Source organism: Trichosurus vulpecula, chromosome 7, assembly GCF_011100635.1.
Source record: "Trichosurus vulpecula isolate mTriVul1 chromosome 7, mTriVul1.pri, whole genome shotgun sequence".
In the NCBI taxonomy this organism is placed as follows: Eukaryota; Metazoa; Chordata; class Mammalia; order Diprotodontia; family Phalangeridae; genus Trichosurus; species Trichosurus vulpecula.
The window spans coordinates 161,115,218-161,403,575 of record NC_050579.1 but is presented as its reverse complement, the minus strand read 5'-3'; the positions used below and the strand labels follow the sequence as shown (position 1 = coordinate 161,403,575).

Here is a 288,358-nt window from a genome sequence, read left to right as displayed (position 1 = left end):
CTTAGTAAGCACTTCCTCATTCAAATCAATCTGGAGCAAATACTCCCTGCAGTTTATCCTTCAAAACAGAGCAGTGGGAGGAGGAAAAATAAGCACTCTCACCCAATCAGCTCAATAAATTTGTCATCCCCTAAAATAGAGTTAACCCTCCAGTTGGGCCTGTTCCCCTGCACGGCATTGTCAGGCTAAAGAGAGAGAGGGCCGGGAACATTTGAGCAATCAGACATTCTTAGGGGTGTGGCTCCCTATGCATCAACCGCACACTTAGGGTGTGTTTTGCCTCGTGCCTTCAGCCACCCCTGGATGTATTGCTGTTACACAACAACTGTGAACTCTGGAATGTGTCCGGTCAATTATAGCATGACTGTGTCACTCTGTAAATGACATTGGCATTCTTCAAGTCCCCAGGTGAGGCTGGCTTGTTTTTCAGTGGGGCCCATTTTCTCCCAGTGGGAACAGAGTTTCCAGACTGTTATGATCTGGCCTTCCTCTAGGCCTCTCACAGCAGGAGAAGGGGAAATCAAATGTACGTACGGGAGTGCCTTGTTGCAGACCCTTTTTAAAACGTATGTGAGAATTTAAAATACATTCCCAGAACCAGGAACAATTTATACAATAACAACATTGTAATGACATCTTTTTAATTTTTTAAATTAAAATTAAATTAATAAAAAGTTAATTTGTTAATTAACAAGAATCTATTTTTCTGCTTGCCATTTCCCTCGCCATTGAAAAGAAAAAATAGAAAAGGAAAACAAAACCCTTGTAACAAATATAGATAGTTAACCAAAATTAATTCCCACATTGGCTATGTCCAAAAAATGTATTGTACCCTGAGTTCCTCATTTCTCTGTCAGGAGGTAAGAAGCATAATTCATCACTGAGCCTCTGGACCTGTGGTCATTTTATTGGTCAGAGTCTCAGAAACGATTAACATTGAAAGATTTGACAAATCTGACCAACACAATGACCATGATTCCAGAAGACCAGTAATGAATCATGCTATTCACCTCCTGACAGAGAGGTGATGGATTCAGTACAGAAAGAGATGTGTATTTTGGGGACATGACCAATGAAGGAATTTGATTGGCTTTACTGTACCAATTTGTTCGAAGGGTCTTGTTTTTTCTCACCCCCACCACCCCAATGGTGGGGGAGAGGCGGAGAGATAGAAAATAGATTTTGTTAATTGAAATAAATAAAATTTATGTGTGAAAAGAATAGCTCATCCCAGACACCATCTACTTCTTGATCCAGTGACACTGGCTACCTAGCTGTTTGTCCAACAAGACACTTCATCTCCTGGCTCCAGGCATATTCACTGCCTGTCTCCTATGCCTACAATGCTCTCCATCCTCATTTCTACCTCCAGACTTCCTTCAACTTCCAGATAAAATCTCAACTGCTACAAGAAGCCTTTCCGCAATCCCTCTGAATTCCAATGTTTTTTCTCTTTTAATTATTTCTTATTTTCCTGGTATATAGCTTGCATTGTATTTGTTTGTATGTTGTCTTTCCCAATAGATTGTTAGCTCCTTGATGGCAAACGGTGTCTTTTGACTTTCTTTGTATCCCCAAAGCTTATCATGGTGCCTGGCATATAGTAGGTGCTTAATAAATGTTTACTAACTCATTGGCAAAAAAAAAAAGAATAGCTCAGAGTTGTGTGGCATTTTGAAGTATGCAAATCATTTAACAAAAATGATCCTCACAATAACCCTGTGAGGTTGGTGCTAGTGTTATATACATTTTACGGACGAAGCAATTGAGACATAGAGAAATAAAATTAATTACCCAGGGTCACAGCTAGTACAATGTCCATCACTGATGAGACAGGATTTAAACTCAGCTCTCCCTGACTCAAAGTCCAGTGGTCTGCTCCATATGCCAAGCTGCCTCAACATCTTTTCTGTCATTTGACATCTTGGTGGGCAAAACAAATTTATAAAAACTAGCTAGAAATATTTATTTAGGCAGAACCAGGAGAAAAACACACACGATGACTACAATAGTGTATATATTTTTAAAAAATCACACTAATAGGAAGGCAGACTTTAAGAGATTATAACAACCCATCTTGGTTCCAGTGAACAGATAGTGAACCACAATACCTCCTTCCTCTCAAAAGACAGGTGAGGTTTATGGTGACGGGGTGCTGCTTAAACTGTCAGATACAGCCATTGTTTGGATTGTTTCCATTTAACTGTTCTTCTTCACTACAAGGTGGGGACTCAATGCTGGCTCCCCTTCCCCACGACTGCTAAGGAGGGGGAGAGTAGCGCTACAACCATAAAGAATTGTTGAAAACTAAAGACATCAATAGTACTTTGTTTTGAAGTGGGTAACTACTTGAGAGGCCCCATAGAGCACTAGATTAAGGACTAGCCTCCGAGCAAGGAAGAACAGGGTTCAGGTCCTTCCTTGGTTGTAACATATTGGCTATGACACTGGACAAGTGCCCCCAAGCAACTCTGTAGACCAAATATCCCAGAGAAATTTCTGATCTGTTTTGGTAAAGATTTTGTCAGCCAAGGTTCCCCTACATCAATAAGATCACAGGTTCCGCCCAAAAAAGGACTTATCCAGATAACTTTGTTCTCTTCCACCCTTGCCTTGATTTTCCCCCTTTCCCTGGGTTATTTCCTTCATGAGATAACCAAGACTGAAAGTAAATGAATTAGGTTGCGATGAACATGTGCTTCATGAGTTAAAAGTCCATTTTCTTTTTACTATTAAGTTTGAGGGCCATTCTTACAGCAGAGGAAATAGAAAGGAAAAAACAAAAAGGTACCTAAATGGGGACTTTTGCCCTGAAATGTACAATGCTTTTAACACTAATAATTTTCTAGCAATGCTGTATATTGGCAAATCGTGGAATACCATAGGTCTCTTAGGAAACAAAATTATGGACCATCCAGGGTACAATGGAGGGACCAATGGTAGAGTATGTAATGAGCAGTGGTAGCTTATGAATGAAGAAAATGGCATAGAAGATGGCATCATAAAGATATCTGACTGGAAAGGGACAGAGATCAGTCGAATATTAAGACTGCGAGATACTAGATATAGTCTGTGTCCTACTTTGGTACACAAATAATGTCAAGACCTTCAACATATTGGTTAGACCCTTGCTGCCCCTCCTCCCCCTCATGGATGATTCAGGGGAGGATGCACACAGGAGTCACACAGGGTGGGCAGGCATGGATGGGCTATGATTTGCATTGTTAGAAGGAATGTTTGCATTTATAAGAGCACAATTCCATTGGAGCACTGGTGCGTAACACATTGTATGTATACCACAATAGCACAAGGATCCATGATGACATCAAGGTGGATACTCATTTCACTGATAGAAATTAACAAGCTCATTGTGCTTTAGCAGATGGTCTTCATGAACAACGCGGCCAAAAAAATTCATGGCCTGGTAGCCAACCCTTTGATGATAAATAAGTCTCTGAACTCTTAGACTGGTCCTTAGAAGCTGAATACACAGTCCATCAGGATCACTAGGTTAAACATACACACACAAACACACATAGAGGAAAACACAAACATACATGGTATACCCACACAAACACACATGGTAAAGAAATACAGTCAACTCAATGAGGAAACAGGAGGAAACTGGGGGAAGGGAGAGGAGACAAAAAGAGGGAAGCAAGATTCTGAGAGGGATTGGTCATAAGCAAAACAAACTCCAACCTTGGAGAGTGAATGGATCAGGAAGGGGGTCAAGGAACATATTAAAAGAAAAGAAACAAGGAATAAGAATCTGTCATGGTGGAGGGGGAAAGAAAAAGGGGAGAGGAGTAGAAGAGGCTTACATCAAGGACCTAGAACTGGAAGAGACTTTAGAGATCACTAATTCAATCCCTTCATTTTGGAGACCTAAAAAAGAACAGTGACTTGCCCAAGATCACACAGCAAGTATGTGGGAAAGCCAGTTGCTCAACCTTCAAATCCAGAATTCTTTCCCTTGGCCTGCACTCAAAGCTTTTCTATGTTCGTAGGAACTACAAAAACTTGTGCTCCTCTGGCCTAACTTTTAAGGATTGGGCACTGTTATAATGTATTGGGGGATACCTTCAACCTAGTAAGATCAACCAAATAAGAGTAACATCTCCCAACCGTCATTGGGTTCCATCATCTATTAATAGCGAAAGGGTATGTCTGACTCATTTCTATAGCATCTGCAGACCTATCAAATGCAGTAAGAAAGTAGATGGTAGAATGGCTGTTGTTATCGTTAGGTTGTTCTTCAGTCGTATCCGACTCTTTGTGTGACCCCATTTGGGGTCTTCTTGGTAAAGATACTGGAGTGGTTTTTGCTTTCCTTCTCCAGTTTATTTTACAGCTAAGGAAATTGAGGCAAACAGGGTTAAGTGACTGGCCCGAGGTCACAAAGTATCTGAGGCAGGATTTGAACTCACACAGATAAGTCTTCCTGACTCCAGGCCCTGCATTCTATCCACTCTGCCACCTGCTAGGTGACATCATTTTTCTCCCCTGGAAATACAGTCGTTACTATTATAGCAGTTAAAGCAGAACCTTGCCGTTATTAATAAGCAATTTTTCTTTGTTACGAGAAGAATAAATAGGAAAATAATTAATGATTTAAAGAACAGTAGAATCTCCGTGTTAGAAGAAACATAGAGACCATCCAGTAACTCCCACACCTGAACAGGAATACCCTTTACAACACACCCAGTTTAGTAAGTGTTCTTCTTTGCTGCCATCATTGGCTAGTGTTGGACTCAGACATTTAACTAGCTAGCTATGTGACCCAGGTAAATTGCTTAAACTTTCTGAGCTCTTGTTTCCTCACCTGTAAAATGGAGATAAAATTAATTGCCCTACCTCCCTGACCGGGCTTTTGTGAAGAAGGTGCTTTGCAAACCTTCAAGTACTATATTAATGCACCATTGTCATTGGGGCTGTTTTATGTGTAATTGTCATCACACGTATAACAGATTAACCTTGCTTTGCCTCTCAGTAATGGTTACTTGTCAGGAATTAGAGAGAGAGAGAGAGAGAGAGAGAGAGAGTTAGTTCATGGTGCCCACTTTTGGGCTCCTTGAGTTAAAGTTGGAAGTAGGAACATTCACATATTATCTAGAACAGAGAACAATTTCCTGTAATGCACAGTGGTCTTCAGGGGCATGAATCTCTGGTCAAGATCAGTAAGGTCTCCTTCTAATTCTATGATTCCAAGACCAAAGCAGTAATTCTTAGTAATACTAAGACCACAGCTCTGACATAGCCTATGATATTGCCTCAGTTTCCTTATCTGTAATATAATATCATCCAATTGGATTAGATGATTTCTAAAGACCAGCTCTAAAAGTTCTATGGTGATACAATGGGGGCATGAATCTCTAGGCAAGATGAAATATTGCATCTAACTAGCTATCTTTCTATGGATCCATCTTCTGCTCTCTGCATATTATGTGTAATATGCTACTTTATATATCTGTGTATCTACAGTGGAGCTACATGTCCTGGTTTTCTTGTCACCATCCCAAGAAGATCCAAATCATGCTTCCAAAATAAAAGAAAAACAGCAATAGGTATTTCTGAAGAAAGCAACACAGAGGCAGAAACATCATGGAGCCATATATTTGGTATAATCAGAGAGGGTCCTTTAGCGTAGAGGAAAGAGCACACAAAAACTTAGGTACCACAATCCCATAATCGAACAGAAACCCTATTGTGTTCAATGCACAAAAAAAATGTCCTACGAGTGCCAAAATATTCACAGAGACACTTCTTTGGGGTAGCAAAGAATTGTAAACAAGTGAATACCCATCAGTTGGGGAATGGCTGAACAAATGGAAAGCTATTATGATGTTGAAGATTCTCCATATCCTGACTTGGTGCCTCTATTCTGGCTGTTCCTTGTGCGGAACGCTCTCCCTTCTTTTCTCTGTGATTCTTGGCTTGCTTCCAGGCTCGGCTCGTATCCTACCTTCTGAGAGAGGCTTTTTCAGGTCCCTCGTTCCTGAAAGTGGCTTCCTTTTGAGATTCCCTCCATTTCACCTCTCTGAGCTCCATTTTCCTCATCTGTAGTATGGGGATAACAGCATCTACGTCACGGGCTTCTTATTAAGATCAAATGAGAATGTAGGTAAGCACTATACAAACTTTAAAACCACAAGTCATTATCGTTATTATGAGCAGAATATTATTGTGCCATGAGAAATAATGACCATAAGAAATTTAGAGGAACATGGGAAGACTTGCGTGAGCTGATGCAGTGAAGTAAACAGCAAGATAATAACCACGATGAGGCAAATAAAATAATAATAAAAGACAGCAATGCCCAGATTCAGTACAATGACCTCCCTGGGTTCCAGAGGCCCAATGATGAAACATACTGCCTTTTCAATGATAGGTGGTGGACCATGGGTGTGGAATGCTACATAAGCTGTCAGAAACAGTCGCTTTGTCAATCAGTTTTGAAGACCTGTTTTGTCTTCATTAGAATAGAGAGTTCCACAGCATGAGATACACACACTCAAAACAAGACATTAAAAAACAAAAGATTAATCTCAAAATCGGGAGACTAAGATTCAATCCTAGATTTGGAGTCAGAGAAGTATGGTTGAAATCATGGCTCTACTACTCAATATTCATACGATTTTGGGCAAAGTCAGTCCCTTCCCCCATCTCCCACCTCCACCAGTTTTCTCACCTCTAAAATGAAGAGTTCAGTTAGATGGCACAGTGGATAGAATGATGGGCCTATAGTCAGGAAGACTCATCTTCCTGAGTTCAAATCCACTTACTAGCTGTGTGACCCTGGGCAAGTCACTTCACCTTGTTTGCCTCAGTTTCCTCATTTGTAAAATGAGCTGGAGAAGGAAATAGCAAACCACTCCAGGGTCTTTTCCAAGAAAACCCCAAACAGGATCATAACAACAACAACAACAGCAAGGTTTCTTCCTAATTCTACAGCTCTAATTCTATGATTCTAAGACCAAACCGAAGCTCTAACACAGCTTGTGATATCATCCCAGTTTCCTTATCTGAAATACAAGATCATCTACCTGGATTAGATGATTTCTAAAATCCAGCTCTAAATTTCTGTGGTGATACAATAGACTTTATTAAAATGTGTTGACGTAAAAAGAAATCATGCATTTATTTACCACCTGGGGACAGCGGCCTGTATACATCCCTCCCATCATCACAAATGGTGCTTAAGTCAGCTTTCCAAAGATAAATAAGGTGGGGTCCAGACTTGGAGGGAAAGCCTGCAAGGGCTGGGTCAATACTTTGGGAGGTGGTACTGATGAGTCAGCATTCAGCACTCTGCCCTGGAGGGTGATTCAGCATGTTGCATGGAAGGCCAAGGGTGGCACTATTAGGATAGAGAGTGTTATCACTTTGGGATGAGGTACAACTTGAAAATGCAGACCATTTATTACACATTCCAGAGCCCTTTTCATAAGCTCAGGGGTGTCAACCTCCAAATCCTGGCCAAATTGCATCTGAGCTAATTAAGTTCTATTCTTGTTTCAATGATCAATTATCTGCAGAGTTCTTCCTGGTTAGAATCATTTCTTGCCTTCCAAGCTGGATATTTGGGGAAGGGGCTAGATTTCTTGGTGAACAGGAAAGACAAGATCAAGTCATCCTCTCAATCAATAAGCAAAAGCACCTACTATGTGCCAGGCACTTTGCCAGGTGCTGGAGATTCAAAGATGAAAACGAAATACCCCTGCCCTCAAGAAGCTTATATTCCACTGAAGGAGATAACAGATATACATATAAGTATTAAATAATTAAAATAGATATAAGGTAGTGGGTGTGGGTGGGTGTGTACTGAGAAACTAAGGAAGTTCTGAGTTATTTGTGTCAACGTCTCTTGCTATTCTCCTCAGATTCAAGGCAGTGTCCAACAATGGAAAGACCAGCTCCAATAGCAGACCTGAGCTATTTCTGATTCAGAAAGTTGCTATCTTTTGTCAGAGGACTTGATATTTCTTTCATTAAAATGAATGAAAAGCCCATTTGTGCGGCAAACTGGTGTTTTTGTGTGTGTGTATGTGTGTGTGTTTCTTAAGGGGTGTTAGGTTGCAAAAGTAAGCAACAAGATGGTCTTTAAGCAATCAGATGTCGACATAATTGTTTTGAGATAGACCAATCAGACAGAGCATTTCAGACTACCTGGTTCTAATGAGTGTTCATTAGGCATCATGATAACAACACCCTCCTTGTTTATGAACAAAAGGACATTCTCTTCATGTATCAGTGATGACAGCTGTGTGGGGACAATTAAAGTCATCAGCTTGGTCTCTCTTTTTCCCTGAGATGTTACAGAACTACATTACATTCAGAATTCATTTGAAGAGCTGCTTCTCCACCTCCCTCCCTGTCTCCTTCCTCTTCTTCCTTTTCTTTCTTAAAATCTGAATTTATAAAGCAATTTGAGACTTAGAAAAGGTTTTACATAATTTCATCTGATCCTTATAACAACTCAATTCAATTCAGTACAACAAGAATTTATTTCATTCCTATTAGGGGACAGCTAGGGTGGTTCAAGGCCTAGAGTCAGGAAGACTTGAGTTCAAATCCAGCCTCAGACACTTACTAGCTCTGTGATCCTGGGCAAGTTACTGTTTGCCTCAGTCTCCTCATCTCTAAAATGGGCTGGAGAAGGAAATGGCAAACCATTACAATATCTTTGCCAAGAAAACCCCAAATTGGGGTCACAAAGAATCAGGCATGACTAAAACGACTCAAGGACAACAAAATTAATTACCAGGCTCTCTTCTAGGCACTGAGGTGAGGCTACAAAGACAAAAATTAAACAATCCTTGCCCTCAAGGAACATGATTCTAATGGCACGGTCCTTCTACTGCATTGAGTCAGGTGGCATTTGCAGAAGTTTCTTTCTGTCTGCCACTCAGAAAGAAGCTATAATTCTACTAGGCCACTAGGGCACCATTTTGTGGATGGGTCGTGACATTTACGAAGACAGTTTTCAGTGGGAAGACTTAACTCATCTCCCAAATGATGAATGCATCTTGAGGAAGCTGTTTACTTACCTTCCAGAATGATGCAATGGAATAGTCTCATAAATGATGCTTTAAAATTCTACTTTGGGAAAGATAGTCTCAATACCTGATGTTAGATGATTTCTAACTAGACTTTCTAAGGAGAAAAAATTTCTATTCCTTCACTCTTCTCCATGAAACTGGGTCAATATCCTATGTTTAACTCAGGGCAATTTAATTTACTTTTGCAAAAAAAAAAAACATGAGCTACCAAGAGGATGTGGAATTTTTTTCTCAGAAAGCCATTTAAAAATAAGATTGATTCTCATCTGCGAAGGAAGGTGGAAAAGGTAAGAGATTTAGTGAACTATCTGACCTTTCTAGTTCCATTACAGACAGAGTCACAACCACACTGGAAGAATTCAGGAGTATTATCCTAGTTTCTGTTATCCTATTGTTCCATATTTTAAGGAAAATTAGCCCCTTAGGATCATAGATTTAGAGCTGGCAGGGATCTGAGGATCATTGAGTGCAATCCCTCATTTTACATATGAAGAAGTGGAGGCCCAGCATCATGAACTGACTTGATTAAAGTGACACAGAAAATGAGTGACAGAAGCAGGATACAAATCCAGACCCTCTCAGGAAACCTTTTCCACTGTATCACAACTGTTTGAAATTGCACCCTTCTTCTGTTGCTGCTGTCATTCAATTTTGTCCCACTCTTAGTAAACCCCATTTGGGGTTTTCTTGGCAAAGATACTAGAGTGGTTTGCCAATTCCTTCTCCAGCTCATCTTACAGATGGGGAAACTGAGGCAAATAGGGGTAAGTGACTTGCCCAGGGTCACATAGTTAGTAAGTGTCTGAGGCCAAGATTTGAACTGAGGAAGAGGAGTCTTCCTGATTCCAAGCCCAGTGTGCTAGCCACTGCACCACCTAGCAGCCCGAACCCTTATTCTAGGAGTTACTTATTTTTTCTGGGCCAAATTCAATTCATTAAAATAAGCAAACACATTAATTGAGCTCTTGTAGGCAGAGTACTACTAAGTTAAGTGTAGAAGCAGATAAGACACAATTTCTAATTTCTTGGTACCTACCTGATTGATACCAATAGAACTGACAACTTTGGTAGAGTGGGAAAAGCACTTGATTTGGAGTCAGGACCTTAGCTCATATCCTTGCCAGTTACTGACTGCATGACCCTGGGTAAGCTACTTCAGTTTTCTCATCTGCAAGATGAATGGATTGTACTAGATGACTCCTAAGACCCCTTCTGAGGCCTCATTAATACAAAATTCCTACATAGAATCTTGTTTTCATTCCTACCTATTGTTCCATGGAATTCCAGGACACTAGAATGTAAGCTCCCTTGAGGGCAGGGATTATTTCATTCATGTGTCTGTATCTCCAGTGCCTAGCATAGTGCCTGACACTTAATGTGTGATTAATAAACATGGATTGGACTGAACAGGTTTAGAGCATGTGATTCATGAAGTAAGTTGGAATTTTGGTATATAATATATAGCATATAGGCATATAAATGGACAGCTAGGTGGTGCGGTGGATAGAGTGCTGATCTTGGAGTGAGGAGGGCCTGAATTGAAATTTGGCCTCAGACACTTACTAGCGATATGATCCTGGGCAAATCATTTAACCCTGTTTGCCTCAGTTTCCTCATCTGTAAAATGAGCTGGAGAAGGAAATGGCAAACCACTCCAGCATCTTTGCCAAGAAAACCCCAAATGGGGTCACAAAGAGTAAGACACGACTAAACAATAACAATATAGGCATATTGGTATATCTTGGGCAGTGTTAAAAACAGGCTGGTCTGAACACTACAGCCTGGCCTGCTGGGCCGACTCCAGCCCACTCTGTTTTAGTGCAGCCCAAGAGCCGAGAATGGTTTTTATTTTTGTTAATTAATGTTGTGTTGCATTTAAAAATGTAAAAGCCTTTCATAGAGCAGGGCCATAATGAAACAGGAGGCCAGCCCTATTTGTCCTGCAGGCAGAGTTTGCTGACCCCTATTCAGTAGCCCACTCTTGCTGGTCAGTTTTACGGAAATTAGGTGACTATATTTGTGATTCTTTCAAAAGAATCCGTAGGGCAAGGTTGCATAGGGTTATGTGGGGGGAGAAAGAGTGAAATGCAACCAACCAAGCAATTCTTCCTGACCTAAAAATTCTTGGTGATGCCCTCCCATATGAGTTTCACCCAGGGGGAGACATCTGGACTTCCAAGGAGTTGCCCTACAGCTTGGAGAAATGTAAATATGTTGACTGCAACATGCCTCTTGAGTGCAGAACACCATACTTAGGCACTCTGGGAGACACAAAGTTTAAATAAAACACAGTGTGAGCCTTCAAGGAGACTACAGTTTAGTAGAGGGTTAAAACTCAAATACAGATAGCTATTAGGATTCAAAGACAGGTGTACCTGGCAAGAAGGGGGTTACAGAACAAAATGCTCTGTAGTGTCTCAAAGAGAAGGTAATTAGTCAGGGAGGTGATCAAGTGGGGCATCTATCGACCAAAGACCTATAACTAATCTGCTACATGTTAGAGTAGAGAGTGGATTGGACAATCCTGGTGTACACCATCTGGTTTGCTGACATTCGATCTTCTTTGACCTAAACCAAGATTGTTAACTTTTTCTGTATCATGGGCCCTTTATCCAATCTGGTGAAACCTATGGAACCCTTCTCAGAAGAAAATATTTAAAGGCATGAAATAAAATATATAAAATTACAAAGGAAGCTGTATCAAAATAAAGATGTGATGTTTTTGTCATCCAAGTTCATGGACCCCCTGAGTTCACTTCCTGGAGGTTTGGAGATCTGAGCAACAGTTCACAGTATGCCTTCAATGTTCAGTGAAGACCTGATAACCTTTATTATTACTAATTACAATTCAATGCAACCTTCTTTGGTTTTCAGTGGGGTTACCATTAGTGGTAATAAGAAGTAACCTCTAGATGATCTATATCGGCTTGCTTGAGGTCTTGGGAAAGGGAGAGAAGAAGGAGGGAGAAAAATTTGGAGCTCAAAATCTTATAAAAAATGAATGTTGAAAAGTATCTTTACATGTAATTAAAAATACTATTTACATAAAAAATCAATAAGCACACACACAAAAAAGAAGTAACCACTAGGTTTAGAATTAAGACAGTGCTAATGACCTAAAGCAAGAAGGACTAAAAACTTCTTGGCTTGCCTCAGTCACTAAGGAATGTCCAGGGAAATCTGTGGGAAAAAGTCCAGGTTATCCAGACAGTGTTCTACTAGGGTATCCCAACCCGAAAAGAAATTAAATTCTCTCATAGACCCTAAGCAAATTAGCCTAATGGATCATAGGCTCAGAGGTCTAGAGCTGGAGAGGACCACAGAGGCCATTCAGACCCAGTTCCTTCATTTTACAGATTAGGATACTGAGGCCCAGGGAGGTTAAATGGCTGTTCCTGGTCACACAGATGGTAATTGTCAGAGCTAGGATCTGAATCCAGAACCTCTGACTCCATAGCCAGTTGTCTTTCCATTGTATCATAGATTATCAGCCATCCTTGGTCAAATCCAACTCAACAGCCTCAGTATCAAAGTCTCCCCTACTTCCCTTAACCAATGACCATTCCTTATAAAATTGAACCTGGGGGCCATTTTTATCAATGGTGTACATGACTTAGCCAGACCACCAAGAAGTCTCATAGGATCTCAGACTGGGAATAGTCAGTCAATAGACATCTAAGTGCCTGTGTCGGGTGTTGTGCTAAGTGCTAGGGATTTTTTTTGTTTGATTGTGCATTGGTGTCCAACTCTATCCATGGGGTTTTCTTTGCAAAAATACTGGAGTAGTTTGCCATTTCCTTCTCCAGTGTGTTCTCATTTCACAGATGAGGATCTTAGGCAAATAGGGGTTAAGTGACTTGCCCAGGGTCTCACAGCTAAGTGTCTGGGGCCAAATTTGAATTCAGATCTTCCTGGCTCCAGGCCTGGTGCTCTATGCACTGTGCCTCCTAGATGCCATGATCCTCAGCGCTAGAGGGAAAAACAATTACAAAAGCCCTAGCAATTGGATTCTTTTTTTTTTAACTCAAGAAAAATAAGATAAGAAAGCATGAACTAAGATTCTCTTGGACTTCACAGGTCCATTTTTGAAGTGAGAGCCCTCTTTGCGTTTGTGATCAAATCAAGGCCACATGTTTATCTTGGAAAAACCACATAGACACCATAGCCCAGTGGCTTACCAATGAAGCTCCGTAGCTTCCATATATTTTAGTTACCTCAAAAGCCCTAGGGATTCCCACTGAAAGTTTCACCTTTGGATTCCTGACATGTTTTACTTTCTATTGATTAAAAATATACTTCCTCTTCAGTAATGACTAAAGAACATGGACTATGGACTTCTTGGAGTTTCTAATGACAAGAATTGGCTCCTCTTAGTCATGACTATGAATCACCCTCCCTCCCTCCCCACCCCCATCCCCACCCTTTTCCCACAGACACCTGAGTTAATTTTGTCTCATCTCATTCCTCCTTTGGCCAGTGATTTCCTCTACCTTGGCTGTATGAGTCAAAAACTGGTCACCGTCCACCTCCTAATTCCTAATGGAGCCCGCTGTTGTTGTGATCTGACTGTTTACAATGAAGACCCTCCAGCTAGCTGCTCATGGTGTGGTCATACAGCCAAAATCTCTCAAAGCAGTTGGAGCGGCTCATGATTCAGGCTGATCAGTGAGGCTTTTCCTTGGTCCTTTCATTTTCTTGGAGGAGGAAGGGGAGGGAGGGTTGACTTTCACTGAGCGACTCCTGGGTTCAATGTCTAGGTTGGGTCTCGAAAAGGAAGGAAATAAACATGTCTATATAGCACCTACTATGGGCCAAGTATTAAGTGATTAATTAAGTGATAATTGATTTTTACAAATATTATCTCACTTGATCATCCCAACAATCTGAGGAAGAAGGTGCTATTTCATCTCCATTTTACAGTTGAGGAAATTGAGGCAAACAGAAGTTAAGTGACTTGCCCAAGGTCACACAACTAGTAAGTACCTGAGGATGGATTTTAACTCGGGTCTTCCTGACTCCAGGCCAAGTGCTCTGTCCACTGCTGCCTTTGGAATCCTTCTGCCTGACTTCATTTATCCCATTTTCCAATCACTTCTCAAATGGTTTTACAAGCTTCCCCTGAAAAATGACTAAACAGTTTAGACGCAGAAAATCTGAGCACCTTAATTAATAATGCCACATATTCGACCTTTCATTGAAGGAATCAATATGTAATTAACCATATTGATTTGTATGGTTCCTTTGGGATTAACCATTTGCTTCTAAGACAAATTTTCCAGAAGTACAGAATTATAGAAGGAATGGTTCTTTTTCATCTGCTCTAACTCCTAGTTCCATTCATTAGTGCTGGTGGCCTCTCAGAACATTAACTACCATATTTCAAGCCAATGGTTCCTGAATTTTGTTAAGGAAAGGAGGAACTTTACATTCATTAAGCGCTTACTATATGCCAGGCACTGTGCTAAGCACTTTACAAATAGTATCTCATTTGATCATCACAACAACGCTGGGAGGGGAAGTGATAGTTTTATCCTCACTTTACAGGTGAGGAGACTGAGGCAACAGAGATTAGGTGCTCAGGGTCAAGAGCCCCTTTAGATTGAAAGCTCATTGAGGGCAAGGACTGTCTTTCTTTTTATTAATTGTGTATCCCTATTGTGCTAAGACACAATACTTGGCATTTAATAAATAATAATTTAGTAATAAATTATAATAATATATTATTAATAATAAATAATAAGTAATAATTTAATAAATAATACCTGGAACTTAATAAATATTTTTCAGTTTGGATCAGTCACACAGTTAGTGTTTGAGGCTAGATTTGAACTAAGGTCTTCCTGACTCCAGGCCCCATACTCTATCCATTCTAATACATATGGGACACTTGTGTACCTTAAGGAATCATTCCAAAGGGGGCAGAAAGATAACAATAGCTCATAGTTACAGAGCACCTTAAGTTTTAAACAACCCCATGAGATAGGTAGTTAAGTATTACTATTCCATTTTCCATTTTATTTTTTAAATTTTTATTTATTTTATTTTAAATTTATGGAATAAAACAAGCATTTCCATAATTTAGTATAATAATAATTGTACACGAAACTGCAAATATATGTGTACAACTTGCTGTTCCTTTTAAATATATGATAAATTTATCATGTAAATTTTTTTCAGCCTTCCCTAAAGCCACACAGCTGGTAAGTGTCCAAGCAGAGACTCTAATCCAGGACCTTTGATTTCAAGTCCAATATTCTTTCCTCTACACCACAGTAGGTTTTTTTTTAATCCATAATGCTCTTTTGAAACAACTTCCTTTCCATCAAATTCTATTCAACAAGCAATTATTGAGCCCCTAAGACATGAAAAGCACTGTGCTAACCGCTGCAGATACAAAGACAGGGATGGAACATGGCTCCCATCCTAGCCTAACAGAGCTGGCTTACCCCGACTCTCCTAATTACTCTTCCATGGGACCCTAGATTGCTTGGTAGGTTCCTTGTCTATTCTGCTCTAGATGTTTGTAGAACAAGGAGCAGTCATTGTTGCTTAAGGTATGGTACAGTCTATAAGCATTAATTGAGCACCTACTAGGTGCCAGGCACAGTACCAAGCATTGATGATACGAAGAAAGGCAAAATAAATAGACACTCAGTTCCACAATACACTTGTTTTCCTTTTCTTATTTAAATTCCGCTCCACCATTCTGGACACTCGCAAACCTTTCTGAAGCTTCCTCTCATTCTTCCTTGTTTTTTCTCGTTTATACTATCCTCTCCCTACTTCCCCTAACCCTAGGTCCCCAAAGTGTAAAGCAGGAGGTAACCGGAATAGGAACTGGGCAGTCATCCTTAATCTGGGGTCACGAAGGGGTTTTTGAAAATAATTTGATAAATGCTTTTCAATATAATTGGTTTCCTTTGTAAAGCTATGCGTTTTGTGTTATGCATTTAAAACTATTATATTGAGAAAGGGTCCATAGACTTTACCGGACTGCCAAAGGGGGAGGGCATGACATAAAAAAGGTTAAGGACCCCTGGAGTAGAGATACAGACAAGGGTAAGGGCACAGGTAGGGACTGGGGTAGAGATAGTCACAGGGGCTTTGTAGGGGAATCATCTTCATTCCTTTATCTTCCCATTTCAAAGCTTGGTTCACAGTCTCATTTTCCCCTACCTAGTTATCATCTGGACAAACATAACTTTAGGCTGAAAAATTATTCTTTTTGATGAACTTTGGTTCTTGTATTATGAATTCCTGTCAATGATTTATTCTTGGGTTCATAGCATCTAGATCTGGAAAGAAACTCAACCATCTAGTCCAGATCCTTTATTTTACAGAGGGAGAAACGGAGGCCTAGAGGAAATGAAGTGACTTGTCCAAAGTAACACAAGTAGTAAAATGGCAGAACCAGGATTCAAAGCCAGATCCTCTGATTCCAAACCCAGTGTTCTGTCCACTACATTTTGGGAGTGGCTTTGATTCTGATCAATGTATTTTGAACAACTTGGGTGGACTCTAGATAATGTGAGGAACTTTATTTATGAGTCTTAAATTAAAATAGTAAAAAAACAAAAAAGGAATATAATGAAAAGTATGGGGGTTGGTCAGGACCTGGGATTTCTTCAGTGGGGAACTCTCATTATGGAAACTCTCTCTATTAATTCAAATTGGCTGCTCATGTATAATTATAATTTTAGAGAGTTTTCTGGAACATTGAAAAGTGAAGGGACTTCTTAATGGTCACATGGCTATTGTGTGTGAGAGAGGTATGACTCGAACCCAGATCTTCCTGACTCCTAGGCCAGCCCTCTATCCACTATGCCAGGCTGCTTCTCCTTATATAGGGCGGAAAAGATACACTTCACATACTTTTACTTTTAATATGCATTATTAAAATTTTCTCCATCACTTTCTGAAGCCAATCAACAAAGCGAAGAATCAAGCCCTGCTTTGTAATGTTTGCCAATTTTCCGGGTGTAGATGCATATGCTGAAAATTTAACAATGCTACCTCAGTTGAGCTAACTCCAACACACCCTTAATTCTAGTAAATCTAGTGTTCTGGTCTTTGATCACATATAGGAAATTTAAAAGGGGGGAGAAGATGTGAGCAGACCCATTGATAGTCTTAAGAAAGTAATTCAGAAAAGAAAGACAGAAAAACCATAAAAAGCAGACACGAGAACTTAGAAAGCATATTCATCTAGGACCATTTAGTAAATATGCTGTGCATTCCTTAATAACCCCTGAGGGAATCTCTTTATTGAATCAAGGCACAATTATTGATGCTTATAATAATACTAATTCATGTGGCTATAACACTTTAAGTTTTACAAAACACCTTATTCCCCGCAATACTCTGAAGTAGGCATGCTGTATATGTATCCTTGCTCTCTCGCTATTTATTTGCATGTTGTTCCTCCCATTAGATTGTAAGCTTCTCTTTTTGTATCCCTAGGGTACTTAGCACAGTGCCAGACATGTGATAGTCACTTAATAAATGTTTATTGATTAATTTATTTTAAGGATCATTGTTTCCATTTAACAAATAAGAAAACAGATATGTTTAGTAACTTGTCTGTGGTCATATAGGTAGAAGTCTCAGAGATGATGCAAACTCAGGTCCAACTGAGCTGTCAAGAAAAGGCTAAATTATATTCAATAAACTTGAAAAGGGCAGAAAAGCTCATCTTCAATACCTATAATACATTTTTTTTGCCTATAATACATCTTGGAATGATGCTTATCCCAACTAGTTAAAATAAGATTTTAGTGTCGAAAAGAGTAAACTTTCACTTCAGCTTTCCAGAAAGAATCCTCTGCTTAGAGGGCAGGAAAAATATATAAATCGGAAACAACTCACATTTACAAGGTCATTTCCTCATACTAAGGCTTCATGATAAGTACTATATCATTTCCATTTTACAGATGAGTAAACTGAAACTCAGAGGTCACGGGACATGGCTACAGTCACACAGCTATTTAGTGTCTAAGTCAGCGTTGGAGGGAATGATGACAATTATGTATCACTCCACTGCATTATCTCATTTTATCCTTGTAATGTATCTGAAAGGTAGTTGCTATCATATCCATTTTACAGATGAAGAAATTGAGGTGGAGAGAAATGGATTGCTAAGAGTTGCACAGCTAGTAAGTGTCGGAGGTAAGAGACAGACTTGGGCCTTCCTGACTCAGAATCCAGCACTCTCTTCACCACCCCACTCCACCTGGCTGCTGCATCTGGACCAATGAGTCCTGATTCTCAAAGCAGCATACTTTCCCCTGTACTTCAGTTCTACTGCCTCTCAGTTTAAATGTGATTATGAGCTTTCACATTCCCAATTGCTAAGGTAGGTTCAGGGGATCAAAATTTCATGTCACAAAATGACTTGTTCTCTGGAGATGCTGTGACGATTAGCTTCAGGGCTAAGAAGTCTCAAAAAAAATCTTTTTGTGAATGTGTGGTAAAGCGTTCAAATTTCTGCCATGATATATTCTGTGACTGTGCAAGGGCCAAGTGATACCAGTGCCAAAGTCAGCAGGGCACTGGGGTCATTTTGCTCAGAAAGGTTCATCATGATCTCCTTGAACAAGTCTGGGCTATGTGTAACAATCCCTCCCCTTTTGCATAATGTTACTTTTCTTCCTGGATTTTATAAATCTGACTTTACAAGATGAGAAAAGGAACTGAATTTGGGTGGATTTTTCTGCAATGATTTGCTCCTTCCCAATAGCCAGAGGGCATGCCAGACCATAGGAAGACAAGATGAAGTAAGAGCAAATTTCAAAATCAAAGGAATCTCTTAGAATTTACCTCCAAAGCCACACAGATTGAATATGTTGATCCAATGTTTCCCCTTTCCCTAGAGAAACAGTTTCTTAATGTATGCCTACGCAGAATTTTTGACACTTTTACATTTAGACAGGGTTACCATAGAGGATAGAATGTTTGACTCCAAGTCAAAAATACCTGGATTTCGATTCTGCCTCTACTACTCACTATGTCTGTATGCGCAAGTCCCTAAACCTCTTTACGTTTCATAGTCAGGAAGGGTTTGAACTGCACAGCCTCTAAGGTTTCCTCCAAACCTATGAGAATTTTCCCAAAGTCTTGGAGCAAAGCCCGAGGCCTACGTACCCTTGTGTACAGGGCAGTGGACATCTCGTGGTAACTGGAGCCATTTTCTCACTTCCTTCTCAAACTTCTTAGATCCTGGCATTCGAAAAAGAGTCCTTGTACCAACATGGCCCAGCCTCTTTGTACTTGGTTGGATCCTGATAGAGACCTTGGCTTCTTCTCCAGCAGTGATCACCCCTCCTTCTCCTCTTCTGCTTATCTTAATCATCAGGTGTTGTTGTTGTTGTTGGGTCATTTTAGTAATAGCTGACTCTTTGTGACCCTGTGAACCGTTCTGTGCATGGGATTTTCTTGGCAAAGATACTGGACTGGTTTGCCATTTCCTTCTCCAGGGTATTAAGGCAAACAGAGGTTGTGACTTGCCTGGAGCTAGTAAGTGTCTGAGGTCAAATTTGAATTCAGGCCTTTCTGACTCCAGGCCTGGCCCTCTATCCACTGCACCACCTATGGGCCTCCATCACCAGAGCATGTCTAAATTATCTTGGTGCCCAAAACTATTTCCCCCGAATGGATACTCAGAATTTCATCATTAATGATTCATCTCTTTGTGCTAAGGGTGGCTCTGTCCTTCTGGTTCTCATTGACAATAATTTCATCTGGGGTTTCACAGCTCTTACTGGAGTTTTCCCCTATAGTAACTATTCCTCTCTCCTTAAATCTTTGGGACACACATATACTTAGAGTAGATGATCTCAATGCTGCTACTTAGCACCTATGTGACCTTAGACAAATTGCTTAAACTCTCTGATCTCTGTTTTTTCATCTGTAAAATGAGGCAGTTGAAAAGGTTGACCTCTAAAGGCTTTTTCCAATCTGAATATATGATTGTATAATCCTGTGGTGGGGAGGGGAGACAGAAAGACAGACAGAGAGAGAGAGAGACAGATAGACAGACAGAGAGAGAAAGAGACAGAGAGAGAAGAGACAAGAAAGAGACAGAGACAGAGAGAGGGAAGAGACAGACAAGAGACAGAGAGACAAGAGAAAGAAAAGAGACAAGAAAGACAGAAATAGAGACAGATGAAAGAGACAGAGAAAGACAAGAGAGAGAAAAGAGATGAGAGAAAGAGATAGAGGCAAGAGACACACACACAGAGAAAGAGATAGATACGAGAGAGAGAGAAAGAAAGAAAGAAAAAAGAAAGAAAGAAAAAGACAAGAGACAGAGAGATGGGGAAGAGAGAGACAGAGACAGAGAGAGGGGGGGAGACAGAGAAAAAAGAAAGAAAGAGATAAAGACAGGAGATAGAAAGAGAGAAGAAGTGAGAAAAACAGCTAGAGACAGAGTCGAGAGAGAGAGAGAGAGAGAGAGAGAGAGAGAGAGAGAGAGGGAGAGAGAGAGGGAGGGAGAGAGGGAGAGGGAGAAGGAGAGGGAGAGGGCAGAGTGCGGGAGAGGGGGAGGGGGAGCGGGGAGAGAGAAAGAGAGAGAGAGAGAGAGAGAGAGAGAGAGAGAGAGAGAGAGAGAGAGAGAACCTCACAGTCAGAAAAACCTGAGTTCAAACCTTGCTTCTGATACATAGAGGCATAGAGGCCTTGTGTCCCTGGGCAATTCCCTTAACCTCTGGAGCAGCCCCTTAAGACCATAAGTTGACTATCTGCATTGGTAGAGGGAGTTTCCTAACCTGAAGTTCCCTAAACCAATAAAGTCACAAGTCTGGGCCAAAATAAGGAAGAAGCCTAGGATTCAGCTTCACAAATCAGAGAACCTCTCAGCATCAGCCTATACTGTTGAATGGAGAAAGGGATGAAAAAAGAATGTATTAAGCCCTTAGATGTGCTGGGAGCTAGAGATACAAATGCAAACAACCGTTCAAGACAGTTCTGGCCTTAAGAAGTCCACATTCTAACAGTGGAAAACGACACATAGGAAGAATGGGGAGCAAAGGGAAAGGTGGTTGCTTTAGGAGGGTGAAGTTAGAGGGAATGGGGATTGGAGGGCAGATAAATGATGGGCATGGGCTTTCCAGGAATGGGAGTACTGATCTGATTTCTGTTCTTAGAGTCAGAGTTGAAAGAGATGGAGGAAGAAAATGAGAGAGGTGGGAGTTCCCAAAGTTAAACTTTTCCTATTTCACAATGTTTTCTAGGTTAGCCCAAAACATTTTTTCAATGAGATACTATGACAATCTGGGTTAGCCTGAAACATTTTCTCAATGAGATACTATGACAATACTAACATTGTATTCAAGCACCGTAGTATTCACTGCTGGAGGCTGAGGTTCAATAAGCCCGAATGCTTGCTGTCATACCAAATTTTGTTTTGTTTGTTTTATTGGGGTGGAGGTGAGGGGGAGGGAGCAGAGCTTAAATACAATTTTTTAGCTGGGATCATACACTACATATCTTACTTTCCTTATCACTTTCCTTCTCTTTCCTTTCCCTCTCCAGAACACGGGGTGGGTGTGTTGGGTTGGTGAGGGGCAAGTGATAGTGGTTGTATTCCAGGCAAGTGTCAGGGGCTAGTATATTGAATGGTAGACTCAACTGAGCCAAGTGAATAGGGTAGGGTAGTGTGGGCCATAAGATGAAGGGTGAGGGGAATGGCAGCATTCTGTTTCCTTCCATACTTCCCTCCCGAACACTTCCCAGCCTTTCCTTCCCCAATGACTTAATACAAATGCAATTTAAGACATTTCAGGGGTGAAAAACCCGAGAAAACTCATTGCCATCTCAGATGAGAAGGAAGCCAATATGTGCTCCTTGTATTGTGAGCTCCACAATCTCTACTCATTTTTAACTGTGTCCCCTATGCCCTCTCTCCGAGAGATCTCTGGACTGACAAACACAGAAGTTTCAGCAACCGTCTTACAGTTTGGGACTCACAAAGTGAGGATGTGGTGGTTAAGAACTAGGAGGAGGCAGAGCACCAGCTGAAAGAGAAAAGGAACAGAAGTAGGACTGAGAGGAAGTGACCACATACGAGGGATAAAGGAGGGATGGGGGATGAAAGGACTAACAACTAGAAGAGTCAGAAACCATCTAGTGCGACCTCCATTTTATAGTTGGGGAAACTAAGGCAAACAGAGAGTGACTTGCCCAGGGTCATACAAGTAAATATGTGGTAGAACCAGAATTCTAACTCCTGTCTTGGATTTTCAAGTTTTTCTTCAGTGCTTTGTCTCACAATGATGGGGAAAATCAAGGTAGGGTCCCACTGTGTGGCGCCAATGCGATATTCATTCCCATTTATATTACCATTACACACTGAAACTTGCCTGGTTTTTCATTTAGTTTGGTAGGAGATGAAAAAAAATGCAAACGGTGTTTTCTTTAAAACCATCATTCTGCCCAAACTCTATTCAGTCAGCAAGTCAGAGCACTGGATTTGGAGTTAGGGGACCTGAGTTCAAGATCCAGGGTCTGACAATACCTGTGTAATGTTGGGTAAATCATTTAACCATCCTGTGCCTCAGTTTCCTCATCTATAAAATGGGTGGGTTGTGTTCTCTGAAAAAGAGAGGAAGCCATACTTCCTTTTTAGCATCATACCTGTCTGGAGATAGATAAGCTGAAGAATCAGAAAATATTTAAGGGGATTTGAGGTCCCTTCAAACTTTAGACCTTTGAATGATGACCATCTTCCTAACTGTGTGACCTTGGGCAAATTACTTAACCTCCCTAGGGGATCAGTTCCTCATCTGTTAAGGAAGGGGGTTAGACTAGAAGACCCCTAAGGGTCCTTTCCAGTTCTAAATCAGTGATCCTGGAATCAATTAAAATTTCACAGCAGCTGGCAAGAAATTCAGTTCATTCTGGTTTCACAGAAACTACTCCAGCTCTGATGATGTCAAATGGGACTATGTTGTCACTTTGGTTCCTGTTTTCAAGGACTTTCTGGCTGATAACCAAGGGATAAGACACTATGACTTCCATGTGCATCACATATCATGTTTCCCCAGGCCTTGGGTATGCTTATTTAGCTGGGCTACTTAACATACAACTGAACATCAGTGAAGTTTCAGATATGGAAAGTTATGGAAAGGAGAGGAAACCCTCCGTCCTTTATAGCGCCATGCCTGCCTGGAGATAGACATGCTGAAGGATCAGAAAATGTTTGTTAAGAAGAGAGCTGTATGCTAGCAGAAGACAACCCCCTTCTCCCGCTAAGGAAGATGTGGACTATATCCCAAAAGAGTAGAGGATGAAAAAAATAAGGTGGGAATAGAGGGAAAGGGGCAGCTAGGTGACACAGTGGATGGAGCAATGCTTGAGTGACTGACAAAACCCCTAATCCAAACAAGCATTTCCTCCTTGAACAATGGAATTCAGGATTCAGAATCTTCCCAGCTGGTTGTGGGATCATAAGAGTCCAGGAGGATTTGGCAGGATAGGGTAGTTTGGGTGTCCTGGATGCATTTTAGCTCATGGTTAGCTCAGTATATCTCAGGGTGAAGAAAACCACCCAGCTCTGGAGATTTAAATGGGAGTTTTTGGTTTCAATAAGAAATGGTCTTCCCTCAAGGTTTCAATCAAGGCATCTAGAAAACATTTCTGGGGTGGCATTAGAGGGTCTCTTCTCAGCATCCACATCTTTTAAACTATCTTCTAGCTTTCTGACCAAGTTTGATCAAGCTGAGTAGAGTCCTATGTTTTTAGCTGATGTAGCAGAAACTGGAGTCTTTAAATCTGATCCGAACTGAAGGGAATCAGTCAATCCAAGTCAATTCTTAATCTAGGGTCAGTCAATGTTTAAAATATATTTTGATAACTATATTTCAATATAATTAGCTTTGTTTGTCATCTTGTGTATTTTATCTTATGCACTTTAAAGTTTTTATTATTTTTTTAAATTTATTTTTAACATTCATTAAAAAATTTTTTTTGAGTTCCAAATTATCTCCCTCACTCCCATTCCTTCCCTCCCCATTGAAAAGGTAAGCAATATATCAATCATACATGTGAAGTTATGCAAAAATATTTCCATATTAGCCATGTTGCAAAAAATGGGAACAACACGAAAGGGCAAGAAATATAAAGAACGTGAAAAAAGTATGCTTCAATCTGCACTCAGATTCAATCAGTTCTCTCTCTGGAGATAGCATTTTTCATCATGAGTCCTTTGGTATCATCTTGGATCATTGTCTTGATGGGAGTAGCTAAGTCTTTCACAGTTGATCATCATTACAATATTACCGTTACTATGTATAATGATCTGGTTCTGTTCACTTCCCTCTGCATTGTTTCATATGTATCTCATGCATTTAAAAACATTATTCTGAAGAGGGATCCATAAGCTTCATTCACCTGACTACCAAAGGGGGTCCATGATACACAAAAGGCTGATCAAAATGTTTCCTTAAAGCCCACTGTGAAAAGTTCTTGAGGTATGAGCTCTGGCTTTGTCAGAAATATTGTATTTGGAATCAAAGGAGAAGAGATTCCCACTCTGGCAAAATGGCACTACCTTCCCACCCCCCCAATCAACTCTAATAGTCTAGACTATGACTTTTGGAATTCCAGCTCCCCCGGTGCTTTCCTGACATAAGCCAATTGGCCATATGCTGGAATATTTTAGGCCATGAGTCATATTCTAAGATCTTGACTATACTAGCATGGCTGGGTTAGGAGGGTGCATAGCAGACCCAAATCCGTGATCATACCAATGGATCAACACAGGGTAGGATACACACCTTCACCATAAACAATTTTTTTGAAAATACTAAATTAAACTGAAGGAATGAGAAAAACACATGGTGTTGGACAAGCACTCCCAATCTTTTATCGCCTGCTCTGGGGCCGGCCTCTCAGCCTCATCTTCCACTTCTGTAACCGTTTTCCTACATCTGTGGCACTCCAAGGACACCCTTGCTTCAATTGACATGGTTCAGCCTTTTGATACATGCTTTCTTGGATCCAGATTTGAGCCTTGTCCTTCTTTGCCAAGAGGGGATAATAATAACTGACATTTATATAACACTTTGAGGTTTGTGAAGCACTTTGCACATACTGCTCACTACCTCCCTAGAAGGTAAGGCTATTGTTATCTGGTTTCACAGATAAGGAAACAGAGACTACCAGAAGGGGGGTAATTTGCCCTGGGTAACATGGCTCTTAAGTATCTGAGGTAGAATTTGAAATCTAAGTACAATCCTTTACTATGTATGCCAAGATCTTTCCCTACCCCGACACTGTGCCCTCCTTAATTGCCAACATAGATAATCCTCCCTGGGTAGGATATGACAGCATACAAATATACCATGTAGCCAAAGGCAGCTGGGGGCCCACTGATGGGGAGCTGGACGTGGGGTCAGGAAGATCTGGGTTCAAATACTACCTCAGACATTTACAAGTTGTGTGACCTGGGGCAAGTTCTTTATTCTCTCTCTCCCTCTCTCTCTCTCCTTCTCCCTCTCTCTCTCTCTCTCCCCTCCTCTCTCTCTTTTCTCTCTCTCCCTCTCTATCTCTGTCTCTCTCTGTCTCTCTCCCTCAGTTTTCTCATCTGTAAAAATGGGGATGATAATCTCACCTAATTCTTAGGGTTGATGTGAAAATCAAATGAAATAACATTTGTAAAGCGCTTAGTTCAGTTTCTGAGCTTAATAAATGCTTATTCCAGCCCCTCCCTGTATATGTGTGTGTGTGTGTATGTGTGTGTATTCCCATGGGCATGTTTTCACAAAAACATTGACACATTCTTTTTTTTTAAAAAAAATTTAGTATTTTATTTTTCCCAATTACATGTAAAAACAACTTTCAACATTTTTGTTTTTTTCTTTTTTCCTAGTAGTATTTTTTTCTAAATACTCATAAAGATGGTTTTTGACATTCATTTTTGTAAAATTTTGAGTTCTAAATTTTTCTCCCTCCCCTCCCCACTCCCTAAGACAGCAAGCAATCTGATATAGGTTATACATGTACAATCATTCAACACTCATTTTTAAAACTGAGTTCCAAATTTTCTCCCTCCATCCCCACCCCCTCATTGAGAAAGTAAGCAATTTGAAAAATTGAAGTAATTAAAATTAATTCATTTAATTAATAAAATTGATTAATTAAAATTTAAAACATTCTTTTTTAACAAAGAAAAATTATATATATATGCATCCCTATGTGTGTATATACACGTATATAACACATATGCTGGTACATGTGTTTAAAGCTAAATTTATATGCACATATATGTGTGCATATACATAAACTCCATGCTATTACTGAGTTTAATCCTGCATGGACCCAGGGTGAGAAAACATTCCCTGAAAGTACACTCCACCCAATTAAGTCCTTTGGGGCTCTGAAGTATTTATTTAGTTCCTAGAAAAGCTAATTGGCCATACTTGCACTCTGGTGCCCTGAGCTAATAGATGAGCAATTCCCTCTCAGGGAGTACTTTACTTGCTCTGGCTCAGAGGAAGATTACTATTATTATTATTACTACTAATAAGCAATAAAAACATTTCTTGACTGCCAACGTGTTTATTGCTAAGACCAAGCCGCAGTCTTTAGGCCTGTGGTACCCAGCTGGGGCTGCTATGGATTTAGGGGATAATGTGCATCTTAAGAAAAATAAAATCTTTTGTCTTCATTCATTTTTACTCATTTAAGAGGAAACCAACCATGGGGGAATCAGAACTGAGAGGAGATTTCATAATGGAAAAATAGATGAGTGTGGAAAACGTTGTAAGTCATGGTGACCTTTGATCCAGTAGTGAGGGGTGTAGAGCCTTTTCCCCAGGACCTTAAGACCAGGCTGGGTATGTCACTCAGCCCTGAACTGCACAAAGTCAAATAGTATTAGGTAGTTCTGGAGACTAGTTCTTTCACCTGGGGCAAAATCAGTACACAAGGTGGGTTGGGGGGTCAGCAGCACAAAAGAGAGGGCAGAAGCCCTAGGAGGGGCATCTCCTATAGAGATCGGTCTATGCCCCCACAATTGAGGTTGGAGGGGAAATAGGCCCCAGAAATAGGAGTAACCTGGCAACAGGATTCAGGGGATGGAGGCCTGAGAGTAGTCTAGATTCACATATGGGAGACAAGGTGAAGGGAGGGAGCAAACCGTTCCTTCCAATATGTGGGTACCCTGGAACAAAGTCCTAGTTGTCCTGTGCTATTTATGGCTTTGGTGGCAGGAGGAAGGGGATAGATTAGATGACCTTTGGATGTTCTCAAAATAATAAGAATTCAGTTCTGGGAAAAACACTTTGGGGGCGGGGAGCACAGAGAGAAGGCACTGTCACCTGAATTGAATTTCCCAAGTCCTGCTTTGTACATAGGGCACTCAATTGAAAGTGTCAATTTGGAGAGGATGGTGGTAAAAGGAATATTGAATTTGAGATTCTGTGAGATTTGGTGAATTTAAGCCTCCGTAATAGAACTGCAGAGAGTGAAGAGAGACAGGCCTAGGCCTAACAGAGACCAGGAGGAAATAAGGCAGGCAGAGTGGGATTTAGCAAACCAGAATCTTACAGGGAGGGAATTACCAATGCCAATGTCTCCAAAAAGATGATCTTACTTGTAACCCACTAAGCCTGCGGAGGAAGGAAGGAGCCACCACACCAGAGCATTTCAGAAGCAGAGAGATTTTTTCTGAGATGAAAGGAACGTCGCAGGACAACTCAAAAGGATATGGGAATTCAGGGGCAAATTTCTGATTGGGTATGGACAACACGACATAAATACATCCATAATGGTCTCCTGAAACAGACAGAATTTTTTGACATTTAGATTAAGTTGAGAAGGCGTCAACAGAGAGGGGTAGGAACCAGACCTGCCATTTTGATGGTATGGGAAACTAAGTCCTTGGTGAGGAATAATCCTGTCAATCTCAGGACCACTAAACCATACACAGAGATCTCTTTGGGCCACATATTGACTTGGAAAACCACATATTAACCTTATCTATATTTTATTGCATTTTTATTTATTTTGCAAAATATTACCCAATTACATTTTAATCTGATTCTAGCTGTACTCTGGGGTGTTTATTGAGTAGGGGGTGACCTGTGCTTTAGGAAGATCACTTGAATAACTTAGTGGAAGATGTAATGAGACTCTTCCGAACACTACAAAGCAAGTCACACATTTCTGAGCACTGCTTTGTCAGAGAAATTCCTTCTATGTAGGAAGTCAGCTGGTGGTGTGTTTGACGTCTCTGGCCTAAAATCTTAAGAGGTTAAGTGAATTGTCCAGTCACACAGTCAAGATATAGCTTGAAATCAATTCTTTCTGGCTTTGAGGCCAGATTTCTATCCATGATGCTCCACTGCTTCTTAGTACAGAGTTTTACATTCTCAAATGAGAACACTATCAAAAGGTACTATTGAATCAGTTATTACTCCTACCATCTGGCTCCAGCGTATTTTTTAAAATTATCTAAGCCCATTCCGAATGAAGACATGTGATGAGGCGCCGGGTATTAAGAGTAGGCGGCCACAGGATTCCCCAGTTCTCTATATCACTCAAATGAATCACCTCTGAGAGTCTGACTAATGCTGGGTAGGGCTGACACTACCCAGGGTGCTATTTCCTAAAGGGAATTGGGATCTTTCCCAAATTTCACAGGTTACTCTGCAGTAGTAGGGCAAGTAAAAGCTCCACAGTAAGTATTGGGGAAACTCAAGATTTGCTTCCTCCCCATGAATAGGATTTCTCTGACAAAGCAGTACTGAGAAATATGTGACTTCCTTTGTAGTATACAGGAGGTCTCTGTTACATCCTTATATTCTCCACTTAGCTATCCAAAGTGATCTTCCTAAAATTACATACATCTGACCACACTGCCCCCACCCTACTCAATAAACTCAGTGGCTCCCTATTACCTCCATGTACTATATATAATGTATTATATATAAATATATGGTATTATATATATACATACATATATATATATTCCTCTGCTTGTCTTTTAAAGACCTTCATAATTTGGGTCCTTCCTACCTTTTTAGTTTTCTTGCACCTTGCTTGCTTCCAAATATTCTATAGCCCAGTGACGCTGACCTTGACATCAAAAGGTTCCATCTCATAACTGTGCATTTTAACTGCCTTTCCCCCCATGCCCAAAGTTCTTTCCCTCTTCATCTTGGATTCTTAGCTTTCCTAGATTCCTTCAAGTCTCACCTAAAAGCCCACCTTCTACAAGAAGCCTTTTCCAGTTTCCCTTCACTCTGAGATTATCTCAAATTTATCCAATATTTATCTTGTTTATAGGTAGTTCTTGTATTTTTGTCTTCCCCATCAGATTGTGAGTTCTTTTAGAGTGGGGACTTTGCTTTTCTTTCTGTTCCCAGTGTCTGGCACATAGTAGGTGCTTACCACAGTATCTGGCACATAGTAGGTGCTTTATAAGTACTTTTTGACTTGATTTGACTTGACTTCTTATCACACAGATTCAGATAATTGAATTGGCTGGTGACTTGCTGACTGAATAATCCCTGTCAAAATCTAATGCTACACATGATAAAGATTAAGATAACCTTATTGATCATAACATAGACATTTGTCCCATTCCTCCCTACACCATTGCTGGAAAAGGTTTATTTGAGTGAGAGGGTTAGCTTGTTACTGAAAGATATGTCTACCCCAAACACACCTGATCTCATGTGATTTCAGAGACTAAGCAGGGTTTGTCCTGTTGAGTATTTAGATGGGAGAATGCCTAGGAATACTGAATACCATAGGCTTTTCCTTCAGAAAGTGGTGCGGTTAGGTAGAACAAATACTGGTTCTAGAGTCAGAACACCTGGGCTCAAATTCCATTGCTGACAATCACTCTTAGTGACACCCCCCTGACTCTCAGTGTTCTCATCTATAAAATGAGGTTGATGCCAAGATTTAGAGTCAGAGGACCTGGGATCATAGCTCACCTTGGACGCTGCCTGTGTGACCTTGGGCAAATCGCTCATCCTCATTGGGACTCAGTTTCCTCATCTGTAAAATGAAGGCCTTTGAGGTTTCTTCTAGCCCTAGATCTGTGATATTATGATGCTGTACTTTTAGGGAGGCGAGCAGGATACAATGGAAAAAGGTACCCTGCCTCTGAAATCAGAGCACCTGGGTTTAAAGCCCAAGGTCCTTCCTTTCTGAGTTTCCTCATCGGTAAAATGAAGCAGATGATACGGCCTCTGAGGTCCCTTCTAGTTTTACACATATGATTTCAGGGAACTGTCCTTCTTCATTTAGACAGCTTGGAGTATGACAAAAAGGATCAGCTTCACGGGTCCCCAAGAGAGGCCACACTGACTCTGATGGGTGGGATAACCCAGAGATGCACCAGCGTTCTGTGGCTCTTTGAGCCCACTATCCCAGAACATAGTTCTCAGAAGCTGCACATATGGTAAACAAACTTTGCTCCTGGGTCTGCCTCGCTCAATCCTCTCCCACAGAGGAAATAGCCCACTCAGAGAGTTCAAAGCCTCCTGACTGCTCGGGTAGTGGGGACAATATGTGCCAGCTTAACAGGCTTGTTTACACAAAGATTCAGAAAGACTGTCAGTTCAAGTCAGGGCTCACCCCCTCTTCCGCTCCAAAGCTCAGTAAGAGAAAGAGGCCCTCTGAAGATTGATGGTAATGGAACCCTGGATAGGATAAAGGAGCCGCAGCAGGGAAGTGGAAGGCGTGGTCTTGAGAGTTTGGCAAACCTGACAATTATTTTTATGAACTGGCACAGATGAAGTAGACAGTCTCATTTCTGGTTATTATATATTATTACAAAGTATACTGAATAAGACTATTTAGTCCTGCCTCAGGAGACTGCTCTCTTTTCAGTAGTGATAGAAAAGGTGGTCTTTCCTGGACTTGGTACAGTAGTTGGAGCAATGAATCTGGAGTCAGGAAGATCTGAGTTCAAATCCAGCCTCAGATACTTACTAGCTGTGTGACTCAGGCCAAGTCACTTAATCTTGGTCTGCCTCAATTTCCTCACCTGTGAAATGAGAATAATCCTAGCACCAATCTTCCGGGTTTGTCATGTGAATCAAACGAGGTAATATTTGTAAAGTCCTTAAAGCCCTCTATGAATTCTAGCTACTATCATCATCTCCTCATTTTTCTTGTTTTTGTTATTGTCGTCGTTAAGTAAACCTTAGCATATCCAATAACTTTATTAGTGATTGCCCGCAATGAAATCCCTTTGGGCTAAGCTAGCATTATTTTGCCCATTTTCAGAAGAAGCAAAAGGGGTATGGAGGAGGAAAAGCCACACAGCTGTGGCTCTGCTCACTTCACTCTCCATCCTTTTAGCTTCTAAGGCCAGCAAGGGAGGGCGAGCCATTCGGTTGGTCCTGGTACCTCAAGCATCTCCCCACTCCAGTCCGTCTTCCATTCATCTGCCAAAGTGACTACAGCTGACCACACCACTCCTTTTAGTCAACCCCAGTGGCTTCCTATTGCCTCCAGGATCAAAGATAAAATTCTCTTTGGCTTTTAAAGCCCTTCACAATCTAGTCCCTAATTTTCTAGTCTTCTTACTCTTTATTCCCCTCTACTTAGGGATACCCAACTTCTTGCTTTTCCTCCCCTCACCCCTAACATCCCATCTCTTGAATCTCTGCCTTTTTCTGCTTATCTCTCTTGCCTGGAATGCTCTCCCTACTTGATAAAGATCCTGGAGTGGTTTGCCATTTCTTTCTCCAGCTCATTTTACGGATGAGGAAACTGAGGCAAACAGGGTTAAGTGACTTGCCCAGGGTCACACAACCAGCAAGTATCTGTGGTCAGATTTGAACTCAGGAAAATGAGGGCCTCTTGGCTCCCCTTCAAGATTCAGCTCAAATCCCACCTTCTACAATAGGTCTTTCCTAGACACCTCCCCAACCCCCACCTACTAGTGTCTTTCCTCTGAGATTACCTCCCATTTACACTGTGGATATTCTGCATGTACATTTTTTTGGCATTTGTCTCTCCAATTAGAATGTGAACTCCTTGAGAGCTAGGGCAATTTTTGCTTTTCTTTGTATCCTACTTAACACAATGCCTTGTACATACTAAGCACTTAATAAATGCTTGCTGTTTATTGACTGGCTTCTGGTACCTGTTAGTCTAGGGATCTGAAATAAAACTGGTATGTGAGTAGAGGTAGTCAAATACAGGAAGCAAACATGGTAACAGACTTGACGTGAGGGGGCCTCTGGCTCAGTCCTCAATCTAGTCCATGAGCAGGGTCAACCTCATGCTGAAACTGGATCTTCAGAAGCTCCTGCTGCCCAGATCTTTGGGTGTTCTTGCTAGAGATTTCCAGTGCTAAAGCAAGCCTATATCCATTCAGATTCCAACCCAGAACTGGGAATGGAGGCCTAGGATTAAGACTACCGTGAAATACATGGTTGGATTGAGGACTTGGTACGTTTGCTCGTTCTACCATTACCTCAAGCAATGTGTCTATAACCATCGCATAGCTCATCTTTCCCACCAAGACTAGTCCCTCCCCATGAAAATCCCCTTTTCGGTCAATAGTGTAATCATTCCCACAGTCACTAAGGCTCAAAATCTCAGAGTCATCTCTGACTCATCCTTCCCATAGTCTCACAGATCTACAGCTGAGAGGGAACTCAGAGGCCGATTAATTCAAGCCTTCATCTTCCAAATGAGGACACTGACACACAGAAAATGAGACTTGCCTAAGATCACTAAGACAGTAGATAATCCCTGGTCTCCTTCACTCAATTGATCAATCCTATTGATTCTTCCTTCAGGCTCTTTCCTGTTTCTGGAATGAATCTAGCCTTTTCTATTCTATTATTACTATATCATTACCACTTTCATTATTTTATTTTTTACTGGTCTCCTTGCCTCCAGTCTCTTACCTCCCATCCTAGCCATGTGGCTCAAAATCAGCAGATTGATCTTTCTAAAATATTTTCATTTTCACGGCAGCTCAAAAATCTTCAGTGGTTCCCCAGTTCCTTCAGAATAAAGTCCCTATCCTGGAACTCAATAGGCTCTAAAATCTGGATCCAAAGTAGGTCTCCAACCTCATTAGCTACTACTCTAATAATGCTCCACACAGCCTGGTCTCCTTGTCTCCTAAACACACTGTATTTGTTCTTCTCTGTGTGGGAATACTCACCTCCCCACCCCATCACTTACCATTTACTGAATCTTAGATTTCCTAATTCCCACCTCCTCCAGGAAGCCTTCCCTGATTATCTCAAACCTACTGAGTCCTCCTAAAGTGCTTATTGATTGCATCCTTTGGTCCAGTCAATGTTTAGTGGTAGTTATCTTGTTATGTAAATCTGTCCTCTTCCTCCACCTAGACAATAAGTGCTTTGTGTCTTCTTACCTCCTACCCTGTATATAGCCCATAAAAGGCCCTCCACATTTTGATCAATAGTCTCAGGCAGCTTTGATCTGCTCTACTTTAGGCTACATTGTATGAATGCAAGCACTCCTCTTGCAACCACCTAGAATCTTCTCCTCGGTCTTTCTTATCTTTCATATACTCATGTCTTTTTTTTTTAGTTTACAACATTCATTCCACAAACTTTTGAGTTCCAAATTTTCTCCCCCTCTCTCCCCTCCCCCTCCCCAAGATGGCATGCAATCTGATATAGGCTCTACACATACATTCACATCAAACATATTTTCACATTAGTCACGTTGCAAAGAAGAATTATAACCAATGGAATGAACCATGAGAAAGAAGAAATAAAACAAAACAAAACAAAACAATGAAGAGAGAGAGAGCAAATAGTATGTTTTGATCTGCTTTCAGACTCCATGTTCTTTCTCTGGATGTGGATAGCATTTTCCATCATGAGCCTTTTAGAGTTGTCTTAGAACTTTGCATTGCTGGGAACAGCCGAGTCTATCAAAGTCAGTCATGGAACAATGTGGCTGTAAGCATGTACAATGTTCTCCTGGTTCTGCTCCATCACTCGGCATCAGTTCATATAAGTCTTTCCAGGTTTTTCTGAAGTCTGCCTACTCACACTCCTGTCTTACTGAGCTTTTTCTTCAGAGACTCTAGATATGACATCTCTGGTGTGATTTAGAATAAACACCTGCTTTTAGAATCATATGAGCATACCTTTCGAACCAGACAGGACTTTAGAGATGGCCCGGTCCAGTCTCCTCATTTTACAGTTGGACAACCTGAAACCCAGAGACATTGTAAGCTCACACATTTAGTAAGTGGCAAGCTGGGATTTGAACCCAGATTCTATGGATCCACTACATCGCGCTGTCTCATATGCCACGTCTTAACTCTTAATGATTTTTGCCTTACTAATAATGATGCCTCAGACTGAAAGCTCCAAGAAAATAGAGCCTGGGCTCTTCCTGCATTCTGTGAAGCATCTCCTATATTGTGGGCCTTTGATAAATATTGAGCAATGATACAATCTAGTGATCCAATTTAACACTCTTGATTAATTTCACCAACAGGGATGAACTTCCCCTGTTGTCCCCCCCCCAAAAAAGAGGTGATTAAAGGTCATTAATACTCACATTTAAAAATATTCCGAGTGGTCATTTTTCTTAGACCTAAATTTCTGAAACAAGTCTTTGAAATTTGCAATCAAAGGCCAGTCAATCATCACTCACAGGCTTTTATTAAACATCAACTGTATTCCAGATCCTGTGCTAGGCACTGGAGGTTCAAAGACAAAGAATGAAACAATCATTACTCACAAGGAATTTAGATTAGAATGAGGAAGATAACAGGTATAGGGATAGGAAATGGAGATAAGCTCCCAATGTCCTTGGGTTTTAGGATCACCACAATTCTTCTTTTTAAAGGCTATATCCCACTATTATGGGCAGCTAGGTGGCTCAGTGGATAGAATGTAGGGCCAGGAGTCAAGAAGATTTACCTTCCTGAGTTCGAATCCAGCCTCAGACACTTCCTGTGTGACCCTGGACAAGTCACTTAACCCTGTTTGCCTCAGTTTCCTCAATTGTAAAATGAGCTGGAGAAAGAAATGGCAAACTACTCCAGTATCTTCGCTAAGAAAATACAAAATGGTGTCACAAAGAGTTGGATATGACTGAAATAACTAAGCAACATATCCCACTGTTGGACAAAAGGCAAATTCTGCTAAGTTTCAATAATATTGTATTTGTAAACAAAATGTATATTGAATGGATAAGGTAATTAACTATAGGTTATACCATCTTTGATGTCATAACAACGTAGGCAACAAACAAGATCCTATTTTAGTGACTTGGTTTGAGACAAGACCATAGGATCATAGATGTAGAGAGGGAATGGACCTTAGAGGCCATAGAACCTTAGCCCCTCATTTTACAGATGAAGAAACTTGAAGGCTCAAGATAGTTGTGACATGTCTAAAGTGACACAGGTAATGTCAAAAGTCACATTTGAACCCAGGACCTCTGACTCATACATCCCACAAATAATTACCTTAGCCATTCAATATGCCAAGATTTTTTTAAAAAAAGTGTTACTGTTGCCTTTTGTTTTCACATAATAGTCATTTCCTGATAAGCCAGCCTCTCCCCAGCCCTCCCCCACCACACACTAAACCCTCCCTTATAAAAATGAAAAATAGTTAAGCAAAACTGGCTGACAAAGTCTGACATCATACACAACATTCCACACCCATAGTTCCCCACTCTCTCTACTGAAAGTGGGGAAGTGGGTTTCATCACCTATTCCTCAGCACCAAGACTGGTCACTGTAATTAATTAGTTTTGTTATTACTTACATTACTATAGTCATTATGCATGTTGTTCTCCTGGTTCTACTTTCTTCAGTGTGCCTCATTTTAGGATCATTTTTTTTCATGAGTTGAAATAGATAGTCTGAGGTCCCTTCTAACTGAGGTTCTGTGATTTTTCTTCTACTCCAATTAAATTTCATCTTGTTAGATTTGGCACAACATTCAGTCTACCCTGCTGAGCTCTCTTTGGGGCCTGTCATCAAGTGCATTAGCTATACCTCTTAACTTTGTGTCATCTAAAAATGTGATAAGCTTGTCATTTTTACCTCCATCTAAATCACCGATAAAAATGTTAGACAGCACATGGACCAGGACAGATTCCTAGGTATTCCACTAAAAACATCTCTGGAAATTAGTGTAGACTCAGTTAATCAGTTGCAAATTCACCTAATTGTAGTACATCCATCCAACACATCTACTGAGTACAAGAGATTTTTGTCAAGTGTAGGATAACTAATATATTGGATGACCCTACCAAGATGTAAGAAGATTGCACCAACCTAGAACAATGGCCTCAATTTAATGGGATGAAATTGATTAGGGATAAATATTAAGTCCTTAAAAGATCAGTTTCACAAGTACAGAATTGGAGGGCCATGGCAGTTCCTATGGAGGGAAACTTGGGGAGTTTTGGTGAGCAGAAAACTCAATGTGAGTCAACCCTATGACATAGCAACCAAAGCTAATTTAACTTCTGCTTGTTTTTATAGAAGTGTAGGCTTCACTTCAAAGGAGGTGGTAGTCCTCTGTTGCACTCCGACCATATTCAGACCATATTTGAGTCTAGTTCTGTGCACCTTGTTATAGGGGAAGGATATTAACAATAAGCAAGACATCTACAGGGGGGCAACCAGGATGGTAATGGGACTGGAAATTGTCATATGGATGCCAGCTTAAGGAATTTGGCCTGGAGAAGACGAGAGGGGGCGAGAGAGAGAGAGAGAGAGAGAGAGAGAGAGAGAGAGAGAGAGAGAGAGAGAGAGAAAGAGAGGCAGGGAGAGAGAGAGAGAGAGAGAGGAGGTACAGGGAAAACAATATTTGTAATTAGCAGCTAGGTGGCCTAGTGGATAGAGCACTGGGCCTAGAGTCAGGAAGACCTGACTTTAAATCCAACCTAAGACTTACTTATGACCTTGGGCAAATCACTTACAGTTTGTCTCAGTTTCCTCAATTGTAAAAAGTGGAGATACATAGCACTTACTCCTCAGGGTTGTTGTGAGGATCAAATTAGATATTAACACAGTGCTTAACGTATAACTGAGTGTTATCTAAATGTTAACTATTATTATTATTATTAAAGTATATAAAATATAACCATGTAGAAAAGAAATTTTTACTTAACTCTATTTGTCCCCATGGGGAAAATGGAGAACATTGGGGAAAAATGTAGGGGGTCACTTTAGGTGGCTAAGATACAGCTTTCTAACAATTTGAACTGTTCCCAAATAGAATTGCTTACCCCAGAAGACAATAGATTCCCCCACCCTATAAATATCACATATAGTGTGAATATATGTGTGATATATAGATAGATATATGAATAGAGCCCTTTGTTCTCTCATCTTCCTGAATTCAAATCTGACCACAGATACTTACTAATTGTGTGACCCTGAGCAAGTCACTTAACCTTGTTTGCCTTAGTTTCCTCGTCTGTAAAATGAGCTGGAGAAAGAAATGGCAAACCACTCCAGTATCTTTGCCAAGAAAACCCCAAATGGAATCACAGAATCAGACATGACTGAAGCAACTGAACAACAGTATATATGTGTTTGAGTTTACATACACACATGTGCACATGTACATACTATATATATATATATGTGTGTGTGTGTGTATACATATATACACATACACACACACACATTTACACCTACACATACACATGCTACCTCCTCCAATAAAATTTAAGTTTTTTGAAGGTGGGGGTTGTTTCATTTCTGGCTTTAAATCCTCAGCACCTAGTACCAGAAGAAACATAAGTTTGTGTTAGGTGTCTGATTATAAAGAAGGCCAAGTGAGACATCTGTGTGGCAGAGAATAAGGCCTGCAGGGATCTGCTGGTAGGTAGCTAATACAATGGGTCGAATGCTAGACTTGGAGTCAGTTAGGCCTGAGGTCAAACATGGCTTTAGACACTTCCTATCTGTGCGACCCCAAGCAGATCACTTCAGCTCCATTTGCCTCAGTTTCCTCTTCCAGAAAAATAGGGATAATAGAACTTGCCTTTTAGGGTTGTTGTGAGGATCAGATGAGACATTTGTAACACACTTTATAAACCTTAAAGCACAGTAGAAATGGTTTATTTTGTTTTCAGTTCCAAATTCTCTTCTGGTCTCTATCCCTTCTGCATCAATTGAGAAGGCAAGAAATATTATACCTATTTTATATATATGACACCATACAAAACATATTTTCACATTAGGCATGTTGCTAAAAAAATAAAAAAGAAAGAAAAATAAAAAAGAGAGAAAAAAATGCTTTGATGTACACTCAGAGTTCATCAGTTCTCTATCTGGAGATGCCATTTTTCATCATGAGTCCTTTGGAATTGCCATGGATCATCGTGTTGATCAGCGTATCTAAGTCTTTCACAGTTGACTATCGTTACAATATTACTGTTACTGTGTACTTTGTTCTCCTGGTTCTGCTCAATCCACTTTGCATCAGTTCATATACCTCTTCCTATTTTTTCTGAAACCATCCCCTTCATCATTTTGTACAGCACCATAATATTCCATCATAACCATACAACTTGTTCAGCCGTTCCCCAACTGATGGACATCCCCTCAGTTTTCAATTCTTTGCTACCATGAAAAAGAGACACTATGGTTCCTTTCCTTTTTATTTGATGTCTTTGAGGCATGGAACTAGTAGTGGTATTGCTAGGTTAAAGAATATGCACAATTTTAAAGCCCTTTGGGCATAGTTCCAAATTGTTCTCCAGAATGGTTGAACTAGTTCACAGTTCCACCAACAGGGCATTAGCGTATCTATTTTTCCACATCCCCTCTAGCATTAGTCTTTTTCCTTTTCTGTCATCTTAGCCAATCAGATGAGTGTGAAGAGGTACCTAAGAGTTTGTTTAATTTGTATTTCTCTAGTTATTTGTGATTTAGAGCATTTTTATATGACTATTGATAGCTTTTATTTCTTTTTCTGAACCTGCCTGTTCATATCCTTTGACCACTTATCAATTGGGGATGCCTCTTATTTTTTTATAAATTTGCCTCAGTTTCCCATATATTTGAGAAATGAGAGCTTTATCAGAGGAATTTACCAGTTTTCTGTTTCAGTTTTCTACTTTCCTTCTAATTTTGATTGTCTTGATTTTATTTGTGCAAAACCTTTTAGTTTTAATGTTGTTATATAAATGTTAGGTATTATTGTTGCTGGACACTTTCCTCTGTGTGTTTCTATATTCCCCTGTGATATCTTGTGCACTATGCTATGCTATAAGCTGCCTGGGGTCTTGGACAGAGATATTGAAGGGATTTAAGTGATGGAAAAAAATCTTTGCAGTGGATTTCTCATTTCTCACATATTTAGGGAACTGATTCAAATTTAAAAATAACAGTTATTCCTCAATTCAATGTCAAAGGACATGAAAAGGTAATTTTCAAAGGAAAAAATTCAAGCTATCAAGAGCCCTGTGAAAAAATGTTCCAAATCACTATTAATTAGAGAAATTTAAATTAAAGCAACTCTAAAGTTCCACCTCATATCCGTTAGATTGGCAAAGTTGATAAAATGACAAATGTTGGAGGAGCTGCAGGAAAACAGGCACAATAATGCACTATTGGTACAGCCATGAATTGGTCCAGCCATTCCGAAAAGCAATTTGAAACTATGTCCTCAAAGTTATTAAACAATGTATACCCTCTGACCCAACCATACTACTATTAGGCCTATCCCCCTAAAAGAAATTAAAGAATGAGGAAAATGGCCCACATGAAGGAAGAACAGGCAAGGAAGTAATCAAGCAAGACAGTTTCTAAAGTAACATGTAGAATTTATTGTAAACTTTTTTTTAAAAAGCATATTGGAAAAGAGATGAATTGACATCAATTAGCTTTTAAAAAATATAGATAACATTTTATTTTTCCCCCAATTAGACGTTAAAACGATTTTTTAACATTTGTTTTTTTTTAAGTTTTGAGTTACAAATTCTATTGCTACTTCTCTTCCTCCCCTTCCCCCACCCTGAGATAATAAGCAATCAGATTTGGGTTATACCTGTGAAATCATGTAAAACATGTCCATATTAGTCATTTTGTACAAGAAGACAAATTTAAATAAAAGAATCGAAGAAAGAAAGAAAGTGAAAAATAACAATTAACTTTTACAAAAGGACTATTTACTGAAAAGGCAGAGCAAGATCCTAAGTTACAAAATGTCCCCCAGACCAAGGGTTCACTCTCTCCTTTGCACACACAGGGACCCTGGAGAAAGTGGACTTTAAAGCCTAAAGGAAGGGAACACATAGGTCTCAAAGGTCCCTCTTGATGCAAGTTTTTTTCTCACTTTGAGGGTCAGTCCTTTGCTCCTCTGGGCTGGCCTCTTGCAGGTTCAGGTATCTTGGCCAACAGGTCAATCTACTACTAGGCTGAGTCAAACAGGTTGTTTGACTATTGTACAAACTCCTCACCAGACTCAGCTGCTATTGTTGGTGGAATCACTTATGGCTTTGATGGATCTCCTGGTCTCATTGGTCACCCTGCCATTCCCTTCTCAGATTACTTGTTCTCTTAAGAACAGGATAGAAAAAACACACACAGAGAAACGGATATTATGTGTTCACAAACCCATAGTGGATGAGTGGGAGATAAGACAGTCATTGTTCCTCCCTCACCAGGTACCTCAGGGAAGTTATTTGCCTCCTGCCAAGAAGAAAATCACAAAAAAGACCAAGGGAAATGCATAACTGTCTTTATTTTGTTTTATGTATTTTAAGCTCAGTTCTGGATCAGTAATTCCTGAGTCATCAGTCCTATCGTGTCCTTAGCCAACCAAAAGACTCTTTGCCATCACATAGTACCAGACCCTCTGTTATTCAAGGATTGTAGAAAGATCACCTAGCCTCTACTTTTTTGGCTAGACACAAGCAGGGGATATCTGTGCACATTCTTCAGAAAGGTTGAATCTCAGTATGCTTTAAGGCCAGGACCCTCATTGTTCATTTCCCTATTACATCCATTACCCTTTTTATTTTATTTTATTTTTGACTTATGGAATAAAACAAGCATTTCCATAACATAGTATTATAAAAAATGTGATTGCACATTAAACTGCAAATCTATTATATACAAATTGCTACTCCTTTTAAACATACAATAATAAATAAAGTCATCATATAAATTTCTTTTTTTCCTTCCCTCCACTACTCCCCGTCCTAGAGATGGCTACCATTAGACACAAATAGGTATATACATGTAAAATTATTCTATACAAACTTCTGTTTATTCTATTGCTGTTACTGTATGCAATGTTTTCTTGGTTCTGCTCATTTCACTCTTCATTATTTTGTGCAAGTCTTTCTATGTTTCTATGTTTTTTCTAAGATTTGATTCCTTGGGCATAATTCTAGACTGCTTTCCAAAATGGTTGGCTCAGTTCACAATTCCATCAACAATAAATGAGTGTCCTGATTTTTCCACATTCCCTCCAACATTTGTTGCTTTCCCTTTCAGTCATTTTAGCCAATCTGGTAGGTAGAAAATGATATCTCAAGGTGGTTTCAATTTGCATCTCTCTAATTAATAGTGATTTAGAGCATTTTATATGATGATAAATTGTTTTGATTTCTTCATCTCCAAAGATGATTAGGGATAAAACAAAAGAACCTGTATGTCCTAAAATGTTTATAGCAGCTCTCTTTGTGGTGGCAAAGAACTGGAAATTGCAGGGATGCCCATCAATTGGGGAATGGCTGAACAAGTTGTGGTATAGGATTGTGATGGAATACTACTGTGCTATAAGAAATGATGAATTCAATGACATCCCTTATCCTTTGACCAATCCCGCATCTAGAAATACACCCCAAGGATGGCAAATAAGATTATTTCTCAAGGAAGTCAAAGGTCAAATGTATACCAAGCTAGTCATAACAGTATTCCTTGTGATACCAAAGAACCAGAAACACAATGAGTACCCACTGATTGATAGTGTTTTTTTAAATGGCATGTGAATGTAATGGAAATATAGTTTAAAAATAAGTAGTAAGAAATGAATATGAGGATTTCAGAGAAATGTGGGAACATTGGTATGAACTGATTGGGAGCTGCACTCTAGTAATGGAAATACCATCAAAGGTCAGAGAGAAGAGATAAGGAAATACATCTCCTGCCTCAGGACAGAGAGGTAGGGGACTACCAAGACTATCATAGACATTGTCAGACAAGGCTTCTCTATGGGATTTTGTGCCTAATTGGTTTTCTCTGTCAAAAGGAAGGAAGGAAAAAAGAAGGAAGGAAGGAAGAGAGGAAGGAAGGAGGGAAGGAAGGAAGAAAACAAACTTTTTTTTTACCTGAACTGAATCCTGTTTTTTTTTAAATTAAATTAATTTTTTGTTACATTTTAAGTTCCAAACTGTTTCCCTCCCTCATTCCCCACCCCACACTAAAGAAGGCCTCTATTTCACACACACACACACACACACGTATTATACAGACACACATAAAACCATACTATGGATATTTCTATTTACTGGTTCTTTCTCTGGAGGCGAACAGCATCTTCCTTTACAGATCCTTTGTACCTGATCTGAGTACTTATAATACTCAGAATAACTTAGTCATTCACGGTTGTTCTTCAAACAATATTGCTGTTACTGTATACAGTGTTGTCTTGGTCTGTTCATTTCACTTCACTATTTTGTGCAGGTCTTTCCATGTTCTTCTCAAATTAACCAGCTCACCATTTCTTACAGCACAGAAAACAAGCATTTGTCAAGCATTTGTAATACACCAGGCCCTGTGCTAAGCCCTTTACATTTGAGCCTCACAGCCACCCTGTGAGGTAGGTGCTATTATCCTCATTTTTCATTTGCTGGGTGCAGTTCACACAGCAAGTAAGTATCTGAGGTCCGATTTAAATTCAGGGCTTCCAAACTCTAGGTCCAGCACCCTTATTGACCTGATTGCTTTTTAAAGGAGCGTTCATTATGGAGGAGGGTGGTAAATGACTTTGTTATAAAGCAAAAAGGTATCAGTAATTTTTTTTTAAAATAAAGTCAATCAGTTTATGATGAAAAATGTCCCGCATCTCCAGAGAAAGAACTGATGGGTTCTGAATGCAAATGGAAGCATACTTTTTCTTGGGGTTTTTTGTCTGTTTTCTTTCTCAACATGACAAACATGGAAATCTGTTGTGCATAGCTGCACATATATAACCTATATCAAATTGCTTGTCCTCTCCATGGGGGTGGGGAAGAGGGAGGGAAGGTAGGATAGAATTTGGAACTCAAAAATTTTTAAAAATAAATGCTAGAAATTGTTTTTACATATAACTGGGGGAAAATAAAATATTAATTTTTTAAAAAGGGTATCAGAAAAGAGTAAAAAGATTGCTGGAGGGGCAGCTAGGTGGCACAGTGGATAGAGCATCGGCCCTGGAGTCAGGAGGCCCTGAGTTCAAATCCAGCCTCAGACACTTAGCACTTTCTAGCTATGTGACCCTGGGTAAGTCCCTTAACCCTGACTGCCTCAACAACAACAACAACAACAAAATTGCTGGGCAACAGTGAAATCCTAGTTGTTGTAGATCCAGTTGTTTGTGTGACTTTGTCTAGCAGAGTTCAGAAGCTTCCTGAGTAGGAGTAGAGAAGGCAGATGGGAAGAGGACTACAGAGTTGGGGTATGGAAAGGAATTCAGGCACTAAACCAAGCAAATGAGAGATTCAAGTGTAGAGGGCAACGTGAAGTTGAACTGGTTTAGTATAGGGGTCAGAGGCTGCTAGATGGCTCAGTAGATAGAGCACTGGGCCTGGAGTCAGTAAGACCTGAGTTCAGACCTGGCCTCAGACACTTACTGTGTGACCTTAGGCAAGTCACTTAACTTCTGCTTGTTTTAATCCACTGGAGAAGAAAACGGCAAGCACCCCAGCATCTTTGCCAAGAAAACCCCATGCAAAATACTGGTGTCCACAGGGTCATGAAAAGTTGGACATGACTGAATAATAACAAAAGTGTAGGGGTCAAGATTTCGAAGGGAGGGAAATGAAGCCAGAGCAGGGATGAAGTCTTGGGAAAACAGGGAGGAATGGATAATTAAAGGTTGCAGTGAGGAGAGAGAGTAGGTTTTGTATGAGTGAGCCGCAAGGACAGCTGGGAGGTCAGGAGGCTATGGTCAAATACAAAATTGTCAGTTATGGACTGTGGAGGTGAAATGGTTAGAAAAGCAATGGGCTCCATAAAATTGAACCTAGTGTTGGCTTAGTAGACTGGCAGGCTAGTAATCAGGGACATGGGCCAGAGGTCAGATGGGACCAGACCAACCCTGCCAGTTGGAGATAAAAAGAGGGGAACGGAGCTTGTTTGGCAGAGTCAGAGTCTTAGAACCCAGGTAGAAAGAGGCCTGCTGTCTAGGCCATTAATAGTTAATGGGTGGTAGATTTATATTCACTTTCCCTAATGAGGAAGAGGAGGGTGATAGATCTGATATTGACTGGATTTTTACACACATATCCTTGGCAGGAGATTGAGGGAGAGGGATGTGGTAAATCTGTTGGAGAGAAGAGCATAGGGTCTTCTCAAGCTTGCAGTTCTATAACTGGATTCTTCTTTCAGCTTATTTAACTAGGGAAGTATCCTAAAACACTAAAAACACAAGTCACTATAATTTTATTTTTTTGCCATATTTATTTTTATCACTTTATTTTATTTTTTATTTATAAGATAAATTTTATTTATTACTTTGAATTTTACATTGCAATCAACCACTAGCATTTATTAAACACCTAGTGTATGCTGCACACCCATGCTATGCCCTAGGGATACAAAGTCAAAAATAAAACTCCTGAAGAAAGTTGACATTCTACTGGACATTTCTTTATTTCTTTTTTTCCATCAGTACCAAGTCACTTTTTTGGGATGTAAATGATGGTAGTTTATTTTTGGTACAGATTATGAAAAGGTCAGATAACCAAAATATGTATGCACTGAAAGGCAGTAGGAGTCACACCTACAGTTCCCAGTTTCCACTGGACATTTCTGATTATCTCCCCCATCATATCTCGCGTCTCACTTGAGCTGCCAGATCCCACCTACTCCCTTGTAACAAAGAAAAACAGTTAAGCAAAACTAACTGATACAATGACTGATGTTGGACAATGCATGCAACACTGTCTTCCCGTAGCTCCTCACTGCTGTGCCAAAAGAAGGGGAGTATGTTCCACTGTCTCTTCTCTGGAACCAACCGATACTGGTTTTCTAGTTACTCAGAGTCTGGCTTCCTTTCGAGGGCTCTTTTCATTTCCATTATTGTGCTCATTGTTCTCTCAATTCTGCTTATTTGCCTATTGTCTGTTCATACAGACCTTCCCATGTTTCTTTGAATTCCTCATAGCTATCATTTCTTACAGCGAAGTAGCATTCTATTACATTCATATGCTGCAGTTTGTTTTAGCCATTCCCCAAATGACAGGCACCCTCTTTGTTTCCAGTTCTTTGCTTCCACAAAAAATACTGCTATAAATATGTGTTTATATCGCCATGTACAGGCTGTCCCAAAAGTCTTGGTGCAGTTTGGAACTTGAAAAACTTCAGAAGAATAAGTGCTCCAAACTTTCAAAAAATATTTACAAGGTTAAATATTTACATTTTTAAAAAATATTGTTAGGTTCTTTACTAAAATTAGATTTAAACACCATCTTGTCCTATATACATCACTCTACTTGATTTTTGAACTTTGTAAAAATTTTCCTCTCTTGCCGCTCTGTGATTAAAAGGGTTAAATTTGCAATCCTAGCCTCAAGATCCAAAGAGGGAAGTTTTGATACGTACACAAGTGTTTTGATAGAACCCCATATGGAGAGGGATCAGGAGACAGATGTGGCCAAGCAAAAGGACTTCCTCTACCAATCCGTTGGTCTGATAGAATGTCATCCAGAATCTTCTACCTCTTTGCAATATGTGACCAGAAATAGAATCATTTGGCCAAAGGGAATAAATATGTTGGTCACTTTTCTTGCATAATTGCAAAATTGTTTTCTGAAATAGTTGGACCAATTCATAGCTCCAGCAGTAGTACATTGGTGTGCCTGTCTTCCCACAACCCCTCCAACAGTAACTTTTTTAAAATTTGCCATCCTTGCTCCTTTGCAGGCTCTGAGTGGAAAACTCACAGTTGTTTTAACTTCCGTTTCTTATTATTAGAGATTTACGGCATTTTTTTTACATAGTGATTGATAGTTTGCGATTCTTTGGAAAACTCTTTTCCCCCCATGCTTTTTGACCACTTATTCACTATTCACAACACAGCACCTCCTCTGAGATTGCTCTTTTGGCTCTCACTTGCACTGGCCAATTGGGTTCTCAGAGGGTGGCTAATTACTTATCTCCTCAGAGTTATAGGGGTATCTCTGAAGGTCATTGGAACATCTAACATTGTAGCTGCTGAGCCCCCATCCAGTGTATTCCCCATTATCAATCTGTAGGACTCTATTAGCTTTTAGAAAAGAGATTTCCTGAAAAGGTATAGCAAGCACAGTAATTACAAAATGATTTCCCCAGATTTCCAAGGGGCAAACTCTCCCTTTGCATATACAAGCCTCCTGGAGAGGGTAGGCTCAAATTTAAAGTACGATGGTAGGGAGGTATACATGTACAGAACATGTGTGGCCATTTTCCTGATGGCTAGTCCTGGAAGTATTTTTCTGCCTTCATGCAGTACTCAAAAGGTTTCCCTTGCCTATAACTGTGCTCTGTGGATCAGTGCCTTTCTAGAACCTATAGCCAGCATTTCTCTTGGTCACAAGGTGTCACAGTAACTGAAGTTGCCCTCATCCTTGGGAGACTGACTTTCCAACTAGCGATGCTTTCTATATTGTCAGCCACTATTGCCCCCAACATATCCTGCTAGCTACTTCAGTTGCTTGTGGGAACTTCAGTAGCTCTGATGCATTTTTTAAAATTTATTTTATTTTTAATTTATGGAATAAAACAAGCATTTCCGTAACATAGTACAATAAAAATATGATTGCACATGAAACTGCAAATCTACTATGCACAACTTGCTATTCCTTTCAAATATATAACAAAATTATCATGTAAACTTCTTTTTTTCCTTTTTTTTCTTCCTTCCTCCCCCACCCTAGAGATGGCTGCCATTAGACACAAATAGGTATTTTACATATATACGCCTATATGTATATGTATATATTGGCTCCATGGTGCATTTTATGTATAACCCATGAAGAAAGATCAATCCAAGTGTGCTCAAAGGACTGAGTCCTTACTGGCCAGTCCTGTCATTACACCTATATAACTTAGATCCCAGACTTTTAAATACAATTTCCTTTACAAAAATTGTTATATATATATTTCAGAAACACCTATTCTGAGTCACATCAGCTTCATGGGTAACAAATTTGCTTCTACTGATGAGAGAAATGAACTCCTCTGTGCCTTCCAAAGCCTCCAAAATCCTTTTCCAGCTTAGGGGAATAGATTTTCAGAGCTTCTAGGGAGAATAAAGAGACTTCCTTCTGTCACATTAGAGAAAGGACTTTTCTGACCTTTATAGGAAAGTGCCTCACCTCTAAAAGGTGAGAATTTCACTACTTTTGTGTGACTTTTTGTTTCCCTTGCTTGTGGCCGTGACCATTATGCTTACAGGAAATCAGAAAGAAACCATGACCCAGGGCTGTATGACTGATCACTCTGACTCCCAGTCTTCTGCTGATCATACTTTTGACCCCAGAGTCATCTGCTTGCTCTTCTGGGAACCCTTGTGTCTGGTGGAGGCAGGGGGCCTAGGGAGGGGGTTTGGGGGGGGCGGTAGGGAGGAGAGTGAGTTCTGTCACCTGTGATTTGTGCTTTGTCGAGGAAGGATCAAAGACTCTTAGACTAGAGGGCTAGAAGAGACATTTAGAATCATGGCTAACCACCTCACTTCAAAGAGAAGGAAACTCAAGTCCATGGAGATAAGATGACTTGTTCAAGGTGATGTGGGTAGTAAGTATCATAGGTAGTATTTGAACCTAGGTCCCCTTACTACATAGCTTTTGAATGACCCCCTATCAATTCAGCAAACAATCAACAAACATTTATTAAGTGCCTACTATGTGCAGAGTTCCTTAAGGCTCAATTGGCCACCATCTGAGAGCTTATGGTCTGGTAGGGGGACAAGACTGAAACAAAGAGAGATATGAGCCCCAGTATTATACAGTAAGTACATTAGATAATTATAGAAAAAAACTCCAGGTGAGATATTAAAGACAAAGCCCTCACCAGCTAAGGTGACCCCCTTTTGCAATCCCTCTGCCACAGGGATGGCCTTGCCCTGTGGTCTGAAGGCTCCTCAGTCAAGAACTTGGAAATCCAGTCCAAGTGATTTACTGCCTGGGGAAAGTAATTGAATCTCACCGCCTCAGTTTCCTAATCTATAAAAAGGGGATAATGATACTTACCTGACAAGTGGGGGGTGTTGGAAAGATTAATGAATGTCTGTAAAGGGCTTTGAGATGCACAGATGAAAGGACTTCTGTATGGTAAGTACAAAGTATTATAATCCCCATTATTACTTCCTTTGGCTCTAATCTGCTCTGCTCGTCACACTCCCCACAAGCCACAGTTAAAGAAAGAGGTGGACTTGTTGTGTTGAGGGTGGAGGATGTGATGTGGGCTATTACTCAGGCTGGCGGCAGCGTGGTGTCATGAAAAGGACTCTGGATTTAGAATCAGAGAACCTGGGGTCAGATCCTGCCCCTACCAGTTAGTACGTGTATGACCTTGGGCACCTCTTAAACCTGTTTTCTCCTCTGTAAAAAAAAAAAATGAGTGGGGCAGCTAGATGGCACTGTGAATAGAGCTCTGGGCCTGGAGTCAGGAAGACCTGAGTTAGAATTTGGCCTTAGACGTCAGCTGTGTGACCCTGGGCAAGTCACTTAACCCTGTTTGTCTCAGTTTCCTCATCTGTAAAATGAGCTGGAGAAGGAAATGGCAAACTACTCCAGTATCTTTGCCAAGAAAACCCCAAATGGGGTCACAGAGAGTCATCTATGACTGAGAAATGACTGAACTATAACAAATGATAGGGTTGGATCAGATGACCTTCGGGATCCCTTCCAGCTTTAAATCTATGCTTTTATGAGCATAAAATAAGTGATGAGCCCATATGGTAACACTGGGGGCTCAAAGGCCCAACACCGTTGGCAAAACCTTTTCTGCATTATTGAGAGTTTGCTGGAAAAGCAATTCTCAGGCTCTGAATCTTCCAGCTTTTGACAGCATAGGGCAATGGATGGATTTGGAAACTTGAGAAAGATCACGTCTTCTAAAGCCTGAGCAGCAGAGCTCAGGCAGCCAGTCCCAGGCCAAGCCTTTGACACCCACCACACCCATGGTGCCCTTAGTAAGATAGGCAGCCACCTCCTATTTCTTCTTCCAGTCCATCTGACCCCCATGCTTTGCAGGACTAGGCTTCTTTCACTTTTTCTTCTAAGATGTAAAAGAGGTGTGATGAGGTCCAACCGACCCCCCCACACCCAGCTCTTCTAGCGACCTGACCTCCTCACTGCTCTTTGCTCTCCCACCAGCCGTGTAGGCCATTGCCAGAAAGCCCGACCTTGCTGCATGAATGAGCAGCCAAAGCTGCATCAGAGACACTGGTAGCCTTCTTCCTCCTTCTTTTGCAATAATATTGATAATAATAACAACGAGACCATCAAACAATAGCCAGCATCTACCAAGCGCTCTAAGATTTACAAAGCACTCTCTGTATGTTACCTCAGGGGTAAAGATCTCATACGTGCTGATCCTTACAGCACTCCAACCAGCTAAGTGTTATCATTATTATTAATTATTACTATCTCCATTGTACAGACAGCAAAACTGAGGCTCAGACACACGAGGTGATTTGTCCAGGGTCACATAGCTGGTAAGTGGTAGAGGTGGGATTCAAGCCCAGGTGGTCCGGACAACACTTCATGAGTTCCATGAAGAGATAGGTATTTTGATGGTTATTTTATATCTAAGGTAATTTGTCCTTTATAAATGTAGTGTTTTGAGTAGTCACCTTGGCCCAGGGGATACAGTCCTAGACTTAAAGTCAAGTGTTCTCGGTTTGAATCTTGCCTTAGACGTTTTGCTTGCTTGAGACTCGGTGTAATCAATGACCATATAAGGTTGCTGGGAGGATCAGAGGAGATGATGTCTCTGAAACGCTTTGCAAATTTGAGATCGCTGTGTCAATGTCAACTGTTGTTCAAATATTTCCCTTGGTTTGTTAAGTAATCAGTTCCTGGCCTACAGCCTGGCTCTCTGGTGAAGTTAGCTGTTCTAAGATAGGGTTCAGAGGCTCTGCTCCATTCTCAAGTGACTGCCGCTTTCAGGCTACACAAAATGCTCACAAGTACTTGAAATGACTCATAGTCAGTTGATGGGAACGATCGGCCGGCACGCTTAAGAAAGGCCATGCCCCTAAGCAGCCATGTGCTCATACTGGTTCAAACATCAAGGTAACCCCCTTTGGGTCACCCAGAATCCCTGCCAAGGGGTGATATTTGGCAACATAACTCATGAAGATTCTCTGCTAAGGGAGGGATGGAGGGGCAGTGGCCTGCATCAGTGGAGGGAGTACCCACATTGATGAAATCACAGATTCTTTGAAGTATGAAAGCCAGCCACATGAAACTCACTCAAAACCAAAACTCCCAGCTCCCCACAGCACATGACACTGTAGCACAGTAAAGCAACCCCATTCAATTTAACAAGCATTTAGCAAACACCTACTGTGTGCCAGGCACTAGGCTAGATACTGGCAACACAAAGATGAAAAACAACATTCACCTGATTGAGGAAGGGACAGGAAGAGCTGAGATGAGAAGAATAGAAGGTCTTAGCCAAGAGGCTTTTAGAAATGCAAGGAAGGAGAGATCCTGTGAAGCTGGGGAATCAGGCCCAGAAGGCATCAGAGAAAATGGCGATGGAGTTGAGCCTTGAAGGAAGAGAAGGATTTCAGCAGGTAAAGCCCAGAGTACATAAGAGGCATGGAGAGCAGCCTGCATAGATGTTTGGAGGTGAGAAATGTCAAGATGAGATCAAGGAATCAAATTGGGAGCTCGGGGTGACTGGAATTTAGAGTCAGATGTGAAGAGGGCAAAAAGAAATAGTGGAAAGAGATTGGAGCAAACGTGGAGGGCCTTCACTGCCAGGATAAGGCATTGCTCCATGCAGTGGGTAGTAATAGAAGGTGTTTGAGTGGGGCTGGGGTGTAACACGGCCAAACCTCTGCATTGGGAAGGCATGTCTTGGTAGCTGTATAAAGGATATATTGGAGAGAGAAGAGACTAGAGTTCAAGGGTAAAGTCAGGGCTGGAGACATTGGTTCAGGAGTCATTTCCCTAGAAGGCCATATTGAAACCATCGGAGTATATAAAATTACCAAAGAAATGAGCACACAGAAAAGAAGAAAAAGTCAAGAACAGAGCCATATAGGACATCCCCCGAAGTGATCAGGAGCACAAGCCAGCAAAGAAGCCTGAGAAGGACTGGTCAGACAAGGCCCTGGACTGAATCTCCCAACCATCATGAACACTAGGAGGATGGGATCCCAGAGGGAGGCTGCATCTCCTCCTCTGAGTTCCAGAGGCATCACTGAAAGGTTGAGGGTGTCTCTGGCTCAAGCCCTTCTTTTGGCAAATTCTCCCCAATAATGCTGCTGGTTTTTTGGACTGGTAGAGGAAATTCTTCTCCCAATGCAGACTGGCAGGCATCTCCTCTGCTACTTCCTGGGGGGTGGGGAATGAGAGTGAGGGGTTCAACGATGTGCCCAGTGTGGCAGAGCTAATATGTGGCAGAAATAGAACTTGAACCCAGGATTCCTGACCATAAAGCCAACTCTCTATCCACTAAATCATGCCACTTCTCAGAAGAGTACTTTGTGAACCTAATAGCATCATTTCCATGGGAGTAATCAAATGCACTGTGCTTCATTAATTTCTCTGTGCCCATCCTTTCCTGGCTCATGGTGGCAGCTGGAGCACCAGCTAAATAGAAAATTCTTATTTCTGAAATCATATCAACACGCTAAAGTTAATAAGGGGGAGGGCATTTTAAGTTTCATCCTCTCCTCCCAAGATTTACTACTTAAGGATAATCTACTACATATAAATAAGAGGTCAAGAGCTCGGCTAAAGCCTGTTGAACTTCTAAAGTAGGGCAGTCCGAGGCAGATAGAGAGGTTTAAAGGACCCTTGGTTTTTTTGCCCTTTAGATATGGTTGCCTGGCCCCACGGTTCTTAAAGAGCAGGCAGGAGCCTGGGAGCCAAGGCTGCTGGTCCTCAGCTCGGTCAGTGACTCAGCATGAAACAGCCTGCAGAGATGAGCTCAGGTTTTATCGTGGCTTACACTAGCCTGCAGCCACAGGGGGAGCAGGGAGCTGAGCTGAGGGCAAAGGGTAATGAAGCGTCCTCCTCATCCTCTCCACCACCAGCGTTAATAATAACAATAATACTGGGCCTTTATACAAGGCTTTCTGTTTTCAAAGGGCTCCACAATCATTAATTAGTTAACTAGCACTCCCCGGCTCACCGCAGGCCTGCTGTGCCAAGCAGACAAAAGGGCCCCATTGTACTCCATCGCTGCCTGCCTCTGACTTAGGGGAAAGTGAGGAGAGGTGGAGGAGTGTGGGGTGGAGGGCATGTGGAGAAAGGGAGAAACTGAGCATCAAGAGCTAAATCTGGCTTGTTAAACCGCAGAAACACATGTGGGTGTAATCCTTGGAAAAGCTTTCAACTACATGGGCATTAATACCCAATTATTAATATTATCTGCTTCAGTTTGGGCAGCTAGGTAGAACAATGGATAAAGGGTTGACCCTGGAGTCGGGAAGACCTGAGTTCAAATCCGGCCTCAGACCCTAGCTGTGTGACCCTGGGCAAGTCACTTAACCCTGTTTGCCTCATTTTCCTCATCTGTAAAATGAGCCAGAGAAGGAAATGGCAAACAACCACTCCATTATCTCTGCAAAGAAAACCCCAAATGGGGTCACAAAGAATTGGACATGACTGAAAACAACTGAACAAGCGTAATAGGCGTATGGTATGGTGAAAAGTGTGTGGAAAGTAGAAATGAGGAGTATTGTAGGTGCTAAGTATGTAGATGGTGTGGTGGAATGATATGTCCTGGAGTCAGAGCACCTAGGTTCAAATCCTGCCTCTGATGCTACTAGCTGTGTGACCTTGGGCAAGTCACTTAAACTCAGTGGGACTCAGCTTCCCCACACATAAAATGAGGGGACTGAGACCATTTATCCAACCTGCAGCACCCTGAGTCTAGCTAAACCACAAACTGTTTCTGATACAATCCACGCTAGGCATTTGGCAGATGACGCTGATGATAAGGAGCAGTAAAGCTAGACCTAGAGTCAGGAAGAGCTGAGTTCAAGTCCAGCCTCAGACATTTGGTCGTTGTGTGACTCTGGTTGTGTCGCTTAAACCTCTGTCTGACTCAGTTTCCTCATCTGTAAAATGGAGGTGATAATAGTACCTACCTTTCCAGGTTACTGTGAGGCTCACAGGGGATGACACCTGTAAAGCACTTAGCAAACCTTCTAAGTGTCGTGTAAATGGTAGCTATTTCTGATGATTGTTGTTCTTGCTATTATCAGTGATGCCAGGTGAGCATTTTCTTTTACTTATATTTAAAAGGCCGCATGAAAGCAAGAGCTAAACCTACAAAGGGTACAAAGAGAACCTGGCTGTGAGGTGCCTTGTTACCCGGAAATCTGATAAGTGCTGTTCTTAGAGGACAGAAACCAAGCTATAAGACAAGTGAGTGACCAGAAGAAAACTATTAGTCATCTTTCTTCATGAGTGATCACAATACTTCTGAGGCTCTCCAACTCCAACTGGCAATTTAGGGCCTTGTCTAATAATAGGGGGTGCTGTTCTTTATTGATCTTCAGGCTTCTCAGGAAATTAAGTACCACATCCCCAGTGAAGTAAGGGATAGGATGCCCAGCCTGGGCCAGCTCCCAGACTTTTCCCTTGGCCCAGTTAAATCAGAATGAAACAAGGAATAGCTGGTCTGTCTGCTACTTCAGGGCAACAGAGAAAAATGAATGCTTGGCCTGCATGGAGAAAATCATAGTTTTTGAGTCAGTCACTTGGTGACTTTGAGACATCCACTTGTCACTTTGAGATATCCACAATCTACTGATTAGCCTCTGCTTTATGGCCTTCCACACCGCCTGGGGTTGAGATCTGGTCAGACCTCAGAAGTTAAAGTAGGGTAAGACAGTCTCAGCTTGGCTGAAAGACCTAGGAATGATAATAATAATTAACATGCTCAAGGTCCATGTTCTACAAACAGTAATTAGGGAGGGAACAACCCTGGGAGGTATCTAAGATTGGCTTCTTCAAAATAAGATTGGATCTTATTTTGCAGACAGGTAAATGAAGGCCGGGAAGTTGTGACTTTTTACTGGCCACGTGGGGACTCAGGGTCAGACCCGCCATTAAAATGGAGGTTGCCTTGGCTCCTAGTCTGAGGCTCGGATTGCAAATCACACCCTAGACCATCTCCTGGAGAACCCACAAGAAAAATAAACAAAGAAAAATCATGTTAGCACCCAAGGGCTTCTGGAAGTGACATCCATTAAGTGGTACTTTTGTTAGGACCCAACTCATGTTCTAATTGTGATGCTGCTAGGGTACAGAGTTTTTTAATTAGGAAAAAAAGAGTATGGGCAATGCTTGGGGTCAGTAAGAATATTAAGGCCAACAAGAATGTTTGAAACCAAAAATAATCAAGAATGTATAGATAGATGTAAGGGCCCCAAGGGCAGGGACTGTTTTTATTCTTTGTCTTTGGATTCTTAGCACCTAGTAAAAGATGCCTGGCACCAAGCAGATGCTTAATTGGCTTAATTAACTGTTGATTAATTGATTTCTACCTTTCTTTCTCCTTATAATTTGATCTAAGGGAACCATGTATTGTCCTAACTTGTCCTTTATTCTTGCTATTTTAACCAGCATATAGCTTATTTGTACATAGCTGTCTGTAGATTGTCTCCCCCATTAGACTGAGAGTTCCCTCAGATAAGGGACTGTCTTTTGGCATTCTCTGTTTCCCCAACACTTACCACAGTACCTGGCATAGTAAGTGCTTAATAAACGTTTATTGGCTTAGTGACGGACTTGCTGCACCAAACCATACAGACCCAGGGAGGGAGGATGTCTGCAGGTTGTGAGGACATTGCAGTCACGCTTTCTACAAAAAAAGGGCCAAGTTTTCTTTACTGAAAGTTGCTTTCAAGAATGGTTTTAAGCATGAAGAGCTTTGCACTTGCAGTCTTAAAAAGGCTTTACATCATTTTCGTTTCTTTCCAAGAAAGGGACTCAGCCTGACCCATGAAATATCTCACTCACACTTTCAGGTAAAGAAAAACAACTCTATCAAGTGTGCCATCTTTGAATCTTTTTTTTTTGGTTCCCAGGTCTGTAATTTTCACTAGTGCAAGTGGCTCCAAGTAAGAAAACTCTCTGGACCAATGAAAACTTGCCACTTACGGGCTCAAGGCATTCTCTGAGGCATTGACTGAGAAGTTGTGACTTGCCCTGGACCACATTGCTAGTATGTGTCAGTGGTGGGATTTGAACCCAGGTCATCTTGACTCCAAGAATCATAGGATCAGAGTTTTATAGGAACATAAGATCATAGATTTAGAGCTGGGAGGAACCTGAGAGGCCTCTTTATTTTACAGATGAAGAAACTGGGGCACAGTGAGATTATCTGACTTAAGGCCATGCCACTTAGTTTATGTCAGAGGCTGGATTTAAATTCAGATCTTCCTGACTCCAAGGCTGGTCTTCCACATATTATTTCAATGGATATGTGATCTCGTTAGCATAGATACCCACTCCAATGGTGCAAATCCTATCCCGTCTACATCTCCTCATTCTGCATGCCTCTTGTCCATTTTTTCCACAGTTCTCCACAGAACAAACATCTGCCTAACACACTGAATGTTGTTCTTTGGTTCTTGTGGCTAACAGTGCAAAACGTGCTTGATTCAACTGTCATTTCTCACTCTCACTACATAACCAGCTTACGCCCTCTTCCCACAATGTACTCCATAGCCCAGGAGGTCTCACTGAAAGGATCTGAGCTCATGCTGAACTAAGTTCATCCAGCAGACCAGGAAGCTAGACTCTGAAGACTGGTCAGGTTCTATCTCTGCTCACTCCAGGCTAATTACAGGGAAATCTCAAACTGAATTTAGGAATGGCTCATGTCTAGGGTCTCCCAAAATATTAGTCTCAGGATCCCTCCTAAGAAAGGTACTTAATATACAATTTGGATATTCATTATGAGACAGCTCTTTATTTTATCTAGCAGTTTTGTTTCCTCCATCACAGAAACTGCTTAATAAACCAAAGGCCATTTAAAGAAATATGTATGTAAATAGATTTATTTTAGAAATATTCATATGTATATATATTAATATATAAATATATCAACATTTTATTAGATATATTAAATATAGTTCATATTTACTATACTAAATATATTAAAATATATTTAACCTTTAATATAACATTTAAATTACTCTGTCGATAATCATATTTTTAAAATATTATAGGAATATAAATATATACAATGTATAAAGAAATACAGAAAATGTTAAATGTCTCTTACAACCAATTGTTGTTGTTGAGTCATATAATATACAGAAAATATAAAATATGTCATATAACCAATTGTTGTTGAGTCGTTTCAGTTATGTCTGACTCTCCGTAACCCCATTCAGGGTTTTCTTGGCAAAGATACTGGAATAGTTTGCCATTTCCTTCTCCTGCTCATTTTACAGATGAGGAAACTGAGGCAAACAGGGTTAAATGAATTGTCCAAGGTCACATGGCTAGTATCTGAGGCTGGATTTGAACTCAGGTACTCCTGACTCCAGGCCCCGCACTCTATCCACTTCCTTACCTACCTTTCCATATAACTGATTGCATTCATTATATTCCCCATGGAACATGATGACAATTTTATGGTATTTATGAGTAAATTTTTGCATTTACTTCATATCTTCACTGTCCAATCAACTTGCAAAACCTACATCTCCTGGTAAGCCTGGTAATGACCTTCTTTAGTGCCTTGGCTATACAATATGATCCTGCCAGTGGGCATCTTCTCCTTTGATGAGTGTACTGTTGTGGGTATCTCTTCCTTCTGGTCAATTGATGCTTAAATCAGAAAAACAGAAACTTTTTTTTGAATTTTATCATTTTTATTTAATATTTTAGTTTTCAACACTGATTTCCACAAGATTTTGAGTTACAAACTTTCTCCCCATTTCTATCCTCCCCCTCATTCCAAGATGACATGTATTCTGATTGCCTCATTCCCCACTCAGCCCTTCCTTCTGTCACCCAACTCCACCCCATCCCCTTTCCCCTTACTTTCTTGTAGGGCAGGATAGATTTCTATGCCCCATTCCCTATATATTTTGTTTCCCAGCTGCATGCAAAAACAACTTTTTATTTTGAGCATCTGCTTTTAAAACTTTGAGTTCCAAATTCTCTCCCCTCTTCCCTTTTCACCCACCTTCCCTAGGAAGGCAAGCAGTTCAACATAGGTCACACATGTATCATTACGTAAAACACTTCCACAATACTCATGCTGTGAAAGGTTAACTGTATTTCCTTCCACCCTATCCTGTCTCCCTTTATTCAATTTTCTCCCTTGACCCTGTCCCTTTTCAAAAGTGTTTGCTTTTGATTGCCTCCTCCCCCTGTCTGCTCTCCCTTCTATCATTCCCCCTTTTTTATCCCCTTCCCCTTACTTTCCTGTGGAATAAGATACCCAATTGAGTGTGTATGTTATTCCCTCCTCAAGTCAAATCAGATGAGAGCAAGATTCACTCATTCCCCCTCACCTGTCCCCTCTTCCCTTCCAACAGAACTGCTTTTTCCTGCCACTTTTATGTTAGATAATTCACCCCATTCTATCTCTCCCTTTCTCCCTCTCTCAATATATTCCTCTCTCACACCTTAATTTTATTTTATTTTTTAGATACCATCCCTTCATATTCAACTCACCCTGTGCTCTCTGTATGTGTGTATATATATATATATATATATATATATATATATATATATATATATATACACATATATATATATATATATATATACACACATATTCCCTTCAATTACCCTAATACTGAGAAAGATCTCATGAATTACACACATCATCTTTCCATTTAGGAATGTAAACAAAACAGTTCACCTTTAGTAAGTCCCTTATGAATTGATTCTTTGTATTTGAAGTCAAATTTTCTATTCAGCTCTGGTCTTTTCACTGAGAAAGCTTGAAAGTCTCCTATTTTATTGAAAATCCTCTATTTTACTGAAAATCTAATTTTTAAGGTGGTATTTTCTTGTGGTCTTTTGGACCTCTTTTTCCATTTGGCTAATTCTGCCTCCCAAGGCATTCTTCTCCTCATTGGCTTTTTGGAGCTCTTTTGACATTTGGGTTAGTCTATTCTTTAAGGTGTTTTTTCTTCACTATTTTGGGGGTTTCCTTTAGCAAGTCATTGACTTGTTTTTCATGGTTTTCTTGCATCACTCTCATTTCTCTTCCCAATTTTTCCTCTACTTCTCTTACTTGCTTTTCCAAATCCTTTTTGAGCTCTTCCATGGCCTGAGACCAGTTCATATTTTTCTTGGAGGCTTTTGATGTAGGCTCTTTGTCTTTGTTGACTTCTCCTGGCTGTATGTTTTGATCTTCTTTGTCACCAAAAAAGGAATCTAGAGTTTGAGTTTGAGTCTGAGTTCATTTTCATTTTCGCTGCCTGTTCATGTTCCCAGCCAACTACTTGACCCTTGAGCTTTTTGTCAGGGTATGACTGCTTGCAGAGTAGAGAGTACTTTGTCCCAAGCTTTAGGGTCCAAGCACTGCTGTTTTCAGAGCTACTTCTACTTCACTGTCACCACAGGCTCTGTCACAGCAGCACTCCTCCTCCCCCAAGAACCACCAACCAGGACCACAATCCAGATCCAAGCAGGGCACAGCAAGAGAACCTGCCTCTGTGCCCACAAAGCACTCTTTAAACTCCCACTCTGATCTGCTGCCAGATTCCTCCCCACTGTGTGAGCCAGGTACTTGGAAAGCAGCTTACACTGGAACTCTGGAAGCAGCCTCAGGAGCTTCCTGCTGCTGTCACCACCACTGCTGCACCACATCTACTACCCACAGGGATGGGGCCAGACCGCTCTCACCCAGATCCAGCAGTTTCCCACTAACCTGCTCTTTGGGATTTGTGGGTTGAGAAGTCTGGTAACTGCCACAGCTCAAAGATTCATGGCCCTAAGGCCTGTTCCGGCTGGCTGACTCCTAGTCTGGTCTGTTCTGGCGCAGCCCATGTTGGGCTGCACTCAGCTCCCAGCACCATGCGATAGACTCTTCCCAGTGACCATCCAGGCTCTCCTGGGCTGGAGACCTGTTTCCCTCTGCTATTTTGTGGGTTCTACAGCTCTATAATTTGTTCAGAGCCATTTTCACAGGTGTTTGAGGGATTTGAAGGAGAGCTTAAACAAGTCCCTGCTTTCCAGCTGCCATCTTGGCTCTGCCCTCAAAACAGAAACTTTTTAACCTGGGAACTTACCTCAAGGCTACAAAATGTCCATTTCTGAGGATGCTCATCTTTCAATGGGGCTCAGGGATGGAAACAGAAAGATCAAAGAAATCAGCTAAGAATTCCTGCTCACATAGAGAAGCTTGTCTCCTGCTGTTATATGCTAGTGTCCCTCTGCTTGTGCTACAAGCCACTGTTGCTTCTCATCCTAAGGGGCCGAAAGTACATGCAAAGCTCCAAAAGAGAAACAAGATGGTTCCCACAACCCTTGTATAGTACAAAAGAGAAAGTTCCTCCACAAGAGTCTATCCCCTTTCCATTCCCCACTTTCCATGGCTAAATTAGCTTCAACAGAGCCTCCCCAGTTCCACCCCTACCCCCCACCTCCCAAGCACTTCAATAGCATCACTTCAGCTTCGAATCCTCTTCAACGGAAACTCTCAGGTCCCAATCAGGAGTTCAATGGGTCATTCCAGGAAGGTGCTACCATATAAATAAAATACTTTATGGTTTCTAAAGCACTCCTTTGATAATCACAACAAACCTGAAAGGTAGGTGTTGTTATTATCTGAATTTCGCCTTTGTTCACTCTTTTTTTTCCCAGTTTTTTATGACTCTTGGTGATCCCATCTGGGGTTTCCTTGGCAAAGATGGTGGTTATGTACTCCACTTCCTTCTCCATCTCATTTTACAGATGAAACAGAAGCAAACAATGTTAAATGACTTTCCCTGAGTCAAACAGCTAGACGTGTCTGAGGTCAGATTTCAAATCAGGGAAATGGGTCTTCATGATTCCAGGCCCGACACTCTATGCACTGTGCCACTTTGCTGCTGAATTTTACAGGTGAAGAAACTGAGGCTGAGAGAGTTTAAATGACTAGTAAATGATTGAGGCAAGATTCAAACTCAGATCTTCCTACTTCCAAGTCCAACACTTTAGCCACAGCACAATCTAACTGCCACCTAGTTGTATAGACGTGATGCTTCTGAGTAGCCTATAAACCTTTGATCTCTTTATTTCTTAAAACTCAAATTCCTACCCTCTCTCTAAATATATGTATGTATGTATGTGTATGCATATATGTGTGTATATGTGTATTTACACACTCATATACACAAACCACCCTCTCTTTGCTCTTTTTTGCATTGTACTGAACAAATATCAAAGTATATAGTAATTTAGTTTGGAAGACCTTGTTAGCTTCTTTAAAGTCATTTTTTCTATGTTCTTTGTGACAAATATCATCGTTTAAACTGCAGCTGTCTTCATGGTGGTCTCGCTGCTCATTGTAAGCACTGTAAGTAATGTATAAAATGATGTTTTGTTTTGTTTTGGGGGGGTGTTGTGAAGCAAGCTCCTTCAACAGCTGCAACTTCTTGATGTCTTTTTTGGGGGAAGCAGGATGTTGTGAGAAGAGTTCCTGATTTAGAGTCACAGGACCTGGGTTTGAATCTCAGTTCTGCCAATTCCTACCAGTGTGGCCCTGACCAAGTCACTTACTTAATGTCGATAGGTCTCAGGTTAACTGTAAAATGAAGAAGTTGATGTTCACTTGGGTGCCTTCCAGCTCATATAACCTATTGTTATTAATAATCATGATTAAAGATCATAATCTTATGGTCCTTTTCTCGTTTCATATTTTTAGCAAGAATGCCCAGATGAACATGGTTCAACTCTTCTGGTAGCATATCCACTTACTTAGAGCTCATCAGCATAATCAGTTAGCATGTAGAATGTTAACAGTTAAACTAATGTCAGTAGATAGCCTAAAAAACACATGATTTTCCACATGCTTTGCCCCTTCCCCTTTCCATCATTCTGCCATGGTTGTGGAGACAGAGTGGCATAGTGGAGAAAGAGCCAACCTTGAAACCAGAAAGACGTGCCTCTGATACACACTGCTTGTGTCACCCTGGATAAGTCCCTTAACTCCTCAGGGATCTAAGCAACTCTCTAGGTCTACAAGTTGTAAAAAGGTACCAACTTGCCTTGGCAGAGAGCGTTTTCTCATTTGGAATTTCCCTCTACTAAAAAAAATCAGGTACAGGCCTACCACTGGCACTACAAAAGCAGAAGGACACCTCCAATGAATGTATTGCTTTTCATTTTTATCAAATTCAAAACTTAATGGCCAATCTTTTGGCCATGAGTCTTTCTGTACTTAGCCAGCTTACTTCTCTAGCAGCAAATAAAGTCTGTTTCTGGGATCATTGTCAAAGCTTTTTTATCTTGGCAGAATTTGCCAGAGCTTTTGCCTCATTGGCATAGCCTGGAAAAATCCAGGACCTGGGGCAGCTAGGTGGTGCAGTGAGTAGAGCACCAACCTGAGAGTCAGGAGGACCAGAGTTCAAACCCAGCCTCAGGCACTTGACACACTTACTAGCTGTGTGACCTTGGGCAAGTCACTTAACCCCAATTGCTCTGCCTTACCCCCTCCAAAAAAAAAAAAAAGAAAAGAAAAAGACAAATCCAGGACCATTTCCATACCATGATGATACGTCCAAGTAGGACTTTGGTGGAGGACAAATAATACACATGACATTTATTAATTGTTTCTTCATCCCCATTGTCTCTCATATAGATCCCCCTTTCTCCAATGCCTTAGTTCACTTCCCCATCACCACTTGCCTGGACTATTTCAAGAGCCTCTTAATTGGTCTCTCAGCTTCAGCTCTCTCCCCACTCCATTTCATCCTCTACTCTTCTGACAAAGCACAGAGCTAACCATGCAACCCCTCTACTCAATAAACTCTTCTTGCCACTTTTATGTGCAATAATTTACCCCATTCAATCTCTCCCTTTCTTCCCTCTCTCAATATATTCCTCTCTCATCCCTTAATTTGATTGTTTTTTAGATATCATCCCTTCATATTCAATTCAACCTGTGCTCTCTCTCTCTCTCTGTCTCTCTCTCTCCATATATATATATATGTATATATACATATATATATATATATATATATATATATATATATATATATATATATATATATGTATATTCCCTTCACCTACCCTAATACTGAGGTCTCATGAATTATACACATCATCTTTCCATTTAGGAATGTAAACAAAACAGTTCACCTTTAGTAAGTCCCTTATGATTTCTCTTTCTTGATTACCTTTTCATGCTTCTCTTGATTCTTGTGTTTGAAAGTCAAATTTTCTATTCAGCTCTGGTCTTTTCACTGAGAAAGCTTGAAAGTCCTCTATTTTATTGAAAATCCATATTTTGTCTTGGAGCATGATACTCAGTTTTGTTGGGTAGGTGATTCTTGGTTTTAATCCTAGCTCCTTTGACCTCTGGAATATCATATTCCAAGCCCTTCCATCCCTTAATGTAGAAGCTGCTAGATCTTGTATTATCCTGATTGTGTTTCCATGATACTGAAATTGTTTCTTTCTGGCTGCTTGCAGTATTTTCTCCTTGACCTGGAAACTCTAGAATTTGGCAACAATATTCCTAGGAGTTTTCTTTTGGGGATCTTTTTCAAGAGGTGATTGGTAGATTCTTTCAACTTCTATTTTACCCTCTGGTTCTAGAATATCAGGGCAGTTTTCCTTGATAATTTCTTGAAAGATGATGTCTAGGCTCTTTTTTTGATCATGGCTTTCAGGTAGTCCAATAATTTTTAAATTATCTCTCCTGGATCTATTTTCCAGGTCAGTGGTTTTTCCAATGAGATCTTTCACATTGTCTTCCATTTTTTCATTCCTTTGGTTCTGTTTTATATATCTTGATTTCTCATAAAGTCACTAGCTTCCACTTGCTCCAGTCTAATTTTTAAGGTAGTATTTTCTTCAGTGGTCTTTTGGACCTCCTTTTTCATTTGGCTAATTCTGCCTTTCAAGGCATTCTTCTCCTCATTGGCTTTTTGGAGCTCTTTTCACATTTGAGTTAGTCTATTTTTAAGGTGGTATTTTCTTCAGTATTTTTGGTGTCTCTTTTAGCAAGTCATTGACTTGTTTTTCATGGTTTTCTTGCATCACTCTCATTTCTCTTCCCAATTTTTCCTCTACTTCTCTAACTTGCTTTTCCAAATCCTTTTTGAGCTCTTCCATGGCCTGAAACCAGTTCATGTTTTTCTTGGAGGCTTTTGATGTAGGCTCTTTGACTTTGTTGACTTCTTCTGGCTGTATGTTTTAGTCTTCTTTGTCACCAAAGAAAGATTCCAAAGTCTGAGTCTAAATATGAATCCATTTTTGCTGCCTGTTCATGTTTCTAGCCAACTACTTGATCCTTCAGTTTTTCATCAGGGTATGACTGCTTATAGAGTAGAGAGTACTTTGTCCCAAACTTGAGGGGTTGTGCTGTTGTTTTCAGAGCTATTTCTACACAGCAAGCTCTGCCACAACAGCACTCCTCCTCCCTGAAGAACCACCAACCCGGACCGGACTCAGATCTTAAGCAGGCTCTGCACTCCTGCTCTGATCCACCACTTAATTCCTCCCACCAGGTGGGCCTGGGGTGGGAAGCAACTGCAGCTATAGTTCTATCCTCAGAGCTGCATTACCTCCGCTGCCCCTGGGGTGGTGGCCGTCAAACTCCTTTCACTCTGTCCCTGCAGCTTTTCCCACTAACCTTCTCTGTTGTCTTTGGTGTTTATGGGTTGAGAAGTCTGGTAACCACCACAGCTCACTGATTCAGGGCACTAGGGCCTGTTCTGCCCAACTCCCAAACTGTTTGGTCCAGGTGCAGCCCACACTGGGCTCTGCTCCACTCCGCTCCCAGCTCTGTGCAATAGACCTTACCCAGCGACCATCCAAGCTGTCCTGGGCTGGAGTCCTGCTTCCCTCCGCTATTCCGTGGGTTCTGCAGCTCTAGAATTTGTTCAGAGCCATTTTTATAGGTTTTTGGAGGGACCTGGGGGGAGCTCACGCAAGTCCTTGCTTTCCAGCCACCATCTTGGCTCCACCCCTACTCAGTAAACTCTAATGGCTCCCTATTACCACAAGAGCCAAGTATAAATATTTCTGCTTGTTATTTAAAATTCTTTACATCTTCACTCCAACCTACCTTTCCAGCCTCATTAAACATCCCTCTGCCCTCTACAATCTAGACAAACTAGTCTTCCTTCCATTCCTCACACATAACACTATGTCTCCCATCTCCAACACTGGCTGTGTCACATGCCTAAAATACACTTCTATTTTCTGGAACTCATTTGTCTCTGTACCCACTAAGGTCACATGTACCCATTCATCCTCACCCCAGACATTTTCTGCCTCCATTGCTGCTGTTGCTCTATCCACCATACCAGACCACCAAAAACCATGCCTAAGAAGACCTTAGCCATTCAGTTCTGCACAGCTTGGAACCTTGCATCCTCATCTTCACCACAGCTGTTTCCTGTCCAGTCACTGATGCTGCTTCTTTGCCCTGAAAACCAGAAAACCAGAGACCCAGAGGAGCTAAGCTTGTTGACTCTGTACTCAGTGGGACCAGCTATTTTTTCTATCCCCCCTCTAAAAAAATCTGGAGAATCTTCCAAATATTATTTCCAATCTCTAATTTGCCCTCATTAAATTTTTAAATATTTGCTCTCCAATATTTGTAGTAATTAACTACACGAAACAGTTATTTAAAAGTTTCACACCAAAAATAGCTCTGCGTCCTGTTTTAGTATCTCTCTTAGATGTAGACTAGAATGGAGGTCCCTGTAAACTCCCTTGATTGAACTATGGGGATGGAAAAAAGGAATATAGGTTAAAAAGTAGATCAACAATTCAGCTACATCCCAAACTGAGGAAGGCATAGAAATAAACCAATGAGACTTCAAAGGACACATAGTCAAATATGAAGAAGGAAAACATAACTAAGAACACAAACATAAGAATGGCACGAACTCCTGAAAACAGTGTTCAAAAGACTAACTTTCAAAGGAATTAAGCCTTTCAAAAATACGAAGAAGAACAGAAATGATCATTTTACCTAAATTTAGAGTAAGAAGAAGAATCAATAAGTCTACTGAATGGATCAGATAGCATAAAGTTCACAATGACAGAGAGAAATCTTCAACTTCTGTTTGATTGCCATCTTTTCCCGAAGCAAGAACGATCTTCAAACCAGAAAGTATAGAAAAAACTAGCTGCAATTGAATTGAAGCCAAAGACAGGAAAGAAAGCACCTAGCTATCAGAACTGTAAATGAGCTGCTATATTTGCCCAAGCAAATTATTATCTATAATGTTGGATTCACTTTTAGGTATAATTGCAGAATCACTGTCAGTAATTAAGAGTGGGAGAGGGGTATGAAGATTGGAGATAGGCAAATGCCTTGATTTTCAAAAAGAGGAAAGGATTTGTTCTGGAAACCGTAAACTAGTAGTAAGCTTGATGACTCTCCAGCAACATTCTAAAATGGATTATTTATTTTATTTTATTTTTTTTATATTTAGCAGTATACAATTCTTTATTTTATTTTTTTATTTTTTTTTTGTATTTAAATGCAATTTATTTATTTAACATATTTGGTTTTCAGCATTGATTTTCACAACATTTTGAATTACAAATTTTCTCCCCATTTCTACCCTCCCCCCCACTCCAAGATGGCTTATATTCTGGTTGCCCTGTTCCCCAGTCAGCCCTCCCCTCTATCACCCCCATCCCCTCTCATCCCCTTTTCCCTTCCTTTCTTGTAGGGCAAGATAAATTTCTACGCCCCATTGCCTGTGTATCTTATTTTTTAGTTGCATACAAAAACTTTTTTTGTTTTTGAACATCTGGTTTTAAAACTTTGAGTTCCAAATTCTCTTCCCTCTTCCCTTCCCACCCACCCTCCCTAAGAAGTTGAGCAATTCAACCTAGGCCACACATGTATTATTATGTATAACCCTTCCACAATACTCATGTTGTGAAAGGCTAGCTACATTTTGCTCCTTCCCAACCCATCCCGCTTTATTGAATTTTCTCCCTTGACCCTGTCCCCTTTCCAAAGTGTTTGTTTTGATTACCTCCACCCCCATCTGCCCTCCCCTCCATCATCCCCCCGCCTTTTATTTTTTTTTTATCTTCCTCCCTCTTCTTTCCTGTGGGGTAAGATACCCAACTGAGTATGTATTCCCCCTCAGGCTAAATCTGATGAGAGCAAGGTTCACTCATTCCCCCCTCACCTGCCCTCTCCCCTCCTCCCATAGAACTGCTTCCTCTTGCCACCTTTATGCGAGATAATCCACCCCATTCTATCTCTCCCTATCTCCCTCTCTCAGTGTGTTACTCTCTCATCCCTTAATTTCATTTTATTTCTTTTAGATATCTTCCCTTCATCTTCAACTCACCCTGTGTCTGCTCTCTCTCTTTTACATATATATATATATATATATATATATAAACACATATATATATACACATACATACACATACATACATAGACACATAGATACATACATACATACACATTCACTTATATATATATACATAAACATATATATATATATATGCATATTCCCTTCAACTACCCTAATACTGACGTCTCATGAATCATACTCATCATCTTTCCATGTAGGAATGTAAACAAAACAGTTCAACTTTAGTAAGTCCCTTGCAATTTCCGTTTCTTGATTACCTTTTCATGCTTCTCTTGATTCTTGTGTTTGAAAGTCAAATTTTCTATTCAGTTCTGCTCTTTTCACTGAGAAAGCTTGAAAGTCCTCTATTTTATTGAAACTCCATATTTTGCCTTGGAACATGATACTCAGTTTTGCTGGGTAGGTGATTCTAGGTTTTAATCCTAGCTCCATTGACTTCCGGAATATCGCATTCCAAGCCCTTCGATCTCTTAGTGTAGAAGCTGCCAGATCTTGGGTTATTCTGATTGTGTTTCCACAATACTCAAATTGTTTCTTTCTGGCTGCTTGCAGTATTTTCTCCTTGATCTGGGAGCTCTGGAATTTGGCAACAATATTCCTAGGAGTTTTCTTTTTGGGATCTATTTGAGGAGGCGATCGATGGATTCTTTCAATTTCTATTTTGCCCTGTGGCTCTAGAATATCAGGGCAGTTCTCCTTGATAATTTCCTGAAAGATGGCATCTAGGCTCTTTTTTTGATCATGGCTTTCAGGTAGTCCAATAATTTTTAAATTATCTCTCCTGGATCTATTTTCCAGGTCAGTGGTTTTTCCAAGGAGATATTTCACATTGTCTTCCATTTTTTCATTCCTCTGGTTCTGTTTTATAATATCCTGATTTCTCATAAAGTCACTAGCTTCCACTTGCTCCAATCTAATTTTTAAAGTAGTATGTTCTTCAGTGGTCTTTTGGACCTCCTTTTCCATTTGGCTAATTCTGCCTTTCAAGGCATTCTTCTCCTCATTGGCTTTTTGGAGCTCTTTTGCCATTTGAGTTAGTCTGTTTTTTAAGGTGTTGTTTTCTTCAGTGTATTTTTCAGTATTTTTTTGGGTCTCCTTTAGCAAGTCATTGACTTGTTTTTCATGGTTTTCTCGCATCCTTCTCATTTCTCTTCCCAATTTTTCCTCTACTTCTCTAACTTGCTTTTCCAAATCCTTTTTGAGTTCTTCTATGGCCTGGGGCCAGTTCATGTTTTTCTTGGAGGCTTTGGTTGTAGGCTCTATGACTTTGTTGTCTTTTTTAGGCTGTATGTTTTGGTCTTCTTTGTCACCAAAGAAAGAATCCAAAGTCTGAGACTGAATCTGGGCGTGTTTTCGCTGCCTGGCCATATTCCCAACCAACTAACTTGACCCTTGAGTTTTTCAGTGGGGTATGACTGCTTGTAGACTAACGAGTTCTATGTTCTACGTTTGGGGGGGAGGTGCCAGCTCTGTCAGAGCCGCACTCCTCCTTCCCCAAGGACCCCCAGTCCAGACTGGACTTAGATCTTCAGCAGGCTGTTGCACTCCTGCTCTGATCCGCCACTTAATTCCTCCCACCAGGTGGGCCTGGAGCCAGAAGTAACAACAGATGTAGCTGCCCCACCTCCGCTGCCCCCAGGGCTGGAAGCCGAACCGCGAACTCCTTCCACTCCCGCAGCTTTTCCCACTAACCTTCTCCACTGTCTTTGGTGTTTGTGAGTCGAGGGGTCTGGTAACTGCCGCAGCTCACATATTCAGGGCGCTAGGGCCCCCTCCGCCCGGCTTCTGATCTGGATCTGGTCTGGATCGTCCACGCCGCTCAGGCTGGGCTCTGCTCCACTCCGTTCCCAGCTCCCAGCTCCGTGTGGAATAGACCTCACCCAGAGACCATCCAGGCTGTCCTGGGCTGGAGCCCTGCTTCCCTCTGCTGTTCTGTGGGTTCTGCCGTTCTAGAATTGGTTCAGAGCCATTTTTATAGGTTTTTGGAGGGACTCGGGTACGGAGCTCACTCTAGTCCGTGCTTACCAGCCGCCATCTTGGCTCCGCCCCCCTAAAATGGATTATTTAACCAATAATTTATGAGAACTTTAAAAAAAAAGAAAGTAATAGTCACTAGGAACTAATTAGCTCATTCTTCCTATCTCAATATATGTGTCTTGAAAATCTAAGCTCTTCAGGGTGTTCCCTTTGTAGTCACATTGATTTATTTTTATGCCTCCTCCTGTTCGTCAGAATAATTTGTTATATAAATGTATTGTTGACCTACTTTTTAATCTTTATTAATTTTTTCCAGCCCTATAGTTCATGAAGACCAAGTTATTCCAAAAAAGCCAATGTAGTCATTTCTTTCCCCCTTCTCTTCCCTTTCCCTCCTCCTCTCCTCTAAACAATAAATAGTGTCAGCAAAGTTGCAGGCTACAAAATAAATCCTCAAAGATCAATAGCATTTCTATACAACAATAAGAAAACCCAAGATGCAATAATAAATAGGGAAATTCTATTACAGGGAATGACAAAATGTTTAAAATATCTGGGAGTTGAGCTACCAAAGCATACAAAGACTTGCATAGATTCAATTACAAAATGTTCCTTAAAAAAAAAGGACCACTTAAATTCCTAGAGGAATGTTCTATGCTCCTGGCTAGGCCATGCCAATATTAAAAATTATAATACTACCTAAGCTAATTTATACTTTTAATGCTAGAGCAATTGAATTACTAAGGGGATTCCTTATAGAATTTGATAAAATATATCAAAATTCATTTGGAAAAACAGGAGTTCTAAAATATCAAGGGAAATGATGAAAAGAAGTAGGAATAAAAGGGAAATAGTACTTCCAGATCTCAAACTATATTAGAAAGCAAAAGTTAGCAAAGTCATCTGGTACTGGTTAAAAATAAAGAAATAGATCAGTGGAACAGACTAGACAAGGGAGAATCAGAAACATTGGACCTCAATAATCCTGTATTTGATAAAAATGGGAAACATAAATTACCCTGAGGAAAAAACTCCTCATTTGAGAAAAATTTCTAAGAAAACTGGAAAGCAGTGCAGCAGAAATTAGGCTTAGACTAACACCTTATACTATATTCCACAATACATTCTAAAAGGATTGTGCCCTTAATATTAAAGATCATACTATTAAAAAAAAAAAAGAAAAAAAAAAGATCATACTATTAAAAAAATTGAGAAGATAAGCAGATCACCTCTCATACTTATGAGTATATGTATTCTTAACCAAACAATAGAAAAAGGCAATTACAAAAGATAAAATAGGTAACTGATTATGTGAAACTGAAATGCTTCTGTGCAAACAAAACGAATGCACCTAATATAAGAAGGGAAGTGATTGATCAGGGAAAAAAATGTTTTTATCAAATTTCTCTGATAAAGATTTGGTATCCAACATATATAAACAATTAATAAATATATGTGACTAAGAGCCCTTCCCCAATAGATAAGTGGGCAAAAGATATGGACAAACAGTTCTCAAAAGAATTGCAAAGTATTAACATCTTCATGAGAGAATGATCCAAATCACTACTACTAATAAAAATGTAAATCAAAACAAGATTTCCCTTCACACCCTGCAAAATGGCAAAGATGATGAAAACTGAAAATAGTCAATGTTAGAAGAGTTATGGAATGATAGCCACACTGATACATTGTTGGTGGAACTGTGAAATGGTTTTGGAAAAGCAAATTTGGAAAGCAATTTGGAATTATGTAAATAAAGTAACTAAACTGTTCATAGCCTTTGAACCAAAGACTTGGGGCTTCTACTTCAATGAAGCCATCAATAAGAAGTCCCCATATACATCAAACTATTCATAGCAGTACTTTTTGTACTAGCAAAGAATTAGAAACAAAGTAGATGCCCATCAACTGGAGGATAATTTACTAGACAAATTGTGGCACATGAATGTAATGGAATATTACTGTGCTCTAAGAAATTATGTATTTAATAAATACAGAGAAACATGGAATTATCTACATGAATTAATGCAGAATGAAGTAAGCAGAGCCAAGAAAAAAGCACACAATAACTACAACAATGTAAATAGAAAGAACAACCTCACATACAAAAATCAAAAGTGAATGTAACAAAATTATAAAGATCAAGCGTGATCCAGAATGAAGAGATATGAGAGGACACTTTTTCATAGAGGTGGGAGGTCCACAGTTGTTACACATTGCATATGTTTTCAGACTTTTTCAATGTATTCATCTGAAGTCTTTCAAAATTGTTTGGTTTTACAACATTGTCATAGAAATTGGTCTCAAGAAGCTTCACTCTCAAGGAGAAATTTGTGGTCATTTTGTGGTAATTTTTTTTCTTGTTTTGTCTTTAAAAAATACTGTTATCTTTATAACTCCTTATAAGTTATAACTATATACTTACAACTTGTCCTTATAACTTGTCACTTATAATTTACTACTCCTGGAAGGGGAGGGGGAGAGATGCTGGGAAGAACGACGATGATGTAAAAACAGAAAAACTTTAAAAAAAAAAAGCTGGAATAGAGACAAATGCTCAGTTTCTACTGCTGCCACACAAGTATAGACTGGGGGAGTGTTCTTCAATGGTTCATGTGATAAAGTTTTTGTTGCCTGCAGACACACTCGTTATCTGTTAACAGTATGGCCTGGTCACCCCCAAAACTTATCCAAAAATGTGTTAATTGAAGCATAAAGCCCAGAACACAGAAAGTGATAATTCTACTGTTCTCTGCCCTTGTCAAGCATCTGGAATATGATGCTCAGCTTTGAGAGCCACAACGTAAGAGTTACATTGACAGGCCAAAATGCTACTGTAGCCCTGGAGTCAAGAAGTTCTGAATTCAAAACCTGTCTCAGAAACATACTGCCTGTGTGACCCTGGGCCAGTTTCTTAACCTCTTCCTGTTTCAGTTCTGTAAAAAATGGGGATACCAATAGCACCAGTTCCCAATGTTGTTGTGAGGATCAAATCAGGTATTGCTAGCTTTGTGACCTGACAAGTCACTTAGGTTCTGTCTGCCTCAGTTTCCTCATCCATAAAGTGAGAGTAATGATAGCCCCTCTCTCCCAGGATCATGATCCCATGGTCCTCTCATGTGAAGATCAAAGGAGATAATATTTGTAAAGTTATGTAAACTCTAAAGTGTTAAAAATGGTGCTATTATGATTATTAATATGGTCATTATTATCATTAGGAGGGTAAACGGAATGGTGAGAGCATTAAAAATAATGCTGAGGATCATTTGGATAAACTGGGCATGTTTAAGCATGGAGGAAAGAAGACTCCTGGAAAGACACGATTTTAATCTTTAAATATCTGAAATACCGATATATGGAAAACATGCTAAATTTTTCCTGGCCAATTTCTATGACAACAATGTTGTAAAACCAAACAATTTTGAAAGACTTCAGAATTCTGATCAACTCAATGACCAACCATGATTCTAGAGGACCAGTGATGAAAAAATGCTACCTGCTTCCTGACAGAGAGGGATCAGACACCCATTTTTGGACATGGTCAATATGAAAATGTTTTGTTTGATTATGCATATTTGTTATAATAGTTGTTTTGTTATTGGTTATAATATTTGTCATAATGTTTATGTTACATTTGTTGCAATAGTTTTTGTTTTTCTTTTGTTTTGGGGAGGGAGAAGAAAAATAAATGCTTAGTAATTAAATTAAAACAATTAAATTTAATAATAATAATAAAGACTTCTTCTGTTTGGCTCCAGAAAGTAAAACTAGGAGCAATGAATGGATGTAAGCTACAGGGATGCTAGTTTTGGTTTCTCACTATAAGGAGGAACTTCTAACAATCAGAAAAATTTCTAAGTGGATAGTTTGCCTTTCTTGGGAGAGAGTCAGCTCTTGTCCTCAGCAATTTTCAAGCAGAGGATAGATAAGTATTTGGAGATCAAATTACGCCTGAATTTCAGAGATGGAAGCAACTTTAGCAGCCTAAACCAACCCATTCCCCCAGGAGGAACTGCCCTTCCAACATGCCCAAGTGATCCCCCCAACTCATGCTCAAAGACCTCTCAAGACTGGGGGATTCATGCTTCAGTTAGAGGTTAGAGTAGATTAAGTTTGAGGTCCCTCCTGACTCTAAGATGATAAGCTTTTATGATTCTAAGCAATAGCTTCCATAATTTGCAACTGGGGAAAATCAGCCTCTTGGCATCAACTGTAATTACATTAAACCCTGATTTCGAGAAAGTGGCTGGAGCTTCATAACCTAGTTAGAGTTTCATCCACATAAAAGAGGCACAGAAGAACCATAAGCTGAACTATGGTAATCACTTGTAAAGCCAGAATGTAAGCTCCTGCCGGGCAGGAACTATTTCATTTTTGTCTTTGTATCTCCAGCACCTAGTACAGCATCTGGCACATACGAGGTGCTTAATAAATGTTTATTGAAAGGAATGTTGTACTGTGGAAATTTGTTGCGCTTGACTATGAATATTTGTTACCAAGATATTGTTTTTTGTTGTTTTTTTAATTGAGGGAGGGAGGTAAAAGAAAGAGGGGGCAAGTGATAAAATTGCCCCCCCCAAAATCATTAAAGCATGAAAAAATACACAGAAGATAACAGAAAGGAGGCCTGAATGAAACAGACAAGCAGGACAGCTTTGAAAGTTACAGTTTGATTTTATTCTATTCTTAAAAGGAAAAACAAGTTGTACCTGGTAGCGATTTGTAGTTTCTTGTACAATCCTTTCTTCTGTGCTATACTGTATATGAAAGTGTTCATTTTTTGTTTAAGATCAGAATAAATTTTTTTTGAAAGAAAGGAATGGCTCTTTAAGTCTTATTCCAAAGCATTTCAATGCATCATATTTCTAAAATTTTGGTCTATGATAATAGTATAAGAAACTTTACATGCTCTTTCAAGAGAGTTGAGGTTCTAGAGGCAAGTTTACTTGATGAAAAGAATAAAAGCTTGTTTCCATCAATACTGCCTTTCTTAAATTCCTAGGTAGGTGCGGGTTTCTTCCTCCTTCTCTATATTGACAGCTCATGCAGCCGTCCTTCTGTTCTCAGAGAAGCCCCCAAATAATTTTCTGCCCTTTGTGAGCAGCTTTTCTGCTTTGATGTGTAATTTGAGGCTGGCAATATTCATCTTCCCTTGTTTTTTTTTTTTCATTGAAAAACCACTTTACAGCCACAGTCTTGCTACAAAGGGGAGGGGTGGAGGAAGAGCAAACGGGGACCCCACTGCACCATCTCAAGAAATAATTAAGCTGTTGAAACCTCAGCCAACTGAATCAGATAATGCTTGGTTTTGATCTGTCAAATATAACTTTTCAATATTTCTCCCCATCCCTCCAACCTCCCCCCTTCCCGCTCAGAAAGTATTGCTTCATTGTTGAAAGCTTGCTTTGTGAGGTACTGTACAGTCTTCAAAGACAGGGCATCACTCCTGGAGGTGATCCCTTAGTTGTTTCAGTTTGGGCTTCTGAGGGATTCTGCTGCAATTGGGACTAGGATTAGAACTTTTATCCTTTTGGTGAAATTCTTAACTATAATTTCTATTTTCAAAGGAAGTTGTTTTAAAAAAACAAGACCACCTTAAAATCCATTTACACTGTTTCCTGGCTAGACAGGATTAAGCTAGTGGTGTGTGTGTATGTGTGTGTGTGTGTGTGTGTGTGTGTGTGTGTGTGTTTAAAGAATAAAACAACAAAAAAGGCCTTTGCTCAGGGTGCCCACTTCTATCTAAACAGTTCTGAAGTCCAGATGGTAACCGTCACTAGAGCATCTCTGGAGAGAGCGTGGGAAGTTAAAAGTCACTGCTTTTGATTAATTAATAATGATTCTCAGCTGTTTTGGCAAATGATGAAAACAAATTGTCGGCCTTTAAAGTGAGGATGGAAGATGTTGCTTACCGAGTTCTAAGAATGAAGTGGGAAGTGCCTCATTGGCCAAAGAAGCATCGTGCTCAGCTACTCTGGGAGGTTGCTTACAACTGCCGGGCTCCGAATTGTTTGGAGACTCAATTACACTGTAAAATCATCATTAGGAAGCAGCCACCCATGGCTTCCAAATGGGAAATGAGGGAGAGATATGAAAGGAAAGCCTGTCAGAAGAGCAGCCCCAGCATCCACTACAAGACATTTAAGTTGTCTTAAGGGGCACCCAGGGCCTTCATATACTGTGAATGTTTCTGGAGTTGTTTCTCCGATGCCTATTATCCTGTCCATGAATGCACTTGTGTGCTGAGTGTTCATAGCTGATTCCCTCTGCACATGGTCAGGCAATTTCTTGGCATAAGACTCTCTCCTTTTTGGCCACCTATGAAACCAACAACCAGTGTGACCATTCTCATCAGCAAGGGATAGGAACTTGGATCTGTGATTTCACTGATATAGGGAATTCCTAGGAGAAAGACTACAACTTGGCACTTTCTCTGTAACTTATAGTCTTAGGGAATGGCCTGGAACATTGGGAGCCTGTCCAGGGTCACATGGCCAGTATGTATCAGCAGTGAGACTTGAATTCAGGTCTTCTGGCACTAAGGCCAAATTTTTTTTTTATTTTTTAAGTTTATGGAATAAAATATAACATAATATAATAAAAAGATTATTGCACATGAAACAATAAATCCATTATGTACAACTTGCTATTCCCTTCAAATATATAATAAAGTTATCATGTAAATTTCCTTCTTTTTTCTCCCCCCTCCCCAGCCCTAGAAATGGCTACCATTAGACACAAATGGGTATATATATATATATATATATATATATATATATATATATATATGTAAATTATTCTATACAAACTTCTATCAGTCCTTTCTCTGTATACAGATAGCATCTTTCTTCATATGTCCTTTATAGTTAATTTGGGTATTTATAACAGTCAAAATGATTTATTCATTCAAAGGCCATCTTTGTATCCACTCATTAAACCAGGCTGCCTCTCTATAATCAAAATAATTTACTGAATGCTTATGTACACTTGGCCCTATGCATTGTGTTTGTTTTTTGTTGTTGTTGTATTTCTGGATTTATCTTGTATTTCATTTATCCATGTAGCAAACTTCCAGGAAGGAAGCTGGTTCCAGATCAATGACTTGGATGTAGCTTATCATTCTAGAGGGGTGCCTGGAGTTCTGAGAGGTTAAATTATTTGCTCATGATCACACAGCTAGTATATGTCAGAGCCAGGACTTGAACTCAGGTCTTGTTGACTCTAAAGCTAATCTTCTACACATGAACTCACGCTACCTCTCATGCTAAGTGTTACATGGACATGTGATTATTGTACATGTTATAAATGGATATCCTTCTTCTGGAGCTGGAAGGGACCTCGGAAGTCAGGAGATCATACATTTAGAGCTAGAAAGGACCTTAGAGATAATCTGGTCTAGCCCTACCCACCCCTAGTTTTCAGACGAGGGAATTGAGCCCTCAGAAACAGTTAAGCAACTTGTCCAAGGTCACAAAGGTAATTAAGTGAGAAAGTTCTAGTTCAAACTGAAACAAACAAACAAAAAGCCTGAGAGACAGAGTTCCTGGGTAATTAATAATCAATTTATTAATTAGGCTAGCTGATAATAAATTGATGTTGAGTGATCTCTCTGGTTAAATAAAGATAAAAACCATGGCGATCACTGAATGGTTAAATACCTTTGGATAAAGGAGTGCCTCTGATAGGTAAAAATCAACACTGATTGGTAAACAAGTAATGAGAGGGTGGACATATTAATGAGGAGGTGGGCTAGAAGTCTTCAGCTTTCCCTGCTAAAAACATGGCTTGATCATGAGATTCTGCTGCCTCCAGCAATCTGGACAAAGGAATCCATCTCTACCTAGACCACTATGGTTGGTTTTCTCCTTCATGACTCCAGTAGAGAGGTATAAGGGCATAGACTGGATGCTTTGGGCTGGAATTCACCTAAATTAGATTCTGTTTATACTATAAACAAAAGTAAGGTTTCCTAGTTGGGGGGCAGGGATGCCACCCAAGACCACAGAGCATATTCACGGAGGATTTGGGCAATCTCATCTATTAGCAATGTCCTTCAGAGGCTGACTGACTTACAGGGGCTGGTCCCTGAATGAGGAAATAAAGAGAAAAAGCCTTTAGTCCTAATTCAATAATTGGTCATTGATAAAATAGAAAAATAACCACTTCTCTCAAAACCCAAGTTCTTTGACCCAAATCCAGCCCTCTTTCTGTCACGCCATTCTTCATCCTCCCTATTGGTATTTTCAATCTAAAGCTGATAACACCAATGTAGACCTACATCTCAAAGATGGGCGAGCAGATGAATAAATATGGAAACATCCATAAATCAATAAGATTGACTACAAATCTAAATCATTTTGCAATGTGATTTTGGTAAATGAGGTGAGGTTCATAAAGGTTTCGTGTTCAGAGACAGTGGGAGCTGACATCTCTTTTCCTCTTAGTCAAGAAAGGTCTCATGGAGAAGGTGAGTCTTTGGGAATTTTTGGAAAGTGGGGGAAGTCTGGCAAGACAGGACTAGGAGAGGGAAGGAGTTCCATGTATCGGTGAAGGTTGTCTGATAAGTGGATAAGGAAACCCTTAAAAAAGTAGGAGAGAATCTGGGGTATGGAAAGAAACAAATAACATGGCGGGGTGGGGGGGGGGGGCGTAGTTGGAAAGCATAGCACCGGGATCCTGGGCTTGATCTCTAGTGTAACAGGAAGCCAATGGACGCCTCATGGAGAAGGGTGGCCTGGTTAAGCCGTGAATGGGGCAAACACTTCTGGAAGTTGTGAGGTGGAATGGGTCATTATAAGAGAGCATTATTCAAGGAGGGAGGTGTCCAGAGCCTGCCTGCACTAAGGCTGAGGCAGCAGTGACAGAGGGGAAGAAGATGATATGGCAAACAGACTCCTGTGACGGAAACAGCTGCAGGGTTGGGCAACACAGCAGATACCCTGAGAAAGGAGAGTGATCAGTCAAAGATTACTCAAAATCCATCCCACGGAGAACTTCACAGCACACACATCACACTACAGTTGGAGAAAGGAGGAAATGTTTTCTCTGAGACCACACAAAGAGGCAGCCAAATGCTAGACTCCAGTCACACCAGCTGAGTTTTCTATTCTCTTCTAGCTGACTCACTCTGGGCCTGTGGGCAAACCATCTGATCTCTCAGTACTTTTGTTTCCAAAATCTGTAAAATGGGGAATAATCATAATCATCATCATACTTCCTTTGTAAGATACTAGAATTTTGTTGACTTTGTATATTTGGTGCTTAGGAGGTGCTTAATAAATGTTTTTTTCATTCATTTGGATCAGCCTTACTAATCTCAAGTACTGACGGTCATGCCTTTTCCCTGCCCCAGAGAGTAGCCTGGACCGTGGCCATCAGCGAACATTGCCTGAAACTCTGAAAAATGGCTCTGGCTAAGAAATGGAGATTGCCAGTGAGTATTAGCCTCAGGTCTAACTGTATGTGACATCATGCTTGCTGCTATACAGATAGAATCTCACAGATCTGGACCCAGCCTTTTAGGCACTTACAGAGGCACTTAGGTGGCTCAAGGGACAGAGTGCTGGCACTGAAGTCTGGGAGCCCAGGATTCAAATCCTGCCTTTCACACTTACTAGCAAGTCACTTAATGTCTCTTAGACTCAGTTTCCTCATTTGTAAAGTGGCAGGGTGGGGGGGGGGTGAGGGTGCAGAGCTAGGTGGTGCAGTGAATAGAGCACCAGCCCTGGAGTCAGGAGGACCTGAGTTCAGATCCGGCCTCAGACACTTGACATGTACTAGCTGTGCGACCTTGAACAAGTCACTTAACCCCAATTGCCTTGCCTTCCCCCCTCCAAAAAATAAAAATAAAAAAGTAAAGTTGGGGATAATAATAGTACACATCTTACAAAGGATCAAATGGGACAGGATATATAAAGTACTTTGAAAACCATAAATACTAGCTATTATTATAGTCTAAGATAGTTAATTAAATTCAGAGAAATCTCTAGCATGAATAAATGCAGCCCTCAACCCTAGAGGGGCAGTGACACCTAGTCTTTTGTCTCTTATGGTTTCTACCTGGAGAGATTTCAGAAGTTTATCATCTTCGGAAAGTTCTCTCCCACTGGGGTTTCTTTCTCCTTATGTTCTGACTTAAAACTTCCTCCCCAGGCTTGTCCTTTCGAGCCAAGGTGCATCTCTCCTTTCTAGGCCTTAGCCTATTCATCTGTAAAGTATGTCCTTTTTTTTCCAGCTCTAAATCTATGATTTAACCTTAGGGTTTTCATAGAAGGAAGGCCTACTCCTGTTCCCTGTAAGGCTCATTCCCTTCTATTTCCATGCTTTTGTATAGACTATCCATCCTACAGGGCTGGAATGCACGCCTCTCTCACCCTCAGTCTCTTAGAATCTCTACTAGTCAACACTACCAACCTTCTTCCCTTTACCTTAGAGTCACTTGGTATTCTTTTGTATATGTATACTTAACCTATATATATGTTATATCTCCAAAGGAATTAAATTACCAAGCAAGGGCAGGTTTTTGAATCTCTAAAAACAAGCAGTGTCTGGCAAGTAAGAGGTACTCAGTAAATGTGTATCGAATAGACTTGAACTGAATTGAATACAACTTCTTGTTGGTCCCACATGAGGGAATACGTTTGGAGTTTCCAGAATATGGTCATTAAATTATCAATCCTATCCAGACCCTAACATTTCATTCCACAAAATGTTCATTGTGGGATGTATCACATTCTTAGGAGAGTTAATCAGACATCTTTGTTTATACCTAATGTGTGGAAACTGTAAAATGGAAGAAGGTAGTTACCCAACTTGGGACTTAGAGAGATGGTAAGAGAGTGGTGTGTCATCTACGGCTAGGAGAATTCCATAGTCCCTAACAAAATGCTGAGAGGAAGCTGGGTGCTGTGATCAGAAAACCGGCCTTAAGTCATACCCCTGATAGACACATTGGGCAAATCATTTAGCCCCTTGATCTTCCTGGGTAAGGGGAGTTGCACACCAGGATTTCCAATATGAATGGAATTACATGTCTAGACCCTGTCCCTTCACAAATGCATAGATAGATACGTAGACTCTCTCACACATTCTTCCAACTCTTACTAGTTATGTTGGGTTCCCAGGGCAAGGGTACTGCTCCCCTCAGAATTCTAGGGGTAACCCTGAGGGGTTGGAAGGCATCTCTCTAATACTATCACTCTAGAGCTCTTGCTTGGTATATTCTCCCTCCGATATTATTGCCGGTTAATATTTCCCAGTATTATCTAATCAGCTGATATCTCTTCAGTGTCACTGATAACCAATTCACATTAATTAGCTTTTATAAAGGGAGAGCTATGGAAAAGATAGAGTTAGATCCAAAGTGCAAAAAAAACCCTCCCTTCTCCCCTGAACTGGGACATGCTCTCCCCTCTACCACCTTGGTTCCTGCGGACAGTGAACTCAAACCTAATATGGTGGCTACTAAATATTCCCTTGACCAAGTTCATGTCCAGCTGTGGCACAGTTAATGGATGAATCCATCTCTTGTTCATAAGACACTGTGTTTTGGCTGCTAGGTCTATTGGCTGCTGGCCTACATCAAGCAGGTGACTCGTCCAGCTGGCTTAGTTGCTTCAGCTACTATTAGATTCTGTAAGGACTCCAGTTCCTGGACCTCTGAGAGCTCTTCCAATCTTTCAAAGCTCACAGGGTCATGATCTCATCCCTTCTGTCTCCCATACTCATTCACCTGAAATTAGGGAAAAACTAAACACAACAGCGACAGAAGAAAGAGCAATGCCATGGGTTTGAAGCTGCAAGGAGATGAGGTGGGGGAGGGATTTCTCCACCCAAAAGTTTATAGCATTTCTCCCATCTCACTTGAAAGCTACCACGGAGGAGGGTGGAGAGAGAGAGAGAGAGAGAGGGAGAGAGAGAGAGAGAAAGAGAGAGAGAGAGAGAGAGAGAGAAATTTTTGCCTGTGACTTTTGTATGTACGCTCAGTTCTGGAGTCAGTATCTAATTAAAAGCTTTTTCATCCCCAAATATCTACACTTATCCTGAAGCACATATTTTTGGAATCAGGGTCACCAAGTCTCCATGTGCTGATAACAGGTAAAGCATATTATCCAAGCTTTAAGTATTGGGCTGCCATTGCTCAGTTCCCCCCCCTCCCCAAATACACATAATGAATGAAGCTTGTACAAATGTGCTAGGTTGTCCTTTGGTGGGGGGGGGGGGGGAGGCAGGGCTCTGCTATGCATGGGGTAAAAGTAAGTTAAATGGTGGTGACCTGGGATGGAAAGAATACTGAACTAGGTCTCAGGCATGCAGAGTCCTGGCTCTGCCTGTAACTAGCTGTGTGACCTTGGGCAAGTCACTTTACCACTCAGTGGCCTCACTTTTACTATCTTTAAGAATTCATTCATTCATTCAGCCACATTTATTCAATGGTCAGTATCCTCAGGGCACTAGGATAAACACAAAGTTTAGAGGAGACCGGTACTCTGCCCTCAAAGAATTTACAGTTTGTAAGTCTGGGTTTACTAGGGGATTTCTAAGGTTTCTAACAGCTCTAAAATTCCACGGTTTTCTAATCTTACTGGATCTTGGTTTCCTCATTCATGAAAAAAAGAGGTTGGCCCAAGTCAAGCAGTGTGGGGCAATAGATAGCGATCTGGATTTGGAATCAAGAAAACCCGGCTTCCGACCCTCAGATACTCACGAGCTAGTGACTCTGCTGTAGTGTCTTTATCTCTCTCAGTCTCAGTTTCCTAATCTGTAAAATGGAGATAGAATAGCACCCACTTGACAGAGATGCTGCGAGAATCGAATGAGGTAAAAAGCTCCAGGAATTGAGTAATATGGAAATATGTTTTATATGATTGCATGTGTGTAACCTCTATCAAACATCTATCAAATTGCTCACCGTCTCAGGGGTGGGGGAAGTGAAGGAGGGAGGGAGAAAATTTGGAACTCAAAAATCTTTTTAAAAAATGAATCTTAAAAATTGCCTTTATATGTAATTGGGAAAAAATATTATTTTAAAAGCTCTATGAATATTAACTATTGTTATCATTATTTTGATGATGACGATTCCCTCCTGCCCTAGGATTCTATGAAAACCTGTTGTGAACCTCTTCTGGATTATAATCATTGCTAGATTTTTGTTCGGTGACATGCTTCCATGACAGCCTCAGCTCCCATGAGGGGACCCCGGGAAACACCATAATAGGAAGTGGGATCATGGCTGAGATGGCCATGGAATTTCCTGACCATCAAATATTAGCCCTGCCCAATCCCAGAGCAGAACATTCAGAAAAAGAAAAGACCAAAATAACGTCACAAGACTCACCTCAATCTGTCATGAAGACAAAACTTAGACTTTACCCTTAAAGAACATGCTAGATTTTTTTTCTGCCACAGAGGACTAACACTGGTCCCTTAGGGGAGCTCAGCTGACATCCAGGGATCCCCAAGGGAGTGAGCTGTGGGGATGTAATGAAACTCGAAGTCAGAAGACATGGGCTTGAATTCCAGATCTGACACTCGCTAGTCGTGTGATCATCAGTAAACTGAAACCACTGCTCCTCTCAGCCTCATTTCCGGAGTTGGGATTGTGACTTGTACCAACTATTCTACTTGGTGCTTGTGAGAGGAGAGGAGAAGGAACACTTATCGTGTCCACCTAGGAAGGCCAAAGCTCAGCCACTGGTTCCCCTGAAATTCTTTTGGATTCGGGGGTACATTTTCCCTTCCCCTCGCCCCTTAACTTTCCGGCACCTCTGAGTTTGCTTGGAGTTGAAAAGGCTCTTACTGATCTAGTCTAATTCCACCATTTAACATCTGAGGAAACTGAGGCCAGAGAAGAGAGTGATTCGTCCAAGGTCACAGAGCTACTTAAGAGGGAAAAATGAGATTCAAACTTGGGTCTCAACTCCAAATCCTATGCTTTCCTCACTATACAATGCTGGGACTGGGATAAGTTCAAGGTCTCAAAGTCAGCTCTAGGTTCTAGGTCTAAGGAACTGCTCACTAGCTCCTTAAAATGTAGGCGGGGTGAGAAGTGGGGTTGATAGCTGGTAGTGAAATCACAGGCAGGCTGTGTTTAATTAAAAATAATAATAATAATAATAATGCCTTTGGTAATAGTCTAGAACTGCCTAGGAAATTTCCTTTGCTGCTTCTTTCCCACCTAGATGGTTTCCTACCATGCTTCAGTAATCATTTAAAATACAGAATTTTTGTTAATTTTTATACCTCTGTGTGGCCTCACCATTCTCAACTCCCAACTAACACTCTTGCTCTATAATAACTTCTCTTGTTAGGAAGAAACCCCTTACCAAAGAAAAGCTGGGACTGTGTGAACCACATGGTTTTCTATAGCTCAAGAAACTGGTTTACCCTACGAAAAGAGTTCAAGGAATATAAAGGAATATAAAGAAGCAAAATTTGCCCTGGGTCTGGTGCTAGCTAGTTGCACCACCTTGCCCAAATCCCTTCACTCTCTGGGTGGGAGCTTTCTCAATTGTTAAGTGAGGAGGGTAGATCAGATGGCTTCTCAGTTTCCTACCAGCTCTATAGTTATCCCTTCCACATCAAGGGGGGTTAGGGGCACAGTGCCCCCTTGATCTGGAAAATCTGCATATTTAATGTTTTCGCCCTCATTTCTCACCAGAGAAGTCTGAATTTTTTGTTTTTCTTTTATGGGGTTACCTTATTGCAAAATTTGGGTTATTACACAATACTACGCATATATTTTATGCATTTCTGACTTTCTAAACTTTTTCTGGATCATCTGCTGGCCTTTGTGTGTGTCTACAGCTTCTGCAAACCTCCCCACCCCCAAATACCCATTTAATTTATTATACCTATATGTCGAAACCACGATGGGAAAAGTCACTACGTGGAAGGGATAACTGTAGATGTATGAGCTTATGGGTTCTAACACACCTTGATGCTCTAAAATTCTATCATCTGGGTGGGCAGGATGGCATAGCAGAGTCAGCCTTGGAGAAAGTACACCTAGTTTCAGGTCCTGCTTCTACCACATACTGGCTATGTGGACTTGGTCAAGTCACTTAACCTCTAAATGCCCCTAAGCAACTGTCTAAGACTACTGCAGAGCAAGTTCTGTCGTACCCTGGTGAGGAAACTAAGATGACCTTGGACAAATCACCCTCTTCTCTGGGCCTCAGTTTACTCAGATGTAAAATGATGGAATTAGACTAAATCACTAAGGATCTTTTCAGCTCTAATTCCTAGATGAGGAAACTAAGTCTCAGTGGAGTGGAATGGTATGCTTGGGATCATGAGACTAATAAGTGGAAGACCCAGGACTTTAATCTAGGTCTTCTGACTCCCAATCTGGTCCCCCTCACCCTCTATACATTCTGGGTATTCCTTAGAGATCATCATTATAAGGGCTGAAGTGATCTTGGTCTGGGAAGCCACACAGTTCAATGAGAAAGCCACTCAAGATACTTTGCATCACGAGGAGCTCTCATTTCCAAACTGTTAGCTCCCATGCATATGCACGCCGCCCACTTTGAGAGAAGTAAAACATGGACACAGACAACCAAAAGAAAAAGATGCTTTGCACCAGTAACATTATGGTATTTTACGGAACCCAGGACCCAAGCAAGCAACCCAAGCTGCAGATCTACACAGACCAGCTCTGATCTTGGCAGTGGCACTACAAGATAAGAATTCCCTTGACCCACTCTCTACGCTTAGGAAGTCAGAAATGTGGGAATGGTGTCCCTTGGGTACCTTTGGGAAGCTTCTCCTTCCATCTTTGGAAAGCAAACTCCACAAGGGCAGGGACTGACTTGGTCTTTTATTTCTATCCCTAATGCTTAGCACAGTCTTTGGAACATAGTTGTTGTTTCTCCTTTATTTTTGAAGACGGGGATGTCTCCACTTGTGAATGAATCGGATTTAAGTGAGGCAGAGTTGCATAAAGTAGTCAGCCTCACTCTGTCTTCCAGAGTCAGCAAAGTCCAGTGGCAGGACAAAAGTCAGGAAGACCATCGATGGCCCTGGATTAAGTGGATTACTTTGGAGTCTGATGTCTGACCAAGCTCTAAACACTTCACATTGTTTGCTTCAGCCACCTTCATGGTCGTAGGAATAAATTGTTCTCATCCCCCCATTCCGCCTACGGAAGTCTTCACATGCTTGGGGTAGAAATCCCCCTAACTCATTGATGGGTTTGAGGCCTGTCGTTTACCCCTCAACCTGGTTTAGCCCGTCTGCTGAGTCGATTTTACTAGGGTGTGGCTGCTGCACATGCTACAGCTTCTTGGGAGCCACAGGTGAGAGTCGGGTGACAGGTGGACATGAAAGGTGGTTGAGCAGCCCTGCAGAGGGTTTGGTCAGCTGTCACACCTTGCTCTTCCCGAACACTCCACACAGCCCTTGGAACATAGTAAGCACTTAATAGCTACTTTTAATTTATTCATGTTAAGGATATGTATGTGTGCATGTATATGTACACATATATTCTTTAGTTGACTGTGTTTAGTAGCATTTTCATTTTTTCTCTTAAACTGGCCAGTCTGTGCTGAGAGATAGGTTTTAATTTTGCATCAATTAAAAAGTATTTAGTGAGGGCCTCCTAATGTTTCCAGCTCAAATCCAGGTGACTATATCCATCCAAACCAATCTGACAAGTATTTGTCAGACTGTCATCTGTCATTAGATTGGCATCTATTATGTGAAAGGCTGTGCTTGGGAGGCAAAGACAAAAGGAAAAAAAAACTGCTGTGAAAAACATCAAAGATCATAGGATTTCAGAGTGGGAAGGATCTTAGAGAGCATCAAGTCCAACCTCCTCATTTTACAGGTAAGGAAACTGAGGCCCAGAGAGGGGAAATAACCCTTAAGTACAAACACTCCTCTTAAGGAGGAGGTGGACCAACCACATCTTAAACAGTCCCAGGATTCTAAGAGCCACAAAGATGACAGGGTTGGCTTTTTCTTCCCTCTGTGATGTGGGTGGGTGGTCACACCCATGATGCTTTGGATAGTTAACCAGCACAGGCAGAGAAGAGGGCACAACAAGGAAGAAGTTGTGATTGTACCCATCCTTTCTTTCCAGGACTTAGAAGACGTCCAGAGGGACCAATCACTTTCCTCCACCTCCCTTTCCAGCAAGGGGTGAGGAAGGGCATCCACTCTCCTGGGAGGCTGGACTTTCCATCATTTCCTCATTCCCCTGCTCTCTCACAGGAAGAGGGGGGGAGGGGAGGGAGAGAGATGAGAAAGGGAAGGAGAGAGAAAGATAGAAAGGGGGAGGGGTAAAGAGGAGACAGACTATAGAGATAGAGGGAGGCACAGAGATAGACAAAGTGAGAGACAGAGACTATATTGAGAGATAGAGACAGAAAGAGATAGAGACAAGAGAGATAAAGTGAGAGACAGAGAAAGAGGGAGAGAGGAGAGAGATATGGGGAGTGAGAAAGAGGGTAGAGATGAGGGAAGGAGACAAAAAGAAAGAGGAAGAGAGAGAAGACAGAGAGAGAAGCAAAGACAGACAAGAGAAAGACGGAGGGAGAGAGACAAATACAGAGACAATAGAGAGACAGACAGAGATGAGAAAGGAGAGAGGAGAGAACAGAGACCGAGAGGAGAAGGAAAAAGAGAAAGGAGAGAGACGGAGAGCGGAGAAAGAGACAGAGATAGAAAAAGGTGGGGGGACGGGGGAGAGGGAGCGAGCTGCAGAAAGTGAGTGAGGGCTGCTGGTGAGAAGGTCTGCGCGGCTGCAGCACCACAGCGGGGTCATGCAGTCCCTTCAGGGACCAGCACGTCAGTCACTTTCACCCCCACTGCCGTCCCCTGGGCTGCACGGCTGCTGCCTCCAGGGAGCAGAGCGCAGCAAACCAGCCGGAAATCGCTCGGTCGGCAGAAAGGGTAAACTGCCTTCAGTGAAGCAGGAACCTGACTTCCACCAGGGGCCCGCAACCTCAAAGGGCAGCTGCCTCACTCACGGGCTGCGCGCTGGTTCGCCCAGGCGAGCTCGCCTGTTTGAAATGTCAAGAAATCTGCAGTGGGAACTCGAGCCCTCCCCAAGCCCCACGTGCGCACTCACAGCCTTGCCCTGGAGCTGGGCGCTCACAGCGTCCCCGGAGATCTCGTTTGGCTCAGCGGGAGGGTGGGGGGAGAGGGGGAGAAGGTGGGGAGGTGTGGCTACTAAACCACAGGTTAGTCGCCATTGAAACAGTATTTTTTTTTTTTGCAAGCTTTGCATAAGAACGGATTGCACAAAACCCCGCTTGCGTGCATGCTGGCAAGCTTTGGAAAAGGGAAGGGTGCTTTCTGCTTTTTACTTCCACGACTTTGCTTTCCAATGCGCTGCCGGTTTTTCCCTTTCCCTTTTTTTTTTTTTTTTTTTTTTTTTTGGAGCAGGGTTGTCGTGAATTAGAGGGAGGCCATGGGGGTTTGGTAAATGGGCCTGGAAACATTCGAATCCCCCAGTTTCTCAGGTGTGTGCAACGCCCCTCGTTGTTCTAGGACCACGATACTTCTTTAAACGAAAACTTTCGTTTTTACTATTTCCCAGGGGACACAGTCTCCAAACTGGGGAGGCTTTGCCCTGATTGGCACTCCCAGCAGGGCCACTACCCAAGGGTCTGTCTCACTGACTTCCACTTTTTGTTGTAGGCCTGCTTAGTCCTCTGCTTTGTGAGAGGCGAGGAGTAGAATGGACTGCCAAGGGTCATGCTCTTTGGCCCGGAATTAGGCTCTTCCTGAGGGTCTCCAGAGTAGGAAGGGGGATGGGGTGGGGTGGGGAGGGCCACTTATCACTTGAGATTGGGCAGAGTGAGATTACCGCGTGGGAGATAAGTGAATACCGAGTTCCCACACTGAAAGTCATGATGACAATGTCAAAAAATGGGTGGTGGGTGGGAGGAAAGTGAAAGAAAAAGAACCAGGGGGAAGAGAAACCAAAATGAGGCATGCAGAGGGACCAACCAAGGGTAATAGGGCGGGAAAGAAAGCCAAGTCTGGAGGAAGAGAATCAGAGAAAAGCAGGTATGTGGAGGCAGTGGGTGGCAGGAAAAAGGCAAGTCCAAGACCAGAATAAATGTCAACCTCCTGTTGCCCCTTCCCTCCCATCCATGCCATTCCAGAGGTGATGGAGTGCTGGAGACAGTAACACCTGCCAGGGCTGGGGAACCTTTGGCCCAAAGGGGATTTGGGATTTGGGGATTTGTTCTGTGAAGTTTGGATTCAAAGGGCTGCACTTGAGGAGCTACAGGGCCACCAGTGGCCTCTACGCTGCAGGTTCCCCACCCCTGATTCCTGGACCACTGGAGCACTTTGAAGATCAGGCCCATCTGTGGCAAGGCACTGCACACCACCTCTGCTGTGGGAGGTCCAAGAAGGCACATGTAGGTTTAATGGCTTGTGAGTACATTAGGAGAAGACCCTCCCACCACATTGGAGGAGGGAGGAGGGGGACAATCTGTTTGCAGGCAGTCTTCCATGTGATCAGTTAACAAACACATCTGGGTGAGGGGCTGGGGAAGAGTACACGGATGAGCAAGATGTGGTCCCTGCCTTCAAGGACCTTGCAATTAAGTTAGGGAGATAAGACAGACAGACAGACAGACAGACAGACACAGACACACACACACACACACACACACACACACACACACCCCTCTAGTGTAAGGCATGTGATATAATAAATGGCACTTCAAGAAACGTTTCAGAGCAGCATAGATCTAGAAGTGGAAAGGATCTAAGGAGCCATCTAATCCTCATTTTATAGATGAGTATCCTGGGGCCAGGGGCAGCTAGGGCCTTAGGTCAAATTTCACCTCAGACACTTACTAGTTGTATAACCCTGGGCAAGTCACTTCACCCTGTTTGCCTCAGTTTCCTCATCTATAAAATGAGCTGAAGAAGGAAATGGCAAATCGCTCGAGTATCTCTGCCAAGAAAACCCCAAGTGAGGTCACAAAGGGTTGGAAACGACTGAACAGCAAAAAAAAAAAAAAAGAAAAGAAAAGAAAAGAAAAAGGCCAAGTGCTGTGGATACAATACTGAAGCTAAGGGAGGATGCAGGTCCCCTGATTCCAGAGTCAGTTCTTTTGGTCCAAGAACCATACCAAACTACTTCCTAGTTTTGAACCCAACATGGGTGAACTGTTGTGCCAGAACATAGGGCCTGTTCTCAAGGAGTTTTTAATAGAATGTGGGAAAATAGAAATATTCAATCAACCAATAAGCATTTATGAAGTCCCTACTATTTGTCAGGCACTCTGTAAAGTGCTGGGGGATACAAAGAATAAAACAATCCCTGCTTTCTAGAAGCTTACATTCTATCTGGGGTGACCACAAATAGAAACTATAAAATAAATGAAAAGAATAAATACGGGCAGTGAGGTGGCACCCAGGTAGACCTCTGGCCCTGGAGTCAGGAGAACAGTTCAAATGCAGCTTCAGACACTTGACACTTACTAGCTGCGTGACCCTGGGCAAGTCACTGAACCCTGTTCGCCTTAGTTTCCTCATTTGTAAAATGTGTATCTTTGCCAAGAAAACTTCAGATGGGGTCACAAAGGGTCAGACACAACTGAACAACAAAATTTTTCGTAGTAATCAATCACCACAGACGTTTAATAAAACCTAGAATAGCTTTGAATCTTGCTCCAAAGAATGTCGGAGGGGGGAGGTGGGTAGGGGAGGGAGGAAGGAACTGAGAGACCGTCTAACTCATTTAGGAGAGGTGGAAATTGAAGCCCAGAGAGATGGAATGATGTGCCACAGCTACGTAATAGTAGCTAAGACTAGAATCAGGCTTCCTAAGTCAGTGTTCTTTCACGAGAGTACCAGCCAGAGTTCGACAATAACATGACATAGCATGACTTAGACCCTACTAAGAGTCAAAGAGAAACTCTAGTAATGGATTTTCTATAAGTACAAGATTTGAAGTTAGGAGGTAACTAATTTCAAATTTGACACCTTACTGTCATCACTTACATGGCTCTGTAACCATGAATTATCTTGAGTTCTCAGTTCTCTCATCTGAAAAATGAGGATAATAATGCCTTATGTAACTGCCTTATGGGTTTGTTGTGAGGCTCTGATGAGATGATGTATTGTAGGGCTTTACAAACTTTATAGCACTCAGCCCATTCTTTTAATTAAACCCTAATCACAATTCACCTCACTTTATAATTCCCAGACATCTTCTCAACTGCCTTACTATCTTCTTCTCTTCCTTCTCCCAGTTCTGGAACTATGATCAAATCATCTCTGCCATTGTTCCTGGATGGGGTGTATCAACCTATTCTTTCGTAGCTCTCTGGGGGCCAGTTGTCCTGATCTATATCACTCCACTAGAACCAGATGGCTCTGGAGGAGAGTGAGGCTGGAGACTGCACAGCCCTCCCTCATTTAAATCTAATTCACTTGCAAGTCATGGCCTCACCTTCCTGATATCATGGTCCTCTTTGAGAATGAAGGACAAACACCAACAACATAGCTCTATTCACCGTTCTGTGACTTTCTGAACCAAAGTGTTGCTCTGTGACTCTGAGTAGTCGCTTTTCCATTAGAATGTAAACTCCTTGAAGGCAGGAATGGGCTTTGCTTTGTGTTTGTATGCCCAGTGCTTGGCACAGAAGGGAATAGGGACAGGATCTGTGATTTCATTAAAATAGGGAACTCCCAAGTGAGGGATCTCCTTCTAGCAATGTAAGTCAACACCTTCTCTGCAATTTAGGGTGTTAGAGTTGTCTAGGACATCGAGACGGTATACATATAACATATACATATACATATACATGTATATGTATATGTATATATATGCACACGCATATACATATGCACTATATATTTTATATACTATATACATACACATGTATATGTATATATGTGTGTATATACATATATGTGTGTGTATATATGTATGTGTATATATATATGTATGTGTGTATATATATTATATATATATATCTATATCTATATCTATATATATATATACACACACATATATATATAAATACACTTAGCTTGTATGTGTCAGGGCTTCCTGGCTTTGAGGCTAGTTTTCTACAGATCCCGCAGAGGCAGCTGGTAGCAGAATGTTGCCTTTTTGCTTTATATCACAGTTGTTTCCTATTTTCCTCTACACTGAATGCTTTTTTAGAATGCAACTAAGTGGTTAGAGTGCTGGGCCTGGAATCAATCAGTCAACATTTATTAAGCATCTACTATGTACCCAGTAGGATGGCTAGGTGGCATAGTGGATAGAGTGCCAGGCCTGGAGTCTGGAAGAATCATCTCCCTGAGTTCAAACTTGGCCTCAGACACTTAGTAGCTTTGTGACCCTGGGCAAGTCACTTAACCCTGTTTGCCTCAGTTTCCTCATCTGTAAAATGACCCGGAGAAGGAAATGGCAAACCACTCCAGTATCTTTGCCAAGAAAACCCCAAGTGGGAAGAGTTAGACATGACTGAACAACCACCACCCCTCCTTACATTTGCTCTGCACCAGCCCCCATTTACAGGATTCTTGGGCAGCCAGCTGTCACCCAACATGGTAGAAGAGCATTGTTACAGGCTTTGCTTCTGGAGCAGCATTGGTTCTGCCTGGGCTCTATGCCTGGTTATCTTCCACAGTCCTTGAATCCTAAGAATGACTTAGACTTGACACTAGCACAACAGTGAAAGGAGCCAGATGTTATATTTGAGGCACGTACAACTGTAGATAGTGAATGAATGAGAAAGCATTTATTAGGTGCTAATCATGATAGGCAGCATGGTACAGTGAGCAAAGAAGAAGGGGAATAAGAATTTACATGGTACCTACTGTGTGCCGGGCATCACGGTTTTCTGCAAATATAATCTCATCTGATCCTCCCAACAATCCTGTGAGACAGGTGCTATTTTTATCCCCATTTTACAGTTGAGGAAACTGAGGCAGAGGTCAATGGACTTGCCCAAGGTCACACAGCTACTGAATGTCTGAGGCCATATTTGAACTGAGGTCTTAACCCCTTGGCGAGCCAATTCAGCTCTACCCTGTCCCATCTCTTGAATCCCTAACCCCCTTATATAGCCAATTATTCCCATCTAAGCCTCAGCCTTGGATCACTCCTATAAATGAATGTACTGCTGAAAGAAGATGGAGAAAATCACAGAAGCACCACAAATGTATGTTATACAACCTCAGCTGGGCCCTCACCGCTGCTAGGCAAGCCTACTATACCTCCCTTATCAAGTCACTATGCTACTCTTACAGCAGCTCTTTTAAATCTTTTTTTAACCTCCCATGGCCACCCTTCATCTTAAACTGAATATGTCAAAATGGAACTCATCGCTCCCCCGCTAAATCCTCCCCTGCTCCTACCTTCCCTACTATTTTAGGAGGGCAATGCCAGACTCCCAGTCTCTCAGGCTCACAACTTAGGAGTCATCCTGGACTCCTCCTATCTCTCACCTCCTCTAGCCAATCTATTGCAAAGGCCTGTCGATTTTAACTTTGCAACATCTCTCCAATATGTTCCCTTTTTTCCCCTCCAACCCAGCCGCCACTCTGGTGCAAACCCTTGTCTTCTCCCGCCTGGATTATTGCTGGTGGGTCTGCCTGCCTCAAGTATCTCCCCACTCCAGTCCATCTTCAATTCAGTCATGGAAGCCCCCTTCCCCACTCAAACCCCAGTGACTTCCTATCGCCTCCTGAATCAAATGCAAAATACCGTCATTCAAAGCGTTTCATAACCTAGCCGGCTCCAGCCCTCCCAGTCTTCTTATGCAGGCCCTCTTTGATCCAGTGAACTGGCCTCCTGGCTGTTCTACATACGACACATGCCATCTCTTGGCTCCAGGCATTCTCTCTGGCTGTCCCCTACTGTCCCTCCTCCGCTCAGACTACCGACCTCACTGGCTTCTTTTAAATCCCAAATAAAATCCCACCTTCTACAGGAAGCCTTACCCAGCTCCTCTTAATTTTAGTTCTTCCCTCTCTTAATTATTTCCTAGTTTTCCTATATATAACCTGCTTTGTATGTATTTGTTTGCATGTTGTCTCTCCCAGTAGATTGTAAGCTCCTTGAGGGCAGGAATTGTTGTTTTCCTATTTTTGCATCCTCAACACTTAGCATAAATTACGTCTTATTTTTGCTATTCAGTCGTTTCAGTCCTGTCTGACTCTCTGTGACCCCATTTGGGGTTTTCTTGGCAAAGATACTGGAGGAGTTTGCCATTTCCTTCTCCAGCACATTTTACAGATGAGGAGACTGAGGCAAACAGAGTTAAATGACTAGTCACTGTCTGAGGCCAGATTTGAACTCAGGAAGATGAGTCTTCCTGACTCTAGGCCCAGTGTTCTATCCACTGCACCACCTGCTGCCCCATCTTATCACACACTACTCTCCTTCCCATATTCTACGCTCTAGTCACTTGGATTACTCCGTTTGTCTCCTGAATTTGCCTTCGTCCTTCTACTTCCCTGGTTTTGTTCATTTGCCTAGAAGGATACCATGAAGGTAGAAGGAGCATTAGATTTGGAGATAAAAGGTCCTGTGTTCAAATCCCCACTCTGGGACATTACTTTTGTGATCTCAGTTAATTCATGTCACCTCAGTGAGCCCCAGTTTCAACATCTGTAAAATGAGGAATATTAGTATAGTCTGAAAAGAAACACATGTACCTTCTTTCATTAGAAAAGATGGGAGGGGGTGCTCCAAGTACGGAATATACACTGTTTATATATACTGACACACCATCAGATGTGGTCCCTGTGTTGGTTAGTTTTACTAAACTGTTATTCTTTGCTACAAAGGAACACTCAGTTTGGTGAGCAGGGTCGGGGTGAGGATATATCCAGAAATACAGTGACAGGAAAACAAAAGGCATCAATTAAAAAACACATACACACATATACATATGCACACACAAGTTAATGAGAGGATTAGACTAGTGTCCTCCAGCACTAAATTCCACAGTACTACAATCGATGAATGTTCTCCTTCTCTACCTTTACCTATTGATATCCTTCAAGGTCCAGTTCAAATGCCAACTCTTCTGTGTTGTTATTGTTTCAAAGAAGACCAATGACATGATGGGGTGATGTCTTAACTTGTGCATGAATTGGATTTAAGTGAGGTAGGGCTGTGCAAAATTGTCAGCCTCACTCTCTCCTCCAGAGTCATCCAAGTCCACTGGTAAGAAAAAGGTCAAGGCTATTGGCAATGGCCAGGATGCAGTGGATGACCTTGGTCTTTCTAAATTTTTTTTAATTTTTAATTTATGGGATAAAATAAGCATTTCCATAACATAGCATAGTTTTAAAAAATGATTGCACATGAAACTGCAGATCTATTATGTACAACTTGCTATTTCTTTTAAATACATAATAAAATTATCATGTAAATTTTTCTTTTTTTCTTCCCTCCCCCGTCCTAGAGATGGTTACCATTAGACACAAATATGTATGTATATGTAAAATCACTGTATACATACTTCTATTTATCAGTTCTTTTTCTGGATGCAGATAGTATCTTCTTTCATAGGTCCTTTGTAGTTAATTTGGGTATTTGTAATAGTCAAAATGATTAATTTGCTCAAAATCATTCTTACAAAAAATATTGCCGTTACTGTATACAAGGTTCTCTTGGTTCTGCTCACTTCACTCTTTATTATTTTGTGCAAGTTTTCCCATGTTTTTCTAAGATCATCATTTCTTATAGCACAGTAGTATTCCATCACAATTACATACCACAACTTGTTCAGCCATTTCCCAATTGATGGGCATCCCTGCAACTTCCAGTTCTTTGCCACCACAAAGAGAGCTGCTATAAACATTTTACAACATATAGGTTCTTTTCCTTTTTCCCTAATCATTTTTGGAAATAGACCTAGCAGTGATTTACTGGGTCAAAGGGTATATAGGCAGTTTAGTAACTCTTTGGGTATAATTCCAGATTGCTCTCCAAAATGGTTGGATCAAATCAAAATGGCCATTCTAAATTAAGGTCTTCCCCAGGTCTCAGTTTGTCCGAGGCAAAGCCCCATTCCATGACTAAGAGTTGAGGTAAGTTAAGGTAAGAGTTGAGACAAAAGATGACCCAATTTACCATCACAAAGATTATCAGTCTGGGAAGGCAAGACCTCAGGTGAAGCCTTTATTAATTCCTCTAGCTGGAAGAGATTGCCCAAGGCTGATGATCTCATAGCACTTTGATTTTCCCTTAAAAAGGTGCGGATTTTGGTTAACATTCAAATGTAAGCTCCTAGACGCAAGGGCCTACCTCTCCTAACCCTTACCACAATGCTTAGAGTATGGTAGGCACTCAATAAGTATTCCTTCAATGAAAGTGAAAAAACTCTCCCAACAAATGTAAAAAAAAAAATCTATCCTGAGATTGAACAGCTCTGGGAATACTGGGTAAAGAACAAAACCACTGAGAGGGTGGCTCATCTGGGATAAGGACACAAGGCATCCTCCCTTGGAGGCTGAAGGATAGCTCTATAAAGTGCTACAAATTAGGGTTTCAGCAAACAAACATTTTCTAAAGGCTTTCTTTTGGGTTGCCACTCACTTCTTGAAGAGGCCTATTCACTGAATGGGTGTTACCTCACTCTGAGTGAATATGTGAAAGGGCTTTAGCCTAAAAGGGCCAGGGTCTCCCGTTGCATCCTGGGTCATCTCCAGTCATCCTGATGAATATCTGGTCACTGGACCCAGATGGCTCTGGAGGAGAAAGAGAGGCTGGTGACCTTGCCCAGCCCTCCCTCACTCAAATCAAAGTCATGTTATCATTTCCCCGATGCCATGGTCCTCTTTGAAAACAAAGGACAAACCCAACAACAACAAAACACTGAGGAATACCAAGATAAATGGGCATGGCTCCTACCCTCAAAGACTTTATAGCTTAGTAAAAACTCAGTAGTCGGTAGACAAGTCTGAGCGTAAATACATCTTGGGAGCATAGTGAGTTGTGTTATGAGCTCTGCAGCATAGCTTGCAGGTTATGAGAGGGTTAGGGAGTAGGTCTGTGCTTTCAATTGATATAAGTAATTCCCAGGTGAGGAAACACTTCGTATCAATTCATAGCACCTTTTATGTAACTTATTGTAATACAGAATTGCCCATATCCAGGGCGTTGAGAGGGCAAGTGACTGGCCCAGGGTCACACAGTCAGTATCTATCAGTGTCAGGATCAGAACTTGTGTTCCTGACTTCTAGGACAGCATTCTTTACTATGCTGTACTCCTTCCGTGGGCCATGGTATGTCTCATTGTCATACTTATAAGTGGAGCTTCATCCTTGGGTCCTTCACATGAGATCCTTGTCAACAGTTTGTAGTGTTCACAACTATTAAATGATTGCCACCCAATGGCAGAGGCCTTGGCTGGGTTGGGAGACTGTAAATAACTTTCCATATCCTAAAACTGGAACCGAGATTGTAGATCAGCAGCTGGCCCTGTTTGGAAGCAGCCAGACAGCTATTGGTGTAATTTTCTCACTGATTGGTTCCCTTTAGAAATCCTACAAAATCCAGCTCAATTTCACCTTCCATGAAGCCTTCCTTGATCACTGCTCTCACCCCTCCCTCTCCCAGGTAGGATCTTTCTTGTTCATTCATATCTCGCATGCACTAATCACATCTCATCTTCAATTCAATTTAACAAACATTTTACTTAATGCCAGTCCTTGCTCTCCCTCCTCTAACAGAACCCATCCTGCCTGGCTTTATTGCAAGAGGTCCAACTCCTTTTTACAAGTTGAGGAGACTAAGGCACACGGAAGTCAACTCACTTGCCCAAGGTCACACAGAGAGTGAGTAGCAGCACTGCTAGGATTTGAACCCAGGTCCTTTGATTCCAGTTCAGTGCTGAGAATACAAGTACACAAATAAAACATAAGGTAAACCAGAAAAGGAGGGTTATTTGCTGACAACTGGAAGGAGCAAGGAGGGATCCACACAAAAGGTGGCACTTGACTTAAAGAAAGCTTAGGATTCTAAAAGGTAGAGAAAAGAGTGCATTTTGGGTACTACACGGTATTCCTAAAGCCTGAACACATAGGCAACTGACAGCAACGTGGAGTTATTGCATTGCATTCACGTGAATCTTGCAAAGCACATCAACCTTTTCATCACAAATGATGGAAATTATATTGAAGATATTATTTGTTAATATTCCAATTAAATAAAAATTTCATTCATTTCATTTCTTGAAAATATGCATTTTTGCCTATGTGTCCAGACTTTAGGAATACCCTCTAGTTGAATGTGGGGGAGGAAATGTAGAATTTGTTTTTAAAAATTAATCATTTGTGCATATGAGAGGAGGGGTGGGGTAGTGATAGAGAGCAGGCCTCGAAGCCAGGAAGACATAGATTCAAGAACCATCTTGGACACACACTCGTTGTGTGACTCTCGGCAAGGCCTTTCCATGCCAGGGCAGCTCTCTAAGCCTATAAATTGCAGAAAAGGTGCCAACTTGCATTGGCAGTGGGAGTTTGCTCACTGAGAGTTCCTTTCAGCAGTGAAATTACAGGTCCAGGGCTAATTCCCATCCCTATTTATGTGTATGTCTTTTGTCATGGTTTAGTAGATTAATTGTGTCTTACTCTTTATGATTCCATTTAGTATTTTCCTGGCAAAAATACTGGAGTGATTTTCCATTTCCTTCTCCAGCTGCTTTTACAGATGAGGAAACTGAGGCAAACAGCATTAAGTGACTTGCCCAAGGTCACATAGCTAGTAAGTGTCTGAGGTTGAATTTGAAGTCAGGTCTTCCTGACTCCAGGCCCATCTACTGTGTATATCTTATCTTTGCTATTAGACTAGAAGTTCCCAGAGGGCAGGAGCAGGGACTGCAACTTATTCATCTTTACATCCCCTTCTCTAGCACAGGGCATTATGCATGGCAACCTCTAAATAAATGTTGGGCTTGCAGGTTTGTTTTTAAAATCAGGGAGGGGTCCATAAGTCATTGTTAGTTTTTCTTTCCTTTTTTAAGAACTTTCACCGAGGAATAAGTATTAAGGTAACTTGGAGTAACCAACTTGTAGAGCTTGACCTATTCTGCTCCCTTCCCCTGACTTTGTAGACTAAGTCATCTGAGGCCTCCAGTCCCATGGGTGGCTAGTGGGAGATGTGAAACTAGAACTCAGTTTCCCAGACGCTCAGGTTAGTTCTCTTTCCAGGATATTATGGCGCCCATCTTGTTTTTGCCTTAGACCATTTCATCTGCTTGTTCAATAAACTCCAGTGGCTCCCTGTTCCCTTCAGGGTCAAATATAAAATCCTCTACTAGGCTTTCAAAGGCATTCCTGAGTTGGCTCCTTCTGCCCTGTCCAGTCTTTTTACAATTTGTCCTCTTCCACTCTACAATCCAGTGTCATTGGCCTCCTTGCTGTTCCGCCATGCTACTCCTTGCACAAAACATTCCACCTCTTGACTCTGTGTATTTTCTCTGGCTATCCCTAATGCTTGGAATACCTTCCTTCCTCACTTCTGTCTCCTGACTTCAAGTCCCAGCTAAAATCCCAACTTCTACAAGAAGCCTTTCCCAGTCCTCCTTAAGGCTAGTGCCTTCCCTCTGAAATGATCTCCAGTTTATCCTGGTTGTAGAGATTTGTTTGCATGTTTTCTCTCCTAGTAGACTGTGAGCACCTTGAGGCCAGAGACTGTTTTAGCCTTTCTTTGTATCCTCCAAATTTAGCACAATGCTTGGCACATAGTAGGTGTTTAATAAATGCTTGCTGACTTCACTTGACCCAACTTGGAAGCCTCCCTGGGCACAGAAGTTCCAAGAGGGATAAGTGCTAATGTCCCAAAGCAGGGAGTTATTCCAGTCCCTCAAACTACTGTATAAGTAAGTATATAATATGTGTAACCTGCCCCCCAAATCTATTTGCATAAGTTATTGGTGGAAACTGGATCCTCAGTGCTCCATGCCTGTGTGAGGGAGAATTTGAGAAGGCTTCAGAGAGGAGAAATTCTGGAACCACTGCTTTCTTTCTCAAAGCTGGAAGCCAAAAGACCAGGATCCTTCCTTTCTTGAGTTCCTGAACTCAAATGTGGAACTTGGAGTAATTAATCTCTACCAATGAGGAGGGTCTTAAGCAAATCACCTTTGAGCCACAGGTTACACATGTAAGTATTCCAAAAGTTCTCATTTCCTCTTCTGCACCGATTATATACCAATGAAAAGAAATTTCTCCGCAATTAGGCCTCATTATAAACCTTGCTATGACTCTCCTTTGCACATATGTGAATACCAAAGGCAGTTCAACATGATGGAAGGAAACAGAGCCCACAGGAGAAAATAACTTTCGGGATGTTCTCTTATTTCCTCCCCCTTCATTTCTCATGAACTAATCACTGAAAACGCTTAACCCATTGGAAGCACTTACTCATTGCTATTTTTGTGAGACAAAAAAAAAAGACAAAAACATGATGCTTGGTGTATGTGATAGAGGGGCAGGGTCGGCTTTTCTTTGGGACAGTACTCTCCATGGTAGAGAGGGCCGCTTGTACTGAGCCAACAGGAGTCAGCCCAACCCCCGCAAGACCAGCAGAGAAGTTGGTGTATTGAACTCAACTCAGCCCTCTTGAGAGTTGGGTTTTGAGCATGGGAGGCAGCTGAAAGAAAACTAGATAGATAATACATCTGTTTTCAGAAGAGTCTGTTGTTCTCTGTACTGGCTGCTACTAAAAACGACTTGAAACTGGCCACACATCAGTTTTGGTTCTCGTGACTAAATCAAGGAATGGTACTGGGGTGCTGTGTCATTAGAAATGAAACTATTTCTTAAACAAGAACATTGGGCAGACATTTTAATATACCTTCAAATATTTCATGTGGCCTTGCCAACTGCCTCTAAAGTTCTTCACAGGCACTGAGGGTGGAGTAGGTTCTGATACCAAATGTCATCAGACCCAGAGACCAAATGTTCCCAGATCAATCGACCTCTGTTGAGTACCTGCTGCATGAGGCAGTTTGGGGGCAGTGGAAAGAGCTCTGGATTGGGAAGCAAGAGGCCTGGTTCCTTGTCCCAGGTCTATCACCAACTAACTATGGGCAAGTGACTGGAAGTTGCTGGGTTCAGTTTTCTCAGCTATAAAAAATAAGGGGGGTGGGTGGGCTCAATGATTGCTAAGGTCTCTCCTAGCTTTAGAGACCAATGAATCTGTGGTTCTATTTAAGCCCTGCTTCTTGGGGGCTTCCCATCATGCTGCTTTCTAGTTTCTGGTTTCTCCCCCTCACCAGTTCTGTTCTTATCTGTGTTGATAATACAGTGACAAGAGGAGGCTATATCACAGCCAAAGAAATCAGGCAGGAGAATCAAGCTGCTCAGGGCTTATCTTGGGAATCAGCTTTGACAAGAGTAGTGGTAGGATAAGAATTTCAGCATAATATGTTTTTAATGTTGTATAAGGCAGGTAGTGGCCGATTTCAATGGAACACACAGGAAACCATGCAAATGATTACCTTATCAAGTCCCTCCCCAAGCTTGCGCTCCATTATCTTAGGGTTGGTGGCTTTCACACAGGTTCAGAGATTTGTCACTCGAGATTACCCAAGAACTTGGCAGAGGCCTAGGGGAGGTGAAGGGAGGGGGTTACTGATCCTATCTGATCAACTTGACAACTCCCTCTGGGATTGTAGGTTTAGAGCCGGAAGGAACCTTAGGAGCCATCATGTCCTTTTCCCTCATTTTAGAGGAAATCGGGGCCCAGAGTCAGAATTCAAACCCAGGTCCACTGACTCCAAATCCAGTCTTCCTTACTTGTACCCCACTTGCATTGCCAGTCAGTGTTACTAGGCAGAAAGGCAAGAAACTATTGCAGATCATTAAAAAAGGGCCTGTCAGATGAAGATACTCTTTAGCTTTAGAGAAAGCACAACTTCAGGTGCTTTACACATTTGTGTATGAATCGAGTTAAGATTTAAATGGAAAGGCTGCCCCACTATCCATGGGAGTTTAGGGGATGGAGGGTAGGGAAGAAGAGGGCATTTTCTAACTACAAGCTACACCAGCAGGATCATAGGATATTAGATTAAAGGCTGAAAAAGACCCAAGAAGTCATTTAGTGCCATTTTACAGATGAGGAAACTGAGGTCCAAAGAGGCAAAAGTCTTGTTCAAGATTTCACAGGTGGTAAGTGGCAGAGGCTTGGTTTGAACTGAGGTCCTCTGATTCTAAATCCAGCTCTCACTGAGGGGTGTGGGGTGGGTGGAGAGGAGGGAAGTATTAGAGGGATTTTTCCCTTCTAATTGAACAGATATTTAATGAGCTACTACTCTATTCCTTGGGCACCTAGGCTGCCCAGGGTCACACAGTTATTAAGTCTTCCTGACTATCCACTGGGCCACTTGGCTGTCCTACTTTAAAGAAAGCTAAATTTAGAAGTGTAAAATTAAGTTGGTGTACACTCGTAGTCTCACCTACCAGGGAGGCTGAGGCTGGCAGATCTCTTGAGCTCAGGAATTCTGAGCTGCAGTGGGCTAAGCCTATCTGTTAGGCAGCGATGCTGTGAGCCTGTGAGCCTGCCCCTGGGATCCAGAACTGCTAGGTCCCCTAGAGATGGACAAACCAGCCTAGATCAAAAGCAGAGCAGATCAAAGCACTGATGCTGATCAGTAGTAGGATAGGGCCATGAAGGGCCTCTGAACTTCTAGCCTGGGTGAAACAGGGAGACACTCAGTGTTTAGAAAAAAAAGTAAAATTTGTGGGTTAAGTCACAATGATATCCTATCTTCTACCTCAAATCATGCCTTCCAGTGGACTTTACAAAATGAGAGATAATTGGATGGATATTCATGATTAGATCATTAGATCATGGTTAGAAAGTGCCCTCTTCTTCCCTACCCTCCATCCCCCAAGCCCCCATGGATACTGGGGCAACCTTTCTATTTCAATCTTAACTTGATTCATACATAAATGTATAAAGCACCAGAAGTTGTGCTTTTTCTAAAGCTAAAGAGTATCTTCATCTTCATGATACAGCTTAAAAAAGAAATAAAGCTATCTTTCCCTTCTTTTTTCCTCTTCCTCTTATTCAGAGGATCCCAGATTTAGTGTTGGAAGGCATCTAGAAGTCAATTCATTCAATGCCTTCATTTTACAGATGAGGCAAGGCTCAGAGGTTAAGAGATCTGTCCAAGGTCACACAGCCAGTACAGGGAAGAGGCAAGATTTGAACCCAGGTGCCCTGACAATAAGTACTTAACAAATGCAAGATCTAATCTTTATCTTTCTCTGAGTTCAGAGTATGTGAAATCCAGTTTTCATTCTATCCTAATTTTCTGTTTCATATATTCACTTTTCCTCAGTTTCTTCAACTATAAAATGAGGTGGGTTAGACTAGATGAACTCTGAGGAACTTTCCAGCTCTAGCTCCATGATACCATGTTCCCTTGTTTTATACCTGGGCTGTCTGAACAATTTCTCACACGCTCATAGGCAGCTGGTGTTGCAGTGAGGAGAGCGCTTGACCTGGGGTTGGGAAGGCCTGAATTCAAATATGGCTTTAGATGATTACTAGCTGTGTGTCCCTGGGCAAGTCATTTAACCTGTTTGCCTCTGTTTCTTAAAAACATAGATTATAATGGCACCTACCTCATGGGGGTGTTTTGGGGATCAAAGAGGATAACATTTCTAAAAAGCACAGTACCTTGCTCAAAGCAGGTGCCATATAAATATGTATTCTCTTCTTCTTATTCTTAGGTACATCTGCTGCTTTCAACAGACCATTATTCTCTGCTCTGTGAAGTGAGCAGCAATGTGTTAGGCGCTTGCTTAGATTTCTGTCTAGCTCTGAGCCAGGCCAGGCAGTTCAAGCCCTGTTTCTCAAAGGTGATAGCCCCATTTCAGCCAAGCAAGAGCAGCAGGATTCAGCTTTCATAGTCACAAGGGACAGAGTTTGCCATGCCCTCAAGTGGAGCAGGGATTTGGCTAGGACACATGAAAAGTGGAAGAGTCTGAGGGACTGCTTGGAGGAAAAGTCTGCTATGCCACCTCCCTGAGTTCTCTTTTCTTTTTTTTCTGATGTTCTTTTTTTTTTTAAATTAATTTTTAGTTTTTGACATTCACTTCCATAAGATTTTGAGTTTTAAATTTTCTCTCCCTCCCTTTCTTCCCCCTGCCTCAAGACAGTGGGCAATCTAATATAGGCTCTACTTTACATTCATAGTAAACATATTTGCACACTAGTCACAATGTAAAGAACAATTAGAACTAATGGGAGGAACCATGTGAAAGAAGAAACGAAACAAAACAACAAAAGAAAAGGAGAGAAAATAGTATGCTTCCATCTGCATTCAGACTCCATAGTTCTCTCTCCGGATGTGGACAGCATTTTCCATCGTGACTCTTTTGGAGTTGTCTTAGGTCTGTGCATTGCTGAGAAGAGCTAAGTCTATCAAAGTTAGTCATCACACAATGTGGCTGTTGCTGTGTACAACATTCTCCTGGTTCTGCTCATTTCATTCAGCATCAGTTCATGTAAGTCTTTCCAGGCTTTTCTGAGGTTTGCTTCCTCATCATTTCTTATAACACCATAGTATTCCATTACATTCATATACCACAACTTGTTCAGCCATTCCCCAATTTCAGGCATCCCTTCAATTTCCAGTTTTTTGCCACCACAGAAAGAGCTGCCATAAATATTTTTGTACAGGTGGGTCCTTTCCCCATTTTTATGATCTCTTTGGGATACAGACCTACAAGTGGTATTGCTGAGTCAAAGGGTATGTACAGTTCTATAGCCCTTTGGGCATAGTTCCGAATTGCTCCAGAATGGTTGGATCAGTTCACAGCTACACCAACAATGCATTAGTATTCCAATTTTCCTACATCTTCTCCAGTCTTTATCATTTTCCTGTTTTATCATGTTAGTCAATCTGATAGCTGTGATGTGGCACATCAGAGTTGTTTTGATTTGCATTTCTCTAATCAAAAGTGATTTAGAGCATGAAGTCCTCTTTTCTAAGCAGGCTTAGAAATCATTTAATCTAACTCCTCCCCAGGGGCCTTGAGAATTTTGTCAGATGTAGGAAAAGTGAATAGAATAATATTTAATTCTGGCTTTGGAAATATACCATGTAAATCTAATCACAAAACTGATCCCAAGAAGATTCAACATGACTCATTTTATTTTACAGACCCCTTTGTTGCTCTCTGGATCAGTAAGCTTTCACGCAATTCATTAAATATGTAATTGAGCAGTAGGCCACCATAGATGTTCCTAGTGGTAGAGAGACATCCTACTCTGGTCTTGTTTTCTATTTTTGCGTATCCAGAAACATAAATTGAAATTGAAATTTTTTCAAATAAAGAAATGACACTTTTTACCTGCGTGAACTTGGGGCAAGTCACTTTACCTGAGCTTCAGTTTCCTGACCTTAAACAAGATGGTCTCTTTGCCAACATCCTATGACGGCCTATAGCCTATGATCTTACGTAAAGCACTAAGCATATTGTCTCTGACCTCGGAGAACAAGGCTAAACAAACCCCAGCCCGAGCACAGACAATTGTGTTCTCTTTCTTATGTCTACTTAACACATAAGAAACACGTTCTTAAAAGCTGAGTTTCTCACAAGTATCTCTGGATGTCTTTCAGCTTGGTACAACATTGCACTTAGTGCACAACATTGTAATATTGTATAATTTCGTGCTTCTATTGTAAGGTAATATACTTTTGTAATATTGTATATATTATTATATTATATTATAGTGTGTTACAATATATTATATGTAATGTAATGTATTATATACTATTGTGTATTATGTTTATATTGCACAACTCCACACTGAAGGTGTTGCTAAAGCACCTTTCTTAGAGTAATTGGACATTTCGGTTGATTTTGAGTGGCCCTGTGTATTTTTTCTATGTTGAGTTAGGTCTGATTGGTTGATTTAGAATCCAGGAAACGTATCTACAAATAGGCCATTTCCTATGCATGTGTTTGGCCCTTTCTTGCCTATGCAGCTTCTAACTTGGAAGTCTACTCCATCAAAATTTTCTACCTAATCCAAATCACAGAGGCTGCCATATACTATTTTCTGGGTCTTTCAACTTCCTTTCTTAAAGAATTCAGCACCTGGCTCACTATCATTCTCTCCTCCCCAACTCTTGCCAATATGAGATGTGTATCTCCCTTCAGACCCTAATAGGGATAGCCTATCAGCCTTGAAATGAGCAATGCCCCCCAAGCAGCCCCCACAGCCATCATGGAGGGTAGAAATCATTTTGCAGAGGGGGCCTACCTTCCTCATTGCTACCAATGAGAGCTGCTAACCAACTTCAACCCGCAGGCATAGAGGTATAGGAATGCTGGGAGTGGCAGCATGCCTTCTCCACCATGCTTGATTCCAGACCAGCCCTCTCAGGAAGCAACTCCTTGGAGAAGGGGAGAGCCATTTCTACCAACTGTCAACCAATTGCCAAATACAGGGCAGGCAAAACCTCTCCTGAGGGAAAGACAGGAAGCAGCAGCATATGCCAGGCTAGTCAAACCACCACCACCACTACCTTGTCTACCATCTCCCCTTGGACTCTGATGGTGACAGCCCAGGACCCTGAACTCAAGAGCTCTGAGAATAGTGACATTAAAAAAGAAGCACTGTGCTTTGTTGCTGTACCCTAAGGACCATGGGACTTTTCTATTGGACCTGCAGCTGAAACCAAATTTAGTGCCTGGAGGCAGCTGGTGGCACAGTGGTTTGAGCACACTAGGCCCAGAACCAGGAGGACCTGAGTTCAAATGTGACCTCGGACACTAGCTGTGAGTTACTTAACCTGTTTGCCTCAGCTTCCTTAACTATCAAATGAGGATAATAATAGCACCTACCTCACAGAATTGTTGTGAGGACCAAATGAGATGTTTGTAGAAAAAAAAGGTACTGCACATAGTGTGCATAAATGCTTATTCTCTCCCCCAAGTATCTTGTAATTTGTATTCGTATTTGTTCTCCCTGTCTTTTTGTATATACTTTTATGTGTACTTGTCTTCCCCATTAGAGTATAAGCACCCTGTGAGCTAGTATTCTTCAGCTCCTAGCATACAGTCGGTGCTCAATACATGTTTATTGGTTGATTGATTTGACATACTTAACCAGTTGAGGCATTTATTTTTAGATTATAAGCTCTTAAAGGGAAAGGCAATGTCTTCTCTTGGTTCTTGTTCACTTAACACGTGATGCCCCGTAAAGCAGCAAGAACTTTGTGGTGTTCAGTCCTATCAGATGAAGGAGTTGAGGTGCACATAACATTCCTAATGTGTAATTATCTCCTGAAGTCTAAAGACACCATTAAGGTGTCTGGTAAATTCCTTTTCTAGCCTCTGCCTCTTCCTTCATGTTTGCAGATGCTGAACCAATTTACTTGAGTGTAACTTTCTGCAAAAAAAAGTTCAAGTAGAAGGAAATCTTGAATGTGGCAAATACTACTGAAATATATTGCTCTGGGAGACTTAATCTTGCTTTCATGTATAAAAAGCTTAGCCTTTGATTTATTTTTTGAGACCTTATATCCAAGTATTAACTATCCTCAAATTGGCTTCACCATAAAACTGCCACAGAATCTTAAAACAGACAATCAAATGAGTTGACAACTCTTTCCAGAAGCAACAGAAGTTTTCTGTCATTTATTCATAGGTGTGCCATTTCTGCCTGTAGAATTTCATAGATAATTGCAGGGAAAAATGCATAGAATAATATATAGTCTGGCTTACTGGAGGAAAGATAAAATGTAATCAAATCACAAAACTGATTCCAAGCAGTTTTATATGATGGACCAATTTGCAAGGAAATACTTTACAGATCACTTTGTTGCTCTCTATATCAACAAGTTTTAAAGAATTTGATTAAATATGTAATTGATTGGGCATTCATCATAGATGTGCATAGTTGAAGGGAAATATCCTACTCTGGTCCTATTTTCATATATCTAGGGACATAATCCAGAAATCCAGTGTCTTCTGATAAGGAATGGGTGCCTTCATTTAGCACTGAAATGGGTTGAGATTTATGATGCACACTTATAAACAGTGGGTCATTCAAAATTAGTGCATCCATGAAACGATGTTTCTCTTGCTAATTCTGTATCTTCAATAACCTGACGATAGACCTGATAAGAGTCTTTTCTCCAACAAATCTCATTTCAAGGTCTAGGCCAAACCTTAACTTTCAATTCAAAATCTTCAGATGTATTAGAATGGAAGGCAAAGTAATATCCAGATTACTGTGGCACTCTTTGTGAACAAAGTAAACACAATTTCTTTTATCACTGAGGACACTAAACATGGGAGATTGATCTACACCAAACCACGACACCAGCCCAGAGGATTTAGAGCTGGAAGAGACTGCAGAGGCCATTTCTCTCTATCCCCTTATTTTCCAGAGAAGAAAGCTGAGGCTCAGAGACAAATGGCTTGCTCAGTATCATGTAATATCCTCCTTTCTCTTTTACATCTTCACTCTCTCTTTCTCCAATCTCTTCCTCTTCAAAGGCTCTTTCTCCCATGCCTCCAAACATCCTCAAGTCTTCTTGTTCTTCAACAATTAAAACCAACACCAATAACCAAAAAACCTACCCTGAATCCTGAGAAGCCTTTTGCTACTAACATTCTTGAAAGACTATTCTACAATTCCTATTTCAACTCCTCGCCAACTATTTACTCCTTATTCCCAAAACAATAGGGTTTCCACCCCATCACTTAACTCAAAACAAAACAATAAAACCCTTTTCCTAATTTTCAAGTCCAACAGTTTTTCCTTAGTCCCCACTCTGACTTCTCTGTAGCACAGTGTCATTGTTAACCACTCCCCTTCTTCTCACTTAGCACAGCCTCTGCCCTTCCTGCTGGTTCTTTCCTTCTTCTCCCTAAATGTGAATACCTCCAAGTGCCTGTCTTTAGTTCCATTTCTTTTAGTGATCTCATTCACTCCCACAACTTCAGCTATCACCATCTAGGCAGCCCTAACCTGTCTCTTGAGTTCCAGTCCCATAAACCCAATGACCAATTCTGTTGGATCAATAAGCTTTAATGCAATTGATTAAATATGTAATTGATCAGCAGCTCATCACAGATGTATGTCTGGGCAGAGAAATGTCCAGCTCCGGCCCTATTATCTATTTTTGGATATTCAAAACATAATTTAAACACTCAGTTTCTTTTACTGCTTCTGTGAGCTTGGGTAGGTCCTCAGTTTACTTAGCCGTAAAATGAGAGCATTGAAACAGGATGATCTCTTGGCCCACATCCAGCTCTTCCACCTGAAGAAGTGGCATTTTCAGCTGAATTTTCTGCCAGCACCTCAATCTCAACATGTATTAAACCAATGTCATCATGTCTCCCTTTTTAATTTCTCTACCTGATATTCTCTCAGTTCATGGGGTTTTGTTTGTTTTTGGTCCAAACCCATGATTTCATTGGTATGGGGAACTCTCAGTGAAGAAGATCCATCTACCAAGGCAGAGCCAACTGTTCTGCAATATATGAAGCTGCCTGGGGGCACTGAGAAGGGAGGTGCCCAGGAGTCATGGACTTGTGTTATTAGTTACCCAGCCAGCCTTGCAGTAGTAGGCACTTAATATTCACTGAGTAAATACTGTATATTCTAATTTATGCTAATAATAGCTAGCATTTAGATAGAGTTTTAAAGTTTGGAAAGGGCTTTATAAATACCTCATTTGATCCACACAAGTCTTGGGAGGGGAGTACTATTATTATCCCCATTATACAGATGGGGAAACTGAGGCAGAAATAAGTTTATTGACTTGCCCAGGAACACACAGCTGGTATCCAAGTCAGCATCTGAACTCAGGTCTTCCTGACTCCAAGTTAGTACTCTAACCACTGTGCCACCTGCTGACTATGGACTTGTATGCGTCAAGTATCAGGGTCACAGGCAAAGGCTGAGAGTGCCATTCAACAGTTTGCCTAGTCATGGCTTCCTAAGGGTTATTTTTATGGGTGTGGCAGACCCCCACCCCCGGCGGAAAAGGTGAATCACTGTCCTGCCTGGGTGCTTAGGACAAAGGCCTCTGGGTTGGATCTGTGCTCATGTTCCCATACTTTCCGATGACTCCTTGAGTACTGACCCTGTTCCTGCTTGGTCTTGGCTTATGGCTTCTTCCTTTGACCTGATTCTCCCTCTCCTCCTCTGGGTTGCCTCCGTGTCACAGCAGTGTTCTTTGGGGACATTTGACATATTCTCCATTACCCGGCTAGGTGTCATTTCTAATCTTAGTTTCACTGTGGCACACGATTATTCTAGTACATCAGATTAAGAAGTGTTTTCAATACTACTTGATATCACCACTAACATCATGGTGAACGGAGGGAAAATATTGGCCCGAGCAAGAAAGAGCAAATTTTAAAAAAAAATTTTTTTATTTAGTTTTCAGCATTGATTTTCACAAGAGTTTGAATTACAAATTTTCTTCCCATTTCTACCCTCCCCCCCACTCCAAGATGATGTATATTCTGGTTGCCCTGTTCCCCAGTCAGCCCTCCCTTCTGTCACCCCACTCCCCTCCCATCCCCTTTTCCCTTCCTTTCTTGTAGGGCAAGATAAATTTCTACGCCCCATTGCCTGTGTATCTTATTTTCTAGTTGCGTGCAAAAACTTTTTTTTTTTTGTTTTTGAACATCTGTTTCTAAAACTTTGAGTTCCAAATTCTCTCCCCTCTTCCCTTCCCACCCACCCTCCCTAAGAAGTCAAGCAATTCAACATAGGCCACATTCGTATCATTATGTATAACCCTTCCACAATACTCATGTTGTGAAAGACTAACTATATTTTGCTCCTTTCTAACCTATCCCTCTTTATTGAATTTTCTCCCTTGACCCTGTCCCCTTTCAAAAGTGTTTGTTTTTGATTACCTCCACCCCCATCTGCCCTCCCTTCTATCATCCCCCTTTTTTTTAATCTTCTTCCTTCTTTTTTCCTGTGGGGTAAGATACTCAAATGAGTATGTATGGTATTCCCTCCTCAGGCCAAATTTGATGAGAGCAAGATTCACTCATTCCTCCTCACCTGCCTTCTCTTTTTTCTTGTCACTTTTATGCGAGATAATTTACCCCATTCTATCTCTCCCTATCTCCCTCTCTCAGTACATTCCTCTCTCATCCCTTAATTTGATTTTCTTTTTTATCTTCCCTTCATCTTCAACTCACCCTGTGCCTGCTCTCTCTCTCTCTCTCTCTCTCTCTATATATATATATACACACATATATACACACATACATATATACATGCATACACACTCACATATACATATATATACATAAACATATGTATATATATGCATATTCCCTTCAGCTACCCTAATAGTGAGGTCTCATGAATCATACATGTCATCTTTCCATATAGGAATGTAAACAAAACAGTTCAACTTTAGTAAGTTCCTTGCAATTTCTTTTTCTTGTTCTTTTTCTTGATTACCTTTTCATGCTTCTCTTGATTCTTGTGTTTGAAAGTCAAATTTTCTGTTCAGTTCTGGTCTTTTCACTGAGAAAGCTTGAAAGTCCTCTATTTTATTAAAAGTCAATATTTTGCCTTGGTGCATGATACTCAGTTTTGCTGGGTAGGTGATTCTTGGTTTTAATCCTAGCTCCACTGACCTCCGGAATATCGTATTCCAAGCTCTTCGATCTCTTAATGTAGAAGCTGCCAGATCTTGGATTATTCTGATTATGTTTCCACAATACTCAAATTGTTTCTTTCTGGCTGCTTGCAGTATTTTCTCCTTGATCTGGGAGCTCTGGAATTTGGTGACAATCTTCCTAGGAGATTTGTTTTTGGGATCTATTTGAGGAGGCGATCTGTGGATTCTTTCAATTTCTATTTTGCCCTGTGGCTCTAGAATATTAGGGCAGTTCTCCTTGATAATTTCTTGAAAGATGATATCTAGGCTCTTTTTTTGATCATGGCTTTCAGGTAGTCCAATAATTTTTAAATTATCTCTCCTGGATCTATTTTCCGGGTCATTGTTTTTTCCAATGAGATATTTCACACTGTCTTCCATTTTTTCATTCCTTTGGTTCTGTTTTAGAATATCTTGATTTCTCATCAAGTCACTAGCTTCCACTTGCTCCAGTCTAATTTTTAAGGTAGTATTTTCTTCAGTGGTCTTTTGGACCTCCTTTTCCATTTGGCTAATTCTGCCTTTCAAGGCATTCTTCTCCTCATTGGCTTTTTGGAGCTCTTTTGCCATTTGAGTTAGTCTATTTTTTAAGGTGTTGTTTTCTTCAGTATATTTTTCAGTATTCTTTAGGGGCTCCTTTAGCAAGTCATTGACTTGTTTTTCATGGTTTTCTTGCATTATTCTCATTTCTCTTCCCATTTTTTCCTCTACTTCTCTAACTTGCTTTTCCAAATCCTTTTTGAGCTCTTCCATGGCCTGAGACCAGTTCATGTTTTTCTTGGAGGCTTTTGTTGTATGCTCTTTGATTTTGTTGACTTCCTCTGGCTGTATGTTTTAGTCTTCTTTGTCACCAAAGAAAGACTCCAGAATCTGAGACTGAATCTGGGTGCGTTTTCACTGCCTGGCCATATTCCCAGCCAACTAACTTGACCCTTGAGTTTTTCAGCAGGGTATGACTGCTTGTAGAGTTAAGAGAACTATGTTCTACGCCTGGGGGGATGCGCCAGCTCTGCCACACCAGCACTCCTCCTTCCCCAAGAACCCCCAACCCGGACTGGACTTAGATCTTCAGCAGGCTCTTCACTCCTGCTCTGACCCCCCACTTAATTCCTCCCACCAGGTGGGCCTGGGGCCGGAAGTAACTGCAGCTGTAGTTCTGTAGCTGCCCCACCTCCTCTGCCCCCAGGGCGGTGGCTGAACCGTGAACTCCTTCTACTCCCGCAGCTTTTCCCACTAACCTTCTCTGTTGTCTTTGGTGTTTGTGGGTTGAGAAGTGTGGTAACTACTGCAGCTCACTGATTCAGGGTGCTAGGGCCCGCTCCGCTCAGCTCCTGGTCTGGTTGGTCCGCGCAGCGCATGCTGGGCTCTGCTCTGCTCCGCTCCCAGCTCCATGCAGAATAGACCTCACCCAGAGACCATCCAGGCTGTCCTGGGCTGGAGCCCTGCTTCCCTCTGCTATTTTGTGGGTTCTGCAGTTCTAGAATTGGTTCAGAGCCATTTTTATAGGTTTTTGGAGGGGCCCGGTGGGGAGCTCACGCTAGTCTCTGCTTTCCAGCTGCCATCTTGGCTCCGCCCCCCCAGAATCAAGAGCAAATTCTTAAATGTGAAATAGTTGAGCTGCCCCATAATTTAGGACTCGGAAGAAACCTTGCCAACAAGGTAATCAATTTTATCCGGGACCCACATAATTTGTAGGGGATTAGATGTGATTTATTGAATGTGTGAATGGGAAAGTTAGGAAGGAGGGTATATACGTTATTGTTTACACATCCTCTCCCCCATTTGACTGTGAGCTCCCTGAAGACAGGGACAGTCTTTTGCCTTTCTGTGTAGTCCCATTTTTTTTTTAGCACAGTGGCGCTTAATAAATGCTTATTGATTTATGTGTTTAGTTTGAGTACAAGTTGACAAAGTACGTGTATTGGCACCTAACTCCATGTTAAGGATTTTCTTTGTGATTATTCTTCCATAGTGGATTCCAGCTTTTAGCATCCTAGCAACAAAGAAAATGTGTGTTGAGATGCAGGGAAGGAAAGGTTCAGAGAGTGGGTGTCATTCTGGATAAATTAGAAGTACTTCCCATTGAATACACACCAGTGTGCTACACAAAGCTATCCCATCTGGGACTCCAGCCATTGTCTGTGGCCATTTATATGTATGATTGTTAACTAGCATAGGACTACATTATTGTATGTGGTCATTTCTTAAAGAGAATTAAGTCTCACTTCAGGAGGTAGCTTGATATAGTGGAGTTAGGGATTTAGAGGCAGCTGGGTGGTGCAGTGGATACAGTGCTGGGCCTAGAATTAGGAATATCTTAGTTCAGATTCAGCCTCAGACACTTACTACCAGGGTAAGTTATTTAATCTCTGTCAGCCTCAGTTTCTTCATCTATTAAATGGGGTTAATTATAGCACCTATATCCCAGGGTTATTGTGAAGATTAAATGAGATATTTAAAAATTTTTAGCACAGTGCCTGGCACATAGTAGGCACCTGTTTGCTTCTTTCCTGGAGTCAAAGGACCTTGGTATGAATCTGGACACTGCTACTTAACTTGCTGATCTAGGGTAAGTCTCCTCTCTGAGACTGTTGTCTATTAAAGTTATTACCTTATTTAAAAGAAAAAAAAAGGCTGCTAGAAAATCCATTGTAATTTTAGGCTGTATTAATAGAATTATAGCATTTGAGACCATATTCCAAGTGTATGCTGCCTACTTATCCTTCTGCCCTCTAGATAGATATCTGTAGGATTGTTCTGAGTACTTGAGGTTTCAAAAAAAAATTCAGTTCAACAAACATTTATCAAGCACCTACTATATTCATGGCCCTTTGCTATGTGCTAAGGATATGCAAATGAGGTAAAACATAGTCTGTACTATAAGGCACTCACAATCTAAGGGAATTAGGCATGTATAGCAGCATGGTAAGTGACAGCTGAATGAGAGGAATAGATAAATCACCAGAAGAAATCTGAGAAAAGAGATCTGGGGTAGCTAGGGGACAGGTGTGCTAAGGAGTAATTGGGAAGGGCTTCATTGATGAGTTGGGCCCTGAAGAAACAGATTTTAATGGGAAGAGTTAGGGTAAGTCCATTTTAGACATGAAGGGGAGCATGGGAAAAAATATAGAAATGGTAAAAGGAAAAATGAGAATGAGGCATGCTGAGTAGACTGGCTTGGTTGGAATATAGAATGTGTGAAGGAACATGAGTTGTGTTAGATAAGGGGAGTTTAGGTTGGATTGTGGGAAGGCCTAGGATGGCAGAAAGAGACTTTATCAGAAATATCACCTGAATATAAGAAAGACTTGCTTTGATAGGCCATGGGGGTGGGACGTTGCAGGTTTCTGAGGAGTGACAGGATAAGAGAGGTGCACTAGGAAGACATTGTGACAGGAGTGTAGAGCAGTAACTGAATGCAAAACCTGATAGGAAGTTATTGATTGCAAAAGTTCAAGGGAGGGCTGTTTTAAGTGGCTGTAGTGGCAATGGGCACATCCATTGATATCGCCAGGGTGGAACCAACAGGATCTGACAACTGATTGAAGGCCACAAAGTTTTAAGCCTGCGTGTCCGAAGGATGAGCATGCCATCAACAGAACTAGAAAACTTAGGCAAAAGTACAAGGCTTATTTTTTTTGTTGTTATTGTTATTTTGTTTTGTTTTGTAGTGGGGAGGGTTAGGGTTGGTCACGTTGAACTTTGGGTGCTATATAAAGGTAGAGAGACGTATGCCAAAGGATGCCGGAAATGCAAGACAGTTTTGTAGCATCGCTTTAGATTTGGAAATCAAAGAATTAATAACAGACCAATGAAATCATGAAGGGTCCAAAAATTACATTATGGGGAATATAGCTGGATGAACTGAGAATGTCTGGCCAGAAGAAAATACTTTAGCAAAGCTATGATAGATGCCTTTAAACATTTGAAAGATTGCCATGTAGAAGAGGGATGACAATTATATATTGCTTCAGGTAAAAGAATTAGAATTTAATGGACAGAAGTTATGGGGTTATAGATTGACTCAACATAATGAACATTCAAACAATGAGCATGCCCTTCCTTGGCACTTGGCACAGAGCAGAGGCTGGCTGACTACCTGGTAAGGGTATTGAAAAGAGGATTCTTACACTGGGTGGATGGTTGGACTGCTGGGCTTCTATGGTCTCTTCCAACTCTCCATGACTGTACACTTTTCCCATTTGGGTCATCAATGTCTTTTAAGGATGTGGTGATATAAACAAATAGCTTTCAAGGATGTGTGTAAAGCAGATCTCCTTCCACTGAGTCATTTAAAATTTAAAGTAAGGTTTGATAGAATTAGGCAATTATATGGTATTGTATCAGGCAGCTAACAACAAAAAGTGTTAAAGCTACAAGTTAAAAGGATACTTTTTTCAATTTAAATGATTTTTCTCAATTTAAAAATATAACAAAAATTGAAATATTTCCTTGAGACAGTCTGATAAAGCCTTACTATATATACAATCTTGCTTACTGTTCTAAACATGACTCTCTAACTAAAAATGCTTTGTACTACTCAGAAATAAAGTCTGAGATGCAATAATCGGACACAGATTACTCATCTATGAAAACGTAGATACAATATATGGCCCAAGCTACTCATGTCAGATAAGACTGATTTTATGGGGTTTCTTAAATTAGTATTGCTGTTGAACAAAACGTAGAAGCTGTGGTTGAGGCTACAAATAAAATGCATGCAGACTTTAGCAAATATGCATGTTGTAATGGTGCTGAATTGAAGTATGATTTGAGTAAGTGACCATCGGATGGGTCATTGCTTTCTACCTCCACACCCACTTTACCCTTCCTCCTGAGATCTGTCACGATCTTTTCCAAACAAAAACTAACTTCACCATCGATGCTCCATTTCCTCTTTAAAAAGGAGGCTGCAATGTGAAGCTAATTGTGATGAAGATTGCTTTTGATAGTCATTTCTCCATTCCGAAATCTCCCCTCCTTCTGGATTTGTTTACCAGTCTTTCAGACCCCTCCCCGATACTAAATATGAGCAGCCTCTGGTTTAAAGACCTAAATATACAATTCTGGCTCTCATCTGAAATCTAGCATACAAATATTTCTTAGTAGTTTATCTTAGAAACATGGTATGATTTGCTTTTTGGAACATACTGGGGGGCAAATTTTGGAGATAATAGGAAAGGGCCTTCTTGTAAGGTCTTTTACACTTTTGGAAACTCAAAATTGTAGAAGTTTATAGTTTAAGCTAATCATTAAGTCAACCATCTGGCTGTTGCAATGTCAATGAAGCTGAGAAAGACTCCGGTTTAAAATGTTATGTACTTGGGGCAGCTAGGAGGCACAGTAGATATAGTACAAGCCCTGGAGTCAGGAGGACCTGAGAGAGTTCACATGCGATCTCAGAGATAAGCTCTGTGACTCTGGGCAAGTCACTTAACTCTAACTGCCAAAAAAAAAAAAAAAACAAAAACGCTGTACACTTATTAGTTCAAAAATGCATGAAATCATTAAGTCCAACAAAAATAAAAGTCCAAAGGATGTACCAATTTAGAAAAATATTTAAACTTTTGAGAAACTTCAGAAGTTAAACAAGTATGAATTTGTCTTTGTTCTCAATTATAAACCCTTTGGATAGGTAGATTTAAACTTGCTTACGTATCTTTCTGCTTCAGTTTTCTTTGTTTCACACTTTGCAAACAGGTACTTGTTTCTAATATGTTGGCATATCTGACAGGAAAACCAATTTACCTCAGACCAAAATATCACTAGCTCGAGAAATAAAAAGTGAGACTGTCAGTCTTTGGCATGACCCACATAAACCAAACACCTAAACACTGAAAGGAAAGTTACCTCAAGTAGCATATAAAATACAAATGTGCCACAAGGAGATAACCATTAAGAGTTACCATCACTCAACGGATGAAATTGGTAGATCACATGTGTTTCATGGGAAAATGATCAGTTCTAGTCCAGTTTCCAGCAAACGAGCATTATAGATCATAAAATCAATCCCAACACTGATCTGCTTCATTAGTGGGCCCTATCTTTGATTCAGTTGCTAAACATGTCAGTGGACTGACTTTTAGACATTAGTACTCAGTAGAAGACACTGAATCACAAAATGAAAAGGGCTAACCGGGCTGTTGTTAGGGCAGCTTTTGCTCTTTAGGTATTTTCAAGTTTTTAGACACATCAAAATCATTTAGCCGCAGACTTAGAAAGGAACTCAAAGGTCAGTAGAACCTGTACCCAGACAGGAATCTCTTCTGCAAAATACCCAAGTGGGCACCTGGAATTTGCTTGAAACCCCGCCGGTCATGGGAATTCACTACCTCCCAAAGCACTCCATTCCAGTTCTGGATAGAAATTATTCAGAGGTTCTACTCTACACTGAGCCCCAAATCTACCTCTTTGCAATTTCTCCCCATTACTTCTCTGTTCTGCCGCATGAATAAAGTATAATCCCCCTCTTTCACATGACAGCCCTTCTCTTTGATGTGACCCCATGCATTTTTTCTAAGCTCAACATCCTGAGCTTTGCTCACCATCCTGCGTTTACTCACCTCTGAGCATGTTATTATTTTTTTTTTCAGCTTATACCTTTCTAAAAACCATGAGCAACGATTTAGTGCATTTTCCATTCAACAAAGCCAACTTAGTAGAAATACATTTTCTTTTGCACAGTAAGTAGGTACATAATTTAATAAAAATAATCTTGGGAAAAACAGTGCAAAGTTTTTTTGATTGATGCTTTTCAAGACTTTGGAGCCAAGGGAGGGGAAAAAATGTATTATAAAATAAACATGTTGAGATTTGTAGCCTTTCACAATTCTTTTATGTAATTACAGTTTTATGATTTTCTCTCTCATGTCTTTCTTATTTTTCGGTGAATATTTTATTTTATGATAGGCAGTCTGTAAAAATGAGGTGGTTCCCTCTCTCCCTCCCCCAATAGCTGATGTGCTTTAGGCAATGTTCAGTTTAACTTCTAGACAATAAAGACAGACTCCAGCTTTATTTGATTTTTTAATAAACCATAAAATTTAAATAGTCAAATAAAAAGAAACAAAAATAGATATTTAAGTCAAGCACTAATTTCTGTCTTTGTTCCACCACTGGGCAACAGAGACTTGGCTTATAAAGGATTACAGGACTAGAGAAGAGAACACATTTAGATTGCTGGTATAATAAACCAAATATGTTTGTTTTTTTTAAGGGAAAAGGCTTGGTAAAACTTACTTTCAAATTTAAAGTAAGGCTTTTTTTTTTAAAGCTCACATGAGCCCACTGTCTAAGATCTTAAATTGCTCTCATCAGTGGAAAATGATACTACCACTTTCTGCAAGGTATTCTCTCTCCTCACCTGGTTTACAAATAGTCCATGCATTTTGACCCTTTTGCTCAGGAAGCTCAGTGTGTCAAAACATTATGGGGTAAACCCCCAACTTGAGAAGGGTAAACACATCTAATGTGAGTGATCATCTTTGGACTAATGTCTCCTTTTGTGAAAAAGACAACTCGATGATTTAATTCCTAAGTAATCTGGGTAATGTTATTCTTCTCTACCCTTATTCTAACACATTTCCTCCTTAATTTACATTAGCTAATTATTATCTATTTGCTGTTTTGCTCTGGTTATTATGGCACCACTGTTTCTGCTTTTGGATCTTCATTCTATCTGCTCAATAGAGTACAATTTTTTCCCTTTTCTTTGACTGATTTTGCTATTGATTAGACAGCTGCTACTGTGAAGACATGGAAAAGGAAGAAGAAAAAGAAGCAATGAGTGCTAGTGGAATTTTTGACCAACATTCGGATACATTTAGAAAATAGGAAATATCTCCACTTTGTTATGTAATTTAATACCGCTCCTGCTGCAAGTTCTAGCAAATTCAGATGAGTTGACATAGCGTACATAGCAAGATAAGTCTGCAAGAAACTGTTTGTAATGCACAAAAATGTTGAAGGAGAGTGCCAGTAACCTCTGAATATATTTGGTAAAGTACAGGGAAAGCTACTGCAAGGAAGGATATGTCATGTTTAAACTTTACAGACTGACTGCCAGAGGACCACATTAAAAACATTACAGTGAGAGACAGCACAAATGCTAGCCTGGAAAAGAATGGGTTTTCCAGTAGGCAAAGGTATCCAATGCATCTGCTGATCCTACCAAAATGTGACGGACTCAGCCTTAAGGGGATAAATGAAATAGTAATGATAAACTCTGACATTGTTGTATGGTGTTATCAAGTAAAGAAAATATTTCACATAAAGATTTAAAAATTGGCAGCAAGAAATTCTCTATCAGACAAGTTGTCCCAGACTATCACCATGCCACCGAAGACCTGTTTGAATGGTAACACATACAGTATAAACAGTGATCTACTATATACAAGTCAGAAAATATTTGAAAGTGACAAAATCGTACATGTTATTAAATGACAAAACATGTTTAGAGGTTTTATTTAAAAATCTCACTGCTCATTATCAAAGTTAAAAGATTGTTTGCATACCAATACATACTGTAAACATAGGAAATTCTCATTAAGGAAAGATGGGTTTACTGTAATCTGATCTTTTACAAAAAATTACTGCAAGTTATTGATAACAGAATTTCTTTTTTACTTTCTTAAGTTTAATTCTCTTGAAAATTAAACCAATGTTTCCACTCCCTCTATCTAAAGTTCAACCACGGTCACATTAGGAAATACCCTTGTTTATTTGTTAATCAGAAATACAATTCAAGTGGCACATATTTCCATCTGCTTCTTAGGCTGGGTTTCAGCTTCATTATATTTTACAAGAAAACAGAAGACTTGCAGTAGTCCTGTAAAGTCTTTCATGTTGCAACTGAGGTTTAATGACGGCAGTGGAGGAAAGCAGTGGTGATGCAGAGTAAGGCCAGCCCAACTGCCCTTATCTGGCCAAGGGATCTTTTTTTCCTGTCTGGCTTGCATTGCAGCAAGGAGGTTTTTCTGGTCAGGTTGCCTCCACCAAACCTGACTTAAGGAAAAGGTTGACATGCTCTGGTTGATCCAGTTTAAGGGTGATGCTCATTCTTTTTTAGGTGAATAGTCTCTCCTTCAATCTGTTGGTTGGGGTATGATACTAATATGAAGAAAATTATCAGGGTAGCTGAGATGTTCACTTAGCCACTGCAAAGGTGTCTCCAACATTGGTTCAATTCCATGAATCATAATTTGATTCTTCTTTACCCCATCTAATTCCAAGAAAGAAATCCAACAATAAACAAAAAATTAGGACGGTCAAAATGTTTACCTATACACACAACTGAATGCTTTCTGAAAACAGTGAATCAAATGGATTTTTACATCTTTCAACATGACGTGTCTATAGAGCAGGAAATGTGGACGTGGAGAAAGTTGAAATGGTGTAGTGCTTATTCTAGTTAAAACAGAAACTTGAGGGTTAAAATGAATCCTGATAAAAATTCTGTTATTGTATGTGAAAGTATTAGTTCTTTCTTAATTACTAGGCTCACTGAAGACTGACGTTAATGAAACTATAGAGAAGAAAATAGACCATTGTATTCATCGACCTAATTTGTGTCAGTTACACCTAAAAACACCTGCTACTATAAATATTAAAATAAGAGCTACCTAGAACTAAGCATCTGAGTCAGGATTTCTCGATGTTTGGGAGTTTTGACACATGATGGTTTTATGTTTTTGACACCCACTTCTAGTTCTCCCCTGTGCACTCAGTATACTTTACCATGTGGACATGGAGAAAGTTGAAATGCAGCAGTACTAATTACCTAAAACAGAAACTTGAGGGTTAAAATGAATTCTGAGTATTAATGGGAAATACATACATATGTGTGTGTAGTTTGTTTTTTAAAATAAAGTTTCATTGATGCCTTTTGGTTTTTTATGCCGATGCTTTCCTGCTACATTATCTATCTCTCTATCTATCCATCTATCTCTCTATCCATCTATCCATCCATCTATCTATCTGTTTATCTATCCCATATGTCAACACCCCTTTGAAACTATAAACTCCTTGTGGATTCCCTATTCATTTATCAGTGCTCAGTCCGTAAAAGGTGTTTGGTGAACACCTAAATATATCTGTTCACTGAAATGAAGTATCACAGTTAGGTATGGATAAAAATATAGGAACAGATCATAGATACACATGAATAAAAAATCATGGATAATATAAAATAATTTTGTTTAATAATTTAAAAAAGTTGGTGCCTTCTCTTAAGACAAATAATAGCCACTCATTTATACTGACAGTATACAAAATGTTTTCTCACAACAATCCTATCTGGTAAGTAGGTAATAGAACTGTTACCTCTATTTATAACCCAGGTAAGTGTGGCTTAAGTGATCTGTCCATGTTAACATGATTAGTAAGTGGTAGATCTAGGTCATGCACTCAGGTCTTTTGACTCCAAATCCAATGTGTTTTTCACTATGTCAAATTAACTCTCGTTTAGGAAACACTGCTCCAATGCTTTAAGGTTGACCACAAAAATGGAACAGATACCAACCCCTTAACTGGTCACCTTGATTCTATTCCTGAATCATCTTTCCTTTTAGAATTGAAAAGGCCCAGTCCCTAGACATTCAAGAAGAGGATGTGATTGAGGGAAGGGAGAATTCACTCAACATTAAGGAGCATGGACAATATGGACATTTTCCTTATCCTGAAATGGCTTTGAAATCTCATAAAAGAATCAAGTGAAGTGGTGGATATGAGAAGACAATTGCCCAGGAATCTTAAAATCCAGATTAAGGGATCCTAGTCTGAATGAAAACTTTAAAGCAGATGCATTTGGAAGCCCTCTACCCATAAGGAATTTGCTGGGGTAGGGGGTGGTTCGGGCGGGGCAGGGAGGTAGAGAATCAAAGAAGACCTTCATATTGTCCCATGACACTACACTGTGATGAAATGTCAATTCATAAAATGACTTCAGGAAAAAGGAATTCTCTTAAAATGACAGAAGCACAAAATATTATAAACTTACATGAGATGGTACTCTGGGGTGAAATGAGGTAAAATGACTTCCCATGTTGAAAATGACATGTATAGAAATAAGAAATTCTCTTAACATCTCTAAACCACATCATCATTGTGACTGAGTAGAGCATGGTCTACTGGAAAGAGCAAGGAACTTATGTTTTAGAAGACCCTGGTTTGAATCTTAGCTCTGCCACTTACTGCACCTGTGAGATGCTGGACACAAATCACATCTCTCCTCAGGGCCTCCACTTTCTCTTTAATAATGTAAGAAGGTTAGATGAGATCATCTCCAAGGTTCCTTCTAGCTCAAACAGTCTAAGAGCCTATGAGATCTTACAAAAGATAAAACTATTATTTATCAAAAGACACCTAAAGCAAGCCTTTCCATTATAATAATAACTCCACAATCTAAGAAACAAAAAAGACGACAACCAACCAAAACACAAAGGAAGCAAATGAAAAAAACACCTGCTCATCCAAAGTAGTTTTTTAGAAAGTTCATGGAGAAAGAGGGAAAGATAGCTTGGTAGAGAGCTATCTCAAGAGAAAGAAAAACTTGACATTTTTATGTAGTTTTTAAAATCACCTTATGTTTATGTTATTTATGAAGCTCATTTGAGCCTCAAAACTACTCTGTGAGGTAGGTATTATATACATTATAACCCCATTTAGAGTGGGGGAAACTTAAGTTTAAAGTGGTTAAGGAATTTGCTCATATCCATACAGGGAGGGTAAGAGGCAGAATTCCAACCCAGTCCTTCCTGATTTCAAGTCCTGCATCCAACTACTGCACCACACTGCCTTTAGCTAAAGGCAAACCCCCTTAGATCTTTGCTCACACTTAGATCTTATTTAACATCTATTATAAACACAATTCTGTCAAACACTGTTATTTAGTTTTCAAGTTCACAATGGATCAGAAGTAGTAACAGGGATGGGAAGAGAGATTGTAACAGGCAGACATCATGAAAAGAATAGAAGTAACAGCTGGCAACCTGATGGCAAGATGAGGAAAGAGGGGAAAATGATAAAAAGGGGAAGAATTCAAAAAAGCTCAATGTCTGTAGTGACACTGTATAGGGGAAACTCTTAATATTGTTATTGGAACATTGTCTATATCAAAGCATAGTATGATAAATGATACTCACAATGAAAACCAACAGTCATCAAGAAAGGGTGAAGTTGTATTTGGTGTACTCTTTAACAAGGCAGGGAAGCATACAACACAGTTTAAGATCATAGGACCAGATCTAGAGCTAGAAATAGCTTTGGAGGCCATTTAGTCCAATTTCTTCATTACAAAAAAACCCAATAACTATTTTTTTAAACAGAGGAGGAAACCACAAGGCGGTAAGTAAAAGGTTTTCATCCAATCATTTAAAATGAAAATCTTTTATGATCCAAAATGTCTAAGGCAGCAATGTGGTATAGTAAAAACGGAATGAGCCTGGAAGCCCCAGGTTCAAGGACTCTAACTCCATTACTTACTAAGTGTGTTGCCATGGTCAAGTCATTCAACCTCCATGAGTTTCTTCTTTGCAAAACAGTGTCTATTAAAGTAGGAGTGAAAGGGAAGAGGTGAAAGAGAAGTAAGGCAAAGTCAGACAAGATGATTTCTGAAGCCACTTTTAGCTTTGACCTTCTACAATCCTGTGACTAATTCCAAGAGAGTTCTAGACTGCCATGGTTTTACTTTAGTGAGTCTTTCTTAGACTGCTTTAAAGCACTTCCACCTCAGTTCTCTCAGTTTTAAACAATCATTACACTGAGCTTCTTAGAAATATTTAATATTCTCAGAATCACTCCTCCTATCAATAACTCAGTCAAAATGGGAAGTAATAGTGGTCTAAGACTTCCTTATAGACAAAATTTTTCTTCAAGCCAGAGTCCCCTTTAAGGACTCCCGGTCTGATCACGGTGTAGAGGGTACTATCTAAAACCTGGGTAGCTAACACTTTTTGGTTAAAGTATGCTTTGAAAAGAAAGCAGAACAGTGGTTATCATACAATCTATTTGTAAGCCCTCTGATGGGTCGTTTTCATCTAGGACAGAAGGCTATCATGAGCTGTACCATCAGAAGCAGTTAGAATTCATCATCAGACTCAAGAGTAGTGTAAATATAAGAGACTGAGCTGGGTGGGGGGAGATATTATATTAGGGTTAGCATTAGAAGGGAAAATTTATGAAATGATGGAAGCCAGTTAGCACTGGCTCCCCAGTTTAGTGACTAAAAGCCAATCTTCCACAGAATGCCAGAAAGAGACAGATAATATAAATTACTTAGTTTATACACTCAGTAAGAAGTGCTTTGCCAAAGAAATTTCTCACACTATAAAGTGAACTTCAGGTTCCTGGCAATTACTAGCTTCTGTTCTTTAGCTAACTGTTTTGAAATCTGTATTTTGGAAAACTATTAGTGGGGAAGGGTGCAAGCTTGTGATATCCAATCTCTGACAAAACTGGATTACCCAAAGAAAAACCTATTAAGATGAATGTCTCCTCAGAGGGTTTCTAAACACAGTGAATATTTTGGTTACAAAATTGAAAGAGAGGGTGAGACGAATTAAGCATGTCATAGGACATGATAAAAAGCATATAAGCTATTATTTTTAAAAATCAAAATGCTATAAACAATAACAGTGCATGACTGGCCAATTTTAGAATACCAACACTAGTTAAAAGAACTGGAAGACATTTAGTAGAATTTTTGTTTTTTTTTTAACCACGGGAGAAGAAACACTAGATGATATTATAAAACTAAGTTGGACTTTTGGTAAATGTTTCTTTGTGTTTCAAAGTGAGAATCTAGAATTTACTACTTAGGGATGAGAAAAATGTCAGTATAAAACAAATGACTCAGGATAAAAATGTTACTCCACATCTCACCCACTCAGTTTACTTTTATTTTAAAAGCAAATTTAAGGTTTAAGTAGACAATGCTTGAGATAGCAATCGAGTGAATGAGCCTGATATGAGTTTCAGCCCACTGTTCTTCATTTCAATATGAACCTGAAACTGCTACTAGCCTAATATACTTCATAACACCAAGCACAGTCATTCATAAATACTTCAGATTTTTTAATAAAAAAAGACCAGAGATATTTTATATTTATTAAAGTAGAAAAGAAACTGAATTTATGTCGATATTTAGGCAGCAAATCATGTGAAAAAAATTTGCTAAAAAAAAGGCCAGAATCTCCATGAATTATAATATTTTGCTTTTTAAAATATAAAATGAACAGCAATAAAGTTTGGGATTTTTCCTTTATTCTAAGTTAAAATGATGGAAAGTGAACTGAAATATGAGATGAATGAAGTTTACATATAAGACAATCTGAATAGTTGTTACAACTGGGAAGTTTTTGATTTGGACCTATAATTTAATTATCATCACAGTTCATACCTCCATTAAAATAAAGACAACAGAGTTAAAGTTCTCGGCACATAATATTCTAAGGAGCTGGGAGAGAAAGACATCTTTAATTTTAAGTTATATTATTAGAGTAGGAAAATAGTTTACACAGGTAAAATAATTTATTCTTATTGAATAAAGTAATATCAATAATATGCAATATTAAAAGCAATTTTTAATGTATCAAGTTATACAAAAAGGAGAAAAAAAAGAAGACAGTACAAGATGGTGGAAAAAACGCTGGACTGGGAATGAAGAGATAGATTCTAGTCCTATTTCTGCCATTTAATAACTGTGTGTCATAAGGGAAGTCAGAATCTCTCTGCAACTTGGCTTCCTCATCTGTAAAAGTAAGGAATTGGACTTCATGATCTCTAAAGTTCCTTTCATGTCTGAATAGAAAGAAATTTCTATTCAGCTTAGTTTCTTAACTAAAATGGATGAAAGAGAAGATCATTGGTGGTATGATTTTAAAAGAAAAGATAATGTACTCACTCTACATAAACACACACAAAAAATTCATAGCTACAACTGTACAAAGCAGAACATTTTGGTCCAAATGTATCCTAAACTATGCGTTCAGTTATCTAGAATGCATGTAAATTGGGTGCAAAGGACTAAGAGAATTGGGCCTCCTATTAACATGTTTTGAATGACTAAAGAACAGTATTTGTACTAAGAGGTAAACACATAATCAACTGATATATGGGCCACTGTAACCATACAATGGCAGGAAAATGCCTTTGTTAATTTTGAATTATAATAAAAATCTCAAGATACTGTTTGACACGCTGTTTAAGTACTGTGTCCAATCGAACTCATGACTAGACAAAAGAAGAAACATCACGATTAGGAAATTAGCCTTCTGATGATCTTAAGCAGTTTCTTTTTTGAAAGAGAGTGTGTATGTGTGTGTGTGCGTGTGTGTGAAAGAGAAAGGTAGGGGAGGGAGAGAATTCTTATATGATAAATGTACTTTTCAGGAATTTCTATTTTTGAGGGAACAGGACTATTTCCCCCTCTTCTTCATGAGCTACATATTTAGCCACTATATTTTTCACTTAAACCCTAGTTTTCAACAAGCAATACTGGCCAAATGACTATGATAGCTGGGGTTTCAGGTGGATAATTATATTATTTGTTGTCACTGTTTTTCAGTTATGTCTGACTCTTTGTGACCCCTTTTGGGGTTTTCTTGGAAGAGATACTAGAGTGCCACTTCCTTCTTGGGCTCATTTTGCAGATGAGGAAACTAAGGCAAACAGGCTTAAGTGACTTGCCTAAGGTCACACAGCTAGTCAACGGCTGGGGCCACATTTGAACTCAGGAACAGGACTCTTCCTGAATCCAGGCCCAACACTCTATCTACTACATCAGCTGTCCACTTACTATTAAGAAATGAAAGTAGAATAAATATGCTGACCCCAGATTGTCTATTTTAAGGAAAACAAACCAAAAAATGAGTAAAGTAAAAATTCCAAATTTATCATGAAACCAGAGTACGACTGAAGTAAAAGTTTAAAAATCTAAGTGAATACAGAAGAAATGAAATCTCAAACATGAAATGGCCACAACCAATGTTTCACTTCGCATCTCTGTGTTTTTATGCTCTAATATAATGAGAAGCTATGGAACTTGCCATTTGGGGATGTTCAATACCATTTATAAGACATCATTTCACATTCCAGAACAAGTGTTTAAATCAATAGACAAAACAATAAATGCAGATGAATTATTTGATTAACTTAAATCTGGACAGTTTATTTCAGTATCTGACAAATTCTTTAACCTCGACTGTATGTTTGTCAGTAAAACGCCAACTAATTGAATCCATCGATGTGAAAACCCACAGGCTGAAGTCTGTAGTATGCGCATACATCACACTGAAGGGTTTCTGCCTCAGCCATGGTGGGTAATAGTCAGTGAGGTCAGGTCAAGGAGGGTTAAACCAAGTCAGGATATAGCCAAAGGAATACATCAAACACTGATTTTAAAAGGGCAATTAATCTTAGACAGAAATGCTTCCTGGGGAATGAATGAGATCTCAATCTTAAGAGCACGCTACATGATGTAGCAGTAAAAATGTACATATACAAGCTTACAGAGCTTTCATCCTGTGATCACAAACAGAAGGAGAGTGCTGTTTATCAGAGAAATATAAACCCATTCTAAAATACTTACATTAACCTCTTCCGGATCTATATTCACAAGGCAGTATACATCTTAATGAACACACAGCATTATAGATAACACACACTTGCTATCACTTTCCATGCATGGACTGTGTTCTTACAAATTTTTCCCCATTATGCTCTTTGTTATTTTTCTAGAAGTCTACTGTTAACATTTGCAACAGAATTTTTAAAAAGTCTATGCTACTTTTTAATCCATTTTAAAAATCATTTACAAACACATCTGTTTTGAGGATGAATATACCACATTTAAAAAAAATTTATATTCAGCATTGTTCAATCTTTGAAAGAGAAATGTATTAAGTTCAAGAACTATATTGTAATGTATTAAAAAAAACATGATTAAAAGTCTTCTGATAATGAAATCGCAAAGTATGGTAACAGTTAACTACAACTTAATAGGAGCGTTTTTAAAAGTTCTTTCTTGTATGTGTTTTTGTTTCTATTTTTGTCTTAACACTTGAAGCAAATTCTTAAAGATAATAAAATGGAAAACTTAGGAAAGTGAAATGCAGTAAAACCTCAAAAATTCAGATTCCCTGTTGAAATGAACCCTTTAAATAAGTTTTAACAACTGAATTATAAAATATTTTGCAAGAAAATTTAAGTATGTATATAACGGAACATCTAGCAAAGTGTTAGGAGGCTAAAGACTTACATGGCCCGCTTTAGTGGAAAGAATGCTGAATTTAAGGATCTCAGAGCATCTGGGATCAAATCCTGCCTCTGTCAATACTTATGTACTCTTAGGTTTATTTTCTATTTTACTTATTTTCTCTAAATCTCAGTTTCTTCATTTGGAATGAGGACACTGGATTGATTACATGACTACCAAGTTTCCTTCCAGCTCTAGGTCTATGATGGTACATGAAAAATGTATGCTATAAGAATGTTAAACCTCCATTTGATAATTCTATTTACATTACCAATTTGTATGATAAATACTATACATTTCTTTATAGAGAGCCGAGGGAAAACTTTAGTGTGATTCTGATTTTTAAATATTCTGAGTTATATATTAATGAGCTTTCCTATGTAATCATTTATTTGGTACTTTGGTTAAAGACAATTGTTTTCTAATGCCATAAGTGAACTATTTATTCGGGCAAAGAACATGCTTCTGGGAAAGAACCAAGATAAAAAGTCAGTTATCCTCTAGCTAGCTTTACTAATACAGAGCAAGTGAAGAAATCATGCTATCATGCCTCTGTTGGTGTTTTAGAAAGGATCAATGTCTTTGGATTAAAACATCATGGGAAATGTTATAAAGATTACCACAGTCAGGCACCTATTTTAGAGCAAGGAAAAGAAATGAAGATTGAATGAGAGAAAGCAAGGTTCTGATACAAAGCAAGACCCCATATGACCAATTTTAAATATCCTCCAACTAAGATGGTCTGATAGACTGTGTCCAAACTTGATTATTCAAACCATTCTGAAATAATAACAACATTAAGCAATTACGCAGGGCTTTGCAAACATCTCATTTGATCCACACGACAATCTTGAGGAGGGAGTGGTGGGTGCTATGATTATTATTCTCATTTTACAGATGGGGAAACTAAGGAAAACAGAGGTTAAGTGACATGTCCAGGGTCACATAGCTAATAAGTATCTAAGGCTGGATTTGAACTCAGGCCTTCCTGACTCCAGGTCCAGTGATCTGTCACTGTCACCTAGCAGTCTATATTTCCTCTTCTTCCTCTTTTTTTAAACCACTAACCATTAAAAATATTTTTGTTTTTATTTTAAGGGTATGGCTTTATAGTTTAAAGGAGCAATTACATTAAATTAAGAATAGTTTAGCTTCCAGATGCTAAAATACAGGGCTAGCAAGTATGTGGCTAGTGGGCCAGGTGATACTGAGTTCTTCTAGAGTTCCAATTCCCAATGGTGAGGATGGTCTTAGCTAGTTCCATAATTACCCAAAGCTATACTTTCAGTAACATCCTTAACACAGAGAACATAACCTCCAGCTGTTAGTTTCTGAAAAGGTGAAGTTAAATCTTATGCAGCTCCTGTTACACCTTGAGGTGCACATTCTTTTGGGAAATAATACCACTTTGCACTTAATACTTTCAAAAACAATCTTTCATCTGATCCTTACAATCATCCAATGAGGTAGGAAAGGAAATATCCTCATTTTACAGGAGAGGAAACAGGCACAGAGGAAATTATGGGGCTTGCTCAAAATCACAGTGTGTGGCAAAAGAGTTTCCAGGATGAAAATATTTGAGAATAAATAATCTAGGTCAATGGTTTTTAAACTTACTGAAGTGATGGAACAATTCTTGGTTGTTTTCCATATCTATAAAACCTATCTCCTGATATAGCCCTTGACAGGAATGGCAGAGAGATACAAAATATTTTTTCCATAAATATACTTAAAAAAAGGAATCCCACCACTGTGCCACTGGCTAGGGGTGGGATTCAGGCTATAAAGATGAATAACTTATGGTCCAGTAGATCTTAATCACAATTTTTAATATATGTTTGCCTTTCTGTAAATTTAAAGTAGAACAATTTAATTTAGGAAAAAAACTCGAACCACAGGAGAAAATTCAGCAATAAATGACAACTGAGTGAGAAAAAATCATAGGAATATCACAAATGTGTAGCACATTATATTAGCAAACTGCAATGTTGATTGTTGTATATGGAGTGTCATAGTGACAATTATATGAGACTGCCACTGGATCCAAGTCTAACTCACAAGGCATCAACCAAGCTTCCAATCTTTCTTTAATTCTATACAACAACTTATGACTCAACTTTAAAAGAATCTGTTAAACTTGTATTAAAGCAGAATGGAAACTGTTTTGTATGTATGAAATTTTTAAAAATATATATGATATGACTAATGTGAAAATATGTTTACTATGAATGTATATGCAGAGCCTATATCAGATTGCATGCCATCTTGGGGAGGCGGGAACAGAGGAAGGGGAGAAAAAGCAAAACTCAAAATCTTATGAAAATGAATCTTGAAAACTAAAAATAAATAAATAACACACATATACATACATAAATGTGTATGTATGCGTATGTGTGTGTGTATGAATGAGATACAAGCTAAAGATGCCAGTCGTTTGTTTTTCTGCTTAGTTAATAATCCCTCTCTAAAAGAATTTACATTTTAGCAGAGGAGAAAGTACACAGAGGTATATGTATGGAATAATTCTAAAGAAAATAAATAAAAACGAGTTAGTTAGGGAGGAGACATAGTAGCAATTGGGGGTTGGAGAGGATGAGGAAAGACTTCTTGAAGAAGGTGGTGTTTAAGATTCTCTGAGGCAGAGTTAAGGAGAACACATTCCAGGCATGGGGCAGAGCCTACACAGGGGCACGGAAATGAGAGATGGGATGCTGCATGTTTGGTTGGATCACAAGGTACGGGAAGGGAGGGAATGTATGATAATCAGGAAAGATAAGGTGAGGCCATGTTGTGCAGGGCTTCAAAGGCAAAGCAGAGAAATTTATCTTTTGTTCTAGAGGCAGTCAGGAACCACTGGAGTTTCTGAAATACAGTAGTGGCATGGTCAGATCTGTTGTCAAAGAGAATCACTTTGGCAGTAGTGTAGTAGATGGACTGGAGTGTTCAGAGATTTAAAGTAGGGAGACCAACCTAGGCAAGAGATGAAGATGGTCTGAACAGAGGTGGTGGATGCATGAGTAAAGAGAAGGGGCCAGATGTGAGAGACGTGGAATGAGAAAAGAAAGATCTGGCAATTAAATGGACATGTGGAATAAGGAACAGAAAAGAGTGGAGGATGATATTATGGTTATAACCTTGGAGACTGGAAGGATGGTGGCACCTTCAAAAGAAACAGAGAAGCTTGGATCAGATGGTGTGGGAGGAACGATAGTGAGTTTTCTTTCGGACGTATGAAGACAACCTTACATCTATGATAGAATGACACTACTGTTAATGAGAAGCAGTGTGGCACTGTGGATACAAGGCCAACCTTAGCATCAGGAAAACCTGGGCTCAAATCCTGCCACTGGCACACACTGGTAGTGATCATGGCTAGGTCACTTAGTCATTCAGTGCCCTAGGCAATTCCCAAAGTAAAGGGTTTTTAACTTTTTTGATGCCATGGTTTCCCTTTGGCAGTATGACAAAGAAAACCAATTACACTGATGTATAGTTACAAAGTATTTTTTAAAAAGTTCACCGACTCCTATGTTAGGAAGCATGCTCTTACACTAGGATCAAATGAGATAAAATTTGTAAAGGGCTCAGCAAAGTTCCTCGTACATAATATGCACTTAATAATGCTTTCTCCTGTCTTTTTCCTTCTCTTCTTAGACTACATTACAGACCAACTACTGATTTGCATCAGTAGAAGGTGTTCCCACAATCAAAGTTCTCAGGACCAATGAAATAAGTCCACACGAAAAATACAAAAACCCAAAAAACCGAAAGTCAATTTACTGGCCAAGCAACTAACATTTTTTAGTCATCTAGTCCATGGACTCAATCTCTACACCGTCTCTTTCCATGAAAAATAACATACGTTTTCAAAGCAAGCTAGATTGGATTACTTGCCCTTTTTCTCTCACTGGCAACATAAGAGAATAACATAACACTCCTTAGGCTATTTCCTCCCCTCAGAGGTGGAGAGCTAATATATGACTAAGTGGTATATGAGCTCATTATGTGATTTTGTACAATCAAATGGGAATACAGGGGGCAGCTAGGTAGTGCAGTGAGTAGAGCATTGGCCCTGGAGTCAGGAGGACCTCAGTTCAAATCCAGCCTCAGACACTTGACACATGTACTAGCTGTGTGACCTTGGGCAAGTCACTTAACCCCAATTACCCTGCCTTCCCCCCTCCAAAAAACCAAAAAACAAATGGGAATACATAATTAAATGGTAGTTGGTAAAGACCCTTCAAAACCATGTCATATCTGCCAGGAAGAAAGTATCAATTGAAGCATATATAATGATGGGAGAAATCTAGAAAACCTTGCTCATTGGCCACAGAATGCATGTCTCCTCTGCATACAGTATTATATAACTCCATTTTCTGTGTAATTTCAAGTGAAAACAGGATTAAAAAGTAGATGATGGAGATTTCTTGATTACCAAATAGGCTGAATGGCCAGCCGATTTCCTGGAATAATACTTTTAATGGATTTCTGTAATTTGTCATTAACTACTAGGTAAGAAATAGAACAGAGTAGGGCTTATAGATTCTTCTATAAGCCCAAATGAATAGAATGTCATATGCAGTGGAAAATAACAAGGAAAGGAATACTTTGCTCTTGATATGGTACAGATACATGGCTACCTGGATCATGCTAACTTCTGCTGAAACCACAAAGGTAACATTATTTCCTATTGCCTATGATTTAACCAGCTACCTCAGCTACTCACAAGATAGAAAAAGGGAAACACACAAAGCAGCTCATCATGGATACTCTACAAGAACAGTGACCTGCAGTTGGTCTCCTTAAATCTTAGCACAGCCTACTTTCACATGATGAAACAAAATAAAATTCCTTTCTAACTGAATCATTAGCTATAGGAAATAAAAGACAAAGGCATCACATGACTTTTATGAAGCACTTTCTCTTTTTATCATGTGACAACAGTCAGGTCACTCACACCCAATCTTCAAGTCTTTCCCTTTCAGCTGAAGAGGCATCCAGGTGTGCCAGAATGCTTGCCATGTGCCAACACCCTGGGTGTACTGAACCAAGGAGTGTATTGTGTCAGTGTTTTAGATCTTTCTCATAGATCTTGAAAGGAAAATCACTTTGCACAATAAGGTGACAAAAAAAAAGAGTAACAATCCAGGTTACCCTAACAAGGTGGACACAGGTTATTCTAAAAAGATAGAAAGAAACCTTGGTTTTCTACAAAGTGTAAGATACATTACAATACCCCTGAAAGACTACTTACCACCCTACTGGGATAAGCTCTCCAAGATAGCTATTCAATAGTTAAGGAAGAGGGAGAGGAAAAAAAACATTAAAAGGTACCCACCCATTACCTCTGGAATTTCCCTACCTGGGCAAAAAAAGGAGTGGTGGATTAAAAGTGGGAGTGGCCAACAGAGCACAACAGAGGAGTCACACTGTGGCTGTTCTCCAGGAATGGCTACATGCAGTAGCTTAGGTGTGTAAAAGGAGACACAAGGAGTCTTTTGCCTGGTGCCATCTACAAAGTGCTGCTTTTCTCTTGCATGGACAACCTTCACACCTACCATTGGAGTAAATCCAAACAAAAGTAGTAGTAGAACACTACCACTTAAAACAAATGAAAAACAGTGGTTGCAGAATGCCAGAGATATCATAGGATGCTCGAAGATGTCAGAGACTATGTTACTTTTTGTCTAATAACACCTTTATGTGCATTTACTAAGTATTTCTAAGCCAAAGAATTAAGCATTAGATAAAAACTAGTTTGTAAAGAATGAGTTATTTTTAAATTAAAACAAATATTTTAGAGTGTCCAAAGAAACAGAATCGTGTGTGAAGGGAGAAGAGAAGGAGGGATGCTATAGCAGAAAAATCACTGAACCAAGAATAGGAGACCTATGCTTTAATCCTAGTTATGTCAATAATTAGTTGTTTATACAGCAAGTGGGAAAATCATGCCACTTCCCTTGTCCACCACTTCCTCATCCATAAAACGTGAGGGTTGCAATAGTATTTCTAGCTTTAACATTCCATGAGATATGTGAAATGCACCATCACACTCACTTCTATCCTCCTCTTTTTCTAATTCCATGAAGATTTTATAGGGGATAGACCTTTCCCCAAAAAGGCAGCTACGAGGTGAAAATGAACTACACTGGCAAGAACCAAGGATGTGGTTCACAAAATACAGAGGTTTGTTACTGTTTTAATAAACTGAATTAGGTAAATTTTCAACAAGGTGTAATCTTTCCTAGACTAAATTCAAGGACCACAAAAGAGCAACCAGATCAAGCAGCTGTTTACAAACAGGACAAAAACACAAAGAAGGAAAGAAGCTTTTTACCAAATGATTGGCACCTTGTCATGCAGGTGTGTCTGTTGGCACCTGAACAGCAGATATACACTAATAAAAGCACTAGCTGGTGGTGAGAGTTTCTTAAAAATACAGTACACAAAATATGAAAATAGGGCATTTTTCTTGAGGTTTATGAGTTTTACTGTTGTTTTCACTCTTTAGGCACTATGGAACCTTATTAACTAAGTAAACTAAGGTCAATGATGTTTCCGAAAGGAAATGATACAAATTCTGATGTCTTGGAAATACTAAAAGAATGAAAGATTTTAGTTCAAATTTTGACTTAAAAAATGACAACTGGGCCAAGATGGCGGCTGGAAAGCAGGGACTAGCATGAGCTCCCTGCCAAGTCCCTCCAAAAACCTATAAAAAATGGCTCTGAACCAATTCTAGAACTGCAGAACCCACAAAACAGCAGAGGGAAGCAGGGCTCCAGCCCAGGACAGCCTGGATGGTCTCTGGGTGAGATCTATCCCACACGGAGCTGGGAGCTGGGCGCAGAGCAGAGCCCAGTGTGAGCGGCTCCAACCAACCAGACAAGGAGCCAGGCGGAGCGGGCCCTAGCGCCCTGAATCAGTGAGCTGCGGCAGTTACCAGACTTCTCAACCCACAAACAACAAAGACAGCAGAGAAGGTTAGTGGGAAAAGCTGCAGGAGTAGAAGGAGTTCGAGCTTTAGCCACCACCCCTGGGGCAGCGGAGGTGGGGCAGCTACAGCTGCAGTTGCTTCCGACCCCAGGCCCACCTGGTGGGAGGAATTAAGTGGCGGATCAGAGCAGGAGTGCACAGCCTGCTGAAGATCTAAGCCCAGTCCGGGTTGGGGGTTCTTGGGGAAGGAGGAGTGCTGGTGTGGCAGAGATGGCACATCCCCCCGAGTTTGAAACATAGAACTCTTTAGTCTACAAGCAGTCGTACTCCGCTGAAAAACTCAAGGGTCAAGTTAGTTGGTTGGGAATATGGCCAGGCATCGAAAACACACCCAGATTCAGTCTCAGATTTTGGATTCTTTCTTTGGTGACAAAGAAAACCAAAACATACAGCCTAAAGAAGTCAACAAAGTGCATGAGCCTACACCAAAAGCCTCCAAGAAAAACATGAACTGGTTCCAGGCCATGGAAAAGCTCTAAAAGGATTTGGAAAAGCAAGTTAGAGAAGTAGAGGAAAAATTGGGAAGAGAAATGAGAAGGATGCAAGAAAACCATGAAAAACAAGTCAATGATTTGCTAAAGGAGACCCAAAAAAAATACTGAAAAATATACTGAAGAAAACAACACCTTAAAAAATAGACTAACTCAAATGGCAAAAGAACTCCAAAAAGCCAATGAGGAGAAGAATGCCTTGAAAGGCAGAATTAGCCAAATGGAAAAGGAGGTCCAAAAGACCACTGAAGAAAATACTACCTTAAAAATTAGATTGGAGCAAGTAGAAGCTAATGACTTGATGAGAAATCAAGATATTATAAAACAGAACCAAAGGAATGAAAAAATGGAAGACAATGTGAACTATCTCACTGGAAAAACCACTGACCTGGAAAATAGATCCAGGAGAGATAATTTAAAAATTATTGGACTACCTGAAAGCCATGATCAAAAAAAGAGCCTAGACATCATCTTTCAAGAAATTATCAAGGAGAACTGCCCTGATATTCTAGAGCCACAGGACAAAATAGAAATTGAAAGAATCCATCGATCGCCTCCTCAAATAGATCCCAAAAAGAAATCTCCTAGGAATATTGTTGCCAAATTCCAGAGCTCCCAGATCAAGGAGAAAATACTCCAAGTAGCCAGAAAGAAACAATTTGAGTATTGTGGAAACACAATCAGAATAACCCAAGATCTGGCAGCTTCTACATTAAGAGATCAAAGGTCTTGGAATATGATATTCCGGAGGTCAATGGAGCTAGGATTAAAACCTAGAATCACCTACCCAGCAAAACTGAGTATCATGCTCCAAGGTAAAATATGGACTTTCAATAAAATAGAGGACTTTAAAAGTTTTCTCAGTGAAAAGACCAGAGCTGAATAGAAAATTTGACTTTCAAACACAAGAATCAAAAGAAGCATGAAAAGGTAAACAAGAAAGAGAAATCATAAGAGACTTACTAAAGTTGAACTGTTTTGTTTACATTCCTACATAGAAAGATGATGTGTATGATTCATGAGACCTCAATATCATAGTAGCTGAAAGGAATATGCATATATATATATATATATATATATATATATATATATATATATACACATACACATATATATAAGTGAATGTGCATGTATGTATATATGTATGTGTGTATATATATATATATATACATATATATAGAGAGAGAGAGAGCGGATACAGGGTGAGTTGAAGATGAAGGGAAGATATCTAAAAGAAATAAAATCAAATTAAGGGATGAGAGAGGAATATATTGAGAGAGGGAGATAGGGAGAGATAGAATGGGGTGGATTATCTCGCATAAAGGCGGCAAGAGGAAGAAGTTCTGTGGGAGGAGGGGAGAGGGCAGGTGAGGGGGGAATGAGTGAATCTTGCTCTCATCAAATTTGGCCTGAGGAGGGAATACCATACATACTCAATTGTGTATCTTACCCCACAGGAAAGAAGAGGGAAGAAGATAAAAAAAAAAAGGGGGGATGATGGAGAGGAGGGCAGATGGGGGTGGAGGTAATCAAAAACAAACAGTATGGAAAGGGCACAGGTTCAAGGGAGAAAATTCAATAAAGGGGGATGGGTTGGGAAGGAGCAAAATATAGTTAGTCTTTCACAACATGAGTATTGTGGAAGGGTTATACATAATGATACGCATGTGGCCTATGTTGAATTGCTTGACTTCCTAGGGAGGGTGCGTGGGAAGGGAAGAGGGGAGAGAATTTAGAACTCACAGTTTCAAAAACAGATGTTCAAAAACAACAACAAAAAAAAGTTTTTGCATGCAACTAGAAAATAAGATACACAGGCAATGGGGCCTAGAAATTTATCTTGCCCTACAAGAAAGGAAGGGAAAAGGGGACGGGAGGGGAGTATGGTGACAGAAGGGAGGGCGGACTGCGGAACAGGGCAACCAGAATATACGTCATCTTGGAGTGGGGGGGAGGGTAGAAATGGGGAGAAAATTTGTAATTCAAACTCCTGTGAAAATCAATGCTGAAAACTAAATATGTTAAATAAATACATTTAAAAAAAATGACAACTGATGAAGAGCATAGGGCTTTTTCCAAATTTCCTTCAACATACCCTAAAAGATGAAAATAAAGTACACAAATTAATAACTGAAGGCCACTTGCTTAGAGTCTTATATAAGACTTAAATATAACTGAGTATCATATTACCAGAAAAAGCTTTTTCTCTATATTATAAAATCATCAATACTCTGGCAGAGAGCTAACAGAAAAGAAACCATAGTATAAAGAAATAGATAGCAATCAATGTTAGCCAGGATCCACTAATGGGTTACCAGAGATTTTCCAACCAACATTTCTATAGCCAGAGAAACAATGGAAAAATTTTAAATGAGCAAAAATCAACCACTGCAACAGGATCGGTATGGTAAGATGGCTGATGTTAACATTTCATGAACTAATAACAAGGATTTAAAGTACATTTTTAAGATACAATCAAACAAATGATAAATTCAGTCACTAATAAAAAATATAGTAAAGTTTTGTAGCTTATATTTTTTGTAATGTAATAAAAGAAACAAAATATTGATTGATTCCAACACTATTGGAAAACTAAGCACGAACAGTCCCAGAATAATGAGGTATGGTGATAAAAAGTTTCAATAATTTAGGATGAGTAGGCAAGGATCTTTTTGATGTAACTCCCTAACTCCTGTTCCTTTCTGGCATTGGTTCTATAGCAATAGCATTTTTTGTGGGTTCACATGGCACCCCTTGTGGGTTTCCAACAAACACCATGTGCTTAACAGATTACTGAAGCAAAAAGAATAATGTAGCCATAAGTATGAAACACATTGAACATAAAAGGACCTATTGATAGAAGTAATTTTCTAATAAATGGAAAAATAAGAGACTAAGTAATTATACTGTATATATGGCCACACAGTCACACAAGTAGGGGAAAAATTTCAAAAATCGAGTATCTCCTTCTTGAGAATATTTGTTAAAGTGATATTTTAAGTAGAAGTTAAATATGGGTTTTCCCTCTACACCAGTTTCTACATGCACGCATATATATAATATAGGCATCTGTCTCTCTCTCTCTCCAAAGTCATAGGGTCAAAGTTTTGAGCCAGTCAATATGGAATAGAGCTGATCAAAGAAAACAGAAACACCTAACTGTACTCTCTCTGGTTCAACTCACTGATCTCAAGACTTGGATTTCTTTTCTTTGTCATTTAAATACACTGCCTCAAATCCCACTTAAGGATTACTGTCTGTATGAGTGATATTTTTTTCTTCATCTGTGTGATGAAAAAAAAATTAATTTACACAATTTTTCCTATTAAACATGTTAATTCCTTAACATGTAAAAATTACCATGTAATTTCTATTTATATTGAGAGACCGAGAAATAATCAAGTATGAAAAAAGGCAAATTTTATATTCATCATTTGATATTCAAATGCCAACTAAGGCTAAGAAAGTGATCTGATGTTTTTGACTGACAGAGGCCTCACAATTAAACTCTGAATGAGGTTTTAAAATAAGTGGTTAAAAGTCATGTTTGAAATCCTGAAATCTCCTAGAATTAATAGGTTCAACTGCTATGAAAAAAGACTAACCTGAGCATCATACTGAAATATGCATATGGGACACTGGCAAATTCACTGGCTGTGAGATGTTTTAAAAAATTTTATACAGCCTTCCTTATTCCAGAAAAGGAGGGAAAGGTGAAAAGTTAAGAACAAATATAAATAAAGAAATATGACTACAAAGAGACAGAGATTAACTAATATATCACAGGCAGAGAAGTTATAATTACATTAACTTCAAGACAAGATTAACCTTCATTTTAATTCTACAGCATTTATTAAGCTCCTAATATGTACTAAGTGCTATGCTGAGATGCTGGGGATAGAAGCAAAAATATCAAACAACCCATTCTCTTGAGGATCCTTAATCTGAAGTTATTATTTTTGACTACTTGCCAAATATAGACTCTAAAAGCAAAGAACAGATAAAGAAAAGCTACAGGGAAATTAAACCTTATTGTTAAGATAAAGTTATATATAAACATGAGTTGCTGTTTTCAGTTTCAGCCTTTGCAATGAAATTTATATATCAATTTTAAAGACACTTATTTTTCCGCAAGACTAATAGATATGCTTATGTGAAAATAATAAATTTCAAATGAACAAGAGACCACTGACCACACTTATATCTGCTTAATTTAGTTTATGAATCAAGGTATGTTGATAAATTTGCAAAATAAGACTTTGAAAATAACAGCTGGGAAAAATTTTTTTAAATATCACATCTAGTTTTATTAAACGGGTCCAAAATAAATGTAAAGTTTATTTTTGTTGTTGTTTTAAAGATCTAGTGAAAAAGTTTGCTAAATATGATTTAGATGAAAGAGTGGATGCTTCTGTTTGGAACGATATTTTCCATTAAGTAATGAAAACAGGGAAAATATTTTTGAAGTGACAGCAGAATGGCTCTTTGTAAAAGCCAATGAAGAGGAGAAAGTTTTCCTTTTTTGCAGACTAAAAATAAAGGAAATGCTTTAATAATGGTGACCATACTTTACCTTCAGTAGTAATTGCTGAAGGACAAACTTCTTTTAAGAGATCTCCTAGTGTATGCAATTGTCCATCTGCAGCAACTGGTCGAAACAACTTCTGTATGAAAGGTCGCTCAGTTGTTGCCTATTGAAAAAGAAAACAGAAAAGGAAAATACATAAGATCACAAAATGATGAAAATTAGAAATTTCAGGTTAATTTTATGGGATAAATTATGGTAATATCATAGATAACAGAGTCATTATCATATTACTTACATTGAGATAACCTGCTAATGCCATATGCTTACCATTTTATTAAATTAATTTAAAACATTATTTTAAATAAGCTCTATAAACAAAAAGTTTTTTTTTTTAATTCCTACATTGTTTAAAAATATTACACTTCTTCCTCAAGTTCACAAAGGGTAAATATAAACAAAGATGTTATAAAGTCTGAAAATGCAGGAAATGACTTAAACAATTTCAAATACTCAACTACTTAAAATTATTTTTAAAAGAGTCCTTTTCATCATTTCACTACAGTTTACTTCCTTGGAAAGAGGTTTGAGAGAAAAACTGTGTATTTCTTACCTACGCATGTACTACTACCATCTTTTAACTCAATGCAACACTTAAACCCCCCCAATACAACACATCTAGGCAGCTTCTATAAAATCTCTAGCAAATCTTCCCAGCTCAAGATCATATAGCTGGCAGGCATATCATAACTATTCATAAATATTCAGTGAGTCCAACTACCCATTCTCAGTTTTGTGCCAAGTCTGTAGGGATCAATGCTATAGTGGCAATGAGGAATGGTATCGTGAAAGCATTTTAGGAAGATCAACTTGGCAGTGGGGGGCAGTAGAGTTTGGGGGAGGATGAGCCTAAAGAGGGTAAGAGAAGGTTTAGGAGGCTGGTATCCAGGCAAATATGAGGGTGATTAATATCAGAAAATGGAGAGGGAGGTAGAAATGCTAAAACCAAATGCATTCTATTTTGAGGCTAATGCAGTAAAGGAAATTTTTTTTTGCAGAGAATTAGAGACTCAGGTAAAGGCAACTATGTATTAGTCATTTTCTCTTACAGTTCCAAGAAATGTGAAAGTACAGTTAAGTATAATGACATGCTAACTAGGAAAAAGGAAAATCTGATTTGGTAAAAAATTAAAACATTTTGCCCTCTTGAGAAGAACAGTTACCACAACTCTCTTTGTTTTTCTTGATTCCCCCTTGCCTATCAGTTTCAAACTCTGGCCAAGGTTTGCAAATACCACCAAAAACCATTCTGCCTTAGTGGCGTTAATGAAAAGAAGTTCTAATAATAATGATAACATGAATATGTTACACCTGAACAATACAAGGGGTAAAAAAACCTTCCTCAAATAAAATGGCACAAAACCATGCTGTTTTTTAGTAACTGAAGGTTTTTTTTAAAAATAAAAATGTACAAAATTTCTCAAGTCCTATTAATATTTGCTGCTTAATGACTGTTATATAAAGAGCTCTCCTTTCCAGGACTTCTTAAATCACTTCATAATACTTGTTTTTATTGTCAATAATAATAATAATATGCATTTATAGCACTTGGAAGTTTTGCAGAGCTCTATATGCTTGTCACATTAGTTCTTCCTCGTATCCTAGGATACAATTTATAACAACAAACAAGAAGTTTAAAGGCAGAAAAATCTACTGATTGGAAGACATAACCTGGTAAGGACTTTTACACCAGTTGTGAATTGAGCTACTTCTAAAAAGCAATGAATTCCAAAGTGATTTCACAAAGCAAAATTAGTCCTTTGTCTATTAGTCAACAGCTTCCACGGTCTAAGCTGGGGCTTTGCAGAGAAAAGACTGGATTATTTCTAGAAATACTTTAAAAGACAGTTCTCCTGTTTTCATGCTCTTCTGACTAAAGTTGGTGAAAATCCAAGAAATTTAACATAAAAATGAAATTTGTAAATATTGCTTTGTAATAAATAATAAGACTTCTAAAAAGTGAGTTGAACTATAGCATGACAGACAGAAAAGCTATCAAAAGGATATCACATAGGATCACATCACAGGATCCACAATACTGTTAAACTATTCTAGTTACAAAACATATTTAGACATCTGTTAATATACAAAATATTTCAGTGACTTCCAAGAAACAGCATTAACTTGCCATGCATGATAAACATCATTCAAATCTCTTATGAAAAACACTGATCTAGGTGGAAAATCCTATATGATTACAGAATAAATGACTATCTTCAAAAAGTAGATGTTACTTTTACAAACATTTGTATTAATCATTCAACAAATATTCCAAGAGAATAAGACAAATAGGATGGTATTGTTATTTTTCTGTGTTCATCAGTAAAAGCATATATTGGCTACTTTTTTTTTCTTGGTCAAAGATAATATTTGTCCATCTAAGAATTTATTAAACAATTAAAAGATAAATTCCCTTTGGACGGTGCTCGCAAATATTCAATAAAGTCCCAAGTATTTTTTAGCTTTTGGACAAGTCATTAAATATTAAAGCCTACATTCTTTTATATGCTTACAATCATGCGATGGTTGTCAGCAACAGCTTATTTAAGCACTTACTCTTAGGAATTTTGATATCCACTAAAATGGATGAATAAAAGCTGAAGTAATATTGGGAAAAGCTTTGTTTCTAATATTAGCTAGCTAGACACGCTAACACAGTTGGTTAGAGTTAAACAAAACACAGAAACACTGATTTTCTAAGGGGACATTAGACATAATTTGGATTTTTTTTTATTCTAAAGTTAATGAACACCAAAAAAGGGGGCAATATTTCCCTATGCAAAGGAGGACAGAAAAAGGACTTTATGTGAAAATGTAAATCTCTACACATCCTTTTTTAAAAGTACACATTTCTCTCTCAACTTCTATGAATTTTATAAAATGCTTCAAATTACCCTTTTTTCCTTTCTGGCAATACAATCACTAGCTGTTTCTATAATGTCCCCACTTAGAAAAAAAAAAGAAAAAAAACAATCCTTGTAAAAATAATCATAGTCAAACAAAACAAATCCACAGATTTGCCACGTCTAAAACTACATCTGTCTTTTAGGCTATGTGTCAAAGTCAAGTCAAGTAGCATTAATTAAGTGCCTGTTATATGCCAGGCAGTGAGGATTCAAGGAGTTCACAGTATTAAAGGAGGAGACAACATGCAAATAATTATGTACAAACAAGATAAAGGATACAGATAATCTTAGAGGTAAGGCAGTAGCATTAACTGGGTAGTGTACTTCATCATTGGTCTTTTGGACTTTGGCTGTTCATTACATTGATAGAGTTGTTGCTGTTTGTCCTTCATTCTCAAAGAGGACCATGACATCAGGGAGATGATGCCATGACATACAAGTGAACTGGATTTAAGTGAAAGAGAGTTCTGCAAAGTTACTAGTTTCACTTTCTCCTCTCAAGCCATCTGGGTCCAGTGGCAAGATATAGATCAGGATGACTGGAGATATCCCTGGATACAGTGGGAGACCTTCAGCTTGGCTGAGGCAACGCCCATTCAGTAATTAAAAGTAGGTAAGAAATGAGGCAGAGAACGGCCTCTTTTACCTAGTCAAAAAAAAAAAAATCAGTCCAGGAGGGAAAGACCCTCAAGGTTACTGACCAAAACAGAAACAACTGCTATTAATATTCCCTCCTTTAAAAACAATGATCAAATGGGGCTTAGCCTCCTATTGTTGGCCAATCAATGAGACCCTGGGTGATTTGGGTTTAAGGCGTGGTCCTTAAGAAAGAGATCTAGCCTGTAAACCCCAAGATGTTTTGAGGTTTCAGATATCAAAATTTACATTCCTTTGGGCAGAGTACCTGCAGTAAGGGTGGCAGGTAAGGGTATGACACTGTATGTGGATAGGGAGAGGGAGAAAGAAGGAGCTGTGTGTCCAGCTGGCCAGTTCCAGTTGGGTCCCCAGTCAGGTAGCTACTACTTCCTATCACAGAGATTGTTGGTTGTCCCTCATTCTCAAAGAAGATCATGATATCAGGGTGGTGATGCCATGACATGCAATTTGTGACAACAATGCTACATGTCACTACTGTGGCTGTGTAAGACCAATAACACCAGCACACACAAGGGCTGCTAGCACAGATTCTTTGATCTGCTTTTCTAAGGAAAAGCAACTTTAATGGGTTTACAATCTCACTTTAATCAAACATACATATATCATTCACTTAGTTCAGGGGGAAAAGTCAGCACTCAGAACTTCAGAGAAAACACAAACAGGAATTACAAGCAGAAATTATATAAACAGAGTAAAATGACACAAATCAGCAGACAGGGCTTCTCACCATCTGACTATAGCAATACATAACAGTTACCAGAGAGAGAAGCACCAACATTTAGGTTTTCAAAGCTGAGGGGCTCCTTAACAGCTACCCAAAGTCTCATCTGGTCAAATCACATGACACTTCCAGTGAGTAAGCCCCCAAGGCAAAACCTCTTCTCCTGCAGTTCAGAGAGTTCTAGATTAACCACTACCTTTAGAGTATATATATACCCTTTTTCAGGGCCCAAAGGCTTCACACCTCTCCAGGGCTTCATACCTCTTATGACCTAATTAGCAAAAGTGTATGGGCCTTCCTACAAAGGCAAGGTTCAATCAAAGGCACTTGATGGCCTTAGTGCTGAGAGGCACTCCAAAAGAAAAAACAGTAAAAAGTGCCACTTTGCTTGCCATTACACAAGTGAATTAGATTTAAGTGAGGAAGGGCTGTGCAAGCCTCATTTTCTCCTCCAGAGCCATCTGGGTCCAGTGGCAAGACACAGATCAGAGTTAGCAAAGAAATGGAAACTAAGGGGGTACCCATCAACTGGGGAATGAATGTAATAGAATACCATTGTGCTATAAGAAATGATAAAGGGAATGGTTTTAGAGAAGTTGGGGAAATTTGTATGAACTGATGCAGAGTAAAGCAAGTAAAACCCGAGTACAATTTATACAATCACAATATTGCAAAGACAAACAACTTTGGAAACTTAAGAATTCTCATCAATGAGGTAACCAAGCACAATGCTAGAGGAGCCACGATGAAACATGACAGAGAAGTGATGGACTCAGGGTATAGAATGAGACCTTTTGGCGGGGGGATAAGGTTCAGTCATTTCAGTAGCGTCTAACTCTTTTGGGTTTTTTGTTTTGAGGGGGAAGGCAGAGCAACTGGGGTTAAGTGACTTGCCCAAGGTCACACAGCTAATAAGTGTGTCAAGCATTTGAGGCCGGATTTGAACTCAGGTCCTCCTAACTCCAGGGCTGGTGCTCTACTCACTGCACCACCCAGCTGCCCCTGTGTCTAACTCTTTGCGACCCCTTTTGAACTTTATTTTGGCAAAGATAGTGGAGTGGTTTGCCATTTCTCTCTTCAGCTCATTTTAAAGATGAGGAAAATGAGGCAAACAGGGTTGAGTGGCTTGCCCCGGGTCACACATATCTGAGGTCTTATTTGAACTCAGGTTTTCCTGACTCTAGGCCCAACACTTTATCCACTGTGCCACCTAGCTGCCTCCCTAATTGTTTTGGACATGGTCAATTAGAGAATTTGTTTTGTCTGACTCTGCATATTTGTTATGAGTGTTTGTTTGTTTTTTTTTCCTTTTTCAATTAGGGAATGTGGAAGGCAGAGCAAATAAATTTAAGTGGGAAAAAGAGAAAATTTGTACATGAAAATATTACTCTTACATAGAGCATATTCTTATTTTTAGCATGTTAATCAATATATTAATTCTCTACTCTCCAACTGAAAATGAAAAAAATAAAAACAAAATTCTTATAACAAAAGTGCACATTCAAACAAAACAAAGTTCCACACTGGCTTATATCCCAAAATGTCTCCTCCTTCCTCTGTCAGGAGGTAGACAGTTGGAATTGTGGTACTCTGGAATTACAGTTGGTCATTTCATTGCTAATAATTCTTAACTTTTATAACTTCTCTTAATTTTAACTGTGTGCAAATTTTTATAGTTTTTTGTGATCAAACTTGCCTATTTTCTCTTTTGTGATCTTCTCTTTCCCTTGTTTGGTCTTCCTTCATCCATAGTTGGGAAAGGTATTTTCTCCCTTGTGCTTCTGATTTATGGTATTATGTTTTATAACTAAGACATGCAGTCATTTGAAGCTTATTGTGGTATACAGTTCAAGGTCCTGATCTAAATTCTGCCAGCCTGGTTTCCATTTACCCCAGTTGTTTTCATCAAATAATGAGTCCTTATTTCCAGTAACTGTAATCTTTGGGCTCATCAAACACAATGTTACTAGATATGCCTCTGTACATCGTGGACCTATTCTGTTTTAGAGGCACACTTTTCAGTTTGTAGCCAGTATCAAATGGTTCTTATGATTACTGCTCTGCAGCATAACTTTAGATCTATTACTATTTGTCCCCCTTCTTTCAATTAATCAGTGAGTCAGTAAACATTTATTAAGCATCTACTAGTGGTAGGCATTGTGCAAATACCTGGAGATACAAAAAGGGGCAAAAGATAGCCCCTAGTCTCAAGCAGCTCCCAATCTAATGGGACAGACAACAAAAAAATAAATGTTTTGAAGCTGTATATAAGATAAGTAAACAATTAACAGAAGGAAGGGACTAGAATTGAGTTGTTTGTAAAGGCTTCCTGTAAAATAGTTGAAAGAAGCCAGGAAGTGGAAATGCAGTTTTCATTATTTTCCTTAAAAAATCCTGACTTTTTTGTTTCTCCACGTAAATTTTGGTTTTTTTTTTTCTCCAGCGCTCTAAAGTAATCATTTGGTAGTCTGACTTCTGTGGCAATGATTTGGATTTCAGCAATAAAAATGTTGCAAAAGCATGATACCTTGTATGGTAGGGGTTCAATAAATATTTACTGAATAAATGGTATTCCAAAAAGCATACCTGACCAGAAGTCAGGATACCTGGTTTCAGTCCCAGTTCTGCCACTAAATTTTTTCATCTGTAAAATGAGAAGCTCAGACTAGATGATCTATGAAACTCTTCGTGGCATTGGGAAAAATCACCTCACCTTTTTGGCCCTCAATTTCCTCATTTGCAAATTAAAAGGATTAAGCCAAATTAGCATTAAGATTCTTTCTAGAACTAAAATTCTGCAATTCTGAATGAACATGAACACATATGCCCAATGATGCCACTTTAAGTGCCTAATACCTTTATTAGTAAATTCTTTTTAAGCTCTAATCCAGGAATTGTTAATCTTGGGTCCACAAACTTGGTTTTTAAAATTATTTTGATAACTTTGTTTTAATAGCTTCCCTTTGTAATCCTATGTGTTTTATTTTACGCATTAAAAAACATTATTCTGAGAAGCAGTTTATAGGCTTCTCTAGACTGTCAAAAGGGGCCATGGCACACAAAAAGGTCAAGAACCCCTGCTGTAGGAGTACAGGATTACTCTCTATTCAATGCTCTTATGCTGTCTTCTTTTGACTTTGTACTATGACTGATGCCTGGGATTCTTTTTCCTGTCTTCCCTCCTCTCCTTGGTCCATGTTAAGCTATTTATTTCCTTTCAAGGCCTTATGTTTGTACATGTGGGTCTTCTTGTTTTTGCCAGATTAATAAGTATAGCACAAATAGTTTATTTTCAACTTGGTTTAAAAAATATAACTTTGTTAAGTCATTACATATTCTTATCATAAAAAGATGCTAATAAATACAAACCATACTGTTTCATTGTTTTTGAAAGGGGGAAATAAAAACTACCTTATTTGCATATGGTCTGATTTCTTTTAGTATTCACCTGGTTTCTCCCAGGGTCCAGGACTAGACATTAAAGAAATTTAGTGCTATGAAATTCAGAACTTTGTGTTTCACATTTATTATTAGGGCAAAGTATATTATTTTAGGGCAATGTCTACAACTATCTAGAGCAAATATGATTATGTTCATTAGTGACAATAATAGGTGATTTAAGCTACCAAAATATTTGTACCTTTTAGATACAAAGCTAGCTTTATATATTTTTTAAAAAATAAAACTTCTTGAACATTGAAATAAAAAAAATCTTTCAGTTGTGGTCATGATGCTACTTACATATTTATTCTTAGTATGTGCTTTATGAAGATTACATCAAATACTACATGTATTTTATAGTTCAATTAGCCAGACATTTCCCAGATGACAAACTATACTTTTGTGGGTTATATATGTTTTTTCTTTCATTTTCAAATGCTTCTTTTTAATCTCAAATATCATTGTGTTTTCAATCTTTACATCTAAAGAGTGGACTACTAGTTCAACTTCCTAAATATTCTTTTTGTACCCTCATTAGACATAAACTACTTAAAATTATCCTATATGTTCAGCCCACACCAAAACCACCTTATAATTTCCATGTGTGGAGAAACTGGGTTGCAGAAAAATGTAAAATTTCTGTCTTTCTTACTGGAGTCTTTCTAATACCAAAATCATAACCTATAGAACTTAAATGAATAAAGTACTTAGAAATAATTAAAATGTCTTAAAGTTATAAGCAATCATTCAACATTTCCTTAAAATGAGTTCAGACCTTACCACAAATTTATAATTCCTCAGAACCATCTGTGGGTAACATTTACATTGCTTTAGGTTTCTCAAAGTGATCATCATTCTATAAAGTAAATGATAGCAAAATTTTCTAAACCTTTTTAACTATATATCCAATTTTTTAAAAAGAAAGACATATGTGTGTGAATCAATATATTCTAAAAATAGTCTTATTCATTAAAAAATATGACCATTTAGTATAGTTGAACTTTTAGTCACAAAAAGTAAAGGAAAAAAAAGAACCATGTTAGAAAAATTTTGATTTTTCGTTCTTTCTGAAAAAGCTTACTCTTTGTCCTCCTAAAGCAGGCTTGTACAACATATGGCCCCTGGGCCGCTTGCAATGGTTGGTTGCCTCAGGTCACATGACAGTCACCTGACATCCTTTGACAGGCAGCAAGGGGCCCACAGACGTGTGTGTGTGTGTGTGTGTGTGTGTATGCGAGTTCTAAGACTCCAAAGACATAAATTCTAACACAGAGACACCAAAAACATAAATTCAAAAGAAGAGAATAACTCCATCTCTACAAGCAAAGTTTTGTCAAAGCAAAACACAGCTTGGTCACAAAAGTTAAGAATCAATGTCCAGAACTGCTAGAAGAAATAAAGGAAGAATTTAAAAATTATAAACGAAATGACAGCTCTAGTGGAAAGGCTTACAAGGAGAATAAATTTTTATGTATATATGTATTTATATGTATGTGTATATATATACATATATACACACACAATATGCAATATAGATATACTTAATGTAACATACAAGAACAAATAATTTAATATAATACTCTGAAAATTAGAATGATCAAACAAATTAATGACTCAATGAGACAAAAATTTTAAAATAACAGTCAAAAGATTGGGAAAAAAATAGAGAACAGAAGTTCACTCACATCAAAACAATCAACTTGGAAAACAAGTCAAGGAGAAAAAAAAATCTAAGAATTACTGTTCTACCTGAAAGGTTCAGTTACAACAGAAAACAGGAAAACAGATAGAGATAAACAGAGACAGTTGAAGAAAAAAATACTCCAAGCAAACCGAAAGAAAAAGTTCAAGTACAGAGGAGTCAGAGTCAGGATTATACAAGATTTGGTAGCTACATCATAAAGGAACTGAGTACTGAAATTCAAGACTCCAAAAGACAAGAAATATTACAGGCTCGTAACCAAGAATTACTTAGGTAGCCAGAGTAGGTAAAATCCTATCAGAAGGAAAATGGATCTTTGATGAAATAAAGGAACACTGAAGAATTCTTGCAAAAAAGTCCAGAGCTGAGTAGAAATTGTGAAATGCAAACACAGTAGTTAGGACAAACATAACAAAGGGATTGGAAGGGATTACACTGCCCTCTGCTCTTGAATCTCTGGCCGCCTTGTCTTATTGGCTTTTCTCTTGCCGAGCCTTAGCCTCATATATGTCCATCATCTGCCTCCTCCACTCCTACTCAGAAACTACTGAATGAAGCTGAAGGAAGTCTCACGTTGGAGTATACTGGGTACATTAGAAATAAAATTATCTAGCCTCAACTGGGTTCCCACTGCAGCAAGGTGATCCTTTTATTCCTCCTTGATTCCTTATCTCACTGCCCACCCCCCCACCCCCCTCCAAGAAGCTCTTCCAAGTCTTTCTTTCCTTCTCAGGTTCTTCCTCTGACTCTGTCCTGCACCTGAACTGAGGACCTTGCCTCTTAACTTCACTGGAAAAAAAATGAAGCCATTCAACATGAGCTCCCTCCTTGCCCCTTTATCTTTATCTCAAAATACTTTAACATCATTCCCCACTCTCTGACAAAGAGGTATCCCTTGTTCCTCCTAAGGACAGCCTCTCTACATGATACTTAACCCTTCGCTATTTTTTCCAGATCATATCCTCAATAATTCCCCTTCTTTTTCAAATCTCCACCCTCTTGTCTACTGACTCCTTCCCCTACTGCTCTGAAACATGCACAAGGCACCCCCATCTTTACAAAATTTTCACTAGAGCCTACCAGTCCTCTACCTTTCCTCCTTTTCTTAGCCAAACTCCTGGGGAAAAGAAAAACTGTCTATATTCACTGCCTTCACATTTCCTTCACTTCTCAACCCTTTGTAACCTGGTTTCTGACTTTACCATTCAACCAAAGGTGATCTCTCCAAAAGTTAACTGCCAAAACTGACTGCCCTTTCTCAGTCCTCATCCTTAACCGTTCTGCTGCATCTGTCTCTGTTGACCACTCTTTCCTCCTAGGTACTTTTTCCTTTCTTGATGTGTGTTATATTAACTGTCTCCTCATTCATTCTCTTTTGATGGCTCATTACTCACATTCTGTGGATATTCCCTAAGAGTTTTCTCTCTTCCCTCAATACTCCTTTTCTTAGTAACTTCATTAGCTGTCATGGGTTTAACCTCTATGCAGACAATTTCCAGAGCTACATATCCAGCCCTAATATCTCCCCTAAGCTTCAGTTCAATTCAACAAACGTTTATTAAGCACCTACTATGCACCAGGCACTGTCACATACTAGGCCTACAAATAAGAAAAAGATAAGAGAGTCTCTGCTCTCAAGGAGCTTACAATTAAATGGAGAAAGACAACATACAAAAGGAAGCTGAAAAGCGGGGTGGGGTGGGGGAGATGCCACTAGTGAGTCGTACCCTGTTTAGAGGAATTATGTTTTGTGGAGTTGAAACCAAGCAGAGCTGCTGATGGAGAATGGAGAGATACCCGGAAAGTACTGTGTTACAAGTTGCTTATTGAACATTTTAAACTAGATTTTCTGGAGACATCTTAAATTCAACATGTCAAAAACTAAACTCGTTTATCTTTCCCTTTAAATTTTTTGTGCTCTCTTCCAAATGTATCTATTCCTGGCAAAGGCACCACCATCCTTTCAGTGTCTTAGGTTCATAATCTTGGCATTATCCTTTACTGCTCATTCTCCTTTACCTTCGCTGAATTTTCCCATTTCTGCCTTCACAACATCTTTTGCATCTGACCTCTTCTCTCCATTCATATAACTACCCCCTTTAGTTCAAGGTATCGTTATTTCTTGGGGCAGCTAGGTGGTACAGTGGATAGAGTGCTGGGTCTGGACTCATCTTCATGAGTTCAAATCGAGCCACAAAATACTAGCTGGGTGACTGGACAAATCACTTAACCCTGTTTGCCTCAGTTGAGACGCTCCAGTGTCTTTGACAAGAAAACTCCAAACAGGGACCCAGGGAGTCAGACATGACTAAAACAAATCCCAACCATCATCAGTAACAACAACAAAAATTATCATTCCTTGCCTAGATTACTGCCAAAAACTTCCTAACTAGTCTTCCTGCCTCAGTCCTTCCCAACTCTAGTCTACCCTATACACTCCTGCCAAAGCAATTTTCCACAAGCACAGATACAACTATGTGACTCCTATACTCAGCCAAGTTCAGCGGCTCCCTATTGCTCTTAGATAAAATATAAACTCATTTCTGTTTAGCTTTTAAAGCCCTACATAACCTGTTCTCAACCTATCTTTCCAGCCTCCCTGAATATTACTTTCCTTCCTGCGCTTAGCAATCCAGCCAAACTGGCTTTCTCTGTGTTTCTTAAGCACAACACTCCATCTGCTGTCTCTGGACCCTAGCACTCACTATTCCATGTGCCTGGAATTTACTTCCTCCTTACCTTTGCTTCACAAAGTCCCTCTTGTCCTTTAACATGAAGTTCAGACACCATCTTCTAGTGTGTGTGTATTTGTAATTATTAAATTTATATTTGTGCTGCATAGATTTTTATATGTACTCGTTTACCCCTTTAGAATGTAAACTCATTGCAAGTAGGGATTGCTTCATTCTTTAAAATTATATACTCAGTGTCAAGTATAGCACCTAGCTGATGGTAGATACATAATAAATACTTGCTGATTAATGGATTAACTGACCATACATGGATAAAGTATTTACATTTTAATAAGGAGGCGAAGAATCAAGTACCCAGCGTCCCCTGTCATCAGCATCCATAGAATTAAATAAGACAGGGGGCCTAGGAGAGGTTTTATTCTGTTTTAATTATCTAAACAGAAGAAAAAAGAAAGGGAAAAGATAAAAAAGAGGTGTTGGGGGGAAATTGTATCTTATTTAATTGGGGTGCACAAGTAAATGACTATACAAACGGAGGAAGGGGTGAAGAAAGCAAGTGTCACTCAAAACTCACTTTCATCTGAACTAGACAAAGGAGGATAGAACACATACACACATACACAGACTCTTTCTCTCTCTCTCTCTCTCTCTGGTTTTCTGGTACAGGAATATATTTAATTCCATAAGGAAACAGTAGGGACTTGGAAGAAGGGAGACAGGTAAAATAAGAGGGAGGGAGTATGGACTCGGGGAGAGATTGTTGTTCAGTCTTTTCAGTCATGTCCAACTCTTCCTGACCCCATTTGGGATTTTCTTGGGTCACATGGCTGGTAAGTATCAAGTGTCTGAGACTCCTCCAGGGCTGGTGCTCTACCCACTGTGCCACGCAGGGAACCATCTTTTGCTGTCGTTCAGCATTTCAGTTGTATTCAACTCTGACACCATTTAGGGTTTTCTGGGCAAAGACACTGGAGTGGTTTTGCCATTTCCTTCTCCAGCTCATTTTAGTGATGAGGAAACTGAGGCAAACAGGATTAAGTGACTTGCCCAAAGTCACACAGCCATTAAGTGTCTGGGGCCACATTTGAACTCAGTAAAGTGACTCTCCTGACTCGAGGCACAGCACTCTATCCACTGTGCCATCTACCTTTACACAGAATTAAAGTAGGAGGCTGGAGCAATATCTATTATTATACTTTAGCTGAACTCAGAAAAGAAAAAATATAGCAATCATAATCCAAAGACAAGGTAACAAAAAAAGAGATTATTAGATGAGATAAAAAACTACATATTTTTATAAAGATCTTGTTTTTCTTTTCCACTAGGGGAAGGGAAAATAAGAGGGCCAGGACCCTGCAATAGAGCCCCTTTCTATAAAGAGAAGCGGGTAGAAAGAAGGCCAGAAGGAATCACAGACAAGCAAGATAGCTTTGAAAGTTATATGATAAATTTATTATATACTTAAAAAAAAAACACCAGCAAACTCTACGTAATGGAGATTTGTAGTTTCATGTAGAATCCTCTTCTTATATTCTGTGAAAACGTTCAATATATTTGGTGTTTAAATTCAGTGTATAAAACGGGAAACCTCCTGTATCTGATAGGCTGTTTTTCTCAATTAAAGTGTGAGTTCCTTGACAGCAGAAACTATCTCACCTTTTTATCTGTATTCCCCACTACTTGGCACATAGGAAACATTTAATAAAGGTTTTTTTATCCACTTGTTCAGGTTGCCAAAATGTGGTCAATTTGAACATCACTTGCTAAAGGACCAGATGTCTGCAATGAATAAGGCTTTGAGTAGACAAAAGGGAAGGCACATAGGTTACTAGTTAACCAACATTCTCTCAGTTGTCTTCTTTTTGGTAGCAAACAGGTAAGGTCTAGGATTCCCCCCTGCCCCAACAAGTTATTTTCCTTTTCTTCAAATACTTCATGAATCCAAACCACAAAACCTTCATAACTGTGCTGCTTCAGGCCCATGCTCGACCCAATTTAGTTGTTCTCCCCATCTTCATTTTCTTTAGAGCCATTTTTACTTCTATAGACACAACCAGGACTGACACAAAGTATCCAAGTGTGATCCCAAAGCCCCGGCAAACAGCCAGTGGAAATTCACAGAGACAGGAGATAAGAGTACAGTGAGGAACAATAAGAACGTGAGCTTGGTTGAGCTATAAAGTAACTGAAGGAATGTGTAATCAGGTTGGAAAGGTAGGATAGGTTCAGATTATGGCAGGCAGCTAAGGTGGTGCAGTAAACAGAGTGCTGAGCTTGGAGTCAGCAAGACCTGAGTTCAAATCTAGCTTCAGACACTTAACTAGCTGTGTGACTTTAAGTAAGTCATTTAACCTCTGTATGCCTCAGTTCCCTCATCTGTAAAATGAGGGTAATAATAGCGCCCTAGGGTGGTTATGAGGATCAAATAAGATAATAAGTGTAAAGCTCTTTGCACAGTGCCTGGCAAATAGTAAATACTGCATGAATGTTAGATTTTTTTTTGATAAAGGGCTTAAAATGCCAAACGGAAGTTTATATTATAACATAACCACAGAAACTGTTATGTGTTTATTTTTAAATAAATCTTTAATATCAACTTAGCAAACATTTATTAAGTGTCTGCTTCGCAGAGATCACTGAGTGAGCTACAAACTTTAGATAACACAAGGTCTGCTCTCATGGAACTTAATAGTTTAGTAAGGGAACACGACACAAACACAAATAACCTCAATATACAATACTGCAAAATAAATCCACTAAGGGTTTCTAAAATAAAGTGCTGCGTGAGGTCTGAGGAGGAAGCAATTCCTTTCTCATTATAACTACAATGAAAGGAATATTACTGACTTCTATGAAGTGATGAGAACTGTACAGAGTCAGGGAAACAAGACAAACAATCACTGTGGCAACATAAGTGAAAAGAACCACCACGAAATAACTCCAATTGAATGCTGCCAAAGTAGAAAGGTTAAGGTTGACCCCAAAACAAATCAGAAGATACCCCTTGCCTCCTTTACGGAGATTGGGGTCTGTGGGGTGAGGAAACTGCATACGACAGATATTTTCATTGGGTGGCTTTGGTGGACCTTTTCTTCTCTTCTTCTTTTCTTACAATTCCTTATTATAAAGCATAGTTCTCTGAGAAGGGGTCCAGGTGATAGGCATATGTTCAGGTGATATAAAAACAAAAGTTAAAATAAAAATCTAATGTTCTCACCAAAAACTAGAGGGAGGGAAAATCCCAGTTATTTAATAAGTTTCCCTAAGTTGCTGGGATCCTCTATAAATAGGAGTTCATGGTGTATTTCTTTTAAAAAAAAAAACGTTTTTTCTGAATTTAAGGAACACAAAAAGGGAAACATTTCCATATACAAAACAGAACAGAAAAAGGATTATACATGAAACCTAAAATCTGTTATGTACAGATTGTTTTTAATAATAAATTTAATATATAATAAATCCAGTGTGTTACATTCAAAACCATCTGTTCATTTATATCCCCTCTGAGCTTCCTTTTGTTTTCTTATGACCCTCTTTTGCTTCTTTTCTTTTCTTTTGGTAGTGTTATTGCTAGCTCTGCCTCCCAATCCAATAAAAACAGAAAAACAAAATCCTTGTAATAAGCATAGATTAAGCATAGTCAAGCCAAACAAATACACACATTTGTCTTTAATAAGCATTTATTAAGCTCCTCTTCCATGCCAGACCCCATGCTAAGTGTTGGAGATAGAAAAAGAGGCAAAAGACACTCCTTGCCCTCAAAGAGGCACACTCTAATGGGGGAGACAACATGCAAATAACTATGCACAAAAAGCCGTAATACAGGATAAAGAAGAAGTGACCAACAGAGAGGAGGAGAGACTAGAATTACAGAGGGGTTAGGGAAGGCTTCCTGTAGAAGGTGGAATTTTAGCTGGGACCTGAAGGAAGCCAAGGGGCAAAGATGAAGAGGGAGAACATTCCAGGCCTGGGAGAGAGAAAGTAAAAATGCCTGGAGCTGAGAGATGGAGTGTCGTGTGAGTAATAGCAAAGGAGGCAATGTTACTGGATTGAACCTAAGACCTTAAGGTACAAGAAGACAGGAGGGAGGATGCCGTAGGTCATGAAGGCCAAGCAAAGGATTTTATATTTAATCCTGGAGATGACAGGGAGCTCCTAGAGTTTACTGAGTCAGAAGGGGTGACATGGTCAGATTCATGCTTTAGGAAAATCGCTTTGGCAGCTGAATGCAGGATGGACTGGGATGGGGCAGGCATGCTATCTCAATAGTTCAGGTCCAAGGAGATGAGGGCCTGCACCAAGGTTGTGACACTATCAGAGGAGTGAAAGGGTGCAAAGGTGAAATCAGCAGGCCTTGGCAACAGATTGCATATCAGAGATGTAGGAGGAGATGGGGTGAGAGGCAGAGGAATTGAGGATGACCCAGGATGAGAGCCTGGGAGACTGAGAGAATAGTAGTGCCCTCGACGGTAATAGGGAAGTTTAAAAAAGAGTAAGTTTGAAGAGGAAAGAGAATGAGTTTGGTTTTGGACCTACTGAGTTTAAGGTGACCACAGGACATTCAAGATATCTAACAGGCAGCAAGAGATGTGAGACTGGAGGTCAGCAGAAAGGTTAGGACTAGAAAAGTAGATTTCAGAATCATCAGCATAGAAATGACAGTTGAATGTAAATACAATAGTGTGGATGGACAAGATAAGAGGACCCAGGACAGACAGAGCCCTAGTGGACACCCATGGTTAGTGGGCATGCTGGACACAAGATCCAGCAAAGAAGACTGTGAATGCTCTGTTGTCTACCACATTGATCAGAGGTCTTAAGTCTTTCATAGTTGTTTTTCTTTCCAATGCTCTTGTCATTACAAAAAGTGTTCTCATACTTCTGATCAGTACATACTTCACCAGTTCACATGAGTCTTAAAAGGTTTCCCTGAAACTGTTTTATAATTTCTTACAGAGCAGTAACATGCTGTTATTCATATACCATAATCTTGTTCAGCCATCCTCTAAATGATGGCCTTTTTTTTTAGGGCACCGCCATCTCACAAAGTCACTGAAGATTGTGACCTCTGCATTATCCTTGACTCTTCACTCTTCCTTAATCCACATTTTCCAATCGGTTCTCAAATCCCACTGTTCCACCTTCTTAACACCTTTCACATCCATCTCCTCCTCTCCCATCACATGGCTACCACTAATTCAGGCACTTTCCATCTATTATTTAGACTACTGCGACTGCCCTGATATCCCTGCTTCCCGGCTCTCCCCTGTCCAATCCATCTTCTAGCCTGTAGCCAAAAGGATTTTTCCTTAAGTGCAAGAGTGATTTTGTCACCTCTTACTCAAATAAACTTCAGTGGTTCCCTATTCCCTTTAGGATCAAATGTAAATTTCTGTTTGGTTTTTCAAGCCCTTCCCAACTTGGCCCCAACCTATCTTAACCAGCCTTTTTATACATAACTCTACATGTATTCTATGGTCCAGCCAAGCTGGCTTTCTCTGTGTTCCTGACACACTATGTCTCAGTGTCTTTACTATGATGGTCCCCCATGCCTGAAGGGTACTTCCTTCTCACCACAATTGCTTCAAATCACTTGTTTCCTTCAAAACTGAGCTCAAGTGGACCACTTTCCTCTACGTGAGGCCTTCAATGATGGCCCCGGTTGCTACTATCTTCTACTTCCAAATTACCTTTATTGCTTTCTTTGAATCTTCAGTACCTAGCATAATGACTGGCATATAGTATATCAATAAATGTTAATAATGATGATGACAATGAGGATGATGACGATGATAGCATTTATGCAGCACTTACTATATACCAGGAACTATGCTAAGCACTTTACAAATATTATAGGGACTCCCTCCAACTCTCATCCTACATCTTGTCTTGGTCCTTCCTTATTATGTTCTCCAAAGGAGATCTATTTATTAACATGCTGTGGGTTTCTCTAGGTTTCTTGACATTAGGAGGCTACTGTGTGACCACTCAGACTTTTTTGCTAGTTCATCATTCAAATCACTCTCTGTAAATGAGGGTGCCTTCTTAAAAGTCTATTCTGAGGCCTCTTCTGTCTCTATGCTCTCATTTGGTGACCTCATCCTCTTATGGACTTAGTGAGTACCTCTATGAAGATAACTCCCAGGTCTACAGAACCAGCCCCCAATCTCTCTCCTAAGCTCCAGTCTCTATCACCAACTGTCTTCTGGACACTTCAAACTGAATATACTATAGATATCAAATGTCCAAAACAGAAATTATCTTCCTTCCCTAACTGGTAATTTACTCCTCTTTAAAACTTTCCTATTTTTCTTGGGGACATCACTATTTTTCTGTTTCCTCAGGTTCCCAATCTTGGTATTAGTTTCAACTCTTCACTCTTCCTCTCTCCACATATCTAATCAGTTCCCAAATGTTTCCAATTCTACTTCTATTTCTTACGTTCATCCCTTTCTCACTATTCACATAGCTACCATGTTAGCTCAGGTCCTCATCACCTCTTGCCTGGCTTACTGACAAGAGTCCCAATTGGTCTCCTTGACTCTAGTTTTTCCCTACTGCAATACATCCAGCTGCCAAAGGGCTTTTCCTTAAGCAAAGATCTGACCGTATCACTCCTCTAAGAAGCTCCCCATAACTTCTAGGATTAAACTCCTCAGCTTAGTTTTTAAAGCTCTTCTTAACATAGCGTCAACCTACCCTTCTAGCTTCACTGTACCTAATTCCCCTTCCCACACTCTAGCCAAACCAGCCCATGTCCCATCTATCTCAATTCCTTTGTACTGGCTGTCCCTCATTCTTGAAATGCACTTCTGTTCTCACCTCCATCTCAGTGAATTCCTTTACTTCCTTCCAGATTCACTAGAAGCATCACCTTCTATATGAGGGATTCTTAAGCTGGGGTTCATGAATTTATTAAAGATATTTTGGCAACTATTTCAACATTAACTGGCTTCCACTGTAATTCTATGTATTTGGTTTTGTGTATTTACAGACATTTTTCTGAGAAGTCTACAGACTTCAGAATGCCAATAAAAAGAACAAAAAAGGTTAAGAACCTCTATTCTAGGGGCATTTTCTGATCCCCTACTACTTACTACCAGTATGAAGCAAGCTTGTAGAGTGGTTAAAGTGCTAAGCTTGTAATCAGGGAAACCTGAGTTCCAATCATTCTTCTGACATGAGATACAAGTACAAGCACAAAGAAGGACAGTCCCTCCCTTCAAGAAGCCTACAATCTAAATGGGGAAGACAACATACAAAAACAGTTGAAAAGTGGGGGGCAGAAGGAGGGAAGGTATAAAGGGGCATGATGGTGAGATCCACAAAGTCAGAAGCAGAGCTGGGGAGAATGAAGGTTAGCCAGCCTGGGTCTGTCCTCAAAATGGAGGCCCACCAGGAAGAACTTACCAATGGGAGAAGGGGGCTAGCATGATGGAAGAATGTTCAAAGTAAGAAGGATGTTCTAGAGTGAGAGGCACCTGAAGCATGGTGTTGAAGTGTGGAAAGTCAAAAGTAGAGCCAGGAGGCAACCTGACCTTTCTAAACCCTGTAAAATGAGAGGTTGGCCTAGTGGCTTCTAAGGTCCTTCCCAGCTCTAAAACTATGAACCTATGACCTAATGCCCTCCCTCCATTTGTATTTTGTCTGCGTACATATACTTACATATTTACATGTTAATTCCTCCCATAGAAGGTAAAACTCCCAGAGAGGACATCTGTTTCATTTTTCCCTATATATCCCAGTCACCTGGCACATAGTAGGGCTTTTGAAAATGTTTGCTGACTGATTAAGGTGACAGAATAATCCCTCTGGACCACCGTGTCACTCCTCTGTGCTTGAGAAGGTTTAGTAATTTTTTGTTGCTTCTTGGATTCAATACAAACTTGTCAGTTTGGCATTTCAAATCCCCTCACTGACTTGTTCTAGTCAACTTTTCCAGGATGTGTTCATGGTACACTTATGCCACACACACAACATTCCAATCTAACTGGTCAACTTTGGTGTTGCATGGCTTCAACGTTCCATCTGTTTCTGTGTCTTTGCACAGGCTCTATTCCCTATGCGTGGCACACACTCCCAAGAGATCTCGAATACTGAAGAATTGTTAGATTCCTTCAAGGATCTTAGAACGGGGGTGGAGACAAGACGGCAGCTGGAAAACAGGGCCTTGCTTAGGCTCTCCCCCAAATCCCTCCAAACACCTGTAAAAAATGGCTCTGAACAAATTCTAGAGCTATAGAACCCATGAAATAACAGAGCGAAACAAGTCTCCAGCCCAAAACAGTCTGGATGTTCTCTGGGAAGGGTCTATCACACCGTGCTGGGAGCAGAGCACAGCCAAACCCAGCGGGGGCCACACCAAGACCAACCAGACCAGGAGTCGGGCGGAGCAGGCCTTAGGGCCCTGAATCACTGAGCTGTGGCAGTTACCAGACTTCTCAACCCACAAACGCCAAAGACAACAAAGCAGGTTAGTGGGAAAACTGCTGAATCTGGATGAGAGAAGTACATGGTCTGGCCCCAACCCCTGGGGGCAGCAGAGGCGACCCGGTAGCAGCAGCTGGAAGCTCCTGCGGCCGCATCCAGAGATCCAGTGTCAGCTGCTTCCTGAGTCCCTTGCCCACACAGTGGGAGGAATCAAGCAGCGGATCAGAGTGGGAGTGCAGGGATTGCTCTACTAGTGCAGAGGCAGGGTTTTCTTGCTTTGCTCTGCTTGGATCTGGGTCATGGTCCTGGTTGGTGGTTCTTGAGGGAGGAGGAGCACTGATGTGGCAGAGCTTTTGGTGACTGTGGAGTAGAAGTAGCTCTGAAAACAGCAGTGCTTGGACCCTAATGCTTGGGACAAAGTACTCTCTACTCTGCAAGCAGTCATACCCTGACAAAAAGCTCAAGGGTCAAGTAGTTGGCTAGCAACATGAACAGGTGGCGTAAAAGCACTCAGACTATAGAATCTTTTTTGGTGACAAAGAAGACCAAAACATACAGCCAGAAGAAGTCAACAAAGTCAAAGAGCCTACATCAAAAGCCTCCAAGAAAAATATGAACGAATCTCAGGCCATGGAGGAGCTCAAAGAGGATTTGGAAAAGCAAGGAAAATAAGTAGAGGAAAAATTGGAAAGAGAAATGAGAGTGATGCAAGAAAATCATGAAAAACAAGTCAATGACTTGCTAAAGGAGACCCAAAAATATACTGAAGAAAATAACACCTTAAAAAAATAGACTAACTCAAATGGCAAAAGAGCTCCAAAAAGCCAGTGCAGAGAAGAATGCCTTGAAAGGCAGAATTAGCCAAATGGAAAAGGAGGTTCAAAAGACCACTGAAGAAAATACCATCTTAAAAATTAGACTGGAGCAAGTAGAAGCTAGTGACTTGATGAGAAATCAAGATATTATAAAACAGAACCAAAAGAACGAAAAAATAGAAGACAATGCAAAATATCTCATTGGAAAAACCAGTGACCTGGAAAACAGATCCAGGAGAGATAATTTAAAAATTATTGGACTACCTGAAAGCCATGATCAAAGAAAGAGCCTAGATATCATCTTTCAAGAAATTATCAAGGAGAACTGCCCTGATATTCTAGAACCAGAGGGTAAAATAGAAATTGAAAGAATCCACCGATCACCTCTTGAAAAAGATCCCCAAAAGAAAACTCCTAGGAATATTGTTGCCAAATTTCAGAGTTCCCAGGTCAAGAAAGTACTGCAAGCAGCCAGAAAGAAACAATTTGAGTATTGTGGAAACACAATCAAAGTAACACAAGATCTAGCAGCTTCTACATTAAGGGATCAAAGGGCTTGGAATATGATAGTCTGGAGGTCACAGGAGCTAGGATTAAAACTAAGAATCACTTATCCAGCAAAACTGAGTACCATACTCCAAGGCAAAATATGGATTTTCAATAAAATAGAGGACTTTCAAGCTTTCTCAATGAAAAGACCAGAGCTGAAAAGAAAATTTGACTTCCAAATACAAGAATCAAGAGAACCGTGAAAAGGTAAACAGGAAAGAGAAATCATAAGGGACTTACTAAAGTTGAACTGTTTTGTTTACATTCCGACATGAAAAGATGATATTTGTAATTCATGAGACCTTTCTCAGTATTAGGGTAGTTGAAGGGAATATACATATATATATATATATATAGACAGAAGGCACAGGGTGAGTTGAATATGAAAGGATGATATCTAAAAAATAAAATAAAAGGGTGAGAGAGGAATATATTGAGAGAGGGAGAAAGGGAGAGACAGAATGTGGTAAATTACCTCACATAAAAGTGACAAGAAAAAAGTTCTATTAGAAGGGAAGAGGGGGCAGGTAAGGGGAAATGAGTGAATCTTGCTCTCATCAGATTTGACTTAAGGAGGGAACAACATACACACTCAATTGCGTATCTTAACCCACAGGAAAGTAGGGGGAAGGGGATAAGAAAGGGGAGAATGATAGAAGGGAGGGCAGATTGGGGGAGGAGGTAACCAATAGCAAAAACTTTTGAAAAGGGAGAGGGTCAAGGGAGAAAACTGAATAAAGGGGGACAGGATAGAATGGAGGGAAATATAGTTAGTCTTTCACAACATGACTATTATGGAAGTGTTTTGCATAATGATACCTGAGTGGCCTATGTTGAATCACTTGCCTTCTCAAGGAGGGTGGGTGGGGAGGGAAGAAGGGAGAGAATTTATAACTCAAAGTTCTAAAAACAAATACTCAAAAAAAGGTGTTTTTACATGCAACTGGGAAATAAGATATACAGGCAATGGGGTATAGAAATCTATCTTGCCCTACAAGAAAATAAAGGAAAAGGGGATGGGGGGGAGTGGGGTGACAGAAGGGAGGGCAGACTGGTGAACGGGGCAATCAGAATATATGCCATCTTGGAGTGGGGGGGGAGGGTAAAAAATGGCGAGAAAATTTGTAACTCAAAATCTTATGGAAATCAGTGTTGAAAACTAAAAATATTAAATAAAAATATGAAAAATACAATTTGAATAAAAAGGATCTCAGAACAGATACCACCTATGTATTTTCTGATCTCCCCTCTAGCTATGTTTTATGATTTTATGATTTATCTGGGTAAATTTTTCCTAAAAGGGAACAAAGTTATTCCTGGGAAATGATTGATTTTCATCTCCCTTCATGAAGCTTTTTGTTCACCTACAGATACAAAAAAAATATAGGAGGAGTCCAGTACTGTCACTATATTTTATCCTCATGACCACATACATTTTGATGAGGAGGTGAAGGAATCCTTGTTTACCAAAGCTGAAGCTAAGTACAATCAGTCATGAAGTCAATAAACACTTATGTGCCAGGCACAAAGTGTTGGGGCTACAATCATAAATAAAAACAAATGCAGTCTTTGTCCTTGAAGGACTTAAGATCTAAAGAGGGAAGACAACACACAAAAGGAAGCTGAAAAAGGTGAGGCGAAGGTACCTGGTTAGAGGGCATGCTGGAGTGCTGTAGAAGTCCAAAAGCAGTGTAGCTGGTGGGAAATGGGGAGAAGTCTATGCTGAATACCCTCTTTAAATAGAGGCCCTGGAGCCCACAGCCCTGCCCTCAGTCACAAGGTCTAATCAGAGGGTTGGAGGGTACTGAGGAGATGTGAGGACCAGGTAAATTCAACCTTGTACCTAATGAAATTTTCCAGTGAATAGTTTCCTGGGGAAGGAAAGCATGTTGTGATGTCCAGAGAAGTCCAAGGCAGTGTAGCAGATGGGAAATGGGGAAGTATAATTATATCCTTGCTGATACTCTGTTGAAGCTGTAGGTATGTAAGCCCTTTCTGTGAATTGTTCGATAATCTGCCTCATTTCATCCAACACTGAGTCTACTGGGGTTAGCGTTGGGTCACCCCCAATACCACATCTTCACAGATAAAAAATAATTTGGTTATCAAGAAAGTTGGTTGCAGAAAGTAATGTCTCAATTGTATTATTCACTTATTTAAAGAAAAAAAAGGACTAAAATGAACTCATATCCGAGAATATATTAAGTTTTCCACTCTTTAGGAAGTAAAGTACAGGATCCAATAAGAATGAGGCTCACTCAAAGTGATTATTTATGACACAAAAAGAAAATAAGGGTTTACACAGGATATGCTGCCAGATGTGATACATGCATGGGGGGCTTCAGGCTGTCATATGCACATGTGACCTTGAGATAAATTCATATATGTCATATTTTTCCTTACATGTTTTTCAAAGAAGTCTTCTATTAAAATAATCATAAGAATTTAAACAAATACATACTTTTGCTAGATAAAAAGGATCACAATATTTCCAAATGAATACTTTTCAGTCCTTCACAATAGCTGGCTCTTTCTGAGGGATGAAAAATTTGTTTCCTAATTAGAAAAAGTACTTCATCCAGGAGACTGGTGGAAATTAAAATAAGTACTTCCTAGAGATCTATGTAGAATATCTAAAGGCCATTTTATAAGAAATTCCCGACATATCTAAAAACTAATAATTAACATTTCGAAAAGCCAAAAGAGACATATACAGGGGTACTCTCAAGAGAAGCTTATTTGTCCAGGCTGTTATTTGGCAAAACGTTCTCATTACCATAGTTAGGGATACTTGATCTACAGACCACTAGTGTCTTAATTGACACCATGGTTAAATGAAGGCACCCATTAGAATTGTATTCATACATCTGGCCTGAAGTTTGGGTTTTGTATTTTTAAATAATAATGTTTATTACATTTGTGTCTAGACGATAATGCCAAATGTATCTTGGTCATATAGTTAAAAAAATTTTTCCTAATACTATTGTAGACAATAATTCTGTTTTCTTCACATCTTTCTACTGAATGGGATGCTAGAGGAAGAAACTGAAATTACTCCCTCTATCTCCTCTACAACTGGGAAAAATCTAGTAGTATTTACAAGCTTCCTTGTAAGAAATGTAACTGCTTATATTGCATTTATATAAATATGAAAAACTGTTACTGTAATGGTCTAAGAGACCTCACACGAAAGTTGTAAGATTGATCTGAAAAATATTCATTTCGCACCTCCCCCACCCCCTTCTATATATTGCATCACCTGTGTTTCTGGAATGTCCAAATTCAGAACTGTTATAAACTGCTTTAAAGTGTTTGTGCTCAATTTGGCTAAAAATAATACATAGTCAAGAAAATGTAAAAAACCAAAGTTCATAAATCACCATTCTTCTGAAGACTTCAAAAACACTTCTAGAACTACCATTTTATTTTTATCCTAAGACCCTGTTCTCGATAAAGTCAGTATGTTAAGTATGTATGTCTTTTTTCTTCCATCTTTAACCTTCATTTTCTTCCTCATATAAAAAAAATGAAGGTGAAAAAAAAAACGTTAATGATCACTATTAGGTCATATTGGAGTGAAGATTAAAATTCTGCTCTCCTGATTACTAATCAGGGTTTCCCCATTCCAAAACTTTCAAACTGTGGCTCAATAAGCAACAATGATGACAAGAGACTTTGAGGTGGTCAGTGGGTATTATAGTAAAAAAGTTTATAATACAGAGGTTATCTATTTATTTGCTTGCAGCATGAATAATATGACTAATTTAACAAATGAAAAAGTGAGATCTCAGTGAGGTCAAATGAAGAACATTTAATTCACATTTGAGTTCTTTTCTCCCCCTCCTGAGTGATCTATAGAACTAAAAATTTAAAGTTATTCTATTTGAAGACTAGATAAAGGACTCCAAAAAGACTTCTCAAGACAAAAAAAAAAAAAGAACAGAAAAAAGGATCATAGGAACCTTTCTAATCTATATCGTTCAGACAAATAATCTTTTAAGAATCAAACCAAATGGAGAAATTTCTTTAGCTTTACTGTAACTACAGATAATTAAATCACCCTATTTAATTTCTTACCTCCACTCCAGATACCATTTAGAGTATGCCTAGTATCCTTTCCTTGCCTTGCTAGAGAATCAGGGATAATTTCCATGCTGTTGTGGTCCAATGTAGGAGGCAATGGAGTAAGGCAGGAATCCCTATACACATAGATGGGGACTGCTAGGGGAGAAGGTATGTTCTTGTATGTTCCTGATAAAGTGAACAGAACTCTGATTATTTTTTCATATAGAGCAATGTTATAAATTAGGTTCAAAGCAAAGTGTGTTTTTGTAAGCTATTTTGGGGGGACACAACTGCCATACATGACACTATCTTTCTGAGATGATACATTTTAAGCTCTAAAAAAATAAATTATTTCTTAGATACAACTTGTTCATAAACTGAGGAGTCAATTTGTGATATTCTTATAGTCAAGAGATCTTAATTTCATGAGAAGAGTAAGTAATTTAATACCACCAACTTGATCCAATAGTAAAATTATAGGTTTCTTCTCCATAATAGGAGTTTTTAAAAAGTTTTATAAACATGTTACAATTTTGTAGGCTGAAGCAGTAATTTTTAAATAGGCTTCTAAGAAGATTCACTACATCAAACATGAGGTCTTGTGTACTTTAAGTGACAATGCAGTCTAGCCATATGAGAAACGGAAAAGAGATTGTGGTGAGGGGGTGGAACAAGAGGCATTTTTGCTTCAAAGAATGCGCTTCATCCCACACTGGCAGAAGAGGATACGATGTGGCTTCTAGCTATAATCACTGCATTTATTCTAAAGCTCTTTTAGAAACCAAGTTTTAGCAGCTCTTGAAAGATGATTAACCTAGTCTCAAGAATGATAACCAGCCAAGTTAAGGTAATTCATAGCGGAATTTAGAATTTCTACATAAAACAACATTATTTAGGATCTTATTTTGAATTACAAAAGATATAGATATATCTGTGTATACATACATGTATATATACATACATGTAATATATGTATATACATGCATGTATATATGTGTACACATTCACACACACACAGATACACGCTCCAAACTCAAAGTTAAGAGGACTTGTTAAATAGCTTGTCGTATATAAGATTTCTCAAAGTGAAAGTTTCTTGATGAAAGATCCCAAGGTAATAAAATAATGATTTATTAGTAAGAAAGCAAAGAAGGGGTACATCAGGTACAATTTGAAATTGGAATATAATATTAAAAACAAATGAAAGCTGCCGACACTAAACAATCATTGAATGATATAGATGGCAAACCTCATATGACACTTTGATACGTGGCTCCTTTTGAAAACTGTTTTGCATGGTTTTATATGATGCATTTTTTGAATAAGCACCTACGTTTAACAAAAGAATATAAATGCCACATATCACTTAGGTGGATTATCTCAAGTAAATTGAAAGGAAGGACTTGTACTAGATGGCCTCTAAGGTCCCTTCCATCTCTAGATCTATAATCCTATGAATCCTTAGTTTTCCCATATATTATTGGTGTCTCTATGTAGACAAAGGACATAAAAAAAGTACACTTCACATATACATGGTAGGATTCTATATTAATTTAATTGAAAAAATAAGGTTTGTTTTTAAGGGCAATAATACAACAATTTTTGAAACAGAACTTTTTGGGGCTTACATTTAAAATCCTTTATATCAGAATGAATCTAATTATCGGTCCTAAGAAGTAAGCTATACAGAAGGGGACAAGCAATTTATTAAGCGATTATTATGTGACAGATTGGCAGAGACACTAGTGAGTAGGGGATAGCATTTGTTCCTACATACCATGGAACACAAATTGAAGCAACTGCAGTATTAGAACTAGGTTACTAATGCTATTTCCACGGCATGGAGAGTTTAAATTACTTGCCCGGGGTCAAAAGTATCTAAAATGGGATTTGAACCCAGGTATTACTGAATCCTAATTCAGGAAGTATTAATATGCAACAGTCCTTACCTTGCAGAGACTTTTAATCTAGACAAGAGGCTGTATGTAATACATACATACATAAAGGTATATTTTTAAAGAATGGATACAAGATAATTGGGGGTGGGGTGGGGAAACAGCAATTGAGGGGGAGGAGGGTTAAGGAAAAGCTTCATGCAAAAGGTATTGTTTGATCTCAGCCTTAAAGAAAAGTAATTATTTTAAGAGGCAGAAGTAGTGAGGATGTACCATCTAGGCAGGGGGGAGAGCCAGTGCAAATGCATGGAGATGGGAGATGCAGTGCTGAGTATGAGGAACAGTAAGAAGCCTTGTTTGACTGGATCACTGATTATGTGTGAAAGGCAGCAATGTATAATAAAGCAACAATGACAGGAAGGGGTCAGGTTATAGATTTAAATGTCAAACATTTGATCCTAAATGTAAATGGGATTCACTGGAGTTTATCGAGAAGGAAGTAACAACGATGGGACCTCTGCTTTATGAAAATCATTTCGGTAGCTGTGTGGGACAACTATTTTTGGCTGAAGAATAAGCAATAAATTTATGAGCTGGTGGCTTTTATAAAGCTAACAAATCAAAAAGAGGTGATTCAATTTCTTTTGTCAAGTACTGTATCTTCTATGCAAATCTTTTTTCAAGAAAATAACTGATTCACTGTCAATGCTATGTTGTAAGTATAAAAGTGAAAAAGGTATAAACTTGGGTAACAACTGCACAGCTCAAAACAAAGTTTAATTCAAATTACTATGATTATTCAAAAAATTTATACAAATGAACCCAGTGACATTATTTAACACAAAATAATTTATGAAATCTAAATTTTTTTAATCCTCGTAAAATCAACATACAACCAATAGAGTTTTAATCAACTTACTTAATAGTGAATACATAACTGCATTTACATGCGAATGCATCTATGGGGTGGTAGGAAGACAAAGAGAGAACAAGAATATATAAAATGGAAAGACAGGTGATTTGAATAAAAAAGGATATGATCCTAGAGGAGGCAGGACCTCTTGCAGAGCTCATTAAATGCAAATTATGCTATTAATACCAGTCAAAATGACCCAATATTGATAATTTAATAAAACAGAATCAGATCTATTATTTCAAACAAGTCTTCTGCCAATGCCCCTGATGAACCATCAATGACTCTTTCTTTATAATGACTATCCTACAAACTATAGCCTTTTGAAAGAAAAATGTACATTCTGTTTACTCCTGGCTAAAGGAAATGGTGCCAAAGTACCTCAGGAGCTCGCCAAATATAAACCGTGATTAGTACTAGTCATGGCTTCATGTTTCCATGAAGTATCTTTGCCCTGACTACCTTAACTAAGTACGACCCTTCACATCTTTCTACTGCCAAAGCAAAGGCACTTCAATTTGATAAAGCTTTAAATATATAAACATACATATATATGCATTAGAATTTGCTTTCCATTAAAAGCTTATATACTAAGACTTAGAATCTGCCATACAAAATTAAAAAAAAAGATTTAAGTGATATCTATTGATACTGTTTGACAGAATGTAAACTCCAGAGGAGAGGGACTTTTTTGCTCTCATGTTTGTTTCCCATGACTTTGGAGAATGCCTGGTACATGGTAGTCATGTAATAAAATGATGGTTTTAATGAGATGATATGCTTCAATACTTATTATTCAAATGTCAAACAGAGCAAATATATCACGTGCTAAAATTAGAACAATAGAATAAAGTCAAAATTGAGGCTGACAAAACATATTTCATGAAAGTTGCTAAGGATAAGCTTATGGAATTCCTAATAAGTTGCCTCAGCACAAGAATTAAGGGTAGCATATTAGCATTTGCATTTCCTGACTTTTGTTACTCTGTATCAAATTAAATGTTCCACGGGACTTTTAATAAATTAGCTTTATTTCTAATATTCCATTACTGATTTTCTTTTATAACAATAGACTTTAAGTTATTAACAAATAATTTATTTATAAGCATGAAGTATTAGACAAAAACAAATTCTCAAATTTACCTAAAAGAGGGAAACTACCTCACAGACTACCAATTCTGTCCCAAACAGATGGATACTCTGTCTTGATATTATATGAAAATAATTTATGTGAAGAGAAAAACACCCAGAAACATAAGTGTACTTATATAATATAAGCACTTAAGAAACTGTTAGGATATTATTAAAATTTGTTATACAACTCAGCTGCCAACAAAGGACTATAGGCCCAATGATAATTTCTGAATGATGGCACACTCAGTGACTTCGTTATGATGGGAAAAAGGAAAAGAAAAACCTGATAATGACTATGACGCAACTAAAAAAGAATTCTAACATGCCCTTAGTAAATATTAAGAATCTGTTACATTTAACTGCAATTATAATACAAGAAATGTAGTTTGTTTAATGAATCTGTTATACACTTCTGATTTTAAATTGGCAACTTCAAAATTTCTTCAAGCATATCAAAATTATAAAAATAATTGGCATTTCTCTGATTTCAACATCCTCATCTATAGCCAGCTTTTATTACAGTTAATAGAGAACAATAGGACGGATTCCAAAATTAATCAAAACCTTTAATTTTAGTCATTTTCCCTCAACTTCTTTGTTCTTTCTTGAAAACTAAATACCTAAGGAACCTTAATCTTAGATTCACAGACAACCACCATGTATAGATTTAAAGTGGTCCATGAACTTGAATGGGAAAAAAAATTATATTTTTATTTTCACTAATCTTTCACCAAAATTTAGCATTTCTTTCAATTATGAATGTATGCCATAAAAATCATCATTCTGAGAAGGGCCCAGAGACTTCGCCAGATTCCTGAGAGGATCTATGACATAAAAAAAGTTATTAAAAGAAGTTTCTATCAAAATCAGGCAAGATTGAATAAAAGCAGCAGCAAGAGACCAGTGCAATCCATATGTTGAATAATTAGTTCCCAAACAGAAAGTGGTAAGAGGAAAGAAAGCAGAAACAAAGACCCTTCAAAAAATACTTACACTTTCATTGAGTTTATATGGTGATCGATGCTATTTCTTATACTGAAAATATTCACTTAAGGGTATCATGGTTTAAATAACAAAAAGGTCATGAAGAAATTTTGAATTCTTTTTACATTGACTACCGGCAACTTGAAACAATATACTTACTAACCTCAACTCATACTGTAATACATTAAACTTTTATTCTAATGTTGCCTTAAAAAAAAGACAATTGCCAACAAATGTCTTATAATTTTGTCATTCAAAGATAAATGGAAGCAAATTAATGCTTAAAGTTAGATTTCTTTTACCAACAATTTGGATGCAATCTAAAATCATCTGAATAAAACGAATTGTTTTTACTACATCCTATAAAATTTTTATACACAGGAGATTTCTATCACAGTAACTTTGTAATCAATACCTGAACTTATGTAATTATATTTATATACTTTTTCAATGTAGACTGGTTTTGGTAACTGCTTTTTCTCTTCTTTTTCTTTTCAAAACTATTCTTTGTGATATGAGATGGCTTTCTGGGAGGGGGAAAGATATAGGAGAAAATTTAAGTGATAGAAAAACAAAGGATATCAATAAAATTCATTTTAAAATATATGCAGTCAGTTACTTTAAACTAAAAGGAATTAAAGGAAAAACCAGAAGTGCAATAAGTACACTCAGAACTTCCTGTGTTGGGCTGCCCTCTACAGGTTCCAATTTGCCTATTTCTTTTCAATGGTCTCAGTAGGGAGAAGAGTTTCCAAAGCCCTGCGTTAAGAATATCAATACTAAAATGAAACTTTTATTCTTTCCCAGGGAATCCAGGTACTGGAGCCACTGAGAATATTGGAAAAGATATTAAAAAATTTCAACACCTCATTATAATTTGTGGCTCCAAGTAATTCCAAATGCTATTCCACCTGTAGCAGTTAACTTAGTTTGTTAGATCTAGGTGCTAAGGCAAATTCCTAAACTTATTAGTTACCTTCTCTAGGAGAAAATTGTTGTTGCAAAGACACAAAAGACATCCATCCACAAATGGGAGGGTCCACGATTTGACAAATATGTTGTACCCACTATTCAAAGCAATCTATTACTGGAAAGATAATTCAGGAGTGTGTTTATGATGATGCCACAGAGTACTAAAAACCGGGATCTAAATAAGTGAACAGTTATAAAATTAGGTAGGATAAGGAAAATTCACAGTAGACCTATATAAAATAAATAGTGACATTCAATTAAACAAACATGCAAATCACCAGGCTGAGTACTACCTCTAAGAGGTAGAAATGATTACGTCTACTAACATCACTATTAGGCAAAAAGCAATAATCTGTGCTCAATAAAATTTGACGCTTAGAATCCCTAGGTTCTAATCCCTCTCTCTTAAATCCACAGGTTCCTTCAAAATTAAGCTCAAGCTCTCATCTTCTGGGCCAGCAAGGTGATGCGGTGAGTAGCGTGACTGGCCTGGAATAGGTGGACTCATCTTCCCAAATTCAAATCTGGCCTCAGACACTTTTACTTGCTATGTGACCCTGTGGAAGTCATTTAACCCTGTTTGCCTCCATTTCCTTGTTTGTAAAATGAGCAGGAGAAGGATGTGGCAAACCACTCTAGTATCTCTGCCAAGAAAATTCCAAATGGGGTCACGAAGACTAAACACCACCACCATCTTCTATATGAATCCTTTCATGATCTTTCAATTATCTATTGCTATATAATAATGAAGATGAGAGCTAACATGTATAAAGTGCTTACTGTGTCCCAGGCACTATGCTTCATTTGTCCTCAAAACAATTATGGGAATTGAGTGCTATTTTTCTCCCCATTTTACAAATGAGGAAACTGAGGGAAATAGAGGTTAAGTAGGGTCACACAGCTAGAAGGTGCTCAACAAATGCTTACTGATTAATACAAAAAAATACAAAGGAATCACAAGAAGGAGAGAACACTAGGGGGTGGAGATAGGGAAACAGAAAAAAAGCCTCCTGAATGAGGTGGCACCTGAGCAATTTTCAAAAGGAAGTTAGGGATTCTAAGACGTAGAAGTGATTATGTCTATTAACATCACTATTAGACAAGTACTCCACCTCTCCTCTCTATACCTTTGCACCAGTGGTTCTTTTTACCTGGAATACTTCTACCTCTTAAGATCCTTTATTTACTTCAAGGCTTTTAACTCAAGAGCCACCTTTATCAGTTTTTCCAGATTGTTCCAATTGTTAAAGTTCTTCTTCTCCTCAAATTTCCCTGTCTTTTTAAAAATCTGTGAACATATTATGTCTTCCCAGTTGCATGTAAACTCCTTGAAGACAGGTTATTTCATTTTGGTTTTTGTATCCCTAGAGTTGGGCATAGTGCCTTACACACAATAGGCACATAATAAACATTGAATTAAAACATGACAATTTTTTATTCTTTAAAATGTCTACTTTTAATTTTTATAAACTTTATTTTAAAATTCATTTTAAAAAACTGAGTTCAAATCCTCTCCCTTCTTCCAGCCATGCCCAAATTGATAATGCAAGAAATATGATATCAATTATACATGTGAAGTCATGCAAAACATATTTCCAAATTACCCAAGTTGGTGAAAAAAAAGCAAGAAAAATATAGTAAGTGAAAAAAAAACATAATACAAACTGCACTCAGAGCTCATCAATACTCTCTGGATATGGAAAGCACTTGAAAAAAATTAAATGCAAGAATTCTCAAAACTAAAAGATGAAGGCTGTTCATATGATCATAGCTCTAGAATTTGAAGGAACTTCAGAAGCCAATGCTTTCATTTTTAAGACAAAGAAACTGAGGCTCAGAAAAGTCAAGAGGTTTGCCTAAGGCAACACATGTAAGATTCAAGTAGTATTTGAACTTAGGTCCCTTGACTCCTGAGCCTGTACTCTTTCTTGTCCCTGTACCATACTGTACCCCAATATGAAGAGATTTATCAAAACTTTTGATTTAGGGGAGAAAATACCCACTCCTTTTAGCCTGCATTGCCTCACATGTCCATGGGAGGTTTAAAAAACAAACAAACTGGGGGTAGAGAAGTTGAGGGGAATCAAACTTTGACATTGTAAAAACCATTATTATTTCAGATTAAAAAATAATGACATTTTTTCTCTCATTACACAGACTTGCTTATTTTTCTTTATCAAGAGATATTTGACTTTTAACAATTATTTTACTTTCAATACCAATTTATCATTTGAAGGATAATTCAAATCCAATTAAATTGAACAAAGGACTCACAAAGATCAAACACTGAATGCCAACACAAAATGTATATGCATGTGTATATATACATATAAATAGTTGACTGTATATGAGTTTATAAATGAAACAAATTCTAAAAGTACTGGCTTTGCACCATTGAACTTTTTTGGCTACAATGTTGAAACACCAAATAGATTTTATTTAATATCTAAGAAGGTACAACTTAAAAAGATATTTTATAGACTAACACACTTAGAACTTCCTCACAAATACCAGTCTCTAAAATCAGTATCTTAAAAGAACGTTTCACTTATTCTCTTTATCTGCTTCACTGATTTTTTACTTGGAAGCATTTTTAGAGTTTGCTCTAAAAAGAAAATAAATTAGTCATCAAACCAAAAGAAAATGCAAGCAATGAACTGCCTGCTTTGTGTACGAATACATGTGGCATATACCAGCTGCTTGTATTTCTGATAAAAGTCATGAAATAACTGTGATTTCCGTTCTCAATCTAATAGTTTCACTATGACAGGAAATGTATGTCCATTAAATCTAAACATTAAAAACTATTTAGAACAAGAAACGCATTTCTGCTGTGAAGATTCATACCTGTCTTTCACAAAGTCTAAAAAGAAAAAGTCTTGCATTAGATTTTAATTATTAGCATGTTCAATTACACATACCCATTTGGTGAAATGTTTGAGAGTGGTAACTAGAAATCTTGGAAGATCTGATTGCTGAATGTTTGTTTAGTTGGAAAAGAGGAGAATCAAATTAAGATCCAGTTTTATGATTTTTTTTATGAGACGTTAAAGGAAAATTATATTCCTCTTAGGAAAGGGTTTCTAAAATTTGAACAGATGAAAACAGACACTTTTACTACATAGTAGAGCCCTCCATGTTTGTAAAAATCATCTTCTAAACATCTCACTACCTTCTACAAGAAGGAAATGCTTTGTTTTATATCCTAATACTAAAACTAGCTAACTCTTTGGTTTTGTAAAAAAATTAACTTGCCTTATAAGACTGCCTATTCAAATTTGGCAAGATGCCAAAAAAGCAAATTTGCTGAACATTTAAGGAATAATACACCTTTATCATGAAAAATTAAACTTGGCTTGTTGAAAAAGTGGCATTATTTTAAAGTCTGTTAATATAAAAGAACATCAAGAAATATGCTACTTAGGCCACAAATCAAAATTTTTTCAGAACCTTCTAAAAATCTAGGACTGTTCATATGTGTGACTGTTGTATGTTGCAAACTTTCAAATCACTGAACCTGTGACAATATATAACACCCATAGATGATCAGTAAAAGAGTAAATCATGTTGTGTGGGTCTTCCACTATTAAGGTAATATAACAAGGGTGCATCCTACCTAATCAATTGTTTCACATAAAGTCACATTTGTGGGACAAATCCATGTTGCAGGGGGACATGTCAACACCAACATAATACTATATATAAGGGAATTAAGTTCCTTTTGGGAAAAACTAGACTTATTAAAAGTTTAAAAACCAGTATTAGCAAAGGTTAGAAGAAAGAAGCAGTGAGGGACAGTGCTCCAAAGAATTGTCCCGAGCTGTATTACTTGGAAATGTAAATGGACAAGTTGTGAAAACATGACATTGAGTTTCCTCAACTGGAAAATGACAGAGTTGAACTATATGGCCTTTGAGGTCTCTTCCAGCTCTAAAAGTAAGATCCTGTGGCCCCAAGTTGTTAGCGTGTGGCTGGCTCAAGGATGTCTGGTGCTTAGAGAATGGGAGCATCAGAGAACAAGTAGAGAAGCAACAAAGGACTTCTAGATAAGCATATGGAATAATAAGCCAAAGTATGGGTAGGGGGAAGGGAAGCCTTCAAAGGATGAGAAACAGAAATGAATAGAGGCTCTTTAGGGAAGGTGTTTGTAGAGGCTAAGTAGGAGAGCTAAAGAATCCTGAATACCCTAAAAAGGTGATAGAGAGACTTCAAGTGAAAACTATCTATGAGCTTCAGTCACTTCCTTGTGGAAGTGAGGAAGTTTACCTCGTGGTAAACTGATACAACCAAAAAAACTGAACATAATCTCAGACTGCACCAACACAGATACAGTATTCAGAATAAGGGAGCTGACAGTTTTGGTGTACTTTGATCTGACTACATCTGAAGTATTAAGTGACTTGTCCAGGGACACGCAACTAGTAAGTGTCTAATGCTAGATTTGAACTCAGGTCTTCCTGACTACAGGTCCTTTACTCTTCTGTACCTCTGGTATGAGGGCTTGCTGAGCTCTTTTTAGGGCTGCTCACCTAGCTCTCACATGTGGCTTAAGCGGCCACACCCTGGTAAACCATCTTAGCAGACAAGCTGAACTAGGTCGAGGGTAACTGACAGGTCTCAAACTTGATGAGTTAGGTGGATGTTTACCCCAAGTATGCGAAAACTTTTCCCAGCAGAATGAGCAGATGAGAACAATTTGTTCCAACAGCCGTGAAGGCGGCTGAAGCAGGCGCCATAGAGCACTTAGAAGTTGGTCAGACATGGAAGATGCCAAGATCATCGACGACATCCCAGGCTATTGTCAGTTGTTCTTAGTTTCTTCTTGTCACTGGACTTAGATGACTCTGGAAGAGTGAGGATGACTTTCTGAAACTCTGCCTCACTTAAACCCAATTCAAGGGCAAGTCAAGACATGCCCGTAATGCCACGTGTCCTCTCAGAAAATGAAGGACAAACAACATCTGAAGTATTATGATGGGTTCAAGGTGCCACATTTTAGGAAGGCACAGAAGGAAAACAGGACATGAAGGAGCTTGCCTTCATAATTCCTGAGGGAGTTTAAGTTGAGGAAGTAAAGACTGGGTGTTTTGATAGCAGTTTTTCAAGGGAAGTCTTAAGTAGGCAAGATTAATTCTATTCCACTCATCCTCAAAGGACAGTGGATAAAAGCCACAGATATACAAGATTTAAAGATGACTTAAAGAAAAGCTTCCTAATGATTAGAACTGCCTTGAAGCAGAATGGGCTACCTAGTGGGTTCCGCTTCATTAGAGATCTTCAAGCAGAGATAACGTTGCAGAAAGGTTCTGTTCTCTTATGGGCTCTGAACCACTTGGATTAGGAAGTGTCTTCCAACACCATAATTCTTTGCTTCTTTAGAATCTCTCAGCTCCAGTTTAAGTTCTAGCAAAAGATGACATGTCTCAGACAGTCTGAACATTGTCTAAATAAGAAAAAAACTATCATGAATTCAAGTTGATTTTAAAGTATAAAATCACATAAACTCAGCTGTGCCTTCCCTGTTTTTAGCAATTTCTTTTATTCTGTCACCGACTCCCCTTTTCATTCTCCATAGTGACTATTCCAGTTTCCTATTTCTTCTCCTCTTCTCTACACAGATATATCATACCCCTATCAATGGGTGCTCTGCCCAAAGGAATGTAAATTTTGATTGCTGAAACCTCCCATATCAATATCTTAGGGTTTACAGACTAGATTTTTTTTCTTAAGGACCAACCCTTAAACCTAAATCACTCTGGCTCTCATTGACTGGCCAACAACAGGTCCTAGCCAGACCCACTTAGAGGTCCTGCTTAGGCTCAGAGTAAACGTAAATAGCAATTGTTTCTGTTTTGGGCAGAAACTGATTTTTTTTTTAAATAGGTAAAAGAAGCCTTTGTCTTTGTCTCATTTCTAACCTAATCTTAGTCACGGAATGGACATTGCCCCAGTCAAACTAAGACCTGGGAAAGACCTTAGCTTAAGAAGGCCAAGGTCTCCCACTGCATCCAGGGCCATCTCTAGTCATACTGATTTATATCTAGTCATTAGACCCAGATGGCTTTAGAGGAGAAAGTGAAGCTGGTGACTACATAGCCCTTCCTCACTTAAATCCAATTCACTTGCAAGTCACAACATCCTCTTCAGGAACGACCATGTTTATAAACAGGATATTTGACAGATGCTATCCTAAACTCCATTCCTGAAAAACCTAACATCAACACTCATTTTTGGCTCCTTCCCTCTTCCTTCAAAGGAAAAAGTATTATCCATTCTTGTATAATCCTCTAACTCCCTTGATCCTGTCTTTTCCTGCTTCTTTCTTGCTCTGGCAAAGATCTTTCTCTCCAGCACTGTCAATCTGTCTCCTCCACCGGCTTCTATCTACCTGTAATCTTTTTTTTTTTTTTTAAGATAAAAGGTATTTCCCTTGATCATTCTACTGTATCCAGCTACTCTTTCACTTCCTTATAACCCTTTACTGTCAAACTCCTCTAAAAAGCTGTCTATACCCATGCCTCCAGTTTTTAACCATCTCTCAGTTCTTTTGCAATCTGGTTTCCGACCCTTCTATGCTAGTGAAATTGCTTTCTCAAAGCTCTCTAGTGGCCAGATTAAATTGCTTCCTCATCATCCTTGAACTCTGAAGGATTTGGCACTGCTGACTACCACTTCTTTCTGGATTTCCTCTCCTCCTCTGGTTTCTGAGACATCACCGACCCTCTTTCCACCTAACTACTTCTTTGGTTCTTCCTAATCTTTAAGGTGAATAAAGGGATTCAGGAGAGAAAAATGGGCATGTAAATCATCCAATTCCATCCCTCATTTTACAGATCAGGAAAATAAGGCTCAAAGAAGTTAAGTGACTTGGTTCAACTCAAACAGCTACCAAATAACAGACTGGGGGCTTAAACAAAGATTCTCTGATTTAAAAATGAGTGCTTTGCACAACAGCCTACTACTGGTCCCTTTTCTTTCATTCCCTCTCTTAGCAAACATATTCTCTTCCACAGTTCCAAACTTCCTCATTTCTGCTTATGGCATCCCTGTCCTTTCAGTACCTGAGTTCCCCAACAATGATTCTTTCTTCTTCCTTAACCCTCAAATCTAATCAGTTTGCAAGTCTTGTAGATTGCAGCTCCACAAAATGTCTCAGATCTGTTCCTTTCTCTTCACTTAATCACAAAGTCTGCACTTATCACCTCTCACTTGGACTATTAACAATGCTTCCTAATTGACCTCCTTGCCTTCAATCTCACTCCTCCATAATCCATTCTGCCAAAATGATATTACTAAAACTCATATAACCATGTCACCCACGTGACCCCACTCTACCTGCCCAAAAATCTTCAATGGTTTCCTATAATCTTTACGTAACAATATAAAATCCTCAGCCTGGCACTGAGTCTTTTACAGGCTGGTTCCCTCCTGCCTTTCCTGTCTTATTTCATATTACTCCCTTTCATGCCTTTTCCATTCTTCTTAAATTGCTCTCCACCCTCCCCACCAGACACACCTGCTCTATATACAAAACATTCCATCTCTTCCCTCTGTGCACTGACACAAGTCATCCAGGCCTGTAAAACATACACCTTCACCTCACTCTCAAATAATCACAGCTCAGGTGCCACCTCCTGCAGAGGTCTTTCTTGATCCTGCCAACAAATGGCTGGTAATATATACTAATGTACATACACTCACTTGTGTATGTATGGTATTAAAGCCTCACTTCTGGTAGAAGGTAAGTCCTTTCATGATAGAGATTTTTTTGTCTTTGTATCAGAAACATCTTGACCTTAATGTTTATCATCTCTATGCAGATGATTCTCAAATCTCAATCTCCAATCAATCAAATATTTATTAGGGTACTGAGATGGGAATCGAGTTCAAAGAGTTGATAGTGTACTAGGGTGGGGTGAGACACACATCATAGTCACAGCTGAGTAAATTAAGAATACATACACAATAAATATATGGAGGTGGAAGTAAGGCACTAATAAGGAAAAGGTAAAGCCTCTTGAAATGGTGGTGACTGAGTTGAGCCTTGAAGGCAGCTAGCATTTCTAAGAGGTAGAAAGGAAGATGAAGAGCAATCTAGGCATGGTAGTTTGTTGGTGAAAAGACTCAGAGGTAGAAGACAAAATGTCTCATATGACCTAATCACCGCAGCTCAGTTTGGCTGGAGCACAGAGTGGGGAAGGAAATAAATAAGCATTTATTAAGTATCTACTATGTTCCAGGAACTGTGCTACTAAGTGCTTTACGAATATTATCTCATTTGATTGGCATAAAAACCCTATGAGGTAGGTGCTATTATTTTCCTCATTTTATAATTGGGGAAACCGAGGTAGACAGATTAAGTGACTACTTGCTCAGGATCACACAGCTAGAAGTTAAGAGTCTGAGGCTGGCTTTGAATATGTCTACCCACACTGCTCCTAGCTGCCTAAGTGGGTGAATGGGGCTAATGTGTAATGTCAAGGGCTCTAAATGCTGTTTATATTCAATCCCAAAGGGAAGAGGGAGCCACCGGAATTTCTTGATCAGGAGACTGACATAGTTAGACTTGGACTTTGGGCAGTGATGTGGAACATGCACTGTAGAGAGAAGACACAGGATACAGGGAGACCAATTAGGAAGCTATTGTCACAGTCTGTCTGAGAGATCATGAGGTCCTAGAATAGGGTGGCTGTAGTGTGACTAGAAAACATGGAGTGGATTCAACAGATGTTTACAGAGATAGAATTGAAAAGATATCAACTGACAGAATTTAAGGAATGAGAGTGAACTCCCTCCTGAGCTTCAAACTCCAAGCTCCCACTGTTTACAGGACATCTCTGTGGCTAGAGCTTGCCTTCTGCTGACACTATCTTTGAGTACCTGAGTCATCATCACATCACAACTGGATGCTGGAATACAACTTCGTGAATTTTTTATTTACAGCATTTACATGGGAGTAGTGTCGGTGGGGTAGGGTTGTATACCTCAGCTAGAATACATGTAAAGAGTGATATCAGTTTAGTATTTTCCTAAAACACAATCCATTACTGTAGTTTGCTTATGAAGAAAAGTGCTGACTATCTGGCTGACTACTACTTCCTTATCCACAGAGCTACAAGTCTAGGAGTGGGACTGGGGAAAACCTAATAAACATGGTCATAATTTTCCATGTATTTCTATTGTTCCTAGTACTCAGAGCCCACAAATCAACACTTGTGTATGCTATAATCTAAAAAATTGGCATCTTTCTCAATTTAGGAAATGCTAACGTAATTTCTGATGTCCCATCTTCCATTTCTAAAAATGAATTCTCCCTTTCTCCCTCTGGGAGAACAGATTTTAAAGGACTCAATGAAAGTACAGCTCCAATCCTCTGAACAGTGGAGGTGAGCTTAGGAATAATAGCAATTTTTTAAAAAGGAAATAATGAAGGCACAAAGAAAAATAATTTCATGGGGAGGAAAACGACAATGTCATTACGTAGAGACTATCACCCAACTAATATTTTTAAATTAATGTTTAAACATTTTCAAAAGATGGAAGCAAGGATAGATAATAGAGATTCTTAAAGGATAGCAAAAATGCTAAGCTTCAGAATGAAGCTTCTGAAGTCTGAATACAAAAAAGATTTTCTTTTTTTATTCTCTTTTTGCTATGTTATTGAAAAGAGGTGGATCCAAGATGGAACAGGAATGCTGCTTGGGGTAGCACTCAGCACAATGCTGAGCACAAAGGAAGTGCTTAACAAATGCTTGCTGACTTCACTTGGGATGGTGATAACAGAAAAGACAAAACTATCCAACTCTTAATTTTGCTTTTATTCACTCTCCTGGGGAGAATAATCTTTGGATCAGAAAGGATAAAACAAAAATGCCTAATAGAGAGATTATGTCCAAGACACATGAACAGACAGAAAAAGAGTAGCTAGGAGTTGCCCTTTACCAATTCAGTTCATCTTGCCTAGATGAACGATATTCTAGGGACACTGAAACAACTAGCAATGGTGCTTGCTATAGCACTATTAGTGATTTTTGAAAGATCAGAGAGCATAAGAAAAATACTACAAGACTAGAGAAGGGCAAATACCCTAGTTTTAAAAAATAAAGGAAAACAGCACCTGTAACTTGCCCAGGGTCACATAACTAACAAGTGTCTAAAGATGGATTTGAACTCAGGAAAAACAACCTTCCTGACTCTAGGCCCAATACTCTATCCACTGCAGTATACAGCACTACAGATTCTGAAGAAATGAAATTGAAAATCATCCAAAGGGCAGTAGAGACTGATGATGGATGTGGTCAGGCTATAACATACCACAAACCACTGGATGGCTTTTGTGCTCCACTGGCATCCTTGTGAAGTTAAAAGAAAATGAACAAGGTCCCTGGTGAACTGGGTGGATTCCCACTGGTGAACTTATGGGAAAACACGGACAAGAGTCACATAAGATGGGGAAGTAGGTATGAATGACTTGCAATTAGCCCTGTTAAAAAGAATCCTCTCCCTACCCCCACAAAGAATCACCCATGTGATTGATTCATACCCTGATGTGATTATAGATCCATTAAACTAATTCAATATTAATAAGACCTCATTTATGCCAAAATATTCAAAATTGCACTTTTGACAGTAACAGAAAAAAACAAAAACAAAAAACCCCAGGAATTCAAAAGGTGCCCAATACTAAGGACTAACTGCTGTTTCACATACTATAAAACCACCAATGATTTGCTATTAGGTGATCAGAAACTTTAGTCAATTATATCAGCATTTTCTCTACTTTAGTTGTAGCCACAAATCATACAACTAGAGAAGATTAATAATGTCTCAATATTATTTCACTACCAATGTTATGGTATGCACAAAAATTTACTAGTTACTAGAATACATCAAAACTAATTTTGCAAAGATCATAAATGGCTATGTGCTAAAATAATTTCCCACCTGATATATTCTAAAAGGTATGTATCGAAATCCATTATCTTCTGCAGGATATTCCATGAGTTTCCGATTAATAGCCCAAAACTGGTCAAATTTATCTGTAATAATAAATTATTTATTATTAGAAGCAGAAAGAAAATAGAAGGTGATAAAAAAGAAGAAAAAGCAAATATTGTAAAAATTACCCTAAAGTGTTCTAAAAGGGAAACATTTCTATCTTATCATTTTGTTTCTCCATAGTGATAAAATATATACAAATTAAGATCGAGAAATAATGTTCTGTCAAAAAATAACTGGGGGTGGGAGCTATGCTTTTTGTTTGCTTAGGCATCTTTAAACAAAAGAGAATCCCTATAACCAAAGCAGATTAAAGAAAAACTTCCATATGCGGAAATGAAGATTAACAATTCATAAATTTTAATGAATATTTATTACCAGTTTAGTACAGAATATGTGCTCAAGAGGACCGTGAAAGTATAAGCTGTACTGTCTGTCATTTTATGGACTGAAATATATAACATCAGGCAAATTTATATCTCTAAATGATTATATCAATAAAATAGAGAAAGAGCAGATCAATTTTCAAGAAATGAAATGAATGACATTTTCAACATTTTATTTAGTTGGAAAGAGCAGATCAAAATACAGAAAGAGCAGAAAGAGCAAGGCAATTAAAAAAACTAGAAAAAGAACAATTTAAAAATTCTCAATCAAATACCAAATTAGAAATCTTAAAAATTAAAGGTGAAATGAATAAAATCAAGTGAAAGAAAATCTAGGATTTTTGAAACCATATTCATTAATGAAATTGTTCTATAATTTGCTCTTCCTGGTTTAGATATCAGTATCATATTTGTTTCATAAAAGGAGTTTGGTAGGATTCCTTCTTTGCCTATTATTCCAAATAATTTGTTTAATTTTGGAATTAATTCATCTTTAAATGTTTGGCAGAATTCACTGTAAATCCCTGTGCTCTTTTTGCTTTTTTCTTAGGAAGCTCATTTATTTCAGTTTCAATTTATTCAATTTCTTTTTCTAAAGTGAGTTTATCTAGATATCTAAACCAGGAAGAGCAAATTATAGAACAATTTCATTAATGAATATGGTTTCAAAAATCCTAGATAAAATACTAGCTAGGAGACTACAACAATATATTTATAAGGATTATACATTGTAACCAAGTGGGATTTATACCAGGAATGCAGAGATGGCTTAACATAAGGAAAACTATTAACATAATTGACTATATCAATAACAAAGGGAACAAAAATCATATAATTACATCAATAGATGCAGAAAAAGCTTTTGATAAAATACAACACTCATTCCTATTAAAAACACTTGAAAGCATAGGTATAAAGGGATTTTTCCTTAAAATGATAAGAAGCATCTACTGAAAACCACCATCAAGCATTATTTGTAATGGGGATAAGCTTTAGAAGTCTTCTTAATAAGATCAGGAGCGAAACAAGGATGCCCACTGTCACCAATAGTATTCAATATTGTATTATAAATGCTAGCAATAGCAATAAGAAAAGAAAAAGAAACTATCTCTTTTGCTGACAGTAAGATGATATACTTGTGAAATGCTAAAGATTCAACTAAAAAGTTAGTGGAAACAATTAATAATTTAGCAAAGCCACAGGACATAAAATAAACCCATAAAAATCATCAGCATTTCTCGGTATCACCAACAAAATCTGCAAGAAGACCTAGCAAAAGATACCCCATTTAAAATAACTGTAGACAGTATAAAATACCTGGGAGTATACTTACCAAAACAAATTCAGGAACTACATAAACATAAGCATAAAGCATGTTTTATACAAATAATGGCAATTCAATTAATTTAATTAATTAGAGAAATATTAATTGTTCACGGGAGGCAGAGTCAATATTATAAAAATGACAACTTTACCTAATCTATTTATTCAATATCATCCCAATTAAATTACCAAAAAGTTATTTTACTGAGCTAGAAAAAATAATAATAAAAATTCATTTGGAAGAACAAAAGGTCAAGAATATCAAAGGAACTCATAAAAAAAACGTGAAGGAAAGTTTAGCAGTTCCAGACTTCAAACTATACTATAAAGACAACAATCATCAAAACTACCTGGTAGTGGAAGATGGCGGCAGGAAACCAGAGACTAGCGTGAGCTCCCAGCCGAGTCCCTCCAAAAACCCATTAAAAAATGGCTCTGAACCAACTCTACAACTGCAGAACCCACAAAAACAGCAGAGGGAAGCAGGGCTCCAGCCCAGGACAGCCTGGATGGTCTCTGGGTGAGGTTTATCTCACACGGAGCTGGGAGCTGGAAACGGAGTGGAGCAGAGCCCAGCATGAGCAGCGCTGACCAACCAGACCAGGAGCCAGGCGGAGCATGTCCTAGCGCCCTGAATCAGTGAGCTGCGGCAGTTACCAGACCTCTCAACCCACAAACACCAAAGACAGCGGAGAAGGTTAGTGGGAAAAGCTGTGGGAGTGGAAGGAGTTCGTGGTTCGGCTGCTGGCTGGGGGGCAGCGGAGGTGGGGCAGCTACAGTTGCAGTTGCTTCTGGCCCCAGTCCCACCTGGTGGGAGGAATTAAGTGGCGGATCAGAGCAGGAGTGCACAGCCTGCTGAAGATCTAAGTCCAGTCTGGGTTGGGGGTTCTTGGGGAAGGAGGAGTGCTGGTATGGCAGAGCTGGCACCTCCCCCCCAAACGTGGAACATAGAACTCTCTAGACTACAAACAGTCATACCCCACTGAAAAACTCAAGGGTCAAGTTAGTTGGCTGGGAATATGGCCAGGCAGTGAAAACACACCCAGATTCAGTCTCAGACTTTGGATTCTTTCTCTGGTGACAAAGAAGACCAAAACATACAGAAAGAAAAAATTAACAAAGTCAAAGAGCCTACAACAGAAGCCTCCAAGAAAAACATGAACTGCTCCAAGGCCATGGAAGAGATCAAAAAGGATTTGGAAAAGCAAGTTAGAGAAGTAGAGGAAAAATTGGGAAGAGAAATGAGAAGAATGAGAGAAAACTATGAAAAACAAGTCAATGACTTGCTAAAGGAGACCCAAAAAAATACTGAAAAATACACTGAAGAAAACAACACCTTAAAAAACAGACTAACTCAAAGGGCAAAAGAGCTCCAAAAAACCAATGAGGAGAAGAATGCTTTGAAAGGCAGAATTAGCCAAATGGAAAAGGAGGTCCAAAAGACCACTGAAGAAAATACTACCTTAAAAATTAGACTGGAGCAAGTAGAAGCTAGTGACTTGATGAGAAATCAAGATATTATAAAACAGAACCAAAGGAATGAAAAAATGGAAGACAATGTGAAATATCTCACTGGAAAAACCACTGACCTGGAAAATAGATCCAGGAGAGAGAATTTAAAAATTATTGCACTACCTGAAAGCCATGATCAAAAAAAGAGCCTAGATATCATCTTTCAAGAAATTATCAAGGAGAACTGCCCTGATATTCTAGAGCCACAGGGCAAAATAGAAATTGAAAGAATCCATTGATCGCCTCCTCAAATAGATCCCAAAAAGAAATCTCCTAGGAATATTGTTGCCAAATTCCAGAGCTCCCAGATCAAGGAGAAAATACTGCAAGCAGCCAGAAAGAAACAATTTGAGTATTGTGGAAACCCAATCAGAATAACCCAAGATCTGGCAGCTTCTACATTAAGAGATCGAAGGGCTTGGAATATGATATTCCGGAGGTCAATGGAGCTAGGATTAAAACCTAGAATCACCTACCCAGCAAAACTGAGTATCATGCTCCAAGGCAAAATTTAGACTTTCAAGAAAATAGAGGACTTTCAAGCTTTCTCAGTGAAAAGACCAGAGCTGAACAGAAAATTTTACTTTCAAACACAAGAATCAAGAGAAGCATGAAAAGGTAATCAAGAAAAAGAACAAGAAAAAGAAATTGCAAGGAACTTACTAAAGTTGAACTGTTTTGTTTACATTCCTACATGGAAAGATGATGTGTATGATTCATGAGACCTCAGTATTAGGGTAGCTGAAGAGAATATGCATATATATACATATATGTTTATGTACATATATATAATAGTGAATGTGTATGTATGTATATATGTATATGTATATATATACATATATATATAGAGAGAGCGGACATAGGGTGAGTTGAAGATGAAGGGAAGATATCTAAAAGAAATAAAATCAAATGAAGGGATGAGAGAGGAATATATTGAGAGAGGGAGATAGGGAGAGATAGAATGGGGTGGATTATCTCGCATAAAGGTGGCAAGAGGAAGCAGTTCTGGGGGAGGTGGGGAGAGGGCAGGTGACGGGGGAATGAGTGAATCTTGCTCTCATCAGATTTGGCCTGAGGAGGGAATACCATACATACTCAGTTGGGTAACTTACCCCACAAGAAAAAAGGAGGAAGAAGAAGATAAAAAGGGGGGGGGGCATGATAGAAGGGAGGGAAGATGGTGGTGGAGGTAATCAAAAACAAACACACTGGAAAAGGGACAGGGTCAAGGGAGAAAATTCAATGAAGGGGGATGGGTTGGGAAGGAGCAAAATATAGTTAGTCTTTCACAACATGAGTATTGTGGAAGGGTTATACACAATGATACACATGTGGCCTGTGTTGAATTGTTTGACTTCTTAGGGATGGTGAGTGGGAAGGGAGGAGGGGGGAGAATTTGGAACTCAAAGTTTTAAAAACAGACGTTCAAAAACAACAAAAAAAAACCTTTGCATCACAAATGATAGAATTCATATTGAAGATGTTATTTGTTAATATTCCAAGTAAATACAATGTTGAAAATTTCATTCATTTCATTTCTTGAAAATATGCATTTTTGCCTATGTGACCAGACTTTAGGAACACACTGGTTTTGACAAATGTAAACATTTAAACTTTTGGGACAAGAATTCATTATTTGGTTAAAAAAAAAGGGTGGGAAAGCTATAAAGTAGTCTGGCAGAAATTGAGTATAAACCAATATCTTATATCATTTATCAAGATAAGGTCAAAATGGACATGTGACTTGAATATAGAGATAGCAAAAGAAAATCAGAAGAACATGGAACATATTACCTATTAGACTTACGGATAGTAGAACAATTTAAGAATAAACAAGAGATAGAGTACATTGTGAGGTATAAAATGGATAATTTGATTACATTAAATTAAAAAGGTTTTGTACAAATAAAAACAACATAGCCAATGTAGAAGGAAAACAGAATATTGGGAGAAAAATTTTATAGACAGTTTCTCAAACAAAGGTATATCTCAAATATATAGGAACTTTGTCAGATTTATAAGAATGAGTCATTTCCCAATTGATAAATGGCCAAAGGATATGAACAGGAGGTTTTCAGACAAAGAAATCAAAGCTATCTACAGTCATATGAAAAAATGGTTTCAATCACTATTGATTAGAGAAATACAAATTAAAACGACTTTGTGATATTTCATACCTTTCAGATTGGCTAAAATGATAGAAGGGGAAAGTAATAAATGTTGGAGGGGATGTGGAAATTTGAGACACTAATTCACTGTTGATGGAACTGTGAAATGAACCCACCATTTTGGAGAGCAATATGGAATTATGCTCAAAGAGTCATAAAACTGTATATACCCTTTGATCCAGCATTACCACTGTTAGGTCTGTTTCCCAAGGCGGTTAGGGGAAAAGGAAAAGAATTTATGTGTTCTAAAATATTTATAACAGCTCTCGTTGTAGTAGCAAAGAACTGGAAATTGGGGATGCTTGTCAACTGGGGAATGGCTAAATAAGTTGTGTGTAACAACAATGTGGTTAGCAGCTACTGTGGCTGTGTAAGACCAACAACAAGAGCGCACAGAAGGGCTGCCGACACAGGTTCTTTGATCTGCTTTTCTAAGGAAAGCAATGTTAAGGGGTTAACAATCTCAGTTATCATTCACTTAGTTCAGGGGGAAAAGATCAGCCCCCTGAACTTCAGAGCAAATACAAACAGAAATTACAAGCATATGTTATGAACAGATCAACAGACAGACCTTGTTTGATCAAATCACGTTAGGGTGTGGGAAACTTCCTCAACCACCAGCACCACATCCTATACAGATCAATGACTCCTGATTATCCTAGTGCTGAGAAACACTCCAAGACAAAAAAGATCCCACTTTAACTGCCCCATTCAAACAAAGGCCAGTCTCATTAAAAAGGATAGCCTTAGCATCCCAAAAGAGAAGAACAGCAAAAAATCCTGCCCTGATTACAGTTACATTGTGGTATGTGACTGTGATGGAATACTAATGAGCTATAAGAAATGATGTGCTGATTGATTTTAGAAAAACATGGAAAGACTTGCATGAAATAATGAAAAGAGAAATAAGCATAATCAAGAGAATGCTGTACACAGTAACAGCAATATTGTTATGAGAACAACTTTGAATAACTACGTCATTTTGAGCATTATAAATACTCAAATCAACTATGGAGGATCTATGAAGGAAGATGATATCCACATTCAGAGAAAGAACTGTTAAACAGAAGTATGCATGTTTAATCACTGAAATCAATGAAATAAAGAAAAGTACTAAAAGACCCTTGGTTATATTTCCTTCTACTCCTGTAAGGATAGTGACGAAGTTGCAAGGAAGAGTAGAGGATACGAAGAAACACAGTTCTTACAGCACATAAGCACTAATTTCATTCATGGTGCAGCTTAATCCTTGACCAACTATTTGACAAGCTATTGGAGTAACTGAACCATATGGATGTTGACTTGTGCTACAAATGAAACCAAACAACACAAGAAGTTGTAACTAAATCTAAGATCGGTTCATACGTTTTCCTTGGAAAGGCAAATAGAGAACTTAAGGGAACTGATGTCCAAAGGCAACAACAAACATAATTTCATAGAATATTTGATCGTCTTACCTTAAGGGGCTTAAGATGAACATCATTAGAGAACTACAATGGCAATAAGTGCAGCATTTGTATAAATGTCTGTTGCAGAGGATAAAGAAAAATTCTACAAACATTCAAGTCAAAAAGCATTTATTAAGTAAGTATGCCAGGCACTGTGCTATGACAAGATCACCCAAGTCAAAAGATACTTGAAGACTTTCATGCAAAGATGGGAATATGGAAGAATAGCAAAAATTATGCTTAAAAATGTGTTTCAAAGTAAGACATAAGAAACGGCAAAGGTTTGTCGTATGTCTGTACTGTATATCAACAACTAGTGACTTGTTTTATCAAGTATTAGGAATAAAACTTTAAAAAGCAGTAGCAGTACAATAGTATATTGCCAACCTACTGGTCCACAAACAAGAGTTGTTTGCTAGTTCTCTATGTGAAGTCTTTTCAAGTTTCTAGGATGTGCCAAAGCAGGGGACTCTGCTGGCATAGCCTTCAAGAGTTCAGAGCCACCACCACCAGACCACAATGAGGCACTGGAATAGGAATTTATAGAAGGAAAGTTTTTTACTTCCAGAAAAAAAAAAGGCTGAAGAAATGAAATTAAGCCATGCAATGGAAGAAAGTGATACAAAAGATAGCGGACATGAAAAGATAATTAACAGATCTCATTTTAGCAAACAGTCTAAAACTTTTTCCCTTCTAAAATTTCTGAGCAGTTATTGAGTAACAATGGTAAATTCCACTTAATTTTTCCTATTCCCTTTAATTTTAAGGTTCAAGTAAGAAGATTACAAAGCAAACCACAAGATCCTAACATTAAATTTTATTTCATGGAAAAGCTAGAGAAATATACAGTAAATGTTTTCATTACACTGCATTTTCATTTGAGGCTTTCAATAACACTCATCCTACAGAAATATGTACGCTACTATGAAAACATAATGGATGAAAAATGGGAATGGGACATCTGAATATCCTAATGAGTATAAAAATTCTTTTAATCACTTCTATCTTAATTTTTTACAAATAAGAAAAAAATATGCAGCCCAAGCTTGTACGTTATTTTAGGATGCCTCTTCCTAGAATCCACCCAGAAAATGAAATAAAAGATGTACTTTTTGCTTCTAAAAAGGAACAAATATCTTGGACAAGTGATGATTTTCAAGATTTTATTTTACTACAAAAGCTTAACAAAAACCACATCAACAAAGCAAGTTATTTTGCAACATTCCAATAAAATGAGTAATTCTGTATAAAATATGATCAAATTTTAAACAGCATTTTGTATTAAACATATGACATGTTTAATAACATATTTTATATTAAACAATGTTCCTAGAAGTAAGGATTAATATCTAATCTTCAATGAACGTTATAATATAGGAATGAGTTGAACTGACATCCAGAGGCAATAACTGATTGCTACTTTATCAACTTACAAGATGCCATGAAGACGTCCAAGTAACTGTCAGGCACGAACAATAATTTTTTTTCTCATGGGGATGGGAAAGGACTTTAGAATCACTTAACAAAAGAAAAATCATGCCATCACCTATCTCCATGCCTCTGCAAAGTCACCCATGTCTGAAATACAATCCTTCCTCTGACCCTTGGATTTCTTAGCTTCAAGTACTGCTTCCCAGGGAAGTCTCCCCTGTTAATGTGAAGAAGAGAATACAATCAAGCCTACACTTATGTACATGTTGTATTGCTACCCTGGTAGAATGTAAACTTTCTGAAAGCTGAACCCTAGCTTCACCTACTCTTACTTTCTGTGAGACAAGGAAGGTCTGGTGGGATACATACATACCTGCTATGATGCTGGATCTCAAAGAAGGTCCATGAACAGTATAATCACATACCTCCTTCAATGGATTTCTCTCCAGCCATGATACTAGGCTTAGACTCATTCTTTCAAGGGTATGTATATCTCCACTCCTTCTTGTTCTCCCTATCCTAGAGATTGTGAACTCCCACCATCATTATATAAATCCAATTCCCCATCCACATCCTCAAGTGTCTGCTCCCTTACTCCCAACTGCTCTCAATTCTAACTCTCAATGTCCTATTCCAGATCCACTCACCCTTCTACTGTGCTCTCTAGATTGCCTGATCCATAATGAACAAACTTGCTTTCATCTTAAACATCTTCCTTTCTCACTCCATCTATCTTCTGGCTTTTACTGAGACCTAGATTCCTCCTGATTACATTTTATTCCTGGCTACTCTTCCAAGTACTAGTTCAACTGATACTCATATCCCTCAACCCACTGGGTCACAGTTGGTGAACTGAAATACTCCTTGATCCCCAGTGCTACTTTCAGACTCTACCTTTACCACCAGCACTGAATAGTCTCTTCCTTTGAGCTTCACTCAATCCAAATTTGTCACCACATCAAGATTCTGGTATGATATACCAGGGAGCAGTGTTTGGCTCCCAGTCCTCCACCATACCCCACCTCTTGCCCTAATTCTAAAGGACTTCAACATACATATTGATACTCCCTTAAATACTCTCACTTCTCAGTTCCTCCCTCTACTCAACTGCATGACCTACTCCTACATCCTATCTCAACTACACACAGAGATGGTCATGTCCTAGATCTTGCCATTATGGAGAAGTATTCCACTTCCATTTTATGAATTCTGAAATTCTTTTATCTGCCCATACTCTTATCATTTCATTTCTGCATCTTCCTTAAGACTCCCAATCCTGTTCTTGATTTTTAATGTCATCTGTTCCCTTTGCCCCTCAGTTCTTTTGCAGGTCATCACCTGTGTGCTGAGTATACTTTCATCCCTTCCCCATACTACCCCTTTGGTGAACTAGTTCAATTACATACTATACAACAGAATCACTTAACTTAATCATGCTTGGTCAAACCCTAATCCTTAATTACCCTGATGAACACCTCCCACCTTCATTCCTAGTCACATCTTGTTGAAATGAACTGGAAAAAACCATGAAACTATGTTGACTGGGACAACTATAAATATATGTTGCATAATCTCAACTAGGCTTTCACTGAAACCAACCAATTCTTTTACATCCCTCTGATTCACAACTATTTCAAAATTTTCCTTCCATCCTCAACTTCCTAGGGCTTTCCTTTCTCCAAATCTCTCATCTAAGGAACTTGCCTGCATCATATCACCACCTGCCCAAAACGAGGCCTAACATCCTAATCTGACATTTTACTTTTAAATAGTTATACTTGTTAAAAAGTTTTTCCTTATGATGAAGCTAAACTTATTTCTCTGCAAATTCTACCTATGCCTGTACTTTTGCTCTTTGGAGTTAAAGACAACTAATTTAATGCTCCTTTCACATAATGACCTTCAAATATTTTAAAACTAATAATAAGAGAAATGAAAATCAAAACAATCCTGAGGTCTCAACTCATATCTTAAAATTGGCAAAGATGACAAAAAATGACAATAGTCACTGTTGGCTATTGGCATTTTCTCTGGCATTCCCCCGTGCCTGGAATGCTGTTCTTCCTCATCTCCCTCTAGTGGCTTTCTTTAAATTCCAATGAAAATTCCCATCTTCTACAGGAAGCCTTTCCCGACTCCCCTTACTTCTAATACCCCCCACTCTTAATTATTACCTATTTAACCTATATATAACATAGCTTGTTGTCTCCTCCTTTAGACTGTGAACTCCTCAAGGGCAGGGATTGTCTTCTGCCTCTTTGTGTATCCCCAGTAGTGCCTGGCACATAGTTGATATTTAATAAATGTTTATTGACTGTCAGAATTTTGCAGGGATTGTGGGAAGATAAGCACACAGATGCATTGTTGGTGGAGCTATGCACTGGTACAACCATTTTGGAAAGCAATTCGGAATTATGCAAATAAAATGTCTAAAATGTCATTATCTATGACCCAGGGATTACATTACTGGATTTATATACCAAGGAAGCCATTGATAAAAAGTCATCATGTACACCAAAATATTTCTAGCTGCACCATTTCTGACAGCAAAGAATTAGAAACAAAGTAGACGTCCATTGGTTGGGCTAAACAAATTGTAGTACATGAATGTAATGGAGTATTACTGTTACTAAAAGAAATAATAAATGTGATAAATACAGGGAAGCATGGAAAGATTTACATGAACTGATGGGAGAGTGAAGAAAGCAGGGCAAAGAAAACGCAATGACTACATCAATGTAAATGGAAAGAATAACCGTATTTTAAAAAGTCAAAAGTGCATGATTCAAAAGAAGAAATATGAAAGGATATTTCCAATCACCCCCTTTGTGGAGGTGATACATAAGTACGTATTGCACACTACACATGTTTTTATACTTTTTCAATATACTGACTGGTTGTGCTGATTTTTTCTTTTCTTTTTTTTAATATTTTTTGTTATATGGGATGGCTTTCTGGGAAGGGTAAGGGGAAAATTACTGGGGAAAAAATTATAATGATATAAGGTATAAAAAAATCAACAAAAATTATTTAAAAAATAACAGTTATATCTTCCCTAAACTCACTGCCTACTTAGTTTGTCAAGTTCAAAATAAAATTTCTATCTGCTAGCCTGAAACATCTGTATCAGTTAAGTAAAACTGCTGCAGTAAAAATGAGAGAAAATGCAAACTTACCAAGGTTTTGGGGAAAAAACAAACTTTATATTTTAATTTCAACCTCAGCAGCCACTAAACCTCAACATGCAAGTTTCAACATCTTTAATAGGTTCCAAGAGGCAATCCCAACCATGTGCTTTTTTTTTTTTAAACACAAGACTCAATTACTGTACTCTTAAAATTCATAAGTTTTTTCAAATTAATTTTGAAATTGGGTCAGTAATAATAAAAAACAGATTCTAACATTTTATAACAGCATTTCTTAAAAAAACTAAAACCAACATTCTGCTACATGCATTCACTTAAAAAAAACCAACGTATCTTAAATAACATTGTATTCTTTTTCTTCTAACCTAAAAGAAATCTTGAGAGTACTGTTTGCCCAGATAAGTTATGTTAAGAGCCGTAGCAGAAAAGATACAGCTTAATTATCTAAATACAGTACCTTTTCAAATTCAGTTCAACTAAATGAATACTTGTACAAGTCACTGTGCAGTGTCCTGCCCTCAAGAAGCTTCCATTCTGCACATACCAACTTCCCTGTCTCTACTCTGCCATGTACATGAATAGATAAACAAAACATAATTTGAGGAGAGAAAGAGCTCTAACAAAGTGTTGGCTAAAGTGAGCCTTGAAGAAAGACAGGGATTGTAAGAGATGTAAGGGTAAGAAGGGTATTTGTAATCTGATAGTCAATAGTCTGATATATTATCCAAATGGAAAATAATGTCATGTCACTAAATATTTAGGTATTGATCAATGAACAATTGGTCAAACTGCCTGAAGATATGAAACATGTTAAAAAAAATACCTTTCACCTCAGCTGATGATTTTCAAAGGATCAGGCTTTGAAAATTTATTTAGTCACCTAAATAACTGAAGAAATATTAATGTCTCATGAGTAGGCCATTACAATATAATAGAAATTATAATACTACCTAATAAGTTGCTTTTTTAGCACCATACCAATTAAATCACCAAAGGATTATAGAGCTAGGAAAAAAAATAGCAAAATTCATCTGGAAGAACATAAAGTTAAGGATCTCAAGGGAACTAATGAAAGGAAGATGAAGGTACCCTGAGTGAGGGCTGGTTTGAAAATCTAAAAGCCAGAAACAGGGCAGGGAGAAGAATAAAAACTGACCAGGCACCTTCACAAAATGGATGCTTCAGGAAGAGCTCGGCAATGGGAGGAAGTGGGTCTTGCAGAAGGATAAGCCATACTGAGAAAGCTGTAGGTGTGGTTGTATGTTCCAGGGTGAGAAGTCTCCAGGCATTGAGGGAAGTTCCAGCATAAGCAACATGGTTTGGAAGTCCTGGAGCCAGGAAGAGAGCCAGGAGGGGAATAATGGACAGGCACACCAATGCATGGTTTGTGGAGCTGTGAATTGCACAGATATTCCAGAAAATAATTTGGAAATATGCTCCCAAAGTCATTAAATTGTGCATATCCTTTGATCTAGAAATAACACCAATAGGTCTATGACTCCAAAGAGATCACAGAAAGAAAAAAGGTTCTACATGTAGAAAAATACTAACTGTGGCTCTTTTTGTGATGGCAAAGAACTGGAAACTAAAGGGGTGCTAATCAATTGGGGAATGATAACTTATGATATATGAATGTAATGGAAAACTGCCGTGCTATAAGAAATTATGAAGGAGAGAGTTTCAGAGAAACCTGGAAAGACTTGTATGAACTGATGCAAAGTGAAGAGCAGAACCAGGAAAATAATTTATACAACAAAACAACATTGAAAAGAAATTCTGACCAACTCAATCACTAATCATTATTGCAGAGGACGGATGATAAAGCATACAACCTACCTCCTGACTAAGAGATAATGGACTGAAGGTACAAACACATTTTTGGAAAGGGCTAATGTATGGATTTATTTTGCCTGAATAGGCATAACAGAGAGTTGGGGATTGCTTTTCCCAGCCCCAATCTTAGTGATGAGGAAGGAGGAAGGAGGGGGAAGGTAGTAAGAGGTTATAAAAGAAAGAAAAAGAAAAGAGAATCATTGAAGCATCTTTAAGAATGCTAGGATAAGAACAGCAGAAAATCAAAAGCAGACAAGCAGAACAACTCTGAAAGCAATATAAGAATTTATTATTCACTTCCTGACCTCTCAAGGTTAATATCAAGTACATATATATATTTAAAAAGAAAAGCAAGCTATACATAATAAAATTTGCAGCTGAAAGTATAATTCTCTTTTTCTGTTCCACTTTGTCTATGGAAATATAAATTTTATTTGTGTTATTATAAATTTCCCCAATATATAGCCCAAAACACATTTTACAAATCTAGAGTCCCCTGGCATTTTCAAAAGTATGAGTTGATAACCACAGAAAGAAATTGGGTGAGCCTCAACATGTGCATTAAGTCATCGTCCTTCAGTGAGTACATGGAGAAATATATCATGATAATCAAATGGAAACATTGTACAATTAAGATCTAACTCTCAGACAGTTGAGGAAGTGGTGAGTGAAGCTGGAAAAGAAGGTTACAATTCACACCTGAGCAACTAATCATTGCTTTCTACAAAACTGTACTGGAGGATAGCAATTCTTTTGAGATGCACTTTAAGATATTAAGGTTAAAAAAACTGCTCATGTTTCAAAGTAACTGGGTCTGTCCGATAATCTTTAAAATTTTAGTCCTTTGTCATTTTATGAAATGAACTTACTTTGGTTTAATTACAATTATTTATTCTTTAAGTACCATGCAATGTTAAGTGATACATGATTTACAAAAAGAAAACTACAGAAAAATGAATTGGGATTTCTTAAAAACTAGTAGTAAAAATTATGAATGCACATAAATTTGAAAATTTTATTATTTCTTCTCCAAATTCTGTATTTCCTTCAATTTCAACATCCATGTTGATAATACACAATACACTGTGACTTCATGTATTCCTCACTACCCTAACTTCTACTAACACCCATATCCTCCCCACATCAGTCACAAACCATCAGTCACACCCTAGATTTCATCATAACACACAAGGTCCATTCAATTTGGGGATTATATTTCAAACTAGGTGCTAAATATCAGAACAAACCTTATTTTCTTCTCAACTCTCTCACTCCTACTTCCCCCTCCAACTCTTCTTTACAGTCTCCAATTATTCTGCTCACTCATCACTGACATCCCATTTTACTGAAAATATTAGCTCTATCCTAGGTGTGCTAGACCACCCTTATCAATCTATGATCAGTTACTTTAAAACAATCCTCATCAATATTCTAAAATTCCATATTACCCCATTCTACATCTTTGGCCTTCTGACACGCTCACTTTTCAAATCCCCAAATTCCACTATACCTCCAGGTCAAAGAGCAAACCTGAAAGAAGATGCAAAATAAAACTCATTATCTTTGCCTTTAACTGCTCTCATATTCTCTACACGCCTTTATTTCTGCTGAGGATACCATTCACCTTCTAGTCGCCCTGGTTTACAACCTTAGAGTCATCTGTGATTCTTGCCCTCTCCTTGCATATCTAATCAACTTTCAAGTCTTATTCATTCTGCCTCCACAAACTATGTCCCACAGTCCACTGCATTATTTAGTCTCTAGTCTAGTTCAGACACTTACCATTTTTAATGTGATATACTGTAATAGCTTCTAGTCTTTCTTCTTTGTCATCTTTCATGCAACTGCCAAAATAATCTACTTAAGGCACACGACTATGTCATTCTCTGATCAAAAATCTTGGATGAGGGTCCTGAAGTCAAAAATAACTCCAGGATTTCAAGTTTGCATGCCCAGGGAAGGGAATAAACATTTATACAGTGCCTACTATATGCCAGGCACTATATGATAAGCACTTTGCAAGTATCATCTCATTTGATCCTAACAACTCTACAAACTAGGAGCTATTGTTAACCCCATTTTACAGGTTAAGAAATCAAGACAAATAATGTGTGATGACTAACTTTGATAGACTTATCTCTTCTTAGCAAGACAACTCCAAAAGACTCATGATGGAAAATGCTGTCCACATCCAGAAAAGGAACTATGGAGTCTGAATGCAGACTGAAGCATATTATTTGCTCTCTCTCTTCTTTTTTTTTCTTTCTTCTTTCTCATGGTTTTTTCCTTTGGTTCTAATTCTTCTTTACAACAGGACTAATGTGAAAATAGGATCAATGTGAATGTATACATGCAGAACCTATATCAAATTACATGCCACCTTGGGGTGGGGAAAGGGGAGAGATGGGGAGAAAATTTGGGACTCAAAATCTCATGGAAGTGAATGTTGAAAACTAAAAATAAATAAATACAATTAATTAAAAAAGAAATCAAGGCAAACAGAGGTTAAGTGGCTTTGCCCAGGGTGTCATAAAGCTAGTACATGTCTGAGGCCAAATTTGAACTTAGGTCTTCTTTACTCCAGGTTCAATGCTTTATCTACTGTATTGTTTAGGAGAATAGTGGTACTAATAACAGACAGGGAAGAACAGAAAATGCATAAACTTAAGGGGAAAGACAGTACAGCATTTGGACAGAGATACCCAAGTAGAGAAAGGCATCCAGACAGCCTGGATCTTTTTATTCCAAGGAGGGTAAAATCCTGGCAAAAAGACTACAGTAATTTATTCATACACACAAAAAAGTGCACTGTGCTCAAGGTGAATTGATTGCATGGATGCAAGTTTCATTCACCATTAACAAAACAAAAACGCAATTCAAAAATAGAACATGTTAAAAAACAAAAGCAGCCAGAAATATACTGATGTATCAACATAGAAATAAACCTTTGATGAAGTACAATACACATATACACTAAAAAATTCCAAATGTAGGCATCAGACCTTTTAAAAAATATAACAGAATGTGTCTATCCAAAATCAAAAGCTAGAATTAAAACAAACAAAAAAAAACCACACACACACACACACACACACACGTTAGCATTATATGTAACAGAGATATCCTAAGAAACATTCCCAATAAAAACAGAAGTAAAACAAAGATTCTCTCTTCCCTGTTACTTGACATAGTTCCAAAAATGTTAGCAGTAGCAATAAGACAACGGGAAAAAAATAATGGCATAAAGAAAAGCGAAAAAGAGACAAAATTCTATCTATTTACTAATGACATGTTTATTCAGAAAATGCTAAGAAGTTATCAAAAAAGTTAATTAAAACCATGTTCAGCAAAGTAAAAAGAAAATAAGCTCCCCCCCCAACAAAAAAAAATTATATAGTAAAATCCGTAAGGGGATGATAGGAAGGGAAGTTCCATTCCAAATAACTATAAAATGCATAATTTCAATAATTCAGATATTTTTATCTGGGAATAAGTTTACCAAAACACTCTTGATACCTATGTAGACATAATCACACAACATTCCCTTACAAAATAAAGAACTGAAATTACTAGAGAGCTGTCCAGTGCTCATGGCTAGTGGTGCCAATTTAACAAAAATGAAAATACTGCTTAAATTAATTTACAGATTTATTGCTATGCCAATCAAATTACCATGGAGATACTTTAAAGAGGCAAAATAGTGACAAAATTTGGAGGAACAAAAAAAAAAATCTAGATAATCAAGGGAAACAAAAAAAAAAGGTAGGAATGAACAGAGAGTGGTACTTCTGGATGTCAAACAATATCATAAAGCACTAATTATCAAAATTCTCTTTGGTACTGATTAAAAAATAGAAAAGTAGATCAATGGAAAAGTTTAGATAAGGAAGAATAAAAAGTAAATTACTTTATAATCCAGTATACAATAAATTTCACAAACAAAAATTACCTAGACCTTCCTTATTTAACAAATATTGCAAGGAAAAAACTGGAAAACAGGTTGGCAGAAATTAGACCAACATTTTATTTTCTATACCACAATAAACTCTAAATGGATATATGACATAAATATTGAAGGTCATAGTATAGAGAAATTAAGAGAGAACTAGGTCAGGTATCTTATACAGATATAACTAGTTTGCAAATTCTTAACCAAATAAGAGATAGAGAAGATTACAAAATATAAAATAGATAATTTTGATTACCTAAAACTGAAAAGTTTCCTCAAAAACAAAATTAATAAAACTAAGATAAGAAGGGAAATAGACAACTTGGAAAATATAGGCAATTATCACAAATACATAAGACCAACAGTCATTCATCAACAGGTAAGTGATCAAAGGATATGAACAAACAGCTCTCAAAAGAATCAAAAAATGGTAATAGCCACATGAAAGACTTCTCCAAATAAATAGGAGAAATGCACATCAGTGCAAATCAAAACAACTCTGAGGATGCACCTCACAGCCAAAAATTGGTAAAGATGACAAAGGGTGAACAGTCAATACAGAAGGAGAAAGTCAGACACAGTAATACACTGATGGTGGAGCTGTGAATTAGTGAAGCTACTCTATAAAACAATATGAAATTATGGAGAGAAGTGACTAAAAAGTCACTACCCTCTAACCCAAAGATGTCACTACTCAATCAATCAATAAATATTTATTAAGAGCCTACTAAATGCTAGGGGATACAAAAAAAGGCAAAAGACAGTATCTGATCTTAGGGAGTTTACAATCTTATTGGAAGAGACAAGCAAACAATATAGCAGTGCTTTTTATAGTAGCAAAAAATAGGAAACAAAGGATGTACCCACCAATTGTGGAATGGCCAAACAATCTGGGTTACATGAATAAAGGTGAATTGTAAACAAGTCACAACAGACCATTTTAATAGGTGCTTAGAAGTTACTTACAGAATCATATAATTATGGAGTTGAAAAAGAACTCTGAAACTATTTAGTCCAGTCCACAAATATTCAGAAAGATTAAAGTAATCTAAGTCACTCAAGAAAATCAGTTCAGAAGGGTTACTAAGTATCCAACAGATATAAAATTCCACACAAATTGTACATTTCTGAAAAAAGGAGCCTTGACAGTATCTTCGAAGAAATTATCAAAGACAACTGCCCAGAGGTCCTAGAACCAGAGGGCAAAATAGTCATTGAAAGAATTCACCGATCACCCCCTGAAAGAGATCCCAAACTGAAAACACCAAGAAATATTATAGCCAAATTTCAGAGCTATAAACTCAAGGAGAAAATACTGCAAGCAGCCAAAAAGAAGCAATTCAAATATCGGGGAACTACAGTCAGGATCACGCAGGATCTCTCAGCTTCCACATTAAAAGACAGGAGAAATTGGAATATGATATTCCGAAGGGCAAAGGAGCTGGGACTACAACCAAGGATCAACTACCCAGCAAAACTAAGCATAATTTTCCAGGCAAGGCGATGGACATTCAATGAAATAGGGGAATTCCAGACCTTCCTGATGAAAAGGCCAGAACTCAATGGAAAATTTGATCTCCAAATACAAAACTCAAGAGAGACATAAAAAGGTAACCAGGGGGAAAAACCCCACAAACTTCATTAACCAATAAGGTTAGGTTGTTTACATCTTTATGTGGGATTATATCATCTTATGTATGTTTTTCATGTATATATATATATATATATATATACATATACATATATAAGTCATTCTTGTGAATGGTACAACTATTGTGACAAATGAAAGGGATATACATAGGTTGTGAATGCCTGTATAAATTAACTGATGTAAAGATATAAAATATAAATAAGAGATATAAAGGGAGGGCTATGAGGGAAGTGGTAAGGAGGTTGTAGAAAAGGGTAAATTACACCAAAGGAAGCGGCAAAAAAACATAGTAGAGGGAAAGAAGGGAGGGAGAAGAGCAGTATTTGAGCTTTACTGTCATCTGATCTAGTTCAAGAAGGGAATAACATACTCTGATAAGTTTAGAAATCTAACTTGTCCTACGGGAAGTGGGAGGGAAAGGGGGGAAAAAGGGAGGGGGGAGGGCAGAAGGAAGAGGAGAAGTAGCAAGTTGGTAACGGTAAGATAAGGGAGGGGAATAAAGAGGGAGGGTTAACTGAGGAAAGCGGTGGTCAAAAGCAAAACTTTGTTGGGGAGGAGAAGGGGAAAGGGAGAAATAAAAGCATAAACAGGGGGAATTAGGATGGAGAAAAAGACACAGATAGAAATCATAACCCTGAACGTGCAGGGGATGAACATTCTCACAAAACAGAAGCAGATAGCAGACTGGATTAAAAACCATAATCCTACAATATGCTGTTTACAAGAAACGCATCTGAAACAGGGGGATACACATAGGGTTAAGGTAAAAGGCTGGAGTAAAATATATTGTGCCTCAGCTAAAGTAAAAAAAGCAGGTGTAGCAATCCTAATCTCAGACAAAGCAAAAGTAAAGATAGATCTAATTAAAAGAGATAAGGAAGGACATTATATCCTGCTAAAAGGCACCATAAACAATGAAGCAATATCATTGCTTAACATATATGCACCAAGTGGTAAGGCATACAAATTCTTAGAGGAGAGGTTAAGGGAGTTACAGGAAGAAATAGACAGCAAAACTATAATATTGGGAGACCTCAACCTCCCCCTTTCTGAACTTGATAAATCTAACCTCAAAATAAATAAGAAAAAAGTTAAGGAGGTAAACAGAATTTTAGAAAAGGCACATATGATAGACCTCTGGAGAAAACTGAACGGGGATAAAAAGGAATATACTTTCTTCTCAAAGTACATGGCACATACTCAAAAATTGACCATGTACTAGGGCATAAAAACCTCACAATCCAGTGCTGAAAAGCAGAAGTAGTCAATGCATCCTTTTCAGATCATGATGCAATAAGAATCATTTTTAATAAGTACCATGGAAAAATAAGCTAAAAACTAATTGGAAACTAAATAATTTAATTCTAAAGAGTGAGTGGGCCAAAGATCAAATCAGAGAAACAATTAATAATTTCATTCAAGAGAATGACAATAATGAAACAACATACCAAAACTTATGGGATGCAGCAAAAGCAGTTCTTAGGGGAAGTTTTATATCTCTAAATGCCTACATGAATAAAATAGCGAAAGAGGAGATCAATGATCTGGGCAGACAGCTGAAAAAGCTAGAAAAAGAGCAAATTGAAAACCCCCAATTAAATACCAAATTAGAAATACTGAAAATCAAAGGAGAGATTAATAAAATTGAAACCAAGAAAACTATTGAATTAATAAATAAAACAAAGAGCTGGTTTTATGAAAAAACCAATAAAATTGACAAACCTTTGTTGGCCAATTTGATTAAAAAAAAGAAAGAAGAAAATCAAATTACCAGTATCAAAAATGAAAAGGGTGAGGTCACCTCTAATGAAGAGGAAATCAAAACAATAATTAGGAATTATTTTGCCCAACTGTATGCCCATAAATATGACAACCTTAGAGATATGGATGAATATCTACAAAAACATAAACTGCCCAGACTAACAGAGAAGGAAGTGAAATTTCTTAATGACCCCATATCAGAAAAAGAAATTGAGCAGGCCATCAACGAACTCCCTAGGAAAAAATCTCCAGGGCCAGATGGGTTTACATGTGAATTCTATCAAACATTTAAAGAACAACTAATTCCAATACTTTGTAGACTATTTGGGAAAATAGGTGAAGAAGGAGTCCTACCAAATTCTTTTTATGACACAAATATGGTACTAATACCCAAACCAGGTAGAGTTAAAACAGAGAAAGAAAATTATCGACCAATTTCTCTAATGAATATTGATGCAAAAATTTTAAATAAAATATTAGCAAAAAGATTGCAGCAACTCATTACGAGAATAATACACCATGACCAGGTAGGATTTATTCCAGGAATGCAAGGCTGGTTCAATATTAGGAAAACTATTAGCATAATTGACCATATCAACAACAAAACTAGCAGAAACCATATGATCATCTCAATAGATGCAGAAAAAGCCTTTGACAAAGTACAACACCCATTCCTATTAAAAACACTAGAAAGCATAGGAATAAGGGGAACCTTCCTCAAAATTATAAATAGCATCTACCTAAAACCATCAACAAGCATTATTTGTAATGGGGATAAACTAGATGCATTCCCAATAAGATCAGGGGTGAAACAAGGATGTCCATTATCACCCCTATTATTCAATTTGGTTCTAGAAACATTAGCTGTAGCAATAAGAGAAGAAAAAGAAATTGAAGGAATTAGAATAGGAAAAGAAGAAACTAAATTATCACTGTTTGCAGATGATATGATGATTTATCTAGAGAATCCTAGAGAATCAAGTAAAAAACTACTTGAAATAATAAACAACTTTAGCAAAGTTGCAGGATATAAAATAAACCCACATAAATCCTCAGCATTCCTATACATTACTGACAAAGCCCAACAGCAAGAGATAGAAAGAGAAATTCCATTCAAAGTTACTGAAGGCACTATAAAATATTTGGGAGTCTATTTGCCAAGACAAACCCAGGGCCTATATGAACATAACTATGAAACACTTTTCACGCGAATAAAATCAGATCTAAATAAATGGAGAAATATCACTTGCTCATGGTTAGGCCGAGCTAATATAATAAAATGACAATTCTACCTAAATTAATCTATCTATTTAGTGCCATACCAATCGAACTACCAAAAAATTTTTTACCGAGCTGGACAAAATAATAACAAAATTCATTTGGAAAAACAAGAGGTCTAGAGTATCTAGGATATTAATGAAAAGACATGCTAGAGATGGTGGTTTAGCCACACCAGATATTAAACTGTACTACACAGCAGCAGTCATCAAAACTGCCTGGTACTGGTTAAGAAACAGGGGTGTGGATCAGTGGAATAGGATAGGTACTCAAGTGGGTGAAATCAACAAGTTTAGCAATCTACTCTTTGATAAACCCAAAGAAGCCAGTTTCTGGGCTAATAATTCACTATTTCACAAAAACTGTTGGGAAAATTGGAAAATGGTAGGGAAAAAACTGGGCATAGACCAATATCTTACACCATATACCAAAATAAAGTCAAAATGGGTTCATGATTTAGGAGTAAAAGTTGATACTCTAAATAATTTGGGAAAGCAAGGAATAGTTTACTTATCAGATTTGTGGAAAAGTAAAGAATTCATGACCCAACAAGAGATAGAGAGCATTACAAAATGCAAAATGGATAATTTTGATTATGTCAAATTGAAATGTTTTTGTACAAAAAAAGCCAATGCAACAAGAATTAGGAGGGAAGCAGAAAATTGGGAGAAAATCTTTGCAACTAGTATCTCTGATAAAGGCCTCATCTCTAAAATATACAGGGAGCTAAGCCAAATATATAGGAATACAAGCCATTCCCCAATTGAGAAATGGTCAAAGGATATGAACAGGCAGTTTTCAGAGGAAGAAATTAAAGCTATCTACAGGCATATGAAAAAATGCTCTGGATCGCTGCTGATTACAGAAATGCAAATCAAAACAACTCTTAGATACCACATCTCTCCTGTCAGATTGGCTAAAATAACAAATCAGGAGAATGATAAATGCTGGAAAGGATGTGGGGAAATTGGAACATTGTTGCATTGCTGGTGGAGTTGTGAGCTGATCCAGCCATTTTGGAGGGCGGTGTGGAACTATGCCCAAAGGGCTATAGAAATGTTCATACCCTTTGACCCAGTAATACCACTTCTAGGGTTGTATCCCAAAGAAATCATGCAAGCGGGAAAAGGAACCATATGTACAAGAATATTTATAGCAGCTCTCTTTGTGGTAGCCAAGAATTGGAAAGCAAAGGGATGCCCATCAATTGGGGAATGGCTGAACAAGCTGTGGTATATGAAGGTGATGGAATACTATTGTGCCATAAGAAATGGGGATGATGAAGACTTCATAACAACCTGGAAAAACCTACACGACATAATGCTGAGTGAGCGGAGCAGAGCCAGGAGAACGTTGTGCACAGCCACAGATATGTGGATTCCGTGAGGACCAACCCTGACATACTGCACTTCTTTCAGCAACCTAAAGGGGCAAGGACAACTCCAGGGGACTCACGATGGAGAATGCTATGTTCATTCAGAGAAAGAACTGCGAAGTTTGAATACAGACTGAGGCACACTACATGCTCGCCTTTTCTGCTTCTCTTTTGTTTTTGTTTTTGGGGTTTTTTTTCTTTGTTTTGTTTTTTTTTTTTGGTTCTGTTTCTTCTTTCTCATGATTCATTCCATTGGTCAAAATTCTTCTCCACGACTTGACTAGAGCATAAATTAATTCAATGCGAAGTTATACATGACAGTTATATGAGACTTCATGCCGTCTTGGGGAGGGAGGGGGGAGGGAGGGGAGAAAAACTGGAACTCAAAACTATGTAGAACCGTGTGTGGTAAACTAAAAATAAATAAAACACCTTTAAAAAAAATTTCTTAATATAAAAGACCTGCTTATTAGCAGAAATTAGATACATTTTAGATTAGATACATATGAGAAAAAACAGGTGCTAATCAGTATCTAAATTTTATGTACAGAGGCAAACACCATTCTAAAATGTTTAAGCCAAGGAAATAACAGATGTTGGTCAATGACTGGAGATTAAATTCAAGAAATGAGGTACAATAAACATGTGAGAAATTTTTAAATAATATTTCACAAGTTTTGAAGAGTAAGTTCCTGAGTATGTCACAGGATACAGACAGGCAAACTGAGATCAGCTAGTCAATAAAAACTTATTAAAATACCTATGAGCTAATAGGCACTGTGCCAAGCCCTGGCCGAGAGAAATTAACTGATTTGCCCAAAGTTACATGGGTAAGCCAAACTGAGATATACTGAAGAAGAATATAGGAGTTCCTCTCTTCTGCCCACCCACCCCCCACGCACACCCCATATGTACAAACAAACATACATACGGTTCTTTCACTTCTTCCATAAAAATAAATGGAACGAGTTCACTTTCTTAAAAACAAAAAAGTAAAATAAAAAGCGATCTTTCTCTTCATATGATTCAACACAATTCATTTTCAAGCTATACCTCTCCAGAGGGGGAGCAAAGTTGTAAAGTACTCCATTAAAGTAGCTTTGTAAAGTAAGAATTTCACTGAATGAACCAGTGGGCATGTTCATTCACTGGATAAACATTAAGTGCCAATTGAGCAAACAGAAAGCACCAATATTCATTTGGACAGACATAGAAATGCCAACTGAAAAAATGCATCCCCCATCCCTAAGAAGCAAATCAACATTCTGTTATTAATGGCCTCTTTCCAAAAAGCCTGTGTTAATAAAATAATCTGCATTGAATTGTGAAATAAATATACAAATGTTTTCAGCAAGTTTCAATGTCAACAACACTCAAGTGGCTACAATCCAAATTGTTGTGAAATTAATTTACTCCTTTCAATCTTCCTTCCCTATTTGATTAGCAAATTATCTTTATAGCTTTTTACTAAATACCCACGGGCCTCACCTTTTCATGCTTGATTATATCCTCATTTTTATACTTATACAAAGTCATTCATTAAGAAACTGTGTATAAATATGTCACTTTTAAGTCTTTATATAATAAAATGATTACTTGTTCAGGAGCAAAATTAAGATCAATACTTCAAGTAAAAATTTATTTTAAGTAACTTTCTTATACATCTGTGAATTTTTATACATATCATATGGCTTCAGAATGAACTGACTCAAATTCCTTCAGAAATTACTTCAGACACAATAATGATCAAACATCTAATTAGTTCATGAGTATAATAACTGTAGATACAAAGAAAGCTGCCAATAGCTGACATATATAGGCTTATTTTATTCTCTTGACCCAGTGGGACATAATAGTATTTTGTAATTGGATAAAGTGAATGTTTATGAAGTTCCCCCTATTGGTAATGGGCTATTAAGTTGATCATTAATCTCATATCCTTTATCTTACAAACCAAATACTTCTTCCACGTTCTCAACACTTAAAATCTGGCAACACACACACACACACACACACACACACACACACACACACACACACCCCAACTCATGAGATTATAGTATATTTATGCTTAATTGGATGTTGGACCAAAACTACAATGATCTTTCATAGGATCATAGTTTTAAAGGAAAAGAGGGAAGTTATTGCTGTGTGCACACTTCTCTCCGTCATCTTCCACCCCCAAATTCTCATGCCAGTATAGCTGCATGAGTCTTTAATGTTTAAAGGTTGAAACAGAAGGCTGCTCTATTTTCTCTGAACCTTGGTCAGGAATTTAGTAGCACAATATATGAAGAGTCAAATGAATCTATGATCTCACTGATATAGGTATTCCCTTTAATGATACAGATCAAAACCCACCCATTTTTTGCTTGTGACTCTTGCACATGTTTTGCCATAATCCTTTCAGAGGTTCTATCCTATGTACTCACAGAAGTCTCCCACAAGTCATTATAAGAATAACAGTGGGGGGCAGGTAGGTGGAGAAGTGAGTAGAGTACCAGCCCTGGAGTCAAGGAGGACCTAAGTTCAAATCCAGCCTCAGACACTTGATACACTTACTAGCTGTGTGAGGTTGCTCTGCCTTCCCCCCTCCAAAAAAAAACCAAATAAATAAATAAAATATAAATGGGAAATATTTAAAAATAAAAAAAGAACATCAGCGGAGCATGCAGATTGTCTGTTGGTTATTTCTCATTGTCACCACATGACCATATATGTATTTCATGACATCCTTTGGAGGATTTATACAGCATAATTCTTTATTTCCAATGTGTGGCAGCCTGTTCGACTTCATCAGTCCATTGTCCATTGGGTATTCTTTAACTTTGATTCTTCAATGACTATAGCACTTCATAACTTAACCACACTACATCACTCAAAAAATGGGCCCTCTGATTCAGAGAGAAACTTGGGGTCCTTAAAAAGAATTGTTATTCCCTCCTCTGCCTTTCTTTTTCAGTTGTAGACTTCTACTTACAAAGTATGTGTAGATATGTATCATCAAAGGAATGAGTGAAAAGCATGTATTACGTACCTATGGAATGCTTTAGATAAAAATATAAAAGCAAAGACAATACCTGCCCTCAAAGAGTTTATGTTCTAATAAGGAGAGACAGCACACTTGGGAAAGTGATGGTCAATGGGGGCCACCTTGATCCAGAAAATTAAATGAATAGTGAGTGAGGCCATAGAAGAGTAGAATGACAAACACCCCATTCAGGACAGCATTATTCTAGAACTGGAGGTTAGGGAATACAGGTAAAGTAATACAGGAGATGGCTGAAGAGTAGGAAATGATGTATGGGACTGCAAAGGCTTTCCTAAAATAGTGAGGGTAAAGGGAAGGAAGGGAACAAGCATTTATTAAGAGCCTAGTAGGTACCAGATAATGTGTTAAGCACTTTAAAAAATATTATCTCATTTGATCCAGGAAAGGTGAGGACAGAAGGGCCCCAGGCATAAGTTTTGAGACATGGTCTCTGAGTATTGGCAGCAAATCAGTTGGCCAGAAACAAGGGAGCAGACAAACTTTACAGCGGTTTTTTTTTTTTAATATTACCATAATCTTGAGAAAAAGCATTCCTCATATACTATTTTTTTTGCAATGTGGATAGTTAGGTAAGTTAAACATTTAAGTGGATGTGGAAATCAATAATGCAATAAAAATTATGTTCAATAAAGGGCCTTTGAAGCATAGATTAAAAATTAATGGGAAATTAAATAACTTAATCCTAAAGAATGAGTAGGTCAAAGAACAAATCGTAGAGAAAATCAATAATTTCATTAAAGATAATGACAACAATGAGACAATACACCAAATTTGTGGCATGTAGGCAAAGTACTTTGGGAAAATTTTTATCCCAAATGCCATACATCAACAAATGAGAGAAAGGGTATAGCAACAAATTAGGCATTTAAATAAAAAGATTAGAAAAAGAAAACATTAAAAATCTCCAATTAAACATCAAATTAGCAATCTTAAATATCAAAGGGCAATTAATAAAACTGAAAATTAAAAAAAACAACAACTTGAAGTTGGTTTTATGGGGGGAAAAAAATAAAACGGATAAACCAATGGTGAAAATTTGATTTTTACAAAGAAGAAAATGCATTACTGGTAGAGTTGTGAACTGGTCCAACCACATTAGAAAACAATTTATAACTATACCCAAAGGGCTATAAAACTGCATACCTTTTGACCTCACAATACTGCTCCTCAATCTGTACCCTAAAGCGATCAAAGAAAAAGAAAAAGGACTTATATGTACAAAATATTTATAGTAGCTCTTTTTGTGGTGGCAACGAATTGGAAACTGAGGGGATGCCCATCAAATGGAGAATGGCTGGTTGTTACAGTATATGACTGTGATGGAATACTATTGTGCTATAAGAAATGGTGAAGTGGATAGTTTCAGAAAAACCTGGAAAATCCTTACATATGAACTGATGAAAAATGAATGAGTAGAACTAGAAGAATATTGTACACAGTAACACCAATACTGTAACAAAAATCAACTGTGAAAGACTTAGCTACTCTGATCAACACAATGATCTATGACAATTTCAAAGGGTTAGTGACGAAAAATGCTATCTACCTCCAGAGGGATCTGGTGAATTCCAAGTGTAGACTGAAGCATATTTCCTTTCACTTTCGTTATTTTTCTTGTTTTCTTTATTCCTCTTTTGCAACACAGGTAATGTATAAATGTTTTGCATGACTTCATATGTATAATTATTGCTTGCCTTTTCTATGAGTGGGGGAAGGGCAAGAGAGAATTTGGAACTGAAAATAAGTTTTTTAAAAAATATTTAATTCAATAAACAAATCAGTAAATAATTAAAGGGTGCCCTCATACTAGAAAAGGTTGCACTCACTGACTGAAATATTCTATATGGCTAGCATTATGCTGAGCACAACACGGCTAATTTTTTGTATAATTTTAATTAAGACACTTCATTAATCAAAGTACTTCTAGAATCAGTGGTTCCATGGTCTCATCCATTTGGATAATCCTTCTGGTGGTACAGAAAGCAACCCATCTACAGCTCCTCTAGTGTAACACTCTTCTTCAAATAAAGTTTTCACAAAGCATCCACCCAATATACTGGAGTACTTTCCTATATGTCTTTGGACAATATTTGATTATTACTATACCATATAGGCTATTCATCTGCGATCTCTTGCTCTCTTGTGATCAGTTCACTTCGTTTTCTAGTCACGCATTTCTTTGACAGTATTTTTAATACCACCGAATAGGTACAATTCACTTATTCAAACTATCGGCCTTATACAGATAGTTCTGGCTTTACATAAACTTGCATTACAGAAATTTAACTTTACATAAAGAATTCTAAAAGAAATATGCATTCCAAAAAAAACCCACTTATATATTGACTTTACTGTAAGGTAACCTGTTCTCTCTCTCCACTCCTACTCCTCAGCTTGGCCCCAACCTTCCACTGGGAAAAACAAAACAAAACAAAACCTAAATAAAAAAATCCCTTCAAGTGGAAGCAGAAGAACAGACATGAAGAGACTGTGTCATGCTACCACCACCCCCAGACTGGCCACTTGACTTGAGACTTCCAGAGCTAAGGGAAGAGATCTTTGCCCTGCTCTGCCCACATATCTGGGCCTGTCTGCCTGCCTTCCCTCCATCTGAGCTCAGGTACTACATGTCTGTCTCTGGCCCCCAGGTGTCACCTACTCTATACTGCCTGTCCCCTGGTGTTCTTCCTGTCAGTTCTGGCCATCTCCCCATGTTCCTCCTGCTCTTGCTTCTCTGTTCCTGGCCCCCACGTATCCTTGAAGTGTGTCCTGCCCTGCTTTGCTCCAGGAGCAGCAGTACCCTTCCTGCCTCCCTCTCTCCTTCCCTTTTTCCCTTCCCCACATCAAGTGGCAAATTCGCATTATGTAAAAAAATTTCTTTACATAGTCCATGGAATGGTCCACTCACATAATATTGAGAACTGACTATACATCTTTTCCATTGCCTTTGGGAGATCTGCATCTATGTTACTGAAAGAAGATGTATCAGAGAGAGGATTTTATTTCAGGAGAAGCATGAGGAAAGCACTGTGCAATTTCATAAATGCTACTCAGTGTGCTCTCCTCCGTCTATAAAATTGTGGGCTCAGTCTACTGGTAATCTATAATGTATATCCAAGATACATGTGGTACTTCCAACGGCTTTGTATGTAGGAGCTTTGCTAAATTTTTAGCAAAGAGTTAAAAGTCAAGTAATAGGCTAGGAAAATGAGCAAACAGAAAAAATCCTGACCATAGAAAGTTACTATGGTGACAAGGAAGATCAAAACACACATGAAGAAGATAACTAAGTCAAAGCTCCTATACCCAAAGCCTCCAAGGAAAATATGAATTGGTCTCAGGACATGAAAGAATTCAAAAAGGATTTTGAAAATCAAGTAAGAGAGGTAGAAGAAAAACTGGAAAGAGAAATGACAGTGATGCAAGAAAATCATGAAAAGCCAGTCAACAGCTTGGTAAAGGAGACACACACACAAACAAAAAAAAATAGAAGAAAATAACATCTTAAAAAACAGACCAGGCCAAATGGTAAAACAGGTACAAAAAACCAATGAGGAAAAGAATGCCTTAAAAAGCAGAATTGGCCAAATGGGGTGGGGGGGGGGGAAGGCACAAAAATTTACTGAAGAACAAAACTCCATAAAAAGGATTGGCCAAATGGAAAAGAAGTTACAAAAGCTCACTGAAGAAGGTAATTCCTTAAAAATTGGAATTCAGCAAATGGAAGTTAATGACTTCATGAGAAATCAAGCAACAATAAAACAAAACCAAAAGAATGACAAAAGAGAAGAAAATGTAAAATATCTCACTGGAAAAACACTGACCTAGAAAATAGATCCAGGAGAGATAATTTAAAAATTATTGGACTACTTGAAAGCCATGATCAAAAAAATAGCCTAGATATCACCTTTCAAGAAATCATCAAGGAAATCTGCCCTGATATTCTAGAACCAGAGGGTAAAATAGAAATTGAAAAAAATCCACTGATCACCTCCTGAAAGAGATCCCACAATGAAAACTCCCAAGAATATTATAGCCAAATTCCAGAGCTTCCAGGTCAAGGAGAAAATACTGTAAGCATCCAGGAAGAAACAATTCTAGTATCATGGAGCCACAGTTAGAATAACACAAGAGCTAGCAATTTCTACATTAAAGGATCAGAGGGCTTAAAATATGATATTTTGGAGGACAAAGGAGCTAGGATTACAACCAATAATCATCTACCCAGAAAAACTAGGTATACTCCTTCAGGGGGGAAAATGGACATTCAATGAGATAGAGGCCTTTCAAGCATTCTTGATGAAAAGACCAGTGCTAAATAAATAATGTGACTTTCCAATACAAGACTCAAGAGATGCATAAAAAGGTAAATCTTAAGGGACTTAATAAGATTAATAATAATAATAATTAATAAGATTAAACTGTTTGCATTCCTACATGGGAAGATGGTATTTGTAACTCATTGAAACTTTCTCATTACTAGGGCAGATAGAAGGAGTATATCTAGACAGAGGACACAGGTGTGAGTTGAATATGAAGGTATGATATAAAAAAAATAAAATCAAGGGGTGAGAGAGGAATGTACTGGGAGAAAGGGAAACAGAAAGAGAGAGGTAGAAGGGTGTAAATTATCTCATATAAAAGAGGCAAGAAAAAGCTTTTACGGGGAGGGGAAGAGTGGGGAGGTGGGGGGGCAAGTGAACCTTACGCTCATCAGAATTAGCTCAAAGAGGGAATAACATACACACTCAATTTGGTATAGAAGGAAAGTAAAAGGGGGAGATAAGAGGAGTAGGGGGGGAGAGAGAAGGGAGAGCAGACTAGGGGAGGGGGTAGTCAGAAGCAAAACACTTTTAAGGAGGGACAGGGTGAAAAGAGAGAGAGAATAGAATAAATGGGGCGGAAGGAATAAGATGGAGGGAAATACAGTTGCAATAGTAACTGTGAAAAAAATTTGAGTACGTTTCTCTGATAAAGCCTCATTTCTCAAACATACAGAGAACTGAGTCAAATTTATAAAAATAAGAGCCATTCTTCAACTGACAAATGGTCAAAGGATATGAACAGTTTGCAGACAAAGTAATCAAAGCTATCTGTAGCCACACGAAAAAATACTCTAACTACTGATTGGAGAAACACAAATTAAAACCATTCTGAGGTACTACCTTGTACCTAATAGATTGGTTAATATGACAGAAAAGGAAAATGACAGATGGTGCCTTGTTGGTAGAGTTTTGAACTGATTCAACCATTCTGTAGAGCAATTTGGAACTACGGCCAAAGGCCTATAAAACCATGCATACCCTTTGACCTAGCAATACTAGGTCTGCATCCCTATAGAGATAAAAAACAAAAAGGACCTATATGTACAAAAATATTCATAGCAGCTCTTTTTTGGTGGCAAAGAATTGGAAATTGAAGGGACGCCTATTAACTGGAGAATGGTTAAACAAATTGTGCTATGTAATTGTGATGGAATATTATTGTTCTATAAGAAATGATGAGCAGGATGCTCTCAGAAAAACCTGGAAAGACTTACATGAACTGATGCAAAGTGAGATGTACTGTGTACAAAGTAACAGCAATATCGTAAGACGTAAGAATGATTTAGCTATTTTCAGCAATACGATGATCCAGGACAACTCTGAAGGACTTATGAAAAATGCTGTTCACCCTCAGAGAAAGAACTGATGGTGTGTAAATACAGATTGAAGCATGTTTTTTACTTTATTTTTCTTTAGGTTTTTTTGGGGTGGGGTGGGGAATTCTATGTTTTCTTTCACAATATGACTATTATGGAAATGTTGTGCATGACTACACACGTATAACCTATGTCGAATTGCTTGCCTTCTCAAGGAGAGGGCAGTGGGAGGAACGGAGAGAATTTGGAACTTGGAATTTTAAAAACAAATGTTAAAAATTGTTTTTGCATATAACTGGGTAAAAAAAAATATTAAATAAAAAAAAAACCCTCTTCAAATTTCCCTATTTCTCTAAGCATCACTGGGATCGCCTTTGACACTTTATTTCTCAACACCCGTACAATCTCTTACCTTGGTCAGTGATCATAAACTCACTTAACCTGGTAAGTCTTGTCAAGTCCACCTCCACAACATTTCTCAAAGGTTCCCTAACTCTGCTCACACAGACTGTATCCTACTTCAGGTCTTCATTACCTCTCCTGGACCATTTCAATAGCTTCTTAACTGGTCTCACAGTTTCCAATATCTCTCCTCTCCTATTTACCAGTTTGCTAAATTGGTATTTTTAAAAGACAGGTCTGATGATATAGAATAATAAATCTTCAGTGGCTCTCTATGACTCTAAAACAAAATGCAAAATCATTTATCTAGAACTGTACAATTGGGCTCCAACACACCATTCCAGTCTTATATTATTCCCTTCACGAATTTTCTATTATAGTCCAACTGGCCTGCTACCTATTCTCCATATGTGCCATTCCATCTCTTGTCTCTGTGACTGAATAGGTTGTCCCCTATAACTAGAATGCATTCCCTCCTCACTTCTGCCTCTGAGAATCCTTAACTTCCTTCAAAGCATAAGACAGAAGCCACTTCCTAGATGAGGCTTTCACTGATCACTCCATTGTCAGTATTAATGCCCCTATAAAGTTGTCTTATAAGTTACTGGCTCTTTTTTCTTTCATTTTTTAGCAACAACATTCCTAACAACCAGAATTGCATTTATAAAAATAAATCCACATAAAGGACTGCCTTGGTATTTACTTTATATTTATTTATCTATATACCTGTAAAATCCCTCCAACAAGATGAAAATGCTTAAGCACAAGAACTACTTGTTTTCTGACCCTTGGGGCCCATCTAGTACACGGCCTCCCAACGGTAGGTGCTTAATGTATGTTACCTGCACTACACTGAATCCATATTTTTCAAAAAGAAAAATGGGGATTCTTAAAATTAGACCAATGAACTTTACATCTATCCCCAGCACTTTACCTAAAGTCAAGTCTCAAACTCAACCCAGTAGTTTAAGAGTTTACTCCCAGCTCTTCAAAATGTTAAGTTTCATGAAAACAAGAGCCATAATATCTATATCTTCTACCACAACTGCGAAAACAAGGTTCTTAACAAATATCAAACAAACACAATTTCTGAATCATTTTTGGTTAATCACATATTCTAGAAATTATCACTTATTTTGAGTAAAAATGGCAAACTGCCAAATTACAATGGAGTGATTTACCCATTAGGAAAAAAAAAATCAAAATTATCCAAAAACCTTCAGTGACCACCGAAAGGTTAAATGTCTTTTTGATTCTGCAGTTCAATTAAATCTTGGCTTAATTTAAAGATTGGCTTTAACTTCTTATCTTCTTTTGTTTAAATCTGAAATTTTGTACTTATGGAAGCAAGGTAAAAATGCAACGGTTTTACATTTGGCTAATGGAAATTTTGTACTTACAGAATTACGAAGCAAGATAAAATTGCATGAGTTTTACATTTGGTTAATGGAATTTAAAAGAGATTCTCTAATAAAATTTAAAGAAATAGCTTCTGAAAAAGTAAGAAGGATTTTAAGAAAATTGCTTGAAGTTTCATAGAAAAACCAACCTGCAGATGTAGTGATAACTGCCTTGTTGCTAATACAAATGGTACTTTCTTTTCTTTTTTGTGGTCATCAACTATGTTTCACAGGGAGGTTAAAAATCGTTAGATCTAAAATGAAAACCTATAAAAACACACTGAAAGGCTCAGGATGTCTTAAAAGAGTTTTCTTAGTTTCATAAGCTTTACTTATTTCTCTTTCACAGAGGTCTGGGAAATTAAAATTAGCATTTGAAAGTATTCAAAAATGTTTAAACTTTTCATTTAGTTGTTATGTTCTACAGACAGGTGCCTTTCTTATCAAAAGAACTGTACCATCTGCTGTGTCACAATTATGACAAATTTTCAACTACAGCTAAGCAAAAGTTAGAGAATAACCTTTGACTTTTTCATATAATGTAAGTTGCTGGTTGTTTTTTCTTTTTAAGCAAAAACTTTCTTAATAACCAAAAGTCAATTTGCAAATATAAATCCAAATAAAGAATTCCCTGATTTCCTTCAAGTCTCGGTTAAAAGTCTCTTTCTGCAAGTTTTTCTTAGTTCCCCCCCAATGTTAGGCCTCTGAAATTATCTCTACTTTATCCTCTATGAAACTTGTTTGTACATAGTCGTTTGCATGCTATCTCCTGCTATCTTTATCTCCTAAAGGTGGTAACAACATCTGAAGTCTTGGCTCAGGTTGTCTCACACCTACAATACCTTCAACATTTTCTAAATAGAAATTGTACAGCTCCAACCTATTAAAAGTTAATCTAAAAGGTCTTTCCTAATTTTGACTATTCCTCTTCAAAACACTCTCTTAGATGTTCTTGCCCTTTATGTCAGATTATGATACGCAAACTCAACTTCAAGACTTTTTATTTACTAGTGTACACATTTAGAATGTTTCTCCCTACAGCCACATGAGTTAGTTTTAATTTTTCCCTGCTCCTATCCCAAGTTCCATGTCTTTATTTAAGCTATCTAATATCACTCTGAAGAGATTTTCCCTCATTCACAAGTATCCTAAAATCTTCCTTTAACACCAGAGATAGACAAAAGGTTATATGCCTAGTATCATGGTGGATATAAAAGTATATTACTTAGTCCCTGACCTCAGGAAACTTATAATTTAGACAAGAAGACCACATACGTAAAATAAGTGCAAAGGAGAGAGGTAGACAAAAATAAGAAATTTGATGGAGAACACTTTCTTGTGAAGGTAGCAGTAGGGGATGAGGTAAGGCTCTACAGAGGAAGTAGCACTGGGCATGGAGATCTGAGGGAAGCATGAGAAAAGGTACAAAGACTAGAGAAGTAGGAGATAGGTTGTGGAAACAGTAGTAGCTTGGCTGAGCACAGAAAACCATATAACTACATATGCTACCAGTCAGTTGCTTATGCTTTATTAAGGTCTCTCTAAAGAAGTTTGGTATCGATTCTGAGTCATGGGAGAAACTGTCACAAGACACGTCTAGCATGGCATGCCCTCATCAAAGAAGGCGCTATGATTTATAAGCAAAACAGAACTGCAATGGCTCAAAAGAAATGGAAATTTAGAGACATCTCCATCCCAAATGTTCATACAGACTATTTGTGCCCAATCTGTGGTAGAGCCTTCTGAGCTTGTCAGCCACAGCTGGACACACTGTACAATGACCCCAACATGATATCATTTTGGCGTTCTAAATGGACAAACACTAACAATTCTGTAAGCAGTGGGAAGTCACTTAACGTTTTCACATATGTACATGTACACACATATACATATAACATATATATGTATATAGAGATAGATATGTATTTTTTTGCCAAACTGTTCCAATATCTGATTTGCATTAGTTGTCAACACAGCAGGTGATGGAGCAGACATCCAAAATAATTTATTTACTGAGTGTTCTCCAATTTTATATAAATGCTAAAACTAAGTACTTACAGAGGAAAAAACTGAAAAACACTGTTCTCTTAACATTCAATAAATGAATAGCATATTTCTTTTCAATTAATTATTAGTCATACTTTATTTTAGTCATTAGACATTTCTATACAGTATCAGTAAAAACTAGAAAAAACTCAAAAGAAATAGAAATGCCATTTTAAGTTACAACAAAATGCACTTAACATCCGGAAGATTTACATAAATACAACTACAAAACAATTTTTATATATATAACATGAGATCAGATGGGCAAATATGAAAAAAAGGAAAATGATAAATAGCTTATTAAGTATTAGAGCTTAAAATTGCACAGACATGGCACACCCTGTAACTATGGCAGCTCTTTTCATAGCAGCAAAAAACTGGAAAATAAGGAGGTGACCATTTATTGGGCAACAACTAGACAAATTATGATATACAAAGGTAATGGAATATTATTGTGCCATAAGAAGTGACAAAATGGACAATTTCAGAGGAAACTACAAAGACCTTTATGATCTGAAACAGAGTGAAATGAGCAAAACTAAGAGAATTTCCACAATGAAAACATTATAGGGAAAAACAACTTCAAAAGACTTTAGAATTCTGATCGATGCAATGATAAATCACGAATCCAGAAAAATAAAAGTGAATCATACCACCTACTTCCTGCCAAAGCAGTGATGGACTTAAAACAGCTAGGTGGTGCAGTGAGTAGAGCACTGGCCCTGGAGTCAGGAGGACCTGAGTTCAAATCCGACCTCAGACACTTGACACACTTACTAGCTGTATGATCTTGGGCAAGTCACTTAACCCCAATTGCACTGCCTTCCCCCCTCCAAAAAATAAAATAAAATAAAAATTAAAAAAAAAAAACAAAAACAAAAAACAGAATGAGAAACACACACACAGACATGATCAATGTGGGAAGCTGTTTTAAGGGACTGAATACTTGTGAGGGTTTTATTTGTTGCTGCTCTATTGGGGGAGGGTAGCAATAGGAAAGAGAGATCTGAAAAAATATTTTAAAAAACACACAGAGATCTAAATATTGAAGAGGTATTTAATATTCATGACTAAGCTAGGCTAATTCAATGAAAAAATAATCCAAATTTATTTCTATATTTAATATGCCAATCTGATAAAACAAAATAATAAAATTAATAAAAGAACAAGAGCAAGAACATCAAGAGAAATTTTTTTTAAAAAGATGGGGTAACAGTATTACCAGATCTCAAGTTATATCTGAAAACAGCAAATTTTCCAAATTCTCTCATAATAATTTTTTAAAAAATAACAAAGTAGATGAGTAGAAAATAGAAGAGTTTGAAGCAAATGTACACAACACTATCATACCTGGTAAACCTAAGAACACAAATCACTAGGGAAGGAATTCATTATTTACCAAAATCTGCAGGGAATACTGGATTGTAATTTGGCAGAAAATGAGTTTAGTTACAGGTATCTCATATCATATACCACAGTAAGTTCCAAATACATAAATAATCTAAATATAAAAAGACACATGATAAAAGGAGAGAAGAATGCAAAATTATATCTTTCATAAATGTGGATGGGGAAAAATTTTTTAACAGGTTACCTAATAATGGAAAATCTAAAAGACAAAATAATTATTTCAATTACACAAAAATAAAAAGCATTTTTACAAATAAAAGCAATGTTGTTAAAATAAGAAGAAAAGATTAAAACTGGGGGAAAATTCTGCACAAATCATCTTTGATAAGTCTAATATTCACATGAATATACAGAGACTATTAAAATTGAGAGCCATTCCCATAACAGATACAATAAAAAGGTATGAAGGGTTTCTGAAAGAAAAAATACAATCAACAACGACCTGAAAAAGTGTTCTAACATGTTAAAAACAGAGAGATATCTATCAAATTGGCCAAGAATTTTTAAAAAGATGGGGGCGGGGGAGGGTAATGCTTAATGGCATTAGTGGGGAAGGGGACACCTTAGTCCCTTCTGTTGGAGCTGTGAAATGAGAGAATTGTTTTGGAAAACAACATGGAACCATACAAGTTAAGTCATAAAACTTCCTGCCCTATGACCCAGCAATCACACTACTAGGCATATACCCAAGGAAATTGTTGACAGTAAGAAAAGCCTTTTCTTTACAAAAAACATACAAAGAAATACCATCTGTAATGACAAAGAGCTGGATGTAAAACTTGTACCCAATGACCAAAAAACATCTGAATAAATGATGGTACATAAACCATTGCACCATTAGAACAAACACAGATAATTCAAATAAACATGAAAAGAGTCTTAAGAAATGATACAGAACAGAGGTGTCAAATATATTGAGGCCTGCCCAAAACAGATAAAAATACAATAAAACAAAGACACATTAATAAACAATTTTCTATGTCACTATGTGACCCACAGGGATTTTAAAGTATGGTTTGTATTTCTAGATGTAGAGAGAAGAAAACATATACAAAATAACACTGACTAGAACTATGAAATTCACGTAGTATTAAATGGCAATAAAATTCATGTCAAATAAAATGAACAATGGCAGTACTAGATTGTTAAACCCACAGACTTCCGTTCTTTTAACAAACGGTAAACTGTAAAACTACTTAGTGGCATGTCCTGCTCTTTTCCGTTGTTATTCTGTTTAATTTTCTTCAGGGGGAAACATACTTTGTTTTTGGTTCGAGTATTTATTTATGTTTTGTCTCGTCAATTAAAATAAATTTAAGAATGTGAAAAAAATTAAAGTGAAATCATTTCTAAAGGGTTTCAAAGAGAATAGTGCCATATTTACCATTTTGTAATCCCATCCAGAGTTGTTTATGATCCTTTTTCTGCATTTCATTGATGACTTGACTTTTATGCTTTAAAGCATCAGCTTCTTTCATACAAGACATAAAATGGGCTTCAATTGTATCCTTAGATGGACAATGCAGAAGATCTTTCTCTGGAAAACTCTATCACATAAGGAAAAAAAGAAAATCACAACATGGGCAATACAAGAAAAGTGAAATAACCACATGAAAATTGTAATTTTATCCCCACATCAATAAAATTAACTTTCCTTCTTTCCTCCTTTTTCCCTGACTTGGCTTAAATCTAAATAAGAGTTTACATTTCTTTAATTTTTAATTGGAGACTGACATAGCAGTAATTAAGCATTCTACAGAAGGTTTAAAAAAAATAAGCCTTCCTTTACCATAACAAAAATTACTATAGAAAGAAGATGTTCTTATCCGAAAAATGGGGTGTTCTAACAGGGAAAAAAGCACATTGCAATTTTAAATATGCAGAATTTCCTATGTGGTTTTTTTCTCTTTGCACAAAGGCTTTGTTACAAACCATTTTTACCAGTTCAATACAGGGACTATTTCAACCCAATTCCAAATATTTTTAAGCTACCTACCACATGCTAAAATAATTTATATTATTTGAGGCTCCATGTTGTCATATAACATACAAAATAGAAATCAAAATCAAATCAATAAATATTTAAGTGTCTACTGTGTACAAAGACAATAAAGTTTCCATAAAGCAAGAGTTTAGAGGCTTATCATTTCTACCTTCACAACATCTCTTGTATACATCCCATTTTCTCCACTCAAATAGCCACAACTCTAGACCAAGCACCCCTTACCTCTTGTCTAGACTACTGCAATAGTCTTCTTACTGGTTCTCTCCCTACTCCAATCTGTCTTCCACTCAGGATATTTTTCTAAAGTATAGGTTGGACCATGTACCCCCTTACTCAAGAGCTCCACTGGTTCCCTATTACCTCCAGGATTAAATAAAAACTACTGTTTTGCATTATAACCTGGCCCCCTCCTACCTTTTCAGTCTTCTTAAACTTCACTCCTATCTACACTCTACAATCCAGCAACATGGACTTCTCTTTAATTCCTTGAACACGACACTCCAACCCACCTCTAAGACTCTGCCCTGGCTGTCCCCTAAGCTCTGAATGCTCTGCTTTGTCATATCTGCTTCTTATATTCCTTGACTTCTAGACTTAGCTTAAAGACCACCTTACGCAATACTCAAAAAGCATTTAAGTTATTAAATGCCTCCTATGTATAAAGCACTGTACTAAGCTCGGGGGATACAAAGAAGGTAAAAAAAAAAAATAAAGAATAACTACCAGCTAGATCAGGGGTGGGGAACCTGCCACACGTTCCCCACCCCTGGTCTGGAGTTTACTCTGTGCGTGTGCTTCTATATATGCTCCACTTATTTTGTCCAATTCAAATCAAATTCATAGGACATGCATTCTCTTCCTACTTCCTCCAAGTTTGTATACTCTTCACTTCATGTACCCTTATTATGTACATAAGTTCCCTATCCTTCTTCCTTTTCACTGGGACATAGTTCCTTAACCCTTCTTTTCCTTCTCTTAAAGTCATCAAAATAGAACAAAACCACCCTTGACCCTCTGTCTATCTTATTCAATTTTCTCTATGATCCTTAAAGGCATAGCCTGAGAGGACACTTGTTACTTTTCCCCTATTAACATGTAAACAATTCATTCTCACATAGTCCCTTATGATTGCTCACATGTATATACTTTTGCAAATTTTTCTTGTCTTCTGAGTTTCCATTTTAATGATTCCACTCAGGGAATAAGCAAGGGAAGGCAGTAAGTATTTATTAAACACCTATTGTCAGGCACTGTACGAAGCACCATACAAAGGTGCAATTCCTTTGCATTGTATCTGTCAAGGAATCTAGCATGATTCTAAAATATGTATGACAGTCTTTTAGCCAACAAGTTAGTAAAGAGGCTAAAAGATGGGAAAATTAATTGTTGGAGAGGCTTTTCATTATGCAATGAAAAGTTATTAAATAGTTATTTGATCCAAAGATTCCACTTCTATAATTATGTATGTCCAAAGGAGATTATAGAAAGCAAGAAAACATCCATATGCACAAAAATTTTCATAGAAACATTATTTGTGATCATAAAAATCTGGGGAAAAATATGTGTGCAATCACTTAGGAATAGTTTAACAAATTATATGTAGATTTCCGGACCACAAAGAATGACAAATATAAAAAAATTCAGAGAAACATGGCAAATCTTATATAAAGTGATAAAGCATAGCAAAGAGACTATCATACATAATGACTATAATAATGTAAATAAACCCTGATCAAATGCAACAGATTATATTAGTACCATAGGCCAAAGTTAAAAGACATCTTTCCCCTATTAATAAGGGGAATATACCTGGAAAAATTATTTTATTTTTTCCCCAATTACACGTAAAAACAATTTTAAAAATCTGTTTTTTTTTAAGTTTTGATTTCCAAATTCTATCCCTCCTTCCATTTCCCTCCCCTCTCCCCAGAACAGTAAGCAATCTGATACATGTGCAATGATGTAAAACACGTCCATGTTAGTCATTTTGCGCAAGACTTAAATGGAAGGAAGAGAAAAATAATATGCTTCAATATGTACTCAGACAACATTAGTCCTTTCTCTGGAGGCAGATAACATTTTTCATTATGAGTCCTTTGGGATTGACTTGAATCATTGTATTGCTGAGAACAGCTAAGTCATCCACGGTTCTTAATTGTAGAATATGGCTGTTACTGTGTACACTGTTCTCCTGGTTCTGTTCTCTTCACTTTTTATCAGTTCATGTAAGTCTTTCCAGGTTTTTCTGAAATCATCCTGCTTGTCATTTCATACAGGACAATAATATTCCACTACAATCATATACCACAACTTGTTCAGCCATTCTCCAATTGATGAGCATCCCTTTGATTTCCAATTCTTAGCCACCACAAAAAGAGATGCTAAAAATATTTCTGTATAAATGTTCTTTTCTCTTTTTAAAAAAATCCCTTGGGAGACAGACCTAGTAGTGGTATTGCAGGACCAAAGGTATGCACTGTTTTATAACCCTTTAGTCATAAGGGAATGCATTTTATTAAAGGGGGCTTTTTAAACACTTTGGAAGCCATTTCTGTGTCCAAACAAAACTCATCAATAATGTTTAAAACAAACTAAAAAATATAGATGAACATTTTGAAACAGAAATTGAACTTGTAATCTCTCCAAGCACCTAATAAAATGAGCTGCTAACATATATTAATGTTTTATGACAAAATGAATGTAAAATTTTAAACCAGATGAGAACTTAGTGCCTTACCAAATTCCACAATGATGTCCTGAGTATTTTTTTATCTTTTAATTAAACCATACCATGGACTTGAATTGAAAGATATTATTTTCCTGATTCACCTGTATTAATTCCCTGACTGTCCTTCATGAAAATCGTAATCAGTTCTGAAGTTCATAATACTAAAAGTTCCCTGTATTATAGAAGTCACTGGATGACATCTTTACCCACAAAACTATTATATATGTGTATATACATATGTTCATGCGCACACAAACACATACAAAAGTCATTCATTCACTCATTGGGACCTGCTAAAAATTGGAAAATATACTTGAGAGCTCATACTAGCCATCAGTTTGTTTTACTGAAGCTAAGTTTTTTCTACCTATTATTTTATAATGAACTCACTACAAGTGTTATACATACTTTCCACCTTCACACTAGAAAATGACCACTAGAAGTTTGAGGTCCCAAAAGCAGCTTTCATGACTACACTAAGATCCTCCCTCCTGGTGCACATAGCTTTTCTACAGGAAACTGGATATCTTACCCTTCTACCTGATGGGGTGCTTGTGCTTGGACCCTAATTCTAACATCACATTTCTCCTTGGCCTCTGTTTGGGTGCCTGTGCCTGAACTCCAGTTCTAAAATCACATCTCTCCCTAGCTTCAAAGCACTGGCCCAGGCAGTCTCTCTCTAGCTAAAAGGCAGTATGTCCCAAAATTATCTCTGCTTCTTCCTCAGTAAGCAGGTATGCCCAATTATAGATTGATTCAGGATGTTGATAATTGACTACGCTGAGTCTAACATATCCTAGTCAAATGTAAACTCCCTTACATTAATCTTGTCTAACGAGACACGTGATGGAATCCACCTGGATATTCCCAGTCAGCCCTGAACTTTTGGTGACTTAGTGACTTTTCACAGCAAAAACCATACCTCCTCCTTGCCCTCACTTGGGCTATTTCCCAGTGAACTCTGCGTAAGATACTGCGCAGTAGACACAAAAAGCACATGTTCCTTTAAGAACTGATCACTCCTTAAACATGCCTTAACCACTCCCTAATCCCACCCCAAAACACCTAATCAACAGACTTCACCCCTAAATCTTGTACTTAGACCTGTATGGTTGCAGGTTCCCTAAGAACTCTTGCCCGCTTTATTCATAAAGTGTAATAAATCTTTGCCTGCTTGACTCAGAGAATGCTTGGGTCTGCGAATTCATTCCAGGCGGCCTTGCCTTGGGAACTTTGGTTTGGGATTTCTACATCCCTGGGTTCATTTCTCCCTCAACATACCCACCCAAGTATTGAGAGCTGAGCTGGGAGAGGACTCTGGGAAGATGGCTGGAGTAGGTCAGAAAATTCCAAGCTCTCTAGGTTTTTCCCCACAAAAGAGTTAAAATAGCACCTAAGGGCAAACAAAGTGTGAGTGGAGACAAAGAAAAATAGGGGTACAAGAGGGGCTTTCCTCGCACAGTTTGAGAAGATCTGAAGAAAAACCCCAGGACTAGCCTTGGTCCCCACGAGGAGTAAACACCTCCAGGCTAGGTTCCATTTTAACAACAAGCCAGGAAGCCCTTTAAACAACTAGCAGCAAGCCCCGGGGTTAGTTGGTCTGACAGGCTGCCTCGACCCCAGCCACTGGAACTTTTTACCCCAGGATAGTGAGGGGAGTTGTGCTTTTGAGCCCAGGAAGACTGCGGGAACCTCTGCTGACAAGGAACCCCCAGATTCAGCTGTGTTGCAAGGAGTGGTGGGGGCAAGAAGGAACCAGCACATGCCCGGTGAGTGCATAAGCAGTGGGGCAGAAAGCCTCTGGCTGTGGGCACTTACAGAAGGTTGGAGTTCGGGGCTTTGGTTCCAGGCTAGAGGAGAAAACTAAAGATCTGGGGCAAGAGGCAGCAGTTCCCATACCCCAGGGCTAGAGGTGATTACAAAAATCAAGTTACTACTACAAAAAAAAAAAATGCACAGGCAAAGGAGAAAGAATCCAACCATAGAAACCTATTATGGGAATAGAGATGAACAGGGTTCATCTTCAGAGGAGGATATTGAAGTAAAGAAACCCCCAAAGAGCAACGTCAAATGGTCACTTGCCCAAAAAGAATTTATAAAAGATCTTAAAAAAGACTTTAAAAATCAAATGACTGAGATGGAGGAAAAACTAAAAAAAAATAAAAATAATCCAAGTAAAACAAGAAGGTTAGGAAAGGAAAATCAACCAATTAGAAAAGGAGATCCAGAATCTTAAGGAGGAAAATGACACCTTGAAAATTAGAAATTGGGCAAAGTGAAGCTAGTGAAATTATAAGAGATCAAGAAATAATTAAATAAAACATAAATGATGAAAAAGTAGAAGAGAAAGTAAAACATCTTAAAAGAAAAACATCAGATTTGGAGAACAGATCAAGAAGAGACAATATAAAAATAATTGGAGTAACTGAAAGTCATGATCAAAAAATGAATCTTGATACAATAATACAAGAAATAATTAAATAAAATTGTCCTGAAGCATTAGAACAAGGCAGGGAAGTAGAAATAGAAAAAATCCATTGCGCACCACTTAAAAGAGATCTTATGAGGAAAACTCACAGGAATATCATAGTCAAATTCCAGAACCCCCAACTCAAGGATAAAATATTAAAAGCATCAAGATTAAAACAACTTAAATATGATGGTGCCACAATTAGAATTACCCAAGACCTAGCAGCAGAGACATTAAAGGACCGCAGGTCTTGGAATACAATATATCAAAGAGCCAAAGACTTGGGGCGCCACCCGAAAATATCATACCCTTCAAATTTCAGTATTATTTTGAATGGAAAATGGACATGACAAACTCTTGGACTTTCAAGACTTTGTTAAAAAAAATCCTCAACTTAATAGAAGATTTGACATACAAGAACCAAGAGGAACATAAGGTATACACCAAAGACTGACTATAGGGATTTATAAGAACAGATTGCTTACCTTTTATATAACATAAAATGTAAAATGTATGTCTAACATTCTTATTAATAACTGCCAAGCTCATTAGAAAGAGGAGGATAAATCTATGATGAATTTAAAAAGTAAAACCATTTAGAAACAACTAAAAATAGTAACTATTTCATATAAAAGAGGTGCAAGAAGAAGAAAGGATACAGAGGATTTAGGTGGGGAGGAGGGCTGGCAGTTCTGGTAACCTACTTTCATCGGGAATGGGTTTAAGAGGGAACAATACATATATATTTAGAAGAGTATAAAAGTCTTCTAAATTTAGAAGAAATAAAATGGTAGGGGTATAGTGAGGTGGGAAATGACAAGGGAGGGATTAGGACAAGGGAGGGATTTTTAGAGGGGAGAATGAGGGGAATAGGTAAAAGGAGTTTAGATTAATGGGAATGGAAGGACAGGGGAGGGATCCTTAGGGGGGGAAGGCAAGTAATAGGAGAGCAGGGTGGTTGCTGGAGCAAGGAAGTAGGCAAGTAATAGGAAGGCAATGTAGCGGGTAGAAGTAAAATAGAGGAGGCAGGAAGGATAGGAAATAAAAGATATGTAGAAACATAAAAAACAAAGACCAGGAATAGATTATTTTTGGGAAAGTATATGTCTATATAAGCATGCATATATGTATAAGTGTATGTATATATCTGTATGTCTATGTATATATCAAGAAATATCTAAATTATATTGTAGCCTTCTGGGGAGTTGGGGGAGGGAAAGAAAGAACAAAGTTAAAAAGTGCACAGCAGAGAACAAAAGAAAACACAAGGAAGCAAAGAAAAGATGGACAATTCTCAACACAAAGTGTATTATTTCTCATACAGGCTTTCTTAAAATGAAAATTTATTGTTACAATATTTTGAATCCTCTCCTATGTTCTGCTACGCACATGACATGATGCTTTTTCTTTCTCACTTTGTATTTAAGTTTCCATATTTAAGTTTATGATATGTTTTTGTTTCTTTTCACTATTTTATATTTGTGTTCTGGTAAAATAAAATGTTTAAAAAAAAAAGAGCTGAGCTGATATTGGAATCAGGATTTTTTTATCTCTCCAGATTTAGTCTTTCCACTGCTCCACACTGACACTATCTTATTCTCAAAGAGAAAATACTTGTGTGTGCATGTAAATATATACCTACACATACATATTATTACATATTCTAAAAATCTCTTAAGCCCCTAATTCTACCTACTTTTTTTTCAGCAGATCAAATCACTTTTTATTTTAATTCAAAAAATACTTAATAAACATCTATTATAAATGTAACTGACACTACACTAGACTTTAAGAACATAAAATGAAACATGAAACAGCCTTTGCCCTTAAGTAATTTAAATTTTACTTGGGCAGGGCCAGGGGGGAAGGAGGGGAAGGCTGGAAGAGACAGCAGTATGGACATAGACACAGGTTAAGTAAATACAAAAATACATAAAAAATAAACACTTGAGATAACTGATTCAGTGTTTCTCCCTCTTTTACACCTCAAAAGCTGTCTTATTCATTCCCTGTTCCTTCTTTCCATTCTCAGTGTCTGAGAGGGCCCTCCTTGCCACAGAAAATCTCTCCACCCATGCCCTAAATGCAACCCCTTCCAGTTTCTCTCAGAATTTTGATCCACTAAGCATCCCCTTCTTCTCCTTACAATGCTTTTCTTACTCAATGGACAGGTGAATATCGTTGAGGTAGATCAATCACTGCAGAACATCCTCTGAAGGGGGCTAATTATAAAATTCCCTGGATTAAAAATATTTCTAACATAAACTGACAAGTAGCCTTCGAGCTGGGCTGTGTTGGGCCCTACAAAGCTTTGGAGGACAGAAGTCTATGTGAAATAGGGGTAGACCAAATGGTGGAAAGCTTATGTTTTAACCTTGACCTTGGAACCATGTGCCTGCCTACTCAGTGAAGCCACAATTCAGGCTTGGGTACTGTAACAAAGTGTTCCATAGCTATCAGAACTACTGTGCTGAAGAGATTTAGAGGGGATAGGGGCTGCTCCATAATTCTAAATTTAATGTTAAGGTTGAGGAAATAAATCCTAAAGTGATTTCTCTACAGTCAGAAGAAGGAAAGGGAAATTGTGGCTATTGCTATTTAGTTTAGCATTTTAACTGCAAAACTGCTTTTTACACAAGCTAGTTATTATTATACATTTAAGTGTCTAATTTTATTTTACTAAACCTAAATATCATCAATTTGCACATCTCCAGAGAACACAAATCTCTGAAAATCATTACAGTTAAAAGGTTGCTTACTCTATGAACACGTCTTCCCCAAAAAGGAAGATGTCTTGAAACAAATTTTCAAGCTATACTTCAGTAGGCTTAAGCCAATTTATGAATTCATGAATATGGATGACCATCACATTAAAGAATATACAAATAATATGATATAAGACAGGAACTGATATGCAGAAGTTAACATTTCAGAGTTCCTAAAATACTCATTTCATTTAACTAAAATTTTAAGTGTTATCTTCAGTAAATGACAGAACTGGACAATGAGGAGGACTGGAACCCTGGCCCCCACCAACTGCAGCCTCTTCCTCTACTCTGCTTCCCCAAAGCTCATTTTTGGGGTCTACCTACCCTGACCCGTTGGAATGTAGTCATTAGAGTGGTTGCCAGTGCTGGCTTTCCCCTCCCCTCTCTTAGTGCGTTTTCTTTTGAGACATTATACCGTAAAAACCTCTGATTTTTTGCAATGGGTGATATGGGGTCTTTCTGACCCCAGGTACCCCGTGGAAACCAAGAGCTTTTGGTCACTTGAAACAATAAAATTTTAGTTTGGTTTTATTTTTGGTGGGAGAGGGAGGTATATAAAAGGCCAAATCTAGTGCTCAATTCTTGTGTTAGCTATGAGGGCACAAAGAGCAAAATCAACTACACACAAACACAGGTCAGAGGGAAGGAAAAAACTAATGGTAAGGCCATATAGTACTATTATTCTCTATATACTATAACAGCAGGAAGTTGTGACATTCTGTATACTGCTAAACAATAAAGAGTATCTAACTTTGTTTCTCAAATTACCTTTAAGTCCTTTCATCCAATAGAGTATGTCTAAGCCAAAAATTGTTTTTTAAATTAATGTCTACGTTCTTAACGTCTGGGCTTAATAAAAACGAAATTCTCTCTAGGCTACAAAAGTCACCAACAGGGCATGAACACCTCTGCTGTGTCAGTGGCCCAAATGCAGACCTGAAAGTTCCTTTATGACTTTCTTAAGGGTGTAACAAGATTCAGTTTCGATACTCATGCAGTGTAGGCCCTCTCTAGATCAAAGCCTAACCTGGTATCAAAATGTCTGATTTTCCTTAAGATGATAATTACAGCACTGTCCCCTAATGACTGAACTCTACCAGACAGAAAGCTTCATTTAGCTAACTAGGTTTTTTGTATCACTGACTTTCCAGAATGTATAGAAATGTTATACCACAAAACACTTAGCCCCTTGAAAATTATTAAAATACTCATGAATATGAAATGTCTTAACATTATCTTCTTCCAACCACTTCCTAAACTTACCCACCAGACTGCTGCCTAACCACATGCTCGCCTGCAACGTTAGCTGACAGTTCTTTTTTGGGAGTTGCAACAGCTCCATTCGCCTACAAAGTGCATTTTAATGGGAAATGGGGGGAAATGAAGAAAGGAACAGAATGGGCATAGACCGCCCCATGAATGACCAAGTAAGAGGTATAGCTCCTCTAGAAAAAATGCTATCCACAGACATAATGAATGTTAGGAGAAAAATGGGGGCACCCAAAAACTCACTCAAGTTTTTTTAAGTTCCAGGAGGAAAACACTTCTCAAAACTGTTTTCAGAGAACACATTTTGGTTCACCCCCTCCTGGACTTCCTTTCCCTTAGGTAGATGAATCAAAGCAGCATTGGTTAGAATTTGATGACACTGTACTTCCAATTAAAAAAAAACTCTCAAAAAGAACACTTTAAACATAAATATCTTCCTTACTGGCCCTATCAAGGTATAATAAATCTTTAAACATCTTTGCCAGATGTTCAGAAAAAAGTAGCAAGGCTCACCAAATAATGCCAGAAGGATGAACAATTAATAATTTTATTTTTTAATTTCATTCCTAATACTTACTTATCTGGAATCAGAAATGGGAAATGCTATTTAAACTGTACCTTAAAATGTACTGTGATGTTCCAAGGAAGAGCTGTATTTGATGCAAGAAGATCAAACAGCAAACCAATTGGATAATGCCTAAAAGTGAAAGAAGGCGTTTTAAGGTAAAAGTGAATATTTACAGTCATAGCAACAAATAAAAATAAATTTCCAGCACATGATTATACATCAAAAATTTAGGGAAATCCAGTCACAGATCACATGAAGGCAGAGTTTTATTTCGTTTACATGCCCGGGGTAACATGGTACAATTTTCAGTCACCAGGTGGTTTTTCTTCTTGCACTTGAATCCCCTCTGAAGCTTTGGTATGCATAATGAATGGATTATACTAAAGGTATCTTTCATCACACTGTTTGAACTCTATGTGTATCTTTATTAAATATGCTACAATTACTACAATATTAAAGTATATAATTACCATCCTCATGTTTACATAATACAATTTTAATAAATATCTGACTCTAAACTAGGGACAAATGTTAGCATCACCACTTTCAGCAAATCAAATTTCATTTAAATATGTAATGCTTAAAATTAAAAGTTAATAAATTTTATTAGAACCAAAGTTTAATAAAGCAAATCTTATAGATTTCAATGTAGAAAATCGGTCATTTTCAAGCCCTAAGAAATACAAATGTGCAGTGGAACTTATTAATTCAATAAACCTGAATGAATTAATACTCCCTCAAAAAAAGAGGGATAAAGTGAGTGTTTGGTATATTATGACATGGGTAGCTTGGCTCTTAGAGGCAGGGCATTTTGAAGCAAATTATTCCAATACTTCTTGAGAGCTTAAAGGCTAAGTAAGATGTTATTTCATTCTTTTAGGTATGATCAGGATTCAAAGACAGTTAATACTGCTTATGTTTCATTTCTTTTCTATATGATCAGGCAAAACTTGCCTCACAAAAATTTTTTTGATTAAAAAAATCAAATATCAAAGGTTGTATAATTATTATTTAAGATAAATAAGAACCATTTCCATTACAGATTTAATAAGCTATCAGAGAGAAGAAAACGGGCAACATGGACAGGGGGAGACAGAGAGAAAGGCAATAGGAAATGCAGAAAATTAATGTATCACACTGCCTGTTTTTTAATTCTACTCATTCATTCTCTAAATAATGTCCCCTTCTCACTTCTAGATCACTACTGTGGAGTAGTTGAATTGCCTCTTTACTATGACCTCTAAACTGTATATTCCCTTAGGGCATCAACTCTTTGCCAAACAATTTCTCTAACTCTACGACCAGGTCCATAAAGCCTTGTGATTCTCCAACGATAAATGGTAAATCAAGCTACCTCTGAAACAGAAAGTGAAAATGTATTTTCATTGATGGCTTTCCTCAAAGTACAACTATCGTTCTGTACTTGATCTGGAAATTCTGTACCTATCAGTAGTTCAACAACATTTAAAAGCTTTAAATATTCATCTGCCACAAATAGATATTTTAAAGGATTTATGTGCCCAGATGTCCATTACCACACACATGTGAAAGCATATATTCCTATTAGAATAAATACTTGGAAACTTTACTAAGTACCTTAAGTGGGTTACCTTGGGAAGGAAAAGGGAAGGAGTCATAAGTTTTGAGTGAGAGTATAGCTCAAATTTGACAGATCCACATAAGAGCTCTTTGCAAGTAGAGATTGTTTCATTCGTTGTATTTGTACTCCCACAGTGCCTGATACATACACTTAATACATTTTGTTTTTAAGGTCCCATTAATGTCTTCTCATCATTCATTCAATATGATAGTTGCTAGTTATTTTACTGCATGATCAGCCTGAAGATTCCCTCAAACAAAGCAGATCAAAATTTTTCCATAACTTGGTAGACAAGCTTTAAAAGTTGCTGTGGCCAGCTAACCTGGTATTGAGCCTGTGGGAGCTCAGCTATACTGGTCCTCCGATTGGAGCCATACAGTATATTGCCAAGTCTAAATATGAAAACTTAGTAGGACCCCCTTAAGCTTGACTTCTACTTGGCATGACCTTTGAGAACACCACAGTCATCTCCAAACTATAATGAAGTATTGAAGGGCTTTGGTGGACATACTTCAAAATTAATTGTGGATAATAATTTTTTTTTTAGTTAAACCCTACTCAATAATAGTTTCCTTCTAAGAAGTCCACATTCCTTAATTTGCCCGTTCCCTACCAGATAAGCAGAATGAGCTTTTATACAATGAACTTTGTTTTTTGGAGAGTAGGTCTCCTTATCTCATGCGGGCTGGAAGTACAGCAGCCTCTCAAAGCCCAATCACACAACTGACAGAAGAGAACAGAAGCTTGGACCTGCTCTGTTTCAGACCTGAGCTAGTTCAACCCTTGTTAGGCAGCTTAGTTTGGTGGCAACTTGTACCCAGCAGCTCCCCATATTGGTGCCTAACTAAGTAAAGATACTCACTTGGTTTTAGCCCTACTGCAGCTCAGACTGCCAGAGCTCAAGACGATTCACTAACTTAGTTCTCCCCAGACCAAGCAAGGTTTATAGATATGTATCACTATGACCAGGTAGACAATAAATTCTCAAGTATAGATATATGTGGGTACACAATACATTGTTGTTTTGCTCTGAATTCACACCAAAGAGAATATATTATGTCAAATTAATAATACCAGTCAAAATGTGATTCCACAAAATGCTTAGTAATGACAATATATACACTGTTACAACATCTGTTACAGCATCAGTAAAAATGTTTTTTAAAGTCTAACATCAGACTAAATTACGTAACTCAGAGTAAACATTTGTTACTAAGCTCCCTCTGAAAACATATTTTAAAACAAAATATTCAAAATCTAAATCAGAATACCAGTCAAATATTAAAAAGTCAAGAAACTATTAATATTTAATTATTAAACTAAACTTAAAACACAGATATTGGACAATTTTCAAATATGTGTAATAAGAGCTCTATGTGAAAAGTTTGTGGACTAGCAACGAATGAAGAAAATTAATAATAAGAAATCAAAAGAGTCATGGACAAGACTGGGGATGGGGATGAGGAAAGGAATAAGGATGGATAGGGACACAGGGAGCAGATCACTGGTTTCATGGCTTATAGAGAACTCTGGGTGAGGAAAACTGCCTCTACCAATGAACCTTCTCTTCAACTAGTCTAAGGGCACTGCCTAGCCCTAGCACAACAAGAGATTAAGTAATATGCCCAGGGAAACACTGCATTATGGATCAGAGTAAACACTTGAAACCATGTCTTTTAGACTTCCAGGCTAGCTCTCCAACGACAACATTATGATGCATCTACACATAGATGTGGAAAATTCATATTTAAATGTAACTAAAGATGGTTTTGAAGTTATCTATATACCTTTAAAAAATGCAGTTTAAATCACCTGCTACATCCTCCTTAACACTTCCAAACAAACCTTCCCACCCTTACCTTGGGGCCATGCCGTCCTGATTGTTGATTGTTCATGATGTGTAGGCCAGCCCCAGCCAACCAATCATGCTTCACAGACATCTTCCTTCTATGCCTCCAAAAAGGCACTCCACCCAGTGCTCTGGGAACTGTACTCTACCTCATGCTCCAGAACTGTAATGAAATCAATACTACCACTGCTTCTGGAAAAAAAAATATGTCAAGTGATTGCCTTATGGCTCTACCCCATAATCCCTGTGACTTCCTGGGCCAAAATGATCCTTCCTGGGCATCACTTCTTTATCTATAGTATTTCCTACTATTAGAATATAAGCATCTAGAAAGTTCCTTTCTCTTATTTTGTATTTGATATCCAGTCATTAGCACAACATCTGGCACAAAGTAAGCATAAATACTCATTAATTCATTCAATATTTTAGAGGCTAATTAAGAACATTTTTTAAAAAGAACAGTGACAAGAATGACTAAGATACTTCAAAAATTTGAGATTTTATAAGTACTGGCACTCCCTTCCACATTACTTAAACTACAACCCCCTCTATGCCTTAGTAGTTTAGTCTTCATGTGCTACTATGGCTAAAAAAAAATCATCATCTAGCAGTTTTTCTAAGTTTTTCTAAGTTTTTTTTTCTAGTTTTTCTAGGAATTATTCTAGATAAGTTCCACTGAAAGACACATAGTCCATTGCTAAACCTATACACAACCTGACTGCAAAAAAAAAAAATGATAGAATTTAGATCAAGAAGGAACCTCAAATATCATCCAGCTCAGGGGTTCCTAACTTTTTTGTGTCATGGACATTTTTGGCTGGTGAAGCCTATAGGCCTTTTCTCAGAATAATGTCTTTAAATATTTCTCAGAATAATGTTTTTAAATAAACAAATATGCAGGCTCCAAAAGGACATTAATTATATTAAAATACAATTTTTAAAGTATTATTTTAAAAGTTCACAGATACTAGGTTAAACACTTCTAACTAACCTAACCCCCTCACTTTACAGATGAGACAATTAAGATGCAGAAAGACTAGGTGACTGGACCAAAATCACAAAGCTAACAAGCAGCAGAAGTCAGATTCAACCCCAAATATATTCATTTGGTAAGTTACTCCCTAGAACCTGAATTTGAGGAGGCTTCCAAGCCAGTCACACACTCTTCAAAGCCAGCTCAGCCCATGATTTTCCATATCATTTCTGTACCTCTCCCTACCCTCCTTTTCAATTCTGTTATATGTGTCATCTTCTATTTGAATGTAAGTTCCTTGAGATCTGGGACTGTTTTTGTGCTTGTATTTATATTCCTAGAGCTTAGCATGGTGTTTGGCACAAAGTAAGTGCTTACTAAAGACTTTATCTATCACTATTCTGACTCTAAATCCACTGCCTTTTCTACTATCCCACAATTCCTCGTTAGGGGATTTCTAATTTGCTATCTTAGATGCCTCTTCTAGAGTGAATACTCTTTAAGTCATCATTATCATGACTCCCTCAATAACATTACCAAAAAAGCCCTCCATATCCTTAAAAGTAAGTAATGCAAAACAGAGCCTCTTGACCATTACATTGCTACCCTGGAACCACCTAATTCTGAACATTTTAGTTCAGCAAAACCATTCAATGGTGACAGGGGCTATCAAAACACAAATTCAGAAAAAGACAATGAGGTCAAAACAGCTTAAGGGAAAGCCTAAAAGAAAAATATGAATTCGACATAAGCCCATCAAAAATACCTAGAAGAGCTTAAAAAACGATTTTCAAAATCAAAAAGAGTAGTACAGGAAAAATCAATTAAAGAAATGAAAGCAAAGGAAGAAAATTATAAAAAGACAATTAAGAGGTTGCTAAAAGAGGCACAAAAAATACTAAAGAAAACAACACCTTAAAAAACAAAATTGGCCAAATAGAAAAAGGGGTACAAAAGCTCACTGAAAAAAATTATTCCTTAAAAATTAGAATTGGGCAAGTGGAAGCTAATGATTCCATGAGACATTAAGAAACAATAAAAAAAACTAGAAGAAAATATGAAATATATTGGGAAAAAAATAACTGACCTGGAAAACAGATTAAGAAGAGATAATTTAAGAATTATTAAACTACCTGAAAGTCATAAACAAACAAAGGAATTTCAATTAATTATTAAGGAAAGCTACCCCAATATCCTAGAACCAGAGGGCAAAATAGAAATGAAAAGAATGTACCGATCATTGCCTGAGATTCCAAAATGAAAACTCCCACGAATACTATAGTCAAACTCCAGAGCTTTCAGGTCAAAAAGAAAACACTTCAAGCAGCCAGAAAGAAAGCATTCAAATACTGTGGAGCTACAGTCAGGATCACACAAAATTTAGCAGCTACCAGGTTAAAGGAATGGAAGGTTTAGAACATGGAAATGCAAAACAGCTAGGATTATAACCAAGAATCCCCTATCCAACAAAACTGGGAATAATTCTTCAAGGGAAAACATGGATATTTAATGAAATAGAAGATTTTCAAGCATTCCTAATGAAAAGATGAGCTGAATTGAAAATCTGACTTTCGAATAAATACAAAACTAAAGAGATACACAAAACAGACACTAATGGACTGGTAGTGAAGTTGTGAACTAGTCCAATCATTCCAGAGAATAATTTGTAATTACACCCAAAGAGCTATAAAACTGTGCGTACCTTTTTGACCCAGCAATACCACTACTAGGTCTATATCCCAAAGAGATTAAAGAAAAGGGGAAAGTACCTATTTGTACAAAATATTTATAGCAGTTCTTTTTGTGGTGGCTAAGAATCAAAGGAAATCAAAGGTATGCCCATCAGTGGGGGAATGGCTGAACAATTTGCGGCATATGATTATAACGGAATATTGTTGTGCTGTAAGAAATGACAAGCGGGATGATATCAGAAAAATCGGGAAGAACTATATGAACTGATGCAAAGTGAAGTGAGAAAAACCAGGAAAAGACTGTACACAGTAACAGCAATATTGTAAGCATGAGCATTTGTGATTTGCTACTCTGCTCAAGACAATGATCCAGGACAAATCCAAAGGACCCATGACAAAAAATGCTATCCACCTCCAGAGAGAAAACTAATGAACTCTGATAGCATATTGAAGCATACTTTTTAAAATTTATTTTCTCTATTTTTGGTCTCTTTTCTTTTGCAACATGGCTAACACGAAAATATGTTTTGTATAACTTCAAATGTATAATCAATATCAAATTGCTTGCCTTCTTTCTCAAGGAAGAAGGAGAGACAGGAAGGAGGGACAGAATTTGGAACTCAAAATTTTATAAAATGATTGCTAAAAATGTTTTACATGTAATTATCAAATATTTAATGAAATAGATACAAATATATTTTTGAGAGAAAGGAGAAGTACAAGTTTTGGACCTGAAAGATCCTTTACAGCTAAATGTGAATCCCCTTATTTACAGATGAGGCAAAATAGAGTCAGAGCAAGGAATTTGAAGCTATTATGCAGTAGAATTAAGACTCAAACCTAGATTTTCTGAAGTTAGATGCAGTGCTATTCTTAATTATACCCATTTCCTCAAACCAAAAGATGTTCTAACAACAGACTAACACAACCTTCATATTTTTAAATACTTAGCCCCTATACTATCTTTAAGGTGCGTTAGGCCCATTTTCACCATCTTTCTTTAATTTCATTGCTTAGCATTACTTTAGATTTTTGCAGGTTCAATTCTCAAAACAATCTCTCTAATTGCATTGGTAACTAAGGTGGGGCTCCACATGGGGCCAATGAAGGGAGGTCTGATTATATCTTCACTCCCAAGTAGGCTCAAAACCCCTAGCTAGTAGGTGCTAAGCCAATGCATGAAGCCCCCAGGGTCCTAAGGGGAGTTGCTAAGACCAGAGCCAATAGTAAGAGCTTATGTTCTGGTCCTCAGATGACATTTGATGATGGCGAAAGAGTGCATAAAAAGAGAAGACAGAGCTATTTGCTTAGGGCTCTCACTCTTGGCAGTATGCTGATGTGGAGACTCTGGGCAGCTGTAGTTAAGAGCCCTCCAGCTTGTAAACCGGATGTTCGGACTTTGTTAAACTCTGGTAACTATGCATTGAGATTTGATCTGTCTGTCTGTTGATGTTTGCAATTTGTTTGTATTTGCTCTGAAGTTCAGGGTGCTGGCTTTTTCCCCTGAACTAAGTGAATGATATTTTTATGCTGGATTAAAGTAAGACTTAACCCCTTAACGTTGCTTTCCTTAGTAAAGTAGATCAAAAGAACCTAGGCTTGCAGTGTTCAGTATACTGGTTGTTGTTGGTTTTACACCCCCCACAGCAGCTACTAGCTGGATTGCTGAAACACTAATACACACACACACACACACACACACACACACACACGCACGCACACACACACACATCTTGATAAGAAGCCTTTCCCAATCCCCCTTAATGCTAGTAACCTTCTTTCTATTACTTAACTTCTACTTACCCTGTATGTATCTCAATTGCACATAGTTGCCTGCATATTGTCTCCAGACTAAACTGTGAGCTCCTTGAGGGGAAAGGATTGTTTTTTTCCTTTGATATTCCCAGTTCTTAGCATAGTGCCTGGCATATAGAAGGGGCTTAATAAATGTTTACTAATTCACAGTCTCTCAGTCTCTGTGCCTCTGCACAAGGTCCTGTCCTGGTGCCTGTAATGCTCCTCCCACTCAAATATACCACTCAGCATCCCTTGTCATTTCAAAACTCAGCTCTATTCTTCCCACCAACAAGAGCTATCTCTGAATAGGAAACAGGACATGCAGCTCCAACATACATATTCCATCAATAACCAAAAGTTCAAATGAACTGAATGATGATCTGAATAATAGACTGAATAACGATCAAGCAATTAAATTAAAAACTATGACACTGTCCACCCCAGAACTGCACAGAAAGTCAGCCAGAGAAGTCCAACGAGGGCCCCTCCAGCAAGGTGAGTGCCAATATAACCAGAGATGGGACAACTGTAGCCTACAAGTTTCTGAGTCTAGATAGAGCAGGAGCAGAGGGCTCCCCTGAGAAAGCCCAAAGGTGGCCAGAAAGCCTAAAGCAGGGGACTTTAGCCACCTCAGGGAGCTGTAAGTAGAGTTCAGGATGGGATAGCCCAGGACCAGGGGCTCCGAGGTTCTTGGTACTCTGTCCTGAGATGCCTGAGAAAGAAACCTAAAGACCTTTGAATCTCAAAAATGGGGGAAGGGGAGAAAAGGTTACTGAGTCTTAGGAGGCCAGGGTAAAGTCAACAGCCCATGGAACACAAGGGGAAACCACACAGAGTCAACCACTCTACTCAGAAGTGCAGCTTGCAGCAGAACCTGGTTGTAGCATAAAGCTTCAATTCAGAAAGTAAAGCTGGAGAGATGGATAAATCAAAGAAGATGCCACCCAGCATCAAAGATTACTGCAAGCTTACTCTGTAACAAATAAAAAGACTTAGAAGAAAAAAAAAGATTTCCTACAAGGACTATATGAATACTTAGAAGAAATGAACCAAGAGATTAAAAACTGAAATAAAAGCTCTGGAAAAGAACTGGAAGGGACTAAGTAGCTTAGAAAGGAAACTGGCCTAAGTTAACCAAGAAATGTAATCCCTGAAATTTAAAATGGACCAAAGAGAAACCAATGACTCCATAAGAGGGAAAAATATGATAAAAGATTGAAAAATTAGTAAATATAATATATTTGATACCAAAAACAAGTGACCTGGAAAACAGGTCAAAGAGAATTTAAGAATAATTGGACTCTTAAAGGCTAATTTTTTAAAAATTGATAAATTATATAGTCTGGGCACTTCATTTCAAGAAATCTGCCACTGCTGCCACCGCCATCATCGCCATCATCCTCATCATCATCATCATCATCTCCTCCTCCTCCCATTTATATAAGGCTTACTATGAGACAGGTACTCTACTAAGTGCTTTATAATTATCCCATCTGTTCCTCACAACAGCTATTATTATCCCCATTTTACAAATAAAGAAACTGAGGCAAACAGCATGTGACACAGCAAGTGTCTGAGGCTACATGTGAACTCATGTCTTCCTCACTCCAGGTCCAGGGCTCTATGCACTGTGCCATCAGAGAAGAAAATAAAGAGAGAAAAAAACTAACTAATCATCTCCTGAAAGGAACCCCAAAACAGGGAAAGTCCCAGGAATGCTATAACCAAAATCCAGCACTCATACATCAAAGAAAAAATATTGCAAGCCTTCAGGAAGTAATTTGAGTACCAAGGAACTACAGCTGGAATCATCCAAAACCTGTAGATTTTACTAAAAACAAGAGATCTTGGAATACAATATCTCAAAAGGCAAATAAACAAGCTTAATACCAAGAATAACTAACCCTGCAAAACTGGATATAATTCTACAGGGAGGGAAAAGGACCTTTAATACAATAGACTTTTGAGCAATTCTGATAAAATGAGCAGAGCTAAGAACTTGGAAATACAAACACAAGAGTTCAGAGAAATCTAGAAAGGTAAATTTATTTCAGGCACTGGAAGGAGCTAATATGATTATGTAGTGCTAAAATAAGGAGAAAAGAAACATGTCCCTTCAAGAAATTTAACATATTCAAAGGATATCAAGGAAGTTAGATAAAACCAATGCCCTGGCATATGGATTGGCTCTATTTTGAGGATCTGAAGAGAGAAATGAGGGTAAGGGGGAAAGTCTGGGAGATAATAAAAGTGATATCAAACAAAATAGGGTCATTATAACACTTTTAAAAATGCACAGAAGAAAAGAGAAACTCAGAAGGAAGCATGTATAAGCAGCGCGGTCCTGCCAATCCTCAGCCCTATATCACTTCCATTATCCATCACCTTTGCTCCTGTTGTTTAGTGTCCGACTCTTTGTGACCCCATTTGGGGTTTTCTTGGTAAAGACACTGGAGTGGTTTGCCATCTTTTTCCAGCTCATTTCACAAACGAGGCCAACAGGGTTAAGTGACCTACCTAGGGTCATACACCTAGTAAGTGTCTGGAATTGACTCCAGGCCACACTTAGCTTCTACACACTTTTTTTTTTGCCTTTGCTCCTACACACTTGCTAATCAAGAAAGGTAGAGAAAATCATACAAGTGCTCAGTCCACTACTTTTGCTCAGCAATCCTACTCCACCTCTCTAATCAAATCAGTAACTCTCCATAGCAGCTCTTCCAAACCTTTGCATTCCATCTCAAACTTCCCATGGTTCTCTCTTCCCTCACTCTTTCGGTTAAGAACTTTGACTCATATTCTACAGAAAACAACTGAGGCCACTCACTGTGAATTTCTGCTTCTCCCCTCTTTCTCATTTCATATCACTCACATGCCTTCTGCCACTACCTCCTCCTTCACTCATCTCACATGAAGAGCTGGCCTTACTTCTTGCCACGGCTAACACCTTCCACCTGCATCAGTGATCCTATTCCATGCCATCCCCTCCAACAGATGCCTCTTCTGTTATCTCCACTCTTGTCATTTATTCTCAATCATTCCTTGTCTACTGGGACCTTTACCATTACCCGCAAACATATCCATGTCTTCCCCACCTTCAAAAAACCTTTATTTGATGCTTCCAGGCCTGCTAACTATTGTCTTGTGTCTCTTCTCTTTGTAGCTAAACTTCTTGAAAAGGCTGTTGACAAATGCCTCCACTTTCTCTTGCTATCTTCTTAACCCCTTAAAATTTGTCTTCCAACCTTATCATTCCACTGAAACTATTTCTAAAAATTGCCAAACCCAAAACCCTTTTCTCAATCCCCATTCCCTTTGACTTCTCTGCAGTTTTTAACACTGTTGATCATCCTCCTTTCCTTGATAATCTCTTCTGTATAGGTTTTCAGGACACGGCTTTTTCCTGGTTCTCCTACCAGACTGCTCTTTCTCAGTCTCCTTCTCTGGTTGCTCATTCAGATCACTCCCTTTAACTATAGGCATATCTTCTTCCTCTACACCAGAGGTTCCCAAACATATTTGACCTACTGCTCCCTTAAAAAAAAATTACTCAGCATCCCCTCCCCAACCCTGGAAATCTACTTTCTTTAACCCTTAACAGTTTTTTTGAAATCTGCATCATCTCAAAAAAAAAACATAAAATATTTTCTGCAAAAAGACACATCTTAAATTTAATAACTTACTATAAATTTGTGTTATTTTTTCCTGTACTGAAATGTTAAGGATGCAACATGTAACCATATCATATTGTAAACAAGACATTACACGAGCACGTTTCTGCCAATGCTTGTTGGACTTCCAGATGATGGGTGACACACTCATCTGCCACCACTTGCTTGTTGGTGGACTTGACCACTGATCGGTTATAACTTAGGTTTTGTGTGTTTATTTGGAAAATAATGTAATCATTATGACTTTAACTCTGTTACACAACAGATGAAACATGTATGAATGTTTTTTCAAAATTTTCTTCTCTTTTCTTTCCTTATGTTTCCACCACCCCCTTATTTTTATTCAATTTCCCCCAAATGCATCAGAGGCTACTACCCCTCCCCAAGATTGTTCTAGCGCCCCCCCCCCCAGGGGGTGGTATCTAATTAAGTCTATACTATTTCACCTGATTATCTCATCAGCTCCCATGGATTTAATCACCATCTCTCTGCTGATGATTCACAAATCTATCTATGCTGTTCCAACCTCTACATTTGCCTGCCTGTTTGTCCATCTGTCCATCTATCCATCTGTCCGTCTGTCCATCATGTTGGTGGTCCCATCAGCACCCATGGATTTAATTACCATTCTCAAATCTATCTATCCTGCCCTAAACTCTCTGTTGATCTCCAGTTTTGCATCTTCAACCGCCTCTCAGGCATCTTGTATGGCAGTAGCTAGTTATCTTAGACTAGAGGGCAACACTTAGGCCCCCAGACTTGCAACCTAGGTGTCATCCTGGAATCTTCACTATCTCTCATCACTCATATTGAATCTGTTGCCAGCTCTGTCAATTTCACCTTGAAAATGCCCCTTTCTCTCCTCTGACCCTGCTGCTAATCTGGTAAAGGCCCTTACTGCCTCACATGTGGACTACTGCAATAGCTTGCTAGTGAGCGGACCTGTCTCTAGTCTCTCCCCACTCCAATACATCTTCTAGTCAGTGCTCAGAGAGATTTTTTTAAAGTACAATTCCAACCATGTCACCCCCACCCAAAACTGATGGTTTTCTACTGCTTCCAGAAACAAATATAAAATCCTCTGTTGTTCAAAGCTCTTCATACCCTAGTCTCCTCCTACCTTATTATACCTAACTCCCTCCCATGCACTCTTCAATCCAGGGACACTGACCTTGTTGTTCCACAAACAAGACATTTCATCTCTCAGTTCCAGTTATTTTCTGTCTGTCTGCCATGCATAGAATGCTCTTCCTCCTCATCTCCAACCATGGACTTGCCTGCTTCCTTTAAATCCCAACTAAAATCCCACCTTCTACAAGAAGCTTTTCCCAACCCTTCTTAATTCTAGTGCCTTCCCCTTTTTGATTATTTCCTATTTATATTGGATATGGTTTGTATGTACATAATTGTTTGTTGTCTCCCCATTAGATTGTGGCTCCTTGAGGGCAGGGACTGTCTTTTTGTATACCCTTTACCTTTCACATTGCCTCTTTTTGTATTCCTAGTGCTTAGCACAATGCCAGGCACATAGTAGGCCCCTAATAAACATTTACTGAGTACCTGACTGAAAGTAATGTGTGGAATTTATTACAAATCTATAGCTCTCTCCTGAACTCTAAGTCTGAATTGCCAGACAAATGTAAATGCTTGCTGGACATCTCCCAGATGTACCCCAAATTCAATTACCCTCCCCAATCATTCACTCTCCCTTAAACCCACCCTTCTTCGTAGTTTCAGCAGTCTGCCAAGGGAACAATAATGCATTCAGTATACCAGGTTCACCACCTTGGAGTCAGCCTTGCCTTTTCATTCTTCCTTTATATACTCCAATATCCAATTACTTGCATATTTTGTCAATTCTGTCACTACAATATCTCTCATATCCATACCTTTCTCTCAACTCACAGTATCTTATACCTACTAAAGGGCACATTTCATAAGAGCAGGAATGTGCTTATCTAAACTTCACATCTACCCCAGGGTCCAGCACAGTGCGTAACTGCTGAATTTGACTGAATTATATGCCTTGATATATCCCCACTGTCTAACACAGAGCCTACATAAATCAGATACTCAATACACATTTTCTGGGGAGAAAATCACTATTCACATGTAACACAATGTACCATTTCAACTGTCTGATTCTCATTCAGCAATGAAAAGTGCAATAAATCCAGAGCCAATTAAAGCCATTTACCTACCCTATGTATTTTATTAGTGCTTATACCACAACAGACTTTTGGGAATAACACATTAAAGAACTACACAGATTCAATATATAACCTAAATTTAGCCTAAAGTAGTACAAATATGAAAAAGAAGATAAGTGATGAAAAGATACAAAATGTTACACTGTTTACATGATGACATTTAGGGAATATATTATAAGACTATTATAACCATTTCTCCAATAGGTGGGGGGAAAAAACTAGCTTCTACATTTTAAAGATTCTACTTCAAACAACTCTCATTTTTATACAATAAAGAAATCCTAAAAAGTTATGCACAAATATTCAATTTTTGTAAATTAAATCATAACATGACTGAATACAAGACTTGCCTTTACTATTTCATGGGGCTCTTCAGAAAAATGTGTTTTAGAAATTGAATAATCACACCCAAATATATTTGTTTTTTACACCTGACTTTTCATAGATGTGGTTTTAAGCAATGTACATGTCTGATTATTAAAATAAGTTGTCCTGCCAGCTCAAATACCAAGAAATTATTTTCAGTCAAAAATGATTTTGTTACCGTTGGAACTAATCTTAAAAATACATTAAAAAATTTTTAAAATTTTTTTACAACACTCCTATTTTGAAATATATCGTTTCACTCTCCCTACCAAGAAGAACACAGAAAAACTAATCAAAACTTAACTCTTGTCCATTTTTACATGCTACCAGAGATTTAGGTGGTGCAGTCGATAAAGCATGGGACTTGGAGTCAGGAAGCCCTGAGTTCAAAAACTGGCCTCAGACACTACCTGCGTGGCCATAGACAAGTCATTTAGGTCTCTGCCTCAGTTTCTTCATCTGTAAAATGAAGATAAATAATAGCACCTACCTCTCAGAGTTGTAAGGATAAAATGAGATATTTTAAAGGGCTTTGCACATTTCAAAGTGCTACTGTCATTATTTGAAAGCAATCAAAGATTTTTCATTTCAACTATGAACTCTGTGTGTGTCCCCCTGACATAAGTAAAAACATCTCCTAATCATTCCATTGTGGAGAGAGGAGTGAGATGAAAAGTTTATTCTCTGTGAGAAGCATTTATTTTTAAATAACAATAAAGGGGTCGTCTATGAAATTTTTGATTTAGGGTCTAAAATACCCAGTACTTCTTTGTCAGGTTATTTTTACTAAGGATTACATCTTAGAAGTAAATATAAATAAATGACATAAGCAATTTGAAAAATTAGCTATAAATTTAATCAGTGAAGATATGTCATTCCTAACCTAGGAACATAACCTAATAAAATGTTAATACTGGAGCACCCTCTGCTGGTTAACAAACTAAAAAGCCAAATTAAAAGCAAACAAAGTCAACCACCAATTCCCACCCCAAATACAACTTATTAATAGAACAGCAATTTTCCTGTAATCATAAACAGTAATCACTGAAGTAGTCAATAAGTACAGCGTGAAGACACCTATAAATGGAACCTATAGAGGCATTTTATACAGGCACCTATAAATCAAAAATTTCTAATCCTGGGGAGCTTACTTGAGCTCTTATACCATCTCCCACTACATCAGGGTAGGGTTCTCTTCATGGGCAGTCTGAAACATTTAAAGTTCTTCACCCCCAAAAAGTAAAAATCTGCTTCCCTATAACTGCCTTCCAGGGACAGAATGAAAAATGTACCAAATATTCACCGTGTTTATGGCATTGTACTACAGGATTCTATGTAAGTATAAACTACAAAAAAAGATATTTTATGAATTAGCAATATGTATTTATTAATCAACATCTTAGGGTACAGAATAACAAAGTATGAGTAAAAAAAATGCCACTGTTGTTATACCTAAAAGATGCAAAATGCCTAGAATTTATACACCTTTTAAGTTTTAAATATTTTGATTTTTTAAAGGGCTGAGAGGGTTTTCTCCTCCTTCTAAAGGGCTTTGACAAGAAAAAGAGTTACTAAGGAAAGAGAAGGAAGGGGTAAAGAAAATGGACCAAGATGGAGATGATAAAGAGAAAAGTGGGAGTCAGAAATTTTCATTAAATAGAACGTGCATACGTTTTGAAATTGAAAACCCAAATTAATTAAAAATGGTCTTTTAAGTATTCTCTCTCATGTAACGGGTGGATTTGCATTTTTCACCATCCTTAGATGAAAATTAGTGTTAATAAGATTATTAATTATCTCAGTTTGAAAATGTTTTTCACATATAAACAGCCTTATATGAATAAATAAGGAGGGGGAATGGGAGAGGAACAGGGAATCTCTTTTCCCCAGAATGACTGCTCCATCCCCAAAACTAGTTCCCTTTCCTACCTGAAGTTCACAAATCTACAGTCAGTGAGCACTGAACTTAATGATGGGAAAGTATTACCTATGCTTATTTTTCGATTACTTACCCTCACCCCTCTCTATTACCTCAACACCCCTGCCATTCTCCTTTCTGGAATCACTTACTTTATATGGATACTTAAACCCTAATGGTGACTACTTGGCTGAATAATCCTCCCCCCACACCTCATTAAAATGCTAAATCTAAAAGTTCTTTTAGGTTAAAAAAAAAATCTAAAAATGTTTTTAGGTTAAAATTTAAGCTAAAGCTAAATATTTTAATTTACATTACAATTTAGCAAGTTTCTCTTTTAAAAGGAAACCTATCAAGATGGTTGGTTGTTGTCCTTCATTCTCAAAGAGGACCAAAATGACATCACTATGTTGGGGTCAAGCAGTGTGTCTAACCCTGGCTGATCAGACCAATATGAGCTTGGAAGTCCATATGTACATTTGAAGTAGAGATGTCTCCAAATTTGTGCATCTCCCATTTCTTTGGAACTACTGCAATTCTGCTTTGCTCACAGAGGACAGCACCTTCTTTTGGTTTGTTTGTTTGTTTTTTTGAGGGAGGAAGGCAGGGCAATTGGGGTTAAGTGACTTGCCCAAGGTCACACAGCTAGTAAGGGTGTCAAGTGTCTGAGGCCAGATTTAAACTCAGGTCCTCCTGACTCCAGGGCCGGTGCTTCACTCACTGTGCCACCTAGCTGCCCCACAGCGCCTTCTTTGACTCGGGCATGCCATGTTGGGTGGTCTTGTGCCAGTGGCTCCCATGTCTCACAACTGATTCCAAAGTACCTCAGAGAGACCTTGATAGTGTTCTTGTATTGCTTCTTCTGACCTCTGTATGAACATTTGCCTCATTTGAGTTCTCTTAGGCAAATGTCCATTTGGCATTCAAACAACATGGCCAGCTCCTCAGAATTGCACTCTCTGCAGTAAGGTTTGGATGCTTGTAAATTCAGCTCAAGAAAGGACCTCAGTTTCCCACACCTTATCTTGTCTAGTGATCTTCAGAATCTTCTGAGGATAATTCAAATGGAATCGATTCAGTTTCCTGGAATGGTGCTGGTAGACTGTCCAGGTTTCAGAGGCATGCAACAATGAGGTCAGCACAACAGCTCTGCAGACTTTCAGTTTGGTAGGCAGCCTACCATCTCTTCTCTCCCACACTTTCCTTTAGAGCCTCCCAAACACTGAGCTAGCTCTGGCAATCTGTGGGTCAGCCTCATCATGTATGTGTAAGTGAATTTATCCACAGCATTCAAAATTTCTCCACCTGCTGTAACTGATGGCTCCACAGATGGATGGTGTGGTGCTGGCTGGTGGAGAACCTCGGGGCTTTTGGTGTTAATTGTCAGGCCAAATTCGCACAAGCAGCAGAGAACTGACCCATACTCTGTTCCATCTCCACCTCAGAGGCTGCAGTGAGTGCATAATCATCCGCAAACCTAAAGTTGCACACCAATGCTTCCTCCACTTCTGTCTTGGCTCATAGACTTTTCAAGTTAAATAACTGAGTATCAATGCGGTGGCTGATCTTTTTTTTTTTGTATTTTTTTTAATAATTTATTTATTTAACATATTTGGTTTTCAGCATTGATTTTCACAACAGTTTGAATTACAAATTTTCTCCCCATTTCTACCCTCCCCCCCACTCCAAGATGGCATATATTCTGGTTGCCCTGTTCCCCAGTCAGCCCTCCCCTCTATCACCCCCCTCCCCTCTCATCCCCTTTTCCCTTCCTTTCTTGTAGGGCAAGATAAATTTCTACGCCCCATTGCCTGTGTATCTTATTTTTTAGTTGCATGCAAAAACTTTTTTGTTTTTGAACATCTGTTTTTAAAACTTTGAGTTCCAAATTCTCTCCCTCTTCCCTTCCCACCCACCCTCCCTAAGAAGTCGAGCACTTCAACCTAGGCCACGCATGTATCATTATGTATAACCCTTCCACAATACTCATGTTGTGAAAGGCTAACTACATTTTGCTCCTTCCCAACCCATCCCACTTTATTGAATTTTCTCCCTTGACCCTGTCCCCTTTCCAAAGTGTTTGTTTTGATTACCTCCACCCCCATCTGCCCTCCCCTCCATCATCCCCCCCCTTTTATTTTTTTTTATCTTCCTCCCTCTTCTTTCCTGTGGGGTAAGATACCCAACTGAGTATGTATGGTATTCCTTCCTCAGGCCGAATCTGATGAGAGCAAGGTTCACTCATTCCCCCCTCACCTGCCCTCTCCCCTCCTCCCACAGAACTGCTTCCTCTTGCCATGCGGTGGCTGATCTTAATGCCATTTTTGTTCTCCTTGAAGGCATCGGACAACTTCTCTGAAAACAGCATGCTGAAAAGCATGGGAGCAATCACACAACCCTACTTCACTGCACTGGTGACTGGGAAAACATGGAGCACTATCCACTGTCCAGAACCTGTGCAAACTTGCCTTCTTGGAACTGATGTACAATACTGATGAACTTCTCTGGGCAACCAAATTTTGCCATGATTTTCCACAAGCCCTCACAATTGACAGTATCAAAGGCCTTGGTCAGATCCATGAACATTGTATACAGACATCTGTTCTACTCCTGGCATTTCTCCTGGAGTTGTTGGTCAGCAAACACCATCTCAACTGTTCCCTCAACCCTTTTTGAAGCCATACTGGCTCTCAGGTAGACCACCGTCTTCCAGGTGAAGGACTATTAAGGAGGACTCTGGCAAGAATCTTGCTGGCAATGACTGTGATTGTCATGAGACAACTTCCTTTTCCAGAGGAGAAAGAAAAGCAGATGTCATGTGCCTAAACAGCTAATCATTCCTTGGATTATGAGGGATTTGTTGAGCACTGGTCTAAGCGGAAATTCCTAGCCAAGCTCCTAAACTCTGAGATGAAGGGTGGTCCTTTGCAAAATTTAGCTAATTAAATTTAAATCACTAGCAGTTGGAAGGGAGAAAAGCCTAAAGGAAAAATGCTTCAAGTCTATAAAACTTTTTTGCTGTAAGGAAATGGTTAACTTTGAAGATGTTTACGTATAAAATAATAACTATTGTCTTCTTTATGGCCAACCAGAGACAAAATAAAGATATTAGATGTGCTTATCTCTTAAAAACCTAATCACTTTCACAATTAGCTTACTAAAAAGAAAAGACCTGTAGAGATGATTTTAAGAGAGGGTTAAACAGTAATGGATACAACTATATCTTTTAGCCAAAGCCATTCTCCTATGATACATGGCAGACATGAGACCAACAATTATATATTCATGAAGAGACAAACCATCAGAAAGGGATGTATATTTGTAAAATAGTTGCAAACTTTAAGGTGCTAAATAAATCAGTTACTACTGAATGTAAATAATACCTTTCTTAGAGAGAAAAGAGAGTAGTCAGTTGAAATAAAATTCTGGTTTGGCAGTCAATTAACACAGAAATTGACTTAATGTGTTATATAAGAGGCAGCATGCTATAGCAGAAAAACATGTAAGACCTGGAATGCCACTGAGGTACTGCACTATCAATTTCACAAAATGGTTGCATGAAAAGTGCTCTACAAATGTGAAATCTATTATTATAACAGGGGTCTCCAACATCTTCCACAGGGAAAAACATACTTTCTATTTGCCTGAAAGCAGTCAAACCACCAAAAGGAGGGGTATTTGCTGACATAAGTCAACTGGGTGTGGATTGGCAACCTATTATGCCTGATGTCAATTAGGTCAGATTCAAGATTTACCAGCCAACTATGATTAACCGTTTGGAGTGCTCTATGTTATATCCATATATGTTCTTAAAATGATTTCAGATTTAGCATTTCTTTATTATTTTAAGGAACAATGATTTCACTGGTGTAAATATTCCTTCCACCAACACTGACTACAATTGTGTTGTTATCTTAATAGATGGCTTTTTCAAGGGGCTGAAAAATTAATCACCCTATAATCACAATGAAAAGAGTCTTTCTGAATTTAGCTCAACTGGTCCTTACACACAGTCTATTAGCAGGTCCACACATCAAGATAATTTAAAACATTTTATTTACAACTATATAAACTTTTCAGCCTCAACTTTTTCCCAGCCTTTATTTCCCTGTACTCTTGTATTTTCATACTTAAACTTTTATTGATTCTCTTTCCTCCTAAACTACTAATTCATTAGAGAAAAAAAAAACCAGAAAAAGTGGGCAGACATATCCAGCAAAACACTGTTCTCTGTAACACTGATGAACAATTCTAGAGCTCGCTGCTAATGTTTTACCCAATGTCACATTTTCAAGGAACAACCTGCCTCTACTATTTTTTTCCTACCGCCCCTTCTTCAATCTCTGTATTTGAAGGCAATTCCTACCAAAAACTGAATTCATCTATGATGTTTGTAATTAGGAACATAAGAAGAGCCATTTTAGGTCAAATTCGAATATTCTGTCTCTAACACAACAAAGGCAATATATCTTTCTTGATAACAACCTCAAAGGTTAAGAACTTGGCAAAAACCCATTTCCTTTAAAAACGAATTCATGATTTGTACATATAAAATGTATGTAAATTTTTTGTAAACTATAGCCTTTACCACATATTGAGTGAATTAATTCCAGAAAATTACTAGCTTCTGTGTAATATAGTACAAAACAAAAATTACTTATTAAGCCTAACACTAGCTTCCTCTTATTTGTCCCAAATTTATCTCAAGCTGAGGCACCTAGGTGGCACAGTGGATAGAGTGCCAAGCCTGGAGTCAGGAAGCCTCATCTTTCTGAGTTCAAATCTGGCCTCTGACACTAAGTGCTCTGTGACCCTGGTCAACACTTAACCCTGTCTGCTCTTACTGCCCTTAATTTCTCTGCAGGTTTGACATGGTTGACTTCCCATCTTTCTTGACCATCTTTCCTCCCTTTATTTCTATGACACTGTACTCTACTGGTTCTCCTTATATTTATCTTATGCTCATTCTTATGTGTGCAAATTAATTTTGATTGTTAAATTGCAATTGAGACAGGTCTCAGAAAGAAGGGAACTTGCTTTAGGATCTATGAGTCTTATATTTCATAAGCCCTGATAGAACAGAGCATATTTGGAAAGGTTGGCCAAACTCATTAATGCCAGGTACTCATTCACTTTATAGCAGAACACAATGAACTAAACAGTAGACTAGGACAGTCAACATCACTATTCTATGTGCTATAATATTTAAGAAGACATATACAACTCTGAACAGCAAGAGCTATTTCAGAGAAGGCAACAAAGATTAATTGTTACCATCAAAGAAGGAAATACTATGGGATTTCCCCTGGAATCTTCATTTTCTGACTCTAAGTGAAATGTTCTTTGCATTGTACCATAATACTGCTTTCAAATATCAACTAATAAAAAAAATTCTAACATCTTGCTAAAGAAAATCTTTGACATACATAATTCTCTATGCATAGAATATCACAGACTTATGTTATCAAGTGGCAATGAACATATGGGTTTTCACTAAGAATACACTTTTTTAAACCAAATTATTATTATATTTAGAAGAAACAAGTAAATTTTATATTTAAAACAGAATCCAAAACTTCAAGATATAACAGTAAGCTAATTGTGGCTTTCCACCCCAAATGTGCCTTCTTCCTCAGGGCAGTTTTATTTTTCACCCTCTTATGGTAAGGATAAATTTTATCTTGGATCCATCAATATAAAAGTAGAACTGAAAATTACAAAACCAAACATGACTCTTCTTAATATTTACTATAATGGAATTTAGCACAGACCCTACAGAAGAACTATTAGCAAATATTACCAATATAGGTGTCATATAAACATAGATTTGGGGTTTGAGGATAGAGTACACCTGTGATTTCATTGGTTTAGGAAGCTCTCAGTAAGGAACTTCTTATACCAAGGCATATTGACAACTTCTGTGTAATTATAATCTTAGAAGGTAGCCTGGGACTCAGAAATAAAGGGATTTGTCAGTATATATCAGAGGCAAGACCTGAACCTATGCCTTCCTGACAAGATCACCTCTGTATCCAGTATACCACACTGACACTCATACAAATAAAAATATATTTCCCAATCAAAATTATTTCTTGAAACTTTATTTACCTGCCTATTTAACCACACACTCCAATACAAAATAGATATTTTCCATTTAATATGACTAATAATGCTAAGATGGCTTATTTTAAATATATAAGGTAGAACAGTAACAATCTTTTAAGGAAGTTGCTGTGATTACAATTTTCTCTACTGTGCTGTATTTTATAAAAATAAAGGATACATAAAGTAATTCAAAGAAATTCACTCACCATTTCAGTGGTGTGCCTTCATATTCAAACCAAATCTCACTAATGTCTTCTTGTCTCATAACCTTCTGAAAGTGCTTTTTCACTTTGTCAGTAACCAACGTCAAGTAACTTACTCTTGGTAAAAGCAACTGAAATGAAAATTTTTAGAACTGTATTTTATTTATTTTTTTCAAAAGCAATACACAGGTCTCTGAGTTATAAAAATAAAAATAATTTCACTTTATTTTTTCATATAATTTTAGATAAACCTACAAATGTTACTTGCAGATAATAAAAAAATTATTAATTTAAACATTTTAACATTTCTGAGTTACAAATAATGAATAAAATTTGTACTTTAGATAAACTTTAGACAACAGAAATTATCTACAGAAAATACTTGTGCAACACTTAATGTAGGTAGAAGCAGGCAACTTCAACTTACTAATATAAAAACTAGAAATTCAATCAATCAACAAGCACTTATTAAGATATTATTATGTGCTATCAGGTACAGCGATCTGAACCAGTAATACTTCTCAAAGCTGTTTTCCCCCCAAACAAGTTTAGTACATAATTTAGCCAATATCAAGTGGTTTCAAACAGAAGAGGGTCTTCCACCAAGAGGTACTGAAATTTAAGATGGTTCACTTCAGTTAAATAAACTAAACGGAAACAATATGTTCTTATGTTCAACATGAAGTTACCATGATGCTCCGTCAACAAGTCAACAATATTTATCAAATGTCCACTCCATGTTAGGTATAGATGTCTTAGGAAGAATATAAAGAGATACAATATGATGCATGTCTTTGAATTAAAAGTACAACTGAGCATGTGAGTTAATACCAAAAAAAGAAAAGACTAAGGAATGGAGAAGTAGGCAGAAGTAGGTAAAGACCTAAAAGCCAGGCCTAGAGAATGGAAACTATTCGCATAAGCAATAGTTACGGGTTCATATGAGAAATTACATCACGAAAACACTATTTTAAAAAATTATTCTAGCAGTTGTGTGCAGAACAGATTCAAAGGCAAAGATACACAAGGCAGAAAGACTACTAAAACAGTCTAGGCAACAAAAGTAAATGATATAATCGCTTAGTGAAAACTTGAGAAAGGAAGGACAGAGTTTGGTGATAACTAGATCAGGGAAAGAAATTAAAGTGATAAAAGAAGGTCTTGTTACCCTCTTAGCATTCCATTTACAATTTGCCATAAGCAACTACTAGTGACTGACTATTCCTCTTAAGAAACTCTACAAGACTAACCTATAGTGGGGCCCACTGGGATATGTTAGGGAAGATCCTTAATATGAGTATTTTGGGCTACTGCATAAGGTAAAAACTTTAGTGGAGATAATGTGAAAGAAAAAAGGGTACTGAGTTGGCTTCCTTTCCTTTTCTCATTTTTCAGAAATATATTTATAATTTTTTTTACATCTCTTTTACTATGCAATGTGTCCTTTTGCCACAATCACTGGTTTTACATGATTTGACATCAAGTTCACAGGATTTTGACACACTGTTAATTCTTTATCATGAAAGCACACTTCTCATTAGATAATAAGCATGCCTTTGACAAGTAGTCCATTTTTCCAGGTCTAGCCTTAATTACAGCCCATAGGTTTCTTTTTGGTTTTGTTTTTGATGTTTTTAATTAAATATTTTCAAGCATTTATTTTGTCTATCATACTTCCCCCACTCCCCACACCCCCACCCCACCAAAAATAAAACTAACAAAAAGCTATAGTCAAGCAAAACAAATTCCCACATTGGCCATGTCCAAAAATGTGTCTCGTTCTGCATGTTTAGTCCATAATGCGTCTGCCAGGAGGTGGGTAACATTCCTCATCACTGTTCCTCTGTAATCATGTTTGATCACTGTTGATCAAAGTTCTTGAGTCTTTCAAATTATCGTTCTCTTTAAACTTTCAATATTTCTGCCAGGAAGGGGGGGAAAAAGACTACGATCTTTAAAAATATTATCTCATTCATGGGAAACTAATGTTGGGTAGAACTATTTGTAGCATTGTAAAGTGTTTAATATAAATACCTGAAAAGAGTAGCCTCTTTCCTTACTATATTCACTCTCACCATTCAATTACCCCCGTAAAACTCTAGAATATGTCTTCTGTTCTCATCCCTGAAACTACAATCTCCAAGGTCTCAAGTGACTAAATTGCTAAATCCAATGCCCTTTTCTCAGTTCTCATCCTCTTATACCAACCCTCAGCATTTAACATGGTAAAACACTGCCACCTACTTGATGCCTTCTCTTTCCTCATTTTCTGTGAAACTGCTTTTCATTATTCCCCTGACTCAAACTGTTTTCCCCCCACTGATTTATCTTCTTCCTCCATCCCCATAAATGTGGGTATACCCAAAGATCTTATCATTATCCCTCCTTTTCACTCACACCAGACTTGCCCCTTCCTTGGTCATCTCATTCATTTCTGTAACTTTACAGTCTCAGTATAGATGATGTAGTGGATGAACACCTGTCAGTTATGTTATAATAGAGATTCCTTTCTTGTTTGCTTTGGCCTTGAAGGACATCGAGGTCACTTCCAATTCTCAAATTCTGTGTGACTCCCAAATCCATATATCTAGTCCAAATCTGTACATGCAACCCTGATCTCTGCCATGACATCCACTCTTACATTTCAAATGCCTATTAGACATTTTCACTTGGATGACCTAACAGAATCTCAAACTGAAAATGTAAAAATGTGAATCAATTACCTTTCCAATAAAACCTACTCCCAAATTCCTCTTTTCTGTCGATAGTAACACTAATCCATCTAGTAAACTAGGGGGAATTAATGGTATCATCAGGAGTCAGGAAAGTGGTACCATCAGAAAAGGCCTCATGTAGGAGATGGAACTTAAGCTGAGCTTTGAGGGTATCTAAGGATTCTAAAAGACAGAGAGGTGAGCTGGGAGTGTACTCCTGGTGTGGAGAACAGCTTGTGCAAAAGTATAAAGAGCGGAGATGGAATATTGAGACAAGGAGACCAGTTAGGCTAGACTATAGAATGTGTGACGAGGAATAAACATAACTCTAAAAAGATTGGCTGGAATCCCAATTCCCAGATGGCTGATAATGGCTACTTAGGTACAGGTGCAGTTTACTGTTACTCAGACCAAAGGTCAGGTCAAGAACTTAAAGAGTTCAGACCAAACGACAACAACAATCAGACTTTGCCATGGATCAGGATTTGGGAGCACTGAAACCCTGCAGGTTCCCAACTTGAGCTGTACTGGAGAGCCTGGAATAATATAACACTCAACACCCCAAGAAAGCTACAGGTCCAGCCTAAACCTTTCCTCCAGAAATACGCACGACCCAATCCTAACCTAAAGTCAGGAAGGGGGCTGGACTAAAAAACAATTTAAAAAAGAATCCCATTATAATCATGGTGAAAGGGATGCTTAAGATACAAATCCAGAAGAGAACGACTCAAAAATATCTACAAGCAAAGCTTCAAAGAAAAAAAAAAAAACAAAGCTTAGGCACAGATTCAACTAGAATTCCTGGATGAGATAAAAGCAAGAGTTTTTTTTTTTAAAGGAGCTAAAAAATGTTTTTTATAATTTAAATAAGAGTGCTAGATGAAAAAAAAATGGAAAAGAAATGAGAGCTATGAAAGAAAGAATCAGAAACATAATTAACAGCTTTGCCCAAGCAACAAACTCCCTGAAAATCAGAATGGACCAAATAGAAGCCAATGACTCTACGAGATGAGAACTATTAAAACAAAGTCAATCAACTGAAAAAAAAGTTGAAGAAAGGTATCTCATAGTAAAAACAACTAATCTGGAAAAAAAAATTTAGGAGAAAAAAAAAAACTAAGAATCACTGGACTTCCTGAAAGCCATGAGCCTAAATGTCGCATTTCAAGAAATCTTAAAAGAAAACTCCCCAGACTTCTTAGAACCAAATGGAAACAGAAAGGATCTACCAATTACTGACCGAAATCCCCCAAATGAAAACTCCTAGGAATATTATAACCAAAATCCAGGGCTTCCAAAGAAAAAATAGGGTAAGCAGCCAGAAAGAAAGATTTCAAGTATCAAGGAGCCACAGTTAGGATCACACATAATTTAACATCCACCATCATAAAGGAGAAGAGAGTTTGGAACGTGATATTCCTCATGGCAAAGGATAACAATCTTATAGTCAATAATAACTTAGAAAAATAAAGAACCCAGGAAAAAGTCTGGGAACTCATAAAGTTACCTAAATAAAAATAACAAAACTAATTTCAATTTAATCATAATTCAAAATTTCTGCTATTGGTTTCTTTAAGAAAGAACTGGGCATAGACCTCTCAGAGCCATGGGTACGAAAAGTTTCCTTAATCAAATATAGGATAAAGGCAATTACAAAAGATAAAACAGATAACTGATTACATAAGACTTCTGCAAAAACAAAATTAATGCACTTAAGAAGTGAAGCAGTCAAACGGGAAGACTCTTTGTACCAAATTTCTCAGATGAGGGTTTGGTATCCAAGATACATAAGCAATTAGCAGAAATAGATATCTACGTATGTATATATATAAAATATATATGTAAAAGCTACTCCCCAATAAATAAATGATGAAAAGATATGAACAGTTCCCCCAAAAAGAAATGCAAACTATTAACAACCATATGAAAGAATGTTCAAAATTACTAATAAGAGAAATGAAAATCAAAACAAACCTGAGGTTTCACCTCATACCCTGAAAACTGACAGAGATGACAAAAAGTCACAATAGTCAATGTTGGAGGAACTGTAGGAAAACAGGCACAGTAGTAAATTGCTGGAGAAGGAAATGGAAATAGAAGGGGAGGAGGAAGGGAAAAGAATATATATTTTCTTCTATGTGTTATATGGGACGGTTTTCTGACAGGGGGAAGAAGAGGGACAATGGAGAAAACTAGGCTTATGCACCTTCCCCCCCACCAAAAAAAGACATCAATAAAAACTTTTTAAAAAATGATACTGATGACTAGTAGGAAACCTTTTCAATCCTAGAGGGTTAAGTAAGCAATTGAATAGTTCTAGTTGAAAATTAAATGACTACTGTTAGAGATCTCTGTTCTATAATGTTAACCCAAAACTATATTTTAATATAAAATATTTTCTTTGTTCAATATTCCTATTAAATGTTACCTTAAATTGTCTTATGATAGAGAGAGCTGTCCAGGAGCAATGGGAGGCGGGGAACGGGAGGGTAAGAAGGGGACATTTCTTTTTCTAGGACAGAAAATGCTTAATTTAGGATCTTAAATTAATAAAATGTTTCTGGCAGAATTATGCCTGAAATTCAGAATACAATATATGTGTGTATGTATATGTATATATTTTTTGGTGACAATACCACTAACAAACTTACATAATAAGGTTCTGCTTCTCTTTCGGTTATCTCGTCCTGATAGAGTGTAAAACAGGTTGGTATTCGTCCAAACCACACATCTCGAAGCACATCTTTGTCATCTGTCATTCTTCCAGTGGATAAGGCAGCACATATAGACTAAAGTTTTTCTTTGACCAAAGATACTGAAAACAGAGTAAAGAGAGTAAATGAGCCAAATCCCTACAAAGGTATATAAAAACACGAAGTAGTAAAGAAGAAAGTTCACAGGAAGAATATTAATGCATAGAAGTTATTCTCTTCTAAAATCTAAGGACATCAACATACTTTTAAACAAAGGTAAAAAAACAGCACAGGAAATTTTCAATGCTGAATCTGCTATTATTTGTTTAAAGAAATAAAAAGAGTAAATAACCCAGTGGTGTGCTACAAAAGTCACTTAACTGGGCCTCAGCTTCTTCATCTATAAAACTGATGATGTTGGCTACTAAGGTCCTTTCTAGCTCTAAATCTATGATCTACAACATTGTCTATAATCCATAACATGCGTATGAGTCAAATAACAAATCACAGCAAAAGTGAAATAAGAATCCATTCTTTTAGCCTTCCTTCTAATGTATAGTTTGCTATTGACTGACAAGTTTAAGGTAACTACTTTCAAGGAGACAACACTAACTGAATTTTATACATACATATATGCATATGTAATTTCTGGTATCTTTAATTTTTAAAAGTCACATTATAATCACATCTTACTTGTAATATTTTCTGCATTTATGCCTTTTCTGCTTTCCTTGGGAAAAGGAACCACATCTTATATTGCTTAGTATGTTGCAGTACCCAAACAAAGGTAATCACTCAGGACAAAAAGTGTTGATTAATTTAGCTCATCAAATAGAAAAAGAAAAATAACAAATCCAATGGGGAAGAAGATTTTAAGAAGGCACTCTCTAAGTGCAGTGGCAGAAGGGAATTTGATATAGTATATCAAACACTAAACTATGAACCCCATAACAGCCATCACAAGCTTCTCAATTACTTCATGTATAAGCTGAGAATAATCGCTTTATGATGGGAACACATGAAAAAAAATCAATTTAACAATGATCACGAGTCACCATAAATGCAACAGGGAAGGCTATACCTTTCTATATTGTGAACACTTAGTTTTAGGGACATTGGGGAAATACTAGTAGCCAAAAATCAAACTCAAAAAGGTGTATTTAAAAAGTACAACTTTTGCTAGATTTTATTCCCTCTAAAAAACTGTGCAGTGGAAGGAGTCCTGGAGAGGGAATGAGACTACTTGGGTTCTGTCACCTATTATACTAACTACTAACCTGTATACCTTGGATAAATTGCTTAACCTTTGTGGGGAAAGACTTTCTTCTTTTAACAAAGAAAGAATCCAAAGGCAGTTATGGAAAAAACATCAAGGCAACTGAGGCTTGCTGAATGCAATGTAATATCTAAATTTTAAACTTAACTCTTATCCTGCATGTCTTGACTGCTTCTGCTGTAATATGTGGTTTCTTGACTTTATACAGTCATGCAAACAAGAATGTTTAATGGAGACCCAGATTCTAGATTATTTCATACACAGTTTATTGTAAAACTATAGATGTGATTTATCCTCATTTTAGAACAGGGATGTTTATAACCAATGTTTTTTCTCCTAAAAACCTTGTGTGGAGCACTATTTAAAATGGAAATAGGAAAAATATTAATAGCAATTGAGGAAATTCTGAAATAATTTATTTTACATTGCCTTAGGAACAGGGAAAGATGAGAGAACTGGGTTATCTTACAGTTTATAAGTTATACAAGGCCTAAGATGCAAAACTGAACTAAATCTCAAACAAAACTCAACTTATCACATCACGAAGATCAAATTAGCTGTCGATTCATGCCTCTTCACTACTAAAAGAAGTTAGTGGTGGTGAAAACAGAAGAAAAGATGGTTTATATCAAGGTAAAAGGAGGGAAAATGAGGGCCTGAACTTGGTGAAACAGTCACTCCTCCTCACAAACATGGTTTGAGCCTTAATTCTTTAGTATATTCTAGGCTCCACCACTTGCACAAGTTCAGAAGATTGGCAGAGGCGCCAGTGAGTGGGGGACAGCACTTGCTCCTATAAGCCATGGAACACAATTGAAACAGTGGCAGTACTGGGACTAGGTAACCAATAGTATCGCCAAGGTTTCCACTGACCTCTTTTCTTTTAAATTAATGCCCTCTCATAACTGCTAAATCCAATGGTCTTTTTTTCAGGGGAAGAGAAGGCAACAAGGTGCTTATTACGTTCCAGGCACTGTGCTAGCTAGCACTTTACAAATATTATTTCATTTGATCCTCACAACAACCCTGCACGGTAGGTGCTGTTGTTATCCCCATGTTACAGTGGAGGAAATGAGGCAGACAGAAGTTAAGTGACTTGTTCAAGGGGGTCACAGAGCTAATTAAGCGTCTAAGGCTGTATTTGAATCTTCCTGACTTTAGGGCCGGTGTTTTAGTCGCTGCACCACCTCGCTGCCTCATCCCTCCTGATCTCTCTGCAACCCAGCACTGTAGATGGCCCATTCCTAAAGGACAGTTTTGATCTTTATGGCTTTCCTGATAATGTTATCTATTGGTTCTCCTCCTATCTAACAGACCCTTCTCAGCCCCTCCTCTGTCAGATCACACTCATATTCTGCCTAACTATGAGTGCACTGTACCACAGGGTTGTTCTGAGCCAGAGAATCAATAGACTTCTAGTTGACTTTCTTTTATATTCTCTCAACGATCTCATAAGCTCCCATATATTCAATTATTGTTTCTGTGCAGATAACTCTCAAATTACACATCCAGTCCTATCTTCTTCCTGAGCTCTAATCCACCCCAGTAGCGTGCTCACATCTGGTTATGCCTCTATTGCTATGGCCCCTTCCTCTGATTGGTGTGTTCCTGCCTGAAATCACCCTGTAAGGAAGTACCAGACCATCTACGTTCACTTCTAAGCTTTTGACTCTCTCCAGACTTCTTCACCTTACCCCCAACACAGGTGCCACCACTCTTGCCTCCAGCTCCCATTTATTTATTGTCTTCCCCATTAGAATGTAAGTTCCCTGAGAGTAAGAGCTTAATTTTTTTTGCTTTCATTGTATTCCCAACACTTAGCAGAGTGCCTGGCACACAAAAAGTGCTTGATAAAAGCTTTATCTATCTATCTGAGTTATATTTCACTGGGGGGGGGGGGGGGAAGAGACCATCTGCTGAAAACTCCCTCTTCTCTACTCCCCTTTATTTAACTTCACTCAAATGCCTCCTGCCACTATCTCCTTCACCTGTCTCACATGAAGAGATGGTCCTCATTGCCAACAATAACCCCTCTACCTGAACAAATGATCCTATTCCATTCTAGGTCTATAAACATGCCCATGTCTCCCTCCATCCTCCAAAAATCTTCACTTGATCCATCAATCCCTCCAGCTAATAGTTAAACACCATGAGAAGGCAATCTACAATTGATGCCTCCACTTCCATTCCTTTCATTCTCTTCTTAGCTCTTTGCAGTCTGGCTTCTCACTTTATCATTCCACTGAAACTTTTCTCTCCAAAGTTACTAATGATCTTTCAACTACCAAATCTAATGACCTTTTTTCAGTCCTTATCCTTTCTGACCTCTCTGCAGATTTTGATCCTGTCAACAATCCTCTTCTCCTGGATATTATCTTCTTAAGTTTTCATGACACTATACAGCTCCTGGTTCTCTTCCTAACTGCATGATCACTGAATGTCTTCTTTCCCAGATCGTCATCCAGTTCACCTTCACTAACCTTCAAGGTGTCCTTCAAGGCTCTTTCCTAGGCCCTCTTTTCTCCTTCTATACTATTTCACTTGAGGAACTCATCGGCTCCCATGGATTCAGTTTTCGTATCTATGCAGATGACTCTCAGGTTTACTTGTCAAACTTAACCTCTCTCCTAACCTCTAATCTCACATATCAAAGTGCACGTCTATGATCATCTTAGACACATCCAAAATTTAACTCATTATCTTTTCCCCCAAGCCCTTTTTTCCTCTAACTCCCTGTTACTGTAAAGAGTACCACCATCCTCCTAGTCACCTATGCTTGAAACCTAGAGGTCATCGAATCCTCAATCTCAACCCCATATTCAACAATATGTCAAATTCTGTCCATTTTACCTTCATAACATCTCTCACACATGCCTCCTTCTCTCTTCCGACATTCCACACCACCCTGGGTCCAGGTCCTCAACATCTAACACCTGGACCATTGCAATAATTTGTTGGCTCATCTCTCTGAAATAAACCTTTGCCCTCTAGTCCATCCTCCACTCAGCTGTCAAACTGATCTTCCTAAAGAACTAAAGTTGGGTGTGATTGTGCCACGCCATACTCTGATGTCTCCCTATCATCTACAAGACAGAATATAAAATCATTTGTTTGGCTTTCAAAGCCTTCAAAACTTGGCCTGTCCAGTCTTCTTACACTTCAATGTCCTCCACAGACTCTTCAATCTGGTGACAGTGGCTTAGCTGTTTCTCCAACAAGATATCCCATCTCCCAACTTCAAGTGTTTTCACTGGCTGTCCCCCATGCCTGGAAAGCTCTCCCTCCTCATCTCCTCTCGTAGCTTCCCTGACTTCTATTAAGTCCCAAATAAAGGAAGAGTGATCCCAGGCAACCTATTTGCCTCAGTTTCCTTATCTGTAAAATCCCATCTTCTACAAGATGACTTCTTAGTCCTTAATCTTAATGCATGTCCTCTAAGACTATCCCCAATTTAACCTCCATATATGTGAACTGTATGTTGTCTCCACTATTAGACTGTCAACTCCTTAAAAAAAGGACTGTTCTTTGCCTTTCTTTGTAACCCTGGCAGTTAGCACAGTGCCAGTTAGCACTGTTACAGTTAGCACATATGCTGGCTGACTTGACTTTAATGGACTTTTTCCTTCTACAGAAATTACCAAAATTCTGTATTTAGTCATTTATTAATATTATGCCTAGATACAATGTAGCACACGGTTTTTCCTTCCAGCTCTAAATCTATTATCCTAAATAGAGCCATACAAAAGTGGAATGACCCTTGGCGGGTTCCCCCTCATGAGGGTTCTTCAAACAAAGCAGAAAAGGCTGGATGGACCATTTGTCAGACGTGTTAGATGAGGATACTTTTTTCTGGTATGGGCTGGACTAGAATGGCCCTTCCAATTCTAAAATTCTGTAAAGGTTCCTAACACTTCTGGGAGTTATTTGGTGAGAAAATGTGCTCTGATTTGGTCCTTCAGGAATATTCTCATGGTCCCGGGGGAGAAAAAACAAGGAACACCAAGCCTTCCCAACGGTCCTCAGTACGCCAGGATGATCCAATATCTCTAGGACCACTGTAGAATCAAGAAAAAGTTCCAAGGAGTGGCCCCACTCCCTACGAGGTGAGAAGGGACCGAGACCATAAAGTAGGGGGTCTAAAGAGCCGTTCTAGGTGCACTACCTATAGATCTAGGAATGCACCTGGGGTATCCAGGACTCTGGTGCAAGAAGGGCTTGGGGTTTCCCCACCACGGAGGTCTGCTACAGAATTACAAAGCAGCAGGGGCAGAGAACACACCTGCTTCTGCCACACCCTCTAGGAGGGTGTCCTACAACCAACCTCACCCTGGTCTGCGGAGCAGCCCCACCTCTATGCACCCTTCAGGGCCCTAGAGACCGGCTCCGCACCTCCTCCACCACCACCACCCCCGTCCTCCCGGCCACAGCTTCCAGCTCTGGGGACCAGGCCAAGTCCCCTCCCCGTGCCTCACATTCCTCCCACCACCCCCCGGTTGCCCACGGGGCACTCCCCCCTCGCCTCGATTTCCGCGCTCCTCACAGCGGGGAGGAGGGCGGGAGCATCGCTTCCCTTCCCTACGCCCCGCCCCCCTGCCCTGCCCCCCACTACACCCCTGCCGAGAACTATTCGGGTCAGGTCGGAAGAGGAAACCCCAAGATGGGGGGGGGATTAAGAAGGAGCAGAGAACCGAGACAGTTACCTGAGACCCTGCCCTGTGAGGGCTCGCGCAGCCGCGAAAGACACAAGAGCTGGAGGAGGGAAGGGAGAAGTTGGGAGGACCCCCACACAGGGGCCACTTCCGTATCTGGGCCCTCCCGGAAACTCCGAGGTTCACACCGGCAAGGCGACCGTCCGGACCCGTCAGGCCCCCACTGCGGCTCCAGTCCTCGGAGGCGCTGGGAGATGACGTAATGGACCACGTGGCCTGCCGGGTGGTTCGCACGCCGGAGGGGGGCGGGGCTGGGAGCGGAGAGGGAACTGTCCCGGGGGTTGGAGCTCAGGCCGGACTTCGGTGCCGCGGTCTCCTCGTTCGCCGTCGGCGAGCCACGCCCTGGGCCACTGGAGCTCTTTTACTTCTTGGATTCGCCCGCTTCTCTATTGTACGCTGGACAGGAGAAAACGCCCAGCTGACGGCCGCGTGATACCACCCACCCCCTCTGTCCTCACGCCTTAAAAGGGAGGAAATTCCCACGTGGGCCGAGAAAAAAGGGAAGTCTTGAATGAGCTCGATTCCGAAAGAGGCTGGGATCTAGTTAAGGAGGTTGGGCGTGTGTGTGTGTGTGTACATCTGGGCAGCTAGGTGGCTTAGTGGATGCAATGCCCCAGATGGGGCCACGGAGAGGGACCTGAATGAAAAACGAACAGAAATGTTTGTCTGCGTTTATACATATGCCCACATATACATATATGCACATATATACATACATGTTGTTCAGCCGTGGCCGACCCTTTGTGACCCCTTTTGGGGTTTTCTTGACAAAGATGCTAATAGTGGTTCCCCATTTCCTTCTCCAACTCATTTTACAGATGAGGAAACTGAGGCAAACACAGTTAAGCTACTTGCCTAGGGTCGCCAGTTAGTAAGTGTCTGAGGCCAAGTTTGAACTCAGGAAGAAGAGTCTTAGGGACGTCGGCTTCCACCGTATATACTTACATACGTGTGTGTGCATGTGTGTATATATACACATACACATATATACACACACATACATATATAGTATATATGCTGTATGTGAATTATGTATATTTAAGGATCTGTTTAAGGATTAGATTAGGTGTATGTGCATTTGTAGTTGTGTGTATATATAGAGATAGATACACATGTGTACACATTCACATATATAAACAACTAATATACACATGTGATGCATGTAAACTATGAACTACATATACACGTTTATAGTATGAATATATAGTTAAGGATCTATTTGAGGAGGCATATATACATACATGAATGATATATTTAAAGAGGTTGGGCTTGTATATACGTATGTATATACGTATATAGTGTCTATACATGCACATAACACAGATACATATATAAACACATGCACACAATATATACATATGTACATACATATGCCCTCTATATAAGGATCTGTTTGAAGAGGTTAGGCCTATATACACATGTATATATCCATCCATACATATACACATATACAGCTGCTTTAAGCTATTTAAGCTTTTATAGCTTAAAGACACACTAAGATTTGGAGGCCTGTATGAATAAGGAGACTTGTGCTTTGTTTGCATATATTTATTTGCATTCCATTTTAAACTTCTTGAGGGCAGGGACTGTCTTTTGCTTCCTTTTACAGCCCCAGCCTTAGCAGGAGTGCCTGGCACGTAATAGGAGCTCAATAAATGTTTATTAAATTGAATTGGCTTGTATATCTTTGTTCGCATGTTGTCTATCCCATTAGACTGTAGGCTCCTGAAGGCAAAGGCAGTCTTTTGCCTCTTTTTATATCCCTGGTGTCTGGCACATAGTAGGTACTTAGTAAATGTTTATTGAATTAAACTTGATTGATAGAATGAGTTCACAGATTGGGAAATGCTCTATACAATGCTAGTAGGTACCTTGTCTGTACTTTCTAGGGCTAGAGAGAGGCCTAAAATTCTGACAGGTTAAATGTCTGTAAATTATAGTCTCTGTGGTTTTGTGGGGAACTGAGATATTAAGTGACATGCCCATTGGTCACACAGCCAGTGTCTGTCAGAGATGGGGTTTGCCCAGGTTCCTGCTGCCAATAGGTGTCAAAAGTGGAACCTGGACCTAGGTCATCCTAAGTCTAAGGCCTTGTCCATGCTGCCCCACCCCAATATTCATATATACAAAGACCATAAAAAATTAATAGTCCCTGATTTCCAGGAGTATGCATTCTACTTTAATATAGTACTTGCTTGGCATAGGTTGTTTCATTTGATCCTCACAGTGGCCCTACAAGGCCCCAAGTATCCTCAGCACTACCTAAGAACTGGGGAGTGAGTAACTCCAGATGCTGAAATTCCCACCAGTGAAGAGTTGGCCACACCTCTGTAAATTAGTCTGAGATGTTAAGTGACTTGCCCCTGGCCCGTATATATATGTCAGAGGCACGATTTGATCCCAAGTCTTTCAGACTTGCGAAATAATTTCCTTAGGTTACCTTTCAAGTGCATTTGATCCCTATATCAAAGAAGAAACAGGCATAAAGACAAGCACTGATTCTGACTCTCTAGCTCTTGTAGTATGTATATATGTATACAAGTGCAATGTAGATACAAGGCTTGAGGTCAGGAAGATAGGTGTTCCAGACCTGCCTTACACTTACTTGCTGTATGACCTCCAAAAAGTCATTTAACCTCTCTCAGCCTCAATTTTCTCATCTGTAAAATGGAAAAGATGATAGCTACATCAAAGGGTTGATGTGAAGATGAAGTGACACAGCATATATAAATTCCCTTGCAAACCTTTTTAAAATTAAATTTTGGTATAATTCATTGTCAGTAAGCATTTATTAAGTCTTTACGATATGCCAGGCGCTGTACTAGGCATTGGAAATACAAATACAACCAGAAAGAAAGACAGTCTCTACCTTCAAGGAGCTCATATCCTAATTGGGGAAGACAACACACTTCTGCTGGTAGGGTACGGGAAGGCATGAAGATACCTTTTTTCTTTCCATTTGCCATGATCTTAGGATTTTTTTTTTATGGTAAGCTTCAGGCCAACTTTTGCACTCTCCTCTTTCATCCTCATCAAAAGGCTTCTTAATTCTTCACTTTCTGCCATTACGGTGGCATCCGCCATCAGTCTGTGTGTCTGAGATTGTTGATATGTCTACTGGCAACCTTAATTGCAGCTTTTGATTCCTCCAGCATGGCATTTTGCATGATGTACTCCGCATATAAGTTAAATAAATAAGGTGACAATATATAGCCTCATTGTACTCCTTTCCCAGCCTTAAACCGATCAGTTGTTCATGTTGTTCTAACTGTTGCTTTTTGACCCACATCCAGGTTCCTCAGGAGACAAATAAGATGCTCTGATACTCTCATCTCCTCGAAGACTTGCCACGTTTTGTTGTGATCCACATGGTTAAAGGCTTTAGTGCTAGCCTTTGGAACAAAGAATAAACAAAGAAAGGGGGGAAAAAAGCAGATCAGTAAAAGTAACCAACCCATCAACTGAGTCAAGCAGTAAATGCAGTGTTCCCCACCACTGCAAGGAAGGAGGTGCATTTTCTCAATCCTTCTCTAGATACAAGTTTGTTGCTATTTTTATATTTAGGTTGTTACAGCCATTGTGCATATTATTTTCTTAGCTTGCTTTACTTCAGTCAGCATACTTTCATATGCCTCTCTCCATGTTTCTCTGAATTCTTCATATTCATTATTTCTTACAGTACAGTAATGTTCTATTATATTCATGTACTACAATTTATTTAGCCATTTTCCAGTGCGTGGGCATCTACTTTATTTCAGTTCTTTACTACCCCAAAAATGTGTGTGCCAGAAAATTTTCTTCTCTGTAATACACAGGTAGGTATATATTATGTGCTGAGTCATGTTGCTTTTCTTATTTGAAAGGCACACAGCTTCAGGTGGACAATAACACACTGAGAGCCATTTTCAGATTTTCAGTGTTGCCTTCCCCTGGTTCTGCTGAATGGTGCTTTGCATTAGTGCATTGCATATAGTAAACACAATAACTTTCTATTTACGTTCAAATCAATCATTGATCATCATCATAGCTGACATTTATACAGTCCTCCCAAGATTTGCAAAGCACTTTATATACATTATGCCATTTGATCCTTTCAATAACCCTTTGAAGTTAGTTCCGTTTTATACATAAGGAAACCAAGAAGCAGAAAGGTTAAGTGATTTACCCCGAGTCACACAACAGTTAAGTGTCTTAGAGGGATTCAGACCCAGGACTTCCTGACTCATGTCCCGGAAGTCCACTAGCCTATCTATACTCCCTGATAATACAAGGACAGATCTACTGGACATCAGAATAGTACTGTCCTTACTGCTTTCACCTTTCTCCATATAGCTGGACCCCCCACTCATTCTACCAAGTTTTAAGACTGAATTCCTAATTGGATTTTTACAGTCCAATGGCATCCTGTCATCTGTCATCTTGGTTCCATGACCTTCTGGGGTCTCCTCACATGACAAACTGCATCTAATACATATTCCTTGCCTGATTTGCCATCTGGTCCCCAGAGAGGTTTTCATACCATTCTTTCAGTTGTATGCTGGGTGGCCATAAGGTTTTCCACTTTCCTGTTGTGTCACGGATTAACCTTACTGTGCAGATACCAGTTTAGGAAGCGCTTTATGTTTTAACCATTTCTGCCCTAATCTTCATGGGCACCTTCTTGCTAACTATTGTTGAGTAGATGCAGCTAAAATTCTTATAAGCAGCTTTGTTTCTTCTTGCCAATTCCTTGTGTTTGTACTGGTGGAGTTACCGATGACCTAAGTATGTGTATTCCATTCTTTTCTCAATCTTCAAAGTGGGTAAGGTCCCTTGGGTGCGGTATTCATTCTTCATCCATTCTCTTTTATCAAGGCTAATTGCCAAAGCTGTAAGCTTTCATCTTTCTACAGCTATTGAAGTTTTTCTTAGAACCCTAAGATGGTCCTTTCAAACAAAATGCAATCATCTGGAGAGACAAATGCAAAACATTCAGCAATAAACCTAGTTTTCACAGTGAAGATCAGTCTGTGAGAGAACACTAACTTGAGTGGCCATGTATATTTTAGGACCATCAGTATTCCTTTTGGAAATGAGTTAATGGGCAGTGATTTGGTAAAACTCAGCAAATGGTTTGATTTTCTATTTTAGAAAACTAAATTTAAAATGGGATATAAAATTTGGTGACATCTCATAAACTTTCAGATAATTTTCTATTTGTGTGTACCGAGAAGAATCTGAGAAATGTGCCCTTTGGAGGTTTGTCAGGAAATTTTCTTTTTAATAACATTTCTAAAGCCCCGTTTTTAAATGTTAAAAAAGAGGAAAGATCACTGGATGAGAGTGAGAAGACCTGGATTCTAGACCTTACACAAATCACTTGGACTCTCAGGGCTTGAACATCCTTATCAATAAAGTGAAGGGTTTGGTTGGGCTTGATAAACCCTTACATTCTTTCCCAGCTTAATATGCAGGATTCCCTAGTTCAAAGTATTTTGCTGAAGTAGAGAACGTAAGTCTTTGTAATTCTACCTAGCTGCCACCAGATGTCGCAATTCGTCTACTGGAAAGTCCCATGTTACAGCTCTTATTAACATAGCTGGGAATGATAAAATACTAAGACTCAGTAATTCCCAATATGGTGTCTTTGATCACCTTTATGGTATTGTTACGTCCTTAAAAAAACTCAAAACATTTAATTTTAATTGACTCTTATTTGAGAAATAAATACGTGTTCTTAGAAGGAAGATAATAAAATGTTCAAAAATCCAATGACTGGTATAGACAATTTTAGCTGAAGAACAATAGGCAAAGATTTACAATGTAATGTAGTTATCATAATTCAGCCCCCTCTCTTTTTTGACTTAAAATTGTGTAACTATTTCAAAAGCAAAAACAATCTTCTCAAAGTAAAGTATATCCAGGGGTGGGGAATACGTCCTTGGGTATGGTCTTTTGACTGAATCCAAGTTGTACAGAACAAATCCTGTGTTTTGGATGTCATATTTAAATTCTGTTTCTAGTAATAACATTTCTTTTTTTGTTGTTCTTAAATACATTCTATTGATAACTTTTATTTACATAAAATACATTTCCCAGTGTATCCATTCCTCCTTCCCTCCCCCCAACCATCCCTAATAACAGAGTAGAAAAAAAGTGGGGGGGAAGGTCAGCGAAACTAACCTACACAGACTTAGAAGACTGGGAATATGGGCTTTCTGAAGGTCACAGAATCATAAACTCTAAGCCTAAGAACTAAGAACTTTTTCCACCTAGACTAGAGAATCCGTTCTACAATATCCTTTATAACTGGTTATCCAGCCTGTGCTTGAAGACTTTCAATGAGGTCTCATTACCTCCTGAGGCTCTCCGTTTAGTAGTGATGATGACAACAGTGATATAAACAACAAAATAGCATTTTTATAGTGTGTTACAAATATGATTTCATTTTATCCTCAGAATAACCTGGGAGGTAGGTTATTTTGTTCCCCTTTTAGGGATGAGGCAACTGAGCCAGACAAGTTAAGTGACTTGCCTAGGGTCAAACAGCTAGTAAGTGTCTAAAGCTGTATTTGAACTCAGGTTTCCCTAACTCCCATTCTATCCTGGCCACCTAGCTGCCAAATTAAACAGAACCAGTGAGAAATCCAAAAGGTAGGAAGACAGGCACTGTGGAGATTATGCCCTAGTATAAAAGACTAGGATGGCACCCTGGTTTTGGAAATAGATAGGCCCGTAGTTGAAAAAGAGAGCCATTCAAAGTGGAGAGGCGCATAGAGTAGGAGGTGATGGGTCACAGAAGCTCAGGTAGTCGGTGTCCAGGAAGAAGAAATTAGGTCAGGAGAATATAGTCCTGTCTGCTTTACAAATAAAGTATCAGATTAAGATCTGGAGGAAAATGGATGCAGGTGTAACTCACCACTTACAGGTCTATCTGAAAAGCCCTGAATAGCAGGAGTGGGAGTGTCAGGAGCTAGGGAGAGATGGAAACCATTATAGTGTGCTACAAGGAATTAGATGGGGCTGAAGAGCGGGCCTCAATAATCCACAGTGAAAGTAAGGCAATAAACATTTATTAAGTACCTAGGATGTGCCAGGCACTATGCTAAATGCTGGGCGTACAAAGAAAGGGAAAAGACAGTCTCTGCTCTCAAGAAGCCCATCAAATGGGGAAGACAGCAAGCAAAGAACTATGTACAAATGAGGAATCATTCAAAATCCTAGTTTCTTTATCCTATGCCTCCGCTCTGATTTAGTCAACAAAAAGCTGGGCAGAATGACAGTATTTAGTAATGAAATACTCATCCGTCACCTATAATAAATTCCTCCTCATGAAAATATACTTATTGTGTGAGAATGATACATTGTCATTTCAGTAAGTTGCTATGAAAAAAAGATTAATTTGCTTTTATGACCATCTTTTCAGAATATAAAAGTTTGATGTCATCAATGGAAGAAAAAATATTAGGACATACTTGGAATGCATGTGAGTAAATGATGGGTTAAAGAGTGAAATGAAGGAATAACACACATGTAACAGAAAGTTACAGAGTGTCCCAAAAGCCTCACAGCAGTTTTAAGCTTTAAAAGCTTAACAGCTTAAGCCTTAATAGCTTAAACCTGCACTAAAACTTTTGGGACACCCTGTAGGATAATTAGGACTTTTACTACCACAGCAAAATAACTTGGATCTATTTGCTTCTTGTAATACTTCTATATTGATGCCTTTTTAAAAATATACATTTTTTAAAATATACATTTTTTTTGATATATAAAAGTCCTGGATTTAGAGTCAGAGGACATAAGGTTCTGGCATGGTAGGACTTAAACTCACTGGGTCTCAGTTTCCTTTTCTATAAAATGAGATTTGGGGGCAGCGAGGTGGTGCAGTGAATAGAGCATCAGCCCTGGAGTCAGGAGGACCTGAGTTCAAATCCGGCCTCAGACACATGATACTTACTACTTGTGTGACCTTGGGCAAGTCACTTAACCCCAATTGCCTTGCCTTCCCCGCTCCAAAAACAAAACAACAAAAAAAAATAGAATAAGATGAGATTTGAACTAGATGACATTAAAATTCCCTTCCAGCTAAAATCTATGATCCTGTGATCACATGACTTCATACTCCGCTCTCTCTCCAGTGAACTTTTCTTTATAATGGAGAGGAAAACAAGAAAGAGCAGTTCTGGAAAACCAACTAACGTATCAACCATGTCTGAGAATATATGCCATGATAATATATTCAACACTCATAGTTCCTCCTCTGCAATAATGGGAGAGACATTTTCTTAACTTTTATTCAGGGTCTTGTTTGTCATTATGATTAATAGATACACTTTGTTGTAGGAAAGTATAGAGCATGAATCATGGAACATTTAGAAGGCTTGAATATTGGAGATTTCTATGCAGCTTCAGATCTAGATGGGGAAGTGGATAGAGGGCTGGGCCTGGAGTCTGAGTCAGGAAGACTCATCTTCCTGAGTTCAAATCTGGCCTCAGATACTTACTAGCTGTGTGACCCTGGGCAAGTCACTTAACTCTGTTTGCCTCGGTTCCTGGTCTGTAAAATGAGCTGGAGAAGGAAATGGTGAACCACTCCAGCATCTCTATCAAGAACACCCGAAGGGTCAGACATGACTGAACAACAACAAAGGAGGTGCAACGCTGCACCTGGAGTCAGGAAGACCTGAGCTCAAATCCAGCCTCAGATGTTGGGCCCCATTTAAAAAATCAACTTTGTCAAGATATGTTCTCAAGCAAAAACCTTTCAATTGTATAAGAACAACCTGTATCAGGTCCATGTTTTGGATAGAGGCTGAGTACTAATATATTCCAAGCAATTCCATTCAGTGTTGTTATTGTTAATTATACTTGTTCCATTTAGTGCCAGAACTAGGACCAGTGCCTGGAAGCGTCAGGGAGGAAGAGCTAGTTTGGATGTAAAGAAAACCTTGATAACAATTAGAACCATCTGAAAATGGAATGAACTGGGCTTGGGGGACTGGGGCCAGAGAGGACAGAAGGAGGAGCAAATTCTTTACTGGAAGTCGTTTAATTGGGTAAGCAATTACAATGCTGATGACGTCAAGTCTGTTGCCCAGTACATCAGTAAATGCAGTACAGTGGAAAGAGCATTGGCTCCAGAGTCAGATGACCTGGGTTCAAATCCTACGTCTGATGATTACGGCCTCTATGATCTCAGAGAAGACATTTCACCTCTTTAGGTTTCTGTTTCTTTGTATGTAAAATGAGAAAAAATGGGCTTCTGAGGTCCCTTTCTGTGCCAGAGCTACAGTCTATAAGTAGCTGGTTTCACCAGATCTATACCCAAAACACTACAGACAGTGCTCATATCACATCAGTGGACCATCAAGAACACGTGGGGAAAGGGGACAGAGAAGTGAGAGCAGGAGAAAGAACATGAGGGGTCCAGGGCCAGTGGGAGGGGGAAGAGCCCGGTCCGAACTGAGTAGAAGAACTGTGGAGGAGCACACAGGTGAGGGCTGGCATGGACACAGGCAGGCCCGAGGTGAGACATGAAGTACCCATAGTACACGCTGGGCTGGTGGGTGGATCATTCTGCTTTCACTTCAAGGGTTGTTTTTGGTGGGGTTGTTTGGTTTGGTTTTGTTTTGGGGAGGGGAGGGTTGGGGCAGAGAGGCCAGAGAGAGAGAGCACAGTACTGTACAGTAAACATAGTTGTGTTTTTTTTTTTTTGGAATGCAGATTTCTTTAAGAATTCTTTTTATGTAAAGACAAATTTGTGTAATATATAATACAAATTTACATAAAGGGAGAATTGGCTGTATATCTCATGATGATATTCAGTCCAAGATTTGATTTTATTGATTGGATCTCAATTATCCTTTGGATAGTGCCAATAAAACCTCAAAAACAAAGGTCAATACATTGGGGGTGGGGGGATGGGGAGAAACCCTCATTTAAACCAGACCCTGAACTGAACCGACTGCTCTAATCAATCAAAAAGAGTCTGTCAGGGCAGGCTGTGTAGCCATAACCTTGAACATTGGAATGTTCTAAATGCAAGAGCATGATAATAAACTAGATTCTTCCATGCCTAGATTATTACCAGGTAATAAGTTAGGCTTTTGAAGCTGGCTTCCTAAAGCACCGTTTACAATGTGACTGTTGAAGTACATTAAATGATTAGTCTAAGTGCCCTAAAAGAGTTTGTGCAATACTGAAAGGAGGTATCAACACAAAGAATGTTGTTTATGTTTACTCTACATGGAAGTTACACAACCTAATTAGCCTGGCATTTAAAAAAAGATGGGCATTCTCATTTCTTCACATAGCAATTAAATCTTCTTTTAGGTTTCGTTTACCTTGGCCTACCAGCCAGCAAGAGAATTGTGTCTTGTATACTTATTTTTCTCTATTTTGAATTTACAGTGGGGGTTGTCTATGCTTAAGCTATGTAATTGTCACCTCTCATAGTTTCAGTACAGCACGTCATCAAAAAAATTTGAATATTTTAGTAATTCAGGGATGGGTGTCGGTCCAATTGAGTTATTTAGACCAAGCATGAATGATCCCTTTCAGGGAAAGAGAATAACCAATAGTGGACTGAAAGATTGTTCTAAGTAATAAAAGTGAGGTCATTAAATGCCTGAGTGAATGAATGAAAAAATGAACGAATGAATGGAAAATCATTAAGTACTTACTATGTGCAAGAAGCCTGTAGGATACAAATAGAAAAGCAAGACAGTCTATTCTAGACTATCAAAGGGCTCAAATTCCAGCGGGAGAGGCAAGATCCGTCAGAACGTTCAGCCCAGTCCAGCAGAGAGTAAGGCCCAGATGGCAACTCATCTTTAGCATTGTAGCAAAAACTACAGGATCACAACTTTTGATCCCAAGGGTCCCTTAGAGGACATCTAAATAAAACGTCGTTTTACAAATGTAGAATCTGAGCTAGATGGCTTACCCAAAGTCTCACAAGTAATAAGTGGCTGAGCTAAGGTGTGAATCCAGGTCCTCCATTAACTCCAAATCCAGAATTCCTTTTATTCAGTCAAGTTCTAGAGAGAGTAGTTTTTGATCCACATATTTAATTACTAATTATAACTCCAACATAGCATGAAAGCATGTCTAGTGTAGTTAATAAAAAGGTATAAACATAAATATGGAAATAAAAGGAGGTTGTGTGGATAACGCTATGAAAACTTAAGAAAATGCAGTTGTAGCACTATTCTGTGATCTAGTTTTTTAGTTATCTAAATCCAAAGTAGTATTGTAACATGTAACCTGAGTGTCAAGTGAAGATCTAAACGTTTCTGTTCTCGGCAGTCACTGGTTTTCTGTCTTGCATCATCTCAAAAAGGATTCATCTCCTTGTTTCATGCCCTCACCTTACCTTTGCATCTATGAAAAAAAATTATCTTAACCCGACTATTATTAACACCTCTAGCACTATTAGACTACATTCCTACAAATAGCCTAAAGCTTCCAAAGAACATAGGATACTTATTTAGGACTTTAATAATTAATGATTACCCTCCAGGCTCCATGAGTGCCATTTCTTAATCCCTCAAGTGGTTTGATCTCATCTCTGCTTTTGACTCCTTCACTCACCTGAAACTTTTCTCCAAGGATACAGATAATCTCTTGGCTGCTAAATTAATGTTGTTGTTGTTTTCTCAGACCTTCTTTGAGCTCCCTTTGACCACCCCCTCTCTGCTCTTGGATATTCCCTCCTCCCTTGGCTTCTCTGACACTGGTTTTCCCAGATGGTCCTCTTGTCTGTCTAACCACTCCTCAATCAACTTTGCTAGGTTTTTATCAGTTTCCTGCCTGTTATGTGCCCTCTCCTCTTCTTTCTCCGTTCTCTCTCCCTCAGTAATTTTATCATTGACCATGAACTCAGTTATCATCTCCATGCAGATGACACCCAATATATCTAACCCTAATTTCTCTCCTAAGCTCCAATCTATATTATTGACTCTCTATTCGACAGCCCCAACTCAGGGTGTGCCCAAAACAACACTCATTATATTCCCCTTTTCCCAATCTATCCCTCCAAACTTCACTATTTCTGTTGAGGTTAACATCATTCTAAGGTGCCCAAGTTCACACACTCAGAATCATTCTTAACCCTTCTCTGCCCCTTAGCTCCCATATCGAATTAGTTTAAAATTCATCTTGTCAATTCAACTCCCACAACATATCTCACATCATTTAAAAAAAAAGACTTGTGGATTCCTTTTGTTTTCATATCTATGTCACTTCTGGATATGCCTAGAATTGAACCTTCCTTTGTAAAAAAGAAAAACTGTTAAGCCAAAGTAACTGATACAATGACCACAACAATGACGATATTATATCCTCTCTTCTCTCAGCTAAGAGGCCAGGGATCCCTCGAGAGAAGGGAGGAATTTTTCATTATCTATTCTCTTAGATCAAGACTTGTTATTACAATTGTTTGGTTTGGTTTCCTTTTAGTGATATTTCCATTAATATTATTGTAGGTGTTGTTCTGCTTCTGCTTATTTCTCATGGCATAAGTTGATGCAGACCTTTCCATGTTTCTTTGAATTTCTCATATTTTTCATTTCTTGTTGCACAGTACTGTTCCATTGCATTAGTATATCGTAGTTTGTTCAGCCATTTCTCAGTTCGTGAACACTTTGTTTCCAGTTCTTTGCTACAACAAAAAAATGATGTGATGACTATTTTGGTATATACTAGACCTTTGCTTCTGTCTTTTACCTCTTTAGGCTATATGCCCAGTATATGATAGATCAAAGGGTAAAAGCAACTTAGTCGCTTTTCTTGCTTTATTCCTGATCATTTTTCAAAATAGTTGAACCAATTGACAAAGCTCCATCTACTGTATTCTAGTGTGCCTGTCTTCCCACAGTCCCTCTAGCATGAAGCATTTCCTTTTTTGTTTTTGCCAGATTTTCCCATTTACTAGGTATGAGGTGAAATGGAAGAGATTTGTAAATCTGTATTTTTCTTATTAGTGCTCTAGAGCAATTTTTTATAGGGCCTTCCTCCTTCGGAAAATTGTTCATAACCTTTGAACACTCTATGAAGTCTATGAACCCTTTCTCAGAATAATGTTTTTAAATGCATAAAATTAACTACGTGGGATTACAAAAGAAACCAAATATTAAAATAGAATAAGTTAGCACACCCCAGTTAAGAACCGTTGCTCCAAATATACATTCTGCCTCCCTTCCACAGCAAAGAAGGAGATTCTCTCACCTGTATGCCACAAATTCATGTTTACATTTTTGCAGTAAGACAGATCACTAACTTACAGGTTACTCTGCTAATGCTGTTCTTGACCCTTTTGTCTCACTTCTCAGATTTTATATGCATAGTCATGCTTCTTGACTTGTCTCCTAATAACCAGTGAACCTGCATCACAGTTTTATCAGCAACTTTCCTGTCCATTTTGTACCCAAGGTCTATAAAGGCCAATTTACTTATTTCACTGACTTGACTTAGTAGTACATTAAACTCACCCCAGGTGCAGCAGAACCAATCCTATTATTACTGAACCCCATTAATGCTAGTACTCTCCCTCTGTTGATTAGCTCCAATTTATCCTGTATATATTCATGTATATATACATACATACATGTATATACATGTATAATATATATTAGGGTAGTGGATAAAGTGCCACGCTTCATCTTCCTAAGTTCAGATTTGACCTTAGACACTTAGTAGCTGTGTGACCCTGGGCAAGTCACTTAACCCTGTTTGTCTCAGTTCCTCATTTGTAAAATTTCCTGGAAGAGGAAATGCCAAACCACTCCGGTATCCTTGCCAAGAAAACCCCAAATGGGGTCATGAAGAGTCAAACATGACTGAAATATGACTGAACAACTGAAAATAATACATATTGTTTATACCTGGTTGTTTTTATTTTTTCTCTCCCCCTTTAGATTGTGAGCTCCCTGAGGGCAAGTACAATCTTTCCTTGTATCTCAGTGCTTAGCACAGTGCCTGGCGCTTAATAAGTAGTAGGCACTTAATAAATACTTATCTACTGACTAACTTATTGACCCAGGATCTTAGTGGCAATGGGTTAGCCTGCCGGGTACATACCATTTCTTCTGCCTCCCACAGACCACCATTCTGCTTCAACTAGACCAGCTTGTCTGCATAAAACACTTTGTAAAAGTTAAATTACTAGGGGTAGCAAGGTGGTGCAGTGGATAGAGCCCTGAAGTAAGGAGGACCTGAGTTCAAATCCAGCCTCAGACACTCACTAGCTATGTGACCTTAGGCAAGTCATTTAACCCTGATTGACTAAAAAAAATATTTTTTTAATTACTACATAAATATTACTTCTTTCTCCTCATTTTTGGAGGTATTAGTCCTGGCCAGGGCTCAGTGTGCTGCCTTTCTTTTGGAAGTACCAACTGATAGTCTAGCCAAACTAGCCTACATGGTGTCCCCTGGATGTGATGTTTCATGGTGTCCCATGTCTGTACTTTTCCACGTACCTTGTATTTGGAACTTTCTTCCTCCTTATTTTCACTTTTTGGAGTCACATGCTCCCTTCAAGGCCTAGCTCAGGTGCTACCTCCTAACCCCTTGTTCCCTAATTATTGGTGCTCACCCCCTACCGAAGTGGCTTCATTTTTATTTTGTACACACACATACAATACTTACTTTCTGTGTACACGCTGTTTTCCCTATTAGAATGTAAACTCATAGCAGAGATTCCATTATTTGTTATTGTGCAGTCATGTCTTACTCCGTGACCCCATTTGGGGTTTTCTTCACAAAGATACCAAAATGGTTTGCCATTTCCTTCTCCAGTCTATTTTATAGATGAGGAAACTGAGGCAAACAAGGTTAAGTGACTTGTGCAGGGTCACACAACTAGTAAGTGTCTGAGACTATTGAACTTGTAAAGATGAGTCTTTCTGATACCAAGCTTAGTACTCTATCCACTGTGCCACCTGGCTGCCCCATTGTCTTTATATCCCTAACGCCCACATAGTAAGCACTTTAAAAATGCCCCAAATGTCTGAATGAATGGCCAGCTCAATAATAGAAGTGTTTTGCCCTTCAGAGTGAGAACTTGGAATGACAACACTTGATGCTTTTATCACTCTCCCCCTGCATTGTTTTTCATTAAAAAAAGTTTTTTTTCCATGTATTTCAAATGTGTTTTGTTGTTGTTCACTGGAATCTTTATTGTAACACATGCAACTTGACCTATCAAAATAAATAACTTTGTTGCCCTAGAGAGTAGGAATTTTCAAGCATTAAAAATTGGTGCATTTATTAAAAATTAATCATTTCTGATAGCATCTCCCTAACCCCAGCCCTATGTTTCTGCATGCTTGGCAGCTGTGAATACCAGACAAATAAAGGTTTAATAGTATAGATCTTTGGTGGGATCTTCCCTGGACTTTAATTTCCTTAACTCTAAAGTAAAGTGATTGGATTACAGTTTAACTATTAGCTATTCTATCTGTAATAATTGATGAATCTATGCTATAAAACTGTAGGGAAAATCATGTTCGTGATCAGTGTTGTGATCCTGCAATCTTAATGCATGGCCCTAGGGAGTTCGCTGAAGACTAGAGCAAGGATTCCTATGTGCTTTGAGGTCCAGCTCTTAGGAGGTCATTTTAGACCTTTCTGTTGTTGAGAGTACCACTTGCCTGGATATCATCAAATCAAGAGGGAAAGAGCCGAATCATCAATTTATTAGATAATTCCTCCACTCAACAAGTATTTATTAAGTGTTATATACCTATGATTGAACTAAGGAGAATACAACCATTCCCTCACTTAAAGCGCCTGCCACATTTTGTGACTATCCTTTTAGTTCTAGAAAGCAAGAAGTATTCTCCAAATCACAGTATTTCCTTCTTACTGTGAAAAGTTACTGGAGTTATGCAGGAATTTTGCACTAATGATATCTCCAAAATAGTTATGGGACATACATAAAATTTCTCTTACTGTCACCTAGTTAGCTAGGCTGTCAGTGGGTTATGCTTCATGTATCTGGTCATGCCACTCCTCTCCTTGACAATTGTCAGTAGCTATTACATATAGCTCCCTATTGCATTTTGAGGTAATTTGTATTTCTTTACTTGGCATTCAAGGCCTTCCACATCTAGCACAGTCTGTTGCTTTTTCAATCTTATATCACCTCCCTCCCCCTTAAAAAAAGAAAAAAACATTTCTATGAGAAGCAGTATGACATAGTAGATAGAGGGTCAGAAGTTAGAAAAGGCTGGGGTCAAGACTTACCATGCATTCATAACATTAGCTATATAACTACAGGCAAGTCACCACCTCTCAGCATCCCTAGCCACCTCTCCAAGACTATAAATTGCAGATAACTTGCTGTTCTGCATCAGTGGAGGAAGTTCCCCACACAGATGAAATCACAGATCTGAGCCAAATAAATAAATATGAATGAATGAAAAAGCATGTATTTATTAAGCACTCCCTTTGTGTCAAGCACTGTGTTAAGTTCTGAGGATACAAATATAAGTGAACAAGACGGTCCCTGCCATGGAAGGAGAGGACAACACATACGGGTGTGGTGGCTATGGAGGAGTGTCTTGGATTGGGAAGTCAGAGTAAGTCATTACTGGAGTCATAAGGCAACTGACGGACTCCTTTCCAGGAATGGGTGTTCTGATGAAATTGATTGAACATCACACTCCAAGCAGAACAAGCCCAACACTCCTGTACCTTCCAAGTTTTCTTCATGCTGTTGTTATGTTTGGAATGTCTTCCCTCCTCCCCTTTTCCCTGTGCAATTTCCTTTTGTCCTTACCTCCTCCCGGAAGCCTTCCCTCAACAGCCTCACCCCCACCTCCCGGGAATCTTAATGACCTTCCTCCTCCTCATAATGCTTTGTACCATATATCATAATAATTCGGATTTGTGTCTTCCCTTACAACTAGAATGTAAGTTTCATGATGAAGGCAGAGATGGCAACTTATCTATACTCTGCCTCTTAGCTGTGTGATCCTGGACAAGTCACTTAACCCAGTTTGCTTCAGTTTCCTGGAAATAGCAAACTACTCTAGTACCTTTGCCAAAAAAAACCCCCAAAAAACCCCAAAATGGAGTCATGAAGAATCAGATACAACTGAAACAACTGAACAACAAAATCTTTATCAGGTTGAGACACAATTTTGGGTGGCCAATGTGGCGATTTATTTTGCTGGATATGAATATTTGTTGTGAGAATTTTATTATTTTTTTATTTTTATTTCTCAATGAGGGAAATACTTGGAGGTAGAAACAATAAATACTAGCAAAAATATAGAAATATCTTAAAAGAGTATTTTAAATATTTTAATTAATTAATTTAAATATTTTAAAAGCACTATTGTAAATAAAGTTTTACAGATTAAAAAAATTTAAATAAATAATTTTACCTAATTGGGGTATATGGAGTATTCAGAGAAGACTAATACCTCTGGTATAAGGTCTGCCAAGCCCTTTTCATGGCTGCTTTCCACCTTTAGTGTCCACCTGCCACTCAACTCACCTATGGCTCCCAGAAGCTGTAGCATGCATAAAGGCCACACCCTGGTAAACCATTTCTGCAGACCAGGTTGAGGATGACTGGCAGGTCTCGAACCTGTCTATGAGTTGGGGGGGTGGTGTGTGTACCCCAAGCATGTGAAGACTTCCCTTGTGGGAATAGGTAGATGTAAACAACCTGTTCCAACAGGCCATGCAGGTTGTAGAAGCAAGCATTGTGGAGCGCTTAAAGCTTGGTTAGACATCAAAGAAACCAAGGTCATACACTGTATCCCAACCATCAGCCAGTTGTCTTTATTTGTATCTTGCCACTGGACTCTGACAGTTCTGGAAGAGAGCAAGGCCAATGACTTCAAGCAACTCTGCTTCATTTAAATCCAATTTATGCATAAGTCAAAAGATGTCAGCCATACCATTTTATCACTTTTACCTGCCTCAAAATCCTGTGGCAATGGGCAAGTGATAAAACGGCAGGTGTGATATACTGGGATTTGTAGTCACAACGCTGCACACAGGTGGCCCAGGCCATAAGGTTGTCTTCTCACTGAATGAGGTGGCACTGGGGTTTGGCAGCCCCCTTGATGTCTGAGCAGCCTTTTAAGGACTGCGCTGTTCACCTCCTGGTATGAGGAAGGGGCTAAAAAAGGTGCTTTAAAAATTTCCTGCTTTACCCAACCCTAACCTGCTTACCATGGAAGGCAGGGATCCTACCCTACACAAAAAATATGTACAAAAACTTCTGCAAAGATGATTCTACTCACCATCAGTACATGGAATGTGTGCGTGTTTATGGACAATATAAATTCAGTAGACCTAGAAGATGAATAGCTGTTGTGAAATCACATCCAAATAACAACCCCAAGTGAAACAAGACTGGCAAATAAAGGCCAGATTAGCAATGTCAGAACTGGATACATATTTTTCTGGAGTGGCTTCAGTGATAGGGGACACTGTGAAGCTGGCATAGGTTTTGCAATCAAAACTAATCAGGTCAACAAGCTGGTATGCTTCCTAAAAGGAGTGAATGATAGGCCCATGACAATTCAACTGCCATTTGCAGGAAAGCACCATGCTGTCATCATCAGTGTGTATGCTCCCACCACGATGAACTCTGGTGAGGTAAAGAAAAATTTTATGAAGACCTGGAGACCTTCATCATCAATGTGCTGGAAGAGGACAAGCTTCTAATTCTGGGTGACTTTAACACCAGAGTAGGCACAGACTATCAGATATGGCAGGGAGTCCTTGGGAGGAATGGAGTTGGAATCAGCATTAGCAATAGTCACTTACTATTGAAGACTTATGTGTCTCATAACCTTCTCAACACCAACATTGTCTTCTGCTTACCTAAATACAATAAAACTTAATGTATGTACCCTCACTGCAAATATTGGCATTTAATACACTATATCATTGTAAGAAGAAGAGACAGATGTGGGAGTGAACAGGCAACATGTGGCACAGAGTGCTGGACTGATCATAGACTTATCCTCTCCAAACTAAATACTCATATTCAACAAAGGCAGTGGCCCCAAGGCAAGATGACCACCAGAAGACAATGTTAACAGAGGTCTCCTTGCATGAACAGTTTGTTGCTAACTCAGAGGGAAAGCTGAGCCAACACATGCCTGACAACTGTAGGGTAGAAAAGGAGTGGGCAACTTTCAGAGATTTGGTGTACAGCACTGCATTTATTCATCTGAGTCAGAACACTTACAAATTTCAAGATTGGTTTGATAAAAATGTTGGGGAAATTCAGAAACTGCTAAATAAATACGAGAACTCAACAGGGTTTACCAGCAGGAGAGTTAATTCATCTCTAAGAAGGCAGCATTTAACTCCATCAAAAGTACAGTGCAAACAAAGCTTAGAGAGATGCAACATTCTTGGCTCAGTAAGATGGCAGATGAAATTTAGTTCTATGCTGATAGTAAAGCACTTTTGTCATGCCCTGAAGGCTTTTTATGGGCCAAAGATTTGTAGTGCATCTCGATTACTCAGTGCTGATGGAGCCACATTGATTAGTGATAAGGACATGATTCTGGAGAGATGGGCTGAATAATTCCATAGTGTTCTCAACAGATCTTCATGAACCAATGCTGAAGACACTGACCATGTACTTCAGATGGAAGTCAATTCCACTGTAGCCAAACTTCCAACTGAAGAAGAGGTTTTGAATGCCATTCAGCAACTCTTATGTGGCAAAGCACCTGTTGCTGATTCTATTCCAGCTGAGATATACAAGGCAGGGAGGTCCACTGCTCATACAAAAGCTGATTGAAATTTTCCAGGTTATGTGGTAAGAGGAGGTTATCCCCAAGGAGTTCAAAGATACCTCCACTGTCCATCTCTATAAAGGAAAAGGAAATAAGTCATCCTATGACAATCATGGAAGGGTCTTGTTGGAAAGATCCTTGCCAGAGTCCTACTTAATAGACTGAAAAACCCACCTATTAAGATATAATACAATTGTACTCTGCATTGGTGGAAGGAATACTCACACCAGTGTAATCATTGATCCTTAAAACAATGAAGAAATGCTAAATCTTAAATCATTGTGAGAACATCTATGGATAAAACGTAGGGCACTCCAAATAGTCAATCACAGTTAACTGGTAAATCTTGAAACTGATCTAACTGACATAGGAGATAATAGGTCACCAATCCACACTCAGTTGACTTATGCCAGGAAATGCCTCTCCTCACTTTTGGTAATTTCACTGCTTTCAGGAAAATAAAAAGTAGGTTTTCCCTTATGAAAGATGTTGGGGACCCCTGCTATAATAACAGCTTTCACATTTATAGAACACTTTTATGCAACCACCTTGTGAAATTGGTAGTGCAGTACCTCAGTGAAATTCCAAGTCTTATATATATATACCATGCCACCTCTTATATAACACATTAAGTCAATTTCTGTGTCAAATGACTGCTAAACCAGAATTTTACTTCAATTGACTGCTCTCTTTTTTCTCTAAGAAACACAGTATTTACATTCAATAATAACTGATTGATTTAGCCCTTTAAAGTCTGTAAAGCATTTTTACATATATAATCTGTTTCTGATGGCTTGTCTCTTCCTGGATCTGTAGTAGTTGGTCTCATGTCTGCCATGTATCACAGGAAAATGGCTTTAGTTGAAAGATATAGTTCTTCCATGTATCCATTACTATTTAACTCACTCTTAAAATCATCTCTGAGAGTCTTTTTAGTAAGCTAATTATGAAAGTGATTGGGTTTTTAAGAGATAAGCACATTTAATATCTTTATTTTATCTCTTTGGTTAGCCTTGAAGAAGACAATAGTTGTCATCATTTTATGTGTAAACCTCTTCTTCAAAGTTAACCATTTTCTTATAGCAAAAAAAAAATCAAGTTTTATAGACTTTAAACATTTTTTTCCTTTAGTTTTTTTCCCTTCCAACTGCTAGTAACAAATTTAATTTAGCTAAATTTTGCTAAGGACCCTCCTTCATCTCAGAGTTTAGGAACTTAGCTAGGAATTTCCCCTCAGAGCAGTGCTCAACAAATCCCCCTTAATCCAAGGAGTGATTACTGTTTGAGCACATGACATCCACTTTTCTTTCTCCCCTGGAAAAGGAAGTAGGTTGTCTCATGACAATCACAAGGGATGTCTCTCTCTTAGTCATTGCCAGCAAGATTCTTGCTAGAGTCCTCCTTGATAGGCTAATCCTTCACCTGAAAGATGGTAATCTACTTGAGAGCCAGTATGTCTTCAAAAAGGGTTGAGGAACAGTTGAGATGGTGTTTGCTGACCAACAACTCCAGGAGAAATGCCAGGAGTAGAACAGATGTCTGTATACAATGTTCATGGATCTGACCAAGGCCTTTGATACTGTTAGTTGTGAGGGCTTGTGGAAGATCGTAGCATCATGAGTTCATCAGTACCTTATGTCAGTTCCAAGAAGGCAAGTTTGCACAGGTTCTGGATAATGGATAGTGCTCCATGTTTTCCCAGTCACCAGTGCAGTGAAGTAGAGCTGTGTGCTTGCTCCCATGCTTTTCAGCATGATATTTTCAGAGAAGTTGTCAAATGCCTTCAAGGAGAACAAAAATGGCATCAGATCAGCCACCGCATTGATATTCAGTTATTTAACTTGAAAAGTCTACAAGCCAAGACAGAAGTGGAGGAAGCATTGGTGTGCGACTTTAGGTTTGTGGATGATTATGCACTCACTGCAGCCTGTGGGGTGGAGATGGAACAGAGTATGGGTCAGTTCTCTGCTGCTTGTGCAAATTTGACCTGACAATTAACACCAAAAGCCCCAAGGTTCTCCACCAGCCAGCACCACACCATCCATCTGTGAAGCCATCAGTTATAGCAGATGGAGAAATTTTGAATGATGTGGATAAATTCACTTACCTTGGCAGTATACTTTCGAGGCCTGTACACATACATGATGAGGTTGACCCACACGTTGCCAGAACTAGCTCAGTATTTGGGAGACTCTAAAGGAAAGTGTGGGAGAGAAGAGATGGTAGGCTGCCTACCAAACTGAAAGTCTGCAGAGCTGTTGTGCTGACCTCATTGTTGCATGCCTCTGAAACCTGGACAGTCTACCAGCACCATTCTGAAACTGAATCGATTCCATTTGAATTGTCTTCAGCAGATTCTGAAGATCACTAGACAAGATGATCACTGATGTTCTTTCTTGAGCTGAACTGCCAAGCATCCAAACTCTACTTCAGAGAGTGCAACTCTGAAGAGCTCGCCATGTTGTTTGAATGCCAAATGAACATTTGCCTAAAAGACTATTTTATAGAGAACTCACACAGAGATCAGAAGAAGCAATACAGGAACACTATTAAGGTCTCTCTGAGGTACTTTGGAATCAGTTGTGAGACATGGGAGCCACTGGCACAACACCACCCAACATGGCATGCCTTCTTCAAAAATGGCACTGTGTTCTCTGGGCAAAGCAGAGTTGCAGTAGCTCAAAAGAAATGGGAGATGAACAAATTTTGAAATATCTCCATTACAAATATTCATATGGACTATTTGTGCCCAACCTGTGGTAGAGATTTTCAAGCGCATATTGGTCTGATCAGCCACAGTCTGACACACTGTACCTTGACTCCAAATTAGTGATGTCATTTTGGTCCTCTTCAAAAACAAAGGGCAACAACCAGACAAATATGAGATAAAATGGTTTTTAAAAACTATCTTCCCCAAAATTTAGCACAGGACTGCACACAGTAGATATTTCATGAACATTTATTGAATGAATGATTGATTCTGTGCTGGTTGATCAGATATAGTGGCAAGAGATGCAGAAATTGGCCACCTTCTCACTTCCACTGATTCAAATAAGATAACATATAAAAAGTCTCATGCAAACTTTAAAGC

The 288,358-nt window shown here is 38.6% G+C and overlaps 1 protein-coding gene across 1 annotated transcript; it reads right to left on the bottom strand.

The window, feature by feature from the left end:
• Positions 1 to 117,513: 117,513 nt before the first annotated feature.
• On the bottom strand, positions 117,514 to 265,693 carry ATG5 (autophagy related 5). The gene is made up of 8 exons (XM_036767958.1): positions 265,499 to 265,693; positions 259,481 to 259,644; positions 254,119 to 254,246; positions 231,783 to 231,861; positions 221,309 to 221,471; positions 182,659 to 182,753; positions 139,826 to 139,943; positions 117,514 to 119,734 (listed from the first exon to the last, which is right to left on the bottom strand). Exons 2-8 carry the CDS (start codon positions 259,586 to 259,588, stop codon positions 119,598 to 119,600), a joined length of 828 nt encoding a protein of 275 aa, XP_036623853.1. The 5' UTR covers positions 259,589 to 259,644; positions 265,499 to 265,693; the 3' UTR covers positions 117,514 to 119,597.
• Positions 265,694 to 288,358: the final 22,665 nt, after the last annotated feature.

Excerpts from the sequence above, each read along its gene's own strand:
- ATG5 (XM_036767958.1), bottom strand. The coding sequence starts at position 259,588 with ATGACAGATGACAAAGATGTGCTTCGAGATGTGTGGTTTGGACGAATA. Across the intron at positions 254,247-259,480 it reads GAGAAGCAGAACCTTATTAT|TTGCTTTTACCAAGAGTAAG; the intron begins GTAAGTTTGTTA and ends TTTTCATTTCAG. Across the intron at positions 221,472-231,782 it reads ACATCACAGTACATTTTAAG|AGTTTTCCAGAGAAAGATCT; the intron begins GTACAGTTTAAA and ends CTTATGTGATAG.